We start from the raw sequence: 248,536 nt of genomic DNA, 5'->3' as shown, positions 1-248,536 counted from the left end.
GGGCACATCGTAAAACTTTACACAATTTTACTTGCAAATACACCCCCCCTTTCCCCTTCTTCTCTCAACCTCTATCCTATTTTGGGAACTTCACCAGGTCACTGGGGTACTTACAGCTAGATTGATGCAGGGTCACGAGCCGTCCAGCAGAGCAGAAAGAGAGAGCGAGTTCTGGCTTGACTCCTGCTTTTTATACCTGAGTTTCTCCCTTGAAACCCCCCAGGTGGTCCTATGGACAAAAGGGTCTTTTGATGATTCCCAGTTTCGATCTGGCATGAATAATAGGCTTCCGATGATAAGACGTTTGCTGATGTCATGATCCCTCAGCCTGATCATTTTCCCATCGCCTAGATGGGCTCCCATTGTCCCGATGGATGGGTCATCCACGATGATGATTGTGTTTGCTGCTGGCCTGTTTACCACCGTCTGCTGAGGCTTGGTACCTTCCTTTGTGTTTCCAAGATAATCTTGTTATCTCCGTCTCAGCCTTTCCTGCATGCCCAGGCCCACAGACAGGTTCTAAACTGGTTCTCCATTTGTGGATTAGGTTTTTTTCCCTTTGCAGCCAGCCAGACTGTTTTAAAATGTCCATGTCCTTATCCGAGTTCTTCCATAATTTTGGAGGAATTGCCCCAATAACTTACAGTTCTCCCTATGATCGCGTCAGTTTTCTCCTGGTGCTCTGGTTTCCTCCCACACCCCAAAGACGTGCAGGTTTGGCAGTTAATTGCCTTCTGTAAATTGTCTCTAGTGTGCAGGATAGATCTAGTACATGGGTGATCGTTGGTCGGCTGAAGGACCCGTTTCCACACTGTGTCTGTGAACTAAACTGCGCTAAACTAAATATGAGTTAGTGGCAAAATGGGAAAAGGAGCAAAATATTTGAGTTTGAGACAGTATGTGAGTTTTAAGCAGCAGCAGTAGAAGAGATAACATTGTTCATGTTGATATGATTGTGATGTAAGCATTGAAGAAGTTGATGTAACTGAGGCTGTTAAGGATCAGTGCAGATAAACAATCAGCAGCTGTTGTGAAATTACTTTCCTAGTTACAATGGAACCTTGTTGAACTTGTAAAAGTTGAACTCTGCAAAGAACTGAAGGTTGAGAAAGACTCGGATCTCATGAAGACTATCGTAGTTCCTGTATTGTTTTAAACATTTTTTTAAAAAGCCATAATGTACAATTGTAGGTGAACGAAGCAAATTAAAAAAATCATCAATGTGTTGGTAGGAAGTGATTCAAGATTTTATGAAGGTGACACAAGATGCTGGAGTAACTAAGTGGGGCAGGCAGCATCTCAGGAGGGAAGGAATGGGTGACGTTCAGTACGAGATTTTACCGCAGAAGATTCAAATCCATGATTGGTGTTATTTTTCTTGTAGAATGCAGAAATGGGATGGACTAAAAGAACATTAACCTCCTAGTTGTCCAACCAGTTCCACTTATGGTTGCCAACTTCCTCACTGCCAAATAAGGAACAAAAGGTCAAAATAAGGGACAACTTCCCGATGGTAATTTGTTGACTGACTCGGCCGTGGCTGGGTGAATGATGAGTTGGCCCCAGGTGCTGGAATGCACGCAGAGCCCAGCCGAAGGGCCTGCTGAGGAGCTTTGATCTGGGTGCCAGACTTTGCGCGCAAGATCTGGCACCGCCTCCAACTCATGAACCGAGAAGGGGGGGGCGGTGGTGTCGGCGTTACGCGAAGGTCCGAAGATCAGACAGCTAGCCGGGCTGCTGACAAATGGAACCGCAGGCGAGGCGCTGCTGCTGCACTCCACGGGCTGCACTACGTTGAGACGGGTGAGGCGGGGCTGGACTTGGCGCTCCGACCTCACAGTCACATCGACCCGAGTAGTAGCAGTCAAATATGAGACAAGGGCGGTCCCTTATGGGACAAACCATTTTAGCCCAATATACGGGATGTCCCGGCAACAAACGGGGCAGTTGGCAACCCGAGTTCCACTGTTTGCATCCCTGTATCCCTCTTGATATCAAACCTACCCCCATCTCGGCCGTGGGCATTATGGTCTCCACCCGCCCTGGGGTCATCTCTTGCTGGACCTGTTCTGGCTTTTTTCTCATCTCCTGTTGACTTCTCCCCACCCCCCCCCCCCCCCCCCCCCCCCCCCCCCCCCACATCCGCTACTTTCCAATCATGGATTTGAATCCATCTCCACTGACTCAGACTAGCAATGTGACAACATTTTGAGATTTTAAAAATCAGGTCTGCAATTTATCCCATCAGATAAAGCACAAAAATAAGTTTAATTTGACACCTAATTCACTTTCATATCTTCAGTATTAAAAGAATTATGGCCATTTTCATACTCGGAAATTAGCATCTTGTTCCCTATTGATTTACCATTGACTTAACACAAAAGCTGCGATCGAGGAAAGTGAAATGGCCATAACTTTATTAAAAATTAAGCGAACTGAAAGAAATTTTCAGTTATTATAGTTTGAAGCATTCTGAAACAAATATGAAACAATCTTACTTGGATGACCTGAAATTAAAACATATAATTAGTTAGTTACCCAATTGTGGCTAATTCCAAACTTCAATCACTAGATCTAAACATCTATCCATTTCTTAAGAAAATATATTTTTTTAAATAGCCTTAGTATTCAAATAACATTCACAAAGAATTCACAATAAAACATGATTTTTAAATCTCATTTACATTAATTTATAGGCCAAATGGAAGGAATTTAGTGTTCAATTGCTGTAAATTAATGGCCTTTTAAATCAGCTTTCGAGTGGGATCCTGTGGAACTCTGTGGAACGCGCTGGTTTGGAACGTTCCTATTGCGGTGGATTTGTACCCCATATGCCCAGAAAAATACTGCGGGATTTAATGGGGCCCCAGATTAGCTACTCGCAACATAAAACTTTGTATAAAGGGATCTTAAGAAGTGCTTTTTAATGTAAACCTACCTTCCGTTGTCCCCTGAATGGGATCCGTCCCGTTGTCGGCGGTTGCGGGTTTAGAGGATGATTTTTAACTTACTATAACAATTAAATTAACCAATTAAGTTTAAAAATACCTGCAGCGAACGGACCTCGCAGCGATTTTTCATCAGCAACTAAGTAGGCTGAACAACCTCGATTTGAATAGCCGAGAGAAAATCGCGTTTTAAACCCGCCCCCCCCTCTCAAAGGTGCCAAAATCGCACACACGGGCAGCGACAGATCAGCAGCTACACTGAAGGTAGGTTTTGCAACATACGTACTCAGACAACACACAAAAGTATAAATGATACACAAATTGTACACAAAGCCCACCAATTCCACAAGACAGTGAAAACAAAGGCCAGCATGATGGTGCAGAGGTAGAGTTGCTGCCTTACAGTGCCAGAGACCCGAGTTTGATCCTGACCACGGGCCGTGTCTTCATGGAAGAGGGCATGGCCCGGATAGTGGGGACCCTTGATGATAGACTCCGCTTTATTTAGGCAGTACCTGAAGCTCGACTTTACTTTCAGCTTTAGAGTTTACAGATACAGCGCGGAAACAGGCCCTTTGGCCCACCGAGTCCGCACCAGCCAGCGATCACCCCATACACTAACTTTATCCTACACTCCAGGTACAATATACAATCTTTACTGATGCCAATTAACCTGTAAATCTGTGTCTTTGGAATGTGCAAGGAAACCGGAGCACCCGGAGTAAACCCACGTGGTCACAGGGAGAACGTACAAGCTCCATACAGGCAGCACCAGTAGTAAGAATCTAACCCGGGCCTCTGACACTGTAAGGCAGCAACTCTACCACTGTGCTATTGTACTACCCCAGACTTCCTACTTCTGAAGTCAATAATTAGTCCCTTGGTTTTATTGACATTGAGAGGCTGTTGATGAGGCACCGCTCAACCAGGTGTTTTCTCTCTCTCTCTCTCCCTGTACACTGACCCATATATGGCCAAGCACATTGCAAATTGGTGGATGGCATTGTAGCTGTGCTTAGCCACACGGTCATGGGTGTAAAGGGCGTAGAGGTGGGGGCTGAGCACGCGCACTTGAGGTGCACCTGTGCTGATGGTCAGTGAGGTTGACATGTTGTTACCGACCTGCACTGCATGGGATACTTTGTAACTTTGGCGGTGCCCTTGATGTGGCCACTCTTTGCAGCCCTTTGGTGATGCAAAACAAAGAATTGCACTGTGACTTGTCACATGTGACAAAGTATCATTCATTCATTCCATCATTCATTCATCCATTCATTCATTCCATCATTCATTCATTCATTCATCCATTCATCCATTCATTCATTCATTCATTCAAATCATCATTCATTCATTCATTCATTCATACATGCATTCATTCCTTCATTGAGGTCTGCCATTCCTTCATATGAGGAAGCCAAGGATTCACTTGCAAAGGGAGATCTGGAGACTCGGGTCTCGGAGCTTGTTGATGGGTTTAGAGAGGCTGACTGTATGGAAAGCTGTGCTGTTGTCAATTAACCCATGTGTTCATGTTATCTAGATGGTCCAGAGCAGAGTGGAGAGCCAGAGAGATGGCATCTGGTGTTGTGACGATAGGCACATTGAAGTGGATGCAGGACATTTCTGAGGCAGTCAAGCATCAAGAGTCAAAAGTGTTTCATTGTCATATGTGTCGCAGCTAGAACAATGAAATTCTTACTTGCAGCAACACAACAGAATATGTAAACATAGTGCACTGTAAACAATATAATAAACGAGACCAAAAGTTCAGTGTGTGTGTATTCCTAATTCTCACCATAACCAATCATTTCATTACACTGGACGCCAATGCTATCAGATAGGAGTTATCGAAGCCGGTCACCGTGCTTTTCTTGTGCATCACATTTGAAGCAAGTGTGAATCTGCGATTGCAGAAGCGAGTGTTTGAGGATGACTTTGAGTGCTGCGGCCAGTAGTGTCAGCACTGGCCTTCAGCACGGGGCTGGGTACATCTGCTGGACCGGGCACATTGCATGGATTCACCTTCTTGAAGTTTGCTCTTATGCAACACACACTGAGACCACAGTGTCGCCAGGGGCTGTGGAGGCTGGTGTACATGTGTCATTGTTTCCCCTTTCACGGCTTGTGTGAAAAGGCATGGAGCTCATCCAGTGGTGGTCCATCATTACCACATGCCACCAAGCTTGCCTCATGAAAGGCGATAATATACAAACTTTCCTCTAGCTATTGAGCGGTTCAATTGCGTTTCCAGCTTGATCTGAAAATGACGAAGACCATCGTATTGTCTTTAAAGCTTTATTCCAATAGAACGTAGAGGTTTAGAGGGATCTGGACCAAATGCGGGCCGGTGGGACTTGTGTGGATGGGGCATCTTGGTCGGCATGGGCAAGTCGGTCTGAAGGGCCTATTTGTGTACTGTATGGCTCTATGGTTCCATAACAAAAATCTTTCTATTATCGTTCTCTGGTTTCAGAAGCAATTACTCCCATCAAACTTGATGAATGGACCTGGTGATGATAGAATTTTACTTACATGCTAGCTTTTCTATTCATCATTTGCTTTTGATATGTAAGGTTGACATACTGGTTAGTTAGCATTAATATTTTTGACTGTAAATATTTGTTTAAGATTGTTTCCTATTGTTTTGATTATTTAGTAAAATAAATGTTATAGTAACCAGGCAATCTCTACAACTGATAATATATTTGTATTATATTTATTAAGCTGGTATCCGAGCATGGATCGCAGCCAGTAACTAAATGTGCTTAGAAATCACATAGGATTTGAATGATAATTCCATGCACACAATCCCTGAAGTTAATTAAAACTTGAGATTTTAAACTTCAATAAAATGTTTTTTCTTATAACGTACTAATTTGCTGCTGAGGTTTATGACCAGTGTATATTAAATAGTAACTAACAGAGTATAGTATATAGTCAATAGATACAGGCAATAATTTTGCCACCTTACAGCGCCAGAGACTCTGGTTCGATCCTGACAACGGGTGCTGCCTGTATGGAGTTTGTATGTTCTCCCTGTGACCACGTGGGTTTTCCCCGGGTGCTTCAGTTTCCACTCACACTCCAAAGACGTACAGGTTTGTAGATTAATTGGCTTCAGGAAAGATTGTCCCTTGCGTGTAGGATAGTGCTGGCGTACAGTTCATCCCGGACTCGGTGGGCTAAAGGACCTGTTCCCATGCTGTATCTCCAAATACTAAACACTAAACTTTTCACCCCATTTGTTTCCTTTTCATCTCCAGCAAAACCCCACTCACTTGTCTCCACCTATCACTTTCCAGACTTTGTCCCACCCTCACCTATGATCCAGCTTTCTTCCCTCATTTACAATCAGTCTGAAGATGGGCCCCGACCTGAATCATCACCTACTGTATCGGTGTGCTGCAGAGTTGCTGCCTGGCCCGCTGAGTTACTTCAGCACTTTGTGTCTTTTTTGCTCAATCGAATATACAATCTGACTATCTCGGTGGCAAATGGCACCAAAGTGTTTCTTTTCTTCTTCAAAAATGACGACCTACATTCCAATTGCTCAATTGTACAAAGGTTGGATCATTCCTTCTGTAACCCTATGTTACTGGAAATTGCAAACAGGTTCTGGTTCTCCAACCTGTTACTGTACATACTGAGATATGTGATCTAATCCAACACACATACCTTTCCCCATAACCATAAATACTAAACAAATCTATTTTTTAAAAGATTTAAATTTAATCTTGAATTTAAGGTAATGAATAGCACGAACATCAATTATTATTTGTGAAAGGAGGCCCAAATTCTTATTCTATTTGATGTAAAAATATATCCTGGCATCAGTTAAGAAAATCTGCTTTTTTTAAGACTTCAATGGTCCCATGGTTTAATGGTCCTTTACCTTCATGTTCCTTTTTTGCATATTGTTCAGAAAAAAATGTTTATACATAAGTACTGTTATCCTTAAGCACAAGAGTGTAAGAATGGAAGATTACATTGAGGCACTACACAAGATTCATCATGTTTCCAGCACCATCTGTACCCTTCCAGTTCAAAGTTGTTTAAAAATGTAGAGTCCAAGTTTAGCAAAAAAAGGTACAGTTGCCTTGGCGGCGGCACTGGGTCGGAGTTGCTGGGGTTGTCTTGGCCTGTCGATGTTGTCAATGTCCTCTACCGCTGCCCAGTGTGGGCTCCACTGTAAACCCTGGCATTCCCCTTCCGTTTGGAGATGCTATGACCCACGACCCCTCCCCCCCCATCCCCCATAATACAGGTGAGTGCAGAAGAGACAATGTCCTTTAACCCAAGATAACCAACAGATAAAGTTTCATCCTGACATCTTATTGGTTCTTCAAAATATCTACAAGAATGGGTAAGTTGTTTAACATGTAAATTTCAGCCGTCGTATATATTTCATAAGATCATAAGGTATAGGAGCTGAATTAGGCCGTTTGGCCCATCACGTCTACTCTGCCATTCCATCATGCCTGATCTATCTTTTCCTCTCAACCCCATTCTCCTGCGTTTAAGAGGGAACTGCAGATGCTGGAGAATCGAAGGTTACACAAAAAAGCTGGAGAAACTCAGCGGGTGCAGCAGCATCTATGGAGCGAAGGAAATAGGCAACGTTTCGGGCCGAAACCCTTCTTCAGACGGGTACTCAGTAATCCCATTCTCCTGCCTTCCCTCATAACCCCTGACACTCTTACTAATCAAGAATCTGTCAATCTCCATCTCAAATATCTATTGACTTGGTCTCCGCAGCCATCTGTGGCAATGAATTCCACAGATTTACCACCCTCTGACTACAGAAATTCCTCCTCATCTCCTTTCTACAGATATGTACTTTTATTCTGAGGCTATGAACTCTGATCCTGGACTCTCCACTAGTGGAAACATCCTCTCCACATTCTCGCTATCCAGGTCTTTCACTATTGGGTAAGTTTTAGTGAGGTTCCCCCTCATCCTTTTAAACTCCAGTCAGTACAGGCCCAGTGCCTTCAAACATTCATCATACAGTATGTTAACCCAATTATTCCTGGGATCATTCTCGTAAAGCTCTTCCGATCCCTCTCCAACCCTCGCAATTCCTCCCTCAGACATGGGATCCAAAACATTACATCCATGTTCTCCAGAGATTCTGCTTGACCTGCTGAGTTACTCCAGCACTTTGTGTCCTTTTCAAATATTACCCAGCATCTGCAGTTCTTTGTTTCTACTGCTTATACGATGATGGACACAAAAATCTGGAGCAACTTGGCGGGACAAGCAGCATGTTTGGAGAGAAGCAATGGGTGACGTTTCGGGTCGAGACCCTTCTTCAGACTGAAATTCATGGGGAAGGGAAATGAGAGATATATACGATGATGTCGAGAGATCTTCTTCTTCTGTATGGCGTACACAGCCTAAAGTTGTAGGACAACTTGTCCTATTTGATTGTGCACACCAGGTTGATTGTATTCGTCTAACCAGGGTGGACCATGTGAAGGTTGCAATCTCCCACCCCATGTAGGGATTTAAAGAGCAAAGACTGAAAAATATGCAAAATGGTAATGATGACAAAGGAAACAGGCCATTGTTAACTGTTTGTGGGGTGGAAACGAGAAACTGGTGTGACTTGGGTCGGGGAGGGATAGCGAGAGAGGGAATACTGGGATTACTTGAACTTGGAGAAATCAATATTCATACCACTGGGTTGTAAACTGCACAATCAAAATATGAGATGCTGTACCTCCTCAAGCGAAATATGAGATACTGTTCCTTCATTGTTCTTTATCTCTCTACATCATCGTCTATATCTCTCATTTCCCTTCCCTGTGATTTTCAGTCTGAAGAAGGTTCTCGACCCGAAACGTCACCCATTCTTTCTCTGCAGAGGTGCTGCCTGTCCCGCAGAGTTACTCCAGCTTTTTGTGTTTATCTTCGGTTTAAATCAGCATCTGCAACTCCTTCCTACACTTATACAATGATACTCTCTATTCCTCAGTAATCCCTTACTCGGTTATAGCGGACAATCGACAATAATGTCCCCTACCCCCCCCCCTCCACTATGGTCCATTATAAAAAGGATTTACTGTAGTCCCATTTGCCTGAGTTTGGGCCATAAACCTCTAAACCTTTGCTATCCATGTACCTGTCCAAATGTATAAATGCTATTATTGTACCAGCCTCAATTACCTCCTCTGTTGATCAGATACCACCCCAAGAATGATGGACATAAAGATTACTGTCCAGGCACCTGCAATTTTCTTCCTCCCTTTCTTTTGCAATCTAGGACATCTGGATGAGACAATTAATGTAGTTTGACCTAATACTACCTCCACTTCATCAATGTTTACCCCATCCAGAATCTGAAATGTATCTTCCACTGCTGAGTTTCAACCACAATATTCTTCCTAGATGTATATTATTCACTTTTAATCACAGACATGGTCTTTCCTCCATGAATATATTTCCTTTTTGCTACAAATGATGATCCCCTGACTCAGTCTGAAGAAGTGTCTCCACCCGAAATGTCACCTATTCCACTCTATGATCGTTGCATTCGTCCGTCTGTCCGCTCGTTCACTCGCCCTTCGATTAAGTAGCGCAGGATCAAGCTGTGAATTCACACCATTCCCCTCCCATTCCCAATCTGACCTTTCTGTCCTGGGCTTCCTCCATTGTCAGAGTGAGGCTCAGTGCAAATTAGAGGAACAGCACCTCATATTTTGCTTGGGTAGCTTCCACCCCAGCGGTATAAACATTGACCTCTGTAACTTCAAATAGCCCTTGCTTTCCCTCTCCCTCCATCCCCTCCCCCTTCACAGTTCTCCCACCAGTCTTAAGGGCCTGTCCCACTGTACGAGCTAATTCAAGAGCTCTCCCGAGTTTAAAAAAAAATCAAATTTCGTGGTAAGCACGTAGAATGTACCCATTCCTTCTCTCCAGAGATGCTGCCTAGTGCCTGTTCCGTTGAGTTATTCCAGCATTTTACATAGATACATAGAAAATAGGTGCAGGAGGCCATTCGGCCCTTTGAGCCATTCAATGTGATCATGGCTGATCATCCACAATCAGTACCCCATTCATGCCTTCTCCCCAGATCCCTTGATTCCACTAGCCCTAAGAGTTCTATCTAACTCTCTTTTGAATGCATCCAATGAGTCGGCCTCCACTGCCTTCTGAGGCAGATAATCCCACAAATTCCCAACACTCTGGGTGAAAAGGTTTTTCCTCATCTCAGTTCTAAATGGCCTACCCTGTATTCTTAAACTGTGGCCCTTGGTTCTGGACTCCTCCAACATTGGGAACATGTTTCCTGCATCTAGCATGTCCAATCCCTTAATAGTTTCATGTTTCTATAAGATCCTCTCTCATCCTAAATTCCAGTGGATACAAGCCCAGTAGTTCCATTCTTCCATCACATGTAACTGGGTCCTGAACTTTCTATCGCAACGGCAGCAGACAGTCAGGGTGGGCAGTAGGACATCAAAAACCATAGCCGTGAGCACTGGCTCACCCCAAGGCTGTGTCCGAAGCCCCCTGCTGTTTAGTCTACTTACACACGACTGTACTGCCAGACTCAATAACAACTTCATCAACAAGTTCGCTGATGACACAACAGTGGTGGGTCTCATCAGTGACAATGATGAGTTGGCGTACAGGATGGAGGTGGAGCTGCTCACAGGTTGGTGCAAATCCCACAACCTCATTCTCAACGTGGGAAAAACTAAGGAGATGGTGGTTGACTTCAGGAGGGCGGGAAAACAACACCATACACCTCTGCACATCGATGGAGCTGATATGGAAAGGGTCAGCAGCGTGAAGTTCCTAGGACTCCACCTGTCAGATGACCTGACGTCCACGACCAACACCACAGCACTGGTCAAGAGAGCCCAGCAGCGACTACACCCTCTCCGAAGACTACGTAAAGCAGGTCTCCCCACTACACACCTACGAACTTTTTATAGGGGGACAATCGAGAGCACATTAACCTACGGCATCACTTCCTGGTTCGGGAGCTGCAAGGTGTACGAACGGCACCAACTAGACAGGATTATTGGTGCTCCACTCCCTTTCCTGCTGGACATATACAGGAAGAGATGTATCAGCAGAGCCATCTCCATCATCAAAGACCCCTACCACCCATCGCATCACATATTCTCCATCCTGCCATCTGGGAAGAGGTACAGGAGCATTAGCTGCAAAACCAGCAGGATGCTCCTCAGCTTCTTCCCGCAGGCTATAAGACTGATAAACGGACTTTGCCCCCTGCCAAAGTATCGCGCACCAACCACCAACCTGGACACACTGCAGCAGAGCCACTGTCGTGCCGATCGGAACGCCTGGTGATGTTTAGTAGAGTGTTAATTTGTTCATGATACATGTATTTTTATTTCTATTTATTTTTTAATGCCCACTGAATGGACACTGGTTGAGCAACGTTTTTTTGTTTCCTCTGGGTATGTGAATACTTAGGAAATGACAATAAAGATATACAATCATATGACATTTCTGCCAACCCAGGAATTAACCTCGTGAACCTACGTTGCACTTCCTCAATAGCAAGAATGTCCTTCCTCAAATTAGGAGGCCAAAACTGCACACAATACTCCAGGTGTGGTCTCACCAGGGCCCTGTACAACTGCAGAAGGACCTCTTTGCTCCTATACTCAAATCCTATCATTATGAAGGCCAACATGCCATTAGTTTTCTTCACTGCCTGCTGTTTCTTGCATGCTTACTTTCAGTAACTGATGTACAAGTACACCCAGGTCTCAATGTACTTCCCATTTTCGTAATCTGACATCATACAGAAGAAGGGTCTCGACCTGAAACGTCACCCATTCCTTTGCTCCAGAGATGCTGCCTGACCCGCTGAGTTACTCCAGCATTTTGTGTCTACCTGCCATTCAGATGATAATCTGCCTCTTGTACTTGCCACTAAACCTCACATTTATCCACATTATATTGCATCTGCCATGCATCTCCCCACTCCCCCAACCTATCCAAGTCACCCTGCATCCTCATAGTATCCTCTTCACAGTTCACACTGCCACCCAGCTTTGTGTCATCTGCAAATTAGCTAATGTTACTTTTAATTCCTTCATCTAAATCATTAATATATATTGTGAATAGCTGCAGTCCCAGCACCGAGCCTTGAGGCACCCCACTAGTCACTACCTGCCATTCTGAAAGGGAACCATTAATTCCTACTCTTTGTTTCCTGTCTGCCAATCAATTTTCTATCCATGTCAATACCCTACCCCCAATACCATGTGCTCTGATTTTGCCCACTAATCTCCTGTGTGGGATCTTATCAAAGGCTTTCTGAAAGTCCAGGTACACTACATCCACTGGCTCTCCCTTATCCATGTTACTGTCTACCTGAACTTAGTTGTTAGGGATAACATTTATTTTCATTCATTTTTGAATGACAAATAATTTCAATTCAATTCAAAATGTACAGGTCTATTACCAAGAAGACCTTGAAGAATTTCACATTGTTTGACAATGCTCTGCATAGTCTACTCTTCTGCCTCACTTTCCCAAAGTTTACTTAAATTTAGAGCCTTGTTTTCTGACATCCTTCTCTCTCTTAACTAGTTTATCGAATACAATTCAACAGTGACAAGCTAGCCAAGCGTTGCTGCACCATTAACTAATTGACTAACTCAGACTAGTTATTCATTATTTTTGTTAGCTGAAGGACATATCATTCCAGAAAAATTGAACACAATATTCAAAACTATGGCACAACCAACGACTTGTACAAGTTTTCTATTCTCAAGCATTATTTCCCATTTGAAAATGTAGCATATCATTTGCTTTTGAAGGTTTGTATATCTGAACCCTGATTTTTTAAATGTGCACATTTTATGCACCTCCTTTTTCCAAAATACCTCCCAAAGTACATCATCGAGTTTTCGAGAGCAGGGAGAGCAGGGATAGCCACGGAGGCAGAGAGGCACGGAGAGAGGCACGGAGGCAGGGAGGCAAATAAAATAATGTGGAACAATAAAATAACGTGACTTTACCTGAGCCCGTGCTCCCGGTCCGGTAGCCCTGACATTGAGTTTAAGAAATTCTCCCTTGAATTTTATTCAAAGGAACGCGGTGTTAAAACACAATTACATTTACTGAGGAAGTGGATCAATGTATTGATGACACATTGTATAACTACTGTTAACTACTGGCTGTTAACAAGTGCTAACAGTGGCAATTAACAAATCATTTCCGTCTGAGTTGAATAAAGTGAGAAACGGCTCAAATCTTTCTGCAGTACTCATTAAACCTGAGATGGAAATTGAAAACTAGGGGAACGCCGTATCCCTGCGTATCCCCCCCCCCCCCCCCCCCCCCCCCCCATTTCCATTTCCTCCTGGTTGCAAGATACCTAAATGGAATACGAGGTGTGTAGAAATGAACTGCAGATGCTGGCTTAAACCAAAGGTAGACACAAAAAGCCGGAGTAACTCAGCGGGTCAGACAGCATCTCTGGAGAAAAGGAATAGGTGACATTTCGGGTCGAGTCCCTTCTTCCTTTTCTCCAAAGATGCTGTCTGACCTGTTGACTTGCTCCAGCCTTTTGTGTCTATCTTTGGAATATGAGGTGTTCATCTTCTATTTACACCTCTTCCAGACAGAATATTTGTGATGGGCGACTCTTCACCGCCCTCTCTCGATTTGTATCATCACCACTTGTGTCATTCAGTCACTGTTGGTCTCCACCCTATCATAGACATATCCTTTGTTTTATTCACCTCTCCCCTTCGTTGCAATTCAAAACATGTTTGAATTCTAACTTTGTTTTGGTTTTGTTGGCGGCACAGTGGCTTACATCATCGGATACGCAGGTTCAATCCTGACTACGGGTGCTGTCTGTACGGAGTTTGTACGTTTTCCCCATTACCTGCGTGGGTTTTTTCTGAGATCTTTGGTTTCCTCCCACAAGGCAAAGACGTACAGGTTTTTAGGTTCATTGGCTTGGTATAAATGTAAACATTGGCCCTAGTGTGCAGGATAGTGTTAATGTGTGGGGATTGCTGGTCGGTGCGGACTCGGTGGGCTGAAGGGCCTGTTTCCATGCCTTAGGCCTAGTGCGGACTCGGTGGGCTGAAAGGCCTGTTTCCAGGCTGTATCCTTTAATCATAACTCCATTAGTGATGGAGCAGAATTAGGTCATTCGGCCCATCAAGTGTACTCCACCATTCAATCATGGCTGATCTATCTTTCCCTCTTAACCCAATCTCAATCAATCATGACCACTCCATCAGTGCTGTCACGAGGGTGAGATGTTTTGCCAGACTTGTTTCCTATGGATAACAAATAAAACTGTAGATGTTAGAATCTGTAACAAAAAGAGAAATACTGGAAGAAGTCATCCAGTCAAGCCACATCTGTAGAAAGAGAACCCTGTGAACATTTTGGGTCGGCGGTTCTTTGCATGTTTGCTGCACGTACAGCTGGAGGGGAAGGCTCCCGTGAAACTTGAGTACTTTATCCAAGCAACACCATTAAAAATATATTAAATTGATCTTTCAAGTCATTGAGCACAACACAAAGTGCTTTGGTATCTTGGTGAGTCAGAGGGTGGTGAATGTGTGGCATTTATTGCCATAGAAGGCTGCGGAGGCCAAGCCAATGGATATTTTTATGGGGGAGATTGACAGATTCTTGATTAGTACTGGTGCCAGGGGTTATGGGGACAGGGCAGGAGAATGAGGATGAGAGGGAACGACAGAATGGTGGAGTAGACTTGTTGGGTCAAATGGCATAATTCTGCAGAGAGACACAAAATGCTATAGTAACTTAGCGGGACAGGCAGCATCTCTGGATAGAAGGAATGGGTGACATTTCAGGCCGAGACCCTTCTTCAGGCAAATCCATTCCTATAACTTATTAACATGAACTTTTAAGTCAGGCAGCATCTGTGGAGAGAATGTATGGGGACATTTCGGGAAGAGTTTCAAAGCATTGTCTGTCATTCCCTCCACAGATGCTGGCTGACCCGCGGAGCACTTTGCGTTTTTCACCAGATTCCAGCATCTGCAGTTACTTGTGTTACAACTCATTGGCCCATGTGTCCTGGAACTGCACTCTGCCGCCAACTTCATAAGTGATAGGGGCAGAATTGTGCCATTCGGCCCATCAAATCTATATCCGCAGTCGCTGGTCGGCTAACTGGTTGCTTTCCCCCCACGCAATCACAGTATCAGAGAAATGGGAACGATTTTGACCCAAATATGTTTCTGAAATTAATACCACGCCGCCACGCCTCGCTTCCCTGACGACTAAAACAGAATCTCCACTCCCCACGCTTTTGGACAATGCATTCCAGATACTAATTACAGAATGACAACTGCGTCAAAGGGACCACCTTGTTATTATTAAGCGTTTCATTGCAATTAACTAACTGCATTCCCAACATAACTCGGCAGAGGCAGAGATATGGTGTGACTTATTACCAACGCGAAAGATATTTGCTAAATATTGACTTTTTTTTTGGAGACGCCTTTGTACTCTGAGTGGCGGATACAGAAGGGGAATGTAATTCGATCTGGATTCTGGATTTGGCCTCTCGCTCTTCGCTTGGAGCCAGATGAAGTCTTGATTCCCAATCGGGCGGTAGGACCCAGTGGAGACTGGCGGCTCTCCATGCGGAAGCGCTGGCACCTGGTCGTGTAGCGAGTGTGCGGTTTCACTACGATATCAGGAGACTGGGAAACCTCCGGCACCGGACCATTCGCCCCAAGTTCCCACTGAGGGTTGTCGCGGCGGCCGGGACTTTAAGTGTGTGTGTGTGTGTGTCTGTGGGTCTGAAGGTGATGGAAACGGCCAGGTAGTGAGTGAGATGGAAGCAGGAGCTGGCAGGAGCCGGGCACACTGATCGGACAGAGAGAGACCAGCCCTCAGTGCCAATAATGCAGCCGTATCTCTACCTCCTCCTCTGGTTCACCGGCGTTCACAGCCTGGACAAGTTCCGAGGACCTCCGTTTGAAGTCACTTGTCCCCGTGGGGTGAGCTTTTGTATATAAACTTTGGAACTGCTTTCCTTGTTCTATCCTCTCTCCATCATTCCATTACTTTTTTGGTGCCCCTTCCACACGTATCTGTAACTTGCTGGCAATTTCTGATGTTGTTTCTGTTTCATTATCGCCCATTCCACCGAAAGAATTGCGTTTCACTGGAGTAATCGGCCAGAACCAGGCGCTCAGCTCTATCCGGCTTTCCTTCAAATCTGTGTGGACTTTATTACCCCGGGTGCCCGTTTCTAGCGGCAAAAAGAAACACTTAAGGCAGGTACATGGTTAGGACCGGTTCAGGGGGATATGGGCCAAGCGCAGGCAGGTGGGGACTAGTGTAGAGGGGGGCATGTTGGTCGGTGAGGGCAAGTTGGGCCGGAGTGACTGTCTCCACGATGTCTGACCTCAATCCTTGGAAAGCAAACAAAGAAAACGCATCCACAGATGTTGGAAATCTGAAAACCAAACGAGGGGTTGCTGGAAACACGGGAGAGGTCAGGCGGCATCTGTGGACGGAGAAACGGAGTTAATATTCCACGTTAGTGATCTTTGCTCGAGAGTTCTGATAAAGGGTCTGAGAGCTCTACTGCTAACTCTGTTTGTCTTCCATTATCTCTTATTCCCTTGATAAATTGAAAAAACCCCAACGATCTCAGCAACTGTACCTGGGCAGCTCTTTTGGCCCGAGAATGCCAACTATTTGCCACCCTGTGTGGCAAAGACATGTCCTCTCATCTCTATCCTGAATTTATTTTGAGACTGACACTCCAGCCAATTGCAAAGTCAACTCCTCTATCTGTTCTCTTCACAATAGTTCCATAGGATCGTTCAAGTCCATCTGAATGAACATATGTGGTCTTGATCTTGGTGTCATTCAGATGGGCTTGTGGCTCCAAGGGTATAAATCTCGCTTTGGTCCTGTGTTTGAAGCCCGGACCTTCTTCAAGGGCGACCACAGATGCTGTCTGTACGTAGTTTGTACGTTCTCCCTGTGAGCGTGTGGGTTTCCTCCGGGTGCTCCCGTTTCCTCCCACATTCCAAAGACGTGTGGATTTGTAGATCAGTCTGAAGAAGGGTCTCGACCCGAAATATCACCCATTCCTTCTCTCCAGAGATGCTGTCTTGCCCGCTGAGTTACTCCAGCATTTTGTGCCTATCTTTGAGGGCTTTATTACTTGGAGCACAGAAGAATGGGGGGTGATCTTATAGATGTGTATGAGGGGAATAGATAAGGTGGATGTACAGAGACTTTTATCCAGTGTGGGGGAATCAAGAACCAGGGGACATTGGGTTAATGGGAGAGGGGAACAACTTAATAGGAACCTGAGGGACAACTTTTTCCACACAGAGGGTAGTGGGTATATGGAATGAGCCGCCAGAGGAGGTGAAGCAGGGACAATAACCACATTTAAAAACCCATTTGGTCCAGTACATGGATAGGAAAGGTATGGAGTGATATGGTTCAAACAGGCCAATGGCACTTTAGTGTAAATGGTGCTTCTATGTCGGCATGGGCAATTTGGGCTGAAGGGCCTGTTTCCATCTGTATAACTCTGACTCCGTGCTATTCTAGGACAGGGGCATCAGGTCTAGGGGCTGGGCTGGGTCAATGAATGTAAATATATCAAGGAATATTACACCTTGATGTAATATTGAGATCCAGGGTCCACCGGAAATTACAGTGAGCAGATAAAGTCAACTGATTTGTTTCAGCGCCATAAAAGCCATCTAACTCTTTCGCCTCTCACTGTTTGAATTCTGAGACCATGAAGCTAACTTTAGTCATTCTTAAACCACAGCCCACCCAGCTCGGATGTACAAAGTGTCAGGGACAGACAGTCATCAGGGGATCGGTGCTTTGTGAAATAAAGCTGACTTATACTGGAGGTCCTAATCTATATTGGATAAATAAATGTAATCACTTTAAAATAATGTTTGCGGTGCATTAATCTCAAGTTTTTTTAATGGATGTAGAAATGTTAGAAACTAACATGACTGGTGAGATGAGGTTAAGAAATATGATCTGCATCGACTCATTGCTACTTACGTCCGTGTTCAGTGAAAATAATGTTGGATTTCTCCACATTTAGCAAATGGACTACTTGAGTGGTTATTTTTTGCCTTGGGGTTATTTTTGAGGAATGCTGCCTTATTATACTTGAAAGGTGTGTGCGTGTACAATGCCATCGAGACAATACAGGGTTGACAAGCCCTCCTTTGAAAGGAACATAGAATGATAAATGCAATGACTTGGGTATTAAAGCCAATGAGACATGTGGTTTGGGATGTGTGTTTAATGCTACAGGCTTCAGGCATTGCTGAATCGGCATGGCACAATTTCCTTTGCATGCAGTCGGTGTTAAGGAACATGCATTGGGGTCTGTGCCAAGTGTGGGAGGTCGGGTGTGATCGCAAGCCGAGGGGATGGGCCATTGGGCCACTGAAGGAGGGGCCCTGGCTGACATGCCCCTATGTTTGGGGGGTATAGGTGGAGGCGGGTTGGATTGATGGATGGATGGATGCTGCTGGAAGTCATCAGATTACGTCTTTTTTAGGAGAAAAAATGAGCACAAAGGAAATGAGCTCTCCTGCCAGTGAGAACAAACTCCAGGCTGTGTGGAAGGAAGGACAGTATCTTAATTGAGGGAAGTAGCCTGCTTCCCCCAGCCATGTGTAAGAAGGAACTGCAGATGTTGGTCTCTACTGAAGATAGATACAGTGACAATGGATGTGTGATGGTTCGGGCCGGGACCCTTCTTCAGTCCCGACTCGAAATGCCACCCATCTTTTTTTTATCCAGAGATGCTGCCTGACCTGCTGAGTTACTCTGGCTCTTTGTGTCTATCTCCCCTCAGTCATCACCTACTTCCCCAGTCCTTGCCCTCATTCCCTCCCTACATCTTCTCTCTCTTTATACTTCCCCGGCCTGCTCCACCTTTGTTTACTTCTCGCAACATACTCAAAATACATTGCATTTATTTTTGACATTTTTGATCTCCTTTGGCGATGAGCAGAGTATCACTCCCTGCAAATTAACTTGTGTCATACTATACATTACAGTTAGATAACTTGAAAATCAAGTCTATCTAAATATGCCTCAAGAACAAAAAATATTTTGATCTCTGGATTGATTCCATGTAATTCAAGACCCAGCCATGTGCTGGGCTCTGATCTACCTCTTCAGCCCTTTGGCCCAAGCCATCCATGCCAATCAAGATGCCCCATCTAAGTTAGTCCCACTTACCCATATTTATTCCATACCACTCTAAAGCTTTCCTATTTGGATACATGTCCAGATCCAGTTGCTATTTATATGTTGTTATGGTACCGGCCTCAACTACTTTCTTTGGCAGCTTGTTTCATATACCACGGAGTTTCTAATAAATCGTTCCACTCACGCCTTAACCATATGCCCTTGAGCTTGATTCCCCTACCCTGGGGAAAAGACTGTGGATTCACTATATCGCATGTAGTCCAGATTGGATATAGAACTCGAGGGATGGTGTCATGGTTACGACTACAAGGATTTTATTTTTTAAAATAAATGTATTTAATTACACTGCTTTTGTGAATTGTGAGGGCGTGACTGCTGAAAACATGATTCACTGAATCTTGCACAACACAATGTGGGAAGTGCGTAGTATTTCTCACAAAAATATAGCCAGTTCATCCAATGAAATTACAGATGATTGAATGAGTTTTGTAATGTTCCTTCACTTTAAATAATATGTTGGTCATTTCCCACACACAACGTCCTGTTATAATGTTGCACTTCTACTATCCGAGAATGATTGAAAGAAGAGATATTAATAAATGATATCCATAAGGTCATGTGATAGGAGCAAAATTAGGTCATTCGGCCCATCAAGTCTGCTCCACCATTCAATCGTGGCTAATCTATCTCACCGTCCTAACCCCATTCTCCTGCCTTCTCCCCATAACTCCTGACACCTGTACTAATCAAGAATCTACCTCTGCCTTATAAATATCCATTGACTTGGCCTCCACAGCCTCTGTGTGGAGTTTGCTGGTAAAGCGGCTGCCTCACTGTGCCATAGAGACACAGGTTCGATCCTCCGGTGCGGTCTGTGTGGAGTTTGCACGTTCTCCGTATGACCAAGTCGGTTCCCTCCGGTTTGTAGGTTGTAGGAACGAACTGCAGATGCTGGTTTACACCAAAGATAGACACAAAATGCTGGAGAAGGGTCTTGACCCGAATCATCACCCATTCGTTCTCTCCAGAGATGCTGCCTGACCCGCATTTTGTGTCTACCTGCGGTGAAGTAGCGAGATACTAACAGAAAATCATTGAAAAGTTTGTAATATAATTTAAGTAACCTTTCCTGAGGGATTTTCAGAGGAGAAATGCACAAATGAGGATTCAATAGAGTTCAATTGAACAAACATTGTTCAATAGAGTTATGTGTCAATAGAAGCAATCGCCTGTCAATGTCAGTGGCCACCGCAGTGTAGCAGCCTGTATTCTTAAAGAGACAGTCCGCTGTACCCGGAATTCATTACGAAGATGTCCTTAATAACGAGGGTTTACTGTACCTCTGGTTTGGTCCCGATCCATTGATGTAACTTTGTAGAAATATGGTGAACACTTATTCTGTGTATAATTAGCCTTCCTGCAACACATCTGACAAAGTTACCAAGCAATTGAGGAAATTTCTTCTCCTGATGTTGGTGCTATTGGAGGTTGTCGCCAGGTTGATGCAGGTTGTTGCCGGGCGCTGACTTTGGTGAATTCCATTGGCGATTACCTACGTCAACCGAGGACCGGTACCGGCAACTGAATTGGCTTCAGTTGTCGCTGACAGGGTCGTTGCTTGTCGTAGCTTGTCGCGGGTGGATGTAGGTTGACTTCGGTTGTCGTAGGTTGTCACCTGTGTGGTTGTAGGTGTGGTCATAGGTGGACGATTGGGTCACTGGCTGTCGGTAGCTTGCTGTCGACTAGGTGGTAGGTTGTCATAGACATTGTCGCGGGGAGAGGGGGGCGGGGGGGGGGGGGTCCAGTCACTATTTTTTCGGTGACCTGCTAAGACTGTGACAGTCGCCGAAAAAATAGCCTAATAGGACAGGCACTTTACTTGCAGCAGCACAACAGAATATGTAAACATAATGCTATAAACAATGTAATAAATAAAAGGTTACATGCATACATACATACATACATACATGCATACATGCATACCATACCGTTGAGTTACTCCAGCACTTTGTGTCTATCTTTGGTTATATATAGGCACCTGCAATTCCTTCCTACCCAGTGGAAATATGAAACATAGTGAATGAAGTGGGCTATCTCTTTTAAGTTGAAAAGCCAAAACCTATAGAGTCCACATTGATATATTCCCTTCTCTCAGTCTTCATATTTCCCCAATTCATCACATTGGCTTCGTTCCTTTTCTCTTCTCTTATTCGCCAGCTTCATTGCGTCTTCCTTATCATCGATTCCTTTTTCTGCGCTTCCCCAATGTTCCCCAATCTCTCTCCCCTGTTCCCCTCTATCTGCCTCTTTCAATTCTCTTGAACCTTCATCCTGATTCCGTGACCCTGACCTTCACCCCTCCAACCAACGATCGCCCATCGATTGGCACTAACTAACTATCCTGAGCTCAAATACTTCTATTGGGTAGTGTGGTATTATGCAATATAGTGGAGCCTTATTACAAGCATAACCCGACAGGTAGGTACATGGCTAGGAATGGTTTAGAGGGATATCGGCTAAATGCAGGCAAATGGGGTTAGTATAGGTGTATAACTATAAATCTATAAGAAAACCAACATGTATATACAAAGGTGTTACATGTTATTAATTTGCCTTTTAATTAGCGGCATATCCTGTAACCATACTTAAAGTTATTAAGTAATATGTTCAGGAATGTACTTGCACAATAGATTGTGGAGGGTATTACTTTTCTTCAAAACATGTCTTAATCAGCATCACGGGGTTAAATAAGTTTTGCAATATTCTCTCACCACTTTAAATGAAATGTTCGAACAGTTGCAGCAAGCCAACATCCTGTTACAATAATGGCACATTATGCATTTCGACATTGCCACAGTGTGGAAGGTAGTTTGTTACAGTGAGGAAACTGGTGCCATGAGGCAGCAGATCCACTGCTGTGCCACTGTGCCACCCTACAGGTTGGAGGAAAGGCTTCTGAAAAGAAATGATTGAAAGTTTTCTCAACCTCAGTTAATTGTTGATTTCTCTCAATATCCATCTGCAATGAACTGTGGGGCATTCATCCTTGGTGTAACAGACCTGAGATGTGAATGCACTGAAAAGCTTGTAAATATAATTTAACTAAACGTGTGTTGGACGATATTCAAAGATGAAATATTCAGATAATCTGTGTGTTTTCATCAGCTTCTATTAGAAGGGCTACCTGCTGCATTATTACTCCAATCCTAGATCTATCACACCCTACATAAAACTAAAATGGTAATATTTTATTCAACCACATGAGGTTTATAAGTGTTTCATAAGCAATGCCTTATATGTGAATACTTGGCCAATAAACTTACTTACTTCAAAGCAATGCTTTCATAGATGAAACAATCCATGCATCACATAACAGCAGCATGGTGGCGCAGCGGTAGAGTTGCTGCTGCACAGCGCCGGTGATCCTGGTTCGATCCTGACTACGGGTGTTGTCTGTATGGAGTTCACCCCATGACTGTGTGGGTTTCGTCCAGGTGCTCCGGTTTCCTCCCACACTCCAAAGACGTACAGGATTGTAGGTTAATTGTCTTTGGTAAAAATTGTAAATTGTCTCTAGTGTGTAGGATAGTGCTAGTTTACAGTGATCGCTGGTCGGTGCGGACTCGATGGGCCGAAGGTCCAGTTTCTGCACTGTTTCTAAAGTAAATGTGCCCTTGGAAAGCTGTCTTTACCTGCATAATGTTGCCCAAGAAAATGGGTCACATCGCTCTGGGATATGTCTGTCAATGTTTGTTCGGCACGGACTTGTAGGGCCGAGATGGCCTGTTTCCGTGCTGTAATTGTTATATGGTTATATGGTTAATGTGAACGATAAATAACCGTGTTCAATAGAACTTCTCCCTAATCAGATCCTAACCCAGATCTGGGAACACCACTTACTTAGTTGGTTCTCTGAGCATGTCTCACCATCTCTCATCAACAGGGGCGGATTAACCATTAAGCAGACTAAGCACGTGCTTAGGGCACCAGGGCCAAAGGGGGCACCACAAAGTTGGGAAAAGGGTGAAAAGAAAAAAAAAACGAATGAAGATTTGTAAAAAATTCCGTATCTCCACTTTTTATGTAATTGTTGAAAAGTTAGAAACGGAAATGAGGAGGAGACGAAAGGTGTCACTGAAATGTCTGACAGATGTCCCTAATGCCACCCAACAAGGTGCTAATTCCCAATTATCAGAAAGTGAAAGGTACTCAAAGACTTGTCAGACACTCATTGATGTTTATCCAGATGACATGAACAACACTTTGTCTACAGAGCTTCAGCAGTTCCATTCATATGTTCTTCATAAGTTTAAAACAACCAAGAAAACATTTTTCACTCACATGGAACTTTACAACACAATTACAGAAGACAAACTAGAGATTGCCTTTCCAAATGTTGAAATTGCCTTAAGAATATTTTTAACATTAATGGTCACCAACTGCACAACAGTGAGGTCTTTCTCACAACTGAAACGTGTAAAAAACCCAAATAGATCAGTTATGCTTCAAGAAAGACTCGACTCACTGTGTATATTAATAATTCAAGCAGACGTTCTGAGAAGTATTAATTTCGAGGATGTTATCAGTGATTTTGCGAAAATGAAATGTAGAAAAATGCCTTTCAGGTCATGAATATTGGAACTTTGATACATTTAACTTGTGAAATATTAAAATAGATGTTGTATTGCATTTTTGTAGAACTTTATGCAGCCCAAGCTTGGCTTAGTTTGTACAGTATATTGTGTTATCATATGAATACATTTTTGTACTGCTGCAACCTGCATTGTATATCTGGTCAGACAGGTCAACAACTAAAATGGTCTGGATCAGTGTGGAAAGGAGGGGGGCACCAAGATTGGTCAGTGCTTAGGGCACCAGTGAACCTTAATCCGCCCCTGCTCATCAAGGTATATGTTCCCCAACTCCTACTGCCGACACTTGGTCTCTTGACATCGGCTCAACCTGCCTCCAAAGGTTTTCACACCCCTCAAATCCCAAGTCTGGTCGCAAACACCCCATCTCACCCCTCTATTTCTGATTCCCAGACTCTCCATGGTGGAACTATCAACCTCCATGGTGGAAGATCCCACGCAAGGCCCAGTCTCCTTTATCCGAGGCTACAGTTCAAATCCTTGGCTCCCATCCGAGGGCCCATCTTGACTCCTGAATCCCAAATTCAGTGTATCATCTTCCTCTGCTCAATATTCATCTCGCCTCCTTCCTCGCTCTCGGAGGCACTAGAGAGTCTCCTTTATACACTGCGCACTGCCACAGTCTACAACGGAAACTATGCGAGGGCCATCCATTACATTTGAGCGATATTGAAGTTTGTGCACAGGCATCTTTCCCAGTACCAAAGAATATAGGAGATCAAAGGTGCTGAGCCGGTTCCACCCATGTTCGAGCGCGGAGGCAATGTTATCACAGTAATCAAGCAAATTGAGATGTCAGCGATCTTCAGATTTCCATGTCCTTCTACCTCCATCTCTGCACCCTGTTCCCCACCCATCCCCCCCACTAACCCCAGCCGGATAACATCTTTGTTCTTAAAATGGCCCAAGGCCCACTGTACACTCTAACTTACCGATAATATGTTGCTGCACATTGCGTTCCCAATTGAAACCCAAACATTTGGTGTATGTTGACAAACCTGTTTATAAGAATTCCTGCAAGGTATGCAATGGGGACTATAGATTAAAATGTACTTGATGGAGACAATAAACAATCTGCTGGAGGAATTCAATGGGTTGGGCAGCATCTGTGGAGGGAAAAGGACAGTCGATGCTTCGGGTCGAGAAAGAATAGAGGGGAGGTGGCCTGTAGAAAGGGGTGAGCGTGAGAGGTGGGGCAAGAGTTGGCAAGTGATAGGTGGATCCAGGTGAGGAGGGGTTGGTTGGATGATGGTGTCAATTTCGAGGGGTAGAGATTGGGAGGTAATAGGTAAAGGCAACAAAAGGGGAGCAGATGATGGAATCCGATGGGAAAGGGAGGAAAAGCCTGGAATAGGGAAGTTAGATGGGAACAATGTGGAGGGCGAATCCAGTGGGAGGAGAGTGTGGGTGTGGACAGATGGAGCGGGGGGGAGGGGACAGAAATTAGCTGATGGGGATAGCGTTGGCAAGGAGGGTGCGTGTGAGAGGACCTGGGTAGATCAGAAGGAGAACGAGGGACAGAGTGGGGAGGAGGAAACCGGTGCACCGGGAAAAACCCACGTGGTGACAGGGCGAACCTGCAAACTCCGCACAGACAGCACCCATAGTCCGGATCGAATCCAGGTCTCTGGTGCTGTAAAGCAGCAACTCTACCGCTGCACCACCTTTGCCACTCCACATTCAGGCAATAAGATATGACATCTCAGAAAATGAGATATGGAGAATAAATGTGGATATTATGGTGAGGTAACGGGTGAGGCAGATTAATCAAGCTAAGTCATGTATTGGTGTAATATAAACCTGGCTTGTAGCAGCATCACAGACACATAGATTCAGATGACACTGGCACAGTTGGTAGAGCTGCTGTCTCGCAGCACCAGAGACACAGGTCCGATCCTGACCTTGGGTGCTTGTTTTGTGGAGTTTGCACGTTCTCCCTGTAACTGCGTGAGCTTCCTCAGAGCATCCAGTTTCCTCCCACATACCAGAGAGGTGCGGGTTTGCAGGATATAACCGTATAACAATTGCAGCACGGAAACAGGCCATCTCGGCCCTTCCAGTCCGTGACGAACACTTATTCTCCCCTAGTCCCATCTACCTGCACTCAGACCATAACCCTCCATTCCTTTCCCGTCCATATACCTATCCAGTTTATTTTTAAATGATAAAATCGAACCTGCCTCCACCACTTCCATTGGAAGCTCATTCCACACAGCTACCACTCTCTGAGTAAAGATGTTCCCCCTCATGTTACCCCTAAACTTCTGTCCCTTAATTCTCAAGTCATGTCCTCCTGACAGGTTGCGTAGTCTCTATAAATTTGCCCTTAACGTGTAAGTAGTGGACATGTAAATGAGATAACGTAGAACTATCGTGAACAGGTGATCGATGGTTAGCGTGGATTTGATGGGCTGAAGGGAATGTGCGAGGAAACCTGAGCACCCAGCTTATACCCATGTAGTCACAGGGACAAGTGAAGAGGAAAGCAGTGCAGAAAACAAGACATGATTGCCAACAAGTCCACTGCAGTGCAAGGGGCGATACGTAGTGTTCTGTTGCCGAGTTTTGTTGAGGCTTTGCTGCCATGACATTGGTGTCTGCATGCAAACAATTCAAATGTAATTAACACCTGTAATTAAAAATCAAACTCGCTTTGCAAGATCACCCTCAGCCAGGGTGAAAGGTTTGTTCCATTGATTCTCTCACATATAGAGGTGGGGGCTGGTACAGTCAGTGGAAATAGATATCGGATTAGTTTAGTTTAGAGATACAGCGTGGAAACAGGCCCTTCGGCCAACTGTGTCTGGATGGACCAGCGAACCCCGCACATTAACACTATCCTACACACACTAGGGACAATTTTGCATTTATACCAAGCCAATTAACCTACAAAACGTCTATGTTTGTGTGTGATAAACTGAAGATCTCAGAGAAACCCACGCAGGTCACAGGGCGAACCTACAAACTCCGTGTAGACAGCAGCCGTAGCCAGAGTCGGACCTGGGTCTCTGACGCTTTAAGGCAGTAGCTCTACTGCTGCCTCACCATGCCACCACCGACCGATATGTAGCAGACGGCTGATTCAGTTGAAGATTTCAGTGGATTTCCCAAGATCAAATTGATATTCCATCTGCACCTCAGTGTGAACATAATTACTGGGCCAAACACGGGCAGGTGGAGAATATTCACAGACCAGGTCAACATTAGCTGGTTACTTCTCCCAGTAACATCCCATCCTCTATCTGCACCTCACGGAAGTGGCAGAGCAACAAGGCACGCAGCGTGGTGGTGTGTCTACACCCTCCCTAGCTGCCATGTATATCAGTCTCAATGGTGTGTGGTATTAAAGTGATTTAGTTTGCCCAGGTTGATACCACATTGGAAATGGTGATATGTAGCTAATGAAGTGCTTGAGAAGAGAAGGTTTCATTGATTTCAGCTCAGTTTAGAGAGTTCAGTTTATTATTGTTAGGTGCACCGAGGTACAATGCAAAGCCTTTGTTCAAAGAAAAGACTATAAATGATTACAATCAAGTGATCCACAGCCCACAGATAAAGGGCACAATAATTAGTGCAAAATAAAATCTGATTTAGTTCTTAGATCGACAATGAGGTAGACGGGAGGTCAGAACTGCAATCTAGCTGATGAGGGAACAATTCAGTTGCCAGATAACAGCGGGGAAGAACTGTCTCTGAATCTGGAGGTATGCATTTTCAAGCTTGCACCTCATGCCTGATAAGCAGAGATGAGGGAGTGACCAGGGTGAGTACCTTCTTCAAATTGCAGACTCATCCAGCATCTGCAGTTCCTTCCTATACAGAGAAATGTTGTTCTCATGTTATTGTATGAATGGGAGAGTTGATCTTTGCTGTTTTTAGTAGAAGTTCTCTCTCGGTGAGGCTCCTGGTTGGAGGTACTCATCAGCACATTGAGTTGTGTGGAAAACTACCTGTCATTTTATATTCTATGGCGGTGGATGGAAGAAGAGGGCAATGGTGTGTGTGGCTGGGCTTGACTCCCCTTTGCTATGGTAACCAAACTTGCAACCATTTAGAGTCAAGTGTTAGCGACTCATGCCTGGGATCTGCATCCAGCACATCATTCTCTGACATTTCCGCCACCTTCAACATGATCCCACCACCAGTCACATCCTCCCATTCCCATCCCTTTCTGCCTTCCGCAGAGACCACTCCTTCTGAAAATGCTTGGTTCACTCGTCTCTCCACCTACTCTCCAGGAACTTTCCCCTGAAACTGCGGGAGATGCAAGGCCTGAACCGATACCTTCTTCCTTCGCCTCCATCCAGGGATCCCAGCAGTCCTTCCAAAGTGAGACAGAGGATTGTGTGCACCTTCTCCAACCTCATCTACTTCACTGGGTGCCCCCGAAGTGGCCAATAGTTCCTTGTGTCATAGACATAGAAACATAGAAATTAGGTGCAGGAGTAGGCCATTCGGCCCTTCGATCCTGCACCGCCATTCAATATGATCATGGTTGATCATCCAACTCAGTATCCCGTACCTGCCTTCTCTCCATACCCTCTGATCCCCTTAGCCACAAGGGCCACATCAAACTCCCTCCTAAATATAGCCAATGAACTGGCCTCTGTGGCAGAGAGTTCCAGAGATTCACCACTCTCTGTGTGAAAAAAGTTTCTCTCATCTCGGTTTTAAAGGATTTCCCCCTTCTCCTTAAGCTGTGACCCCTTGTCCTGGACTTCCCCCAACATCGGGACACAATGTGTCTGGGAATAATGTGTTGCACAAGGGATAGTAAAGGATAATCCTTATTTTAAAATAAACACAAGTAGGAGTTGGAAGTTGTCGATTGGAAATAAGGGAAGAATATATCTCACAGTGGCTGTGTTCAGCTGAGTAAGAGATTAACTGGGTAAATGATTAATGGATTAGAGGACTTTAGACATTTTTGTGACTGAAATAGACATGACCTCGACTTTGAAGCTAGGCACATTTGGGATAAGTTTATGGCGGCATTTTTATCAATAACATTATCAGTTATAAGAACAACGCTGAAATGCTACCAAAAGTTTCTGCGTTGCATTCATAAAGTTTTTAGTTCGCACTGTAAATGTGGTTTCAACTTAGTTAATGTTCAAGGTCATTTTTAAACTATTTGAATTATTGTTTGCAGATCATCATTTGTTTTTGTATGCCACATTCAAATTTGATGTGTTGGTGTTTCTTTAAAATAAAATTTCCATTTTGGTGAAAGATATCTTGGTTAGGCCATCCCTCACGCTGCCCAGCCACCAGCTGAGGAAGGAATTCCATTGAGTTTCCATTCCAGTGTAATCTTGATGTAATGTTTCCATGTTAGTCAAGTCATTGAGTTTGTTGTCATATGCACAAGTACGGTGTGGTACAGGAAAAATGAAAACGTGTCAGGCACATAAACACGTACAAAACACATACTATAAATTAGAAATTTGCATGAAGGAACTGCAGATGCTGGTTTAAACTGAAGATAGACACAAAAAGCTGGATAACTCAGCGGGTCAGACAGCATCTCTGGAGAAAAGGAATAGGTGAAGTTTCGGGTTGTGACTCTTCTTCATACGTCTGGACTGATACTTCTACTGAAGGACACTATTTAAAAATAAGGACGTCTGTAATAGGCCTTTTTCACGGGGCGACTTGATGCAAGATATAGCCAGAGTGAAGTGGTCGTGGTCTAGCACGATATCACACAATATAACGGGGGGGTAGACAAAGAGTTCCCACGGTACTCGGCATTTCTGTTATTTGTGCGAGTGACTTGTCCGTCTCCCGAGCTTTCCCGTTAAATCTTGAATGACATTGTAAACTGTCAAGTGTAATTAAGTCATCACGTGGCACAAATGATGTCACTTTTTTTTCCCACACACTATAAATATCGTCCCTTGGTTGAATTAGTATATACACACACAAAGCAGGGTTTACTGTGTATGTGGGAGAGGGGGAGAAAGAGACGTACACTCACAGAGGCAGAGCCTCTCAGCCTGTGTGAGAGGGAGGCACACACAAGGTGGATGTGAAATCTCACCTGCCTGTTTCAGTGACAGACACCCGCTGCCAGTAAATGAAGACACCCCCATCTGTCTCCCCCTCCTCTCCCTCGACTCCCCCACCTTTCCCTCCCAACTCCAGTCCCATCCCGACCCCCTGGGAAACTGAAGGGAGCAACAATTAACTGCTGCCTGCCCGCTGAGTTAAAGAGTTCCCACGGTAGTAAGACGATGTTAGTTGCGCCCAAGTTTAAATTTCCAACGTGTGTTTCAGAGTAAATCAAAAACTGTCTGAATCAGCAAGTTAGACACAAAATGCTGGAGTAACTCAGCGGGCCAAGCAGCATCTCTGGAGAAAAGGAATATATTCCATTTTTGGTCTGGACCCTTCTTCGGGATGATTGTAGGGGGGAACTGGAAGCAAGAAAAGACCGGGACAAATCAGGGCCAACAACAGATGACCTCAGCAGGGTATTTTGAAGAGGGGTCGCGACCCGAAATGTCGCCTAACTCTTTCCTCCAGAGATGCTGCCTGACCCACTGAGTCACTCCAGCACTTTATGTCTATATTTAGGTTCCCTGATAGGCCAATTGTTGGCTAGGGATAGTGTGATCCCAAGAGGGAACCATCGTTGCAACCCTTGGACTGGTTAACCAACATTTACTGCATGGGGGAGGGGGGGCAGAGGGGGTGGGCGGGGGAGAGAGAGAGAGAGAGAGAGTGTAAGTTACCTAAAATTAAATAATTCAATGTTCATAGTGAACACAGACACAAAATGTTGGAGTAACTCAATGGGTCAGGCAACATCTCTGGAGAAAATGAACAGGTGGCGTTTGTGTCTATCTTCGGTAAAAACCAGCATCCGCAGTTCCTTCCTGCACAATGGATCTCAGTGTCAAGTCTCTGACTCCCGTTAGCAGGCCATTCGGCCCACAGCCCGCCCAGCATTTACTAACCCATTTACAGGGGGATGGTGTGAAGGGGGATAGACAGAGCTTGATTACATTTAAACTCAGAATGCTTCTAACAGATGAGCCAGTGAGCACTTTGATCATGATCTCCCTGTATTTGCATTTGTTCAAAATAGTCACCCCTGGACACAAAAAATGTTTTAAAAGTGTTTAAACTCAGAACCTTCTAACTAGTGCCTAATTGGAGCACTTTGACCATTCTCCCTGTATTTGCGACAAAATAGTCGGGAAAAATGATAGAAGTGTTCATACGCTAATTGGCCCTTACCTCTGCGAAAATAGTCTGATATTCGTAGGTGAAATGTCACCAACAATAATTGATTCTGTTATTAATTGACTAATAATTGACTCTATTAGCAATTTATTAAATCTGACTACATGCGGCACAGTGGTTGAGTTGCTGCCTCACAGCCCCAGAGACCGGGGTTCGATCCTGGCCATGGGTGCACCGGTTTCCTCTCACACTCCAGAGATTACAGGTTTGTAAATTAATCGGCTTCGGTAACATTGTAAAATTGTCCCTGGAGTGTATAAGAATAGGTGGTCGGCGCGGACTCGGTGGGCCGAAGGGCCTGTTTCCGCGCTATATCTCTAAAATCTGAAGTTAGGTAATGTCTAAAGGAACTGCAGATGCTGGTTAATATGCACAAAAGGACACAAAATGTTGGTGTAACTCAGCAGGTAAGTCAGATCTGGGAAGAAAAACATAAAAAGCTGGAGTAAGTCAGCGGGTCAGGCAGCTTCGCTGGAGAAAAAGAATAGGTGGCGATTCGAATCGGAACCCTTCTTCAGACATCCTAATCGGAATTGAGTCTGAAGATGTGTCTCGTCCCGAAATATCACCTATTTTTCTCCAGAGATGCTGCTTGACTCGCTGAGTTACTCCAGCTTTTTGTGTCTGTCTTCGTTTTAAACCAGCATGTGCAGTTCACTCCTTTACATGGGTCTCTGGCGAACATTGATTGGTAGCGTTCCGGACCCTGCTTCGGAAAGGCATCGATCGCTGGTCGGCGAGGACTCTGAGCTGTATCTCTCAAAGAAGTACATGTGAAAAATTTCTCACGGACCATAAAAATGAGGGATCTTTCAGTAAAGTCCCTTTTAAAGATTATAGTTATTTTCTCATGAATAAGTTGATGTCCATATGCGGATGCAAATCTTTATTTTTTAAATTCAATCCCATAGAAGACAATTTTTACTCACCCTCTGTCCAGCTTCCGGGTTCACCGTTCGCAGGAGTTCCCACGGTACACGCAAGAGTCAGTACGGATATCGCACTGGCCACTACGTGCATATAATGTTGCAATGTTCAACCACAAGTGTACAAGTCACTCTTGGAGAAATTCAAGCTTGTTTGAATTTTCTCCCGAGTCACCAAGTTACACGAGTACCTGCCGTTAGCGCCACGGTGGTCCACGAATGCCGTACGGTTATCGCAAGAGGTTCCCACGATGTTCAACTACGGTTAACTCTTGCGTCAAGTCGCCCCGTGAAAAAGGGGTTTAAAAGACTGAGATGAGGTGTCATTTTTCTCTTCTTGGAGCGTCCTAAGCTTTTAGACCTCTTCTTCACAAAGGTGGTGGGGCAGAGTCCTCGAGTATTTTTAAGGCTGAGGTAGAAAACATCTTGACAGTGGTGTGACAGGAATGTGAAATTCATGTTACAATCAGGTCAGCCACAAACTGAATGATAGAATGGGCTTGATGGACCATCTAAATTACTGTTCTAAATGTGTATGCTTAGTTCATGTTCATCAGCTCTAGGAGCAGAATGAGGCCATTTGGCCCATCAAATCTACTCCGCCATTCAATCATGGCTGATCAATCTTTCCTTCACAACCCCATTCTCCTGCCTACTCCCCATAGCCCCTGACACCCTTACTCAGCAAAACTCTGTCAATCTCCACATTAAAAATATACATCAACTTGGTTACCACCTCTTCCTCAACATCAACAAAACCAATGAACCTGTTGTTTGCTTCAATAATGAGACCACAAGCTGAGAGAGTTAGCAGCTTCAAATTCCTGAATGTTAACATTTCGGATGAGCTGTCCTAGGCCCAAATACATACTGTAGATTTACTTCAGAGATACAGCGCAGAAATATGATTTCAAGCATTCTGTTATAGGGTCAAGAACAGTCTGGGGTGTTTGCCTTTTATGAACTTTCTGAGTGTTGCCTTTTGTAATGAGGAGGCTGGAAGGGTGAGTCACAGATACGTTTCTCTACGACAGCCACCAAATTGTAATCTTGTGCAATCCGTCAATAGTGGCAATTAAATTTTGTCTTGTGTACTTTGTCAAGGAGTTCTTGTGTGTAGCCATTTGTTGTTTGTGGTATGACTTTCTTAGCGGAGTTTTATTGTAGCTGATTATATTTAAAAAACAGCACTTTACTTAGTTCCCCCACTCCATCACAGATCATTCTGACTTGGAAACGCATGGGCCTTTGTTCCTGAAGATACGGCAACCAAACCCAGTGGTGAACTGCAACCAAACCCTGTTGGAGTGCGCAACCAAACCCTGTTGGAGTGCGCAACCAAACCCTGTTGGAGTGCGCAACCAAACCCTGTTGGAGTGCGCAACCAAACCCAGTGGTGGTGTGCAACCAAACCCAGTGGTGGTGTGCAACCAAACCCAGTGGTGGTGTGTGGTGGTGTGCAACCAAACCCAGTGGTGGTGTGCAACCAAACCCAGTGGTGGTGTGCAACCAAACCCAGTGGTGGTGTGCAACCAAACCCAGTGGTGGTGTGCAACCAAACCCAGTGGTGGTGTGCAACCAAACCCAGTGGTGGTGTGCAACCAAACCCAGTGGTGGTGTGCGCAACCAAACCCAGTGGTGGTGTGCAACCAACCCCCAGTGGTGGTGCGCAACCAAAACCCAGTGGTGGTGCGCAACCAAACCCAACCAAACCCAGTGGTGGTGCGCAACCAAACCCAGTGGTGGTCTGCAACCAAACCCAGTGGGGGTCTCTTCACTAGAGGGGGTGGCAGCAGTTCATGAAGGTGACCCTCACCCCTCAGTGCCAGTGAAGGAGGGTAGTCAGTTCTACTTGGACAAAGAACAGATAAAATAGGGCATCACGGTGGTGCAATTAGTAGATCCACCATCTCACAGCACCGGGGTTCAATCCCGACCTTGCGTATTGTCTGTGTGGCGTTTGCACGTTTTCCCTGTGACTGTGTGTTGCTTCAGTTTCTCCAACATTCAGTGACGTGGACAGGTAGGTTAATTGGCGTTAGTAAATTCTGTCTAGTCTGTGGGTGAGTGGTGAAATCTGGGAAGAAAAAATTAAAATGGTATCAAAGTTAGGGTTGGTATAAATGGGTGGTTAATAGTTGGCACAAACATGATGGGCCAAAGGGCCTGTTTCAATATTGTATTCTCTCCAAGAGTAATTTTTTGACAAAGGTTTCCTTTGTTTGGCTTGGCACAAACCAAGCAAGCCAGAAAGGTAATCATGACAGTTGATGACTAATTAATGAATATACCAACTAGTTCAACACACCTTGTCACAAGAAAACATTAGCACACATTGCAATGATAAGCATCATAATTGGATAACCTTTAGAACATAGCACGGTGGAGCACAGGAACAGGCCCATGATGTTTATGCTGATCATGATGATAATTCAAACTAATCCCATTTGCCTGCACGTGGTCTTCATCCCTCCAACCCCTTCTGTTTATGTGCTTGTCAAAATGTCTCTTAAATGACGCGATAATATCTGCTTTCACCACCACACTGGGCAGTGAGTTTCAGGCATCTTTCCCCACTAAGCTGAAAGCCCCCCCCCTCTAGTATTTGATAGTACCAGATTGGAAAAAAGACTGATTATCTATTCCTCTCATAATCTTAGATATTTCTATCAGGTCACCCTCTTAGCCTCTGATGCTTCACAATAAACAATCCCAGTTTGTCCAACCTCTTCTTGTAGCTAATACCCACTAATTTAGGCAACATCCTGGTGAACCTTCTCTGCACGTTCTCCCAAATCTCCACATCCATGAAAGGTTTAGATAGGCACATGGATATATACAAAATGGAGGGATATTGATTATGTGCAGGTGGATGAGATTAGTTTAGCATGACGTTTGCTGCAAGCATCGTGATCTCACGATCTATTACTATGCATATCAAAATTATATGTATTTCCTAAGAGAAACATAGCATCCCATCTCTATAGTCACTTGGGCGGCGCAGTTGTGCAATGGTAGAGTTGCTGCCTTACAGAGCCTGAGACCAAGGCTCTGTCCACGGGTGCTGTCTGTATGGAGTTTGTACGTTCTGTGTGGGTTTCCTCCGGCTGTCCCGGTTACCTCCACACTCCAAAGTCCTACAGGTTTTGGATTCTGTAATTGGCTTTTGTAAATTGTAAATGCTCCCTGTTGTGTCGGATAGCGCTCGGTGGACCAAAGGCCCCATTTCCACTCTGTATCTCCAAAATCTGTCCACCAAGTATGTGCAAGTATTCGGTGAGCTCTCCGTAAAGTAGCTTCTTTGGTGTTTTGTCAGCAGATATTTGGACATGCCCTTTCCACCCGAGAGAGTCCTGAAGAACAGGGCTGCCTCATAAAATGTCACCTGTCATTGACCTGAACTTTGCCAATTTCAATATTTACTGCAAACATCGTGATTCTTTAACATCTGTGGCAAGTAAAATTACACTCTGATTTCCTTGCCTAATTTTGGTAAAGAATATATGTACTGAACTATCTTGGCAAGAAAAAAAAATAAGGGCTGCATGGTGGAGCAGTGGTAGAGATACTGCCTCACAGTGCCAGAGACTATGCCAGGCTGAGAAAGAAACTAACTCCACTCTTGTGTTGTCAAAATAATTGGATGGATGGATGGATGGAGGGCAGAGAGTGTATGGTGGAGGCAGAAGCTCTAACAATTTTTAAGTATCTGGACAAGAACTAGAATCTCCAATACATAGAAGGTTATGGGTCAAGTGCTGGTAACTGGAAAGATACTTGATGGTCAACATGGATATGGTGGGCTGAAGGGCCTATCTCAGTGTTGTATGATTCGATTACTTTATGACTTGTACCATACTCTGACCAGAGATTGGTTTTGTGCACTAACTGTAAGCTGCTTAGTTTAGATTAGAGATACAGCGCGGAAACAGGCCCTTTGCCCCACCGAATCGGCACCAGCCAGCGCTCCCCGCACACTAACACTATCTTGCACGCACACACTAGGGATAATTTGCAATTACAGCAAATCAATTAGCCTACAAACATGTACGTCTTTCAAGTGTGGGAGGAAACCGGAGCTTCCAGAGAAATCCCACACTCGTCACAGGGAGAACATACAAACTCCGCACAGACAAGCACCCATGGTCATGATTGAACCCGGGTCTCTGACGCTGTAAAGCAGCAACTCTACCGCTGCACCACCATGCCACCCCCATAGTGAACGCCATGTGCCAAGGAGGAAGTGACTGAAGATTGGCATTGATGGATCAGTTCTTCACTGTTCATGTGCACAATGTGAGATGTAGGGTTACAGCTCGGAGTTCAGTAATATGGTGGCGTGAGGTGACAGTGCAGGTAGTGAGCCCATGACTATAGACTGGTGCTTGGTGACAGAACGACAGCTGCTGCTGGTGAACTGCAGGACAATGAGACACGGACATTGAGAGGATGGGGATGGAAGCTCAGAGATTCCAATGATTGCATGAGAGCATATCCGTTTAGTTTAGTTTAGAGATGCAACATGGAAACAGGCCCTTCGGCCCACCGAGTCGGTGCTGGCCAACGCTCCCCACATATTTACACCAACTGGGGACAACTTGCATTTATACCAACCCAATTAACCTATAAACCTGTACGTCTTTGGAGTGTGGGAGGAAACCAAAGATGTCAGAGAAAACCCACACAGTCACGGGGAGAATGTACAAACTCCGTACCGAGTCCAGCGTGCTCAGCCAACGCTCCCCACATATTTACACCAACTGGGGACAACTTGCATTTATACCAAGCTATAAACCTGTACGTCTTTGGGACACCGTGCCGCCCCCCCTTGAATAAAGAGGTTCAGTGTGGAGGAGCCATACAACACACAAGATAGATGACACAACATAATTACATTTTACATAAACCCACACAGTCACGGAAGGCCAAGAATGTACAAACTCCGTACAGACCCGATGCATAGCATTCAAAGCCCCCTGGCGATGGCGATTGTCGCGGCCATTGAAGCCATGGTGCGAGGTCGCCACCGGTCTTGGTGTTGGAGCCCTGAGCGCTCGTAAAGTCCCGCGGCATAAGGCGCGCGGGGCAATGGTGTTAGGCCCCGCTCCAGGAGCTCTTCGACCCCGCACTCGGGCGGGAGAATTCGCCGTTGCAGAAGCCCCGAAAAGCGGTCTCTCTCCAGGGAGCCGCGGGTTCCTGGCGCCGCTGTCCGTAGACCCGCAGCAGCAGCCTCCGACTCAGCAGCAGCAGCGGCAACGCTCCTCCACCGCTCCGGACTCGGAGTTCTCTGGAGTATCAGAGACTGAGGGGTGACCTGATAAAAGTATATAACATTATGGGGGGGGCATAGATAGGGTAGGCACTCGCAACCTTTATGCCACGGTGGAAATATCAAAGACCAGAGGGCATAGCTTTAAGGTTAGAGGGCCCAAGTTTCATGGAGATGTGCGGGGCATGTATTTCACATGGAGAGCTGTGGGGGTCTGGAACGTGCTGCCAGGGATGGTGGTGGAGGTAGATATGATAGTGGCAATAAGAAGCTTTTTAGATAGGCACGTGGATATGCAGGGAATACTGGGGTAAGGATCATGTGCAGGAAGAGGAGACTAGTTTAACTTGGCATCATGGTTGACACAGACTTTGTGGGCCAAAGGGCCTTTTCCTCTGCTATACTAAATTGTGTTTTCTAGATGACTATTTCATGGGTCATATCAGCTACTTTCTGAGAGGACTGTTTGCAAACTATTGGTCTGCAGTATAGTAACCGCACTGTGATAAGAGTTGATTCGCCTGAAAATGATGCCATTGTAACCAAACTTAAAGGAACTACTAAAGAAGGGATAAAAATCACATTTTGACTAGGCAGAGAGGAATAGCTGCCATTTCAAAATATTTATGTGATTTACAAAATAATTTTGTTTCTTGTACCATATTTAAGAGAAGGAACTGAGTGATGCAAGAAATGTTGAAGAGCGGGAATAGGAGGAGCATAAGGAGCCTGGAATGTGAAGAATGGCAGCCAGCTCGACCAGAATAACCTTAAACTTTGATGTGTGCCAAATGGCTTGTGCTATTATCTGTGTTGTGTACAGATAGTGACACCGTGCTTCCCAAACCATTGACATCCATGCTGTGAAACACTGCTGTCGTCGTTTGAGGTTTCTCTCTCTCTCTCTCCACTTATCGCAAATACATTTTACTTATTGCAATCCTTGGAGCGCAGGAGGATGAGGGGTGATCTTATAGAGTTGCACAAAATCATGAGAGGAATAGATCGGGTTGACACAGCTTGGGGGAATCGAGAACCACAGAACATAGGTTTAAGGTGAAGGGGGAAATATTATAGGAATTTGAAGGTTAACTTTTTCACACAAAGGGCGGCGGGTGTATTGGGAGGTAGTTGAGGCAGAGATTATTGCAACATTTAAGAAACAATTAGACAGGTACATGGATAGGACAGGTTTAGAGGGATATGGGCCAATTGCAGGTAGGTGGGACTAATGCAGATGGGACAGGTTGGTCAGTGTGGGCATGTTGGGATGAATGCCTGTTTCCATGCTGTATGACTCTATGACACTATTCAGTATTGAGTTCAGAGCCTCTTCTAGACTATCCTCGCTCATCCTGACATGTTTACCCAAATCTTTACCTGTTCATTTCTCTCCGCAGATGCTTCCTGACCCACTGAGTTCCTCCAGCACTTTGTTTTATGTTTCTCTAACTTAAATTATTGAAGATAACCCCTTTTATTCTTCTCCCACAGTGACTCAATCCATGTTCCTTAATGATTACTCGGGTATAGGGTTCAGGATATAGTCATTGCCTGTTTTCAGCCTGTCCATGTTCCATCTATTTAACATGAGGGAGGGGGAAAGATTTAATGGGAACCTGAGGGGCAACTTTTTTACACAAAAGGTGGTGCACGGAACAACCTGCGGGATGAGATAGTTGTGGCAGGCACTACTGCACAACGTTTAAGAAACATTTACACATGTACATGAATAGAATAGGTTTAGAGGGATATGGGCAAAATGCAGGCAGGTGGGATTAGTGTAGATGGGACATGTTGGTCGACATGGCAAGTCAGGCTGAAGGGCCTGTTTTCACACTATGACTCTAAGAATCTATTATGAAACCCATGCTAACATAATAATAATAATAATAAATTTAATTTATGGGCGCCTTTCAAGAGTCTCAAGGACACTTTACAAAAATTTAGCAGGTGGAGGAAAAACATGTAAGGGGAATTAACTAAATAATAGAGACATGACTAGTACACAAAGTAAATACAGAATTCAATACAAAACACAATATGAGGCAATTAATGCACAGATGAAAAGGGAGGGGGACGTGGGGCTAAGGATAGGCAGAGGTGAAGAGATGGGTCTTGAGGCGGGACTGGAAGATGGTGAGGGACACAGAATTGCGGATCAGTTGGGGGAGGGAGTTCCAGAGCCTGGGAGCTGCCCTGGAGAAGGCTCTGTCCCCAAAACTGCGGCGGTTGGACTTGTGGATGGAGAGGAGACCAGCTGATGTGGATCTGAGGGACCGTGAGGGTTGGTAGGGGGAGAAGAGGCCAGTAAGATATGGGGGGGGGGGATGGGGGAGGGCTTTTGTAGGTGAGGATCAGGATTTTGTAGTTGATCCGGTGGGAGATGGGAAGCCAGTGAAGTTGTTTGAGGACTGGAGTGATGTGATGCCAGGATTTGGTGTGGGTAATGAGTCGGGCGGCTGCGTTCTGGACCAGTTGGAGTCGGTTGATGTAGGTGGAGCTGATGCCAAGGAGAAGTGAGTTGCAGTAGTCCAGTCGGGCGGAGATGAAGGCATGGATGAGTTTTTCAGCAGCGGGAGGTGTGAGAGAGGGTCTGAGTTTGGCGATGTTGCGGAGATGAAAGAAGGAGGTTTTAATGACATGGTGGATGTGAGGCTCAAGGGAGAGGGTGGAATCAAAGATCACGCCAAGGTTGCGGGCCTGGGGAGATGGGGAGACAGTGGTGCCGTCGATGGTGAGTGGGGTTATTGATTTTGCTGAGTGTGGCTATGGAGCCTATGAGGAGGAATTCTGTCTTATCGCTGTTGAGTTTGAGGAAGTTATGTTGCATCCAGATTTTTATAGCTGACAAACAGGAGTTGATATGGGAGAGGGGGGGGTTGTGGGGGGGATTTGGTGCCGAGGTAGATCTGGGTGTCATCAGCGTAACAGTGGAAGTCCAGGTTGAAGTGGCGGAGTATCTGACCAAGGGGGTATCTGACCAACATATTCTCCACTTCTATCCTTATCTTGCCCTCAAAGTGTAAAAAATAAAATGAAATTGTTTCCTCTTTTGTATTAAATCCTATTCCATTCTTAAGATATTAGGGAAATTATTAGGGATATAAACAGTCTCTGCGGAAAGCAGGGTGGAGATGGGGAGATGTGGCTGGTGGTGGGATCCCATTGGAGGTGGCAAAAACGTCGGAGGGTTATGTGCTGTATGCGACGGCTGGTGGGGTGGAAGTTGAGGACAAGGGGGACTTTGTCCCTGTTGCGACTGAGGGGAGGGGGAGCAAGAGCAGAGCTGTGGGATATCGAGGAGACCCTAGTGAGAGCCTCTCTATGTTGGATACCCCGTTCCCTAAAGAATGAGGACTTCTCAGATGTCCTGGTATGGAACACCTCATCTCGTCTCATCTCATTTCTCATCTCGCCCATTTACGACCTCCTCCAGTCCATCACCTCCTGTGTAAAATCACCTGGTCCAGAACTACCAAACACTGAAGATCAGCTTCGTCGTCTTAAGCTGCAGCATTGCTACTTCAAAACCCTTTTATGCTTTGTCTATTCCTTCTCCTGCTCCTCACCATCTGCTCTCCATCCTATCTCTGAACATTTGTTAACACATTAAGATAAATATTATGAAGATAAATAATTTTTCACAACCGCATTAAAGTTACAAATAAATTGTTTTCTGCCTTTTTTTTAAAATTATGTGACCACAAACAAAATTAAGCTCTAGAATTTGTAATGTTTGCTTGGGGATAAATCAAATGATTATAATAATTGTTATTTATTTTTATTTCTTTGAAGGCTCTCTCATGTGAAGCATCAAGTAAGTATTATTCTTACAATTATATTTAATTAAGGGAATTAAACCTCTGTGACATTTTTAACATCTCACTAATCAAGCTGTGAATTGCACCTTAAAAATTGATATTTTACTTTATTGTTAATCAGCAAAAACATTTTCCATGGTGGTAAAAATTAATTTGAGGAGGCTCACATTGTGTGTTGAGGCCACAGTGGCACAACTGGCAGTACTGTTCCCTCACAGCTCCAAAAACCCAAGTTTGATCATGACTTTGGGTGCCATCTGTGTGGAGTTTGCACGTCCTCCCTATGTGACTGCGTGGGTTTCCTCCCGGTGCTCTACTTTCCTCCCAACCCAAAGATGTGTGGGTCTGAAGGTTAATTGACCTCTGTAAATTGTCCCTAGTGTGTGTGTGTGTGTGGGGGAGAGTGGATAGAAAAGTGGGATAACATAGAACTAGTGTGAACGGGTGATCGATGGACAGAATGGAATCGGTGGGCCGAAGGGCCAGTTTCCATGCTGTACCTTTCACTCAATCTTTCAATTCTTGATTAATTTAACAAAGGAAAACCATTCTCCAAGCTGTGCTACCTCATCTACTCAACAATAGTTTACTATGTACCTGAGCACAAGAGTGAAACTAATCCTATGGAGTGAAAGGTTTCAAGTATCTATCCCATGACCTGCCTGAAGGTAGAAAAAGAACCAGGTCTTCCTTATCTCAGGGCATGATGGAGCCACAGGACTGGATGGATGATAACAAGTCTCTCTAGCCACAACCACACACCTACCTATATCTGCAGATGTTCTCCCTACCCTTCCTAGTACTGGTCCAACTTGAATGTGTATCTGGACCTGGGCAGTGTCCCAGAACAGGAAACATGTATACACGTGCAGTCTTTGACGCAATTATCTCCAAATGAACGGAATCGCTTGCTGAGAGTACAATTTTTCCACCATCACTTTCAGACCTCTCACCAATCGGCAGAATGAGGCAACCAGATCTCTCCGTTAGGTTGGAGATTGCCGCTTTACAACATCCACCATCTTACAACTCACACAAGACTGATCCCTCATTGGGAGCAAATTGCTGAAGAGATCAGATATTAGGGAACCTGAATTTGAAATCCCTGTGACTTAAATCCCAAACTGGTTGATTATGGACCAGTGATGTAGTCTATCTCTGTTGTGGCATGTAATGTGGGTTTTACTTTGATCCAGGCTCGCCGTTATTTAAACATTATCTTACAACCCTTGCAGTTTGCGTTTATTCAGTGTGACTTATAATTGCCCTTTGTAACTTCTGTCCAGTGGACTGTGACATTGACAACATCAATGACGACCTACCAGACCTGCTGCTAACCAACTTAACAACCTCCACGATACTATACTGTAAGAAAAACACATGTGTCCCGTGCATACGTGTCCAATTAACCGCATCATTGGAAGGTAAAATATGATTATTAAAGTAATCTGTGCCTGCAAATAATCACAAGAAAATTGCAATGAAAATGTTTTTTTTCCAATATCGGAAAACATTGAATTGGTAATTTTTGAAGACTCATTGCTTGATATACTTTAGAAATTTGCCCCAAGTAGTACCTCTCCCCTCCCAATCCTGTTCCACCCACATCAGTCCTTCTAGTTTTAGATTTCACTCCTTCTGTCTTTATCTGACACATTTTTGCCTCCTTTTCACCTCTAGCCTTTGTCACTTGCTCCACCCATTTGCCAACCAAAGCTCCCCTCACTTGTACAGACCTATCACTTGCCACACTTCCAGATTTCTCTCGCTCTTCCATTCAGTCTAAAGAAAGATCCTGTCCTGAAATATCACATGAAATATCACACAAAAGTTTCTCCACAGATGCTTCCTGACTTACTGAGTTCCTCTATCACTTTGTGTTTAGCTCCAGATTTCAGCATCTGCGATTTCTTATGTCTCCAAATAGTGCATATCTGACAGAGCCTGTATATTCTATTCCACTTCCAAACCTTGTATCCAGAGCACTCAATTTAGGAAGCAGTGTGTACATTGCCAAGCCAGTACCAAATATGAATGTTTAACAAGAGCAACTGACAAAGAATTTCATTGTGTTCACTTGTTGCTTAAATATATTATGTTATGATGTTCGCCACACGTTAAATTTAGTGTACAATTCTGATCACCACGATGTAGGAGTGAGATGGTTGCACTGGACCTGAGGGTGCACGGGGATTCATGATGCCCAGATGTAAATTATTTTACCAATGGTTTGACATCTTTGGAATAGTGGAGCCTGAGGGGAGACTTAATGGAAAAGTTTAAAATTCTGAGGGTTCAAGATAACTTAAAAAGAATGACTTACTTTCTTCAGTTAACAGATTGCAAAGCCATTGATAAAAGTACTTTATTGAAGAATTAGAGGGGAGATGAGGTGGATTGTCCTTTTATCATTAACACAGACACAATTGGACAAAAGGCCTCCTTTGTATCATGTATTTTCTCATCCTATATCAGGTTCATTTCTGATTATATTTGAGCTTTTGTCTGAAGGCACCTTGTTTACTTTGTAACAGATTCTAGCACAGAATCAATTCCATAGTCACTATGCCCAGGTTAGGTTGACAATGGCAACTCCCGATCTGTATTTGATGATTGTTTAGTCTAAATTGTGTATGCAGGATAAACTAGGCCTCTTCAACTCCAATCTCACATCTGAAAAGTAGGTGTGACGGCAATCTGTCTCTTTCCTCTCCTAGCTGTGCAGAAAGTCTAGCATAAGTACTTCAGCTTGCTTATGCAAGGAGGTCTTGGTGATCAAATGCCATCTTGGTTTGAACAGATAACTCGTGCTTTCTGGGGTGATTTAAGTGGACAATCGAAGGATTGGGTAAAATATGAACTTTCAAGGAGATAGTTAGTGTTCAGTTAATCTGACCTGCTTTCACCTGTCAACATCATTTCCAAGAACTGCAGGATTACTGAGAAGAAATTAGGGAATAGGACTGACTAGGTTATTCTATGCAAGTGGCATGAATTTAATGTGGCAAGGATTCTGTGGCGGATTGGTCCTGTGATTCTATTATGCAATATAATGGGTCAAATACAATGGTCATTTGCCTTAGTAGTAAGATAATAGCTCAACAGAAATTAATTGGCATTGATGGGCTTAAAGTTACCCTGAAGACATGGTTTATTTCTTTAAAAGTATTATGAAGGACGAATAAATTGTAATTGTGATCATTTGACCAGTAGTGGAGAATAACTCGAGTCTGGATGAAATTGGAAGTGGATCTGAAGAAAGTATCGAAGAAGACTACAATGAAGGTATCAGTGAACGATATCCAATGACTGCCTATAAACGAGGGAATTATCAGGAGTTTAGACAGTTGTGAATAGGTTCCATTGCCGGTCGGGGCCCCTCTTCATACTGACTGCAGTAGGAGGGAGAAAGCTGTTGGGGAAATGAGCACGGGACAAAGTCAGGCAAGTGATAGATGGATACAATGCAGCAAACCTTCACTATGATATCCTTTACATATCCTTTTGTCTTTTTGGGTGAAGGGTTGGACAAAGGCTAGAGCAAAAAAAAAAGACAAAAGGCTTTGAGAAAAGGAGAGAAGAGGTGAGAAATGTGTAGGCAGGAGAAGAGATATAGGTGGAAGGGGGTGGGGGGTCTGAGATTGCAGCATAATGGTGTGTATCCTGGTGGAGCAAGAAAGAGAGGGGAGAAAAACAGTGTGTGCGGGGGGTGGAATGATTTGTTGGTTAGTTATCCGAAGTTGGAGAATTCAATGAGGTGCTGTTCTTCCAGTTTGCGTGTAGTCTCACTCTGACAATAGAGGAGGCCAAGGACAGAAAGGTCAAAATGGTCAGCAACCAATAGATCCAGAGGGACCCGGTGGACCAAACTAAAAGGGATGTTCCAAGACAACTTAGTTAAACAGTTAAGTTTAACAGAGAGAGCCTGGTTTACATGCAGGGGATGTGGACACTAAATCAATCTTTCTTTCTGTCAAAGGATGGATAGAAATCTCAACGTCTCAGCCTGATGGTGGGATAACACGGTGTGCTGAGGTGAAGATACGGTTCGCATTATCAAGGTCCAGGCCAATGGTAAGTCAAATAAGGGGAACTGGAACTCTGAGAAGTCTGCTCAAATGCAAACTTATCAAATAGGCAAGCAGCCAAATTCAATGCAGCAAAGTGTAGAGTCTGAAGAACGGTCTCGACACAAAACATCATCCATTCCTTTTCTCCAGAGATGCTGCCTGACCTGCTGAGTTACTCCAGCATTTTGTGTCTATCTTCAGTATGATATCCCTTGCAAATCCTTTTGCCTTTGGAAATCTAGACTCTTATACAATGGCTACGTGTGAAGAAACCAACAACATTCAAGAATGAAGAGTGTTTTATTGTCATTTGTCCCAAATCCGAACGATGAAATTCTAATTTGCAGCAGCACAACTGATCGTAGAATTTTTTTTTAATATTAGATATATGGCGTGAAACTTAAGATGGATCATTATTTATTTATTAGAAGTACAATAAGTTACAGTAATACACACCACATGTATCTTATTACATTTGTTGTACCCCTTCATTTTTTGAGCTTTAAGAAAGATAGAAATAAAGGAAGTAAGGAAAGTGAGAAAGAGTCGTGATAGCACGAGAAAGTGTTGGGGGGAAAAAAGCCCATTAGAAAGAGAGTTAGAGAAGAAAGTGAAGAAATAGACCCTAGAAAAGAGAGAAAGAAAGAGAACCGTTGCTCTCTATAAGATGGATTATGACAACTATTAGGGCTCTCTATCCTAAAAGAGGTAAGAATTAATTGACTAACTGAAATAAAATATTGGCCTCATTTCTTTCTCACTAGGCTACAGTGGAGTTGAGTTGCTTTCCAGCAGCCATGAGCAGTGAGATTCGAGTAACAGCTTCCACAAACTCTGACGTTTTGCGGAGCACACATAAAATGGAAGGTGAGTCTGGCGACCCAAGAGAGTATTATTATTATTATTATTATTATTATTCTTTCTGGGCACTTGGATCGCCGGCTGCGGGATCTTCGATCCCCCAGACTGCGGACAGTTCGACTGCCCCGACCGCGGGAGAATAAGGAGGAGCGATGATGAGACTTTATTGCCTTCCTTCACAGTGCGCTGTGGTGGATGTTTATGTTAATTTTTATGTTGTTGTGTGTCTTGTTGCTTTTTTGGTATGACTGTATGGCAAGTCAAATTCCTTGTATGTATTTACATACTTGGCTAATAAACAAATTACAATTACAATTGCAAGGTGTAAGCTGCTAATGAGGAAGTGAGGTTCCCTGTGAGGTGAAAGGGAAGTGGGTGGATGAGTCTGTTACCCACCCAGTGGTGAAAGTTTCTATGGCCATGCCTGACGAGTTCTATTTGTAAGCTGCTCACTAACCAAGGACGGGAGGATATGTGGACAGAGCAAGTTTGCTGATAGCTCTCCCTTTAGGCATAGCAGGCCAAGGAGGGGGATGCTATGGGAGCTTTGTGAAGCACCAAGCATTTGGGAGAAGGGGTAGATTTCTTTGCTTGCACCAGGCATGGTCCTCCTGATCTATGGAATGGTGAAGACTGAGGGGAAACCTAATGGATGTGCATAAAGTTTATCAGGGGCTTTAGGCAGAGAAATGAGGAGAATCTGTTTCCCTTTGCAGACAAGGCAATAATCAGGGGGTACAGGTTGAAAGATAGTGGTAAAATGTTTGCAGCGGAGCTAAGAGAAAATATCTTCACCATGAGTGCGGTGGGAAGGGTAGCAGAGAGAGTCCTCACGGGTTTGGGCATAACTTGGATGTGAATGTGAAAAACCAAGACCACAGCATTGCATATCCAGTGCTGGAAAGTGGGATAAGGTGTAGTGCTTTTTGATTAGGCTGTTGTAGTCGTCTTCTATGCTGTAAATCTTCTGTGACTCTGTGAATAGGTGACCTCACAAAAATGCTTTAAGATCTTCATGTTTAGTTTAATTTAGAGATGCAGCATGGATGCAACACACACATACACATGTGTGTGTGTACAGTATATATATATATATATGTGTGTGTGTGTATATATGCGTGTGTGTGTGTGTATATATATGTGTGTGTATGTATATATGCGTGTGTGTGTATATATATATATATATATATATTATATGTTAATATATATATTAATGTGTATATATATATTAATATATATATATATTAATATATATATGTGTGTGTGTATGTATATAATGTGTGTGTGTATATGCAAATGTATATAATGTGTGTGCGTGTATATGGTTGCATATGCTCAGCAAGTCCCTCAACATATGTGGACAGAGCAAGTGTTCGTGTAACACACTGAAACATTATCAGATAGCTATCATTGTTGCTTTAAATCTGCATGAAATAAATCTGGTGGTATAAAAATTCTTAATGATTCTGGTGTGTTTTCTTCCAGATTGTACCTTGAAAGATTTTCTGGAGAACATTGAATGGTGCAAAGGTGAGGAAACGCAGATTTACTGATGGTGTGAAAGTGATGAAGAAAATTTCATGGGAAATGTGAAGGATTTAATTTTGTAAATGAAGGCATACAAAGAAAGTGAACAAGACAACTGTAGGATAAACAATAACATAATCTCATGCATAACCCCCCCTCTAACCCGCTCAAGGCTGTAACGCCAAGTGGCACAGCAGCAAGTTGTTGCCTGAGACCCGTGTTCGATCCTGACTACAGTTGCTGATTATTTGGAGATTGTACGCTCTGTGACAGTGTGGGTTTTCTCCAGGAGTTCTGGTTTCCTCATACATTCCAAAGTCATGCAGGTTTGCAGGGTTAATTGGCTTCTGTAAATTGCCCCTATTGTGTACAATGCGAAACTTGAATAACATAGAACTAGTGTAAGGGTGATCGAAGGTCAGCATGGACTCGGTGGGCCCAAGTGAATGTTTCCCTGCTGTATCTCTAAACCAAACTAAAACTAAACCAAGCCTTGTTTCTACGACAGCTTTAACATCATGAAACCTCCGAATACACAAGAGGTTCTTGGACAAAACCTGATAACTAAAGTCCTATAAAGGTGCATTATGACCTCCTGGCTCTTATATTCAATGCCACGATCAATAAAAGCAAGCATACCTTATGCCTTCTTTACCACTCTGTCGCAACTTTCAGGGAGTTATAGACTGGAACCCCGAAGTGAAGGATGTGTAAAACAAAATAAAGCATCCTTGTGTCTAATCCATTCCATACTGTATAGCTCAGAAACAACATGAGCAGAGGTTTGTGACAAGCACCCTCTCCAAACTTCCCCACTTACAGTAGGATAAAAATAATATTCATAGAAATCCTGAGATGCTTAATTTGAAAGCATAATATCACGCATGCAATTTTCTCAAATCAAACTTCTTACATCTTCCCAAAATTACAGTCCCAAATATAAATATCACGTTGGAAAAAGAGCTGCAAATGGCTGTTGTCGAGATACCACAGAATTACTGCATGATGTTCAAGCATGAAGTGATGCCAGCCTTTGAGAGCCAAAACCAACTGGATGGTGACAAATTGGTAAGTAACATTAGAAATCACCCAGGGTCTATAGGTTCTTCTAAGTGCAAACCCTTCGTCCAATTCCATGCTATTTTTCTCTACAATTGATAGATAGCCCTCTCATCCTCCATGAAGATGAGTACTTTTTCACAATGATAGTTAATAAAAATGATGGTGAAACAAGGGTGGTGCAGCAGTGCCAGTGACCCAGGTACGATCCTGGCTGTGGGTGCTGTCTGTACGTAGTTTATATGTTTTTCCCTGTAATCATGTGGGTTTTCTCCAGGAGCTCCGGTTTCCTCCCACATTCCAAATACGGTTTGGGGGTTAATTGGCTTTTGTAAATAGTCCCTAGTGTGTAGAATAGAACTAGTGTACGGGTGATTGCTGGTCGGTTTGGATTGAGTGGGCAGAAGGGTCTATTTCCACGCTGTATCTCTAAACCAAACTAAAATAAAGGAATCTTTGTTCTGAAGAGCAGCCAAGGTTGCTCCTGACTGTCTCTGTTCAAAATATCCCTTCTTGCCGACTGCTCAGTTCCTTCCCAAACTAACCTCAGTACATTCATTAGAGCAATCTGGAAACCAGGTCCTTCACTGCTCCCCCCAAACTACAATCAGTCTGAAGAAGCAACTCCAAAGATCATCTATCCATTTCTTCTACAGATGCTGCATGCCCCATTGTGTTACTATGGAACTTATAATTTTACTAAAGACTATTAGAATTAAACACTTGCCTTTTTTTGTTTTCATTAGGTAATGTTATATTTTTTATCAGAATAATCTGAGGTTTCATTTTGATTGTGTTGATAAATTACAAGTTGCCATGACCAGTAAGTAACAAGTTTGAAATGCAGAGGGCCAAAGTTGAATTGTATATTCAAACCAGGGAATGTATTTAGTTGGGTCGTCCACGAAGGAAATACATTCACTTTGTACTTTACTGGAAATTTGTGACAGGAAATTTACATAATTGGCAGGCAGATTTGAGTGAGGAATGTTTGGTGGCTTTATGTGTTATAAATATGTAATTGTAAAATGATTACTACAAAATCACATTGTGGGTGAAATTGGTTTAGGGCCATTCCCACAGAAATGGATGGCAAATTGACTTTGCAATGACAAAGAAGATTGGGTGGATGGTAAACTTGATAATCAAGGCATCATTACAAATGATTTGTAAATGTGTTTCAGTAAAGGTGAAATGTGCTTCTCAATATAACTTATCAAAAGAATTGTTCTTCCTGTTTAACCAGGAAATGACCACAGTGTATCGCAACTTCTCAGACATCGTCCCGTGTTTGTGTATAGAGGTATGGATTTATTCAAACGTTTAAGATGTGTATTACTGAAGGTCCCATTTTACATGTAGAATAATTTCTTGTCTGTCAAAAATCTGATGGCGGTGTACAAAATCATGAGAGGAATAGATGGGGTAAACGCACAGTCGGACAGATTTGGACAGATAAGAAGGGTAGGTTTTGAAGGATATGGGCCAAATGCAATCAGGTGGAACTAGTTTAGATGAACCATGTTGGTTGGCTTGTTTCCATACTGGTGTCACTCCATGATTCTATGACGCATTGCGATCATTGGTCTATACAAGTCATTCTGCATTCAATTCATTCTATAGACTTGCAAGCTTATTCTTTGCATTGTTTTTGCAAAATGTATTTTACATCCAAGTAATGGTACATTAATAAAGAATGATAATGAGAGATAATATATTATTCTATGTACATAGATTATGAATTTGAATGTTCATATTTATTGATATAAATCAACTTTTTGTTTTGAGAAGAAAGTGTTTTGAGAGTTGAAAGATGTTTACGAGCTGGCTGTTTACTTTCTTTGTGAAATAACTTCAGTTGCAAGTTTAATGTACAATATTTATTTGGGATGGGGAAAGTATTACATTCCGAAGAAATTAAATCCAACTCCCTGTTTAAAGTTGTGCCATCAGCTGTTATATGTGGGAAATGTGATTCACTACTGAATTTGCTTACACACGTCCCTTGGTTTTTACAGGTGTGGTCTGCAACTATAGAAGATGCCAGAAGAAGTAAACGGTGCCCCTTTTCAGATGGTGAGTCCGAGCCCTTTTGTCTTTTTATATTCTCAAGTCCTGGCGTTGCTGTACTTTCATTATAACGATCTTATTTATTTATTTAGTAATGTTTTTTAACTTGCTAAGAAGCTTTTTCATTTACTTGCAGCTTTTATTTTCTTCTTTTTTATTAGAAACAGCGTACAAAAGTATAAACCACGGCATATGACATCATACATTTATTGTACAGCTTCAGTTTTAATTTTTAGCTAAGGTGAAATAAAAAAAGAGGGAAAAAAGCAAGAAAAAGAGAAAGTGAATTGTGTAAGAATAGAACTCCCTAGACTACCAAATCAGTGTAGTCGAAGAGTGACTAAGTAAAAAAAAAGAAAAAAAGCATTTAAAAAAAATAAAAAGGCAAAAACAGAATGAAAACCAAAAAGTGATGATATACCTGCTTCTTATCTCTCCCCACCCATCACCCAACCCATAAATCGGTTTAATTTATAAAGATCTTATGTCCAACATTTGTTGCTCCTATTGTGATGTTATATAAATACGCTAAAATATCAGTTCAATGAAACAGAAGGAAAGTGTGTTTGTAACTTTTCAGAAACCTGACAACGTTACTTCCTGTTTCCTGTTAACAACCCTAATTCACTGATTTGCTCTTTGTGCTGAACAACACGTAATGTTATCAGTGGAATAATGCAATAATATCGTGTGTAGGAAGGAGCTGCAGATGCTGATTTACACAGAAGATGGACACAAAATGCTGGAGTAACTCAGCGAGACAGGCAGTAAATGGGTGCCATTTCGGGATGAGGCCCTTCTTCAGACTGAGTGTCAGGGGAGAGGGAGTCTAGAGATATGGAAGGGTGAGGTGTGAAAGCAACAGATCAAAGCAGGCGATGGTAAGGAAATGTAGAATGGTACTTTGTTAGCTATGGGGAAAGTGACAAGGAGTACAATTAAACAGAAGGACAGTGAAACATAGGAGAACTAGGGTAGGAACAATAATATTTGTCTAAAAGTAAGTCCCATTCATTATGGGGGGGGGCCCAGGTTGGGTTGGATTATCCGCCTTTCATCAGTGAGAGAGTAATATCTATCTGGGCCTCCATGTGCACCTAACTAAAGCTGTTATCTCTCTGTATTCTTGAGCAAGCCTCAAACACACCCATGAATGAATAATGACCCAACAATTAGTCATCTATTCAGTGTCAGCTCGATGTTAGTCAAGGCTGAAAACTAATCAGTGGATGGCTGGGAATATCTGGTGAATCTCTGGAATTCTCTGCCACAGAGGGTAGTTGAGGTCAGTTCATTGGCTATATTTAAGAGGGAGTTAGATGTGGCCCTTGTGGCTAAGGGATCAGGGGGTATGGAGAGAAGGCAGGTACGGGATACTGAGTTGGATGATCAGCCATGATCATATTGAATGGCGGTGCAGGCTCGAAGGGCCAAATGGCCTACTCCTGCACCTAATTTCTATGTTTCTATCTCTGTTTTCTTGGAGACCAGCGACTGCAGCTGCTGGGATCTGAAGCAAACATAGCAAACTGCTGGAGTAACCTGGTGGTAGTGACTGGAAATTGATGGCTTTGTGGCCAGGTTTGCAGCTGATACGAAGGCAGGTGGTGTAGAGGAAGCAGGAGTCTGCAGAAGGACTTGGACAGATTGGGAGACTGGGCCGAAAAGTGGCAGATGGAATACAGCGTGGCAAAGTGTGCAGTCATGCATATTAGTAATAGGAATAAAGGCTGAGGCTATTTTCTAAACGGTGAGAGGATTCGGAAATTGGAGGTGCAAAGGGACTTGGCAGTCCCAAAACATTAACTTCCAGTCAGAGGGTGGTGAATCTGTGGAATTTTTGCCACAGACAGCTGCGGAAGCTGTCATTGGGTATTTTTAAAGCGGAGATTGACAAGCTCTAGATTAATAAGGGTGTCAAAAGTTACAGGAAGAAGAATAGAGCTGAGAGGGAAAGATAGATCAGCCATGATTGATTGGTGGAGTAAACTTGTTGGGCTGAATGGCCTACTTATGACTTATGAGCTGATGAGATTTCAACTAGCCTTTTGCCTCCACAGATGCTGCTTGACCCACTGAGTTTCCCCAGCAGTTGCTTTTTCCTTGTTAGTTTTGGATTTTAGCTCTGGCACAGTTGCATCTATCCATTTTCACCATCCAGGCCATGTTAAAATGGTGAATCTTTGTTTGAGTGGGGAAACTATTCCTAGTTTCCCAACAAATCGTCAAACATTTCTCAATCAAAATCAAATTATCCTGTCATTATCACATTGCTCTTTATTGGAGCTTGTTGTTTGCAGAATTATCTTAATGTTATATCAACGGCTGCACTTTATCACACAAACTTCAATAGGCTGTCCAAAGTTTAAGGCGTCCTAACATTGTAAAAGGCCTTTCTTTAAATTGCCATGGTATAAGCACCACCTGTTGATATGTTTATAGTTACTGTCAATATCTAACAAGATGTATGTTTGCTCTAAGCAAAACTATCAGATGGAGATGCAAGAAACTGCAGATGTTGGAATATCAAGCAAAGTACAAAGTGCTGGAGGAACTCTGTGGGCCGGGCAGCATCTGTGGAGGCAATTAAACTATTAAACAGGCGATCAGGCTATTAAACTGGCCAACATACAGACTCTGAACTGTAACAGCCTATTGCACTTTATCTGCTTTTTTATGTGTATATTGAACTGAACTGTTCTGTATTTTTGCTTACAATATTCTGTTGTGCTGCAGCAAGCAAGAATTTGATTGTCCTATCTGGGACACATGACAATAAAATCTCTAGACTTGACAACTTGAGGCAACGTTTCGGGTTGGGACGAGTCTGAAGAAAGGTCCTAACCTGAAATGTCACCTGTCCATTCCCTCCACAGCTGCTGCCTGACCCACTGAGTTCCTCCAGCACATTGTGTCTCGCATCTGATGCGTGCAAAGTTTATTTTACCTTTTGCTCACTCTGTTAAATTGTTCCAGCAGCGGAATTTCAAGGAAATGTTTGGAGGCTGAGCAGATTGGCCGTGGAGTACAAGGGGAACGCACTTCAGTGGACACTTTCCTCCCCGTGCAACATGTCGGGGGAGATCATGCTGTGCTCCAAGTCGGGAGATGGTGAATTTTGTCATGAAATCCCTCACTCCAGGCGGAACTTTCAAGTCAATGTAAGTCTTTTGTTTCATCATTAACTCTTTTTCTTCTGCTCTTCCTCAGCAGTGAGGATGACTTGTATCCACTCTGGTTTAGTTTAGTTTAGAGATACAGCACAGAACCAGGCCCTTCGGCCCGTGTCCGCACCGATCAACAATCACCCCGCCCGCCCGCACACTACCACTATCCTACACGCACTAGGGCCAATTTACAATTTTTACCAAAGCCAATTAGCCTCCAAGCCTGCACAGCTTTGGAGTGTGGGAGGAAACCGGAACACCCAGAGAAAACCCACGTTGCTCACGGGGAGAATGTGCAAACTCCGTACAGACAGCACCCGTGGTCAGGATCGAACCCGGGTCTCTGGTGCTGTGAGGCAGCAACTCTACCTCTGCTCCACCGCGCCACCCTTTTATAGGTTTTATAGGTTCTGAGATGTCTGACGAGGCCAACACGGAAACAGAGAGGACAGAGCGAGCCAGTCGTTTGTGAGTTTGTCTTTTATTTGACTGGACAGCATGCAAACAAAAGCTTTTCTCTGTACTCGGCACACGTGACAATAATAAACGTAACCACGTATGACTTCAGTTTGTCCCGATGCATGGACATAGTTGTAAAGACGCCCTGAATATTCCTATAACATTTAAAGTGGAGCTTATAGCTAGTCAGCTGTTTCATCAAATGATAGAGATTAGGACCATTGAAGAAATGTTTACATAGGGCAAATTCCTTTTCAGATAAAATAAAAAATCTGGAAGGTAAATTATCATTACAAGGCTGATAAATCATTGAAATGTATTAATGAAATGTCTTATTCAAAAATGGTGCTGATTCATAGTCTTAATGGATATTAGAACTTAACCATGGTGGGATCTCTTCTATCATCGGAAATAAGTATATAGAAAATGTATGTATGCAAGAAGCAATGGATTGGTTCTTGGCGTGTGGGATGGGACTGCAGATGGTGTTTTTCACCGAAGATGGACACAAAATGCTGGAGTAATTCAGTGTGTCAAGCAGCATCTTTGGAGAAAAGGAATAGGTGATGTTTTGGGTCGAGACCCTTCTTTAGACGACTTGTGCCCGCAATTCCGAATGGGAATGCTGGTGTTTACCCGTTGGGTAAGTCTAGAACCTCGACAGGGACAGCAGCAGCAGAGACCAATCTGGCTGAGACTCCCCGACATTTATTCTGGGGAGTCAATTCGCGGATACTGTGTATGGTTAGATCTGCCACCGGATTCTTAACCAGGAGTATTGTAATGCTTCGGTTTAGGAGGCAGAGGGTCAGCTACAATTATTCCAAATTATTTCATGTTTTTACTTCTTTATTTACTTTTTTTGTTAACTATTAAAATATTTAGTAATTTTCCAGGTTGGGTTAGAATGGGCACATGGAAAAGCAGGCACTTGTTCCCATGGAGGCTAGTGCTGTGATCCAGTATGTTTGATTAAGGCAAACCTATAAAATTGATCTATTCACTGTTCTGTTGCAGGTACCATTGAGGTACTCTCTCACGGGGATGGTACATTTTTGTTTTGATTGTTATCTATTGATCTGAAAACATATTGGAGGAAGAATTGATCAGGCTATAGTAAAATAAGACTGGAGAGAGTGTTATAGTGAAGATTATTAGGTAATAGTGCTATTGCTGTTGAATCTGTACTGATGCTCATACTTTATTGGTCACCACCGGCCCATCAGGGGTCACAGCTTAAGGATAAGGGGGAAATCCTTTAAAACCGAGTTGAGAAGAACTTTTTTCACACAGAGAGTGGTGAATCTCTGGAACTCTCTGCCACAGAGGGTAGTTGAGGCCAGTTCATTGGCTATATTTAAGAGGGAGTTAGATGTGGCCCTTGTGGCTAAGGGAATCAGGGGGTATGGAGAGAAGGCAGGTACGGGATACTGAGATGGTGATCAGCTATGGTTATATTGAATGGCGGTGCAGTTTCGAAGGGCCGAATGGCCTACCTGCACCTATTTTTGCATCATAATCAATATAAGCGATGAAATGATCACAATATGCAATGCTAAGAACAAAATGCAATTTTTTCAAAATGCTTGTCAAAGTCAAAAGATTTACTTTATCCATTTTCTCCTCAATCCAGAAACTGAGCGAGTTCAAAAGTGTGGATCCGCACCCCTCCCTCTGTGTAAAGGTAATGTTTCTATTGGACATCTGATAAGGAAAGAACTACAAATACATAGAAGTATTTCAAACAGTATATTGCCATTGGTAGACGAAGTGTTGATGTGTGCGAGTGATATAGGCATATTGTGTTGGAAATGTCTTAAATACTAGAAGGCAAATGTTCAAAGCTTGTCTGACTATGTTGACTCTTACACAAATAATTTGATAGGAGTCTCTCTTGCAACCCACTCATTGCCCTCTCCAACGCCTCCTACTCTGTATGCTCAGTTCTGGGCTGGAGATTCTTGATTAGTACGGCTGTTGGGGGTTATGGGGACAATGTTGTTGACAGGGAAAGATAGATCAGCCAATATTGAATGGCGGAGTAGACGATGGGCCCAAATGGCCTTATTCTGCTCCTAGAACGTATGAAGTGATCATTTGACTTCTCCTCATGCTCTGCGGATAAAGCAGAATAAAATTGCATTTGTAATTTGTAAAACAAATTCCAAATACGTGCAGGCTTGTAGGTAAATTGGCTTCTGTAAATTGTCCCTAGTGCGTAGGATAGATCTAGTGTATGGGTGATCATTGGTCAGCACGGACTTGGTGGGCCGAAGGGTCTGTGTCCCTGTTGTGTCTCTAAAACTAATTTACAACAAAAAGCTTTTCGTGTGTATGTAGCACTACAGATAGTAGTGAGGGTATCTACAGTGGATAAAACTAGTGGGATTGCAGTAATCACACGGAAATATTGTTATAAATGTGTTTTGAAGATTGTGGATGAAGGATATGTTTTTCAAACGGTGGTTATCTTTTGGCATTTGGACAGGTATTTGGAAAGGAAAAGCGTTGAAGAATATTGGCCTATTGTAAGCAAATGGGATTAATATAGGAGGGCAGCACTATCAGATTGGGTCTATTTCTGTGCTGTTGATTCTATGCTGATTTTACACAATAGAATCCGTAAAGATGTCATGGATGCGTCAGCTTTATCCTCTACTATTCAAGGAGCACTGTGTCCTTTTTTGATTCCTTTACTGTGTTGACGTTTCAATCGCCATTGCTCTCGCTACATCATTGAATATGTACATTAGAGATTGCATAGATTTTAATGGGATTCAAATAATATCCACAGCCTGGATGAATGACATGACTAATGATAGCAAAATATAGGGGTGGCACAGTGGAGGTAGAGTTGCTGCCTCACAGTGCCAGAGACCCGGTTTCGATCTTGACTATGGGTGCTGCCTATACGGAGTTTATACGTTCTTGTAAACTCTTAAATACCACTATTATATCTGCCTCCTCCACCAGTCCTGGCAGTGTGTTCCAGCCACCCACCCATCACACTCTGTGTAAAAAGATTTGCCTGACATATCATCCTTAAACTTTGTAAACTTTGCTCTAGGCAAGTGCCCCTGGGATGTTGTCTTACAATATTTAACGTGAATCTAAATGTGTCTATTGGGGGCAGAGAGAATGTTTTTTGTAGAAGGAACACCTTCTTAATTAAGTATTATGCAATTTTAAATAGTGAAAATCTTCTTGCGTTCATGACACTCCCATGAACCGGTATTTGTTTATCGTGGTGGTTGCCATGGAAAGAACAAAATACCTTAGGATGTACCTGCTCTTTGAATGCCCAAGGGAAATTGTAAGCGTAATGCAACTACATACCAGAGATATATTACTTCAAGGGTAGTTTAGACTTTGGAGATACTGTGGAAACAGGCCCTTCAGCTCACCGAGTCCACACCGACCAGCGATCCCCGCACGCTAGTATTATCCTACATACGAGGGACAATTTACACATTTACCAAAGCCAATTAACCTACAAACCTGTACGTCTTTGGAGTGTGGGAGGAAACCGGAACACCCGGAGAAAACCCACGTGGTCACAGGGAGAACGTACAAACTTCGTACAGACGGCACCCGTAGTCGGGATCGAACCTGGGTCTCTGGCTCTGCAGCGCAACAACTCAACCACTGCGCTATTGTGCCACCCCAAGTTAGAGTTAGAGAGTCCAGTAAACATCTCATGCTTTTAAAGTGTGTTTGATGATTTTCTTCTTCTGAAATTGTTTGTTTTTTTCCTTTACTTAGATTATCTCTGGGGAGCACGTCAATATTAGTTGTCCTTTTGATGGTGGTGAGTATTATAGTCTTTCAATCACAGAAACTCTGACTGAATATTAATAATTTCAATTTACAATGGTATCAAAGATGCTGATTGCCGTTTTAAGTGCAGAAACAAAGAACTGCAGATGCTGATTTATGAAAAAAAAGGCAAAGTACTGGAGTAACTCGGTGGGTCAGGCAGCATCACCAGAGAACATAGATAGGTGACGTTTTGGGTCGAAACTCTTCTTCGCTCCATAGATGCTGCTGCACCCGCTGAGTTTCTCCAGCTTTTTTGTGTAACCATAGATAGGTGACGTTTTGGGTCGAAACTCTTCTTCAGACTGCCTTGTTGAAAGTGTTCTGCGCTGATGGCACTGAACAATTGAGACTCGGAGCAGTGAATTAATTTGTGGGTCAGGCAGCATCTCTGGAGAAAAAGTTTGGGTGACGTCTTGGTAACTCAGTCCTGACCCGAACTGAGTTACTCCAGCACTTTATGTAAAGTTCTTTGTTTCTGCAAGAATTAATTTGTGGCCTCTATTTCTCTTTTGGCATTTGAATTTCCAGTTTGATTTTCGTCCAGCTCAGTTTTAATTAGTGTAAAATTATGACTTTATCATTCACACTTCCTTGGAGGCTTTATGCCTTCATTATTTTCTTTCATCAGTCTTTATTTTCAAGCCAAGCCAAGGCAAGTTGAGTTTATTGTCTTCTGCACAAGTAGGTGAGGTATAGGCACAATGAACATCTTGTTTGCAGCAGCGTCACGCTCACATAGACTCAGAAAAATACACATCAATTACACAAAATTCTTCAAGATAGGAAACAGAAAGAAGACTATGCAAAAGCCAAGGCATTAGTGAAAATCACAAATAGAAAAAAACATGTTTATGGTAGAGTAAATAGAGGTGTTCCATATTTGAGGTAAGATTAGGGTTAGGATTGTGCAGGTTGCTTCAAGAACTTGATGGTTGCATGAAAGTGGTGATCCTGAACGAAGTGATGTATGACTTTTGGCTTCTGTATCTACTACTGATGACAACAGCGAGAAGATTACACAACCTGGATGGCGGGGATCCTTGGTAACTGACGATGCCTTCTGTTGATGGTGGAGAGGTCTGTGTCCATGATTGCCCAGGCTGAGACCACCACTCTCCTCAGCCTATCGTATTCCTGTGTGTTGGAATCTCCCTGCCTGGCCATGATCTAACCAGCCAGGATACTTTCTACTGTACATCTGTGGAAGTTTGTTGGAGAATTTGGTGGCAGGCCTATCTTCTTAAACTTAGGGGGCGGCACGGTGACGCAGCAGTAGAGTTGCTGCCTTACAGTGCCAGAGACCCAGGTTCAATCCTGACTACGGGTGCTTGTCTGGTCCCAGGAGCTGTGAGGCAGCAGCTCTACCAGCTGAGCCACTGTGCCACCCATACCTGTGTAAAGAGAGCAGTAACAAGGGAGTCTGCGATGGTCATGTAATAATGATAGCCGACCTACTCCTAGGGTCAGTAACTGTCATAAATAGCGATCACTATCTGTTAGATTAATGGACTGATTGTTGTTTAAATCTGAATGATTTTAGATGTCTCATCCCTGTGGATTGTGAAGTCAAAATTGAACAGGAGCAATGTTGTTATGACAATAGATCATGCAATAAATCATATGAACTTCTCGATCTGCATTATGGAAGGAAACAAATGTGAGCATTTCCTGCAGAAAATAAAACAGGTAAGCTAAGTTTGCAATGGGCAGTGCTGCCCATAAGCTGTTCAATCAACTTATTGTTCAATTGAGCTTGGTTGAGTCTGGATTTGTAACATTGAAGTCATCAGCAAAGGTCAGGCAGCGGTTACAATTGCAAAAAAAACAAAATGCTATAGGAACTCAGTGGGTCAGGCAGCATCTGTGGAGAGAATGGACAGATGACATTTCAGATTGAGACCCTTCTTCATACTGGGATGCTCCATTAGAACCCTCTCCTTCACAGGGCACAGATTATGTTCGGAAGTCCAGTCTTAAGAAGTGTGCTGACCCAATAAGTCCTCTGTCCATTCCCACCACAGATGCTACCTGACCTGCTGAGTTCCACCTGCACTTTGCTTAAGTCTTTGAAGTCCCCTATTTCTGAGTTCCTGCAGCACTCCTCCTGTAACTGCAACTTCTTGTGGCCCCAAGAAACGGAAGAGATTGTGTCGGCCTATAAGCAGTTGTCATGGCCGAGAGGGATAGAATATTGAGAATTTGTGGGTTATTAGGCAGACACTGGGGCTTGCATCTCAGCAACCGAGCATTATTGCCATGGTGCAAATGGACACAGACTGATTGTCAAAGGCTGACATTTTACCCCTAGAGAACAGGCTAATCAAGCCATTTGCCAGAATGAATAACACTCAACCTAGTCAATATATTTGTGCTGTAATGTATGTGTAGGTAATTGTTCTTCTTGGGTATATTTAGTTTATTGTCACATGTACCGACGTACAGTGAAAGTTTTTTGTTGCAAGCTAACTGGTATCAGCAGAAGTCTATACATGATTACAAGCGAGCCGTCCACAGTGTACAGATACATGATAATGGGAATAACGCTTAGTGCAAGGTAAAGTCCATTTGAAGATAGTTCGAGGGTCTCCAATGAACTGGATAGTAGCTCAGGACCACTCTTTAGTTCTTGATAGAATGGTTCAGTTGCTTGATAACAGCTGAGAAGAAACTGTCCCTTAATCTTGAGGAGCCACTGGGACTATGTTGGTGAATTGTTCCAACATTTGTTGAATATTACTGAATAAAATGTTTGAAACTATTGACGTTATTGAAATCAGATTCTTAGTCGCTGGTCCTAATATCTATCATTGTTTTGTCTATTCCTTCCCTGGTTGGTAGAAACATGTTTTTAACAGACAATGAAACTTGGTTAGAGTGGATGTGGAGAGGATGTTTCCACTAGTGGGAGAGTCTCGGACTAGAGGTCATACAGTACCCTTAAAGCCCTGTCCCACTGTACGAGTTCATTCAAGAGCTCTCCCGAGTTTTAAAAAAAAATCAAACTCGTGGAAGCACGTATAATGTACGTAGCAGGTACGTCGGAGCTCGGGACGTCTGTTAGCGGCTCGTAACGCTAACAGCTGGTACTTGGGAAACACGGTAAGCTCGGCAAGACTCGTGAAGATTTTTCAACATGTTGAAAAATGTCCACGAGAACCCCAAGTACTTACGAGCGGCCATTACCGTAAATCTCCGAGTTCGAATCAGGGCAAACTCGGGAGAACTCTTGAATGAACGCGTACAGTGGGACAGGGCTGTCAGAATTAAAGGACTATCTTTTAGGAAGGAGATGAGGAGAAATGTCTTCAGTCAGAGGGTGGTGAATCTGTGGAATTCTTTACCACAGAAGGTTGGAGAAGCCAAGTCGGGGGATATTTTTAAGGCAGAGATTGATAGATTTTAGATTAGTGCAGTTGTCGGAGGTTATGGGGAGAAGACAAGAGAATGGGGTTAGGAGGGTGTGATAGATCAGCCATGATTGAATGGCAGAGTAGACTTGATTGGCCGAGTGGCCTAATTCTGCTCCTATCATTTATGACCTCATGCCAATGATTTGTGTTTAAATCTCTATGTGAAACAGTGGTGAGTTTGGTCATTCTTAACATTGTTCTTCAAAGGTCAAAGGTATTTTATTGGTCACATTCACATACACCCAGGTGTAGTGAAGTGAATGCTTTTTGCCATTTTGCAGCACACAAAAAAACAATACAGACATAACACCAATGAGAGTCTTAAACACAAAGAACATCCCCCCACAGTGGCTCCCACCATGAGGGAAGGCACAAAGTCCAGTCCCCAACCCCAGTTCACCCATAGTCAGGCCCATTGAGGCCTCCACAGTTGCCTCTACGGAGGCCCGATGTTCCAGTCCGTTCTCGCCAGGTGATGTTGCTCCGGCGTCGGGAGAGTCCTCCCAGCGGCCTGGGAACCCTGGAACGGCCGCTTCCGCACTGGAGGCCGCGGCTTCCGAAGCCAACAAGGCTGCGCCGGTTGGAGCTCCACAACTGGCGATCTCATCTAGAGATCCCAGGCTCCCGGTGTAAAGTCAGCGCCGCTGCCCGCAGCTGGTCGCTCCACAGTCCCGCAGCTCTGCGATGTTTTCCCCAGCGATCCTCAGCACACCGGAGCTCCAGCACGGCGACCCGAGCAAGGCATCGCCCGCTCCGCGATAGCGCTCCAGCACTGTGCCGCCGCTGAATCCGAAGTTCTGGGCGGTCCCCGACAGGTAGGCCGCGAGGACGGGTCGAAGCTGCAGCCTGGAGAAAAGCTGCCTCTCCGACCAGGTAGGGACCCTGAAAGGTAGTTTCCCCCTCCCCCCCCCACATAAAAAAGTCTAGACCTCCAAACAAAACACTTAACTAACTAAAATAAAAAGTAAAAAGATGAAGAGACAGACAGCTGCTGGCTGGGCAGCCGTGCACAGGACAGCGCCCCCTTCTTGCTGCGAGCCACACTACAGCAAATAATTATGCTAAGAATTTGGCTTAAATGACTATTTGCTTTCAGCAAGCGCATATTGCTAGCAAGTGGGGAAAAAAGGGCAATGTTGTTTGAAGTAGGATTAGATCATAATACATCAAGGAATATGTATCAGGATGACTATGTTTTTTGAGGCCATAAAGCTGATAATGGATGTTGAAGGTGAAAGCACAAATTTTGAATAAAATACTGCATTTAAAAATTGTTAAACATAAGTGAACAATCATTCGCTTTTTGATGTATAAATCGTTTGATAAGTTATTTTCAGTATATTTGTCCTTGTGGCTTTTGTTAATCACATTTCTCTTTTACATTTAATAAAGGTTAACCAGCAGAAGAAGCAAATTGATCTAATTTCACAGGATTGCCTTCAGGTTAGTTCCCTTGCTCACCTGAATTTTTCTTAAAGCCTACCCGAAACATGATAAAGGTGACTCGAGGATGCATCGTAAAGAACTGAATCCTCCAGGTCCTACAGCCATAGAAGATTCTTTAAGCAAAATATAAAGTGCTGGAGAAACTCAAGAAGTTAGGCAGCATCTGTGGACGGAATGGACAGACAACGTTTTGGGTCGGGGAAAATGTCCAGTCTAATTTCCAGAGCGATGTACAGTGGTTGTGTTATATTGTAAGCACATTTTCAGTCACATAATGCTTAAGTAGAACACACCAACATTTGAAACGTAGGAATCATTTTAATGATGGTGCCAAAATGTTGTTAAATGAGAACGCAAAATACAAATTTTACCCAGTTTTAAAACGTTACTCACAGCTTCAACACGGGTCATCCCCTGGGCTTTTCCACTAGAGGAAGAGTCAGATTGATGTTACACCTTATCATACACTTGGAACATACCAAATGACGTAGTGACGATCTTTGGGAATGTATACACGGTTAGCCAAATATGATGGCTAATTTTGTACATAATCTGATTTCACTAATAGCATGGATGACATTGTTGATAATGGGCAGATTAGGTTCTGGAGATCTTGCTGCTCTCAGAAGGAAACATGGAAGTCCATGCCCCGTTTTAACATCAGAATCCAAAATGTTTGGCTTTACTGTGTGGTACTGAATAATTTGCCAAGAGAACATTTATCAGCTCACAGATGCCTGATCCAAACTCATCTGTATCTTTCAGATCTGGCGATCCGATGTGAAATTCTCACCCCGGATCACTGTGTGCCCCTTTGAGAAGTGTAAGTGTTGTCTGATTCATTAACAACATGATTTTATTGCAATATGTAAGTTCAGAAAATGTCACTGCTGGCAGCATTGTGCATGTGCATGGGTGAGATTTACAGTATATACCACTGATATTGTTCCTGTCTTGCAATTCTACTCAGCTCATTGCACTGGCTAGCTCCCCTAGTGTTGAAGTGAGGGCAATGCTGGTCAGGAGGTTAGAGGTTATAGTGGAAATCCATTCTGCTGATGCTGGTCCAGATTGCATGAATGATATCCCATTTTAAAATGCTTAATCAATTCTGAGTCTATCCCATTTGGATCAATAATCGTGCCACACTATACAGTGGAGGATATCTCTTCTACAAAGACACAACTTGGTATCTATGAAGATTATAAGATGGTAACTATTAAGGACATCAGCGTTTTTGACAATTATGTTGTTGAGGAGTAGTTTTCTCCCTCATGGCGGCTCTTTCACCATTTTTGTATCCAGTCTGTCTTCAACAGTTTTTGGGACTCAGCCAGCTGTGATTAAGCTAATTCATTCTTTTTTTTTTTTAATCCCCCCCCCTCCCCCCCCCCCCTCTATCTGATCTAAAAATGTACAACCAGGAATGTTAATTTTCCATTAAGTTTCCATCCCTGGCCATAGTTCTCTCAGACAATGATAATGTTGCACTGTAGCCTCAACTTGCCTGGTTTATTCCTAATACTCCTTACATGTAGAGGTACGTCATTAAACAATGTTGAGAATTTCCAGGAGCATTCCACATTGTATATCACTGTGTCACCACCTCTACTCAAACTTTCCTGCCAGTGGGATCGGATGAACCCTGACTATCAACGGATGAGTCCATGATGAAAGGAATAGATTGGGTAGATGCACAAAGTGTCTTGTCCAGAGTAGGGGAACCGAGGACCAAAGGGCATGGGTTCAAGGTGAAAGGGGAAATATTTAATAGGAATCTGAGAGGTAACTTTTTCACACAAAGGGTGGTGGGTGTATGGAACAAGCTGCCAGTGGAGGTAGTTGAGGCTGGGACATCCCATCGTTTAAGAAACAGTTAGACAGGTACATGGATAGGACAAGTTTGGAGGGATATGGACCAAGTGCAGGCAAGTGGGACTAGTGTTGCTGGGACATTGTTGGCCGGTGTGGGGGAGTTGGGCCGAAGGGCCTGTTTCCACACAGTATCACTCTATGACTCTATTTGCCAGATGTTATGACACTGTTGGAATGAACATACCACGTTCATGCCTGACAAGTCTGTGGAACGGATCTCCCACAGATGTTCACTCAGCAGACTGCAGAGTCTGCGTGTGTTTTTATTGTTTCTGAATTCAGTGGTGGATGCTCCATTTTGTTTTGCAATTGAGTGGCCATTTCAAGAACAGTTTATGTCAACCACATTGTCATTATTCTGGAGCTATATGTAGGTCAAAAACATGTAAGAATGGCAGACATCCCAATCCCCATGGGCTTTTACTGCAATCAGTGTGGTTCATTGTCTCTATTAATAAATTATAGATTTTTACTCCAGATAATTTAATTAATTGAACACAAATTCTCTGGTTCCCAGAGTAAGATGAATGCTCAAGTCCCTGGTTGAGCAGTTCAAGCATTTGATTGCTCAGTCAGTTCCATGACTATTATGCTCCTTTACCTCGACATGGTGTTTCCTGGTTTGAAGCAGAGAAAAGTATGCTAAATGAGGAATGGCAGTAGAAAATGTTGGGTGCACTAATTGAGGAATCACCAACTTACATTTCTCTCTTCTTCCAAATTTCTCTTCACCCTCTATCAAGGGAATAATTTCAGGCTCATTTTTCGAGTCATTGAGTCACAGCGTGGAGACAGGCCCTTCTGCTCAACTCGCCCACGTCACCCAACGTGTGAATGAATGAATACTCAAATGAATGAATACTTTGTCACATGTGACGAGTCACAGTGAAATTCTTTGCTTGCGTACCCAAGTTATGCAAATAGTCGGCCATAAAGGGCGCTTACAAACAGTGGCGGACTGGGTCTAAAAATATTGGTTGCCAGGAGACAAAGGGGGCCCACTTCATCAGGGGCCCACTTGATATAGAGAGCCCACTTGCCAATGGGCAAGCTGACCCCCTGGTTACAAAGTATCCCCATGCCAAGTCCCCCTTTGTTCCATCTCCATTATCCATGTTCTCCAGAAATGCTGCCTGACCTGCTGAGTTACTCTGGTACTTTGTGTCTTTTCTTGTAAAGCAACATGCAGTTTCTTGTTTCGTCTTCTCTAATGATGCTGCATTGTTTTAGTGGGCTCTATTAATCTTCACCTATACCTTGAACTGTCTTGTAAGGGTTGCTCTGTTTATGTTGCAGATGCCAGAGCACGATGGACTCCGTTAATGGTATTATCTCTAATACCGGTTATAGCCGTGATCGCCATTCTTATGGTCAAAAAAGAGATTCTAAAAGGTAGGATTCTAAAAGTCTGATGTTAAGACCAGCACTCACAGTGCATGGCAGGGCTCTGTTGTGTTGATGTTGTAGAGCAGAGGGATCTAAGAGTGCAGGTACATTGTTCCTTGAAAGAGGCGTCACAGGCAGATAGGCTGATCAAGAAGGCTTTCGGCACACATGCCTTCATCAGTCAGAGTATTGAGTGTAGAAGTTGAGAGGTCATGTTACAGTTGTACAAGTTGTTGGTGAGGCCACATTCGGAGTATTGTGTTTAGTTTTGGTCACCCTATTATAGGAAGGATGTTGTTAAGATGGAAAGAGTGCAGAGAAGATTTATGACGATGTGGCCAGGACTCGAGGGCATGAACTATAGGAAGACGTTAGCAGGCTAGGACTTTATTCTTTGGTGTGCGGAAGGACGAGGGGTGATCTTAGAGAGGTCTATGAGATGGTGAAGGGGATAGGATAAATGCACAGTCTTTTACCCAGAGTAGGAAAATAAAGAACCAGGAGACAGAGGCTTAAGGTCAGAGGGAAAAGGTTTAATAGGAACCTCGGGGACAACTTTTTCACACAAAGGGTGGTGGGTGTGCGAAGTGAGCTGCTAGAGGTGATTGAAGCAAGTAATATCACAACATTTAAAAGATATTTGGACAGGTACACAGATAGGAAATGTTTAGTAGAATATGGTCCATGCAAGCAGGTGGGACAAGTGTAGATAGGGATATTGGTCAGAGTGGGCAAGATGAGCTGAAGGGCCTGTTTGTGTGTTGCATAACTCTATGACTAACAGTTTAAAAAATATTCAGTATGAATGTTGAACATATACATCAAACGTGAATGTAGCACCTTACCTACGACATTTCTGTGGTTGTGTATATAGAAACATAGAAACATAGAAATTAGGTGCAGGAGTAGGCCATTCGGCCCTTCGAGCCTGCACCGCCATTCAATATGATCATGGCTGATCATCCAACTCAGTATCCCGTACCTGCCTTCTCTCCATACCCCCTGATCCCCTTAGCCAGAAGGGCCACATCTAACTCCCTCTTAAATATAGCAATGTATATATGTGAAGGAAAATAAGTACAGAACCTATTACTTAAATATAAGAATTAAACTACGTGTGTACCTTGAAATCTAATCATCCTTCATCTAACCTTGATGTACATAAAAACACCATTTTGTTTTGACCTCAGGAAATTGCTTAGTATGTGCAGAACTGTTACCTTTGTTTATCACCATTATATATATATATATATATTCCTTTCTAAAGGTATGTCCTTTTATTCTGAGACTATGGCCTCTGGTCCTAGACTCTCCCACTAGTGCAAACAACCTCTCTACATCACTCTACCCAGGCCTTTCACTAAATGAAATGTTTAACATTTCATGTTTATGGCAACTATGCAAATTGGCTGTAGCATTCCCTCCGGTACAACAGTAGCTTCACTGCATAGGTATGTTATTGTACACTGTTTGGGGGCATCAACTAGTTATGAAATATAAATGAATGAACATATTTAAGAATAAGTGGAATGTACAACTAGATGCACTTTCAAGAGTTGCATATCTCCAGACCTTTATTTACAGCATCTTTGCTCAGAGCATCACGGTCAATTATCTGTAAACAAAATATTCTAGATTAGTTTCTGAAGAAGGGTTTTGGCCCGAAACGTTACCTATTTCCTTCGCTCCATAGATGCTGCCTCACCCGCTGAGTTTCTCCAGCATTTTTGTCTATCTTCAATTTTCCAGCATCTGCAGTTCCTTCTTAAACATTCTAGATTAGTTTGTTTATTGTGAAGTGTACCAAGGTACAATGAAAAGCTTTTTGGTGCATGCTATCCAGTTAGCAGAAAGACTATACATGATTACAATTGAGCCGGCCAATACAGGATAAATTGCTATCTCCTATACTAGTCTAACCAAAAGGCAAATTAATCCACAATATAGAATGTAAACCATTTAAGTGAATGTCAATGGTGTTTGAACATGATGAAGGTTAACTGTCAGAAAGGACAAACTTGCAGTTTGAGAAGCAGCTATAAACAGATGGTTATATATTAGAAGGAAAGCAATACAGGAAATGATCCTGACCCCATCATATTTTATTGTATTTTTCCCCAACCCCATTGTTTGCTTTGTTCAGCATACATCTGTTTTTGATCTTATCTTTAGTTTATAGTATTTGTGTTTCATTTCTCTTAATCTCTTTATCTTATTTTATATTGATGAAATTAGTGGCTCATCTATTTTGTCTTCTGTTCTTAACTATTTGTTAGCCCAACCACGCCGTACATAGTATTGTCATCTCCCAGCTTCAGTAACTCCAACCAATGGTTATTGTTGTGTGAATAATATGACTTCATGTTTAATTTTCTAACCCCAATGAAGTATGCCGACATTCGGTATTTATTGATACATTTGTACCTGCCACATTAATTTGGTATCTGGACTTTTCCTGCAGGTTGCACAGAGGTGATTAAGTGGGATTATAATACAACACCTACAGGTAAACTTTTAAGCTCATCACGATACAGAAAGAGGCCATTTAACTGAATGAATGAATGCCTTATTGTCACGTGGGCCAAGTCACAGTGAAATTCTTTGCTTGCTTACCTTCCCAAGGTATGCAATAGTCGCCCATGAAGGGTGCTTATAAAGTTACAAATACCTCCCCCCCCCCCCCCCCCCCCCCCCCCCATGATGCCAGGTCCCCATTGTCCATTGGTTTACCCCCCTCCCCCGTAAGGAGAGCCCTCCCCGCGCCGGCGGCCATTGTTTTACCCGCCCCTAATATTAGATATCCACCTTCGTTCCTTCCCTCGGTAGCGACGTCCTTACTTCACGTGTCCATCTAATCTATCAGTCGGTGCACCGACCTCTCCAGTCCTATCCTCAGGCCTCCGTCGTGCATGCCAGTTCCCAAGAGAGCAATCCCATTAGATCCATTCCCTATCTCCTTATGCCCTCAAACGATGCTCATCAATTTCCTTTGATTATTTTTGCCAATAAGTTACTCTAATCGGTCATTTATTGTAGCCACTCACCTGCCTGAATATGTAGGTTGCCAAAGTGAAACAATCGAAGTCCTTTCTATATAAATTAAAATCTAATTTGTGAAGGACTATTCCCCATTCTATGTTCCAACTTGTACAGAAAATATAAATACAGTTAAGAGCACATTACAGTATGTTTATTTCTTGGGTCATTTTAATGCTTCCAGGGATTAGAGAACATTTGAAAATCGGGTGAATCTGATCACAAAAAGAGAGCTTCATTCACAGGTGCCAACACAACAACATCTCATGTGCCAAAGTGTTAAATTGTCATATGTACCGACAATGGAACAAGGAAATTCTTACTTGCAACGGCATAGCAGACCTGTAAATACAATACACGTAGATAATATATACAGTAAACCTTCATTATTACAGACCACTTTATAAACCTGGCGTGTACAGTCGGTAGTATATACAATTTTAAGTTATTATTCTAATGTTCCAGTGTTTAGTTGAATATCTAATCTAGCCTGAGACCTTGGAGTAATACATGCAGACTGTGACGTTGGTCGAAGCGCTATTTTTTCTCGGATAGATATTAGATATCCCATATGTCTTTCAGATGAATAATTAGGAGGTTTTATGCGCCTGGACAAAATGTTTACATAACTCAAAAAGCATATTATTTGGTTATTCATCAAATTTTATCATGGGAATTTACATGCTCTCATACCAGCAGTGGTCACGACACCCACACATCAATGGTCTAAAGAGTACAATTATTATATTCATTCTAAATGACATTAACGTTGGCCTAGACACAGAAACATGGAAACACAGAATTATTTGACATTGTCACAGGGGTAAGACAAGGTTGCCTTCTATCCCCCTTATTGTTTATTGTCACGGTCGACTATGGCATGCGGAAGACAATGAACAAACCTGACTTTGGAATATTATGGAGAACAGGAAGCCGCCTCACAGACCTAGATTTTGCCAATAACATTGCACTACTAGCAGAATCCAGACACACCCTTCAAGAGATGACAACCGCTCTGGCGAAGAATGCATCAAAGGATGGATTAAAGATCAGCTGCCAGAAGACTAAGACCATGCAGACTGGAGACCAGCAGCCAATAGACCAACTGATTATCAATGGGGAACATGTGGAAAATGCCACAAGATTTGCCTATCTTGGTAGCATGTTCACAGTGGCTGGAGATGTAGAGGTCAGCATCAACTCCCGAATTGATAAAGTTGCATCAGAACAATGCAGCCAATATGATCTAGTTGCAGGATATCCAAGATGCTAAAAGTCATGCGCTACCAGTCTGTAGTCCTTCCTACAGGAGGTCTACTGGGAAACTGCAACAAAGCCTCCAAGCCATGACAGAGAGGTACGCAGGATGAAATTTGCAGGACGTGTACTCAGAATGTCACCAGACGTGCACCTAAGATAATAATGACATGGCACGTGATGGAAGAAGGAAAAGAGGCTGACCAAAACTCACATGAAGGCGAATATTCCAGAAGGATTTGGAAGCCCGGGACGCTAACCTATCGAGGGTGGAAGACGTTGCACATGCCCGAACAGAATTGCGAATGTTTGCTGCCCACTGCATTCAACAGTGTGGGCGGAACTAAGTCTAAGTAAGACAGGGTTGACAGTCAGAACCAATTTTCCCAGGGTGGAAATACCAAAGACTAGATGGCATACATATATGGTAAGAGTGGCAAATTTTAAAGGAGATGTGCAGGGCAAGTTTTTTTACACAGAGGGTGATGGGTGCCTGGAACATGCTACCAGGGTTGCTGGTGGAGACAGGTAGGATAGGGGCGTTCAAGACACTTTTAGATAGGCACATGGATATTAAGGGAATGGTGGAATTTGGATCGTGTGCAGGCAGATGAGATTAGTTTTTCTTGCCATCAAGTTTGGCATGGCCACTGTGGGCCGAAGGGCCTGTTCCACTGCAGTACTGTTCTATGCTCTAGGATGCACTAAATGATTCCAATTTATAATGTCCAGTGTGCCGTAATGCTGTGATGCTTTTCTTTTCCCAGGCTCGCCTAGGAAGATCCTTCTTCTGTACTCAGTGGATCACAGCCAGTTTGAAAAGCTGGTTGGTACTTTCGCATCTCTGCTGGACGGTCTAAATATCAAAGTAATTGTGGATCTCTGGAAACGTAAAGAAATCGGCATCCAAGGCACCCTGCCATGGTTCCATTCCCAAAAAGCTGAAATTGTAGAAGATGGTGGAAAAATCATCATTCTGTTTTCCAAGGGGGCCAGTGTAAAATGTAACGCATGGCTAAATTCCAGTGGAGATTCTGAAACACTATCTGACCCCTATGATGGATTCATGGCCGCCTTGAACTGTGCACTTCCTGATGTCACAAAGGGGAATGTTTCTGGAAACTACGTAGTAGCTTACTTTGAAGATCTGTTGAACAAGGCGTGCATACCAGAAATATTTAGGAAAGTGCCCATCTACAGTTTGCCGTCGCAAGTTCCCGAGTTCCTCCAAGAGATTGGGTTACCAGCCAAATGTGTTTCTGACCAGAAAAAACATGGCTGCCCATCAAACATCAGCAAACGCCTCAGCAATGTCATCAAGGAGTGCCGGATATGGGAAGAAAGTCACTCAACTGGGTTCCGTGAACTTAAGAAGTTCGAGAACATATCCAAAGAGCAACATGAAAGAGTTGCATTGATACGTTTACCGACAAAAATTAAAAATCTTTCAATAGTTTGATGATCCCTTCATGATTCATCTTTGACACGCTGTCCTATCTATCACTGTCACTTATAGCTTTGGTTAAAATCTGGGTCATGGCCAGGATTGAAAGATTGTGACAAAGGGAAATAGTTGTACTACATCAGCACAACAACCTCAAGTTTATTCTGTTGACAGCGCTCCAGTAACTTTGAAATGGATTACCTTTCTTTTGGTAAGGTTATGCAGCGGGCATGTTTTAAACATGTTCTTGATAAACACTCTGGAGCAACAATCGATTGAAAAAGTCATAATCAAAAACTTAAAATGGACACAAATGCTGGAGTAACTCAACGGGTCAGGCAGCATCTCTGAAGAAAATGGATAGGTGATGGTTTGGGTTGGGAACCTTCTTCACACTTAATCAAAAACCTGACTGCGATGCAATATTAAAAATGTTTTGACACTTTAATGAAGGGACTAAAAAAAATGATAGTATTGATATTCTTGATAAATGAAGATTTATTGTTTGTCTGTCTACTAGGTTTTTGAAATTAAGTAATCTGTAAACACACTAATGCAAAACTGCTCTCAAAATCTCAGGGTGTTCAATCCAGCATTACTGAAAAAGACCTCAGGAAAACTTTACTCGCAGCTAAAATTCTTCTAATATCTTTTGCAGGAGAATCGGTACCAAACCCCAGTACCTGGTTGTTTTGTGACCAGAGTCTTTTATGTGTATATATCAGTGTAAATATATAAAAATATTTTGTATGCAGTATAATTATTTTGTTAGCTCTTAGATTTCATTACAAACCAGTCACAGGGACAGGAGATGTTGGAAATGGGCAAATCATATTTGGCTTCAGTTTATCTTTCTTTTGGCTGATAATGACCCACTTTTTCCAGAAAACCAACTATTGTTCGAGATTTATGGAACCCAATTAAGCTAAAATGTGCTTTGTTCACATTTGTTCAACATTTTTTGTTCAAGGATTATTCCACTGATTTTCCTGAACTGCTATTGTCTCCTCCACCCCTCTCCTGACTACTTGCAGCCTTCCACTTGACCATTGAGAACTGTTGTGCGACATCAGCAGAACAAGAAAAAGGATGGTTAAAAACAGTGAATGCTGGAGGAACTCAGCGAATCAGGCAGCAACTGCGGAGGGGATGGTCAGGTGGCATTTTGGGTCGGGACCCTTTCTTCAGATTGATAGGATTGCAGGGGAGAAAGTTGGAAAAGCGGTAGGGATGGGACAAAACTTGGCAAGGAATGGGTGAGGAGGATTGTGATCGGTAAATAGGTAAGTGACAAAGCTTAGAAGTGAAAAGGAGACAAAAGGATGTCAGATGGGGGGCAGAGAAGGAGCAAAATGTAACGCCGGAAGAAGGAATTTGGGTGCAAGGGTACAGGATATGAATTACATACAAGGGTAAATGAGCAGCATGACTGTCAGGGTGACGGCAAAGAAATGGGAGAGCACCAGAGTGGGGAAGGAAGGCACGGTGAAGAAAGAGTGGATATTACTTGAAGCTAGAGAATGCAATGTTCACACTGTTGGTTTGTAACCCACCCAAGTGGAATATGAGGTGCTGTTCCTCCAGTTTGCACTTGGCCACACTCTGGTAATGGAGGAGGCCAAAGGCAAAGGTCAGTATGGGAATGGGAGAAAAAATGGTTATCAACCAAAGGTGTAGATGCAGCACCATGGAGCAGCAAGGTGGTGTAGCTGTAGAGTTGCTGCCTTTCAACGTCAGAGACCCGGGTTTGATCCTGATTATGGTGCTCTATGGAGTTTGTACATTCTCCCCATGACCTGCATGGGTTTTCTCCGGGAGCGCTGGTTTCCTCCCACACTCCAAAGACATACAGATTTGTAAGCTACTTGGCTTGGTAAAATTGTAAATTGTCCTTAGTGTGGGTAGGATAGAGTTAGTGTGCAGGTATCGTTGGCCGGTGTAGGCTCAGTGGGCAAAGGGGTCTGTTCCGTGCTATATCTCTAAACTGAACTAAACAAGAGATTGGCGGTCAGAGCACAAGTAATGATGGTAGATTTTTTTTTGGCAGTGATATACTTTTGTGCTGTAGAAAACTATTATAATTCAGCTATCTCAGCTATAAAGTCTTGCAATACATTCTCAATGGTGCTCAGAAGCACAGGGTTGAGTTCAAAGACTGTTCGGAAATATAAAGCTGGACTGAAGCAGCAAATGCTGAGAATTGCAAAAAATCCCTTTTATCAGGTATTTACTGGAACAAGTTTCACCCTATTCCATTTACTAGTTATGTTATATTATTCTGTATATCTGTTTATTTCTCTCATTCCTTTGTACAGAAGAGTGTTCTATATTTATATAATAAAAATCTTAAAGTGCCAAATAAGCAGTTTCTCCAGCTTACACTGAGAGAATCTTTCACTAATTGCGGGTAATCTAAATTCTAGAGTGCAATAATTACTATAACTTGCATTTATGTAGCACTTTAACTTGGTAAAATGAACTACAATAACATTAAAATTATGACTTGGACAGACAGATTTGTAAGTGCACAAAGCTATCAATTGTTCAGTCTGAGGTGTTTTTCATGAACTCATTTGTTTGCATTGCAAATACAAAAAAAAATGTCAATTGTGTTTCTTGGATAATGTGAAATAAAATGTTGGATTATTATACCTCTATTGGTTGTGAGAAAGTGACGATCCTTCCTGCTTGCAATTGCAGGATGAGTGCACTGCTAATTGCTAGTCAGTAGCACATCAAACCTCTGCAGCGCCTCCATATAATTTTCACATCTATACATTTCACAGGAGGGTTAAATAAAACTTGGCTGAATGTTTCAAATGTTTGAGTGGTTCAAGAGCAGATGGATCTGGGAGATCAAATTCACAAGGAATTAAAGCTGCAACCCTTTAAAGAAAAACAGATAGATGCCAGATTAGCATCTGAGAGTCAACATGGAATGATAAATTCATCCAATGTGCGCATTCTTGAGTTTCATAGGACAGGATCGATATTAAGCAGATGCAATGGGCACGATATTAAGCACAAGCATATCCTTGTGATTCTGTAGGATGGGAGATCCCCTTGAGGTAGCAGGAGGATCGATGCCCCACAATTTTAAAGAGTGTGAGAAACATAAAGCCCATGTGTTAACAGGGAGTGCGGTAGATGGCAGTAGAGTGCAGTTTCAAGGAAGCTTAAAGCCCTGGGAACTTTTAAAAGATGGGGGTCCCAGGAGTACAATGGAATGGAAGAGACAGAAGCCATGTGTGTTTAAAGGCACCTGGAAAGACACACACCTTTAAATTTAATATAATGTGAGAAAAAAGGAGTCCCTAAGGCTTAAAGGAATGCATAAGATATAGACCCTGCGAGTTTAAAGGAAGCATGGTAGTCGGGCTCCATAGGTTTAAAGGCAGCTTGGGATCTACTGGATCCCATGTATTTAAAGGCAGCCTGGATAATACAGGACAATTAGTTTAACTGATCTGCTGGAGAGGGGAGGGGAGTTTAATGTTAATGTGGAAAATACAGGCTTCAGGAGTTTAAAGCAGCATGGAATGCATAAGCTTTGTATTTAGGATCTGTGACCATGCTATGTTATGATGATGACTCAATTTAGTAGAGCTGCTGTCTTACAGTGCCAGATACCCGGGGTCAGTCCTGACCATGCATGTTGTTTGTGTGGAGTTTGTACATTCTTCCCTTGACCGTGTGGGTTTCTTCTGGGCACTCTGGTTTCCTCCCACTTCCCAAAGAAATGTAGATTCATTGACTGCTGTAAATTGCCCCCAAATGTGTAGGAGAGTGGTGGAATTGATAGAGATGTATGATTAGTAGTGTAAATGGGCAGTTGATGTTCTTTGTGAACCTGATGGGCCAAATGGCCTACTTCCATGCTGTATCTCTCTGACCTCATGGTGTCTGTGTGATGTTCCCAGATGCACACAATTATTTTATTTCCAATAGCTGGGAAACTGGATGCTGTGATTCAGAATGCACGGGCAGTGCATTGGTAGACCACATCATCAGGAAACACTGCATGGGTGGCTGATGATTCTTGTGTGTGTAGATGTAATGTGTGTGTGCATTTAATTTACAAAAGGCCATAAGACATAGGAGTGCAATTAGGCCATTCAGACCATCAGGTCTGCTCCACCATTTTTCCCTATCAACCCCATTCTCCTGACATCTCCCCATAACCTTTGATGCCCTTACTAATCAAGAACCTTTCAATCCCTGCTTTAAAAAATACCCATTGACTTGGCTTCCACAGTGACTTGGCTAAAGAAATTCCTCCTCATCTCCTACTTAGTCTCTCTACCTTAGACTTTAGAGATACAGCCTGGAAACAGGTCCCTCAACCCACCAATGTCCGCGCCGACCAGCGATCACCCTGCCCACTAGCACTATCCAGCACACTAGGAACAATTTACAGAAGCCAATTAACCTGCAAACCTGCATGTCTTTTGTGTGGGAGGAAACCGGAGCACCCGGAGAAAACCCACGCGATCGCAGGGAGAACGTACAAACTCCATGGAGACCGCTGCTGGTTTTACTTCGAGTTAACATCTTTCATCCTAAACCACTTTTCAGCTTCAACATGGATTGGGCGCGTTCCCGTTACCAGGGCGCGTTCCCGTCACCAGCGCGCGTTCACGCCACCAGGCGCGCCCCCGTCCGCCGGGGTGACGTCACCAGGCGAGCGGCGCTGCCGGTTGGTTGTCCTCCTGGGGGCGGGGCCGGGTAGGGGCACGGCGGCCAATCAGACGGCGGGGTCAGGGATCACCAACGCGGGCCTTGCAGACGCTGTTCAATATTTACAAAAAAAACACCCGGACGGTTGAGGATTTGTGGTGAACTCGGTGTGGGAGCACGGGCAGCGCCGCCGGCAGTGGGCGTGGGCGTGGGCGAGCGCCATCCCATCCCCATCCCCATCCCCGCCGCACAGACCCGGACCCGGCCTCACCGCCTTCCTCCCATCCACCAGGTGAGTGAGAGAGGGAGCGATGCAGCTCAGCTACCTCCTCCAACCCTCTCCCCGTGGATCGCCACCAACCCACCCACTGACTCACTGACTGACTCACTCACCCACTCATTCACCCACTCATTCACCCACCCACTCACCCACTCATTCACCCACCCACCCACTCATTCATTCACCCACTCACCCACCCATCCACTCACTCACCCACTCACTCACTCACCCACTCATTCACCCACTCATTACCCACTCATTCACCCACTCATTCACCCACCCACCCACCCACCCACCCACTCACTCACCCACTCACTCACTCACTCACTCACCCACCCACCCACCCACTCACTCACTCACCCACCCACCCACCCACCCACCCACCCATCCACTCACCCACCCACTCACCCACTCACCCACCCATCCACTCACTCACCCACCCACTCACTCACCCACTCACCCACCCACTCACTCACTCATTCACCCACTCACCCACTCACTCACCCACCCATCCACTCACCCACCCACCCACTCACTCACCCACTCACTCACCACTCACACTCACTCACCCACTCGCCTTCCCTCCCGGCCACTTATTCACCCACCCACTCACCTTCCTCCCCCCTCCTTCACTCATGCACTCACCTTCCCTCCCTTCCTCACCTTCCCTCACCTTCCGACTGGTTGATGACAACAGCCACCCTTTGAACCTGTTGAACTATGTTTAGCAGCGAGATGGGTTGCATTTGGCAAGTTTTGAAAGTACTGGGCAGGTGTGATTCATGCATAGCAACTGGGTGGGTGAGGGGGGTAACTTCACAGAGTTGCAAAGAACTTTTGAGTTTTCCTACAAACCACAAGCGTGTTTTCTGCATTGTTTACTAGTTATAAAGTAGGCAGGGGTATTCTTTAATATTTCATGTTTATGCTCGGTTTTAAGAACATTAATATAGAACAGCACAGCACTGTCCATTCAGCCCACAATGCCTGTGCAGAGCATGGTTGAATTGGTTGGTATTGGTGGAAATGTGTCAGCCTTGATATCAATCAGCATGGGAGCACCTCAAGGCTGCGTGCTCAGCTCCCTGCTGTACTCACTCTACACTCATGACTGCGTAGCCGGTCACAGTGCGAACTCCATCATCAAGTTCGCTGACGACACCACTATTGTGGGACGTATCACTGATGGGGATGAGTCGGAGTATAGAAGAAAGATCGAGCAATTGTCCATATGGTGCCAGCACAATAACCTGGTCCTGAACACCAGCAAAACCAAGGAACTGATTGTGGAATTTGGAAGGAGTAGGATGGGGACCCACAGTCCCGTTTATATCAATGGGTTAATGGTTGAAAGGGTCAAGAGCTTCAAATTCCTGGGCGTGCACATCTCTGAAGATCTTTCCTGGTCCGAGAACACTAATGCAATTATCAAGGAAGCACATCAGCGCCTCTACTTCCTGAGAAGATTACGGAGAGTCAGGTTTGGCAAGGAAATATTCCTAACTTCTACAGGTGCACAGCAGAGAGCATGCTGACCGGTTGCATCGTGGCTTGGTTTGGCAACTTGAGCGCCCTGGAGAGGAAAAGATTACAAAAAGTAGTAAACACTGCCCAGTCCATCAGCTCTTTCCTTCCATCGAGGGGATTTATCACAGTCGCTGCCTCAAAAAGGCTGGCAGTATCATCAAGGACCCACGCCGTCCTGGCCACACACTCATCTCCCTGCTACCTTCTGGTAGAAGGTACAGGAGCCTGAAGACTGCAACGACCAGGTTTAAATTCCCCACAGATCAGGCTATTAAACCTGGCTCGGACAAAATTCTGATCATTAATAACCCATTATCTGTTATTTGCACTTTATCAGTTTATTTATTCATGTGTGTATATATTTATATAATGGTATATGGACACGCTGATCTGTTTTGTAGTAAATGCCTACTATGTTCTGTGTGATGAAGCAAAGCAAGAATTTCCTTGTCCTATCAGGGACACATGACAATAAACTCACTTGAACTTGAAACCAGCTCTTATCTGCCTGAACATGAACCATATCTCTTGATTCCCTGCATTTACATGTGCCTATTCAAAAATTCACTTAAATGCCATTATTGTGTCTGCCTCCATCACAAACCCAGGCTGTGCATTGCAGGCACTCATCACCCTCTGTAAAACAAAATCCTAGAGTAACTCAAGAAGGGGCTTGACCGAAACGTCACCATTCCTTCTCTCAGAGGTGCTGCCTGTCCCGCTGAGTTACTCCAGCATTTTGTGTCTATCTTTGGTGTAAGCCAGCATCGGCAGTTCCTTCCTACACATTTTGTCTGCTCCACTGCACAATCTCCTCAAGGCATGCTTTCTTTGAAGAAGTTCTCCTTTCCCCAACGAGAATTCTGTAGCACCTTCTCCCGTTGCTCCCCCTCTGTGATTCCTTCTGCTCTCCAGTCTGAACTTCGTCCCCTTTCATCTCTCATTTACACACCTTACCCTTCCATATCTCTGTCTCCCTCTCCCCTGACTCTCAGTCTGAAGAAGAGTCTCGACCCAAAACGTCACCCATTCCTTCTCCCCAGAGATGCTGCCTGTCCTGCTGGCTTACTCCAGCATTTTGTGTCTATCTTCGGTGTACACCAGCAGCTGCTACAGTTCCTGTGCCACACATGTCACGACCCGTGATGGACCGCTGGCAGAAAAGCTCTATCACTTTCATTCTTGCTTGAAACATCAAACAGAGCACTGGTGCAAGTACCCAATCACCTGCAGTGATACAACTTATCAGTGTCACTTCCATTGTACAAGAAGGTACCGAAGATGGAGTCCCTGAAATGCTCAAATTCGCCCACCAGCACTTTGTAGAATTTTCAATCTCTCCCTGCAATGCAAATCCTGAAAAATCAGCCACAATGTGGTGATGCTGGTAGTCGAAGCACCAGCCAATCAAACTGTCCTTTGCCCTCATTCCGGTTCCCCAGAGTGCTGCGAGAGATGAGACATCAAGGACTTTAAAGGGGTTTTATCGCCAAAAACAGATCCACAGGACGCCATCAACTGTAACTCTGTGCTGATTTAGGGGCAAATATTTAATCAGTCCTCATTGGTAAACTGGTCACTTGCGGCCTCCCCCCCTGTCACATGTGCCTGGATTAAGACTTTTGTGTTGCCCCCACCTCTCTTCCACTCGCAGGTTGATGGGCTGTGAAAAATGCTTTGGTCGGAGGGAGACGAGGCAGCCTAAGCCCACCAGGAGGGGAGGCACAGCACCGACTAAGTCCCCCTACACATTAAACGGCGAGTGCTCAACACCTTCCGGTTTCTCGGATGCAAGAAGGCTCAGCAGCGGCTACACTTCCTGCATATGTGATTCCATACCAGATCAGCATATGTGTGATGGGACATTTACTTATTAATACTAGAACAATTTAAAGTGGGACCCGTTGGGTCCCTGTCACATGGGAGGCCTGAACCCCCAATGCAACCCGTTCCCCAAGGCAATATTCCACCACTCACCCATAGGCCCTGCAGGAGGCCTGGGCTCCCAACGCAACCCTTCCCCAAGGCAATATTCCATCACACACCCATTTCTCCAACACAACCCGTTCCCCCAGCACAATATTCCATCACTCACCCATAGCCCACAACACATGCACAGGGGATGCTCAGTGTCTATCACTTTCATTCTTGAGTGTTCAGATTGAGTGGTCAAGTACCCAATCAGCCTCCCTCATTTTGCCTTGAAAATTCTAGCTTTGTAAAAAAAGCAACAATGTGCAATTGCACTTGCTAGGGCCCAGAGCAGGGGGTTTTTGTTTTGGAACTGTAAGTGTAAATATTCAGTATGCTAGCACTCCTGAAGATGTGAAAATGCTTTAGTAAGCAAAAGTTGCTCCTGCAGGGCTACAATCAGGGAACTTATAAATACTAGAACAGTGAAAGGGGACCCGTTGGGTCCCTCATGGGAGGCCTGAACCCCCATTTATTGGGCTCCCAACGCAACCCTCAAAGTTTATTCCATCAGATATTTATTCCGAACATTTTCATTAACTTGCTAGGGCTAGCAAATCGAGAAATAAAGATTGAATTTTTCAGATACGGCAATTTTGTACTCCACGGAAAAAATCTCTACCGGAATACGTAAAAATGTTACCGTTAGTGCGCCGTTTTTTTGGAGAAGTTGTCAAGAGAGGGGGGGGGGGGGGGGCAGAGAGAGGAGGAGGGGGTACAGTTTGAGGGGTGGGGGGGGGGCAGCGTCATCACAGGGGAGGGCTGGTTTCCGAACGCAATACTCCCTCGCTGGCGGCTGCAGGCTGCCCCGAACGACCCGTCCCCTACTCGTAGCCCCCACGGGAGACAGGCTGCAGGCAGGGCCCGAGTATGTGGGGGGGGGTGACGTCACTTGCAGCGCGAGCCAGAAATAAAGCATGAATCAGATAAGGCGATTTTGGACTCCAAGGGGAAAATGTCTAGCGGAATATGTAGAAATTTTACCGTTAGCGCGTCGTTTTTTTCGAGAAGATATGATTGTACACATAAACACACACACACACACACACACACACACACACACACACACACACACACACACACACACACACACACACACACACACACACACACACACACATCCAAGATCAGAGTTTTAATAGGTATATGATGATATGGATGTTTATTTCTTTTTTCAGATATAGTACTCTTAACTTCATTATCGGGTCCATCTGCAGTAGATACCCGTTAGAATATTGCTCTCAAAATAAATACGTCAGATCTTCTATAGGCTAATTCAAAGAACTGTTACATTTAGTTTTATTGCACATTAGTAGAATGTTTTATTTGTGTGCATCATCCAATGGTAAAAATGCTGGAGAAACTCAGCGGGTCAGTCAGCATCTATGGAGCAAAGGAATTGGTGACATTTCAGGTCAAGACCCCTCTTGGGTCCATTAGTGAAACTTCAGTTTTGATGGAATGCCATATAGTTCCATTACTGAATGATAAATTGGTCATCAGCAAATATAAATAACTTGTACAAATGTTGGGACTAGACTAATGCAAGAATAGTGAAAGATGAAGAATGACTATTTGGCAAAAAACAAACTTTCAGTAGTTCAATTTTTCCATTGTCCCCAGTAGTAATGAGCAGGATTCTGCTTGTTACATTATGATTTAGTATCTTTTTCCTTTTTTTTTTAATATACAGTTCTGTTCTCCAGGAAAAGGGGATACTTTCCTATTCATAATGAAGATCTCTTGGCTCCTGAGTCGCAGGCTGTTCATCCCCCCAGTCCACTGGTTCCTCCTCTGCTCCGTCATTCTGCTGCTACTTCCGGTACCTGCTGCAACAGAACAGGATTCCTGCCAGATTTGCCGGCAGATTGCTGAAAACTTCAGAAAGGTAAGGAGAAACTTAACAGTTGCTTGGCCACAAGAGAAAATAACAACATTTTTAGGTACACAAAAATGCTGGAGAAACTCAGCGGGTGCAGCAGCATCTAAGGAGCGAAGGAAATGGGCAACGTTTCGGGCCAAAACCCTTCTTCAGACTGATGGTGGGTGGGGGGAGGCGGGGAGAGAAAGGAGGAGGAGGAATCAAACAAAACTGTGACACTGAGCTATTTAATGAGCGATGACTGAAGGTCTGGTCAAAAAGATGGATCTCAAAAAGTGCCAATGGGAAGAAAGTGAGAAGCTGAGAAAGTGAGTGAGACGATGGACAGGTTTAACAAAGATGAGAATTTTTAAAATAGTGTTTACGGTTTTGTCATTGAAGATCTAGCTTCTGGCTGATGTAGTTTTGGCACAGTCAGCTCGTTGAAGTGTCCATCGTTCCCACGTCTTTTTTTCTGTAAGTTACTCATCCTATGATTTTGAAGCATTTATGGACTCAAAATGTCAAGAGACCATGGAGCAAGTATTAAGTGACTTGTAAGTGCTTTTCTTCACTTTAAAATGGTGACAATTTAAATTAATTCACTTTAATACTTAAAGATAGAAATGCTTTTTTCTCTGGTATTTCAGAATATTTTCTCTTTCTCCTTATGTTGCTGTAGCAAAAAGAAATCTAAATGTCAGATACCTTGTATTAGCGATAATTATAGCTATTTCCAATAATAATCGTTCGCATGAGAATTTGATTTGTATTTTGGGTTGTTTCTATTAAACAAAACCTGATTGCAGTTTATATTAATAGTAATAGAGCACTTTATTAATTGATGAAATGAAAGTGAAGGAACCACATTTTTAGTTTTAACCTAACTCCACCTGTGTTTGGGTTAGCTATTTTACAAGATATTTGTCGTTCTTTCTTCAACATCATATTCAGTGGCTAGAATTGTAACGTCATCGTAATTAACAGCCAGAAATTTAGCCCCAAATGTTGCCAGGACCTGAGCTATAGGGAGAGGTTCGGCAAGTTAGGATTTAATTTGTTAGAATGCAGGAGGCTGAGGGGTTATCATGTAGAGGTATATAAGATGCCCTCCACCGAAAACGGTGTCTGAGACGGGCTGGGAAGATCATCAAAGACCCCTCACACCCCAACCATGGACTGTTTGCCCTCCTCCCATCAGGGAGGCGGTACAGGAGCCTCAGGTCACGTACCAGCAGGATGAGGAAAAGCTTCTATAACAACACAATCACACTGCTGAACTCGGAGTCCCGACGATAGACTTCTCTGGTCCCTCCGTCCCCCTTTGTTTAATCATTCTGTATTTCCTGATTATTCTGTATCTTCTCTCTTTCTATTTTTTTCTTGTTTTTTCTCTTTATGTACAACTACTACGGACTGACGCAAAACTGCATTTCGTTGTACTGATACTTGTATTTGTGCGATGACATTAAAGTTGAATTGAATTGAATTGAATTGAAAGATCTTGATGGGAATTGATAGGTTGAATGCTCAGTCTTTTATCGAGGACGGGGGAATCAAGAGCCAGAGGACATGGGTTTAAGGTGAGAAGGTAAAGATTTAATAGGAACCTGAAGTATAATTTTTTCGGTCGGTGGTGGGTACATGGAACAAGCTGCCGGATTGAATAGTTGAGGCAATACTACAACAGTACTTAAAAGACAGTTGAACAGGTACGTGGATAGAAAAGGTTTAGAGGTGTATGGGTCAAATGCAAGTAAATGGGACTAGCATAGATGGGGACATCATGGTCGGTGTGGGCAGGTTAGGCAGAAGGTCCTGTTTCTGTGCTGTACGATTTTATGTATCTTCTGAGAAGAAGTTGAAATTCCTTAAAGATCTTGCAGCAATCGGGTGTAGAGCCTTTAATGTATGGGGTCAACGTGAAAAGAAGTTGGCATTTGTGCTAACGATTTATCTTCCATGCAGTATTTGAATTTTATTTTCTTTCCCTTCAGCTGTGGTTTTCTGTTCACCAATATTGACTGGGCTCTCATCCATGTTCCATTTCCTGTGCTTCTGAACTCGATTTCTCTCTCCGCCTCACTTTCTGTCTTGCCAGTCACCATGCCCAATGGATCGTTCTACAACACTTTTGATAGTTCCAACACAATGCCATCACCAGGCATAATCTCCCCTTTCAATATCCCAAAGGGAGCATCCCCTCCAATGCCCTCTGGCTCTCTGCTCATATTCTTTGTCTTGCATCTCATATTTCCATAATTTAGTATTTTAGTTTTCTCCCTGCCTCAGGGAATTTCATGTTTTGTTGGTTGTCACCAACTATTGACGGTGATAACTTCTTTGTTATTTACTAATCTTTACCCAGTCTTTAAGCTGGAATTACTGCAAAATGACAATTAATCTCTTCTGCTCATCATGTTATCACCAGCTTTTCCTCTTACATATAGTTCTGCTATATAATAGTAACGTTCCTTAGGACCTTCACAGTATAGAAAATTGTGTTATTAACGACAATGGGAAATGGAGGATTAGGGGTTAGAGAGATCCAGTTGCACTAACAAAGTTATTTTTTCTTGCAGGATTTAAAAAATAAAGGTCTTTTTAATAGCTATGAGTTTATTTTTGTTACAGCAAGCTAAAAGTACTAATGGCTGTATGTTGTAGTGTCACAAGTATCATTCCACTAGTGTCAATACAAATAATCTCTTGTAATTTCAATAGCCACACATAGTGAAGTTAGCAGCTATGTTGTTAAGAGATAAAGGTGCCTATGGAAACTGAACTTTTAGGCTGTTTTCTTTTGCTTGCTAATTTCCAAAATGAATTTTAAGCGGTTCCCTGGTTTATAAATCAAAATTGTGCTGTAACCAATTTTGTCTATAAAGATCTCGACCTGAAAAGTCGCCATATCTTTCTCTCCAGAGATGCTGCCTGTCCCACTGAGTTACTCCAGCTTTTTGTGTCTATCTTTGTTCTATTTAATGCATATAGAGTTACTAATTCAGTAAGAGAGTTTTATTGTCATGTGTCCCAAATAGAACAATGAAATTCTTACTTGCTGCAGCACAACAGAATATGCAAACATAGTACACTGTAAACAATATGATAAACAAGAGAGAAATATATAAACACACACACACGCACGCACACATGCACACATATATACACACACACAAATACTCAAAAAACAAACAATAGTAGTGCAATAAGAATAATGGTCTATTGAAGTTCAGAGCTTATTTGAGGTTGTGGTGTTTAGCAGCCTGATAACTACAGGGACAAAACTGTTCCTGAACCTGGACGTTACAGTTTTCAGGCTCCTGTACCTTCTTCCCGATGGCAGGGATGAAATAAGTGTGTGGCTAGGATGGTGTGGGTCTCTGATGATGCTAGCTGCTTTTTTTGTGGCAGCGACTCTGATAAATCCATTCGATGGTGGGAAGGTCAGAGCCGATGATGGACTGGGCATTGTTCAGTCACGTTATATCCAATTAGCATTATGGAATCGTGCTTTATAGTGGAACTATCTGTATTCTCCATGCTCTTAACCCCTTTCTCTGCAATACAAAACTTGTTTTATTCTAACTCTAACTAGTTCTTATGAAAGATCATCAATCTGAAACATTAATTCCAATTCTCTTCCCAGAGATGCTGCCTGACCTGTCATCATTCAAGCATTTTCTTTTTAGATTTTAGATTTGCAGCAGCCTCCGTGTTTTGCTTTTGGGTACTTGGTTCTGGTAAAAATAGATGCTTATTTTGGATTCATTGTAAATTTTGAAAAACATTTGTTTATCAGGGAATGGAGAAAACTGCAAACAAGAATTTTGGTGGTGGGAACAGTGACTGGGAGGAGAAAAATTTGGCGAAGTACGAAAACAGGTAAGAGATTTAAGGATCATTTATCCATGTACTGTACGTATTGGATGCCTAACAAATTGTGGGTGATCAGTGGTAGGTTGTATTGGTTAATCATCATAGACCTATGTGGCAAATAAATAAATTACGATTGATTATGATTATGAAATGGGCACTTTGGCCATAGTTGCCTATCCACTTTCCAGCGCATGGCCTATATCCCTTGAATTTTATCCTACCCATGTACCTGTTTTAGTGTATTTTAAATGTTGTAATTGTACCTGCCTCTACCACTTCATCTGGCAGCTCATTCCATGTACCCACCACTCTGTGTAGGAAATATTCCCCTTCGACCCTTTTAAATCTTTCCCCTCTCACCTTAAACATATGTCAAGTCAAGTCACATTTATTTATATAGCACATTTAAAAAACAACTCTCGTTGGCCAAAGTGCTTTACATTTGTTATAAGAATAGCACAACAAAACAGACTACATACATATATACATATAGCCTAAGAGGACGTCAGGAAAGGCTTGGAAGTATAGATAAGTCTTTAGTCTTGACTTAAAAGAGTCGATGGAGGGGGCAGTTCTGATGGGAAAGGGGATGCTGTTCCACAGTCTAGGGGCTGCAACCGCAAAGGCACGGTCACCCCTGAGCTTATGCCTAAACCGTGGGATATTCAGCAGCCCCAAGTTGGCCGATCTGAGGGGCCTGGAGGTGGAGTGGTGGGTGAGAAGACTTTTTATGTAGGTGGGGGCAAGCCCATTGAGGGCTTTGTAGACATGGAGGAGTATCTTGAAGTTTATACGGAACCCCACAGGGAGCCAGTGGAGAGAGACCAGGATCGGGGTGATGTGGTCCCTTTTTCGGGTGCCCGTCAGGAGTCTCGCTGCGGCGTTTTGGACCAGTTGCAGGCAGGACAGGGAAGATTGGCTGATGCCAGTGTAAAGGGAGTTGCAGTAATCTAGCTAGCTTTTACCACGGCATATGCCACTTTTCTTTTTAGATTCCTCCACCCTTGTAACAAGGGCTATTCACCTTGTCCATATTGAGAACATTTCCTGTAGCACTCATCCTGTCCAAGCCTTCAGACATATGATAATCCCAGTCAATATTTGGGAAGTTAAAACCACCACTACTACAAACCAATTATTACTTCAGCTGATTTATCCTTCATGTGATGTTTGAACCAGAATTGAAGTGGTAAACTGTGTTTATTGATAATTCCTTTATCATAATAGAATATGCATCTGTGTTGCTATTACTGGTGGCTATGAAATACTTCACATGATGTTAAAATTTCACTCTGTACATGAACACAATATGCTCATTGATCTGCATCATCAACTTTATAGTTGCTGTATGACTGCTTATCTTTACTTTTCTACTTTTTATCTTTTTTTTGGCTTAATTTTGTTGCCCTGCCGTGTAGGTGCTTCCAATCTGATGCTGTATCGGTCGCTTTACTGTTACAGTAACCATTGACCAAAGTAAAGGCTGTACATGTTAGGAATCAGACAACACAAAGGAAATAAGAATGAAAATATCCTGGAAATAATAGATCTGGGAAAATGACTGGTAATAAGATTAAAGTAGGCGCAGCACGTGACACAGCGGTAGAGTTGTTGCCTTTCAGCACCAGAGACCTGGGTTCGATCCTGAATATGGGTGCTGTCTGTACGGAGTTTGTACGTTCTCCCCCTGACCTGCGTGGGTTTTCTCCGGGTGCTCCAGTTTCACTCACCCTCCGAAGACATCCAGATTTGTAGGTTAATTGACTTCGGTAAAAATAGTATAGTGTCCCTAGTGTGTTTAGGAAAGTGTTAGTGTGCGGGGATTGCTGTTCAGCGTGGACTCAGTGGGATGAAGGGCCTGTTTCCGCCCTGTATCTCTAAACTAAACTTAAAAAAAAGGTAGAACAACAGTATATGGTCCTACTTAATAAAATAATTTAGATATTTGGGCTGCATTGGCTGATGATAGTGGGTGTGTTGAGAACTGGTAGCTGTCTTCGCTGTGCAGGTTCCAGACTTCAACACCTTCACGTTGTGGAAAGCACTAATGATGGGTGCAGAGTTTAACCTGCTCTATTGTTGGCTCACCATTCAATTGAAGGGTTTAGTTTAGTTTATTGTCACCTGTACAGAGGTACAGTGAAAAGCTTTTGTTGCATGCTAACCAGCCAGCGACTGGTCTGTAGCATCCTGATCTGAGGAGCTCATTATACCTTGTATCTGGCCCTTCAGGTTTACAGCAGCCAGGGCTACCAACCATTCTTAAAAAAAGAAGTGCTTTGTTTTACTTGAACTATTACTAATATTTTTTTCCATACCTGCTTCTCAACGTCTGATCATTGGAAACATTTTGTGTGAAAAGGCCTCCTGATGTCATGAGCGTCATAAGGCCACGGGTTGCCCATGGACAGGTTGTAAAACCTGAGGTCTACTTGCCCCTTGCAGCTTAATCTCCCTTTCAGAACACCCACTCTGGTCTGGCCATGGTGTTGTTGCAGTCAGACAGGTACAGAAGGTTGGAGCAATTGGGAGACTTGACAAGAGAATGACATGATGCCCGGGCAAGACCTGTCACAGTGTTGGGCAATGCAACAAAGTTAATATAACCAATGCTTGGATTCTAATTACTGCCCTTTCTAATTGCACAGTAGAAGTAGAAATGCAAGAATTAAATAATTGCGTGCAATGGAAGGGCCATATAGAATAATTTTGGATGAATGCATTAAGTTGGGATGATAGCCTCCCTTGTTTTTTCGCATCATTAGTATGTTGACACACTGTTATTAATAATTTTGTTAATTCTCAATTTTGCATCTAGCGAGACTCGGCTGGTGGAGATTATAGAGATGCTATGTGAAAGCATGAATTTTGATTGCAATCAGATGGTAGAACGGAGTGAGGATCATATTGAACATTGGTGGTTCAAAAAGTGAGTACCTAACTCATCTTTTTGCCCTATGGAATGTAATGGAATGGTATTTATTGTCATTCAAACCCAGGTTTAAACAAAATTACATTTACTACAGTTTTTTTACATTACAAAAAAACCCAAGAGCCACACTTAACACATCCATCACACAGTGTGTCTCCAACACCTCCTCACTGTGATGGAAAGCAAAGTCTTATCTCTTCCCTTTATTCTTCACCCGCGGTCCAACTGCAGCGTCTAGGCGAACTGGGGCTCCGATGTTAAAGCCCCCGGCGGACGATGGTAAGTCCTGTGGCCATTTAGCCACGCCAGGCGATGTTAGGCCCCGGCTCCATGTCCTTTAAACCCCGCGGTTCAAGCAGACCAACCCGCTTTATCCTTATCAAAGTAAATGCTTCAAAAGCCGCCTCACGGTAACAGGATGATTTTGCTGTTGGGACCAAGTATTAGTTATCCAGATTTACTTGAATGATTAAGCAGTACACTGAATATCTCTCGCTCTGAAGGCATGTATTCATCCTGTGTGCACTGTTAAATGCTAGCCCTTTGCACACCTGTATTTTACTGACAAGATTGTGTAGCACTGTGACATTTTATAAATATCTTAGATGTGTGCCTGTTCTCTTTGTGTACGCTTAGTAGGAAGACCAAAGTTGCAGATGGGTGGAGCAGAGCAATGTATTCTATAAACTCACATTCATGAGATGGTGATCTATATTTCTACAGCTAGTCTATGTTGACATTTTGCAGGCAGGAGGAGCATCCAGATCTATTCCAGTGGCTCTGTCTGGATACCATCAAAATGTGCTGTCCTGCTGGGACCTTTGGACCTGAATGTCAATGTGAGTATAGTCATCTTATAAATAGCAAGAAATCAATACTCACACCCCAATCATCTTGCAAGTAAATATTTGTTGTGCCTTTAGTCAAATTTGTGCTCCCTGTGAGCATATGTATGGAGGATGGGGAATTAAGCGATGTTACCAGAGCCCAAATGTATAACGATTCTTTCTTTGGTTCCTTGTTTTATCTAAGTGAGATTTGATGGGTTTTCCCAAATATGACACAAAGCGCTGGACTAACTCGGCGAGTCAGCCACCATCTCTGAGAGCACAGATAGGTGATGTTTTCGGTTGGGACTCTTCCTCACCCGAAGAAGGGTCCCAAACCGAAATGTTGCATATGCATGTTCTCTAGAGATGCTGCCTGGATTGCTAAGTTCCTCCAGCACTTTGTGTTGTTCTTTTGTAACCCAGCTTCTGCAGTTCATGGTTTAAAATCTTTGGCACTACACTCTTACTGTAAATCCAAGCCCCTGTTTAACTTATGTTTTATGCTAGAGCTTAATCCTGGTCTTCCCCGAGGGCTGAGGCATGAGAGCTGCACTAAAGGGCACAACATTAGGGTAGTTCTTGGCCTCTGGTAAATGGCTCTTGAGATGGGAAATCTGACAAGAAATTTGGGCCATTTCATTTTATAGTTCAAAAAGCAGTGTGTTTTGCATGGTATTTGTGCTAACACTTGGAAAGGTAAATATATATTTTTTAATTGCAGTAGCCAATTTCTTTCGGTTAAAGTTGGAGAAAAACATAAGAGTTTTGTAAGGACATTCCATTAATTCTGTGGGAAGCGTGGGGAATTTCGAACCCTTCAACCTTTCGGTATAAGTTGTGGTACTGATCAAAAGCCGAGTAGCAATTTATCTTAACAGAGGTTTTATACTTTGGTCTTCCCCATGGCCTCTCAGTACTGATGAAAGTCGAGTTATTTTTGCATAATTGGTTGCAGTGTCTTTTTTGGCTTGCTGAAAGTGCCTTGTGTGCAAAATTAAAAAAAAATCTAATTTAGATTGAATGCTTCACCTTCCTTCTAGAAATGGGTATGTGGATATTAGAACACATTTAGGTTGTCATTCAGAAGTTGCTTATGAAAGAGCAAAGCATGTATTGAGTTTTTTAGCCTCCTATAAGAACAAAAAATGGTAAAATTATTTTTGTAGAAAATGCGGTTACATTGTTTATTTACTGTATAGCCATGGGTCCCGATGGTGTCAGCCCTAAGGTATTCAAGGCGTGTGCCAGCCAGTTGTGCGGAGTACTCCAGCATATCTTCCTGTGATGTGGAAGACAGCCTGCCTGGTTCCTGCTCCTCCAATTCCTACAGACTGGTGGCACTGATCTCACACATCATGAAGTCCCTGGAGAGGCTGGTGCTCACTCACCTGCGAACTCTACTCTACCTGGACCCCCTGCAGTTCGCTTACCAATCAAAGGTGGGGGTGGAGAATGCAGTCATCCATTGCTCCTATGCTCACCTGGATAAGCCAGGAAGCACTGAGAGTCATGTATTTTTTTACTTCTCCAGTGCATACAATACCATCCGGCCTGCACTGCGAGGGAGCAAACCGACGAAGATGCGGGTGGATGCTCCATTGGTGTCCTAGATCACCAACTACCTGACTGGACGACTACAGTATATCAGGCTACAGAATTATGTCTCGTACATGGTAGTGATCAACACAGGGGACCGTCCTCTCTCTTCCTGTTCACCATCTACACCTCAGATTTCATATGCAACTCTGACTCCTGCCACCTGCAGAAGTTTTCGGATGACTCTGCAATTGTGGGCTGCATCAGTGAGGGGAGGGAAGCTGAATACAGAGGTGTAGTCAATGACTCTGTTGAGTCGTGTGGATTGAATCATCTCCAACTCAACACCGACAAGACAAAGCAGTTAGTGATAGACTTCAGGAAGAGAGGAACACCCCTGCCCCATGTCTCCATCAAGGGTGTGGATGTGCAGTTTACCAAGGAGACTGGATAGACTTGGTTTATACTCTCTAGAATTTAGGAGATTGAGAGGGGATCTTATAGAAACTTACAAAATTCTTAAGGGGTTGGACAGGCTAGATGCAGGAAGATTGTTCCCGATGTTGGGGAAGTCCAGGACAAGGGGTCACAGCTTAAGGATAAGGGGGAAATCCTTTAAAACCGAGATGAGAAGAACTTTTTTTCACACAGAGAGTGGTGAATCTCTGGAACTCTCTGCCGCAGAGGGTAGTCGAGGCCAGTTCATTGGCTATATTTAAGAGGGAGTTAGATGTGGCCCTTGTGGCTAAGGGGATCAGAGGGTATGGAGAGAAGGCAGGTACGGGATACTGAGTTGGATGATCAGCCATGATCATATTGAATGGCGGTGCAGGCTCGAAGGGCCGAATGGCCTACTCCTGCACCTAATTTCTATGTTTCTATGAGACAAGTACCTTGGTGTTTACCTGGACAGTAAACTGGACTGGTTCAGGAATGCTGAGGCACTGTATAAGAAGGGACAGAGGCATCTGTACTCTTTGAGGAGGCTCCACTCTTTCAACGTCTGCAGCAAGATGCTGCAGATGTTCTATCAATTGGTTGTGGCCAGTGCCAGCTTCTATGCTGTCGTGTGCTGGGGTAGCAGGGCGAAGGTCGCGGACGGCAACAGAATCAACAAGCTCATCAGGAAGGCTGGCCCCATCCTGGGAGGAGAGTTGGATTCATTGGAGTTGGTCTTGGAGGGGCGGATGCTCCTGAAACTGCAGAGCATCTTGGATAATACAGCTCACCCCCTCCTTGGCACACTGGTCAACTTGAGGAGCACCTTCAGCAACAGACTGGTTCCACCAAGATGCAGCACAGAACACCATAGGAGATCCTTTTTCCCCTGTGGCTATCAAACTGTACAACTTCTCCCCCTTCTATCATGGGGTAGACTGACTTCCCTCCCAGCCCCCCCACTGTACTCCCCAATCCCGGACTTCCCACTCATCCATTTAATTTCTTGTGTTTTATGACTGTTGACAGACCAATTTCCCTCCTGGGATAAATAAGGTTATATCGTATCGTAATGTTGTATTACAGTAAATGCAAAAACAATTATGGCCGTTTTGACTGGTTTCAGATACGTAGCACTGGAGCCTGAAGACAGCTTAAACTGTTATGTATTTCTGAATAAAACTTGGCATTTAATAAAAATATTTTCTGCTTTAAAAGTAATTATGTGAAATACTTTAAATTTTCATTCTTTTGCCCTTCTGCTCTCAAGGGCTAACGTAAAAGGGGAGTCTGATGTCATTGTTATCATTCATGACATTGGCCTGGGCCAGAGAAATATGCATAACTTGCTTCTCCCGATCTCCCCTGTCAGTGTCTAACCATATGACCACCGATATCTGCACTCTGAGTTTACATAACTCATTATTGGAGGTTATCCTTTCAACTGCCGATGCCTTAAATGCCAGCTAAGCTACTCAAGATCTGGATCCTCTGAACATTTCTCGATCCAGCGTGTGTTAAACATTTGCCAATAACTCTTTTCCTTTCATTTACATAGTATATTTCAAGAGAGCTAGATTTAGCTCTTGGGGCTAAAAGGAATCAAGGGATAGGAGGGAAAAAGCAGCAACGAGGTACTGATTTTAGATGATCAGCTATAATCATATTGAATGGCTCGAAGGGCCGAATGGCCTACTCCTGCATCTATTTTTCTATGTTTCTATATTAACAACATTATCATGGAATGCTCCTGTGCGTGATCTTGGAATGTACAACAATGTTAAATGTTATGTGTGAATGGAAGTTGCAGGTAATATAGCAATGTTTAAGAAACATTTAGACAGGTACATGGATAGGGTAGGTTTAGAAGGATATGGGTCAAATGCAGGCAGGTGGGACATGTTGGTCGGTGTGGGCAAGTTGGGCCGATGGGCCTGTATCCACACTGTATGACTCTTAGGTTGTTATCAAGTATATTTCCATCCTATTGACTCAATAATTGACATAGGTTTTTCATTTCTCATTTTACAGCATGTATAGGTGGATCAACAAAGCCATGCAGCGGATATGGTAAATGTGATGGTGATGGAACACGGTTTGGGACTGGGCTATGTAATTGTAGTCACGGCTATGCAGGTTCGATCTGCATGGAGTGTGCTGATGGATACTTTGAAGAGCTAAGGAATGATACTCATTTGATATGTCAAGGTATGTGATGCACATCTTTAATTCCATGGGCTTGAAGACATAAGGAAATTAAAAATAACTGTTTAGACTATGAACATTGGTGACAGCAGATGAATAGCTTGCAGGAGTGTATTTTTCCAGTGGTATCATGTTCCTTCCATTTTGTATTCTGTCAGTGATTCAGACTGGAATTTGGTTTCAACAGCACTGCAGGCCTTGGATACCCGTGATCTATCTTTTTGGTATCAGATCCTCTACAATCCCTCTACAGAAGGACATACAAATGGCAGGTGTTGCTAGTAGAAATATGATCCACACATATCCTTCTCTATTTACATGCTATTTCACAGGAGAACGTCAGAGACTGTAATTACTCTTTTGAGTTCATCTGTCATTATGCCTCATTTGTAACCTGGATCACTTAATGGAATGGGATGGGTTTAGACCAGATTCCTGTTTTGTACTCTGCCTGTTTTTATCTTCCAATTTCTGTGATGTAGAATCTTGAATTTGTTGCAAGAGAAAGGAGGTCATTTAACACATCGTGTATCAACTGGCTCTCTGTCAAACTATCCAATCGATTCCATCCCTGCTTTTTCCCTCTGGCCTTGCAGATTTTCTAAACATTCCTTCCAATTTTTATCCAATTCTTGATTGAGAACCATGGTTGAATCCGTGTCCACTTCATCTTGGGCAATGCTTTCAAGAACATAACAATTCACACACGCTGGTGTTGGCGAAGGTCTGGAAGAGGTTGACGAGAATGATCCTAGGATTGATAGGGTTAACATGTGATGAGCGTTTCACGGTACTGGGCCTGTGCTCGCTGGAGTTTGAGAAGGATGAGCGAGGGACCTCATTGAAACTTGCCGAATAGTAAAAGGCGTGGATAGAGTGGATGTGGAGAGGATGTTTCCACTGGTGGGCGAGTCTAGGAGCAGAGGCCATAGCCTTAAAATACGAGGTTGTCCCTTAAAAAAGGAGATGGGAAATTTCATTAGTGAGAGGGTGGTGAATCTGGAATTTTTTGCCAGAGAAGGTTGTGGAGGCCAAGTCGGATATTTTTAAGGAAGAAATTGACTTGATCAGTACAGATGTCAGGGATTATGGGGAGAAGGCAGGAAAATGGGACTGAGAGGGAAAGATAGATCAGCCATGATTGAATGGCAGAGTAGACTTGATGGGCCGAACGGCCTCATTCTTCTCCTAGAACTTATCAACTTAATAAACTTTTAGCATTAGGTTTTCTTAAATTAAGTCTTTCTGGCACCATGCCTGGATCTTCTGGCAAACACTTTGAACCTGGATTCTCTGGACAGTGACCTCTTCTGCTTTCCTTTATCTATCTAATTTGTTTTTATTTAAATCTCAATTCAAGAGTACCATTTGCATTGCAAATGCTGGGAACTGGCAGTCTCGATGAGAGGTTCCGATCCAAAATATCGACTGTCCATTTCCCTGCATGGATGGTGCCAGATCCACCGAGTTCCTCCAGCAGATTTTGTTTTCTTTTGGGTTGTTGATATATTGGTTTAGTTTTTATTAGTAAGTAAGTATGTAAGTTTTATTTATATAGCACGTTTTACGTCAATTCGCATTGACGCCAAAGTGCTCTACGTAAATTAAATAATAAGTTTCCATACAAACCATAGAAAAAGGTTAAAAAAAAATAAAGAAAATGGACACAACACATTATAGAGTTCAACACACCATTAAGTAAGTTGCACCCAGTGCAAAATCGTACTTAACAAAGGTGATAATCACAATCGGATCTCTTCTTCCTGCTGTGCCCTGTTGACCTCTGATTCTCTCTCTCCCCTAATCTTTACATAAAACACTTTTCCCCTTTGATCATGCTGGCCAACACCAGTCTGAGTCCTTTCAAAAATACATTTAATATCATGACTTGTCCTGTCTTTTGCAGGTATCCATTCCTTGTCATTTTTAACTTTATCACAGATTAAGCTAGTCCTTGAGTGGTTCCCTTGTGCTAATGCCCTGGAATTATTTCACAAATGTTACCTGCTTGAGCAATTTGGCCCTTTGGCTATTTCATCCGCTCCTTTTGTTCTCACTTGTTTATTGGTGTTCTGCACTTACTTGTTTGAAGCACAGTCCTTCATTAGAACTTCCGTGGTAGATTTATTGTGCTTGTTCTGTCCTGTGCTATCTGTCTGCTTCCAACTTAACATCACTATCCCGTGGTCTAAATTACTGCCCTGCTTTCAATCCTCCAAGTTTTAAGCATTCTGGTTCAACTTTTTATTATACAGTTTAGCATTACTTTTCACTTAACTGTCTATCAAGCTTTTCAACCTAGCATCACATTAATATATGTTGTAGTCGCTTCAGCGATCTTTGCAACACTGTTCGTGGCAGCAATCATTAAAATGCTAAGGTACATTGGAACACCTATTCAATGTTTCACTGTTTGATCAAGCCATCTCCAAATAATGGTTTAACCATTATTTTATAACGCATCAGCATAATGGCCTTGGATAGGTACTCGATGTCCTCGGATCTAATATGCCTTACTAACCTTGAACATTTAAGACAGAATCTGATTTGATTTTGAGGATAATGCAAACAACTAACTCAAGACAAAGTTTGTGCTCAATACTGCTCTTGTTATCCAAACATAACTTATTGAGAGAAAATTATACAGCCTAGGAAAAACAATTATTCCAGTTCTTCAAAGAAAGTGTGGGGGTGCCTTGTGGTTGCGGCTCACCTGCAGTCCGCCTGTCTTTTTTTTCTATTTTTTCGTCTTGTTAGAGTATGTTTTCGGTTTATTTTTAGTTGTGTATTTGTAGGGGAGGGGGTGGGGGAAACTTTTAACTTTTTAATCTGATCCGTGAACGGAGACGCGACCTTTTCCTTGTCGTGTCTCCGTTTTGCTGGGGTCTAACATCGTGGAGATGGCGGCCTCTGACCGGAATCGACCTGAGGGCTCCAGTCGCAGAGCCTGCGGACTCACCTACTACTCACCTACCATCAAGGAGCTGGCTGACTCGGAGGCTGAGGTGGTGCGGTGGCGGCGACCCGACTTCGGAGGCCTCGGCCGCAGGCCCTGTGGGCGATAAAATCGGGAGCTCGCAGATCCCTGGTGGAGAGCAACGGCAACTTCGCCCGCCCCAAATCGCGGGGTTTGAATCGGCCCGTCGCAGGGCCTTACATCGCCTGGTGCGGCTTAATCGGCTGCGGGACTTACCAACGCCCGCCGGGGGCTTTAACATCAAGATCGTCTCGACACGGGAGAAGAATAAAGAACAGGGAAGAGATAGGACTTTTGCCATCCATCACAGTGAGGAGGTGTTTGGAGATTCACTGTGATGGATGTTTGTGTGAAAATGTGCTAATTGTGTGTTACGTTTATTTTATTGTTATGACTGCAGGGAACAAAATTTTGTTCAAACCTCCGTCTGTTTGAATGACAATAAAGGCAATTTGTATTTGTATTTGTATTTGTAGATTGCCATCAACATGGTATAGGGATTTTATGCGATGTCATTCTGAGCTATTGTACAGAATTTTGCATTTGTCACTGTGCAAAAATGAATTTGTTTCAGTGGACCCAGATGGGAGATCTTTATGCTTTACAAACCCATGAGTACTTGATTTTAAGGAGAGATAAGAGTCCCATTTATGAATTCTGGAAATAAGGTAGTTGCTTGAGTGCAGAATATCACTTTGTTTGTTGGTAATGACTCCTTGAGTAGCAAACATGAAGTGTGATATTGCATCCATTGCAGCTTTAAAAGTGCTATTCTCCAGATTGCATAAGACAGATATTGTGCTGAATTCCGTTTTTTTCTGTTAAATTAATGCTTGGCATTTTAATGTTTCAATGAGGTGTGGTTATAAGTCAACCAATAACTTCTTCTATTGTTTGCTGTATTCCAGAATGTTACAAATCCTGCAAGAAGTGCACGGGTCCTGAAGACTATAAATGCCTCGACTGCAAAGTCGGTTGGTTCTTTCATGAAGACAAGTGTATAGGTAATCACTTATCCTTGTAATTCTTGTACCTGTGGAGGGATATAGCTCGTATACTGGCATTATATGTTATGTGCCACATAAGCTGTAAAAACAAAATATGCAATATAATTGCTGAAGGATTACAGCATTGAAAATTAGACACATGTACTTTTAAAACATTTAAATCATTGGTTAAATCAATAAAGAGGAAACTGCCTTTCACCTTCTTTCTTGCTTTGCCCATTGACGATAATGATTACAGTGGCAAAGCACAGGTATCTCAAAATTGACAGTCAGCTGAGTGGAAGACATTGTGCCCAGTTTAATTTGTGAGCTCTGGGCTTCCGCCTAGTTAAGCGATTTAAAAATCAGTGCTTACAAACAGATCCACTGGGTTTTTTTTTGTCAAAGGTCTTTGATAATAATTTCTAATGCTTTTGAATGAAAGGTAAATGTTGGCCAAGATATGAAGGATAAGTTCCATGGTCTCCTTCAGAATAGTTTGTGGAATATTTATGGCCCTCCCGTGACAGGGAAGATGGAATCTTAATTTAACAATCCAAAACAGTGATTTTCATACCACAAAAATGCCAGGTCGTGATTATCTAAAACAAGAGAGCCTTCAACCCTTGTTATTTAACAGCATTCACACTGACGAGTCAATGTGCTGGCGATCACCATTGACCGCTTGCTCATCAGGACCTAATGCAGAGTCACCACGGGTACAAGAGCAACTAACCGGTGGCTGGATATTCTTGAGCAAGTGACTGACCACTTGCCTTCTCAAAACAGGAAAGTTTTCAGAAGTCAACAGGCTAACATCCTATTCTACTTTATTCTGCATCAATATACCTCCAATAGTGAAGACAACATCTCAACAACATTTGTGACTACAGTTTATTTGAATGGCATCCATCTCATGAACCTTAATTCACTCCATCCATCACTGGCATACAATGGCTACAGTGTGTAGCATTGAGAAAACACATTGGGGTTATTTGCCTATACTATTCTTGGCATAAAAGAATGAAAATGACCGGCAAAAGAACACGTTTTTCTTTGAGCAGCTGCAGCAAGTGACACGGATCTGGAGGGAACTGCCAAAGATAGTAATGGAGGAGTCAAATATGGTGGTTGAAAGGGAACTGGATAAGCATCCAAATGGAAAAGACTCGCGGGATTTTGGGAAGTGAGCAGGTAGCAATGGATGGAAGGGTCCCGTATAAAGCTTATACATATACACCATAACTTGCAACTCACTCAAGTTGCACACTATCCTGACTTGGAAGTATATTGTTGTTCCTTCATTGCTATTGGATCAGCTCAACAGCATTTGGAGTAGCTTTTTCTGAAGAATTGCCACAATTCAAGAAAATAGGTCTCCATCACTTCTAGTGGACTACAGATGCTGTCCTTGCCAGCAACACACGTCTGGAAAAATAAATTTAAGATTAGAGTTCAACACCATCTAGTTGTCGGATAGCAAGAGGCCATTCTGTCTGCCATGTCTATACCTGCTCAGGTACTGCCGATGCTGGTGTACGCAGGGATCAGGCAGCATTTCTGGAGAACTTGGACAGGTGATGTTTCAGGTCAAGACGCTTCCAGCAAGTGCTACACACTGCTCTATTGCCAAAATCCTGGGAGTCATTTGATTTAAATGCTTATTCAGTTCCCTCTCGAGCACCCTATTTGAATCCTTCTCTACTACTATCCCCGGCAGTTCTCTCCAGATCTTCCTCGGTTTCTGTAGCTATTCAAAGAAAAACTTGTGTTTTGTTCACTTGCCAGTCATTTTCATTCTTGGTTCTCTGCCGATGGGAATGTTTTCACTTCGTGACCATGCCCTTAATTCGAAATACGGCCTTGCAGCCTCCTGGGTTCAAGGAGAACAAATCAAGCTTATCCTAATTAAATTCCTTCATCGGAGAAATTATTTTAGTCATGCACTTTCTTTTTGAGCACTTCATCTATTTCCTAAATTGCAAAGCCCAGAACTAAACCGAATATTCCAACTGCGGTTGAATCAGTGTTTTATCATTTTTTTTTATCATGGCTACATTGCTCTTGTACTCGAGATATGTATTAATAAATCCCAGGTCATTGTATCCTCTTAAATACTTTCTCAGCCTACCCTGTCACATTCAATGAATCACGTATATTAACTCCCAATCTGGCCTTTCTTGTACCCTTTTAGAATTGTTGCAATGAGTATAGCTTTTCTAAATCTTCCTTCTAAAGGTGACATTTTACATTTCTCAGTATTACATTTCTTCTGCCACTTATACGCCCAATCCACCTGCCTCTTCACACCTCCCTGAAGCCCTATTATTGTCCACAAGCATCAGACTGGATATTCTGCAGCAGATCTATATATAGATTGCGGCTGTGGCACCTTGGGCATCTTAACCATTGTGAATAGAGGCCAGTGCACCTTTGAATGGAAATATTGTCAAGCATTTGAAGAGATTATTTGCTTCTGTGGGAGAAAGCAGGATTTGTATTAGATCACTTTTTTGTCCACAGCTAGCACTAGCATAATGAGTCAATTGACTACCTGCTGAACCACAACATCTTTATTGGTTCTGTTTAATTCTTGACTAGTTGTAGCTAACACATCCATTATAATTGATTGATACTGTAAGTGAGGAATCATTATCAACAGTTTATGCTAATCTGCACAATTGCAAAACAAAACTAGAGAATTGAAGACTCTTCGCTTCATCAGCTCTAGAAATCCACACGCAAATATATTTATGAAGAGATGGTTTCACTCCAATGTGTAAAACATTCTGGTGTTTACATGGAGTACAAATGAAGTCTAATACATTGCTCTTTCCGATCAGATATTGATGAGTGTGACCTGGAGTCGCCAAGCTGCAAGGCTGGTCATTATTGTGTGAACACAGAAGGCTCCTATGAGTGCAGAGGTCAGTGTTTCTGTCACCTTTTTCTGCTGAATCTTTGTATCAACTGCTCTTTGTACATTTTACTCTGTGGCATACATATATTTCTGCTCGTACAAATATTTATAGAAAATGATTGTCTTAAACTATTTGCTCTCAGTCAAGTACACGTGGCCTTCATATGCAGGTTTAATTTGATCAGTTTTGCTTTATAATCAATGTTCAAGAAGTCGTATGGGCTTTTCTACTCTTAATCCTTTGTGTTCATCAGTGTTGGATGATCTTCAATGACCCTGTGACAACTAGACTAAAAACTAAGTAAATATCCGATGCTTCAGTTATTTACTTGACAATATTTATTGATTTCTGCAATGCAGTGTTTTAGCTTTTGCCGTGTTTTTCCAACTTTAATGAACAGTCTGTGTATATCGAGTTTTTCAGGAGACTGAAATGTAACTTTTGTATCATTGGGGACTCTGGTACGCTACGCTGAATACAGTAATACTTCACATTTAAAAAAATACTTCTTTGGTTCCAATTCCAGGTTGTGACAAAGCATGTTTGACCTGTATGGGAGCTGGACCCAGTAGATGCAAAAAGTGTAATCAAGGTTATCAGATGGATGGTGCAAAGTGTCTGGGTAAGTGCAGCATTGTAATATTTGTTCTGGTCTTTGTGGAAGAATGGTGATTCCAAGGAAAGGTTCCGAGGGTATGTGCTAGGTTGGTAGATTGGATGTCACATCTGGTAAGACTGCTGCCTCTCAGCGCCAGAGACATGGATTCGATCCTGACTTTGAGTGCTGTCTGTGTGGAGTTTGCACGTTTTCCCTGTGATTTTGTGGGTTTCCTCTGGGTGCTGTGTGTAGAATAATGTTAGTGTGATGGACTCGATGGGCCGTAGGGCCTGTATCCCTCAAACTAAAAACAAAATAAATTGCAATGTTTAAAAAACATTTGAACAGGTACTTAGATAGAAAAAGTTTAAAGGGGTGTCGGCCAAATGGCAGCAAATGAAATTAGCTGGTTGGCATGGATGAGTTGGGCCGAAGTGCCTGCTTCCACATTACATAACTCTGACTTTGATTCGAATAGTATTGTGAGGTTGCCTCCACCACACAGACAATGATTTTTTTTTTGTAAGTAAGAGTTATTTTTTTAATCAAACTGAAATAGTTAAGTGGTCTTATAACATAATGATGATAAAATTGCTTCCACTGAAGAGTAACTTGAGACATAACATTACATAATAAAAGAAGGATTTCTTAATGGCAGCTGTTTGGAATGGTAAAACCGTTTTTAAAAGCAAGATTTAAAATAGTTTTGATACGAAGCAGAATAAATTGGGGGGGAAAAGAAATTTAAATATCTGCATGCAGAGCCGAGGATGAGGAGCAAGGATTTCAGAGAGAGGCTCCAGACTGCCTTTTCTGAAGGGAAAGTGCTATCAAATTGTTTTTTTTAGTTTCCTCTACTTTGTACATTGCCTGAAGTTCAGACTGTGCAATGATTGAATGATTCCACCTCAGTTAATTAAAGTCGACCAAAGTTATCCTAGTTGTAGTTGTGTAAAAAGATTGTAACATAAAGGAGGCAATGCCATGATGAACTCTGATTTCTAGCTGGAATGGAAATACAGCATGTGTTCTCAGTTTTAGAAGCTGGAGGAGTAGAGGTGAATAGTTCATTCTCTCAATCTTGCGTTACAGATATTGATGAGTGCGACAGTGAGATACCTGTCTGTAAAGGCGTACACGAAGAGTGTACAAATACAGATGGCAGCTACATCTGTGGATGTGTTGAGGGATACTCTAAACAAGATGGTGTTTGTGCTGAGGACAAGCTGTCAGGTAAGTTTTACCTTTTGATCCAACATCTTGGCACTCTATTGCAAAGTGCATTAGCAGAGATTCCTTTGTAAACCGTTACAAAAAACAGATTTTTTAACTTCGTAGCTCATTACTTCAATGACAGGCTGATGGAAAACTTTCATTGAAACAAATGATGAAATGTACAACGGGTCAATTATTCAAGTGAAAACAAAAGATGCACTTAACCAGCATAGAGTGGAGGACATTCATTCTATATCTGCCCTAAACCTTGGGAAATATGTTGGTGGTGCTGGCATAAAACAGTTGTAATTATTTTTTTTTTCACATTTTCTTTGTACATGATTATTCACAATTTAATCAGATAATACTTTGGTTGAAGTTGAAACAAGAATGATGGGAAAGCTATAAAAAGTTATTTTTATAATCAAGGATATCAAAAGAGCACATTTCGAAAGGGGAATCCATAAGTTGTAAATACAATGATTTGCGACTTTCCGATGTACTGTTGGTATAACAATACTGATGTATTTGTCTTATTATTGCAGTATTCAACTGCATGATCAAGAGAAGCATAAAGCTACAACTTTTTAATGATTAAGACTATTCTGACTTGCTTTCTAACTGCTAAACCTGACTCACTTTTTGTGGCTTTGAATTCCTTCACCATTCTTGCAAGACTGAAAGTTTTTTTGTTTTAAAGTTTTATTATTTCATCTTTTACCTTACCCTTGTATGTACATCCCAATCTGTTTTCTTTCATAATGTTTAAAAGTTTTTTTTATGCCCTTGCTTTGTTGTATTGTCTTTAAATATTCTTCACTGTGGCTGGCTGGCTGCTTAGTCTGTTTGATGATGTTACCGTTGTTAGTTGCCATGGATCCATTAAAAGATGATACCTCCTGGAACTGATGCAAAAATCCATAATGTTTTGGTTGTCTGGTAGTTTATGTTTGAGATCAGTGCGAGTGCTGTCACCTCACTATTGAATACAGAATTCAGTTCCTTCAATTAAGAATAAAATGCCAGTCACTTAGTACCTCCAAGAAGAATTATTGAGATAAAGTAGCTCAGGGCAGCTCAGTGGTGCAGCAGTAGAGTTGCTTCTTTATAGCACCAGAGACCCGGGTTCGATCCTGACTATGGGTGCTCTCTGTGTGGAGTTTCTATATTCTCCCTGTGACTGGGTTTTTTCCAGGTGCTCCGGTTCCACCCACACTCCAAAGAGGTACAGGTTTCCCCTTTTCTGGGGTTACGTCCGTGCCCGGGTGAGATTAGAAAGGGAATACGCCCTGTCCACGGGCACCCTGAGGGAGTTCCGGGACCGCTGGGCTCCGCAGGGTATGAAGTGTATCCTCAATAATGATTGTAACATAGTTGATTGGTAGCATAGTTATAATATGGATATATGTTTGTATTGTATTATGGTGATGGGTTCTGGCTTGTTTTATTGTAGTGTCAATATTAATTTTTAATAATTGAATAAATCTTTTGATGGATTTTTAAATTAGGTACAGGTTTGTAGGTTTTTTGGTTTTGGTTAAAAATATAGAAAATATACTGTGTAGGATAGTGTTAGTATACAGGATGATCGCTGGTCGGTGCGGACTCGGTGGGCCAAAGGGCCTGTTTTCGTTCTGTATCTCGAACGTAAAGCTGAATAAAACAAACAATAGAAAACAATTTAAAGTGACTAATGAAGCCTTTCTCCATTTGTTCAAATAGCTGCCCCTGAAGAAGGTCTCTTTGACAATGTCACTGAAGATGAGATGGTGGTGCTGCAACAAATGTTTTTTGGTGTCATCATCTGTGCGCTGGCAACACTTGCAGCAAAGGGAGATATGGTCTTCACTTCAATCTTCATTGGCGCCATTGCAGCAACTGCGGGATACTGGCTATCGGAGAAGTCAGACCGTCTTGTAGATGGATTTCTTAAAGGAAAATAGTGACTCATTTAATTTAAGAGAAATGAATCAGACAATTATCTGTGGTAATAGTTGACTGAAAGAAAAGTGGCTTGTTACCCGCAGACTGCTTTGGCAGAGCCAGAGATTGGGTATATCAGTTGAAATTAAGAGTTAAAAAAAAAAAAAAATTATAAATTATGAATTCAAATCATTCTATAAATTATGAATTCAACACAAACTGCATGTTTGAAAACCCAAGATTTATGTGCAGAAGGCATGAGTCAGGATGTCCATATCAGAACAACCCTCATGCTTGTACATTTTGGTGAATACAAAGTTCAGATAAGTCATACCACTATGTAACTTTCTTCATAATCCACTAATTTATTGTAAAAAGCTGTTCTAAATTATTGTGAAACACTGTTGCATGGGCTTGATCCATATACTTAGTTATCAGAGGAAAAATATTCTAACACTTTTCAGGTATATCATGCTTTCATCTATAAAATATCTATTCATGTCAGAAAAATCGCCCAAGTTGAGCCAGGTGGACAGTGGCTGAAGTAATGAACTTGTCTGTGTCCAGTTTATACTCCTGGAGTGGCATTGGATTGGTCATTTATCTGGTGCCACTCGATAGGTTTTCTAGTATCTGGCCACTGTATTGAGTCTAGCGTTCTCATTCATACGTTTTTCTTTTTGAAAATTGTCTTAAGTGGGTGAGAATCGAGTACGTAGCCAATGTCAGGCACAAAATGAATATAGGTTTAGTTGAAAATGAAGCACGGCATAGTCTAGCAAAATAATATGTGTTTCTTGGACTTTGAGAGTGGGATGGTTAGAAAATAATTCTAAGTAAATAACCTGTTCTTTTTCATGACCCACTGAAGTGATTTATGTTAAGAATTTTAAGTTTTAGAACCTGTTATTTAAGCAAGAAGAGTTGGGATCGAATGAGCGTTGTATGGTGTATAATAGTTGGGTAATGACTAGCTAGCTAGCAAGCGGTTAAATGTAGAGGGTGAAGTATGAATGGGGCCAGAGTTGTTTTGCAGTTGGAAGAGTTGAAGCCATTACAGCATCTACAATGAGCCAAGTACTGGACTGGAAGCAGATGCCTATATTATTGTGAAGCTGAAGAGAGTTTTCAGAAACAATCTTGATCTTATATAAGTCTGTACTTGCCTTCGAGCAAAGAACACTCTTGCTCTTTCATTTTCATAAATTGGAAAGGGATATGTTATATTCGTGGGTTTAAAACTGAAGTTCCTCAAAGGATCTCTGGGAGCATCTGGTCAAAAAAGCAACCTGCATTCTCATTGTCTCTGAAGCTGTAATAATGGATATTTTATGTCGGATCCATAATCTCTCTGATATCAATCCATCAAATAATACAATGACATAACCACCAAGAAACTGGGACATTTGCCAGCACTGGAAAAGACATTGGTATTTATGACAATGTTATTGATATGAGGTTTGCTAATCTCACTGTTACGTAAGCTTTTCTTTAATCATAAGGAATTTCCTTTGTAATGTGTCCATTGAAACTAAGATTCACAGACCCCAGAAGCTTTGGAATCTGTGGAAAATGTCTAGGCACACTCCTCCATTGTGGAGGACATCACTCAGTGGATATGTACTTTTCAACAGGACAAGTAGATATTAAGACTGATTTGGCTGATTTTTTGTTGTTGTTGTTGTTGCCTATTTCCCCAAGATATGAGTTGCTAAATTAGTAACTCTGCACTCAATGCAAAGCCAATTGGTTGGGTTTGGGACACTTGACTGCAATTCAGTAGCACCCAGAACAATTGCAGGAATGTATGCGTCAGTTCGTGGGGTTGTAACTTGAGGAGGAATAGATTTCAGAGCTTCATATCAATGGAGTGGTGTTTATTACTGCCTTGATAGTCATTTTGAGATAATGTTATATATTTTGTGTTTTCAGTTCCTTTTGCAGAAAATAAGTTATGTTGTAAACAGAAACAAAGTGATGGATGTACAAGATGCCGCAATCAACTGCTGTGAAGAAACAAAACATGAGTTACAATGTTGTGGGTATGTTCTGAGGAAGGGTAAAGAGCTTGTATTTTATGTTCAGCAAAATGCATCAATAACTTGTCATCACTTTGCTGCTATTGTCAACTTTATTCTGTATCTCCAGCATTTTATGTTGTGCTCTCATGCATTGGATTTTTTTTTTCGGGTTTATTTTATATCTGTAATGATGTGATTTGTGTTTGCATAATCTCTTGTTTAATTCCTTTCTGTAATACATCAGATATTTCCATTGTAGTGGTTTGAAGTCTTATTTATTGTTCTTTAACTTGTCTACCTAATTTATTATGCTAAACGGTTGCAAACCAAGTCCCGCTTCAATGGGATACCATTGTTACTCTTGCATTGATAAACTTTGAGGAATTGTGTGCAAAATATTTTTGTTTTAAGTCACATATCAAGTTCTTGTATCTGGGCCCCCTCATTGAAGCTGTGCTACCAAAGTTGTCAACGTTTTAACAAGCGGTTTTCCTTTGTCTTTCAATCAAACAATGCAAGGGGGGTATGGCAGAGTACCAGTTTAAAATAAGTAATTATTGATTTTCCCTGTACTTTAAGAAAGTAGAACTAGTATTTTATTTTGACTTGATCGCAAAGGTTAGCTCCGTGTGTTATCCTTGTTTTTGAAAAAAAAAACAAATGGTTTAGTTAAAAAATTGCACCCAAATTGCAGTTGTTAAAACAGCTGCTAGAAATATCTGCACTGAAATTGCCTTTTGTATCTGCACTGAACTGGTCTTTACCTTTGTTCAATCATGGGGCTAAAATGGGATAAAGCCCTGCCCCTGTCATTCAAGAGTTTGACCGTTACTGTTCATTCTTAAAGTATGCAATTCTTTCTATATGGATCCCAAGAATGGGACACATATCACAAGTCTTTGGACTGCCGGATACAACTCCACTATTTAAGACAAAGGACTTTCAAAAAAGTGCATTAGAAAAGCAAAGTATGGAAATTAAGCCTTGAATACCCAATTATTTTAATTTCTGTTACCTACATAAAGTCATCTTGTGCATTATCTCTTTAAATAGGCGTGTATGTGATTTATGTTAACATTTCTTGCAATGCTCTTGTATATCTAGGTAAGATGATAACCTCATGCGTGTATGTTTCCTGTGCACGCAGGTTAGTTTAATATCAGAGATGTACAATGACATCTTCATTGGAGTATTTGTATACCTAGACATGCCAGAGCGCACGTTAATACAAAGTGGTCTGCATTTATTCATCCTTTATTGTATTTTATGGTTTCAAGCATTTGTAATGTATCCAGATGTTTCATTGGGAGCCTCCAACTCTCACACAATCCAACCTCTGGATGTTTTCCAGTTGTGTTTGAAGTCGACTGATCAATATTAGTTAATAATGGAGATAAATGGGGTTGGAAATTATGTTTCTGAGGTATTCCAAATATGCCTTTTTAATAATTGGGTGAGCCCAAATGAAATGGCATGTTGCAAAATATGGGAACCGGGTAAAATCTCAAAATCTGGAACTGCTAGCACTGAAATTCTATTTAAAAATAAAATCAACATTTTGTGCTTATATATCCTTGAGACTGTGGTGCTTTTTATTGTTTGTTTGAAAAAAACCTCCTTGTGACACAGTTAGGACAGGAGCAGATTGAAACAAGGCTACATACAGTTTGGGCAGCTGTGCTGATGATGCGATGCATAGATTGTAATACAGTGGATTAAATAGAAGTAAATAACTGAATAACAAAGTATTGTCACTGTACCCTCGTCCATTATCTTGAGAAGACCTTGACAGACATTGCATTAATGTGGAAGTCGGACAACTGCCATTAACATTGTCAGTCAATTGTTTAAGAAAGAAAGTCTGAAGAAGGGTCTTGACCCGAAACGCCACCTATTCCTTCGCTCCTTAGATGCTGCCTCACCCGCTGAGTTTCTCCAGCATTTTTCACTCTCTTGTCAGTCAATTGGGTGATTTGAAAATGCTGGCCCGTGCTTCCTTGATGTAATTTCTTTCCTTTCTCAAATGCATTTTGTATAGCTGAGAGGGCAATTGCCTTTTGTAGTAAGGAGTTTTGATTGTTTCATTTTGGAAAGTAATCCATTACACACCCTCTGACGATACTACAAACCTTTATGTTTTAATCAAAAAAACATAGTTCTCAGTTGTGCTTGTATTCTTATAAATTTTCATTCAGCCCCAAACGCTTCAAATAAAAAAATTGTGTGCAATAAAAACAATTTGCATTGCCATTTGCAGCTGAGCTAATATTGTCCCCTCGAGGCAAGCTCCAGGTAAGGAGAAGCATTCAGCTCAGCTGTGTGATTTGAATACTAAACCAAGCGAAGAGAGTGGCGGTAAATTTGCAGATGGTGAAAATACAAGCCTTTTAATTTGTATATGAAATCCTATTTTGTTTTCTGAACATAGCTGCGTTCAACATATTGCTGTCTGGAAATTGGATTGTTGCAAACAGAATGCTGCACTATGCATCCAATTTTACCTGGATCTGTTTGTGCTAATCTAGATGAAATCTTGCCAATTCAAAAGTTTTGCCCAATCTACATGGACCTCCTCATGGACAATCAAATGTTCATGGGCTCAAATGTACCACGCTATCATTGTTAAGGCATGTGACGTTAGTAGGATCATAAAGGGCAACTTTTTCACACGGGATGGCTGTATGGAAGGAGCTGCCAGGGAAAGTAGTGTGAGGTAGATACAATAACAACATTCAAAAGACATTCGAAGTACATGGATAGAAACGGTTTGGAGGGATATAGGCCACACATGGGCAAATGGAACTAGCCTAGACAGGGCACCTAGACAACCATGTGCAGGTTGGTCCAAAGGGCCTGTTTCTATGCTTTTTAGTTATCTCTCAGTACTCCATGGTCAGCAAGGCAGTCCTGAACTACAATCAATGTTGTAGGAAACTTAGCAGCCAGTTTGTCTATAACAAGATTCCACAAACAGCCAAAAAAGTCTGTGTCGCTGGAGAACATGGATAGGTGACGTTTTGGGTCGGGTCCCTCCTTCAGACTGATTTGGGGGGGTAAGAAAGCTGGAAAGGAGGAGGGGCAAATCGAAGCCTAGCGAGTTACATGGGGGGGGGGGGGGGGGGGGGGGCAGATGGTTGGACAAGTCCAGAGATGGTGCCTGACAATTCTCATCTGCAAAATAGTGCCATGGGCTCATTAACCTCCACCAGATGTTGCCTGTTTAGTGCCCTGTCCCTAATAATGTAGCCCCCTCCCTCAGAATGCACTGGTCTTTGGGTCTTTGTGTTTAACTCTCTGAATTAAGAAATTAACATGGAACAAACGTAATAGTTTCACCCTAACATCGAATGGGTGACGCTTCGGGGCGAGCAGTCTGAAGAAGGGTCTTGCCCTGAAACATCACCATTCCTTCTCTCCAGATATGCTGCCTGTCCAGCTGAGTTACTCCAGCATTTTGTCTCTATTTTCGTTGCTGGAATGCTTTTTTTTTAAATCTCTCAATTATCTGGTATGGCAACAGAACTCTAATTGGTCTTGGGACCGGTGAAGTTGTATAGGGGGAGTTGAGCAATCCATTGTCTGCTCCTTTCTACCTAAAAAACAGCTATTGGCTTTATCCCACAGCAGGCGAGCCTACTGAAATAGCCTGTGTCAATCTGTGAGACAAATGTCTTTCAGGCAAAGTTTTGAGGCACAATGTGCCCTTATGGCTGTATCTCCAAGAGAAGAGGAGATGGAATTGAGGGAAAAGTTTGGCGCTGAATGAAAATATTGCAAAACATTAATTGAGAAACGACTTTATTAAGAAAGCAAAACAGCCTTGTGTACATAAAGGTAAATAGTCTGAACATTCCAATTCTATTTTAGTGTTCCACTCCAGTTGATGGGATTGTACTGCAGCAGTTCACGCTCCCTGAGAGAATCCATGGATTTTGCTAACCTTTTCTCCTTCCACTGAATTTCCATCAGCTGAGAGGAATAAACAAAAAAGACACTAAGTTTATACAGTATTGCCAAGAATTTCTAAGTAAAAGTGCTTCACAGTTAATTTACAAGTAGTTTACTTAATTTACACAGTGTTTTAGAAGTAGTCATGGTGGTGATGTGGGGGGGTGGGATATATTCCACAAAGCTCGAACAGTATAATGACTGGAATCACTTTCAGTAATTTTAGCTTATCTCTTCCCAGCTGTTATTACAACTGAAACATCCTATTGCCAACTAGAGAGCAGTCTTGACCTACCATCTACCTCATTGGAGACCCTCGGACTATATTTAATTCTGCTTTACTGGATTTTGTCTTGCACTAAACGTTATGCCCTTATCCTGTATCAGCACACTGTGGCCATCTTGGTTGTAATCATGTACTGTCTTTCTGCTGACTGGATAGCACACAACAAGAAAGCTTTTCTCTGTACCTCGGTACACAAGACGATAAGCTAAACTAAATCTAAGAGATTATTAACATCCATCTGACTGAGGATAGAGACTTCAGTTGAAGTTGCATCAGAAAGACGAGGTGAAATGTATTTAATTTATGCTGTTGGTTTGGAAACGCGTTCCCGGTGAGATTCTATTCATGGGTCTGTGTCTGGACTACTTTACAAATGGAATATGCTTGGAGTTGCATTTTGTTATAGTACCTGCCTCAACTACCTCTCCTGGCACCACTGTGTGGAAAAAGTTGCCCCCTCAAGTTGCTATTAAATCTTTCCTCTCTCACCTTAAGTTTCAGTTTAGTTTATTGTCACATGGTACAGTGAAAAGCTTTTGTTGTGTGCTATCCAGTCAACAGAAAGATAAATCGTGATTACAATCGAGACAATTACAGTATAGATATATGATAAGGGAATAACGGTTAGTGCAAGGTAAAGCCAGCAAAGTCAGATCAAGGTTCGTCCGATGGTCATCAATGAGGTAGATAGTAGTTCAGGACCACTCTCTAGTTGTGGAAGGATGATTCAGTTGCCTGATAACAGCTGGGAAGAAACTGCCACTGAATCTAGAAGTGTGCGTTTTCACTCTTCTACTACACCTTTTGCCTGATGGGAGAGGGGAGAAGAGGGAGTGGACAGGGTGCAACTCGTCCTTGATTATGCTGCTGCCCTTGCCGAGGCCTAAGCCTGTGCCCTCTGGTTCTTTATTAAGCGCTGAAAGGCAGCAACTCTACCGCTGCGCCACCGTGCCAACTCTGATTCTGTACAACTCTGTAATATCATCCTACAGTCCCTGCCTCCCAAAATGCTCCTTACCACTCAGTCCCTCTGGTCCTGGCAACGTCTTTGTACATTTTTTCTCCACTCGTTCCGGCCTAATGCCATTTTTTTCTCTAGTAGCGTGACCAAAACGGAACACAATACTCCAGGTGTGGCCCCTCTTGTACAACTGCAACTTAACGTCCCAATTTCTGTACACATTACCTTTACTAATGAAAGCCAGTGTGCCAGAAGTCACATTCACAACCCTGTCCACTTATGACACTGCTTTCATGGAACTATGTACTTGTACTCCTTAGTCTCTCTGTCCTGCAACATTCCCTAGGCCCCTACCATTTACTGTGAAAATGTTTACCCTGGTTAGACGTCCCAATCTGCAACGTCACACTTATCTGAATTAAACTCCATTTGCTTTCCCTCAGCACACTTACCCAGCTGATTATGATCCACTGTAATTCTTGATAACCTACTTCACTGATGATGATGCCAGCTATTTTTGTATCATCTGCAAAATTGTTAACCATGCCTTAAACATTCTCATCTATTCCTTGAAAGAGATGATAAACACAGCGGGCCCGGCACTGATCCCTGAAGCACATCATCAATCACAGGCCTTGAGTCTAAACACAACCTTCCACAATCATCCTCTGCATCTTGCCATCAATCCAATTAAGTATCAAAAGCTATTTGTGTACAGTTACAAAATAACCATGTTATTGCATCCACCAACAACATTCAGTTTCTCCATTTGCTATTGTAATGTGGCAATAATCCATAACTTTAATAAAATGCTGGATCACAGCTAATCAAAGGCATTTTCTGCATCAAAGGCAAGACTGGCATCTTAACTATCTAGAAGGATAAAAAGCAGTAGTTGGTAGACACTAGCACCTCCTATTTGTGCGCACTCTAACTGGGAAATATGTTGGGATTTTATCATTATCACTGGGTCAAAATCCTGGAAATCTCAACCAGAGCATCCATGCATTGAGTCCATTATGCAGCTTAGTTTAGTTTATTGTCATGTGTACCCAGGTACAATGAAAAGCTTTTGTTTCAGAAGAAAGACCATACATGATACAATCAAGACATTTACAGTGCATAGATACATGATAAGAGAATAACATTTGGTGCAAGGTAAAACCAGCAAACTCCGAGCAAGGAATAGTCTGAGGGTCACCAATGAGGTAGATAGTAGTTCAGCAAACTGTAGCACTTCAAGAAGACAGGTTGCTACTAGTTTTACAAGGACAAGGACATATGGAAAAGAAACCATCCACATTACAATTTTTTAAATAGTTTCTCCCCCTATATTAGTAGCTTAAATACCAAATATGGTTGACATCTAATTTAACTCGAGTTGGTTTAGCGTCCAGTTATGTCATTGATGTTTGAAGATACGGTTCACAGGCAAAACTTTATAAACTGTCTCACCTTCTTGTTTTCATCGCGAAAGGCTTGAAGAAAACGAGAGCGCGCGCTTTGCTTTTCGAGGTCTTTAAGAATTGCCTGCCTTTCCGCCTCGCGTGCTTCCTCTCCCTCTTTGGCGCGCTTGAACAAGGCGTAGCGCTGTGCCTCCCACTGTTGGCTCATCTGCCATTTTAGCAGCTGCCTGATCTCGCGCCTTCAACACGTAATTTTGGGAAAGAGACTTCATTAGCTCATCGGCAACGTCTGTTTCATGACAGAATATTACAGACCTCTCACTTGCCAACGCATCCACCCAGAAGGAAAAAGAAGTTTCAAGGTCACATTTAACTTGTCTTATCTGCTATTTTGGAGAGTGAACCCTTTCGATAATGAGACTATCTAGTCTTTCCTAGAAATGGAGAATCACACATCAAAGAAACAGGCTCTTTGGCCCATCATATCCATGCTCACCTTCACACACACACGAATGCCATTCTTTATTCTCCCTGCATTCCCATCAGTTCCCCCACGAGTCTAACATTCACCTGCCAGAGAAGGGTGACGTGTGGGTGGAAACCAGAGCACCCAGAAGAAGCCCAGAAAGGGTCGCAGGGAAAACATGCAAACTCCACACAGATAGCACGAGAGGTCAGGATTAAACCCATGTTGTGGGGATCTGCGAGGTAACGGGTTTATAGGACTCACCACGGTGCTAACCCTTTATCCCAGGAATGAGTGGGTTAACCTATGATGAGCATTTCTCGGCACTGGGCCTGGACTCGCTGGAGTTTAGAAGAATGAGTGGAACCTATTTGAAACATACAGAATAGTGAAATGCTTGGATAGAGTGGATGTGGAGAGGTTATTTCCACTAGTGGGAGAGTCCAGCACTAGTGGTCACAGCCTAGAATTAAAGGACATTCTTTTAGGAAGGAGATGAGGAGGAATTTCTTTAGTCAGAGGGTGGTGAATCTATGGAATTCTTTGTCACAGAAGGCTGTGAAGGCAAAGTCAGTGAATACTTTTAAGGCAGCGATAGATAGATTATTGATTAGTATAGGTGTCAGAGGTTATGGGGCGAAGGCAAGAGAATGGGATAAGGAGGGAGAGATAGATCAGCCATGATTGAATGGCAGATTAGACTTGATGGACTGAATGGCCTAATTCTACTATTCCTTAAGACCTTATGACCTTTCTTTGAAAGCACGTGATAGAAACAATATAGATTCCCTCCTTTTATGTAAGATAAACAAATTTGAGCATATTTCAAATGCTTTGGTGTCTGTACTGAAACATCTACAAATTAGAGTAACCAAGCAGGAATTAGTATAATTATTGTTGCTTTAGTTAATCTTTAGTTTAGAGATACAACGCAAAATCAGGCCCTTCAACTCACCGAGTCCCTGCACATTAACATTACTTAACACACACTAGGGACAATTTACACTTATACTAAGCCTACAAACCTACAAACCTGTACGTTTTTGGCGCATGGGAGGAAACTGAATATCTCGGAGAAAACCCACATACAAACTCCATACAGACAGCACCCAGATTCGGGATCGAACCCGGGTCTCTGGCGCTGCAAGTGCTGTGAGGCAGCAACTCTACCGCTGAGTCACCCCTTTGTGAGGAAACATTGCAGAAAATATGTGTAAAATGGGACGAGAGAACTCTTACGTTTTGTGATGGTTGAGGGACGTGCTGGATAATGAGGTCCCCACCCTCAGCTTCGGGTAACATTGTGTGAATGTTTACGACCATCTGAATGGGGAGACGAGGCTCCAGTGGAGCAGAGCTGCCATATTCCAGTGAGCAAACCCAGATGATCCATTTCAGTCCTTGGACAGTTGCTGACCACACATTCTGACACAAAACTCAGAATACTACCACTAGGCCAAGGTAACGCTACTTGTCTGATGAAGGCCCCGACCCAAAATGTTACTTTAGACTTTAGAGATACAGTGCGGAAACAGGCCCTTCACCCCACCAAGTCCGCGCTGACCAATGATCACCCCGTACTACCCTACACACTAGGGACAATTTACAATTTTACCGAAGCCAATTAACCTGCAAACCTGTACGGCTTTGGAGTCAATGAATCACCTGCGCATGTTCTCTGGGGATGCTGCCTGACCTGCTGAGTTACTTCGGCACTTTGTGTTTCTTTGTAACATTACTTGATCTGGGATATCAGGAATGAGGACATACCGAGGATTCAGCCAAGCCATGCATTATAAACCTACAGTATGTAACATGGATATTCACCAGATTTCACTGGCAACAAGCCAGCTCTTCCAGGTGCTTGTTGGTGCATTCGTTCCAGTTGTGTGTGTACTGCAACAAGGAAATATGGTAGATGCTAAAGCTCATCTGCCATGGCACCTCATTGCAGGACCATCCATGATATATTGAGCTAGGAGTGGCCTCAGCTTTACACTAGGCATGGTTGATAAACCTTGCTCAACACCACTCATCAAATGGGATCACTGACCTTCAGTGTTAAGGTAAGGTTCCTCTTATTTTAATGGCACGGTGCCTTAGCGGCACAGCTGTTGCCTTACACCACCAGAAACCCGGGTTCAATCCTGACCGCAGATATTTGCATGCATGTTCCCCCCGTAACCTGCTTCGGTTTCCTCCCACACTCCAAAGACATACAGGTTTGTAAGCTAAGAGGGAACTGCAGATGCTGGAGAATCGAAGGTTACACAAAAAAGTGGGAGAAACTCAGCGGGTGCAGCAGCATCTATGGAGCTCACAAAAAAGCTGGAGAAACTCAGCTCTCCATAGATGCTGCTGCACCCGCTGAGTTTCTCCAGCTTTTTTGTGTAACCCAGGTTTGTAAGCTAATTGGCTTGGTATAATTGTAAATTGTGCCTAGCATGTGCTGGATAGTGTTAGTGTAATGGGGGTTGCTGGTTGGTGCCGACTCGGTGGCAGTGGGCCTTGTTTCCGCACTGTATCTCTAAACTCAACTAAACTAAATAAGTTGAACTCGGGTTTTAAATTAGATTCTTTCTTCATTACTTTGATTGTTTATTACTGTCTCTGATGATGTGAGACATTTAGAAGCAGTGGCCTCACACAGTATGAGCTGCTGGAAATCTTTCATGATGGTCTGTGGATGGGATCAGAGTCCCCACCATTGAGTAACAAGTCACAAACTATTCCACTCCATTAAAGCTGCAGCAGTGAGGGTGACCGGATCTGTGAGGTTTTGCTGGACATGAAGAACATCTGGGGACAAGGTAAGTGGGACTTGCAAGAATTACACATAAATGAGGTGCGGGCCCAAGGCGACTGGCCCATCACCTCACCCAGAAACATCTTGCAAGCTGCTTTTTCTGCTCTTACCTATACTCCTCCTTCTCAGCCACGGAACCGTAAAACGGACGCTGCCAGCCCTGGTGATACCTACAAGGCAACAACACATTGATCACCTTCAAGTTGGAACTGTAATGTTGCAGAAAATCAGATGTACATGTTAAATCAACCATGGTTCATCAATACTATAGAAGAGCTTTCTACAAGCAAACGTGCACAAATTATAATGGGATATAGGTTCCATTAAGTTAAAACGATGACCATCTTCAAGTTCTTCAAGAAATGCTACTATTTATAAACAAGGGTAAATTGTGTCAAATTCAATAAAATGGAACAAATCTCTACTGTCCTACTATGGCGGGAACCTGGCTTACTCTTTCATGATAGACGCAAAGTGCCGGAGTAACTCAGCGGGTCAGGCAGGCAGCATCTCTGGGGAGAAAGGGTGGGTGATATTTTGGGTTGGGACCTTTCTAATCAGTTTAAAGAAGGGTCCCTACCCGAAACGTCACACATCCGTTTTCTCCAGCGATGCTGCCTGAGTTACTCCAGCACTTTGTGTCTATCTTTGGTATAAACCAACACCTGCAGTTCCTTGTTTCTACATATACTTTCCTGAGATCCCTTTCACCCCGAATGCGAGCATCCAGTCAAATCAGTTCACTCGATGCATCGTTTAGAAGAAGCTGAAAATATTCTGAAGCTGAACAAAGCAAATGTTCCAATATATTCGATCAAAAATCAGCGAATTATACTGGAGAAAATTAAAAAAAAACACAGATGAAGTAATAAACAGAAAACTCTGAAAAAATACTCAGCAGGTCAGTGATGATTTGAATTTATTTTAGTTTAGAGACACAGCACGGAAACAAGCCCTTCAGCCCACCAGGTCCGCGCCGATCAGCAAACCCCATACACTAGCTCTATCCTACACACACACTAGGAACAATTTCCAATACTTTTGGAAATTTCCAATTTCCAAAGCCAATTCAACTACAAACCTGTACACCTTTCGAATGTGGGAGGAAACCGGAGCACCCGGAGCAAACCACGTGGTCACGGAGAGAGTGTACAAAATCCATACAGACAACACCCGTAGTCTGGATCAAACTCGGGTCTCTAGCACTGTAAGGCAGCAACAATACTGCCACTGTGCTAGCCCCCAAATTGTAATGTTTGGAGAGAAACAGAACTATAGTTTGAGACACAAACAACTGCAGATGCTGGAATCTTAAGCAAAACATGAAGTGTTGGAATTACTCAGTTGGTCAGGCAGCATCTCTGGAGAACATGGATGGCCGATATTTTGGGTAGGGACCCTACTTTATTATTTATTGGAAATCTTTCATCACATAACCTTTGGATGAAGTGTCATTGGCCTGAAATATGACCTTTGTTTCTCTCTCCAAAATGCTGCCAAACTCACTGTGTATCACGTTTAAGAAGGAACTGCAGATGCTGGAAAATCTTCTACCTTCACTGAGTATCACACTTTGTTAGAACGCTAGAGATATGTGTGCAGAACCAGCCAATATGATCCAGTACAACATGACATTGTAAAGGCTGTGTGATTCCTAACACATAAGCTTTATTACAAAATATAGGATAGATTTAACCTCACCAACTATCACCTAATCACCTGAGTTGGATAAAAAAGAGATAAAGAAGCCTCTGAAGATAGACACAAAATGCTGGAGTTATTGCCCCTGTCCCACTTAGGAAACCTGAGAGACTTTGGAAACCTCTGGAGACTTTGCGCCCCACCCAAGGTTTCCGTGGGGTTCCCGGAGGTTTTTGTCAGTCTCCCTACCTGCTTCCACTACCTGCAACCTCACGGCAACCACCTGCAACCTCCGGGAACTGCACGGAAACCTTGGGTGGGGCGCAAAGTCTCCAGAGGTTTCCGTATAGGTTTCCTAACTGGGACAGGGGCATTATTCAGCATAACAGGCAGCATCTCTGGATGGAAGGAATGGGTGACATTTCAGGTTGAGACCCTTCTTCAGACCTAAAGACCAGAAGAAGGGTCTCGAACCGAAACGTCACCAATTCTTTCTATCCAGAGATGCTGCTTGTCCTGTTGAGTTACTCCAATATTTTGAGTCTATCTTCAGTGTAATGCAGCATCTGCTGTTCTTTCCTACACATTAAGAAAGTATCTATCGGCCTTGTATCAATCATCACCACAATCATGGAAGTCGTCTGTGGTGGGCTGACTTCATCAACAGTAGCACACTAATGCTATAGACAAGGCAGTCTGAAGAAGTTAGGCCAGAGACTGCTGACTCTTTCCCTCAAGCCTCAGCACAAGTGACACAGCCATGACTCCTCCTGTGTGTCACAACTGACCCAAAGTGTGCAGAAACAGTGCAAAATCTCTCAATGCAGCCTGTTGGGATCCGGGTGGATGCTGGAAAAGACACAAGTGGGTTTAAGCCAGTGTGTGTCCTGGCGTAGCCAGAGGAATATTGACCACTCTCATGGTGGGCAAAACTGTAACACATTCACAATCTTTAATACTACCTCCAACATTGGCACTGAAGGTAATGTCCAAGTCTGTGACCATTGAATATAAATTTACCCAGAGGATGTGCTGTAAAAACCTATTAAACGCGGCACGGTGGCACAGCGGTAGAATTGCTGCCTTACAGAGCCAGAGACCCCAGTTCAATCCTGACTACGGGTGCTGTCTGTATGGAATTTGCACATTTGCCTTGTGATCACGTGGGTTTTCTCTGGGTGCTCCAGTTTCCACTAACACCCCAAAGACATACAGGTCCAAAGGTTAATTGGCTTCTGTAAATTGTCCCACAAGTGTAGGATAGAACTAGTGTAGGGGTGATCATTGGTCGGCATGGACACGGTGGGCCGAAGGGCCTGTTTCCATGCTGTATCTCTAAACTTGCTCTTTGATAGACACACAGAAACTTTCACAAAGACAAGAGTAGCAACATCATGGGAACATCATCACCGCTTCAAGTCAAAGAGCAACTTGAACTGTAAATATCCAAACCACCTCCAAACCACCGGGTGGCGCCGTCAGCGATGGCAGCCTCGTGACCAGTCTGTCTGTCTTTTCGTCTTTTTTTTGTTATTTTTAGTGCGTTTTAAAAGTTTGTGTTAATGTTCTTTGGTTTATTTTATGTGGGGGGTTAAGCTGGTAGTCAGGAGAAACTTTTTTCAATCTCTTACCTTGCTGGAGATGCGATTGGTTTCCGGTTCGGCACGGACTTGTAGGGCCGAGATGGCCTGTTTCCGTGCTGTAATTGTTATATGGTTATATGGATCGTATCTCCGGTCACTCTGCGGCCTAACATCATGGAGCTGGTGGCCTTGCTCGAGACTGACTTTGAGCCCCACCGCCGGGTCGTGGACTTGCCATCGGAGCCGATCCCTTGCCTGGGATCAACGCTCCAAACGCGGCCTGTGGATTTCACCATCAAGGAGCTCGCAGTTTCAAGTAGAGACCGATGTCGGGAAGCTCCAAACGACACAGAAGGTTTTGACCAGCCCCGGCCCGAGGTCAGATCGGCCGGCGCGGGGGAGCTGAGACCCCCCCGGTGTGGGAGCTTGATCGCCCCGAAGCGGAAGGCCCGACTGCCGGCTACGGGAGCCAAGATCGTCCCGTCAACGGAAGGCTCGAGGCCCCCGACCACGGGAGAGCAAAGAAGGGAAGAGATTGAATTTTATTTTCACCTTCCATCACAGTGAGGAATGTGGAGGAGTCACTGTGGTGGATGTTTATGTTAAAATGTATTTTGTGTGTCTTGTTGCTTTTTATTGGTATGACTGTATGGCAAATCAAATTCCTCGTATGTTGCAAAACACACTTGGCTAATAAAGTATGATTATGATTTTTATGATTATGAAATATAAATCATGCTTGATTCAGATCCTGGACTCACCGACCAAATACCATTGTGGAAGCTCCACAACAGTTCATCAGCAACATGGAAAGGTAGAAATATCACACCTCACAAAGAGTCCATTCAATCCAGTGAGTCCATACTAGCTTTTCATAGGAAAATCCCAGCACTCTAAGTGTTACAATGGGAGATGGGTATACGGAACGAGCTGTCAGAGGAAGCAGTTGAAGCAGGTACTATAACAACATCTAAAAAGCATTTGGTCAGGTACATGGACAGGAAAGGTTTAGAGGGATAGGAACCAAACAGGGGCAAATGGTTCTAGCTTAGATGGGGCATCGTGGTCAGTATGGACAAGTTGGGCTAAAGGCCCTGTTTCCATGTTGTAAGACTCTATAGCTCATCAAGTTCTTAAAATGTTTTAAACTTGCTGCCTATGGAGAAACTTTAGCTTCATTTTGTTTAGTTTAGTTTAGTTTACTGTCACGTGTACCAAGGTACAGTGAAAAGCTTTTGTTGCATGCTAACCAGTCAGCGGAAAGACAATACACGATTACAATCCAGCCATTCACAGTGTACATGATAAAGGGAATAATGTGAATAACGTTTAGTGCAAGATAAAGTCCAGTAAAGTCCGATCAAAGATAGTCTGAGGGTGTCCAATGAGGTAGATAGTAGCTCAGCAGTCTGGTTGTGGTAGGATGGTTCAGTTGCCTGATAACAGCTGGGAAGAAACTGTCCCTGAATGTGGAGGTGTGCGTTTTTACACTTCTACACCTTTTGCCCGATGGGAGAGGGGAGAAGAGAGAGTGGCCAGGGTGCAACTTGTCCTTGATTATGCTGCTGGCCTTGCCGAGTCAGGGAGAGGTGTGAACAGAGTCAATGGAAGGGAAGTTGGTTTAGTGTGACGGTCTGGGCTCTGTCCACAATTCTCTGCAATTTCTTGCGGTCTTTTGATGGAGCTGTTCCCAAACCATGTGGTGATGCATCCCGATAAAATACTAACCTCCATATGCAGCTCACCGCTTGGAGGAGCGGGAATCTCACCAACCAAATCAGAATGTCAAAAGACTAAACTATAGAAAAAATTCAACACTGCAAATCTAGCTAATTTCTTGACATAACTGCAGGATAAGTAAAGCACCTCTAGAGGGCACCTCTGCCCATATAAAGAGTCTACTTAACGTTGATCTTCTCTTTATTGTTTTACGCAGTCAGTACTATAAGAAAACACTTGGGTCTTCACATGATATAATATTCTTTGCATTTCTTTCAATTTTGCCTGTAATTTCTTCAGCCTGACATATCAATCAGAATGTATCCTTAATGTCCAAGTCTTAATTCTTATGTGTTTTTCACATTCAATTGCAATGTGCAAATCATTAACAAAATTATACGCCCTTGTAGTTTTAATAGTGTGTTTGTACTTACCATAAATAGGCATCAGAAACGTATTTCAAATATAAAGGTTATTGCTCAGCTGTTTGCCCTGACAGTACAAACCACCAAGGTAGCACATTTAAATCTGTATCTAGGCTACCAAATGTTGTTTTAGTTTAGTTTATTAATGTGTAGTGTACCAAGGTGCAGTGAAAAGCTTTTTTGTTCCATGGTATCCAGTCAGCAAAAAGCCTATACATGATTACAATCGAGCAGTCCACATTGTACAGATACAGGATAAAGGGTATAACGTTTATAACAAGCAAGAGAAAGTTTGAAGGTCTCCAATGAGGTAGATGGGAGATCAGGACTACTCTCTGGTTGGTGAGTGGGTGGTTCAGTTGCCTGATAATAGCCGGGAGGTGAAAGTCCTTTTCAAACTGCTGTACCTCTTGCCTGATGGAAGAGGGGAGAAGAGGGAGTGATGGGGGTGAGACTGGTCCTTGATTATGCTGGTGGCCTTGCCGAGGCAGCGTGAAGTGTAGAGGAGTCGATGGAAGGGGAACAGGTCGGCGTGATGCACTAGGCCGCATCCACAACTCCCTGAAAATTCTTGGCTCTTGCGGGAATAAGACTAAATGTGACGGAGACCATTTTTCTTGATAAACTGAGGTTGAAGGGCAAATGAATGATACTGGGACAGCTGAAGATAGTAAGTATAATTGGCCAGATCGAAAATATAATGGTTAACTGCTAGTAACTTTTGATTTATCGCACTTGGCAATAAACCAAGGCATAAATCTGTGACGTTGTTTACCTTGTGGCAAAATGTTGGCAAACTCTGCATCTTTTCTGCCATTGGGAATGCAGAGTTGTAATGATGCTGCATTAGAGAATTATATCATATCAGAGCATGCTCTGAGTAACTCTCCAACCAAACTTGGGCAGGATTAGTCACAATCATAGATTCATGCAGCACAGAATGAGGCCCTAGGCCCACCTCGCCCTTGCCAACCAGGATGCCCATCTCACATAGTCCCATTTGTCTGCATATGGCCCCTATCCCACCAACCCTTTCCTATCCATGTACCTGTCCAAATGTCTTTTCATGTTGTTATTTATTGGAGGCAAAAGCCTCTGTTTCCTATTCATGCACGGTATTATTATGCCCTGTGACTATCTCCTTCCAGTGGCCCTCTTCCTCTTGTCAGTCACGTGGGAACTGTGTACTGTTAATGAAGGCATAGCTTTAAAAACTAGAAATGGGAATACACAGAATTATTGCCCCCCCCCCCAAAAAAAAATCAATTTCAACAACAGTCTTACCAAGTAGCACCTGCCCGGTAATAATCTGCTTCTTGGGGGTTTCTAAACCTCATCCTAGCCTTCGCCCAAACATGAAGCTTGACAGAGTAGATCGATTGGGTAGTCAAAAGATGGATTGGATTTGGGTCCCAAGTCTTGAGCTGCCCGAGTCTATCGAATTTAGCACTGATGTAGAGACACACAACAGAATGGAGATATGCTCAGTATGAAGATGGGATTTCATCTCAGTAAGGAATGGAATGGAGTACTTTATTGTCACATGCGACAAGGCACAGTGGAATTCTTTGCTGCGTACCCAAGATATTTGTCCAAATGTCTTTTCATGTTGTTATTGATTGGAGTAGAGTGTGCTGGCAAAAGCCTCTGTTTCCTATACTATTAAAGGTATACAATTAGCCGCCACATAAAGGGCGCTGACAAATTTACAAAGTACCCCTCCGCTCCGAGTCTTCCATTGTTCTCCCCCCCCCCCCCCCCCCCCCCCCCCCCCCCCCCCCACCCCCTCCTTCCCCCCCCCCTCCCAGCCCCCCCCCCCCCCCATGCCAGGTCCTCCAGTGTTCATTGTTGTTCTCCCCTCCCTCACGGCAGCCCCTCCTGCCCTAGTCACTTCTACTAATACTACCAAGCAAGGAATGGGATGAGGTCGGTATCTTGGTCATGAGAATGCAGATGCATTACCTACCGACTGCACGTGGCCAGTGGTTGCTTGGTGTGTTGTGTGACTAGTGCCAGGGTTTGAAGAAATGGAAGTTAGTTTGTCATTAGGTTTACTTTGCCACACATGTCCCATGCAGGAAAGTTCTTTGTTAAACAGTGCTGGAAGCTAATAAAAGATCATGTTGACAGTTGACATTCTAAACCTCTTTTCACAGCAACTGTAACCAAGCAACATACTGTATGTAGCCTGGAGATTCATTAAATGATGTTACATATCGTCTCAAGTTAAAGACATTGCAACAGAACCTCAGAATTGTCCTGGCAAATAGTTGATTCCTCTCGTTTCAAATATGGTGGGTGTCATTTTCTTTTACAAGCAATAACACTTTTCAATGTTGCTCATGCAATTTACTGCCTTTTCATTTAACTCTTCTCAATGATCCAGTAACCCCAATAAGTTTAAGTCTGCTCAGTATTTCATAATTCCAGTCATTAAACACAGGCAATGACAGTTCTGAATGCTTTTCAGATTTCTCTATGTGAAAGATGCCACACCAAAACAATTTGCTGCTGATAGTTTAACAAGACTATTCACTATAATCCCATGCTTAAAACAAAACTCTGGCAATGAAATTCCACTGGAGCTGTGCCATTGTCATTCCTCAAACTTTCTTCATTAAGTTACAAGGAATGGCATTTATCTTACAAAACCACAGGCGGGCAGGAAGTGGTCCCTAAACCAGCAGTCTTGTGCCGCAAATGGACACAGAGTGCTGGAGTAACTCAGCGGGTCAGGCACCATCTCTAGAGTAAAAGGATGGGTGATGTTTCAGGTCGGGACCCTTCGACAGACGGGAGAAGGATCATGACCTGAAACGTCACCCATCCTTTTTCTCTAGAAATGCTGCCTGACCCGCTGAGTTACTCCAGCACTTTGTGTCTATCTTCGGTATTTACCAGCATCTGCGGTTCCTTTCGACGCAGCCTGGTCTGCATTTGTACCTGACTTTCACGTGCCCCCAGCATGTTGAGCAGGTGAAATAATTATTTTCTCTGGAAGGGCATCTAAAGCCAAGTGATGTGGACCTCTTGTAGAACACCAGGGTGTTTTGGGAAAAGCATCTGGATATTGAAGTCCGGGGTCAATGTGCAGGAATCTGGACAATCCCCTGCAGAGTGGAGTAATAACTCAGTCTCAAAAAAACTAACTGCCGGGGGAACTCAGCAGGTCAGGCCGCATCTGTGGAGGGAAATGGCTAAGTGATGTTTTGGGTCGAGACCTTTCATCTGGATTTGGGGTGTTTGAGCATCCGATTCAAGGGCTGGAGGTTCACTAGAAGTGCCACAACAAGGTTACTCGGGCATGAGGTGCCCTGCCATGGATTATGGAACCAGGGCATGGTTGGAGCAGGAGAAATAGTTGCAACCCATGTTTAGTTAAAGATACAGTGTGGAAGCAGGCCTTTCGGCCCACCTAGTGCATGCTGACCAGCGATCACCCGTACTCTAGTTCTATCCTACACACCAGGGGCAATTTACAGAAGCCAATTTACCTACCAACCTGCACGTTTTCAGATTATGGAGGGAAAGCTGAGCATCTCGAGAAAACCCATGCGGTCACAGGGAGATCGTGCAAACTCCATGCAGACAGCACCCAGAGTCAGGACCGAACCCGGGTCTCTGGCGGACTAAGGCAGCAACTCTACCGCTGTGCCTCGGTGCCACGAGTTCAATAAGTTTTGCTGGCCAACCTGTTGAATTATGAAGCCATTATCTATCAGGTTCTTGTTGTATCTGAATTACACCTGTTTCTGTATCCCTGCAGTCTAAAATAATTTTGTCAGCGAACAGCTCAACACATCCACTTGATATCTGTCTGCCTGCCCTTTCACATATTCAGCATGAATATGTTAGTGCCACCAATATAGGAAAAGAGGTGAAGTAACACCCAAATGAACATATTAAATGTATATCCATTATTTGACAAATACAGGCCCAACACCTATTTTCCGGCACCCTTGGTTCCAGAGCCTTGCTGGATTATCCATTTTGCCGGACCAACAATGGTCACTGCCTTGGGGGGCCAGAGATAACGGCCTGCAGAGTTGGCTGTGGAAGTGGGCTATGGGAATGGATCTGCTGACTCCAGCCGGGCAGGAGTTCCAGAGCACTGGCCACAGGGGGAAAATTCAACCATCTGATCGGCCGCAGAAGTCCCGATGAGGTCGAGATCGGTCGACTCTCCCGACCCAGGGACCATGTTTTTGGGGTGACTTCCAGGAGGGGGAGAGGGGGATTGGGAGATTGGGGGGGGACAAACCATCAGTTGCCAGAAAATCGGTGATGGACCGGTAGTGAATTTTAAGCTGCAATTCTTCCCAAGGTTCAGCTTTATTTGCTTTAGTGTTATTCAAACTTGCAGGTTGTTTCAAACTTGGAATGTTTGAATTTCTATCGTTAATATCTATTAGGACACTAAGGCCTGGCATAGCTTCTTTGAAGCCAGAGATGATGAAACTTTAAAATGCCTTCGGCTAATCCTGTGTTACACCATTAAATTCTGTTGTGGAACACTGTCAAAAGCCTCATGAATATTACAGGAGGTAACTACAGTACAAACATTGTGGTTTTGGTGCCTACCTGTTATACTCTTTCTGCCGCATCACTAGAGCCCGCTGTTGATTATGGTGGTGAGCGGCAAAGGTTTCTAGGCTGACGGTGCGTCTTTTCACCCCGGGTGGGTGGAGAGGATTGATACGTGGACCATGCTGTTGACGACAAAAAAGAACTCACCATCAGTCCCATGCTCGGACATCCCAGCCACATCATCTCAAACCAATGTCTTAGCACAGATAGTGTAGGAAGTAGGTAACGTTTCCCAGTAGCATAGGTATCCAAGGGTCAAGGGTGTAGGTTTAGGCCATGGGGTAAGAGGTGAGATACGCTGTCTATGGGTGGTGGGGGCAGATACACACCCACATTTACAAAGTGTCCAAACAAGCATTCTAATTGTCAATGCATAGAAGGCTACAGACTTCATAAGTTCGTAGTTCTAGGAGCAGAATTAGGCCATTTGGTTCACCAAAACAACTCCACCATTCAATCATGCTTGAGCTATCTTTCCCTCTCAACCCCATTCTCCTGCCTTCTCCTCATAACCTCTGAAACCTGTATTAATCGAGAATCTGTCAATCTCTGCCTTAAAATCTCTATTGGCTTGGCCACCACAGTGGCAATGGATTCGACAGATCCACCGCCCTCTGAATAAAGAAATTCCTCCTCATCCCCTTTCTAAAGGTGCATCCTTTTATTCTGAGGCTGTGCCCTCCAGTCCTAGACTCTCCCAATAGTGGTGTTGGAAATGGGATTAGTATAGATAGCTGTTTGAAGATTGACATGGGCATGTGGGGCTGGTTTTTGCACAGGATGACTCATTGACTCTATTAACAACAGAAACATCTATTTAAAAGAGCAGGAGAAACAAATGATAATGTCTCCCCAAAGATGCTGGCATCACAGAGAGATCAAAAAAGCTTTCAGCCTTCTTCAGTCAGAGTACTGAGTATTGAAGTTAGGAGGTCATGTTACAGTTGTACACGGCACTGGCGAGGCCACATTTAGAGTATTGTTTTTTTTTAATATTTTATTTTATTAGAAGTAAGCACCTAATATATATTTTCATAATACATTTTATGTACAACTTCTTTTTTTTTTTTTTGTTACATTGAAAAAAGATGAGAATAAGAAAAAGAAGTTAGATAGTAAAGGATAGAAAGATATGAAATATATAGTGTGTGAAGAAAGAAAACGGGTAAATGAAGAAAGTTGAGAGAGAAAATAGTGAAAAGAAAAGGAGATCATTATTGATAATCTTGACCAACCCTCGTCCAGTCCTGAAACAGTTATTTTTTACAATTGTGTTGCACCATATGATTCCAAAAAAACGACGAATGGAGACCAACTCGTTATGAATTGGTCTGATTTATCCATTAGGAGGAATCGCATTTCCTCAAGATGAGCGGTGTCCAACATACTTGCAATCCACATTTTAAGCGTTGGTATTGATGTACCCTTCCAAAATTTAAGTATTAATTTTTTTGCTATTATTAAACCATAGTTAAGGAATAGATTTTGAGATGTGTTCAATTTATTCCCATCTTCCATTACACCAAATATAATCATTTCAGTATTAGGTTCCATTCTTGTCTTGAATAATTTTGTAAGTATTTCAAAAATAACATTTAGAGTATTGTTAAAGAAGGAACTGCAGATGCTGGAAAATCTCCCGAATACATGGGAAGGCGATGCTTTGGTTCGTACCTAGTTTAGTTTAGTTTAGAGATACAGCGCAGAAACAGGCCCTTCAGCCCACTGAGTCTGCCCCGACCAGTGATCCCTGTACAGTAACACTATCCTACACTCTAAGTTACCAAAGCCAATTAACCCACAAACCTGCACTTCTTTGGAGTGTGGGAGGAAACCCGAGCACCCGGGGAAAACCCACGCAGATCACAGGGAGAACGTACCAAGTCCATACAGACAGCAGCCATCGTCAGGATCGAACCTAGGTCTATGGCGCTGTAACACAGCAACTCTATTGCCGCGCCACCATGCCACCCTAAGTGATTGAAGTAGGTGTAGAAATCTTGAAAAGAGGTGGGGTCAGGACATAGCTTGGCAAGTGATAGGTGGATCCAGGTAAGGGCGGAGGGGAGCGGTTGATTGGCAAAGTGGCGGACAAAGGCCAGAGAGGAAAATAATACAAAAGGTTGTTGGAAAAGAAGAGAAGATGAGTGAAATGTGAAGCTGGAGGAATGAATGCGGATGGAAGGGGACGGGGGAAAGGGAAAGGGGGACGGGATAGTGGGAATCTGGGTGGGAAACAGGGAAGGGCGGTGTTGTAAGAAATCTTACAGGTTCTATGTAAGACGGTTTGTCTCACTCCCTTGCCCCCTCCAACCCCCCTCCCCCTTAAAGCCTCTTCAAAGATTTCACTTTAGAACTAAACTGCAACTAAATTCCCTTGCAGTGCATGCAGTGTACGAATTCCCATTCCCAACACCCTCTCCCTTGAGTCTGAAGAAGGGTCTCGACCCGAAACACCACTCATCCTTTCCCCAGAGATGTTGTCCGACCCGCTGAGTTACTCCAGCACGTTGTGTCTATCTTCGGTGTAAACCAGCAGTTCCTTTCTGCACACTTTCCAAACAGCAGTGATTTTTGTCATGCACTTTCATCACATGTCCCCTAGTTCACGACTCTAATCTCCATATCTCTGTCAGGTCTCTGGGCAACCTCCTCTGTTCCAAGAAGAATAACTCCAGATTTGAAAAGTGCTTCCCACACAATAAATGTCACCCCCCCACCCCCACCCCCCGACCCGTCAGTCATTTTAACAAATCTCCTCTGCACCTTCTCTGAACTTTCTACCCCATTCATAATGTACAGCATCCAGAATTGGGTACAATTACTCCATTTGTGGCCACATTGATGTTATAAAGATCCGTCGTGGTTTCCTGATGGAAATCTGATTTATTATAAACTGTAACAATCTCGCCTGCCATTTTGGCCCCAATTCACAGGCACTCACCCAGGCTTCTCTGTCGTTGCACCTCTTCTGGAGCTGTTGCCTCCAGTTTATTTTGCCTCTTCTAAACCATCCCGTTGAAATGAAAATCTTTCTGTTTTTCAGCATTAGTCCCTCACCCAGGCCTCTCGCTCAGGACTTGAAGTTAGGGTGTGTTATGTGCTGAACTGGGTCACTTCCATGCCTCGGTGCAATGCGGTGACAGGAGCCACAGTGGGTTCTCAACAGCAAGGGTCCAACTTCAGGGCCGGAGGAGATGAAGGTCCCGCTGTATGTGACCTCGGGGTTTGACGGTCCTGGAACCATCTGGGCTTCTGGGATTTCCCTTTGATCAAAATGGCCCGGCTTTCATCTCACTTCTACCGCCAGGAAGAAGGTCCGAGAGACCAGGAATTGTGATCACCAGGCACAAGAATAGCTTCGGCCCAACAAACACCGAGCTCTTCAACACCACACCACACCAAACTCACTAACGGATGAACTTTTATGGACTGTGTCTTTGGTTGTATTACAGAATTTGTTTTTTTATGTGTGAGTACAGTATTATGGTTATTAATTTATTTAATATTTTTTATTATTATATTTATCTGAGTAAGGTTACATTTACGAGCAAAGAAGATAGACACAACATGCTGGAGTAACTCAGCGGGACAGGCAGCATCTCTGAAGAGAAGAAATGGGTGACGTTTCAGGTCGGGATCCTTCCAGCATTTTGTGACTATCTTGGGTGTAAACCAGCATCTGTAGTTCCTTCCTATACATTTACAAGCATGTTAAGCTGCTGCAAGTAAGTCAGTTCATATAAAAATCAACCACTCTTCACTCTAGTTCTCCCCACCTCTCCCCATTCTTTGCAATTTAAAAATTGTTTGTTTTCCAGCCTTTTCTATTCTAATAAAACGTTATTGGCCTGAAGCATTAATTCTATTTCTCCCTCCACAGTTGCTGCCCAAATTGCTTTGTCTCCGTGAGTTTCTGTAAGATGATTTCTTTTTCATCTGCAAGACGGCAGCATTTAAAAGATCTTGTAACAAACACAGACTAAACATAAAACTTGGCAAAGCAAAAAAAAAAAATCCCTTTGATACAGGACGCCCTGACACTCTGCGAGCTATAATTTTTACAGTGGTTTCATTACATTTCTTGAATGTAGTCCATGCTTTAACCAGATCATAATCACTTATCATTGCCTCATTGGAAAACGCCTCAGCCAAATCATTTTATTTATTGTGTAGGAAAGTACTGCAGATGCTGGTTTAAATGAAAGATAGACACAAATGCTGGAGTAACTCAGCGGGACAGTCAGCTTCTCTGGAGAGAAGGAATGGGTGATGTTTTGGGTCGAGACCCTTCTTCAGTCTCATTTTATTTCTTCTTCAGTAATATTGCAATTCCTGAATAAAATGATCTCATTCATCTCCCACTATCCTGAAGATGACAGAATGGAGATATAAGTGGGAGCTGGTCTCCATGTAATTCCCAACCTCAACCTTTAAGATCCATTGCTCATATTTAATAGATAAAATATTGGCTTGAACTAAATATTGAGACACTTTCCAGTCTAATTGGCTTGGTTTGAAGTTACTTGGCTGGAAGTTCGATTATCCCAAGGGATATTTCCTTTGGTTCTCATTTTCCGCTGACTGGTTAGAACGCAACAAAAGCTTTTCACTGTACAATAAACTAAACTAATCTCAAACTTAAATTACAGACACAAAATGCTGGTATAACTCAGCAGGACAGGCAGCATCTCTGGTTGGAAGGAATGGGTGACATTTCGGTTCAAGACTGTTCTTCAGACCCGAAATGTCACCCATTCCTTCTATCCAGAGATGCTGCCTGTCCCGCTGAGTTACTGAAGCATTTTGTGTCCATTTTCGGTATAAACCAGTTCCTTCCTACTCAAACTCAACTTATATATATTTGAATATACTTGTAGCCAATGTGTTTTTATCACTGTTGTGTAAGGGTGTGGGGATTGCCTCTGTAGTCTCCTCCATTCCAAGCACCCATGTTCTCACCACTAACAGATTCCACGTTGCTACATCATACTTCAACATTGCAATAATCACCACTTCATTTAATACAAGCCTTTGTGCCAGGTAATTTCTAGGAGGCAAGAAACTGTTTATATTTTAATTTCAATTAATCCACAGGAGAAAGGTTTGTAAGGTCATAGGTCATAGGAATAGCATTAGGCCATTCAACCCATCAAGTCTACTCCACCATTCAATCATGGCTGATCTATCTTTCCCTCTCAACTCCACTCTCTTGCTTTCTCCCTGTAACTTCTGACACCTGTACTAATCAGCAACCTGTCAACTTCTGCTTTAAAAATCCCCATCGACTTGTCTCCACAGCTGTCCGTGGCAATGAATTCCACAGATTCACCATCCTCTGGCTAAAGAAATCCCTCCTCATCTCCTTTCTGAAGGGTATGGCGTTTTATTCTGAAGCTGTGCCTTCTGGTCCTAGACTCTCCCACTAGTGGAAACATCCTCTCCACGTCCACTCTATCCAGGCCTTTCACAATTCGGTATGTTTCAATGAGATTTCCCTCGTCCTTCTAAACTCCAGCGAGCGCAGTCCCAGATCCATCAAATACTCATCATACGTTACCCTGACCATCTAGTTTAGTAATGAACTTTAGGGAAGAAAATGTCCCATCTTACTCAGTCAGGCTCATGTGTGACTACTGAGCCACAGGTCTGGGTGGCCCTTAACTGCCTCCTTTGGTTCAGGATAGGGAGAAACAATAGACAGTTCAGGACAGACAATGCACTGTGGTGGGTGTATGGAACGAGATAGATAGAAATGCCATTTATTGTCACTATACATGTACAATGAAATTAAAAGCAGCTCGTACTCAGTGCATACATATAATTTAGTACAAAAAACAAGAAACAGAAAACAAAAACAAAAGGGAGGGGGGGGGGATAGGTGCACAATTCTGCGGCGCTATATACATATCTATAAAGGCAAAATGGTGAAGGAGATGTTTAAAGATTATATTAAATATTAAAAATGTTTTTAAAAAATGTTAAAAATTACAGTTACAATACACATTACAGTTCCAAATTTCATTACGTGGATATAATAGATGGAAGTCCGGGTGTTGGGCTGTGAAGTCAGTGCATGTGTGAATTAAGAGTAGTTATAATTTTCAGAAATTATAAATTATAATTATAAGTAATATAAATTCGGAACGAGCTGCCAGAGGAGGCAGTTGAGGCAGGTACTATAACATCATTTAAAAGACATTTGGCCAGGAGAGATTTTGGTGGATGGGCCAAATGTGGGCAAATAGAACTAGCTTGGGCATTGTAGTCAGCATGGACAGATTGGACCTGAGTATCTGTTTTCCATGCTGTTAGACTCTACACGTGCTGGCATTGCCTGCATTTCCCAAATCCCAGGAACAAATACAAAATAAAGTATAAAAGGAAGGAACTGCAGATGCTGGTTTACACCAGACAAAGAGGATGGCGATCCGTAACGTCCCCTATCCTTTCCCTCCAGATGCTGCCTGACCTGCTGAGTTACTCCAGCACCTTTTGTCTGGCAAAACTTTGAGGTGTTCTATACATGAGGAAAGACAAATTTCTTGCATCACTTGCAATTGGCTCCCAGAATGATCCATCAGCTAAAGAGCTGAGCTGGGTCTAATGAAAGCTACAAAGTAGTGCACGAGGCAACCGTAACAACCTGGTGTTACCATAACAACCACTAAGCTGTAGTGAACAGTGTAGGAAGGGATTGCAGCCGCTGGTTTAAACCGAAGGTAGACACAAAAAGCTGGATTAACTCAGCGGGACAGGCAGCATCTCTGGAGGGAAGGGATAGGTGACGTTTCGGGTCGAGACCCTTCTTCAGTGTGAACGTCACCCATTCTTTCTCTCCAGAGATGCTGCCTGTGTCGTAGAGTTACTGCAGCTTTTTGTGTCTAAGCTGTAATGGACAGATCTACTTGAAGCTGTGATTGCTTTCCTAACATTGCAGGCCGCTGATAAAATGCTCACCTGATTGACGGAGAGAGGGATGCAAGCCTGGCTGACTTTAGGAAGGTAGAGTGGTGTCCCGGTGAAGCTTCTCCGAGAGACACCGATCCTCCCGCTGCCGGCCAGCGGCGTGCATGGCAAAGACATCCGGTCTGTGGAAGCCAAACAAGAGTCGAATCAAAACTTGCCCATGCTGACCACACCAGCAACCCACCCAGTCAGCTGATAGCCACCCAGAACCATGATGGCTGCTTTTCTTTAGAGATACAGCGTGGAAACAGGCCCTTCGGCCCATCAATCTGCACCGACCACCAATCACCCATACACTAGTTCTAACCTACACGCTAGGGACAATTTACAGAAGGCAATTAACCTACAAACCTGCACCTCTTTAGTATGTGGGAGGAAACCAGAGCACGGGGAGAAAATCCACATGGTCGCAGGGAGAACGTGCAAACTCCATACAGACAGCACCCATAGTCAGGATCAAACCCGGGTCTCTGGCGCTGTAAGGCTACAACTCTACCGCTGCGCCACTAGACCACTGGTGCAATTACATCATTTTAAATACTTTTTTTTCCAAAAATAAACTTCATTCGGACTAAACTAAATAAACAAAACAAAAACTCTGCCAAACCTCTTCAAACATTCTCAGTGTCCGTACATCATTAATGTTATACTCAGTAGTGCTCGCACCTATCTTTGAACAAAAAACATCTTTGCTCATCATGTGACCCCTCCCCCCTGTGGTGATATCCCTTCCCATGTTTGAGGGGTGTCTCCACCAGACTCTGCCCCTCAATGTTCAGCAGCGGAAAGACCCTAGACTGTGGTCCTCCTCCCTCAGAGCCGGCCTTGGGCTGCACAAAGCTTCAGCTAGTCCCTCAGCATGTGCTCCTGCAGTCAGGAATGGGCCAGTTGGGAGCATTCCCTTATGGACATCTTGCTGTGCTGGGAGAGCAATAAGTTTTAGGCAGACCAAAGAGCATTGACAACATTTAAAAGACATTAAGACAGGTACATGTATAGAAGGGTTTAGAGTGGTACGAGCCAAATGCAAGCACATCGTACTAGCTCATGAAGGCCTCATGGACATGTTGGACTGGACATGGGCATGTTGGGCTGAAGAGCCTGTTTCTGTGCTGGAAATTCTATGATTCTATTAAGGGGCAGTCATTAACACTTACTTAATTAACATTAACGTGGATGGAACAGTGGCACAGCTGATAGAGTTGCTGCCTCATGGCACTAGAGACTTGTGTTTGATCCTGACCTTGGGTGCTTTCTGTGTGGAGTCTGCACGTTCTCCCTGTGACCATGTGGGTTTCCTCCGCGTGCTCTGGTTTCCACTGACATCCCAAAGTCTTATAGGTCAATTTGCATCTGTAAAATTGTCCCTCTTTTGTAGTGAGTGGATGTAAAACTGTGGTGATTGATGGTTGGCTTGGACTCAGTGGGCTGAAGGTTCTATTTCCATACTGTTTCTCAATTAAACAAGTGTCCAACAACTTTGATTCATGTTGAATCTTCAAAATGCTCCCCCCCCCCCCCCCCAGGGGCTTGTGGAAGTTAGACCACTGTGAGTATTTAAGGAGGAGGGAGATACATGTTTTGATAGATCAGGAAGTTGAGAGTTGAGTTAAAGTTACTAAAGACTTTAACTCCCTCTCCCATTTCCACACTGACCTTTCTGTCCTGGGCCTCCTCCATTGTCAGAGTGAGGCCCAGTGCAAATTGGAGGAACAGTGCCTCATATTTCACTTGAGCAGCTTACACCCCAGCGGTATGAACATTGACTTCTCTAACTTCAAATAACCATTCCTTTCCCTCTCTCTCCATCCACCTTCCCAGTTCTCCAACCAGTCTTCCTGTCTCCGACTACCCTTTATCTCTTTTTGCTTTGGTGTTACCTTCTCCCAACTAACAATGATCTATTCTACATTTTCCTTGATCTCTGTTCCCTTTTGTCCTGTTTTCACACCTTACACTTCCTTATCTTTACACCTCCCACTCCCTTGACATAACTCTGAAGAAGGGTCTTGACCCGAAATATCACCCATTCTTTCTCTCCAGAGATGCTGCCTGTCCCACTGAGTTACTCCTGCCTTTTGTGTCTACCAATGAGAGATATGGGGAATTGGTATGGAGGAAAGCCTGCAGAGGATCAGCCATGATCATAATGAATGGTGGGGCCGGCTTGAGGGGCCGAGTGTCCTATTTCTCCTCCTATTTTCAGCTGCTGGAATAATCCTATTATTAAAATATTTAAAATATTTAAAATGCTGAAACAGTCCATTGTTTTTTTTACCTTTGTTCTATATATTCATTTGCAAAAAATATATATAGTTTGTTCTTGGCTGCATATCAGGAACATTGTTGGAAATCACCTCTATAACCGTGTAGAGTTATGAGTCATACTGTGGAAACAGGCCCTTTGGTCAAACTTGCCCACCCACACCAACATATCCCATCTACACTAGTCCTACCTGTCTGCGTTTGGCCCATATGCTTCTAACTCTATCCTAACCATGGGGGCAGGGTGTTTAATCCTGGTTAGCTGCAGGCAGGAATTTTATTCAACCAAGCTCTCACTAACACAGTATCCCTTGAAGAGACTCCGAGGCAGTTAACTTACTAAAGGGTTCGAAACATTACATTTACCCCTGGTAACCAGAGTGAAGATTTATTTAAATCCGCATTTGGATTATCCTAACATTGGTAGGATAAGTGTGAAAACGCATATCCCCAGATTCAGGGATAGCTTGCTGTTATCAGGATCAGAATCATCCTATCACCAACTAGAGAATGGTCTAGACCTACCATCCACCTCATCTTCGGACTATCTTTAATTGGACTTTAATGAAGTTTATCTTCCACTAAACGTTATTCCCTTCATCCTGTATGTGTACACTGTGGTAATCATGTATAGTCTATTCATTATGTAGGGAGAAACTGGAGATGCTAGTTTACACTGAAGATAGACACAAAATGTTGGAGTAACTCAACAGGTCAAGCAGCGTCTCTGAGGAAAAGTAATAGATGATATTTCAGGTAGAGACACATTTTCAGACTTCAGTCTCAACCCGAAATGTCACCTAATCTTAGTCTTAATCTTAGTCTTTTCACTGATTGGATCACACGCAACTAAAAAGCTTTTCCCTGTACCTCAGTACATGTGACAACAAAAAACTCAACTAAACTAAACTAAAAAGCTGAGTTCCTCAGTTCTGTGTGTGACTCGATATCACACAACAAGAAAGCTTTTGACTGTACCTTCCTCTGTACACATGACAGTAATCAATTAAACTAAACTAAACTAATAAGTTGAGTGTCTCAGGACTGTGTGTGACTGGATATCACATGCAACAAGAAAGCTTTGATTGTACCTCAGAACAAGTGACAAGGATAAACTAAACTAAACGACCCTAAGTAGTTGAGTGCTTTAGGACTGTGAAACTATTGTAGGATTGATAGTTCTGACATTAAGGGGCTTGTGTTTTAACAGCACCAATAGCAACTCTGTGTACACTTGGAAACTGTTTTATTACAACAGCCCAGGCTTGTTAATTGTACCATCGTAAAATTAGAGTGGAATGCAACAAAAAGTACAGGGTTCTTTGTTGCCGAGCACTTCTTTGTGTTGTAGTGATTTAACACAGGGATGAGTACAATGTAAAATCTAAAAAATTGCAGAACCTGAAAAGGTATAAAACAAATATACTTAAAAAAATGTTGACTTGTGCAAACAATGAACTGCAGATGTTGGTTTATAAAAAGAAAAATACACAAAGTGCTGGAGCAACTCAGAGGGTCAGGCAACATCCCTGGAAGATATGGGTAGGTGACGATATGGGTTGGGACCCTTCTACAGTGATTGTGGGGGTGGGGGGAAGAAAGCTAGAAGAGAGGACAGGACAAAGCCTGGCAGGTAGGAGGTGGGGGTGGGGCTGATAGACAGCAGGATGGACATTGGCCATAGATGAAAATAAAGGTGCTAGACGAAAGGATTGAATGATGTGTGTATTGTGAACCCAGAGGAAAGAATAGAGGGGGGGGGGGAAGGGGAGAGTAGAAATAGGTGTGGGTGCAGGTGGGACACAGGTGTGGGCGGAGAAAGGGGGATGGGATGAGTCGAATTGAATGGGAAGGGGAGGGGGAGGGGGGGGGGGGGGGGGGGTTTGGGGTTACCTAAAATTGGAGAAGTTAATGTTCATAGTGTTAGGCTGTCAGCTACCCAAGCGGATGGGGGAAGGGAAGGTGGGAGGGTGATGAGAGGGGGAGGTGGGGACGGAGCAACGGGGAGGTGCGTAGCGAGGGGGGGGGGGGGGGGGTTGGAGGGGTGCGCAAGGTGGAGAGAGGAGGGGGGGAGGGGGGAGTGGGGGGGGGGGGGGGGGGGGAGCTGGAGAAGGGAAGGTGACGTTGCCAGGAGAGATCCGCTGTGATAGAGCATCAGATATGATGATGTAACGCGAGGGACTCGAAGGTGGGAAAAGTAAAGAGACAGCGAGTAGGATATAGTGTTAGCAGAACCTGTATGATGGGAAGATAGTGTCAGCAATGGATCTACAGTCAAAGTTGTTGGCAGGTATCAGGATGTCTGATGGAACTAGGTAGACAAAAATGCTGGAGTAACTCAGCGGGTGCAGCAGCATCTATGGAGCGAAGGAAATAGGCAACGTTTCGGGCCGAACCCCTTCTTCAGACTGATGTCTGATGGAACTGGTCTTCCCCTTTGTTCATGTTAATTTTAAATCCCCGCAGGCGTGGATGGGTGAATTAACAAGATAAGTCTCGATGCGAAACTTTTCTCTCTAGATGCTGCCTCACCCGCTGAGTTTCATCAGCATTTTATATCTACTAACAAGACAAACTTGCCGTTTTAACCTGTACATAAAAAAAACGTATATTTTAATATTTAAAAAGGGTTCGATTACAAAGACCAGATTCGTATCGACTCTCTCTTTTCCCACTGGAGGTATCCCGCTGTCAGACCTGGGTGGTTGACCAGTGCTGTTCAGGTAGCGGTAGACTAGTTGCAGCCCAAATGTCCAGAGGAATGGAAACCCCATCCTCTGTAAACACAGAGCAGCAATTAGAACACATTTTTAAGAAGTCTCTGCTCAGGTCTCCAAAGGTGATGAATGTACAATAATCACAGTAATGTTACACGCCCCTGATGTTGACTCGAGACGAACTTTTGCGGAGTTTGGGAAAGTTTAAGAAAGTTTTTTTTTTGCTACTCACTGGATCCCGGCTCCGGCATCGCCAGCATCTGTGTTGTGCCACGTGACCGCTCGCTGCTCTGGAGACAGTGAAATTGACACTGAAATCAATGAATAGAGGCGACCAGAGAGTGCGACAGATTTATACACAGAGAGCGTAGGATAAAGTACGTGAAATAAACACTGACTCACCCACGCCACAGAGAGACCCGAGAACTAATCATTTCGGTGGCAATTGTACAGGTGGGATAACATGTGGGACCCAGTCAGTCAAGGAAACATTTGGCAGAAAGAGTGGAGATAGAAATCTAAACAAGAAAAGAGATAAGAGAGTAAGTTCATAAGTTATAGGAGCAGAATTAGGCCGTTCGGCCCGTCGGCTACTCCACCATTCAATCATAGCTGATCCATCTCTCCCTCTCAACCCCATTCTCCTGCCTTTTCCCCATAACCCTGTACTAATCAAGAATCTGTCAATATCTTCCCTGCAAATATACATTGACTTGGCCTCCACAGCCTTCTGTGGCAATGAATTCACCACCCTACGACCAAAGAAACTTCTCCTCGTCTCCTTTCTAAAGGTACGTTGCTTATCTCTGAGGCTGTGACCTCTGGTCCTAGTCTCCCACACTAGTGGAAACATCCTCTCCACATCCACTCTGTCCTAGGTCTTTCACTGTTTGGTAAGTTTCAATGAGGTCCCCGCGTCAACCTTCTACACTCCAGCGAGTCCAGTGCCGTCAAACGCTCACCATATGAGTAAGCAAGGAAACATGGAGGATGTAAAGCTCGCTATCCTTGGGTATATTGCAACAGGGTATCCTACAACCCAACAGCATGAACATTAAATTCTCCAACATCCCCCCGCCCCCATTCCCTCTCTATTTCCTGTGCCCCCAACCCAGTACACACCCATTCTCCCAGTATCTCAAACACCCTGCTCCATTATCACATTGTACGCTCCTCCTATACTGTGCTTTGTTACACTTTTATCCTCCCTCTTTCCCCTCCTCTCCCCGCCCCCCCCCTCCTTACCGCATACCACCACCCATACCCCTTCCTCTGGCTTTACAGTTCACTCCTCATCTCTCCTTATTGAACATCCTTCAGTCTCCATCTTATCTTTTTTAAGAAGGAACTGCAGATGCTGGAAAATCAAAGGTACACAAAAAAGCTGGAGAAACTCAGCGGGTGCAGCAGCATCTATGGAGCGAAGGAAATAGGCAACATTTCGGGCCGAAACGTTGCCTGTTTCCTTCGCTCCATAGATGCTGCTGCCCCCGCTGAGTTTCTCCAGCTTCTTTGTGTACCTTCCATCTTATCTTTTGTCACCTACTTCATCCATCTGCCAGTGCCCATTCTCTCCTCTATCCGCCTATCACTCACCTGGCTTTGTCCTATCCTCACCTTTTTTTTCCAACTATCTTCCCCCGACCACAATCAGTCCCGACCTGAAATGTTACCTATCCGTTTTGCTCCACAGATGCTGAGTTTCTCGAAACTATTTTGGATATAAAGCACACACACACAAGGGAGAGAAACAATGATTTGAGGATTTTTTTTAAATTAGAGGAGAGAGAAATAGAGTGACAGCAGTGGAAAAGAACAAAGCAGCAGATGAATAGAGTGAAGAACTGAGGGGGTTACAGAGATGAGAATGGAGGTGGCAGGGCACAGACCAGAATAAAGGTAAGAACTCGTGAGGTAAGAAAAGATTCTGACTGTCCACCCTATCTATGCCTCAATTTTATACAGTGGGACGACAAATGGCACAATGGGCTAAGTGTTCGGCTGGCAACCGGAAGGTAGCCGGTTTGAATCCCGCTTGGAGTGCATACTGTCGTTGTGTCCTTGGGGCAAGACACTTCACCCACCTTTGCCTGTGTGTAAATGTAATGTAATTATGTGAAGCACTTTGGGGTCAATACAAGTTGACTAAACATGTGCTATATAAATAAGATTATTATTATTATTATTATTATCTCCATCAGATCTCTCCAATCTATGGCTTTCAAGAAAAAAATGATCCTTGTCGTCTTTTAGTTAATATCCTCTAATCCAGACAGCATCCTGGTAAATCTCTTCTGCACCCTCTCCAAAGCCTCCACATCCTTCCTATAACGGGTCAACCGTTATAACGTGGAACTGCACACAATATTCCAACGGGCAGAGGAATGTAATGTGAAAATGCATCACCGCGGCTGGCACGGTGGTGCAGCAATGGCGTTGCTGCCTTACAGCGCCAGAGAGCCGGGTGTGTTTCTGAATATGCGTGCTGTCTGTTTGGAGTTTGTACGTTCTCCCCGTGACCTGCGTGGGTTTTCTCCGGGTAATTCAGTATCCTCCCACACTCCGAAGAAGTACAGGTTTGTAAGTTAATTGGCTTCGATAAAATTGTAAATTTTCGCTAGTGCGTAGGATAATGTTAGTGTACGGAGTAATCGCTGGGTCAGCGCAGACCCGGTGGGCTGATCGGCCCCTTGGCGCACAGTATTTCTAAAGCCTAAAACAGAAAAATAATACTGGCCAGGTTGGCAAAGTCAAACCTGCAGATGCTGGAAATCTGTTATAGATTCTGATGGTCATTGAGTCACCCACCTGAAACATTCATTGTGTTTCTCTTCACAAAAGCTGCCCGGCCTTCTGAGCATTTCCACCAGCATTCACTGCATTTATTTCTGATCAGTGTGGGTGGCAACACATTTTCTATGTGAATTATTTTAAATAACATGTTTTACTGTGAACCTGCTACTCATTTTCCAATTCCAGAATGAATGTGAAATAACATGAAGAATAGCCTTCAATTCCAACTGTTATTTCTCATGCGGGGTTTTTGGCTCTAGTTGTTCCCCTTATGGGATCAGACTCCAGCTGTGTAAATTCCCCAATAATCAGGGGGTACTTGCTGTATTTATTTATTCAGTCCCAGTACTTAGCTGCTGTACCAGACCTGGCACGCTCCATCCCCGCAGATGTGGCTATGAACCGTGAAATAATACCCTGTAGACTCGTAAAGTTATATACATCAACAGAAACACAGGTCATTGCTGCCAGCCACAAACCTGTCCATAAATCCCTTTCCTCCTGCTTTTCGACATTCTCTCTCTTCTCCTGAAACTGCTGACTCTCCCTCAGACCGAGTCTCCTGTGCCTCATCCAACCGTATCTCCTTCAAAGATAGGCTCAGAGTGCTAGAGTAACTCCTGCAGCACCTCTGGAGAAAAAGGATGGGTGACGTTTCGGGTCGCGAGCCTTCTTCATGTCCTTCATTTCTGAGTTCCCACCCCAACATTTCTCTGTCTCTGCATCTCATTCTTCACCACCAATGAGTCCATATACACATCAAGCTGGCTCGGAAAAACAGCCAACTGATCATTCTTTCTGTTAGGCAGAAGATACAGAAGCTTGAAATTGTGCACCACCACTAGGAACAGCTTCTTCCACTTGGTTATCAGGCTTCTGAATGACCCTTCCCTATACTAGGTTACTGTCCGATTCCCCTCTACCACATTGCAGATACTGGACTTTGTCTAGGGAACTGGTGCACTACAATGCTGAGAACTATATTCTGTACTCTGTATCTTCCGCTCCGTACTATCTATTGTACTTAAGTTTGACTTGATTGTATTTATGTGTAGTATTATCTGATCTGATCAAGCAAAACAAAACTTTCACTGTATCTCGACACACGTGAGTAATAAACCTGAACCTAATTATTTTGGTCATAGTATCACACAGCAATGTAAAGGCCCTTCAGCCCATCATGCCCACACTAACCATTAAGCACCTATTAGCTCAAACCCATTTCTATTCTCACACATTCTCATCAACGTCCCCTTGGATTCTGCCATTCACCTACACACACTGGCACAGTGGCACAGGGGCGGCATAGGGCACAGTGGTAGAGTTGCTGCCTCACAGCGTCAGAGACCCAGGTTGAATCCTGACTGCGGGTGCTGTCTGTACGGAGTTTGTACATTCTCCCCATGACCAGCGTTGGTTTTCTCCCGATGCTCCGGCTTTCTCACACATTCCAAAGATGAATTGGTTTGTTGGTTAATTGGCTTAGTAAAACTGTAAATTGTCCCAAGTATGTGCAGGATAGCGCTAGTGTGCGGGGATCGCTGGTTGGCGCAGACACGGTGGGCTGAAGGGCCTGTTTCTGTTCTATATCTCTAAACTAAACTAAAGTACAAGCAATTTACCGTGGCCAATTAACCTAGCAACTTGCACATCATTAGGATGTGGGAGGAAAACCAAGGCATCTGGAGAAAACCCACACAGTCACAAGGAGGACATGTAGACTCAACGCAGGTCAGAATCAAACCCAGGTACCGGGAGCTGTGAGCCAGCAGTTCTATTGGCTGTGCCATTAGGATTTGCTTAAAGCTTAAATCTGTGGCAAAGCAATGAGCCACCTGTCCTAATAGTTCTTTCTTTGCAGGATGCAGGAAAAATGTTCCCAATGTTGGGCGAGTCCAGAACCAGAGGCCACAGTCTTAGAATAAAGGGGAGGCCATTTAAGACTGAGGTGAGAAAAAACTTTTTCACCCAGAGAGTTGTGAATTTATGGAATTCCCTGCCACAGAGGGCAGTGGAGGCCAAATCACTGGATGGATTTAAGAGAGAGTTAGATAGAGCTCTAGGGGCTAGTGGAGTCAAGGGATAAGGCAGGCACTGGTTATTGATAGGGGACGATCAGCCATGATCACAATGAATGGCAGTGCTGGCTCGAAGGGCCGAATGGCCTCCTCCTGCACCTATTTTCTATGTTTCTATGTTTAACAATATTCACTTATGTCTTCTTTGCACCTTGGAATGCGTTGAAACAATTCACTTCATTAAAGACTGTGCAAGTTAAAATTGTATGTTTGGATTTTTTTGACTGAAGCCAAATTCACAAGCCGGAGAAAACCTACACTCACATTTTCCTATAGAAACAAGGAACTGCAAATGCTGGTTAATACACAAAAGGACACAAAGTGCTGGAGTAACTCAGCAGGTCAGGTAATATTTCTGGAGGACATAGATAGGTGACCCTCTCCTGGCTGATTGTGGGGGTGGGGGGGGGGGGGGGGGGGGGGAAGACAGCTGAAAAAAAGGAGAGGCAGGACTAACAGGTAAGAGTCGACACAGGTGAGGGGGGGGAGGGTTTGGGCAGGCTAATGGTTGGAACAAAACAAAGGCCAGGGATAAGAACAATAGGTATGAGACAGGTTTTAAGAGTTGTGGATTGTGAGGCCAGGGGGAGGAAAATGTGTGTGTGTGTGTGTGTGTGTGGGGGGGGCATGGTCGCCAGAGTCTACGTTGCGTCTCAGCGATGTACAGGAGGCCACATTGGGAAGAGCAGATGCAGTGGATGAGGTTAGAGGAGGTGCGCATGAACCTCTGTCTCACCTGGAAGGATTGCTGGGGTACCTGGATGGTGTCAAGGGAGGAGGTATAGGGGCAGGTGTTACATCTCCTGTGGTTGCAGGGGAAGGTACCTGGGGACTTGGTTGATTTGGATGGGAAGGGAAGAGTGAACCAAAGAGTTGTGGAAGGAGTGGTCTCTGGGGAAGGTGGAAAGGAGTGGAGATGGGAAGGAGTGAATCATGGTGGGATCACGTTGGAGGTGATGGAAATATCAGAATACAATGTGTTGGATGCGGAGGCTGGTGGGGTGAAGAGTGAGGACTCTTCTAGCAATGAAACACCTGTCCTAATATTTCTTTCTTTGCAGGATGCAGGAAAAATGTTCCCAATGGTGGGCGAGGGGGTGAGGAATTCTAGATACTCTCTAGAATTTAGAAGATTGAGAGGGGATCTTGGAGAAACTTGGAAAATTCTTAAGGGGTTGGACAGGCTAGATGCAGGAAGATTGTTCCCGATCCTGGGGAAGTCCCAGGACAAGGGGTCACAGCTTAAGGATAAAGGGGAAATCCTTTAAAACCGTTGATTTTTCACACAGAGAGTGGTGAAGGAAAGAGTGAACAGAGGGTAGTTGAGGCCAGTTCATTGGCTATATTTAAGGGGAGTTAGATGTGGCCCTTGTGGCCAAGGGGATCAGGGGGTATGGAGAGAAGGCAGGTACGGGATACTGAGTTGGATGATCAGCCATGATCATATTGAATGGCGGTGCAGGCTCGAAGGGCCGAATGGCCTACTCCTGCACCTAATTTCTATGTTTTTATGTTTCTATGACTGCGGGAACTCTATCCTCGTTCCATCTGGGGGTGGGGGAGCAAGAGCAGAACTACCGGACACAGAGGAGAAGTGCGTGAGGGATTCATCTATGACAGGAGAGAAGCAGCAGATAGACGCAGTGAGAGCGAATATTGGTTGAAAGAAGGTGAGTCAGAGGGAACGGAGATTTAAAAAGAGCACCAAAGGCACGGGTTCAAGTAATTTACAAATTAGCCCTAAAATAGTTGAATAGGTAACAGATCAAAGTATGCACAGCTGTAGCACGGGCATGTGGGCCTTCATAACAAGAGGAGTTGAGTATAGGAGCAAAGAGGTCCTTATGCAGTTGTATAGGGCCCTAGTGAGACCACACCTGGAGTATTGTGTGCAGTTTTGGTCTCTAAATTTGGGGAAGGATATTCTTATTATTGAGGGAGTGCAGCGTAGGTTCACGAGATTTATTCCCGGGATGACGGGACTGTCATATGTTGATACATTGGAGTGGCTGGGGTTGTATACTCTGGAATTTAGACGGATGAGAGGGGATCTTATTGAAACATATAAGATTATTAGCGGTTTGGACACTTTATTGGGGGGAAACATGTTCCTGATGTTGGGGGAGTCCTGAACCAGGGGCCACAGTTTAAGAATAAGGGGTAAGCCAATTAGAACGGAGATGAGAAAAAACATTTCACACAGAGGGTTGTGAATTTCTGGAATTCTCTGCCTCAGAAGACAGTGGAGGCCAATTCTCTGGATGCTTTCAAGAGAGAGTTAGATAGAGCTCTGAACGAAAGCAGATTCAGGGGATATAGGGAGAAGGCAGGAAGGAACAGGGTACTGATTGTGGATGATCAGTCATGATCATATTGAATGGCGGTGCTGGTCCGAAGGGCCGAATGGCCTACTCCTGCACCTATTGTCTATTGAAACCTCATCTATCCATATTCTCCACAGAAGTTGCCTGACCTGCTGAGTTTCGCCAGTACTTTGTGTCCTTTTGTGTAAACCAGTTTCTACATTTTGACTGCTCCCCTATGAAATCTCCTCAAACTATGCCTATTTTGAAGAACTAGTCTGTGTGTGAGACCCTGTCTCACTGCTCCTCCTCTGTGACTCTTGCTGCTCTATGATCATGTTCTGACCCAGACTCACTGCCACAGCCATGTGCTTCTTCAACACTTGCCTGCGCCGCCATCTTGTGCCTCGTGGCATCCAGCTCCACTCCCAGGCCTCCCAGTTTTGACCGAACCAGGATTTAAGGTACATTTCTCCTTCAGTACCCTGGGTTCTACACTTTAGTTTAGTTTAGTTTAGAGATACAGTGCGGAAACAGGCCCTTCGGCCCACCGGGTCCGCGCCGACCAGCGATCCCCGCTGAGAATGATTTACACTCTCTGCTATGGTCCGACACCAGCAGACCCTCGCTCGGACTCTCCCACTGCTCCAGTCTGAAGAAGGGCCCCAATCCCAACCGTCACCTTCCCGTGTTCTCCAGAGATGCTGTCCGGCCCGCTGAGTTACTCCAGCACTTTGTGTCCTAATGAAACACAGAGACACTGCATCTTGAATTTACCTGCAGTATCTGCATAGATTAATTTTTACTTGGTCATTTTGGCTGAAAGGTTGAAAAGGGAACAATTAAAATAAAATCAAGGGAATAAACAAATTAAAACGCTTGCAAAAACTAAGATTTCCATTGATCAACATGGAGTCAGTTTATCCGAGGAAAGTTGCAGGATAACCGTAGCATGTCGGCTTTTGACCTTCATCAGTCAGGGTTTTGGGTATAGAAGTTGGGATGTTATGTTACAGCTGCACAAGGTGCTGGTGAGGCCACAGTTGGGAGTATTGTGTTCAGATTTGGTCACACTGTTATGGGAAGTTGCCTTTAAGATGGAAAGAGTGCGGAGAAGATTTACGAGATTGTTGCCTGGACTTGGGGGCCTGAGCGATAGGGAGAGGTTGGGTAGCCTAGGTCTGTATTCATCGGAGGATGAGAGGCGATCTTATAGAGGTGTACAAGATCATGGGGGGAATAGACAGGGAGTGTTTTACCCAGAGTAGGGGAATCAAGAACCAGGGAACATAGGTTTACGGTGAGATAGGAATCTGAGAGGCAGCTGTTTCACACAGAGGGTGGTGGGCATATGGAATGTGATGCACGAGGAGGTAGTTGAAGAAGTAACAACATTTAAAAGGCGTTTCGACAGGTACATGGATAGGCGGCACAGTGGCCTTGCAGTGCCAGAGATACGGGTTCGATCCTGTGCAGGTGCTGTCTGTCGGGATTTGTACGCTCTCCCCATGGCTCAGTGGGTTTTCTCTAGGTGCTCTGGTTTCCTCCCACATTCCAAAGATGTACAGGTTTGTAGGCTTCGATGAGAATTGCAAATTGTCCCTAGTGTGTCGACTAGTGCTAGTGTACAGGGATCACTGGTCGGCACGGACTCGGTGGGCCGAAGGGCTTACTTCCACGCTATAACTCTAAACTAAACTAAAGGCTTAGAGCAAGGTTCCCGACCTGGGGTAAATTTCACCTAACCAGGGGGTAAATTTGTTGATTTTGGATTTGTACATATTTTTTCTCATTGAGACAGTGTTTGGTTATGAAGTAACATTATGCGCTATTAAAGTCGCCAGGGGTAAAGGGGATGAAAAAGGTTGGGAACCCCTGGCTTAGAGACATAGGTGGCAAACATGGGCAGGTGGAACTATTGTAGATGGGGTACCTTGTTCAGCATGGGCAAGTTGGGCCGAAGGACCTGTTTCCATGCTGTATGAATCTAAAGGACTACTGGCAGGAAACCAATGAGCATTTTAGCAGAAATTCTTGCCCTGATAGAGAAGCATTGTTCGATTTCAGTCCACTGTAAATCACCTTTAAGACGCAGGGAAAGTGGATGTGTGTGAACACACACCTCACCCATGTCGATTCGGCACATTCTCAGGAATTATATTCTGCATTTACATTATATGGGCAGAAGATAAGGAGAAAGAAGCTGCACAACCAGCAAAAACATTTAGTTTATTTTGTGAACAAAACGTAAAAAAGTATACTTTTACTGTCTTGTAAATTTGCTATAAAACAACAAAGGCAATATAGAATCATTACAGGTGATGTTGACAATGACCACTGTGCTTGATCTGTACAAAGGGGTTCGCACAGAACACAGAAATGCCATCAACAAGGCATCAAATATACAACATTAGTGCTAGGATAATTCAACACTAGACAATTCCAAGTGAATAGTCCTCCTGTAATGGAGCTTTGGGACCAGCACTCGAACCCAGTACACAGGGCTGGAAATTGTCATGTTAATGTCAGTATGGCTGAGTCATCGTCTCTAATGGCAGTCATGCAGAGCGTGGCTCTCAGTCTCATATTGGGGGTCCCCTTGCAATGAATAACAGATTGACCGCCATTTGTGGCACTTGCCTTCATCCCAAAGTGGATGCTGCGATCACCATCCATCTCGTCAAATCTGTGAGCACAAACCTTAAAGGAAATGAAACACAGTGATACTGCATCTTTAGTTCACCTGCAGTATGTTATGCAATCAAAAGCCTTAAACTGGTATAGAAGAGGTTAAGGCCTGCTTGGTCACTTTGGCCAAAAAGGCTGAACTGGAAACTGTTCAAATAAACTGGAGGCTTATCTTTCAAGGAGCAAAATTTCCTTTTAGAATAGAAATTGGAAGGCAGGCAGGCTCCTTAATGTAATAAAAAAAGGATTTAGGCTATGTTATTGATTAGTGTTTGACATTTTGCATCCATTATCTCGATGAAGGTCCTCCACAGACTTCACCAAACACTTGGTGAATTAACCATCGAGATACTGCAGTGTTTTACCCAGAGAAACTATTCAGCTTTAATAAACACAGCATGAAAGTTGTTCACTAGAATATACGGGAAAAAATATTCACAAACAATTATACCCAACAGTAATATCTAACTCATTGGCTTGTTAAAATGCATTTTTAAATCTTAAACATTTGAATATCACAAAAATCGTATTCAAGCTGCAAGAGTATGAACAAAAATGAGCTGCAGTTCAAAAAAAGGAAACTGCTTCTTTCTTCTTCCACACAAAACCATTCCCCAAATATGAAGGCCTCACACATGCATATTCTCCCCCACCCCCTTTCACTGTAATATGCATGCCACCCACGCTATTGTCAATCCTGCAGAGTCAAACATTCTCACCCCTCCATCAACGTCCATCTCCCTGTCAATTCAAAAGTGAAATACTTGTGAATCCAAAAATAAAGCAGCGAATGTCTGAAACATTCAGCAAGACAGGCAGCATCTATGGAGGGAGAAGCAGATTTGGCGTTTTCAGGTTCAGCACTTTTTATCGTATTCCCCTTCAGCTGTGACGGAGGTCGTTCAGCTCATCAAACCAGGGCATTTCCACCAGTCTCATTCCCTCACTTATTTCCCTGTTATCTATTCACTCACATCCCCATCAATCCCATCTTTGATTTTCCTGACACTCATCTGTGCTGCACAGGGGTAAATAACAGCGGCCGATTAATTTACCAGCGTGTTGTTGAGAGGTCGGAGGGGACTGGAGTAACCAGGGAGATCCAGGCGGTCACGGGGAGAACGTGCAAGCTCCACACAGGCAGCACCAGAGGTCAGGGTTGACCCTAGGCCATGAGAGCTGTGCCACCCTCTTATCATCGGGGGGGGGGAGGGGGGGGGGGGGGGGGGGGGGGGTAACAGACATAAATGTTGTTTCTTCTCCCTTCACAAATGCTGTCTGACCTGTTGATTGCTCTGATATTTTCTGTTTAAACTCCCCACTAACTCGCAACCATGCACTCGTTGTTCCGCATACGGCTACACATATTCATGCACTTTCTTCCATGCATACACATTATACCACCTCCCCCGAATAACACGCTCAGTAACAATAGCATCCCTCTGGCACGGCAGGCAGACAAACGGAACAGGTTTCTGCTGCCAACATCACGATTCACCCCCAACCACAGTTGCTGATGCTGGCAGTGAATAACAGGGCATTAGCACTGCGGTTATGAAGTTCAGAGTCTCGCAAACAACTCCCTCCGTGGTGAAGTTGAGCTTCAGTTAAAGTAAGTGCAAGTTTATGTTCCATGCAAACAGTGCATTTCCAGGGGGTCTTTGTTCAGGCAGCTTTCAGAAAAGCTCTCCAACAAACCATCCATCACGTTGTTCTGATGATTGTAAAAGATGGAGCCATCCGATCATATTAAATATAATACTGTACTTCAAAGGTAAGCAAATGGTAAACAGCTGTTTTTGTTTTTAACTGGGCCGCCGTTACAAACTATGAATATTGCTTTTTTTGAAAATACTGCACTAAGGTTTTCCCAGTGTCTGGGACTTTTGCAAACATTTATTTTTTGTTTAAAACGTTTTAAAGTCTATTCGAAAACAAGTCATGGTGGCCAATGAAGCTTTATAACGCTGTATTCTCTTAAGTCCTCCATCCACATTCAGTTTCAAGGGAAGGCTGGAGAAAAGTCTGCAATCTTCTTTGAAGAAATCTGTGGAGATATCTGTCAGTTCCTCCAGGTATCAGTTCCTGGAGATATATTCTCCTCACCTCACCTCAGGCAGCAGGAACATAGGTTTGAAGTGATTGTCTATCCATTCTTCCAATGGATTCTATAGCAATGTTATTGTATCTTATTTATATTTTATTAAATCTGACTTGCATTGGTGATGTTGTGTACACTGATATCCAAATGATGCAGCAATGTTCAAAGATGATTGTCTCTTCAACCTGATTGTCTGTATTCTGTAGGGGAACTGCGGAGAGTAACAGTGATGTTTGCTGTGCTTGGAGCTAATTGATACCAATAGCCACAGATGCGGGGAGGTAGGTAGCTGGAACAGGGGTGTAGCAGGACACCTCAGTCATCCTGAACAAAGCAGACGAGGCTCAGAACAGTCCTTCCGAGAATTTTTCCATATTCCAGTCACACAGCCATGTTGAATGTTGCGGTGTTAAAAACAAGGAACTGGAGGTGCTGGTTTACAAAATGTTGAATTTCATGTCCAATACCTTTCACCTCATGTTGAAACTAAATGAAGCACAAAGTAGAATTGCTGTCATTTGACCAACGTCTACTGACCTACTGAATACAGCCCTACTGAAGAAGGGTCTCGATCAAAAAACATCATCCTTCTCTTCAGAGATGCTGCCTGTCTTGCTGAGTTACTCCAGCATTCTGTGTCTATCTTCGGTTTAAACCAGCATCTGCAGTTCCTTCCCACACTATACTGCTCCTATGACATGTGAACTCCATCTTGATCTAATATGGGCAAGCTCACTGTGGGCTTAACACTGTTGGATACATGTCAGCAATTGGATTTTGATATTCTTTCCTTTTCTGGTTAGCTCTCATCCTGCTTTCTCACCCCTCACATCAGTCATCTTCATTACGCATTAAACCCTGGCCCAGTAGATTCTCAGATCAAGCCACTTCGTAAAGCTGGGCGCGTGTAACCCAGGGGAAACTTGCCAAATCATTGCCAGTTCAGAGTGATAAATGCTTTGCCATCAACCGTTCCTTTTAATAAAGGCAAGGGTTTGCGAGAAGGAAGGTTAAAGTCAACAATGGATGGGAAATGAATATAATTCATTGCATGTGTGAAACACAAATGACTGACATTTCTAACTCAATTTCATCTGTGAAAACAGACCAGGGAGATTCATTTTGGATTTTCTTCGAATACGTTAGCTACTGCTGAATACAATGCAAGCTGAGTAAACACCAAGATGCAAACTGGGCGACATCTGGTGATGCCTTCAAAGAATACGTCTAATCTGCTCAGAAGCAATGATTTGCGGCTGTTTCCATTCAGTGGTGAGATCCACCAGATGAGGGCACAATTGATTGCGATTCCAGTTTGATTTCCTACCTTTCTCACCTGCCGCATTCACTCTCTGCCTCTCACTCGCTTTCCCTCTCTCATGACTCTGGCACAATCTGCGCACGATGGGCTGAATGGCCTTCTTTGAGGCTGTGTCACTCCAGGATCCTGCTTCAGCACACATTAACTCCTTCCTCCTCCTTACAGAAATGTTCCACGGAAAGGGCTGATGGCAAGGTCGACCGATTGTGAATAGCTTGTGGTCTCATGATGTGGTCCTGGAAAAAGCTTGCTGTATCCATAGGAAATCTGGCATTTTGATCTCTCTGAGGCAGATCAATAAAGTGCTAAATCTTTACAGATATTATCAAAGGAGAGCGGTATTAGATTGAGGGTTTTTTTTTGAAACACAGAAAATAATGGCACCTATTTAGTACCAATAAAAATCACCCCGTAAGTATTTCTGCTTAATCTGCTTTCCCCATGATATTATGGTTTGCGTTATTCCCAGGCTTGCGTTTTGGACTGAAGAAATCACGCTGTTTGTCACATGGATGAACTACAGTTGAGACAAGGTGAGTTTTGAAAGCTAGTGCATTAATGAATCAGGGAAAAGGACTTTGTACCATGACGTACATACTTGGTTTTACAACCGCACGTTGGTCAAATTTCATGGAATAAGGATGAAGTCTCGACTGATCTTCACTCCCCATTTTTCAGTCAGTGACAGTGAACATGGGACTTTTATGATTGATAAAGCCAGTGACCTTATCTTCACGCAGGTCCGTTACTTTCCTCCTGTGTAATTGAGGAAGGTCAGGTCTGTGTTAGAGTTCAATAGTGTCGCTGGTAAGGCTGACGTCGTCAATTACTCTGATCTCTATGAAGCTCTTTTGTGCTTCCAGATCAAGGTCTTCGCTCTTCAATGTTACGTCAGGGTTGTCCAAACTCTTGTCTTGCGAGAGAAGGCTCTCGCTCGCGGGGTCGGCAGAGGGCACGCTCTCCTCCGAAGAACGCTCGCGAGTCCACGTGTACCAGTGGATCCCGAAGGATGTCCTGGAAATACTGTCCAAGGAGCTTCCGGAGGCGGATCGGTGGAGCCTGCTGGATGCCTGGGTGCTGTCGAGTTCCTGGACGGACTGCTTTGACGTATCCATTTGGTGGTTGTTTAGCGAGCCGCTTTTGGCCATGTTGTACAAGCAGTCGGGGTCACTATTCCGGCGTCTGAAACCCAGCGGAGCCCGTGTAGCGTTAGTCTGATCCGAAGCTTTGGTCACTCTAAACGAAGAGCGAGAGCCTTCTAAGGCTAGGTGGCTGGCTTGTCGAAGACTCGAATTGTTAAACAGGCTGTCTCGGACAATGTGCTCTCTGAAGAGCGCTTCATCAATGCTTCTGCTGAGGTTGATGGGGGAAGGCGGGCGCAGGTCTAACTCCGTGAGGGACACAGCCGACTCCTTCTCGATGCAGATGCTCGTAAAAGAGCGGCCTATCAACAGGTTGTGAGATTTGGGCCCCAGGACGGGTATTTTGGGCCTGTGATCCAGCGAGAGAATGGAACCGTTGCTGCTGAGGTAACTCTTGGCAGGCTTGGCGCCGTTGGTACCGTTCATCGCTTTGAGAGGCATGGACTCAGACTGGTTACGGAGAAGGTTCTTGCAGATGTTGTTGCTGGTTACCCTGTCCTGCGTTCCGTACGACCAGTCGAAGCAGTTGTTCGGGTAGTCACGCACCTCGCTTTTCCTGTAGTGGTGGAAATATTGGACAATCTTCCTCCAGCAGGTGTGGCCAGGTCGGGTGTGTTGTTGGCAGAACGTGTATGAGGCCACAAAACTCATGGCAATGGACATTGCAATCTCAAAGCTCCGATACCAAAACTGAAGGAACCACCACGTCCAATAGAACTGCCCTTTCTTCCCCAACAGTCCATAATTCCAGAGAGTGGCATAGACCTGCAGAGCGCAACACAGGAACCCCAAAACAGCGGCGATTGCCATCACCCTCGTGGAGATTAGGAGTTGTTTCAACGCTCTCCCCTGAATCTGCTGATCGAGCGGTTCTTCGTTACCGATGGCCGATTTCGGAATCGGCTGCAGGGAGGTTTCGGGGCGACTCTTCAGCTTGCGATAGCTGAGGAAGAAGGCGGTGAAGAGGAACGAAGCCCAGGAAACGGAGAAGACGTGCAGGACCACGTTCACAGCGGGGTTGACCAAGAGGCACAGGAGGTCGCCGCTTATCAGCACGACAAAATGGGCAGACGCAATTGTGGACAGGGTGGTCGGGCTCTGGAGTTTCGACGAGAGCATTTGAAGGCTCCCCATCTTCAGCAGGAGCAGAGTGAGGATGCCAAAGGTAGTGACGAGGAGGGGGAAAGTGATGTTGTACAACACCAAACCACTCACCAGGGGCAGTTTGGCTTTGCTGCCGTATGGATCAAGAAATAGATACAGTGCCCTTAGGAAGGCCAATACAAATAGTACAGCATGAGCCGCCATCAGGTAGCCGAGGTCAGGAATGTACAAGATGGGAGAGCCGATTAAATTAATCAGTGATATCACCATGAGGATAACGAACAGCACTCCCGCCCCATAAATGTGCAATTCCCAAGCAAATCCCAAAGTCCGTTTCATGTCCTTCCACTGGGTGAAGGTTGTGTTGGCAGCACAGTCTCTATCCTGCGTGGGGCAGAGTTCAAAACGGGGGCTGATTTTATTTGAGCGACTGCCAACAGTTGTCCTGGCGTCAGCAGTGTGATTTGGCTTGTGGCCATTGATTGGCATGATCCGTTTGTGTCCCGGCCCGTTGCGAGGGCCCTGGCCTTTGGGAGAAGTAGTGTTGACACCAGCCGTAGTGTTGGATGCTACTGTCATGGTCGGTGTTTGGGTGGCAGTCCCTGAAAAAGAGAACATCAGTTCTATTATTGTGGGGATTCATGGCCAGGAATCATGGCCTTTAGTAAGTGGGGGGGGTTCACCTCTCAGAGCTAAAATACCAAAGGATAAAACATTTACATTGGCTATGTATAGCATGTTATTGTCACATGAAACTAGGTACAATGAAATTCCTTTTTTGCACACAGTTCAGTAAAACATCTTATTATACAGAGGCAGAATCATACTTAAGTACAAGAGGGGAGGCACTGTGGCTCAACGGTAGAGTTTACTGCTTTACAGCGCCAGAGACTCAAGTTCAATCCTGACTACGGGTGTTGCCTGTACAGACTTCGTACATTCTTCCCGTGGGTTTTCTCCGGCTGCTCCGACTTCAAAGGCGAACAAGTTTGTAGGTTAATTGGCTTCGGTAAAATTGTAAATTCTCCCTAGTGTGTGTAGGATAGTGCTAGTGTACGGGGTGATCGCTGGTCGGCATGAACTCAGTGGGCTGAAGGGCCTATTGCCATGCTGTATTTCTAAATTCTAAAGTGTAAGAAAAACATATTACACTGAGGCAATACACTCGAAATATTTTTGGTGCCATTTTGTGTGATTCAAGTCCAAAGTTATTATGTCGAGGCTTAACTTTGCAAATGTTATTTTAGTTGCAGTAACCTACAAGTAGATCTAAAACATTTTGTAAGCTGAACATCAAAATCATTTTTCACAAGTTGGTTTTAAACTATTTACTGAAAATCTGAATGATGCATTCACCTCCTTCCTCATGTCTATTTGATGAGGTAAACTGTATCTATTCTGGGCAAGTCAGCTGAACACAAGTGTTCTAAAAACTGCATTTTAAATACACGCTCAGAGATCTGGTAGCATTTTGGTATTGGACTAGTAACTGAGAGCCCATGCCACTAGTCCAGAGATGTAAATGGGCCACCAGCACAAGTCAGGCATTTCAAGTTGTTGAGTAAATAGGAAGCTAGAACAACACTAGAGATCATGAAACTACCGGACTGTCGGTACTACTCAAGTATTTTTCTAATATAATGAATGCCAATGATCTGTGCCATGCTTGGCCAAAATACACAATGCCAGAACACATGAACAGTTATTACCCTGTATCAAAAACCATCCAGAAGACCTGCTGCAGCCTTTCAGGAAGATGACAGGAATAATTTTCAATCCTTTCTTGAGATTGTAAACCGGTTTAAAATGCATGGATCGAAAATCAAAAGCCCGTCCCACTGCGCCTATTTCCTTCGATCCATAGATGCTGCTGCACCCACTGAGTTTCTCCAGCTTTTTTGTGTACCTTCCACAAACACCAAGCCCACCTACAACTAACCTCATTCATAATAACCCACTCACAAGAACCCCCACGTACCAACTGTCCTCCACTGACCTATAGATTATTTTCCATTTAAACAGAAAAACATAAGGCAATAGAGTCCATCACAATGAAGAGAGTCATGTTTCCCAGTCAAGAGTTCAGAGTGTTTTAGTTTATTCTCTCCACAGCATCCTCTTGTCTGAGCCACCCACATCTCATGGATGAATAGAAAACGCACACACCTGTATCTGATTTGGGGATCGGATTAATCCCCAAACACAAAAGATTACACATCTGTATTTTTTTTATAAACATACCGTCTCTTAGATTCATACCAAGCTTCCTGGACATTGGTAATTCATTCAAGAAGCACAAAGGTAGAAATCACTTTACCAATTCTTCAAATCCAAGTTTATTAAAAAAGTTTTAAAGATCATTAGTTTCCTAATCACATAAATGTCCGACATGTTGACAGTTTGATATCAAGGAACAATCGAGTGGTCTCATTGTGTAAAAAAGAAATGGTAAATATCCATGGGAAATTGCCGCAGTTTTGAAGCAGTGAAACTTGTCTTTCACAGACAGTGGTAACAAGAGACCACAGCATGGGAAGGGATGGTGCCTGTTCTTTAAAGCAATGCTTGTGGAAGTGTCGCTGGGGTTGGCTGTTATAGCTTGCATGTACGTTGAAACATCTCCCGTTTACTTATTAGAGAGCTCCATATGACAGCCACACTGGGAGAAGGTAGTGACACATTATCTGAGGTAACAAAGCTAATGAAGAGCTAAAATAAGTGCCAGAATCTCAGCTCATTTTGTGCTGGCCAAAATATGAAGAGACGGGCACAGTGGTACAGTGGTAGAGTTGCTGCCTCACAGCGCCAGTACACCCGGGTTCGATCCCGATTACAGGTGCTGTCTGTATGGAGTTCGTACGTTCTCCCCGTGACCGCCTGGGCTTGCTCCGGGTGCTCCGGTTTCCTCCCACACTCCAAATACGTGCAGGTTTGTAGGTTAACTGACCTGTAAATTGTACCTGCTGTGCAGGATAGAACTAGTGTACGGATGATTGCTGGTCGGTGGAGACTCGTGGGCCGATATCTCCGAACTAAAACTAAACAAAATATTCATTTTAAGTTGTGTAGGGTCTCGACCCGAAAAGTCACCTATTCCTTTTCTCCAGAGATGCTGTCCGACCTGCTGAGTTATTCCAGCAGTTTGTGTCTATACAGTGGGGAACTTTGATTCTGCTGTGTGGGGATGTTTTATGTCAAACCCTATAGTGCGTTGTGTCCTGTTGATTTTTATTGTATGGCTGTATGGAAATTTTTATTGTATGGCTGTATGGAAATTAATTTCACTGTGCCATCAGGCACACGTGACAATTAAATCTATCTTGAATCTTGAATTATGAGTTGTTAGTTGAGAATGAAGCAGTCTATCTATTCATTCTGAGTCGCTGGGTTATGGAACAAACACAAGGGGCCATAAGCACCTCTCAGGCCCCAGAGAAGGCTCAGGCTGGCAAAATCACCTGGCAACTAAAATGTTTTTTGGACGTACTTAAGAGGCTAAACTCAGACAAGGAGCCCATCTGCAGGAATGAAAGATGCTTGAGCTGATGGGATACTTCACTGCATCTGAGGTTTGCTGATGTAAAACCCAGTCCAAACCCGATGCACATTCTGATTAAAATACTTATCAATGACACACCATCTGCTAGAGTAAGCAACGGTGTGGAGAAAAGATAAACTCATTGTGCCTGGGGATGTAACAGTAACCCTTCACTGCTCAGAAATGTACTCGGGGAAGGAAGGAATAACCCTTTGCAGATCAATGTCTTTAAGATGGAACTGCAGATGCTGGAAAATCGAAGGTACACATAAATGCTGGAGAAACTCAGCGGGTGCAGCAGCATCTATGGAGCGAAGGAAATGGGCAACGTTTCGGGCCGAAACGTTGCCCATTTCCTTCGCTCCATAGATGCTGCTGCACCCGCTGAGTTTCTCCAGCATTTTTGTGTACCTTTGCTGATCAATGGTGTGACTGGCTGTAAAACAGACCAATCCTTTAACGTCCAGTGCTGTAATTGGGGGTGGAAGAGAGTAATTCGATTGATCAATGCTCTGACCAAGTTCAGTGTTGTGTGATGGAGAAAGTTACAATTTAAAGTTCAGGCACAAAAGTAGAAAATGGTGAAAATACTCAGCAAGTTAGGAAGCATCGGTGTAAGGAAAACAATTAGTTTTCAACCCGAAATGTCACCCATTCCTTCTCTCCAGAGATGCTGCCTGTCCCGCTGAGTTACTCCAGCTTTTTGTGTCTATCTTCAGATTAAAACAGCATCTGCAGTTCCTTCTTACACAATTAGTTTAGTTTAGTTTAGAGATGCAGCGCAGAAACGGGCCCTTCGGTCCACCGAGTCAGCACCAACCAGCCTTCCCCGCACACTTTCACAATCCTACATAACCGTATAACCATATAACAATTACAGCACGGAAACAGGCCATCTCGGCCCTACAAGTCCGTGCCGAACAACTTTTTTCCCTTAGTCCCACCTGCCTGCACTCGTACCATAACCCTCCATTCCCTTCTCATCCATATGCCTATCCAATTTCTTTTTAAATGATACCAACGAACCTGCCGCCACCACTTCCACTGGAAGCTCATTCCACACCGCTACCACTCTCTGAGTAAAGAAGTTCCCCCTCATGTTACCCCTAAACTTCTGTCCCTTAATTCTGAAGTCATGTCCTCTTGTTTGAATCTTCCCTATTCTCAAAGGGAAAAGCTTGTCCACGTCAACTCTGTCTATCCCTCTCATCATTTTAAAGACCTCTATCAAGTCCCCCCTTAACCTTCTGCGCGCCAGAGAATAAAGACCTAACTTATTCAACCTATCTCTGTAACTTAGTTGTTGAAACCCAGGCAACATTCTAGTAAATCTCCTCTGTACTCTCTCTATTTTGTTGACATTCTTCCTATAATTGGGCGACCAAAATTGTACACCATACTCCAGATTTGGTCTCACCAATGCCTTGTACAATTTTAACATTACATCCCAGCTTCTATACTCAATGCTCTGATTTACAAAAGGCTAGCATACCAAAAGCTTTCTTTACCACCCTATCTATATGAGATTCCACCTTCAAGGAACTATGCACGGTTATTCCCAGATCCCTCTGTTCAACTGTATTCTTCAATTCCCTACATACTAGGGACTATTTACATTTATACCACCAATAAACTTATGAACCTGAGGTACACAAAAATGCTGGAGAAACTCAGCGGGTGCAGCAGCATCTATGAAGTGAAGGAACTAGGCAACGTTTCGGGCCGCCCGAAACGTTGCCTATTTCCTTCACTCCATAGATGCTGCTGCACCCGCTGAGTTTCTCCAGCATTTTTGTGTACCTGCGATTTTCCAGCATCTGCAGTTCCTTCTTAAAAACGTACAAACCTGTACTTCTTTGGAGTGTGGGAGGAAACCGAAGATCTCGAAGAAAGCCCACGTGGTCATGGGGAGACAAACTCCATACAGACAAGCACCCATAGGTAGGATTGAACCAGCCAGTAGCTCTACTGCTACGCCACTGTGCCACCCAAGTTTCGGGTGCCAGAGCTTTTGACAGAAAATAATTCATTTTTCATAGCGGAGAGTGGGGTGGAAGAATAAAAGGAATATCTCTGATAAGGTGAGACCAAATGACTTCATGTTGCACTTAGAGGCGTACAGCACGGAACAAGCCCTTCAAGCCAACTAATCCACAGTGAGGTAGATCCCCCATCCGAGCTAGTCACAGTTGTCCTCGTTTGGCTCATATCCCTGTAAAGCTTTCCTATCCATGTACCTGTTCACATTTAATTTGGAAGTTCAAAGCCCATTATGCAGTGGTTCACTCGCTTCACTTTGAAGAGTTTTTCAAGATCAAGATCAAGATTCAAGATCAAGATTCAATTTATTTGACATTTGGACCCCTTGAGGTCCAAACGAAATGACATTTCTGCAGCCATACATTACAAACAAATAGACCCAAGACACAACATAATTTACATAAACATCCATCACATCGCTGTGATGGAAGGCCAAAAAAACCTTAAAAACTTATCTCTCCACTGCACTCCCCCCCCCCCCCCCCGATTTCAGAGTCAAAGTCAAAGCCCCCCGGCTGGATCACTTTGAATGATGGTGCAAGACTGGGATAGAGAGCGAGAGTAACCTTTCCAAATTACATTGATAGGTAAGAAATATCAAGGTAGAAATTTCTAGAGGGCATGACTTTAAGGTGAGAGGGGCAAAGTTTAAAGGAGATGTGCAAGGCAAGTTCTTTGCACAGACAGTGGCGGGTGCCTGGAACGTGCTGCCACGGGTGGTGGTGGTGGAGGCAGATACAGTTTTTAAAGAGTCTTTTGGATAAACACATGGATATGCAGAGAACGGAGAGGTGCAAAAACATACAGGCAGATGGGGTTAATTGATCATGGGACCATGTTTGGCTCGGATATTGAGGATCATCGGACCTGTTCCTGTGTTGTACTATTCTATCGGTAAACACAAAATACTGGAGTAACTTAGCGGGTCAGGCAGCATCTCTGGAGAAAATGGATAGGTGACGTTTCAGGTCGGGACCCTTCTTCAGTCTCAAACATAATTTTCTCCAGTGATACGGCTTGGCCCACTGAGTTACTCCAGCATGTTGTGTTTATCTTTGGTATAAACCAGCATCTGCAGTTCATTTTCATTATACTCTGTACTAAATCAATGATCAATGTAATGTTCAGCTCCATGACTAGGCGTGAGTCTCACCATCTACTTGTTTGGCATTAACCAATAAAACCATTAATTGTGAAGAGCATTTTAATCGCAGTCAATATGGCTTGTTTGTTTTTCAAACAGTTTTGTACAGATAGCAAGTGCGGAGGATTGTTATTTGATAGGCATGAAGTAACCAAGCAAGTCGTAAAGAGCTACGTAGGCTGACATAAAGATCAATCAACTCAGCAGAACATTTTGTTTGATTTGAAATGGGCCGGGCACATTCAAAGAAGATGGTTGAACCAGGTTTTGAAACGCCTTCACTCAGAAACCTCAACGCTAGCAAAGCAAGGATTATTCTGTACTAGAGATAGACTAGTTGCTGGAGTAATCTCTGGACCTAGCCCACCCCCTCCTTTCAGTCTGAAGAAGGGTCCCAACACAACAAGTCACCCATCCTTAGTTCTCCACATTGTGGATCACGCCTTCCCCAGCCAACAATGGGCCTACCAGGCACCACCCAGACTGAAGATACACACAAAACACTGGAGGAACTCAGCGGAGTCAGGCAGCTTCTCTGGAGAAAATGAATTGGCGATGCCTCGGGCCGAGACCCCTGCCCAGACTGACCTCAGTCTGAAGAAGAGTCCCGACCCGAAATGTCACCCATTCTTCGGTGAGTTACTCCGGCACTTTGTCTGTCTCTGGTATAAACCAGAATCAGCTGCTCTTTGTTTCTACATTATTCTGTACTATATGCACTCACACGAGGGATTAACTTTTAAATTAACAATACAATAGGGCTAAAATGTTTGGGGTTCTAACATTGATAGAAGTTGCAGAACTTACAGCGCCAGGGACCAGGGTTCAATCCTGACCACGGATGCTGTCTGTATGATTTTTGTATGTTCTCCCCGTGACCTACGTGGGTTTTCTCTGGGAGCTCCGGTTTCCTCCAACACTCCAAAGACATATAGGTTTGTAGGTTTATTAGCTTTGGTAAAATTGTAAATTGTCGCTAGTGTGTGTAGGGTAGTGTTAGTATACGAGGATTGCTGGTCGGCGCAGACTTGGTGGGCCGAAAGCTGCATCTCTAAACTAAACTAAACTGAGACGGGTGAGATTGGCTCTCTTTATTTTTTGACAAGATATTGTGGCAGAATCTGATACTGTTTACATCATCCTAAATCAGTTCCAGGACCTTGTGAGGACTGAAGGTAGTCAGATCACAGGCCCCCTTGGGAGTGCAGCTCTGGTTTAGCTGATTCACTGCGAATCAGCAGACGCCATCCAACTCTACAGCAAGGGCATGCGGTCAGTCCAGTCATAGGAAGCAAGCAGCTGGCAAAGCAGCCTCAGCAATGCAGGATATAGGGGGGCTGTGGCTTGGCTAGTGCCATAGGGCCTCAAACGCAGCTGGTTGTCGGATCATTTCTATGACCTTTCAACAGATGTCGGCGTCATTAGTAAGGCCAGAACTTACAGACCAGTCCCTAAATTGAGTGACTTTCCAGACCATTTCCGACTCGCCCACACTACAGTGGGCCATGAGTCACAGTTAGGTCCGACACAGACGGACGGCAGGTTTCACTCCCTGACGGATGGCACAGTCGCGCAGCGGGTAGAGCTACCGCCTCACACGCCAGAGACCCAGTTCAATCCCAACCGGTCTGTGTGGAGATTGCACATTCTCCCTGTGACCCTGTGGGCTTCCTCCGGGTATTCCAACATCCTCCCACACTCCAATGACGTGTGGGTTTGTAGGTTAATTGGCCACCGTAAATTGCCCCTAGTGTAGGAGGGAGTGGATGAGAGAGTGGGGTTAACATAGAACATATGAACGAGTGATCCAATGGACCCAGTGGGCTGAATGGCCTGTTTGATGCTATATGTCTAAACTAAACTAAATTGACACAGTGTAGGTTTTGTCAGAGACGTGATGCGGCTGAGATATTAACGCCAGTTTAAAATGCTAAAGGCTGCTTTATGCAAATGTACTTTTCATGATTTTAAGCTTGTGCAACAAGTCACACTGCCATATTATCATCGGTTTCTAAAACTAAATGTTCACATGAAGTATGCTGCACTGTGCAGGATCCCACTGCCCTCCACCAATGGACACGGGTTGAATTCACTTTCACTAACAACACTAAGTTTTCCCTCTGCGAGAATCTGCTTCCCATCAAAACAAAATCTATTGCAATCACATTCCCGTCGCAAGCCCAACTGAAATTATGGATTGTACCTGAGCTGTAAGTTCAGCCAAGAGCTTGCTTGAAAGCTACATGGAGTATACATTCTTGCAGCTTATCCAAAACTATATTTCCACTTCAACAGGTTGAAAGACATAGTTAGCATGTTCCCTTTCATTCCCCTGGGGCTGACCTGGACTCTCTGAGCTTTGGTTCACACAGCAGTGTGCTGGAAGATGGAACTGTGGAGAGGGGGAGCGAGAGGCAGATATACAGCTTGCGCTACTTAAAGTGTCGGCTTTAAGTGGACCTGGTGTCCATCACCTGTGCCGCCGACATTCCAACCGTGTCTGAACCCAGCACCCGTGCCAAGAACGAGCAGACGCTGTCCATCGGCTGGGACACACACGGCACAGTTCTGGGTTCTCTCAGCCCACAGACAACACGCACTGTCTGATTAGATACCATACAAGGTGGAAATCTGCCTTTGGGAGCCTGCACTAAACATTCTTACAGCAACAGCACATCAAGTCACCCACCAGAAATTTAGTTTAGAGATACAGCGCGAGAACAGGCCCTTCGGCCCACCGGCTCCGTGTCAACCAGCGATACCCCCACATTAACACTATCCGACACCCACTAGGGACAATTTTAACATTTACCAAGCATTTAACATTAACGTACATATCTGTACGTCTTTGGAGTGTGGGAGGAAACCGAAGGTCTCGGAGAAAACCCACGCAGATCACGGAGAGAAGTACAAACTCCGTACAGACAGCACCCCTAGTCAGGATCGAACCCGGGTCTCTGGCGATTGCATTCGCTGGAAGGTAGCAACTCTACCGCTGCACCACCAGGACTGCCATCTTGTTTCATAGACCACAACGATGCTAGATATTGGTACAGGAGTACATGAGCCACACTTTCATGCCTATTTAATCCCAGTGTTTAGTTCAGTTTAATTTAGAGACCCAGCACAGAAACAGGCCCCTTCAACCCACCAAGTCCATGTCGACCTGCGATCGCCCCGTACACTAATATCATCTTACACACTAGGAACACCTTACCATTTTTACCAAAGCCAAATTACCTACAAACTTATAGTCTTTGGAGTGTGGGAGGAAACCGAAGTTCCCGGGGAAAACCCACGCGGTCACAGGGAGAACATACTAACTCTGGAGACAGCATCCGTAATCAGGATCAAACCCATATCTCCGGTGCTGCAAGGCAGCAACTCTACTACCACGCCACTGTGTCGCCCAAAGTTAAATCTTATCAAAGATAAATCTCCACTCATTGTCCCTTTCCCTTAGAGTACTGATGGATCATCTCCAAAATACTGCTGGTTCTTACAGTCCATAAGATTGGCCAACAGGCTAAGCTTGCCGTCAGCTTGTAGGTTTTTTTAAATAAAGGAAAAGCATAAATTGTAACATTTCTGGGTCAAATAAGAAAGGCACAAAAAGCTGGAGTAACTCAGTGGGACAGGCAGCATCTCTGGAGAGATGGAATGGGTCGAGACCCTTTGTCTGAAGAAGATACCCATTCCTTCTCTCCAAAGATGCCGAGTTACTCCAGTTTTTTGTGTCCGTTTTTAGTTTAAACCAGCATATGCAGTTCCTTCCTACTCAAATAAGGAAGGGTTGTATGTACCTTCCTGCTCTCTGTCGAAGGGAACATTTCGCTCCATTAATGTTTTAATTTATGGAGCATGAATTTGGGGCCGAGGGAATGTAAATGTTCACTATGTGTAATGTGGAACTCAGATGCACATTATTTACCCTGTTTCCTAAAAAAAAACGTGTTTCCTCTCTGCCTTTTATTTAGTTTAGTTTAGTTTAGTTTAGAGGGGCAGCATGGAAACAGGCCCTTTCATCCCACCAAGTCTGCAAATTTAAATTCCCCAAGATTCAATATAAGAGTCAGAACTCACTCTATGATATTAGTGCACCAAGTCGCTGAATTTCTAGCACAATAACACAAGTTAAGAAAATGTGGAAGCACTCGGTAGGTCAGGCCTACTCCAGCTAGGAAAGAGATGTCTTGGATTGAAGGTTTAATCGACGGAACTGAAATGTGAATTCCGTTTCTCATTCCACACATGCTGCCTGATCTGCTGCACCTTCCCAGCATTTTCTGTTTTTGTTTCTGACCTCCAGCACGTGCAGTTTTCAATGTTCAACTCGTACGTTTATCTGGGTCCCCTGCTTGGACTCTGAAACGACTGCACTGTCGAAAAAAAGTCATCCGGTTCACAGGTAACAGAGGAATATGCACAGCTTCCTCATCTCCCAATCTACCTAATAATACTCCAAGTATTTTTGAAACCTGGCAACTAACTTGCGCACAATCTGTTTCATAATTCCATAATCTGTTTCAGTAATGTTGATTTGAGTAATTTTTTTATCAGGACCTAAACATAGGAGTCAGACGTACAATTTGTGGGACAGTCCAGTGGGAGACTCAAGGGCCAGAGGGCACAGTCTCAGAGAAAAAGGACACACCTACAGAATGGAGATGAGGAGGAATTTCTCCAGTCAGAGGGTGGTGAATCTGTGGAATTCATTGCCATAGACAGCTGTGGAGGTAGTCAATGGATATTTTTAAGGCGGGGATTAACAGATTCTTGATTAGCAAGGATGTCAATGGTTATGGGAGAAGACAGGAGAATAGGGTTGAGAGAAAAGATAGATCAGCAATGATTGAATGGCAGAGCAGACTCGATGGGCCAAATGGCCTAATTCTGCTCCTCTGTCCAGAACATGACTTCCTGAAGCTGATTTAAATGCGTATTCAGTGGAGATGCAGAATTTGAAAGCAGTCAGAATGGATTTGACATAAATCTTTGAGCTGCTGGTGAAGTGACTGATTTTTAGTTGGTAGCTAAAACCAACTATCTCACCCTCTACGGAAATATTGTCTATGCCCACGTCTAGCTCTTATCCTATGAGAATAGATTAGTGTGTGACCACTGGGTTCAGTGCAAGAGTTACCATCACAATTAAATCCCGGATTAAAGCAACAAGATGATAAACAACATAATCAAGCAGGTTGAGGCTTGAGTATAAATTTACACTGGGTAGCCTTGCCAATGCTCATTGTCTTGAGGAAACCTACTCCAAAAGAGATTAAAGTTAATCTCTCATGACTTTTAAACTACAACTATAAGGAGGCCTCCAATGTGACGGCTGTGTTCCTGAGGAACCACAGGTTTTAGAAAACTGCATGAGGAAAAAAAAATGTGTAAATGGGGACGAAGGGGGTTATAGCAGCTATGCTTGGCTAGACCAACCCAGCAACACCACCAGGACAACAGAACTTCATGGGCAGGTCAAGATTCCTGCACTTACAACAACTGGGACTTGAAAATGGCACCAAACCTGCAAGGCTGTATACTGTATCAGTGTACTACTGCTATATGTTTGAACTGTATCTGAGATGTTTATCTAATGTGCATCCAAGTGCTTATGTATAGTAATACTTGTACTGAACTGTATACAAAAATGAATTTCACTGTACCTCGGCACATGTGACTAATAAAGTACCATACCATCAAACCAGGGGCTAGAGCGTTTCAGACTAGCAATTACAACGTTATTTCCCCCCTTGGTATTTTCAAGAACAAAGATCTTTTTAATGTTTTTTTTGTTATTGCAAGCTAAAAATACTAAAAGGCTGTGTTACATTGTTTCACAGAGTATCATTGCACAAGTGTCAATAGAAGCGATTGGTAGACAATTTCAATGGCCATCAGCGGTGAAACTGATAGGTTATCTTCTGAAGGGCCAATGGTGTCCGATTACTGTGGGGAGGTTACATAGAAACAGTTTTTTTCTTCCCCAGACTGTTTTACCCCCAAGACAGCTTTTTTCTGCTTGTCATTTCCAAAGTAACTTTTAAGTGGTTCTCTATTTCCCGATTGAAATCGCACCTATAACCAATTCAACCCTTGTAATACAAATTGTGTTCCCTGATTCATCAATTGTGTGTTATTCAATTAGTGTTATGGTAGCATGCTCATGGCAGAAGTACCTGTACATGTTTTTGGATCCTTGTCATTCCCTCACCCCACTTCGTAACCACCAGTTTCTTGCTTCCATCCTTACCAGAAAGTGCTCAGACCCTTCCAGTTCTTCACTAAGAGAGTCAGAGCCAGACCACACAGAAAAGAACACAAGAAAGAGAGAGAATCTTTTTCATCCCCATCACTTAATGCCCATCCTTATCTGCTCTTGAGAAAGCCATGGCAAATCATATCTATAGACTGCTGCATTCTACATAATGAAGTACACCACTCAAATGCGAGGTGGATTTTGACCAAGTTACCCTGAAGATGCCAATAGATGTACAAGTCTGGAACACAGTGCGGCTTTAAAGGGAATGGGAATGCCAATACATCAAAAGGAAGACAAGCAAATTGAACAAACATAAAATAAAATAGGAAATTATAAATGGAAAAAAATGTTAAGCTACACAAATTCCAGAACTTTATTAATATCCACAAATATGTTCATTGAATATTTCAGCGAATCTCCTGTGACATTGGCAACACCAGCAGGAATTGTAACGCTTCCTATTTCCATAAGATTTGAGTTTAGTTTAGAGATACAGTGCAGGAACAGGCCCTTCGGCCCACCGAGTCTGCACGTACCAGCGATCCCCGCACATTGACATTATCCCACACACAAGGGACAATTTACACACACAGCAAGCCAATTTACCTATATACCTGTAAGTCTTTGGAGTGTCTGAGGAAACCGAAGATCTCGGGAAAAACCGCACGGTCACGGGGAGAACGTACAAACTCCGTACAGACAGCACCCTTCGTCGGGATCGAACCCGGGTCTCCGGCACTGCAAGCGCTGTAAGGCAGCAACTCTACCACTGCTCCACCGTACCAGATTTCTCTGGGAGTTTTCACTGGCACCAACAACTGGAGGTTGAAGAGGGCCAAAATGGTGTGACAACCTTCACAAGAGATCTGCATGCACAGGGCAAGCAGCAGTGCATTACTTAACCAAGCCGAGAGAAAATTAGTTGCTGAGTAGGGAATTCAATGTTAAAGCAGGTGGAGAAAGTAAGCTCAACAAAATGACAGGCAGAATGGATTAAGAGAAAGAAAATTAAAATATTTTCTTAAATAATGAAGCTAATAAATAAACAATTGTTATTATATTAATAAGAGTGAGAGAGTCTAGGACTAGAGATCAAAGCCTCAGAATTAAAGGACGTTCTTTTATTGAGATGAGGAGGAATTTCTTTAGTCAGAGGGTGGTAAATCTGTGGAATTCTTTGCCACAGAAGGCTGTTGAGGCAAAGTCAGTGGATATATTTAAGGCAGATATAGATAGTGGAGTGGACTTAATGGTGGAGTGGACTTGATGGGCCGAATGGCCTAATTCTACGCTTATCACATAATATGATTTTATGATCTTATGAATAATATTGTATAATAATAGCAAATAATTAAGTTGTTGAAATAAATAATTTCAGAATTGTACAAAGTAACATTTCTATTCCAGAGATGTGGTATTGTAGTAAATGAGGTCTATCTAGACATAACAAAAACTCTGATCTTGTGCTATTCCAGTTTGCGGAGTTTTTCTATTTGCGCAAAAACGGTACGCAATAGACCGATACGCAACAAGACCCTTCTTCAGACTGGTTAGGGATAGGGGAAACGAGAGATATAGACGATGATGCGGAGAGATAAAAAAAATAACAAATAAAAGATTTGCACAAAAGTAACAATGATAAAGGAAACATGCCATTGTTAGCTGTTTGTAGGATGAAAATGAGAAGCAGCTGCAACTTGGGTGGGGAAGGGATAGAGAGATGGAATGCCAGAATGGATGACATTTCAGGTCGAAATCCTTCTTTCAGACTGAAGAGAGTCTCGAACCGAAACATCATCCATTGCTTCTCTCCAGAGATGCTGCCGGTCCCGCTGAGTTACTCCTGCATTACATACGGCTGTGTGGGCGCATGAAGTCGCTTGCGACTCTCGCAGGACCGTCGTGCCTCAACGTGACGACGAGGTCGCGTAATGAGCGTGCCAAGGACACGTAAGTGGGACAGTGGCTTCACTCTGACAACGAAGGAGACCTAGGACAGAAAGGTCTGTGTGCGAATGGGAAGGAGGATTAAAGTGTTTAGCTACCAGGAGGTCAGGTAGGTTTATGGGGCTGTCCCACTTAGGCGATTGTTTCGGCAACTGTCATAATCGTAGCAGGTCGCCAAAAAAACGGCGGCTAGACCCCTCTTCCACAACGTCTATGACAATGTTTACAACAATCTACCACCTAGTCGACGCTAAGCTACTGACGACCGGCGACCCATTAGGACGTCCACCTACGACCACACCTATGACAACCTACATCCACCCGCGACAAGCTACGGCAAGGTAAGACAATTCAGTCGCCGGTACCTGCCATCGGTTGGCTTAGGTTGACATAGGTAGTGGCCAATGGAATTCACCAAAGGTCAGCACCGGCGACAACCTATGACAGCACCTGCGTCAGGAGGAGTCGAGCTACGTCATTGGCGTCAAACCAATTGGCGCCGAAAAGTTTAGAACGTTTCAAAATCCTGCGGCGACCAGAAGAACGCTATGATTCTTTGGGCGACTGAGGAGACGACTCACGACCATACAGGCGACACCCCGGCAACCATGTGGTGACAGCCTAGTCGCCTGTAGTCCCCTAAAAAAATCGCCTAAGTGGGACAGGGGCATTAGTTTGACAGGTCAACGTGGAGCTGGAAACATAGAAACATAGAAATTAGGTGCAGGAGTAGGCCATTAGGCCCTTCGAGCCTGCACCGCCATTCAATGTGATCATGGCTGATCATCTAACTCAGTATCCCATCCCTTTAGCCACAAGGGCCACATCTAACTCCCTCTTAAATATAGCCAATGAACTGGCCTCAACTACCTTCTGTGGCAGAGAATTCCACAGATTCACCACTCTCTGTGTAAAAAATTATTTTCTCAACTCGGTCCTAAAAGACTTCCCTCTTATCCTTAAACTGTGACCCCTAGTTCTGGACTTCCCCAACATCGGGAATAATCTTCCTGCATCTAGCCTGTCCAACCCCTTAAGAATTTTGTATGTTTCTATAAGATCCCCCCTCAATCTCCTAAACTCTAGAGAGTATATAAGCCGAGTCTATCCAGTCTTTCTACATATGAAAGTCCTGCCATCCCAGGAATCAGTCTGGTGAACCTTCTCTGTACTCCCTCTATGGCAAAAATGTCTTTCCTCAGATTAGGAGACCAAAACTGTACGCAATACTCCAGGTGTGGTCTCACCAAGACCCTGTACAACTGCAGTAGAGCCTCCCTGCTCTTATACTCAAATCCTTTTGCTATGACGTCACAGCTTATCTGGTAAATTCCAAAAGAGGAGAGATTGAACGACGGCCCTTTGAATTATTTAATGCCTTGTAGAATGGGAACAACATGCAGAAAGCATTCAATATCCTCAGTGCAAAAATCATCATTTGGAATAAAGGAAGCTGCACTACTCTTCACACCAATTGTAGCTGCCAATTGTTTTCTGTTGTTCTACCAGCAATAGTTGGCTGTAGCCATTGGGAATGTGAAGTCTGAGTGTGAATCCCACTGAGCCAAGTTTGAGTGGCTGTGTAATATGTTTGGCTGTGATAAAGTTCAACTGAGAACCACCAAAGAGAAATATTATAAATATAACTTAGAAGTATGCTACAGTGTGCAGTATACAAAAGATCTATTTTAGGTTTCATTTCAATCCAAGACTTCCCCTTTAAGGAAAATAGACCAAAGCCAACATGGTTCTATGAAGGGGAAATCATGCCTGACAAACCTGCTGGAATTCTTGGAGGAAGTCAATAGGAGGATAGACAAAGGAGAGTCAGTGGATGTGGTTTATCTGGATTTTCAGAAGACCTTTGATAAGGTGCCGAATGTGAGGCTGCTAAAGAAGATGATAGCACATGGTGTGAGACAGCGGATGCTAGCATGGATAGCAGGTTGGCTGCAGGGCAGTAGGCAAAGAGTGGCAATAAAGAGGGCTTTTTCTGGTTGGCTGCCAGTGACTAGTGGTGTTGCGCAGGGGTCGGTGCTGGGGCCGCTACTCTTCAGGGTATATATATCAATGATTTGGATAAGGGAATTGAAGGCTTTGTGGCCAAGTTTGCAGATGATACATAGATCGATGGACAGGTAGTGCAGAGAAAGCAGGAATAAAGACGCAGCCTATTTTCTAAATGGAGAGAGAACTCAGAAATCGGAAGTGGAAACGGGGCTTGGAATTGCTGGTGCAGGAATCCCAAAACATTAATTTGCAAGTCGAATCAGTAAGGCAAATCAGGAAGGCAAATGCAATGCTAGCATTTATTTTGAGAGGGCTAGAGTCCAAAAAGAGTGATGTAATTTAGAAGCTTTATAAGGCACTTGTCAGACCATATTTGGAGTATTGCAAGGAAATACAAATTGGTCATCCAATTCTTGGATCATCACAAAATTGTTCAGTAAAGGGAAGTGTGGAGGTGGGGAAAAATTGTCAACCATGTTTGGCCTCCATAACACTCTGTCCAATATTACCAGTCCTCTGAAGTGAATCAGCTGGACACCTGATTGTTGGATGTCATCTGTGTTGTGTGTGTGTGTGTGTGTGTGTGTGTGTGTGTGTGTGTGTGTGTGTGTGTGTGTGTGGGGTGTGGGGGGGGGGGGGGGGGGGGGAGGAGTTTAAATGACAACCACAACCAGAAGTCTTCCTAATGCAGATTTTGTTAAAAAAAATTGTAAAGCTTTCCTTTATGCAGATAAATAACTTACAATACAGGTGCAATAAGAAATGATCAGAGAACCGTGGCTGGGATACTGTAGGAGGGAACAACTGTAGGATGCAGCTTTTGCACGTGGGGACCACAATTATGAAGTTCTGTTGACCTAAAGGAGAATTTTTTTTAATGTTGTCATAAGATTTCCCTTCTGATAGCAGTCTGCAGGAGAGACTAGACACAACGAACTGCAGGTGCTGGTTTACAAAAAAAGAGGTAAAAAAAAGTGCTGGAGTAACTCAGCGGGCCAGGCAGCATCTCTGAAGAACGTGTATAGACGACATTTCAGGTCGGGACCCTTCGGGAGTGCGAAGAAACGTCCCGACCCAGAAATGGTGTCTATCCATGTTCTCCAACCATGATGCTGCCTGAGCTGCTGAGTTACTCCAGCACTTTGTGGGTATGTGAGAAGCTCTGCCCTTGACACAAGACCTCGGCTGAAGAGAATGTAAGAGGGGACGAAGGGAGAACAACAAAGCCAATGGGGGAGCCGTCGTAGGGCGAGGTATCATTGCTTGTCGCCGTGGGGGAAGAACAGAGAGGCGCAGAATTGAGAACTGCTCAATCACAGGAAGGGAAATGGGGAAAATGTATTAAAACTGAAGGGCACATTCCTCTGTAACCTGTTCCTCCAGTGAGGCTGTAAACACACCAAACTCATGGATCCAACACTTCTTGCCTTGACAGATTTCCCCAGGCCCCAGGAAACCAGGCCAACACGAGCTAACCATCCACAGCATGTTAAAATAGAAGCACACAGTCTCATATAAGCTTTCACTAATTGACACACATCCTGAGAACAGATTGGCCATGAGTGGAAGCTAATTTGCCCTGCAGGTGGAGGGCAGGTTCGATGTTATAACATCTAATCTGAAGCAATCTGCTGTTTAGTTTAAGAGCGGAGGTTAAATTTATCTCCGTAAACACATGCAGAAGATTAAGGTGCATGAGATCCATGGTGAGTTAGTAGTTTGAATCCAGAAGTGGCTTAACCAAGGAAGGCAAAGGGTAACGGTGGAAGGGTGTTATTACACCTGTAGCTCTATGAGCAGTGTTGTCTGGCATGGATCTGTAGGATATCACCCCTGTTGTTTGTGATATATCGCGCTGGTTACAGAAGTGGATCCACAATCACGCATTACAATCACTCCACTCTTTTAAACCTGTGCTTCCACAGCAGCATTTCTTACTTTAACTGTGCTATTCCCTTTATCACGTTTATCTGTACACATCGTGTGTTGTCTTTCTGCCAACTGGTTAACACGCAACAAAAGCTTTTCACTGTATCTTGGTGTACGTGACAATCAACTAAATTAAACTAAACCTGGACATATATGTAGATGGATGGACACAAAGTGCTGGAGTAACTCAGCAGATCAGGCAGCATCTCTGGAGAACAAGGATGGGAGATGTCTCAGGTCAGGACCCTTCTTCAGACTGAAAGTAGAACGTAGGTGGGGGGGGTGGTGGGGTTGGGGGTGAGATGAAGAGCTGGAGGCGAGAAAAGTGCAAGACCGATCAGGGCCAACCTCAAATGAGCTCAGGCCCATTGTTGGCTGGGGAAGGTGTGATCACAAGAGATACGATGTGGAGGACAGTGGAACTGGTAAAATGACTAGTGTGGAGGAAGAGAGCAACGAGCAAAGAGGGAGAGGAGGAGAGCATAAGATGAAGTTACTTAAAATTAGAGAATTCAATGCCTATACCTATTCCACCATTATCCTTTGGTTGTAAGCCACCCAACAGAAATATGTCTGTGGCTTGACTCTGGCAGTGGAGGAGGCCCAGGTCACAAAGGTCAGTATGGGAACGGGAAAGGGAATTTACATTTTTGCCAATTGGGATATCCTGTAGGATTCGGTTGACCAAGCATAAGTGTTCATCGAAACAGTTGCCAAGTCTACGTTTGGTCTCGCCAGGAGCCCACATCGGGGATGCAGGAAATGAGATTAGAGGAGGTACATGTGAACCTCTGTCTAACCTACAATTCATTGTTCCTACATATATGTTCCTACATTCAATGCCTTTCATAATGATGAGAGACATTGAAAGAGTAGACAGAACTTAGTTTAGCCCCGCATCATGTTCACACAGAGATAGTGGGACAAGTGCCTTTCCTGTGCTGTACTGTTCCATATTCTCTGTTCTAAGTGGACCATTCGGCCCACCAATTCTGGTAAGCGCTAGGTAAATGAGGCAACCCTGTATCCTTACCCTCACAAACCTAAACAAATGTTTTCCTTTAGGTAGTTTAGACTTTAGAAACAGGCCCTTGTGACTTTAGACACGTTAGGCTTTAGAAACAGGCCCTTCGGCCCACCGAGTCCATGGCGACCAGCAATCACTGAGGCATGGGAGAACGGGAATTCAAAATCTGCCAGTTTTGTAGAATTAACAGATGATCCTGTAACATGCGCAGAAATGATAAGTCAGAGTGTCAGGGACTATTTAGTGAACAAAGGACCACCTACAATTATAGTCGAATTTTTCCCCAAGAATGAGAATGGATCACGTTGTTCAAAATTTCACTGCAAAAGAAAACTGGCAAATGGTGAAATTGTAGATCGTCCATGGCTAATATACTCAGATTTTATCAAGTGCTAAAATCTTCTGTTACTACTGCAGGCTTTGTGATAATAACGCAGCAAGTGCACTTGGAAGTTGTGGTTTTAATAACTGGCCGAACATTCATACAAGACTAGCTGAGCATGAGAACTCCAGAAAGCATTTGCAACCTATGCTCAGTTGCTGTGAACTGCAGCAAAGATTATCTGCTGAAAAAACCATTGATGAAGTGGAAGATAAACTAATCAGACAAGAAGCAAAACGCTGGCATCAAGTTTCTGAGCGACTGGTAGCCACTGTACAGTTCCTGGCAGAAAGAAACTTGCCATTTCGGGGATTTGATGAACATATAGGAACACCACATAATGGAAATTTCCTTGATGCTATTGAGTTGCTGGGAAAGTTTGATCCAGCAACACAAGACCATCTGCGAAAAATCCAGAATAAGTAAATACATGATCATTATTTAGGAAACATTATCCAGAATGAGCTTATTAATATAATGGGTCAAGCTGTTCTACAGGAAATCATTTTGCGAATCAAGGCTGCTAAGTATTTTGCAATAATTCTCAACTGTACTCCTGACATCAGTCATCAGGAGCAAATGATAATTAGATATGTAGCTGATGATGTACAAGCAAATGCTCCAGCAGGAGTATATGAACATTTCATCAAGTTTTTACTGGTGGAAGGTGAATATTTGTACAACACCCTTCTACATGAACTTGAAACATTAGGGCTGGATGTTGAAAATATTCGTGGACAAGGGTATGATAATGGTGCCAATATGAAGGGACACACCTCGGGTGTGCAGGCACGACCTCTACAGAAGAATTCAAGCGCTTTCTTTCCACCATGCGCATGTCACAACTACAACCTAGTTTTGGGAGACATGGCCAAGTCATGTCCAGATGCAATGACTTTCTTTGGAACTCTGCAGAGTATTTACATCCTTTTTGCATCATCTACTAAAAGATGGACTGCTTTTAAAAAACATGTGACAGGTCTGTCTGTGAAACCAATGTAGAATGGAAAGTGTCAAAGCTGTACGGTACCAAGCTGCTGAAGTTTGTAATGCACTAGAAGAGTTCGCAGAAAACACTGATGATGCTCAAGCAAAGAGCGATGCTGAATTGTTAGTCAGTCAAATGAGAGATGACAAGTTTCTGGTGTCACTGGTTTTCTGGCGCTCATTACTCTTTCAAGTAAATTTTGTGAGTAAGGAACTTCACCATGGATGTTGCTACAGGGCTTTCTTTGTTTCAAAAGCTTTGTAACTGGTTAAAGACATACAGGGAAAAAGGTTTTGATGAAGCCTTGATCGACGTTAGTGATCTTGCCAAAGACCCAGTTTCTGAGCCTGTATTCAACTCAGAGTAAGCGCATACGCAAAAAAGAAAATTCTTTGATTTTGAATCTGCAGATGAACCTTTGTCAGATCCAAAAACAGCCTTCAGAATGCAATGTTTTAATCACGTGGTAGATAAAACACTGCAAACACTTGAGCCACGGTTTGAACAACTGTAAAAGGATCAACATTTATTTGGATTTTTGTGCAATTTTCACGACCTGTCCAAGGACACCATAAGAAAATGTGCAGCAGATCTGGAAGTGGCATTGACAGAGGTCAAGCTGGGACAGGAAGAAGATCAAGTTAAAACCACAAAACTGGCTGAAACAGATGGATTCATGCTTTGTGATGCAATGGAGGTACTGAAGCCAATTCTGCCAGCAGAGATTCAAAACCCCATGAAAACGCTTGAATTCCTCGCTTGCAACAACAGGTCGACCGCATTTCCAAATTTATTTATTGCTCTTCGGATTTTCTTGGCGATCCCAGTGACTGTGGCATCTGGAGAAATGCGTTTTTTCCCAAGCAGAAACTGATCAAAACTTACTTGAGATCACCAATTCAGCAAGAACGTTTGAACAGTTTGGCAATTATGTCCATTGAATCTGAAATTAGCAGGAGAAGAAAGCAAGAAAGAAAACTTTCTCATAATAAAATGGCATAAATAATATCTTATTTATAATTCATGAATGTTACTAGAAATCCCAAACAAGATAATTTGTTTCCAACAATGCATTTCAATTCTGATTTTTTTTTCTGAAAAAACAATTAATATTTTTAATAATCATTTCACAATAAGGGACGATGGGAGGGCAGCAGACAGTTGAAACTGAGCAACATATTATGTTGCAATTATGTTTTGAGTACAGACACCACATCTACATGTGGAAAACACCACTCAACTTTCAATATATGTCTGGATTTGGAATCACCAGCTTCTGGAGAGAAGCAGCCAAATGTAATGTATTTTATATTTGGTTTAAGCGAGCTCTCGTGGGGTAAGTTGGAGAGAGTCAACTTGGGAGGGAAACCAAGTGGTTAAATCGTAAAATCCGTGGTTTTATAGCAAGTCTTCCACTCAAAAAGATCTGCAGTAATCAAAGCCCGAAAGGGTAGGATGGGGCTGAAGCCCAAAATTTAATGCCTGGGCTGGTTTTTCACCATTGGTTTATGGTTCTCCAGGATCTAGTTTTTACTTTTTTTTACATTTCACAGTCACTAAAACAAGTGGTATTGTAGAGGTGATCACCAAATTTTCAGAGGTGATCTACACATTTTGTTTGTTACTTGTAGGCTTACATGTATGCAATTTTATATTAAAATGTAGCTTAGATCTGTTTGGTCCACTAAGTCACAGGCACTTTTTAAGCACACATTTTGATTACTTTCCATTCTACCATAGAGATGTAAAGTCTATAATAGACTTTAATTATATTTCTACGATTCTACAGACCTTGGCTGGGAACCTGGGGCTCAGCAAAATTGTTCCCAATTGGGCGCCTGCACCTCATAAGGCCGGCCCTGACAACAGTTCTCTTCTAAAGTTTATTTGAAATCACTTATGTAGCAGAGCTGGCCAAGACGGTCACTCAACCACCCAACATTAAAGTCTCAGTAAGAATTGCGATCATCCCTAAAACTCTCTAGGTGAAAATGTTTTTCCTCATCTCAGTCTAAAGTGGCCTACCCCTTATTCTTAAACTGTGACCCCTGGTTCTGGACTCCCCCAACATCAGAAACATTTTTCCTGCATCTAGCCTGTCCAATCCTTTAAGAATTGTATATGTTTCTATAAGATCCCCTCTCATCGTTCTAAATTGCAGTGAATACAAGCACAGTCGACCCATTCTTTCATCATAGGTCAGTCCCGCCATCCTGGGACTTAGCCTGATGAACCGACGCTGCACTCCCTCAATAGCAATAATGTCCTTCCTCAAATTAGAACAAAATCGTACACAATACTCCGGGTGTAGTCTTACCAGGGGCCTGTACAACTGCAGTAGGGCCTCCTTGCTCCTAAACTCAAATCCTCTCGCAATGAAGGCCAACATGCCATTACCTTTTTTGACTGCCCGCTGCACCAGCATGCTTACTTTCAGTGACTGTTGTACAAGCACCTCCCCTTTTCCTAATCTGACATCATTCAGATAATAATCTGCTTTCCTGTTCTTGTCACCAAAGTGGATAACCTCACATTTATCCACATTATACTGCATCTGCCATGCATCTGCCCACTCACCGAACCTATCCGTCACCCTACAGCCTCATAGCATCCTCATCGCAGTTCGCACTGCCACCCAGCTTTGTGTTATCTGCAAACTTGGAGATGTCACATTTAATTCCTTCATCTAAATCGTTAATATATATTGTAAATAACTGGGATCCCAGCACCGAGCCTTGCGGCACCCCACTAGTCACTGCCTGCCATTCTGAAAAGGACCCATTAATTCCTACTCTTTGCTTCCTGTGTGCCAACCAGTTCTCTATCCATGTCAATACACCACCCCCAATACCATATGCTCTAACTTTGCACACTAATCTCTGGTGTGGGATCTTGCCAAATGCTTTTTTGTAAGTCCAAATACATTAAGGAGGAATACACTTTTGAGATACAGAGCGGAAACCGGAGCACCCGGAGAAAACCCACGCAGGTCATGGGGAGAACGTGCAAATTCTGTCCAGACAGCACCCGTAGTCAGTATTGAACCTGGGTCTCTGGTGCTGCAAGGCAGCAACTCTACTGCTGTGCCACCATGCTGTCCCAAATGTTCAAAAGAATTGGTGGAGATTTTTGAAGGACAGTGCAGAAGGCTGCAAGACGGTCACAGAGACCCTCCATGTTACAGCTAACTGCTTCTGGTAGGGAACTGCCAAAGAGGGTCCCGATCATGGATCTAGGAATGGCTCCACTTTGGGCAAAGCAATGTGCTCACACTACCTGCTCCCAAAGGAATGCATAAAGTCTACTCTCCATGACTGTGGAGTTAGGGTGTGGTGAACACTGTCCTGTCCATCATGGGTACTGATCTCCCCACCAACGATCTGATCTAGAAGCGTCACTGCCTCTAAAAGGCAGCCAGTATCATCAGAGACCCAGACCACCATGGCCACACACTTATTTCACACCTGCCATTGGGACAAAGTTACAGGAGCCTGAAAGCTGTAACATCCAGGTTCAGGATTATCTATTTATATGTCTGTCGTTTTATTACTTTTATGTACATATATATGCATATAAATGTATACACATCTATACATAACTAAAACTCGGATCTTGTGCTCTTCCGGTGTGCGGGTTTTTTCTATTTGCGCAAAAACCGTACAAGATAGCGTTACGATTTTTCACCAGGTTACCCACTGTTCTCCTGTGCTGCAAGTCTCGTTCCGATCGGTGGTATATTGTAAAAGTTACAGAGGTTTAAAAATCGTTAAAAATCCTCGTGCGCAGATTCCTTCAGTCAGCGCCACGCAGATTGGTCCCTTCTCCAGGAAGTCAATGCCATGGCCGGGATGGCGACGCCCCTTCCTGCCCCACTGGTGGCGGCTTGTCCCACCTCGCCCACAAACTCCTCTCTCCCTTCCTCACAGTAACTTGTCTATCGTCTCACCAACCATCGGTGGTGGCTGCGAGGGGGGTTCAGTGGAGGCCCAGGTCCCGTCTACCCGTCCCTCCCGGTCCAACTCCTCCGCCGCCGCCATTGCGGTAACTCACCCTCATGGCCTTCTTGGAGAAGATCTACTCCACCAGCTCATTGAACTACTTCCAGTTTAAATTCCATTTGGAATATTTTGGAGGACCAGAAAACCAAGAACCGACTCTATCCCTCTATTCCCCCCCCCCCCCCCCCCCCCCCCCCCCATGGCCCAGCGGTGGGAGCGAGCAGGCAGGCAGGCAGGGACGAGCCTAGCGGCAGCTGAGCCAGAGTGGGGAGAGGGAGCGAGGGTCAGGTAGAGGGTCGGTACATATATATATATATATATATTTTTTTTTTTCAAGGCTACAAACCAGGAGCTGGTGGGTGGGTTAAGGCTAAATAACCCTATATTGACCAATATGTTGATGATAGCCTGAACAGCCAGCTTCTCCAATGGAAATTTGTAGGATACTAATATTTAATAAACAACTGTATTTTACCACAATTATTCGTCAAGCCACAAATGTTGGCAATTAGAAATGAAAGGAGTAATCTCTCAAATGCCCTGACCCTAAACAAATGCACTCCCAACTCTTTGTGCTTACACACGCTTGTGTGTACACACACACACACACACACACACACACACACACACACCCCCCCACTTTAATTTTCTACTCAAGAACCAAAGCAACTCACTAACATTATAGGGATTATGGCTAATCACCACTGGATTTTTAACAGAACCATAAAACGAGGTCGGAGGATATTTTTCCGATAGCTAATCTAACGGCCAGTTCAATGACAAATGAGCGCTAACTTCACTCATGCACACAGTCTGCTTCCACAATGACTTCATTAGCCTTATCAAATTGTGTGTAGCCTCTCCCACCTCTTACTTTCTCTGACTGCAAACTCAAATGATTTGCAACTTAATTGGAATAATGGAAACTTAAATGGGATAAATGCCAGAACGTGTGCAGCCATCCGTGAAGCGTCACGCAGAAAGAACGCAAAGAAACGCCGAGGCATCATCTCAGCAGAAAATATTTGGTGCATTTTTCAGACTCTGCCAGGCGAGCAATCTTCTTAGTTTGCAGAAGGGTTCCAACCCGAAACATCGCCCATCCTTATTCTCAAGAGATGCTGCCTGACCCGCTGAGTTACTCCAGCACTTTGCGTCTATCTTCGGTATATACCAGCATCGGCAGTTCCTTTCCACATAAAGCTTTTAAAGATGGCAGGGCAGCATGGTGGCGCAGTGGTAGAGTTGCTGCCCTACAGCGCCAGAGACCCGGGTTCGATCCTGACCATGGGTGCTGTCTGTACAGAGTTTGTACATTCTCCCCGTGTCCTGGGTGGTAGGTGTATGGAACAAGCTGCCAGAGGAAGTAGTTGAGGCAGGGACTATTGCAATATCCCACACTCCAAAGACGTACAGGTTTGTATGTTAATTGGTTTAATTGTAAATTGTCCCTAGTGTGTGTTGGGACACACCAACACCCATCCCCAGTGTGCGGGCATTGTTGATCAGCGCGGACTCGGTGGGCCAAAGGGCCTGTGATTTACTGTACATCTTGTATGTGTATGTGACTAATAAAGTAGACTTGACTTGTTTCCGCGCTGTATCTCTGAACTACATGAACAGGGTCAAGAGAGATTAGTTGTCAAAATGGATTCTGCTTCAGTGCTCACTTCCCATCACTGCTCTTTCAATCAAAGGCAGCAGGTGACATTGCTGGAGGGTGGGATGTGTTAAGGCAGGGTCCAATCGAGTCGGAATGTAGGATTGCAGTAAATGCTTCCTCCTACAACCAAACAGACCCAACCCCTCAAACCACTACAGCTGCCCCCTGCCCCAACCATCCCTGTATTGACGTTAACAAAAGATAGCCACAAAAAGCTGGAGCAACTCAGCGGGTCAGGCAGCATCTCTGGAGAAAAGGAATAGGTGACATTTTGGCTCGAAACCCTTCTTCAGACTAAGAGTCGGGAGACGGAAACTAAAGGTATGAAAAGGTACAGAGAACAAAAGAGTGAAAGGTGTGAAAAGAACAAATCAAGGCCAGCAAGAATGATCAAAGAAAGATGGAGCCCACAATGGTCCATTGTTGGCTGTGGAAGAGGTGATAACGAGGGGATACGAACAGTAAAACTAAACAGGGTGACAGTGAACCTGGTAGGATGACTAAGGTGCAGGAGGGATGGAGAGCGAGGGAATGCAAAGGTTGCTTAAAATGAGAGAAATCAACAATGATTTATTCTGCTGGGGTGCAAGCTGCTTTGGCTCGTCACAAACTCTTCTTTGATCCACTTAAATTAGACCAGTGCCCTGAATAACATTTGTGTTATAATGATGTCAATGCAGAAGAATTAGACGGCCATTCTTGATCGAGGGGTGTAAATATGGTGGATTCACAGTGACAGAAAGATTCTTCAACCAATTCCACAGGAAGGAAGCAGACCTGCCCACAGTACTGAGCAAGCAAGCTTTGTTGCCATAGATACCGCTGCAATGATTAAGAATCAACCTCCCACCTGAATGGCCGCCCTTCCCCGTTGTCACGATGGTGTAATGGATTCCAGGTGTTCCAGTAGCTCGTGAGGATGTCCGCTCTGTAGCAGCTCCATTCAATGGAGGTGTAACATCTGCTTTAACAGGACCTGCGCAAAAAAACCCAAATTATAGCCAAGTCTAAATCAAAGCAGCTGGAACAGAAACATCCGCGCACATTGGCCAGGACTCGAGGGTCTGAGCTATAGGGGGAGGTTGAGCAGGCTGGTCCTGGAGGGTGAGGGGTGGTCTCATAGCAACAGACAAAATCATAGAAACATAGACATAGAAATTAGGTGCAGGGTAGGCCATTCGGCCCTTCGAGCCTGCACCGCCATTCAATATGATCATGGCTGATCATCCCACTCAGTATCCCGTACCTGCCTTCTCTCCATACCCTCTGATCCCCTTAGCCACAAGTGCCACATCTAATTCCCTCTTACATATAGCCAATGAACAGGCCTCAACTACCCTCTGGGCAGAGAGTTGGATTCACCACTCTCTGGTGAAAAAAGTTCTTCTCATCTCGAACCAGAGGACATGAGAGGAATAATCGTGACGCACAGAGTCTCTGGCCCAGAGTTGGGGAACCAAGAACCAGAGGACATATGTTTAAGGTGAATGGGGAAAGATTTAGTCGGTACCAGAGGGGTTACTTTTTCCACACATGGGGTGGTGGATGCAGAGGAGGTAGTTGAGGCAGGGACTATTGCAATGTTTAAGAAACAATTAGACAGGTTCATGGATAGGACAGGTTTGGAGGGATATGGGCCAAACGCAGGCATGTGGGACTAGTATAGTTGGGACATATTGGTCAATGTGGGCATGTTGGGCCGAAGGGCCTGGTTCCATGCTGTATGACTTTATTTCTCACCTTCCCCTTTTATATATTTAATATGCAGGCATTTACACTCGTTCTGTAAAACAATCAGCTACTTTAGTGAAGGAAAACGGTCTTTAACATACACTCTGCACCCAATCTGCCATGCTGCATTACCATCACCATACACATGGATCCCTCTGGCAAGCACAAAGATTCATTCACGGTGCACAAGACAAATCAAATCCCCATGAACACAATAAAAGAACTATGCCGACTTCCAGTGGAACCACAATGTTAAGGGCTGGAGATCATGTCCATTCATAAACTCGAGTTACTGACTTTTTTTGTATAATTATTGTGGTGGTCTATTTCCCTTATTCCACTCACCCATGATCAAAGAAAGGTGGAGCCCACAATGGTCCATTGTTGGCTGTGGAAGAGGTGATAGCGAGGGGGTACGAACAGTGAAACTAAACAGGGTGACAATGAACCTGGTAGGATGACTAAGGTGCAGGAGGGATGGAGAGAGAGGGAATGCAAAGGTTGCTTAAAATGAGAGAAATCAATATTTATTTATTCTGCTGGGTTGGAAGCTACGCTTTGATAGAGGGAAACTGCTAAGCTTCCAACCTAGGAGAATGGGTTCTGAACATTTCTGACCAAGGACCTATCTCTCTCCAACTCAAAACATCCAAGTGTGTGCAGACCTTCTGATCAAGATCAGCTAATCTGGTCCGCTTCAGTTGAAGAGATGGTATTAATGAGTGTGTAGAGGCACAAATGCCGTGAATAAATGATTTCTTTATTCAGGCGTTGTAGGTAAGATATATACACGTTTAGCACTAACATAATAGTCATTGTTGCTGCTGAGGGGCTGTTGCCTCGTGGGCTCGAGCTGAGCTCCTGCTGAGGTGGCAGGACACTCTCATGGAGAGGAAGAGAGAGGGAAGGTCGGTTCTTACATACTAGGGCACACCCCTATACCCAGTGACCCTACCCCCGACTGCCGAGGGTACACACAGCTAGAGTGTCCTACCACTAGGTGCCGCTACAAGTGCATACATATCTACCCTCCTCCGTCCCAGAATTATTAAACACATGCAAGTTTGGGTGGTCAATGAAGGGATCCAGTCTGAAGGGCTGCGAGCAGAGTCATCACATATTCATGTTCTCCGGGGATACTGCCTGACCTGGTGAGTTACTCCAGCACTTTGTGTCTTTTTTTTGCGTGTTCACCTTGCCCATTGGTAAGATGGGACAGATTATGATTGTGTGTGAAATGCCTAGCCAGGAGGGTCAACTGGTGAACCACGTCACGTCTTTCTTACTTTAGAGGCAAGGCTGGCGATTTTATGAAGGCCTCATCTAACAGGCAGAAATCCTCCATTTTCTAACAGGGAATTCAGTGCGGACCAGCATTGATGATCAGGGTAGTGTCTGGATGCAATCCTGCTTCATCCCTATAGAGAGCGTGTGATGATATATCTAAACACATTCATGCAAACATTCCCAACCGAGTCGGAACCAATTTAATTATTTCAATTGGCTTGGCAAGAAACAGAGAAAGGTAACTACCTCACCTCCCTTAGTTGATGTCCATGCTTCAGGCATCTTTGTAGGCCGGGAACTGGGGAAAGGGACTTTTGTTGTTGCCCACGGTGGAGTCGGATTGGTGCCCACTGACTTGGTCCCAGGCCCTTCCTGCACGAGAGGTGTCTGGGTGGCAGAAACATTCACTTTGTTCGAGACTTTTGCCGACAGCCCTTGAGCGAGTGCCGTCGGTCCCGTCTTCAGCATTGCCATGTAGCGGCCGCTTGGTGTGCGCTCAGTTCTCAAGGTTGTGGCAGGTTCAAGAGCGGAGCTGACTTCTCTCCATGGACCAAGCCTCCATGCAGTCAGCGGTGAGAGGGAAGTGGCAGTGACAGGGTCAGTGGCTCAGTTGGTGACATGCCATTTCTATTTCCCTTCATGGTCAGATGCTGCAGCCTAGCCGTTGGAGAGATGGTAATCATTGCCAGAGAGGTACCCCTCACAGTGGAGCCCTGACTAATGTTAGTTGGTCGACCATTGACCAACTGGGCATCTTTCAGCATCTCAATGAACGTGGAGGTGTTGTCTGCTCGATTAATGAAGGTATCATATCCTCGTTCCGATGTTGGGTATGTTTGAGTAGTTTGCTGGGCCGGTAGGAATCTGCCAGCATCGTACACCGGCCTTCTCGTCCACTGTGACGTAGACATCCTGTGGGCATCACTGAGGACCTTCACACTTGCGTACACTTGAGCAGTAGTTTGCCACCTCACCTCAGACACCAGCTTCTCTGTGGCAGAGTTTGTTGGCAGATGGGTGTGTTCTACACCATTGGCAGCATGTCGAGCATTGGTTTCAACAGCGGCTGTTCCATTGAGAGTACCCAGCCGATCATTACGTTCAGAAACACCGACAGCAGGTTGACTAACTATTAATGATTTTTCTCTCCTCATTGCAGCATAACTGGACCCCGTGAGCAAAGGAGAAGCAGAACGCATCGGCGCAGAAGTCATACGATTATCAGCCTCTTTCTTTGAGATGAAAGTCTGATCCCATTTCGCAGGAGGAGATGATTCGGAAACAGATGGTGTCGTCTGATCACGATTCCTTTCGAATTCCAAAACGGGCTTTCCCTTTCTCAGTGGCACGCCAGAGGTAGCGACTAAATGTTGCTCCCCACTCACCAAATGATCTGAAGCCAATGTTGGATTCACAGCTTCCCGAGTAACAAGAGGCCTTGGTGTGGTTTGCACGGTCCCAGTGTGCGGAAGTGTCATGTGACCAGAAGTGGCCTCAAAGATGGAGCCATCATTTGGAAACGTTGTGGGATTTTGGAGCAAAGAGGCACCGAGCGCCGCCCCACTGCCTTGCGGACTTGTGTTCACTTGATGGGAGTGGGATGCCTTAGAAACTGCGGTACTATCATGCGGTGGCTTAAACAAAGAATTGTCAAAATTGGAACTTGCCTCAGCAGGTAGGACTGACGGAACAGATGCATTTCCAAAAAGAAACTTTGCAGATTCAAACATATTCTGTTCGACTTGTTCACCATCACTCTTGTCCTCTCTCTCCATGCCTCCGTCTTCAGTAAACATATCCTCATCGTCAAAAACTAGATCCTCATCATCACCACTAAAGTCTGGTGCACTTTCAGTGGATGCCATTCCCGGGGACCAAGGGGACATGCCCGAGTGGCCAGGCCCAGCACGCTCGCCATTAGTGGAGTCTTCGATAGAGATCTCCGGCAGGAGGCTGGACGAGCTGCTCGGAGGGTTTGGATGTCCATCGTGGGCAGTTTTGGCGGAATAAATGTAAATTATGTTGTTGCCGACTGACGAATCGCCTTTGGCAAGCGGAGATACAGTCGTGGCTTGGATGATACTGGGACAGATGAGAAAGTATGCCAGGACCCAATGGACATCTCGATGCTCCATCACCATCTCTGCCTTCCAACTCTCTTGGACGTCTTAAACAATCATTTCTCGTACCTGAAATAACATTCAGATGCCAGACTATTTAAAATGTAATGTTTAATTGCAAACACACCAACTGCAGGTTGAGGTCAACATATATAAATATATATTTTTATTTATTTATTTATTTATTTTTTTCTTATTTATAAGAAGCAGTGTACAAAAATATTACCAACGGCATGTGACATAATACAGTTATTGTACAGCTTCAATTTTAATTTTTAGCTAAAATTCAGCAAAAAGAGAGAAAAAGTGGTTGTGCAAGGATAGAACCCCTACACTACTGAAATGACGTAGCCAAAGAGTGAGTAAGTAAAAGAAATAAGAAAGACGTAAAGAAATAAAAAGCCAAAAACAGAAAGAAAAACAAAAGGTGATGATATACCAGCTTTGCATCCCTCCCCACCCATCGCCCAACCCGTGATTAGATTTAACAGGCATTGCCTCCAACACATACATAACTTTTATCACCTGGAATCATCAACTGAGCTTCTTGGATTCAACCCCCACATTTTTGGTAACAGGCTTGGACCAAGGCATTCTGCACATTGGCCCTTATCAGTCATCAGTCCGACTATTGAGTGTAGGTGCACGGAGGTCATGTTGCAATTATACAAGATGTTGGCGAGGCCACATTTAGAGTATTGTGTTCTGTTTTGGTCACCATGTTAATAGGAAAGATGTTGTACCTTGTACCTTCCAAAGAGTCCACCGGGGACTATACTGGAAGTTGGACAATTTTATACTGGATGATTTTTACATTTATCAGGCCAATTAACCTACAAACCTGCACGTCCTTGGAATGTGGGAGGAAACCGAAGATCTCGAAGAAAACCCACTCAGGTCACGAGAACGTACAAACTCCGTACAGAAAGGGTGCAGAGAAGATTAACAAGAGTTTTGCCAGGACCTGTGGGCCAGAGCTATAGGGAGAGGTTGAGCAGGCTAGGACTTTATTCCTTAGAGCACAGGATGACGAGGGGTGACCTTATAAATCAGGTAAACGTGCAGTTTCTTACCCAGAATAGGAGAATAGAGAACAACAGGTTTGAGGTGAGATGTGAGAGATTTAATGGGGTTAACCTTTTTTTTTTTAAACACAAAGGGTGGTGGATGTTGAGTGGTGGATGGTGTGAACAAGCTGCCGGAGGAGGCAGTTGATGCAGGTACCATTGCAAAGTTTAAGAAATATCCAGCATGTCTCATCTGCACGAGTCCCACCTGCCTGCATTGGGCCCCATATCCCTCTAAACCTGTCCTGTCCATGTACCTGTCTTTCTACTTTGGCTGGAGGTCTAGAATGTACTCTAGAGCATGTTGAGAGAGAAATGTTAAGGCCCCACTCAAAGGCTTGCACACTGTCTTTGAGTATGGCCCCAGTGCAGAATCACCAAGTGTATTCCCATGGGTTCTATCTGTCCTTTCACAGGACTGGCTCAGTGAGAGGTTACGCCAGCAAGCTAGACTACACATCCTTACTGCAGATGGCCCGCAGTCCTTACGCCCGGGGGATCGGATGAAGAATGTTTTCACCCAGAGGGTGGTTGGAATCACGAGCGACTGCCCGAGTGAATGGCAGAAACGAGCACTTGAACTATCGAGTCAGAGGGTGGTGAATCTGTCAAATTCTTTACCACAGAAGGCTGTGGAGGCCAAGTCAATGGATATTTTTAAGGCGGAAATAGATAGATTCTTGATTAGAACAGGCGTCAGGGTTACGGGGAGAAGGCAGGAGAATGAGGTTTAGAGGGAAGGATAAGATCAGCCATGATTGAATGGCGGAGGAGATGTGATGGACTGGATAGACTAATTCTGCTCCTTCCATTTATTAAGTTATAGGGCTTAGACGGCTACGGACCAAGATGGTGGCAGAATAGCTACTTGATGGGAGGCACGGACATTGTGGGATAAAAGGTCTATTTTTGTGCTGGATGATTCGATGAGCCCGGAATATAGGGTGTGGATTCTTTCACTCAATGCAATTTGACAAAATGTCTCATTTCTGGAACTTTCCAACAGGCTTCATTCAGTATGTAGGCTGGATGGTAGTGAAGGTGTAGTCCTAACTGCTGCTTGAAAATTCAGTGCCTTTGCAAACCACCCTCAGACGGTTGTGATCCTTCAGAATCCACTTATATTTTATGTACCAAGATTTGTTTGTGGTATAAAATTCAGTAAAACGTACCATACACAAAAATACAAACATACACAAGTACAAGAGTGTAAGAACAGTAGATTATACTAAGGTGGTACATAAGAGTCGTCATGTTTCCAGTGACAAATTGTTTCAAAGTTCTTAAAAATAGTCTTATAACCATATAACAATTACAGCACGGAAACAGGCCATCTCGACCCTTCTAGTCCGTGCCGAACACATAATCTCCCCTAGTCCCATATACCTGCGCTCAGACCATAACCCTCCATTCCCTTCCCGTCCATATAACTATCCAATTTATTTTTAAATTATAAAAACGAACCTGCCTCCACCACCTTCACTGGAAGCTCATTCCACACAGCTACCACTCTCTGAGTAAATTCTGCTCCTTCCAATTATCTTAGCCTTTGGAATAACCACCAAGGCTTAAATAAAATTACAAGAAGAGATTGCATTTGTCACATGGTCCAATTAGCAGACATTTTTTTTCATCGATGTACAATCTAAATTCAATAAACCCGGAAGTAAATTATTTCAGCAAACTATGCTGACAGAAATTGTGCCTGGCACTCATGGTTAGGAACCCTGCCATCATTTTACCCAGAGCCAGACGAGGACCTAATGACATCAGTCAACACACAACGCATGTGACAACGTCACCTGGAGATCACTGGTGCAGAAAACCATTGGTTTAGTTTAGTTTAGAGATACAGAGCAATACCAGGCCCTTGGGCCCACTGGGTCGGCGCCGACCAGCGATCCCCGCATATTAACACAATCCCACACACACTAGGGGACAATTTTTACATTTACCAAACCAAATAACTTACAATCCTGTACATCTTTGGAGTGTGGGAGGAAACTGAAGATCTCGGAGAAAACCCATGCAGGTCACGGGGAGAATGTACAATCTCCGTACAGACAGCGCCCGTAGTCGAGATCGGACCCGGGTCTCTGGTGCTGCAATCGCTATAAAGCAGCAACTCCACCGCTGTGCCACCGTGCCGCCCTTTCTTTGAAAGTCATGTGTTTTCAAGGAGCACAACTCATTGAGTGCTCCATTTGATTGCTGTCTTCAGAGCCACACATATCCCAGTGGGAGACATCATCAGGCAACATACAGAAGTCTAATCATACATCCCCCAAAGTGCACAATCTGCAAAAACTATGCAAACTGCCCAAAGAAAAAAAAATATTTTTGAAGGGGAACTCATTGAATGGATTCCTCTGTGCTCCTGCTGCCCTTGAGGAAAAGGACCCTGCAGTCAATTTGGTGAGACGAGGGCCATCCTGTGGTCCAGTTTGTATGTAGTTTTCTGCGGAATAGATGTCAGTATTAAAGGGCAGCATCTAAAGTGCTGTCGAGGCCATTTTATTCCGTTATGGATTTTTCACCCTAAATTCATTCCATTTACATGGGTTGCCCCTTTGGCTGTGGATCTTATTCGCCAGCACTCCCAGGGAAACCTGCTGCACCAACATCATGCTCTCCAGCCACTTCCCTCTGAGGTGGACACATGGCATGCTGCTACAGGCTGGCTCACAGGGCAGTGTGCATGTAAGGGCCATCTCTGCCAGCTGAGCAGTAAAGTGATGGCAGAAGCGATAAGTCGAATCGAGTCAGGTTGAGTGTATTACTGCCATGGACTTGCCCAGTGTCACCCTTTCTGGGTGGAATCGCGTTAAAAGATGCTGCAAACTAATAACTTATAACCATATAACAATTACAGCACGGACACAGGCCATCTCGGCCCTACAAGTCCGTGCCGACCAACTTTTTTTCCCTTAGTCCCACCTGCCTGCACTCATACCATAACCCTCCATTCCCTTCTCATCCATATGCCTATCCAATTTATTTTTAAATGATACCAATGAGCCTGCCTCCACCACTTCCACTGGAAGCTCATTCCACACCGCTACCACTCTCTGAGTAAAGAAGTTCCCCCTCATATTACCCCTAAACTTCTGTCCCTTAATTCTGAAGTCATGTCCTCTTGTTTGAATCTTCCCTATTCTCAAAGGGAAAAGATTGAGGCCTCACTAATTGAGGCCAATTTAGCCATCTTTCTGAGGGGGGCAGCTCTGAAACAAGGGCTGCCCGTGGTGATGTTCCAGCGCACCCAGATATAGTGGAAACCAGGCTCCCGGCCGGAGAGAGACTGCTCCGCTTGCTTTAGCTGCCGATGTTCTTGTGGACTTGCACGAGGAGCCTACTATTAGCAGCTCAAATTTTACTGCGGCTGCTTTTGAAGTTGAATTCTGCTCATTTGTGGCTAGGCACCAGAAACGAACATATAAATGCTGCTGAGCCAGACTTAAGTCGGATAATTAGAACCAGGCATCCAGAGCCCCAGCCCGATAGTTTCTCAAAGCCTTCGCACACAATTAAAACACTTTAGTACTTCGAGCCATAGAATCACAGAGTGTGGAAACAGGCCCTTCGGCCCAACTTGCCTCACACCGATCAACATGTCCCAATCTACGCTGGTCCCACCTGCCTGCGTTTGGCCCGTATCCCTCCAAACCTGTCCTAACCTGTCTAACTGCTTCTTAAGCATTGCAATAGTCCCCACCTCAACTACCTCCTCGTTCCATACACCCACCACCCCTACCCTTACCCCTCAGATTCCTATTAAATATTTCCCCATTCACCTTAAATCCATGTCCTCCGATTCCCGATTCTTCTACTCTGGGCAAGAGACTCTGTGCCCAATCTATTCCTCTCATTATTTTATATACCTCTATAACCTCACTCCTCATCCTCCTGTGCTCCAAGGAATGCAATGTAAAATGTATTTAGGATATGTAGAGAGAGAGACCTCAAACCATGGCTGTGATGTTTCACAGCACGGATGCCAATAGTTTGTGAAGCAGGGTGTTATTATCTGTGTACAACCATCTGCCTGCTCCAACCGCTGCTGTTAACCAACCGTAATACACGAGCACAAACTAGAGTGTGCTTTATATTGAAATACAAGGATGGTATTGAACCAGTAGAAGGGGAATGAGACACACCCAAGGTTTGATGATGGATGGACTAACTTTAATTCAACACTCAGATCAAATTTATTAACCTTTCCACTGAAAGTTAAATCTGTCAATCTTTTATTCGCTCCCTTTGAATACAACGTGAGCTTGCACCTTATCACTAGAGTTCTGGTCTTTTCCACAAACTCACAAGCGCCGTCCTTTGTCCACCCAGTCGTACTATTTGTAGAGTTGAGGAACTGCGGTTGCCGGTTTTATAGCCGGGCTCACCAGCAAGCGAGCGAGCACAACGGCTGAGAATGGTTCAATACTCCATTTCCTTCACTGGAGATTCTCCCATTGTGTTAAATTGCTCAGCTAATCTGGCACCTCGCCAACGCAAACATCATAAACCAAACGGTGCATGTACGGAGGAGTGTTCAATGAAAGGCAGCGGGACACACAGCAATTATACGTGCACTTTTGTTCATCGCGCACAATGGCCTTTTATCAAACTCTGACTCAGTGGCGTTCTCACCTCTGAGTCAGAGTGGTGGGGCTTTAATGGCCACTCCAAAGATGGGAATGAATCATCTCAATCAAGTGCACCACTGCTCCAATGTCACAGGGGTCACGTTTCTCTAAAGAGGACATTAAACCAAGACAATATGGGAATATTTGAAGATCAGGGGGTTATTTCAGACACAGGGCTAATATTTCTCCCTCAGTGTTACTTATTGGATTAACTAGTCTTTATATCAATAATATTTCAATGACCTCATAGTTTAGTTTAGAGATACAGCGTCGGAGACAGGCCTTTTGGCCGCAGAGTCTGCGGCAACCAGCGATCCCCGCACACTTACACTATCCTACACACATTAGGGACAATTTACATTTTTTCCCACCCAATTAACCTACAAATCTATATGTCTTTGGAGTGTGGGAGGAAACCAGAGATCCTGGAGAAAACCCACGCAGGTTACAGGGAGAACGGACAAACAGACAGCACCCGTAGAACCCAATCGAACCCGGGTCTCTGGCACTCTAAGGCAACAACTCTACAGCTACCCTGCCCTTTATCTGTAAATTTAGTTGTTATATCACTTTTCATAAGCTCTAGGAGCGGAAATAGGCCATTCGGCCCATCGAGTCTATTCCGCCATTCAATCATGGCTGATCTATCTTTGCCTTCTCCCCATAATCCCCGACACCTGTACTAATCAAGAATCTGTCAATCTCCACCATAAAAATATCCATCGACTGTGGCAATGAATTCCACAGATTCACCACCTTCTGACTAAAGAATTTCCTCCACAATTCCTTTCCAAAGGTGCGTCCTTTTATTCGGGGGCTATGGACTCTGGTCCTAAACTCTCCCATTAGTGGAAACAGCCTCTCCACATTCACTATCCAGGCTTTAATACTTCAAAGTCCTCTCTGCCTGCAAACCCCCTATATTACAGCAGCAATTACGTTTTCATAAATCTCCGCTGACTGAAAGGTGCAATAGAATATCCTAAACTCAGGATGAGCAATAAATAAATGGCATTTACCTTGACACGAGGTTGCAAAGAATGATGAACATGTCTGTGAGAAAGTACTTTTTTTTTTGTTCCAGGACAAAAAGGAACATTCATTTTGATATCGATGTGTCCTGCTACACTAACGGTGAACAATGTAGGCTCCACTCAAGTCCCATGGGAACCATAGCATCCTTAAACTCCATTGGCTTCCTTCCATTCTGAACATGCACACCCATGTCAACATTTCAAGCAGTCATTTACAGACTCTACATTGCGTTTATGTTTTTGAAAGAAGGAGTAATTAACATTGCTACATTATATACAAGGTCCAATTTAAATTGCATCGTTTTGGAATCACTCAATTTTGGAAAAATCAGGCCACTATTTCGTTCTGAACAAGGGTCCTGATGCAAAACATCACCTATCCGTGTTGTTCACAGATACTGCCTGGCACGTTGAGTTACTCTAGCACTTGTGTAGGAAGGGACTGCAGATGCACGTTTAAACTGAAGATAGACAAAAATAGTCTGAAGAAGGGGCTCGACCAGAAACGTCAACTATTCCTTTTCTCCAGAGATGCTGCCTGACCCGCTGAGTTACTCCAGCACTTTGTATCTTTCTTCTATTTCACTGATCACCTGACCCACGCCAACCTCCAGCACCTCTGACCTCCATCTCAGTTGTTCCCAGGGCTTGCTATCTGCTTAAACAAACCCAGAACTTGGAACCATCTCTTTCTATAGTAATCTACATGAGCCAAACCCAGCAGGTTCCAGGATTGAAGCAATAAACTAAAGCACACCAAGAGATGTCAATTGTTTTTTTGTGCCAATATGACATTCCACAGACGTGCTTTAATGGGATGACATAAACACGTTTTATTTATTTAAGCATTTATGTAACACAGATGACAAATTAGTATGCTTAATAGAAGTAAAATTTACATTTTGATATCGTGGTTGCAATTGCCTACACGTCAGCTGTATCTTTTTGAAGTTAACGTTGCAATTTCAAAACTCAAGAGTGTTTAATTGTTAAATACACAGGAAACATAATATTGAAGTTACTCCAGCACTTTGCTTCTATCTTCGATATAAACCAGTATTTGCAGTTCCTTCCTACATATAATGAAACTCCTACCTGCTGCAGCTTTATGGACACATTGCCACAACAATACAATAAATGATCAGGCCTTCACTATTTACAAACTGCAGAAAGTGGTGGACAGTGTCTGATTCATCACTGTTACCGACATCCTACCATCGAAGGAATCTATAGAAAATACTGTCTCCAGGAGGCAACCAATATCATCAAAAACGCACATCATCCTAACCATCTTGTCTTCCCACCACTACCACAAGGTTCAGGGAGTCAAAGACACATTACCTCCAGGAGCAAGGAAAGCTTCTTCACATCAATTATCAGGTTCTTGAGCCACTCTGCATACCCTTAACCACAACCCGATCTCAGCACCGAACCAACAAAGACATTGACTTCCGTGGTTGCTCGATGTACTTTAAGTTTTGCACTATCATGGTATAGGTTACTTAGAGTGACTGATAATGTGTTGTTGTTGTTGCATCTAATGAGTCAAGAGCTCAAGAGTTCAAGAGTTTTATTGCCATGTGGCCCTAATAGGGCAATGAAATTCTTGCTTTGCTGCAGCACACCAGAACATAGTAGGCATGAATACAGAACAGATCAGTGTGTACCAGATCATATACCATTGCATAAATATATACACACATGAATAATTAAACTGATAAAGTGCAAATAAACAGATTATTGGCTATTAATGTTCAGAGTTTTGTCCGAGCCAGGTTTAATAGCCTGATGGCTGCGGGGAAGCAGCTATTCCTGAACCTGGTTGTTGCAGTCTTCAGGCTCCTGTACCTTCTACCTGAAGGTAGCAGGGAGATGAGTGTGTGGCCAGGATGGTGTGGGTCTTTGATGATGCTGCCAGCCTTTTTGAGGCAGCGACTGTGATAGATCTCCTCGATGGAAGGGAGGTCAGAGCCAATGATGGACTGGGCAGTGTTTACTACTTTTTGTAGTCTTTTCCTCTCCAGGGCGCTCAAGTTGCCGAACCAAGCCATGATGCAACCGGTCAGCATGCTCTCGACTGTGCATCTGTAGAAGTTAGAGAGCGTCCTCCTTGACAAACCGACTCTCCGTAATCTTCTCAGGTAGTAGAGGCGCTGATGAGCTTTCTTAATAATAGCATCAGTGTTCTCGGATCAGGAAAGATCTTGCTTGAGATATGCATGCCCAGGAATTTGAAGCTCTTGACCCTTTCCACCATCGACCCGTTGATATAAAAAGGGACTGCGGGTCCCCATCCTCTCCCTTCCAAAGTCCACAATCAGTTCCTTGGTTTTTCTGGTGTTGAGGGCCAGGTTATTGTGCTGGCACCATTTGGTCAGTCGATCGATCTCACTTCTGTACTCTGACTCATCCCCATCAGTGATACGTCCCACTACAGTGGTGTCGTCGGTGAACTTGATGATGGAGTTCGCACTATGACCGGCTATGCAGTCATGAGTATAGAATGAGTACAGCAGGGGGCTAAGCACGCAGCCTTCAGATTCAATTTTAATTGTCATTGTCAGTGTACAGTACAGAGACAACGAAATGCATTTGAGGTGCTCACGTGCTGATTGTTATTGAGGCCGACACATTTCCACCAATATGAACTGACTGTGGTCTGTGAATGAGGAAGTCGAGGATCCAATTGCAGAGGGATGCGCAGAGACCCAGCTCTGCGAGTTTGGTTTGATTGTGTTAAATGCCGAGCTGTAATCAATGAATAACAGCTTGATACGAGTTTTTGTTGTCCAAGTGGTCCAGAGCGAAGTGGAGGGCCAGCGAGATCGCATCCACCGTTGATCTGTTGTGGCGGTAAGCGAACTGCGGTGGGTCCAGGTTTTTGTCGAGGTAGGAGTTGATTTGCACCATGATCAACCTCTCAACGCACTTCATCACTACAGGCGTTAGTGCCACAGGTCGATAGTCATTGAGGCACGTCACCTCACTCTTCTTGGGCACCGGTATTATTGATGCCCTTTGAAAGCAGGTGGGAGCCTCAGACCTCAGAAGTGAGAGGTTGAAAACGTCCGTAAAAACTCCAGCCAGTTGGTCCGCACAGGTATTTAGAACACGACCGGGTATACCATCAGGTCCAGGCGCTTTTCGAAGGTTCAACCCTCTGAAGAATTTTCTGACGTCGGCCTCTGTGACTGTGACTGAAATATCATCACAGCGAACGGGGGCTCGAGAAGGCACATCAGTGTTCTTCTATCAAAGCGTGCGTAGAACGCATTGAGCTCGTCAGGCAGTGATGTTTCGCCGACATTCGAGCTGCCTCCTGATCTCGCCTTGTAGGAGGTGATTGCATTCAAGCCCCGCCACAGCTGCCTAACATCTGTCTCATCCTCCAGTTTGGAGCAGGTCCCTTTTGGCCTTTTTGATCGCCTTACCAAGGTCGTATCTGGACTTCTTGTAGACCACTGTATCATCGGACATGAATGCCCGGTGCCTGGTCTTCAGAAGAGTACGGATCGCATAGTTCATCCAAGGCTTCCGATTGGGAAACAATTGGAAGGTTTTTGTAGGGATGCAGTCCTCCACACATTTCTTTATGAAGTCAGTAACAACTGTGGCGTATTCGTTCAAGTCCGTTGCCAACTCCCTGAACGTTGCCCAGTCTACAAACTCCAAACAGTCCTGTAGTTGTTCCTCTGCCCCTATTTGCACGCCATCTGCGTGACACGCAAATGACGGCCAAGTGGGACAGGCCCTTTACAGTGCCAGAGACCCAGGTTCGATTGTGACTAAACAATATCATGAACGAAAGAGATAAAATCAGAAGTGAATGTGTAAAGACTTAATTCTGTCAGTATAGAGTTTGTACATCCTCCCTGAGACCGCGTGGGTTTCCAACGGGTGCTCCGGGTTCCTCTCATATCCCAAACACATGCAGGCTTGTAGGTTAATTGGCTTCGGTCAACTGTCCCTAGTGTGTAGGATAGAATTAGTGTACATGTAATCATTGGTCAGGGCAGACTTGGTGGGCTGAAGGGCCTGTTTCCATGCCGTATCTTTAAATAAAACTAAACTATCTGGAATCCTATCCTTAGGTTTTCTGAATTTCTTTTGTTCTTGAACAAACTTGTTTTGTTGTCTTTGACCTGAAGGTGATGTCAATTCTTCACACACCAATAGAATATTAAGTCATTTCTCCATTGGATCAAATTTGGAATCATAAATCTCTTTGATATTTGTAAATGTAATATTCCTCATCAGAATTAAGTATTTACAGGTTCACTTCTGATTTTACCTCTTTCTTTCGAGATATGTTTTTGTATCACACACTGTTAAGGCCTCCAGCGCCTTCAAGGTGGGCTGCAGGAGATGACCCTGGGACACAAAGATGGCCTGGCGAAGAGAGAGAGGTCAAAGGTGATGGAGGAGGGTCCTGCAGGAGCATGGGACTTATCTAGATCGGGAGCCGCTGCTGTAGACTGAGCACGTGGGCAGACCCGACTTTGAAGCCAAAACATGGCAGCACACACATGAATAAATATGCAAAAAAATGTCTCTCTCCAGTTGCACGTGACAAGAAAAGCATCATTGCTTTTGATTTAATATCCTATTTCTGAACATCTTGTATGGCATGGAAGAGTTGTGCCAAATAGCCCGTTCCACACTGAATCACTCTGATTCCATTACACTGTTTAGTTTAGTTTAGAGATACAGCGTGGATACCGGCCCACCGAGTCCACGCCGACCAGCAATCCCCGCACATTAACATTATCCTACACACACTAGGGACAATTTACACATACACCAAGCCAATGAACCTACATACCTGTACGTCTTCTAGAGCGTGGGAGGAAACTGAAGATCTCAGAGAAAACCCATGCCGGTCACAGGGAGAAAGTACAAACTCCGTTCAGACAGGGCCCGTAGTCGGGATCGAACCCGGATCTCCAGCGCTGCTAGCGCTGCAAGGCAGCAACTCTACCACTGTGCCACCATGCCGCCCGGTATCAACACACAAACTTTGTCATTTGAAAATGTGATGCTTTTTAAAATTCAGCTTCATTGCAATCCAAAGTAGCATCCCTCTGTGAGTCAGTACACTTTCAGCAACACGATTCACTAGTGTATTCTTAAGAACATTTATTACGCTCCAAGAGGCCCACCCACTCTCTCACACACCCCAGGATGTCTAATACACATTAATGCCTACTCAGACCGCCTGCCACCCACTAATGCCATAGACAGTGAAAGATGATTCATTCAATAACATGGTTTAGAAGGTCGTAAAAGGATCATCTTTACCCAAAGCTCTCAGAAATTATAGAGAGTTATAAATTTGGAATGAGGAATGGAAAGGTCAGCTGAAAACGACTGCCAGTACAATATTATGTTGAAGGACTTTTCACAACGCTGCAATCTCAATGTTTTTCTAGTGCATGTGATCTTAGACTAATTTATCTGTGGTTTATTTGAGAAACAAATCCAGTCGAAATTGTTAAACATACAGTACCTGACATTGAGCCGATCAAAAAATGCTGATTCACTCAGCAGATCGGTTAGCATCTGTGGAGGAAAAGGACAGGCAACTTTTTGGGTCAGAACCTTTCTTCAGACTTGGGCAGCTCAATGGTTCAGCTGGTAGAACTGCTGTCCCACAGTGCCTGAGACCCGGGTTCGATCCTGATCTCAGGCTGTCTGTGTGGAGTTTGCATGTTCTTCCTATCAGGTCCCTAGACCTCGCTAGCAACCTCCAGCTGCTCCGGTTTATTCCCACAACCCAAAGGGTTTGTAGGTAAAATGGCCTCTGTAAATTGCTCCTAGTGTGCAGGGTGTTGATGTTAGAGTGGGATAACGGAACTAGCATGAACGAGTGATCAATGGTCAGCATGGACTTGATGGGCCAAAGGGCCTGTTTCCAAGCCATGTGTTTAAAAGTAAAGACTGAATCTAATATCTTCTGTTTCAATTGAACAGTCTGAAGTCACAACAAACCACATTCTGTTTACTATCCAGTGCACATTCAAGTTAGTAGCCTCTCCCACAGTCTCATCAAATTGCCTTGTATTTCACAGTTTCAAAAGAAGGGAGCTTTTCAATCCTACTGTACAGACACTACCGAAGACTCTCTACTAATTGTATCTACATCTCCTGTTCTTCCATCAGGGGTATGTTTAGCACATGGGTGGAATAGGTGACAAAGTCCAGAGGAGAAAAGGCAGCACAAGGATGTTATATAACACAATATACGTACTATAATCTCAAATCTTTTGTATTTTCATTTTTGCATCAGATGTCAGATCAGCAGCAGGAATTTATTTTTGAGGTGAACCATCCCCGCCATTATACTGGATAATGAGGGCAGCACAGTGGCGCAGAGCTAGAGTTGCTGCCTCACAGCACCAGAGTCCCGGTTCGGGTGCTGTCTGTACGGAGTTTGTATTTTTCCCCCTGTGACCACGTGCGTTTCTCCGGGTGCCCCGGTTTCCTCCCACACTCCAAAGATGGACAAGTTTGTAGGTTAATCGGTTTCTGTGAATTGAAAATTGTCCCCAGTGTGTAGGATAGTACCAGTGTTCAGGGTAATCGTTGGTCAGCTTGGACTAGGTGGGCCGAAGGGCCTGTGTCCACACTGTATCGCTAAAGCACTCAGTCCTAGAAACCTCGCTGCTCAGCTGAGCACAGGATGGTTACAGGATGGGTGGAACTCTCTCCTATCCCAACTAATTTGGCAGAACTTGTTCAAGGTCGTGGGTGTGACGCAGTCAGAGATTCACGCTGTAGCCTGATCTGACCATTGATCGCTGACCACAACAAGCTATCAAAAAACAAGAGGGCACAGACTTAAGGTGAGAGGAAGGAGTTTTAAAGAGGATTTGAGGAGAACATTTTACATACATAGATACATAGAAACATAGAAATTAGGTGCAGGAGTAGGCCATTCGGCCCTTCGAGCCTGCACCGCCATTCAATATGATCATGGCTGATCATTCAACTCAGTATCCCGTACCTGCCTTCTCTCCATACCCCCTGATCCCCTTAGCCACAAGGGCCACATCTAACTCCCTCTTAAATATAGCCAATGAACTGGCCTCAACTACCCTCTGTGGCAGAGAGTTCCAGAGATTCACCACTCTCTGCGTGAAAAAAGTTCTTCTCATCTCGGTTTTAAAGGATTTCCCCTTTATCCTTAAGCTGTGACCCCTTGTCCTGGACTTCCCTAACATCGGGAACGCATTTTAAATTTAAATACGTAGAGATGTTGATATCTGGAACTTGGTAACAAAAGAGGTGGTGGAGTCAGATACAATCACTACCTTTAAGACACATTTAGACAGGCACTCACATAGGCATTCGGTGTAGGATATGGATTGACAATAGGCAAATTGGATTGGCATAGATGGGCGAAAATGGTTGACATATGGATTGAAGGGCGAGTTTCTGGGCTGTATGACCTTTGACTCCAATTCATAGGCAGTCATTGCCAGTGGTCTCCTTAACTGCCGCCCCCCAGTGGCCAAGGAGTTGTGTCCCAGATACAGCATGGATTCCATCAGTCCAGAGACACAATGGGCACAATCTTCATGATGTGACAACTGCAAGTTCTGGGAGCACCACCAGCCAATCTAATGAGAGACTACACAACCCCTGGCACCCACACAGCAAACTCAGTATTCAAGCTGCAGTAAGCAGACAGCCTCACATCAGTCTGAAGAAGGGTTTCGGCCCGAAACGTTGCCCATTTCCTTCGCTCCATAGATGCTGCCCCACCCGCTGAGTTTCTCCAGCACTTTTGTCTACCTTCGATTTTCCAGCATCTGCAGTTCCTTCTTAAACATTTTTGTATGTGGCTCTGGAGGTCAAACTCCATATCATCAATAGCTCATTCTGTGAAGTGCATGAGGATGGACATCACACTCATTTACAAGGCAGAGGTCCTCCACCACTTTGTCCCCAAGGTGGAACACTGTCCTCAAACAGTAAAGATGAATGGTGAGACCCTGGAAAATGTGGACCATTTCACGAATCTCAGGAGCCACCTCTCAGCCACAGTGGACCTTGATAAGTGAACCTTCCAATGTGTTCCATAGTAACGGTTGATTGAAGATCCATTCTAGCATAGTCAGCTGTGTGGGACAGGCACCCGTTCATATGCCAACACTGAATCCTGAACCATTCTGTGTAGGAAAGAACTGTAGATGCTGGTTTAAATCGAAGGTATACACAAAATGCTGGAACAACTCAGTGGATCAGACAGCATCTCTGGAGGAAAGGAATAGGTGATGTTTTGGGTCGAGACTCTTCTTCATACTGACAGTCAGGAGAAAGGGAAAACGAGAGATACAGATAGTGATATAGTGAGATATAGAACAAATAAATGTAAAAAGGTAATCGTGGTCATAGATCTTTCATTCATTTGTCTATATCACCATCTATATCTCTCGTTTCCCTTTCCACTGACTATCAGTCTGAAGAAGGGTCTCGACCTGAAATGTCACCTATTTTTCTCCAGAGATGCTGTCTGACCCAGTGAGTTGCTCCAGTTTGTTGTGTCTGTCTCTCGGTCTAAACCAGCATCAGCAGTTCCTTCCTCCACATGAAGGAGATTACCTGCTAGACAGGGGAAAATAACTGCACAAAGAAATGCAACATCCCACTCACTCCCACTCACCATTCATCTGCCCTGTGACCACCCAACAGAAGGAAAATGCGTTTGTGATGGAGCTAAATACTTTGATTCCCTGTGCCGGGAGTACATGGTAAAGCATAATTGGTGGAAGCACCAGCAGCCATCTATCCACTCGGCCCTTTCCTGCTTCATGTGTGGAAGTGTTTGTGACCCAGGAGTGAGCAGTTACCTCAGAACTCAGGGAACCAGAGAAAAACAAGTCATCCTCCATCCAAGTGATTACCCATGAAGAAGACAGCTGGGTGAAGAAAGATATTTATTTTGATGCAAAGTTGTTTACTTAAATCCATTCCATCTTTAGTTTAGAAAAGAACTGCAGATGCTGGTTTAAATCGAAGGTAGACACAGAATGCTGGAGTAACTCAGCGGGGCACGCAGCATTTCTGGAGAGAAGGAAAGGGTGACGTTTCGGGTCAAGACCCTTCATCAGACTGATCTAGTTTAGAGATACAGCCTGGAAACAGGCCCTTTGGCCCATCTAGTCCGCGCCAACCAGCGATCACCCGTACACTAGATCTATCCGACGCACTAGAGACAATTTACAGAAGCCAATTAACCTACAAACCTGCACATCTATGGAGTGAGGAGGAAACCAGAGCACCTGGAGAAAACCCGCAGGGTCACGGTCTGAAGAAGGGTCTCGATCCGAAATGTCACCCATTCCTTCTCTCCAGAAATTCTGCATGTCCCGTTGAGTTACTCCAGTCGTAATAGTGACATTCAGATGCTAACTGAGTTAGCCAATGATTTGCATTGGTGCGGCTTATATAAGGACATAATTAAATTAATTACAGGTCAATTCCGGTAATTATGAGTATTTCTTGCTAATTGACCTTAATAACTGGGAAAATGCGTTGTTCCAACATTATTATCTCAGGAGCCACCCCTCAGCAAAGGTGGACCTTGATAAATGATGTGTATTCCTCTCTTCAAATGTGTTCCATAGGAAAGGTTGATTGAAGATCCACTCTATCATAAAACTCATGATTCACCAACAGCTATTAATTTAGTTTAATTGTTAAGTGTACTGAGGTACAGTGAAAAGCTTTTTTGTTGCTTGCTATCCAGACAGCGGAAAGACAAAATATGATTATAATCAAGGCGTCCACAGTGTACAGGGTAAAGAGAATGACATTTAATGCAATATACACTCCAATAAAGTCCGATAAAAGATAGTTTGAGGATCTCCAATGAGGTAGATGGGAGGTCAGGACTGCTCTCTAGTTGGTGAGAGGACGGTTCAATTGCCTGACAACAGCAGGGAAGAAATTGTCCCTGAATCTGGAGGTGTGTGTTTTCACACCTCTGTACCTGTTGCCTGTTGGATGAGGGGAGAAGAGAGAGCGACCAGGGTGAGACTCAATGAGTAGGAAGAAACTGCCAGTTTCCTTTATCATGGTTACTGTTTTGCTTATCTTTCATTCTTTGTTCTTTATCTGTCTACATCATCATGATATATCTCGTTTCCCTTTTCCCTAACTAGGCTGAAGAAGGGTCTCAACCCTAAACATCACCCATTCTTTCTCTCCAAGAAGATGCTGCCTGTCCCGCTGAGTTCCTCCAGCTTTTTTGGCTCGCATAGCTTTTAAATATTATTTTACAAACTCCATAATAACCATCTTCCATGTGACTCACAGATGCAGCATGTCGCAATAGTGATATTCAGATGTTAACTGAGTTAACCAATGATTTGTATTGGTGCGGCTTATATAAGGACATAATTAAGTAAATTACAGGTTAATTCCGGTAATTATGAGTAATTCCCACTAATTGACCTTAATAACTGGGAAAAGTCAATGTAATCAACATCGATGGATGTCCCTGCTTCAACAAATGCAAAATAAAGCAGGTATCAATAATCCATAATAAAAGTTGACCGATACTTTAATAACTCTGAGCTTAATACATCAACTTCCTCAGAAGAACCATAGTTTGAAAAACAAAAAAAAAAAATCTAACTGGATTTGACCGTCTCAGTTTTACATTCTTGTTTTTTTTTAAATAATGTTTCTCACTGATTAATTGTTGGTGTATACACGTCACAGCAAGCTTGTTACAGAGAAGAGTGCAACGTGAATGGATGGCCCTACCGGGACCAATTTGGGCTACCTTCTTCACATTCTATCATTACTATTAAGAACATCTGCATATGCAAATGTTCATGCTATTGAGGGAGTGCAGTGTAGGTCCACCAGGTTAATTCCCAGGGTGGCGGGATGACATATGATGAAAGAATAGATTGACTGGGCTTTAGGATGAGAGGGGATATTGTAGAAACATAACATCTATAAAGGATTGGACAGGCTAATTGCAGGAAAAATGTTCCCGATGTTGGCGGAGTCCAGAACCATGAACCACAGTTTGAGAATAATGGGTAGGCCATTTAAGACTCAGATGAGGAAAATCTTTTTCACTCAGACAGTAGTGAATCTGTGGAATTCTCTGCCGCAGAAGGCAGTGGAGGCCATTCACTGGATCTTTTGAGGAGAGAATTAGTTATTGCTTTTAAAACTAATGGAATTGAGAGAAATGGGGAGGAAGCAGGAACAGGGTATTGATTTTGGATGATCAGCCATGGTCATATTGAATGGCGGTGCTGGTTCGAAGGGCCGAATGGCCTTCTCCTGCACCTATTTTCTATGTTTCTATAAATGGATGAGATAGTAATTGAAACCCCAGCAGAGAGGGAAATCTAAAATCCGAGGAATGGTCTAGATCCTAACGAAGTGGATGCACGAAATTATGCCTTGCTTGGCTTGAGTTCTTGAACCAGGAGTCACAAGCTCAAATCAAAGGGTCGGCCATTATGGAGTGAGATGCAAAGAAAGTCTTTTACTCGGGTGGCAGCAAATCTCTGGAGTTCTTCTTCCTCCCTGGAGCCACAGTGGCTCGCTCAGTACATTGAGAACCATGAATGAAATTTAACAGAATAAGCGGATGTTTTGTTAGTAAACACTCTTGTCGCAGAGTAGGTGAACTGAGGACCAGAGGACATAGGATTAAGGTGAAGGGGAATCTTTAATAGGAATCTGAGGGGTCACTTTTTCACACAAAGGGTGGTGGGTGTATGGAACAATCTGCCAGAGGAGGTAGTTGAGGCTGGGTCTATCCCAACATTTATGAAGCAGTTAGCCAGGTACATGGATAGGACTGGTTTGGAGGGATATGGACCAAACGCAGGAAGGTGGGGCTAGTGTAGCAGGGACATGTTGGCCGGCGTGGGCAAGTTGGGTTGAAGGGCCTGTTTCCACACTGCATCACTCTTGAAGCATAATGACCTACTCCTGCCTTTACCCCTTTATGTATGATCTTATGAGATGAAGGCCAGATATCCAAACATGGGAATATATCAGACAATTCAGACCAATGCAGTAAAGCCTTGATAATACAGAATTCATCATTGCTGCAATGGCCTAATTTAGATAGGGCCTTCCTCACTGAGTGTTTAAATAAATCAACATATAAATAACCAATTCGTTTTTGGAAAAGGAAGTTAAGATACTAAAATCAATTATTGCAAATTGTGGTCTCTTTCTTTCCATTATTGAGTATGGCTGCAGATTTTAAATATTTTACAATTCACACTTTCATGTTTTCTTTCCTGTCCCTTTCTTGCTTCTGCTAAATCTTCATTTCCAATTCTCTTTCAGTACCTGATTTGACATTGACATTTGCTGTTTCAATGGACACTGCTCAGTCCTTCCATCATTTGCTTAGCAATCCTTCATTCAGTTTGGGTCAAGAGCTCAATTTGTAAAAACCTCAACGATTCAATTCAATGATTCAATGAAATGTTTTTCTCACATGTACCTAGGTGCAGCGAATCGCTGTGTTATACACACAACCTGGTAAGATCATGCAACAGATGTCGCCTGGGCGATACACAAGAGTCGCCACGATTCTGGCGCCGACAACTTTACAAAATGTTTTCCGAACACTTTTCTCTTCTGTGCGCAATGGCAAACCAGGTCTTCCATCACACGTGGCAGCAGGTGCCCCCCCCCTGCCGGGTCCCCCCCCCATTGTTCTCAGCACCCCCCCCCCCTCACCAAGTTCCCCCTTCGATCTTGGCCCCACTTGCTTTGGTGTGCCTTCGTCACCTTGGTCTCTCAGCAGTTCACTGGTTCTCAACGCATTGAGCTTGACGTGCTGGCACAATCTAACTGGCGGTTCAGATCTGCCCTCTGCATAGACACATGCAAACTCCCATTGTGAAAGATTACCCAAGCACTGTGGTGATCGGGCTCCCACGTGGTCTGGCTTCCATGGGGGGGGCACACACAACTACCACCATCCGTAGAAGGAGAGAATCCACCTGCTGTCATCACAACACTTGCCAAGAGGCCTTTGGCAAGGAGTTTGGGAAACGAGATGTTCTGGGCCTGGGCGGTCATTGCAATGGCATGATCTCGGACATACACTGGATTTGGGACATTGGTTCCACATCAACTCGGTTCATTTTGTTTTGAACAGCAATGGTCTTTGTTAAAGGACAGGGCGAGTAGTTTTCACCTCTGATAATAGGGGGTCTGGGGATGCGACACCTCTCTCAGTTTTTCATCCTCAGCACCCAGTTCAAACATTATCTCCACAATGTAGCTGTGTTAATGTATAGGAAGGAACTGCAGACGCTGGTTTACACCAAGGCTAGACACAAAATGCTGGAGTAACTCCGCGGGGACGGGCAGTATCTCTGGATAGAAGGCACAGCAAAACAAGACCCGAAACATCACCCATTCCTTCTATCCAGAGATGCTGCCCTTCCCGCTGATTTACTCCTGCATTTTGTGTCTATCTTCGCTGTGCTAACGTTGCTAGGATACCATTCTGGCAGGAATGTGCTCAAGATACCAGTTTGCCAATGCTAACAGTAAAAAAAAAACATGGTTTAAATCGAATTCCCACCCTGCAGAGTAGTCCAGCTGCCAGGATACTTGTAAGAACATATGGTGCAACGATCTTGCCCATCTCTTGATACATTTTCCCTCCTTGCGATTTGGGATGGGATCAATACTAGGATAGAATAGTGGCCACAAAAGTTTCATGGAGGGGCTTCAAGGAACGTCAAAGGGAAAGTTTTGTGCGTCTACTCTCAAGACAGTAAATGGTGCCACAAATGGGGGAAAAAAATACAGGAATGTTTAAGAAAGCATAAAAATTATATTGAATGTCACTCCGGTGATGGTTATGTGAGAATTGAAAAGCCCTTTTGTGCGCAAGAGGACATAATAAAGCCCAGATGTTGAACTTGGGGTAATGTCTGACAATTAGCTACATTACAGGTTATGGATATATCTGGTTAAAATAAATAATTCCTTTATGGATTCAACGATGTACAATTAGGGATGAAACAGGAGTGCAAGCAGCGAAGAAATCCTCCCAGTGGAAAAACATTTTTTTTTAACTTTTCTCCATATTTTAGATCCATTGCATAAAGTGGAGACTGTGAGGCCACACAGCATCACATCACTGCCACAGACATGTAAATAGAGTCGCCTTTACCCACACACTCTTTCTCAACAGATTATCTCAGTATCACGTTCCCTGTCTTTAAATGCATTTGGCATAGACTGTGTAGGACAAAAACGGGAGCGATCCCAGACTGGTGAATGTATGATTGGGCTGAGCAGCACAGTGGTGCAGTGGTAGAGTTGCTGCCTTATAGTGAAGATAGACATAAAAAGCTGGAGTAACTCAGCGGGACAGGCAGCATCTCTGAATGGGTGACATTTCAGGTCGAGACCCTTCTTCAGACCAGACCCAAAACTTCACCCATTCCTTCTCTCCAGAGATGCTGCCTGTCCCGCTGAGTTACTCCAGCCTTTTGTGTCTATCTTCGGTTTAAACCAGCATCTGCAGTTCCTTACAGTGCCAGAGACCCGGGTTCAATCTTGACTATGGGTGCTGTCAGTACGGATTTTGTATGTTCTCCCTGTGAGTTTTCTCCGGGTTTTCAAGTTCCCTCCAACACTCCAAAGACGTGCAGCGTTACAGGCTACTGTATGTTGTCCCCAGTGTGCACGTTAGAACTAGTGTACGGGATTCATTGGTCGGCATGAACCTGGTGGGCCGAAGGGCCTGTTTCCACGCTGCATCTCCAAACTAAACTATTCAGCACTCCAACCTACCACACCATTAACACTTCTTCCAAACCTCTTCGGGCACAACATACCTAGGATTGTTTCCACAAGGGTTAAAACAATGAGACTAATTCGCACTACCAACAAATGGATACAAACATCCAGCACATGGGACTTTCAAGAAAGAAAGAACATCTGTATTAGTAATATCGACTAAAGACCGGTCAAAGGTGTCACCTTGTCCAATGAGAAAGATAATGCCCAACAAACAGTTCCCACAGGAATCAGGCCTGGGTTCTCTTTCCACGGATGCTGTCTAACCTGCTGAGTTTTTTTTCCAGCATTTTGTGTTTATCTTTTATCATTTCAGATTTCCAGGGTCTGCACTTTAAAAATGTATATGTTTGCACAATAATCATAATTGGCCACTGTAGCGATGGTTGTATTTTTACGCAGGCTTGCCTTCCTGACAAGCCAGGCTTTCATGATGACACTGCTGTTTCGTGAATGAACACACACATCTGCAGAGGCAATGCTGCAAACTCACACGCGGCAGAAAATGTCAGCTAAACCCGGAGCCCTGTTCATGCTCAAACCCTGCCTCGGCCAGGAAGTGTGGAGGGAGAGCAGTCCCCTCACATACTCTCTCTCCCCCTCTCCCTCCCTCCCCTCCGCGCTGCAGAATTGGCATTGCCCTTTAATATGTTGCAAAAAACCTCTGAAAGAACATGTAGAACACAGGTGTAACGTGAATGCAAGGACGAACGGCCAGCATCCTGACAAGGTGCTTTTCATTATTCCATGATTACATTCTACACACAGACATAAAACCCCACAGGAATTTTATACCAGACTTGGATAGAATCCATTAGAGATTAAAATATTTGACATGCATGTTCTCTCCACTGCACACTTAGAGAAAGGGCTGTAAATAAATCGAATCCAAAATCATACCTGATCTGTGTTCTTGGCTCTGCGTGAACTGTCATCGAGGAATGTCTCAATTATTCCACACTGTGTGCAGTGTGAAGGTAGCGAGTCCTGTAGCCGGCTCCCTAACCTTCACTAAAACACACACACCGTCTCCACAGATTGAATCCGTGATGCCAGGCACAATCAGAGGAGAGCAGAACATCTGATTATTCTGTGTTGAAGGCTTTACAGGTGATTACAGAGTTCTGAGTTACTGCAGTAGTGTTGCAGAATGAGGTCAAAGACACACCTTGAGGCACCAATAATTGATTCCACGGGCAATGACTTCTGGCTGTCGTCTATACTTCAACACTTCACTGTGGTGCTACAAACCCACAACTAAACAAGAGGGTTGTTCATGCGCTCATCTCTACAAACACATACCCCCTGGTTTTATGGGACTATAAATTGCTTCCATGGGTACAGAGGGTTAATAGGGCCACTTACAAAAGCAAACTACTGCAGATGCTAGTAATCAGGATAAAACCAGAAATTGCTGAGAAGATCAGCAAGTGTAGATAGAGAACCAGAATTTAGTGAAATGAGAACGTTTGATGCTTCAATAGCCCTTGCTTGTGCCAAAGTGTAAGGAGTTGTGTGATGTAGCCCAGTCCATCACACATCCATCTATACTTCAAAGCTGCCTCAGAAAAGCAGCAAACGTAATCAAAGACTTATCCCACCCCAGTTATTCCTTCTTCTTGCTTCTGTCGGGCCAGTTTGAAAGCGCGTACCACCAGACTCACAAACCACTTCTACCCCTTTCTTATTAGGCGGCTGAATAGGTGTTCCACCATAAGACAGGATACTGTCCGATTCACCTCTACCCCATTGCGGACATTAAACTGTCTTTGAACGGATGTGCCAGGGCTGCCAACTCTCACGCTTTGAGCGTGAGACTCACGCCCTCAAGCAAACTCTCACGCTGATCAGAAATTTCTCACGCTCAGTGGTGAGAAATGTTGTAATCAACGAAAATTTCAAAACTCGGATAAACTGCCTGGTCCGCGGGCGTTGGAGAGCCGGGGCTGCGGGAGGGATGGGAGCAGAACCAGCGGCGGCAACAGATGCAGGGAGCCGGGACGGACGAGTGTTTGCTGGGGCCGGCGTGTCGCTCGCTGCAGCTCCGGCCATGGAGCACTCCGGACAGTGCATGTCCCGGGCGTCGGGGGCGTCGGAAGCGTTGCGCCGCTGCCGCTGCTGCGAGAAGGGACAGACTCTCAAAGGGAGGTGGAGAGAGAGGGAGGGGAAGGAGACAGGGAGACAGTGGGGAGAGACAGGGGGGGGGGGGAATGGAATTGAGAGAGAGAGAGGAGGGAGGGAGAGAGAGGTAGGGGAGAGAGAGGAGGAAAGTGAGAGAGGGGGTGGAGAGGGAGGAGAGGGTAGGAATGAATGGGAGAGAAAAGGGGAAGAGAGAGGGGTGGTAAAAGATAGAGGGGGAGAGGGGGGAAGAGAGAAACGGGGGAAAGAGAGAGATAGGGAGGCAAAGAAAAAGAGATAGAGACAGAGGTGAAAGAGAGGGCAAGGGGAAGAGTGAGGTAGGAGGGAGAAATGGGGAAGAGAGTAGGAGAGGGGTGAAGAGAGAGAGAGGAGAGGGAGAGAGAGAGACAGAGAGGGAGAGAGACAGAGAGAGAGAGAGAGAGAGAAAGAGAGAGAGAGAGGGAGAGAGAGAGAGAGAGAGAGGGAGAGAGAGAGAGAGAGAGAGAGAGAGAGAGAGAGAGAGAGAGAGAGAGAGAGAGAGAGAGAGAGAGAGAGAGAGAGAGAGAGAGAGAGAGAGAGAGAGCGAGAGAGGGAGAGAGGGAGAGAGGGAGAGAGGGGCGACAAGAGAGAGGGGGAAGAGTAAGGTGGTAGGGAGAGAGGGGGTAAAGAGAGGGGGGAAAGAGATGGGAGAGAGAGGGGGGGAGAGAAGAGAGGGAAGGGGAGAGAGTGAGAGGGGGAGACAGGGGAGAGAGAGGGTGTGGGAAGGGAGAGAGAGGGAGAGAGGGAAGAGAGGGAGGGAGAGAGAGAGAGAGGGAGAGAGAGAGGGGAGGGAGAGAGAGGGAGAGGGGGAGAGAGGGAGAGGGGGGGGGGGAGTGGAGAGAGAGAGAGAGAGCGGAAGAGAGGGGGGGAGAGAGAGAGAGTCTCTGTGTCGAATTTGCCCAGGTGACCGGCATGGATCAGGCTGCGGCTCGGTGCATCCTGGAGGACAACCAGTGGCTGCTGGAAGTAAGTACCAAGCACTAGGTAGAAATGGTGGAAGATAGTGGACTTCAAATGGGGGTGGTTGGTGAAAGCATCCTGCTTGCCTGTTAGATTTTCACTTACTATAACTGCAGGAAAAATGTTCCCGATGTTGAGGACTGAGATGGGAACAAACATTCTTCACGTAGAGAGTTGTGAATCTGGAATTCTCTGCCACAGAAGGCAGTTCAGGTCAATTCACTGGATCTTTTCAAGAGAGAGTTACATTTAGTTCTTGGGGCTAACAACATCAAGGGATATGGGGAAAAAACAGGAAAGAGGTACTGATTTTAGATGAATAGCCATGATCATATTGAATGGCAGTACTGGCTCGAAGGGCCGAATGGCCTATTCCTGCACCTATTTTCTATGTTTCTATGCTTGAGTATATGGCAATAAAACTCGATCACTTGATTCTGAAGCATTCATGCATGGTGGAGGTATAATGTAGTCATAGAGTGATACAGTGTGAAAACAGGCCCTTTGGTGCAACTTGCCCACACCCGCCAACATGTCCCAGCTACGCCACCTGCTTTTGGTCCATACCTCCAAACTTGTCCTATCCATGTATCAGTCTAACTTTTTCTTAAATGTTGGGATGGTCCCTGCCTCAACTACCTCCTCTGGCAGCTTGTTCCATACACCCATCACCCTTTGTGTGGATTAAAGTTAAATCTTAAAAATACTTCATACAAAAAACATTGAAATCATACTTCTACAGTGCACTAAAACATGATTTTAATACATCAAATTTCAAAAAGTTCCTACCCTTCTTCCACACCCTCTCCCCACTCGGTTGCTCCACTCACTCACCGGGTACCCCCAAGGCCAGTGATCAGTGATCGCACAGTCTCCCCCCTTTCAAAGATGCTCCATTCCAATTTAAAGCATATACAGTGGCTTGCAAAAGTATTCATACCCCTTGATCTTTTCCACATTTTGTCATCCATCCAATCTAAATGAGCTTGAACTATTTTGCAAAGAAGAATGGGCAAATATTTCAGTCTCTAGATGTGCAAAGCTGGTAGAGACATACCCCAAAAGGCTTGCAACTGTAATTGCAACGAAAGGTGGTTCTACAAAGTATTGACTCAGGGGGGCTGAATACTTTTGCACGCCACACTTTTCAGTTTTTTATTTGTAAAAAAATGTTGAAAACCATGTATCATTTTCCTTCCACTTCACAAGTATGCGCCACTTTGTGTTGGTCTATCACATAAAATCCCAATAAAATACATTTACATTTGTGGTTGTAACGTGACAAAATGTGGAAAAGTTCAAGGGGTATGAATGCTTTTGCAAGCCACTGTATATTGCATTCAAGTGTAAGTTATAAGACTCGCTACAGTATGCACCATATAGCAATTTCAAGCTGAAAAATGCAAATGTTCCGTACCAACTCTGGTAAATTGGTAAAATTGTCCCTCATGTGTAGGATATGTACAGGGTGATCGCTGGTCGGCGTGTACTCGGTGGGTCTGTTTCTACACTGTATCTCCAAAGTCTAATGATATAATCACCTGGAGGAAGATTTGAGTGAGATTTGGAACAACAGCAATGATTGCACTTCAAATTTACACCATTGGGCATTGAGACTGCCTGGAGTCACGAAAGATGCAGCACATGAACAGGTTTGGAAGCTTCAGGGACACTTGAGTTTCTGAACATATTTGGCAGAATGTCTCTCAGGCAATGCACCTTCAAAAACATTCACACTGAATTGGACAGACACATAAACAGAAATGCATGGTGAATAAAAACACTGGTACCTATTAAAGGTTTAAGTGAGAGATTGGGGAAACAAGTTACTTTGGTCTGATAGCAAGTCTAATATCTAACACTAATTGCCAGTCGCTAATGACTAACCGAGCTTAGCTTTTAGTTATTTGATTCAGAGCTCTTTTGTTCACTAACTTCTACTGTATCTGATAACCATCTTGTAATTTATTATTTATTGTAAGAGCATAACAACGGCAGAATTGTTCCATTGAAGCAGCAGGCAATTCAATTCATAATTAACAGGAGTAACTACGCAACAGAAAAGGAATCATTTTCATTTGGATGCCTCATGGTCCAGGACACTACTGGCCTTTACTGCTCCGAGAATGGTCAAAGGTTAAGATGTTCAGGTTGAAATACAAAGTTAACACTATCTAAACTGAGGTCTCAGATGCTCAGGTGCTGCTCTTGTTATTCTTAATCCTGAAGCACAGTCTCTGCTCACACTGTTTCTCCGAGAAGCAGCTATTCAAAGACTACTGTAATCTGAGGCATCCTAGTTAGTGAGATCAACTCCCCGGAGTTCACCACACTTCTACAAGAAGATGGCAGATATTGCTGGTACCAACTGCTCTGCTGTTTCTACTAGAGAACAGCCAAACTGACATCGGATCCCATTTTATTTATGCACCAGTTTTTGAAATAGCAACGGAAGCAAGAGAAAAATACGACTTCAATTTGTGAAGTTGTTTTTATTGTCGGGTTTTATTATGCTTTAAAACTGATGCAGGATTTCTGAATCTGTTAATGTTGGAGACGCAGTGGGCAATTTGCACACACTTACAGTGCCCTCCATAATGCCCTTCAATACTTTGCCTCTCACCTTAAAGCTATGATCTCCAGTCTTTGACATTTTCATCCAAGGATAAAGGTTTGACAGTCTACCCTATCTGTGCCTCTCATAAATTTATACACCTCTATGCGGTCTCCACCCAGTCTCCAATGCTCCAGAGAAAACAATCCAATGTTGTCCAATCTCTCCTTATAGCTCTTAGCCTCTAATCCAAACAGCGTTCTGGTAAACATATTGTGAGCCCTCTCCAAAGGCCTTCACACTCTTCCTGTATAGAGGCAACCAAAACTGCACACAATCCTCTTCAGAGTCTGTAGAAGGGCCTCGACCTGAAATGACACCCATTCCTTCTCTCCAGAGATGCTGCCTGTCCCATTGAGTTACTCCAGCATTTTGTGTCTATCTGGTTTAAACCAGCATCTGCAGTTCTTTCATACACAATACCCCAAATAAGGCTTGACCAAAGTCCTATAAAGCTGCAACATAATTTCCTGACTTTTGCATTCAATGTCCTGTCCAATGAAGGCAATCATATTATATGTTAGGTTTAGTCCTTAGGGCTAAAGGAATCATGGTATATAGAGGAAAAAGCAGGAACAAGGTACTGATTTTAGAAGATCAGCCATGATCATATTGAATGGCGGTGGTGGCTCGAAGAGCCAAATGGCCTACTCTTGCACCCATTTTTCGTTGTTTTCTATGTTTCTGTCTTTACCCACTCTATCTACTTGTGTTGCCACTTTTAGGGAGTTATGAACTTGCACCCCAAGATCCCTGTGTACCTCAATGCTGTTGAGGTCCTTGTCTTTAATTATATACTTCTTACACCTCATACTTGCTCAGCCTGAAGTCCTCCTGCCACTTCTCTGCCCATTTCTGCAGCTGATCTACATATCCTGCTGTATACTTTGACAGCCTTCCTCACTGTCTGCAACTCATGCAATTTTGGTGTCATCCAAAAAATTGCCAGTCAAGCCATAAATCAGTCCGAAGAAGGGTCTCGACCTGAAACGTCACCCATTCCTTCTCTCCAGAGATGCTGCCTGGCCCGCTGAGTTACTCCAGTATTTTGTGTCTACCAAGCCATCTACATTTATGTCTGAGACCAAACCTCAGACAGGGCAGTATTCATTTACTTATGTGAGGTCCTATGTTACGTTGCTCGAGGCTCTGGAATGGACCTTGGACCCACAACATTCTGAGGCAGAGTCAAGGTGGCGCAGCGGTAGAGTTGCTGCCTTACAGCGAATGTAACGCCGGAGACCCGGGTTTGATCCCGATTACGGGTGCTGTCTGTGTGGCGTTTGTACGTTCTCCCCGTGACCTGCGTGGGTTTTCTCCGAGATCGTCGGTTTCCTCCCACATTCCAAAGACGTACAGGTTTGTAGGTTAGTTGGCTTGGTAAATGTAATAATTGTCCCTAGTGGGTATAGGATAGTGTTAATGTGCGGGGATCGCTAGTCGGCACGGACTCGCTGGGCCAAAGGGCCTGTTTCCGCGCTGTATCTCTAAACTAAACTACATTAAACGAAAAGCACTATGAAGTAAGTCATTACTGCTACCTGAAAGTTGAACAAATATCTGATTTAATGGACGTAGCCATTGTGGAACAACTTATCAATCTCACTCCTGGCGTGCCTCTCTCTGGCTGGGCCTATCAATAAGACAAAGCTGAAATGTGGCTGGGACTATGTTTGTTTCTATTAATGGCAGCAGAACACAAGTTCCACTGAATTAACCTTTTTCTTGTTCTGACAGCCTCCTTCCCCAGATGCAATGCCATCTCAAAATGTTGAGTTAAGTCCGCATCTTTATGATCTCCACTAATTCGTTGCTAGAAATGCATTTTTTACTGATGTTGGTCGTTGTCCAGAACGTTGAGTAGGCAGCGGTCCTTTGCTTGGTGCCAACTGGCCTCCTAAACCTCTGGTATAGTTGGTAACAAGAAAAGGCTCACTATAAACCAGTCAAGCACACTCCAGTTTGAGACAAAATGATTAAAAAGGAACTGCAGACGCTGGAAAATCGAAGGTAGACAAAAGTGTTGGAGAAACTCAGCGGGTGCGGCAGCATCTATGGAGTGAAGGAAATAGGCAACGTTTCTAAGCCATTTAGAACGGCGATGAGGAAACACTTTTTCTCACAGAGAGTGGTGAGTGTGGAATTCTCTGCCTCAGAGGGCGGTGGAGGCAGGTTATCTGGATGCTTTCAAGAGAGAGCTAGATAGGGCTCTTAAAAATAGCAGAGTCAGGGGATATGGGGAGGAGGCAGGAACAGGGTACTGATTGGGATGATCAGCCATGATCACATTGAATGGCGGTGCTGGCTCGAAGGGCCGAATGGCCTACTCCTGCACCTATTGTCTATTGTCTATTATTTCGGGCCGAAACCCTTCTTCAGATGGTTTTGACCCAAAAACGTTGCCTATTTCCTTCGCTCCATAGATGCTGCCGCAACCGCTGAGTTTCTCCAGCACTTTTGTCTACCTGAGACAAAATGATCTTGGCTTACTTTGTGAAGAAGGGTTACTGTGTCATCTTATAGATGAGATTTTAAACAGGGCCTCATGTCACCACAGGAGAACCTAACAGATATTTCAAAGAAGAGCAAAGAACTTATCCCTTGTTGTCTAAATAATGTTTAACCCTGAATGAAACCAAGATACCAAACCATTATAACCTTTTTGGCCATTATTAACCATTATAACCTGAGAGCTTGCAATGCACATATTAGCTACTCTGTTGAAGTAGAGTCTCCTCCCAAAACTTCACCTGTTCCATTTCTCCGGAGATGCTGCCTGACCCGCGGAGTTACTCCAGCATGTTGTGTTTATCTCTGGCCACACTGTTTTCTATATTTTCACTACAGCAACACTTCATGAAGGCAATTTGGAAGTGAATCGAAAAGAGAAAATACCCACGCTTTATGTCTGCAACTTTGTCAGTCAAGATACTTGTTTTGGAACCAATTATGGTTACGAAAGACTCCATATAAATTCAAGTCTTTTACCTCAATTCCTTTGCTTTTTCAAGGTATTTTGTTAAACAAAAAGGGACTTGCCTTAAAGCATCGAAGGCTAGAACAGCTAGTCTGGTCAGTAACAAGCAATGCTGCTTTGTAGTGTCATAGTGCCTTTAGACTTCAGAGGTACAACGTGGAAACAGACCCTTCAGCCCACCGAGTCCGTGCCGACCAGCAATCCCCGTACACTAGGAATTATCCTACACACTGGGGACAATTTACAATTTACAATTTTACCGAAGCCAATTAATATACAAACCTAGACATCTTTAGAGTGTGGGAGGAAACCAGAGCACCCGGAGATAACCATGCAGTCACAGTGAGAACGTACAAAACTCCGTACGGACTCCACTTGTAGTCAGGATGGAACCCGGGTCTCTGGCGCTGTAAGGCAGCAACTCTACTGCTGTGTCACCGTGCATTTTAAGAACAGGATAGTAATCCAGTTCAGATATGTCTAATGGCAAACAATCAATGTCACTCCATTTTTCATCCTTTCTAAGCAGGTTTGTCTCCCAGTGAGCAGACATGTCAGAGAAAATTACAAACTGTGTGACTGAAGAGGGAGGGGGGGAGTGATAAGCACAAGCTGGATTGCTGCCAAACCAATGGGAGGTTTGCAGATTGGCATAAAATACTTGCATTGAAATTGGCACATTTAGTACTCAAGGACACACCAGCAGTTAATTCAGCTGCAAATATGACACATCCTTTTCATTCTAACCAAAATCACCACGATCACTCAGGTGTCATTATTAGGAATTAAGAAGGTGAGATTCACACTTGGACCAAGGGGAAACTGACCTGTTGGACGCAAGCTTCTTATCCCAAAACCAAATTGTAGGAATATAGATACAAAATGCTGGAGTAAACTCAGCGGGACGGGCTGAATATAGTACAAACCTCATCTTGTGATAGTTTGCATTTGGATAACCTACTCAGGAATATATCAACTGAAAGCCACTTGTAAGATCCTTCAGGAAAAGAAAATCTTAGAACAGCACACGCATGGAATATGTTTTACCAAGCAATTGTAGCAGTGTTGAACCATGCCAACTGTATCAATAAGAGGACTACTGATCAAATATTATGCAAGTGTCGGGAAAACAGGTGCTGCATTAGGGAAGAAGGAACTGGAATATTTAGAATTCCAAGTATCCACCAATTCTTTCAGGGTGGACCATTCCCATCAGTTACTGACCAAGGTCCACTTCTTGTGTTCAGTTCTGGGCACCGTCTTATAGGAAATATGTTGTCAAGCTGGAAAGGGTACTGAGAGCATTTGCAAGGGTGTTGCCAGGACTCGAGGGTCTCAACTATAGGGAGAGGTTGAGCAGGCTGGGACTCTATTACTTGGAGTGCAAGAGAAAGAGGAGTGATCTCATAGAGGTGCATAAAATCAAGAAAAGAATAGATCGGGTAGATGTACAGAGTCTCTAACATAGAGTAGGGAAATTGAGGTACGTCCTCCCCGTTGGATTGCAACCTTGTCGTGGTCGGGGAGCTTGTGTGTCTCAGTGACCCCTAGAGCTATGCCAGCGAGAGATTTGTCTCCTGTTAGGGTCTCCCATGCTGGATAGGTCGAAGGGTAGAGGCGAGACAAAGAGCGATCCACCAGTCCTCCAGGTTGGAGGTTGAGCACAGGGCTAACAACCCTGTCTCGTAAAACGAATATGTTACGGAAACAGCAACTGAAGGAATCATCTCTACCGGGTGTGATGGACTTCCCAGAACAGACAGAAGTAGAAGACCTTCGTTGCTGTCCTACATGCCAGGAGGCAAAACAGGAAGGAAGGAAGGAAGGAGGGAAGGAGGGAAGGAAGGAGGGAGGGAAGGAGGGAGGGAAGGAGGGGGAGGGAAGGAGGGAGGGAGGAAAGGAGGGAGGGAGGGAGGGAGGGAGGGAGGGAGGGAGGGAGGGAGGAAGGAAGGAAAGGAAGGAAGGAAGGAAGGAAGGAAGGAAGGAAGGAAGGAAGGAAGGAAGGAAGGAAGGAAGGAAGGAAGGAAGGAAGGAAGGAAGGAAGGGTGGGTTTAAGGTGAAGGGGAAAATAATTAACAGGAATCTGAAGAGTAACTTTTTCACACAAAGGGTGGTGGTTGTATGGATCAAACTGCCAGAGGAGGTAGTTGGGGCAGGGACTATCCCACCATGTAAGAAACAGTTAGACAGGTTAATGGATAGGACAGGTTTGGAGGGATATGGGCCAAATGCGGGCAGCTGGGACTAGTGTAACTGGGACATGTTGGCTGGTGTGGGAAAGATGGGCCGAAGGGCATATTTCCACGCTGTATGACCATGACTCTTCCATAAGAGGACACAAAGTGCTGAGTAACTCAACAGGTTAGGCAGCAGCTCTGGAGAACTTGGATAGGCGACGTTTCAGCTTGGGAACCCTTCTTCAGACTTTGTATCCTTTAGCAGTGTTTCGCACTCTGTGTCCGCTATCTCCATAATAGGAGCAGCATGAGTTCAGAGGTGGGGCAGCCCACCGTCACAGTATGACCTTTACATTGAGCAAAGGACACCCAAACAAAATGTTACAGCAGATGTCTCACTCAGACATCCGTTAGGAGGCCACAACAGACACATAGTGTGAAATGTATACATGACAGGTGGTTGAAAACCATTTCCCCATCACAGCAGTGGGAATATGCGAAGATACGCAAATCAAATATATTTAGTGGAAGGAGTTTGAACACTTAGTAAGTGGATAGACTGATTTCGGCACAAGTCTGCAGGGAGAAGAGAAGCTGTTATATCACTGACTGAATTATCTAACAATGAAGTCTGTGTACAATATTGACACAACTGAATGAAACGGGAGGTACTGCAGACTAGATTATGGAAGAACTCGAAGATAGACACAAATAGCTCAGCGGGTCAGGCAGCATCTCTGGAGAAAAGGAATAGGTGACGTTTCGGGTCGTGACCCTTCTTCAGACTGAGTGTCAGGGGAGAGGGAAACAAGGGATATGAAAAGGTACATAGAACAAATGGATGAAAAATATGCCCAAAAAAAAAACGATGATCAAGGAAAGGTGGAGCCCACAATGGTCGATTGTTGGCTGTGGGGAAGGTGATAATGAGTGATATAAAAAGTGAAACTCAACAGCGAAGCAAATACGATGACTAGGGTGGGGCAGGGACGGAGAGAGAGGGGATGCAAGGGTTACTTGAAGTTAGAGAAATCACTAGTTATACTGCTGGGTTGTAAGCTGGCCAAGCGAAATATGAGGTGCTGTTCATCCAATTTACGTTTGGCCTCACTCTGACAGTGGAAGAGGCCCGGGCCATGTAGAACAATTGGGTACAGTGGACATGAAGGCAGTGACTTGAGGGCCTGGCTGCGTAGAAAGGAACTGCAGATGCTGGTTTATGCCGAAGATAGACACAAAGTGCTAGAGAAAACACAGCAGGTCGGGCAGCATCTCTGGAGAAAAAGAATGGGTGACGTGTTGGGTCAGGCCCCTTCTTCAGACTCTGTAGGCTGTGAAGATTCTTCAGGATGTGTCCGCTGGCCTGGCATGGTGGCACATTGTTGATGTGTTGTTCCTTCGGTTCCCCAGCGATACTGTTTTGCTTTTGACCACCCGTGCCCTCTGTGTGAAATTTTCACATTCTTCCTTCAACTGCATGAGTTTGATTGTGTAATCTGAATTTCACACACATCCCAGAATGGTTTGTACATCATATGGCTGCAGTGGATCGGCCTTGCTGTATGTTGGTGGCTGGTTCATCAGAATAGACTTGATCGCGACACAACAAAATGCAGATGCTTGAATCTCTAGCAACAAACAATCTGCTGGAGGAACCCAACTGACCAAGCAGCATTTAGTTTTGGTTTCAGAGATACAGTGTGGAAACGGACCCTTTGGAGCACGATGTCCACGCCAACCTGTGATCCCCGCACACGAGTTCTATCCTACACACTGGGGACAACTTACCAAAGCCAATACAATCCTGTACAATCTTACTACAATCCTGTACGTCTTTGGGATGTCGGAGGAAACTGGAGCACCCAGGGAAAACCCACATGGTCACAGGGAGAATGCACAAACTCCATACAGACAGCACCCATAGTCAGGATCGAACCCGGGTCTCTGGCGCTGTGAGGCAGCAATTCTACTGCTGCACTATCGTGTCGCCCTAGGAAGTGAGAAATTGTTTTCTGTGCCAAGTGGCCCATTCGCTTATGGTCAGGGCTCATCGGGCAGGGTAAAAGGCATTTAATATTCAACGCATTCAAATTTGCTCCTTCTGGGCCCACAGCCAAACCTTGTTTCATCACCGATATTATCGAGACCCTTTCACCCCCGACTCGCATTGAATCGTTTTGGAACACCCTCCCCGACCCCAACTCTATGGCTGCCTCAGAATGAAGTAGGCTGATCTCCCATTCAAGGACCTTGGCACAAGTGGTCACCTCAGGCAAGAGATGCATTTAGCCCCTTTCTTCTTCAGCTTGCATATGTCGTGCACAGCCTAAAGTGGTCGGACAACTTGTTCTATTTGATCTTATTTGATTGTGCACGCCGGGTTGATTGCATTTGTCGAAACAGGGGGGACCACATGAAGGTTGCAATGTCCCACACCGCCCCTTTCAATTCTTGCAACATGTTTAATGGAAGCATTTTAATGAAATTTAACAAGATAAATTTCAACTTGATTTTGAGAGGCCACTGGGTAAGATTGCCTGCCCGAGCACCTTTAATACTTAAAAACCACTTCAAATGGTAATGGAAATGAGTCGATAAACAGATGCAGCTGAGGGGTGATTATCTGCACAGTATATTTGTGAATTCTCTGCTATTTGTCGAAAATGATAGCAGAAGAAATCGTGGGGGGGGGGGGGGGGGGGGGATTCATGCATCGAGCCCATTCTGTGAAGAAAGCACTTTAAATTATTTTATCACAAATGACAAATGATCAGGCAGTGCCTGAACACAAACACCCACAACCTCACGTGTACGGGACTAACACGTGAGGATTACGTTCGAAACGCACAAACCTTGGGCCACATTTGACATTAAATTAGAAAACTGCTTCCCCACCGCCGAGCTGTTATATGTATATTAGCTGTTATAGGCATCGCAGGCTGGGGAAACGTGTCTGGGTGAGCAAATAGCCAAATAGTTTCAGGCTGTGTTAACAGGAACATCATAGCACCACTGGGAACCTAAGATTCAGCTCACCCTGCCACTTTGGCCTTATGAATGGCAGTATCCATTTTATATGGGTTGCTGTTAGGGATCAAAAATGTGCCTCATAGATACTAGAGTGAAATACTCTAGTGTAAGGTGATAAATAGTGCAAGGTGTGCTAGCGAGCCTTGCTGTAGGGTTAAACGTGTGACATTGAGATGAATCAATCTGAATGAGGTGAAAAAAAAAGTTAAATTTTAAAAAGAAGGGTCCCAATCCTAAAACATCACAAATGTTGCATTAATCTGATAAGTTAACACTGTCTCTGGCTCCGCAGATATGGCCTGATGTGCTGAGTATTCAGACTTCTAACATCTGCAGTCCGTGGCTTTTTCTTTGTTGGCCTGCTGAAGATTTAGGTGCTGGAGGAAAGTCTTAGAGCGAACTGCCTGATGATACATTCAGCCCAGTTAACTCCAACTGACCTGTGGACGATTGCAAGGGGGGGTGGTGGCATGTGTTTGACACATTGCCCGCTTTGCAATGCACAAGACCAGCTGGGTCAGATGTTGTCATCCCTGCGTTTTTCTCCAGTAGCTGCAACGTTAGCTGGCCATGCAGGCGCTTTGCCACTTGTAAGGAAGGCCAATCTATCACATGCTTGTTTCATGCTTGCATCAGATAAGCCTGAACGACTGGCATCCCTCCTGCTTTCCAGAAGCTCTGGAAATTATTCCCTAAAAGTTACTTTAAATCAATTTAACATCTGCAAAACAGGCAGAGCAAAGTCCAGTTTCTTTCCCGTGTGGTCCACAAGACACATTCCTTGGGACAGACACAAAGTACTGGAGCAACTCAGCGGGTCAGGAGAAAAACAGATATAAATGTTGGTATAAACCAGCATCTGCAGTTCTTTGTTTCGAATATTTCTTGGGGATATTTAAGAAAAATGCTTGTGAAGGGTGTCAAAGAGGTGTAGCTGATAGAGCTGTTGTCTCACAGAGCCAGAAGACTTGGGTTCGATCCTGACCTCGGGTGCTGTCTGTGTGGAGTTTGCACGTACTCCCTCTGACTGTGTGGGTTTCCCCCGGATGCTCCGGTTTCCTTCTACATTCCAAAGACCTACGAGTTTGTAGGTTAATTGGTCTGTGTAAATCGCCCCTAATGTGTAGGGAGCGTATGAGAATGTGGGATAACATAGAACTAATGAGAGAGGGTGATCGTTGGTCAGCATAGACTGGGTGGGTCGAAGGGCTTGTTTCCATGCTGTATCTTTCAATCAATTAAAAGTAATGTCCAGAAAACACAACTGGCGGTTAAATATATTTATAGTAGTCCTGGACGACTCAAATGTTACAGTAAACTTCTCAAAACCATCGTTAAATTTGAATACCGTGTCTGCGTTATCCATCGTGCCAAAGTATCAATTAATTTTATAACTTTTAGCCAGACATACGATCATTTTGCAAAGTGCAAATGAACACCTTAGATCTGGCCAACACACTAATGTTGTCACAGTAAGAATTTGGCCGCACAAATGGAAAGAGATACATATTGTAATGTCAATTCTAAAAATATTTCAGTTCCAGACCAAAATGAACATTTGGATAAGAGATCTCTGGCCAGGCAAGAGGCTTGCCAAGCCCTCTGCATTTCCAATTGATGTAATGTAACCATTGGCCTCAAGTGATTTGACACAATACCAGCTTCTGCAAGGGGCTGTGTTGGCTCTGTAAGGTTATGAGTCATGGTGTTAATATAGAACAGAAACAACCTGAAGATAGACACTGTTCACTGAAGATAGACTCAAAAAGCTGGAGTATCTCTGCGGGTCAGACAGCAACTCTGGAAATGAGGAATGGGTGATGTTTCGGGTCGAAACGTCACCTATTCCTTTTCTCCAGAGATGCTGTCTAACCCGCTGAGTTACTCCAACACTTTGTGTCTCTTCAGTTTAAACCAGCATCTGCGGTTCCTTCCAACACCCCTTCTGCTCACTGCACCAGCCACGTACCTATTTAAACTAATCCCACTTTCTCAGCCCACACCATGCCCCCAAAGCCCACCCAACCCCAGATTCTACAACTCACCCACACGCCAAGGCTCTGTGGGAGAGAACCACAGTCTAGTTTGCGGTCCCTCAAACATCGGAAAGGCTATTAACTGTGGGAGCCACATGAGTGGGGAGGGTGCTTGATATAAGGATAGTTTGTGAAGACTACCAAAAATAACACTAATAAATGTATAAACATTGAGAAACTCTTCTGCTTCTTTGCAACTTAAAACGTGCTTGTTTTATAATTTCAAAGTCACCGACTTGAAGCACAGATTTTTTTTTTAAGTGGTGGGTACCTGGAACACGCTGCCAGTGATGGTAGTGAAAGCAGGTACAATGGTGATGTTTAAGAGGCTTTTGGAAAGGCATATGGATATGCTGGGAATTGAAGGATATGGATCAGATGCAGGCAGAGGAGAATAGATTAACGACATCATGTGCAGTACAGACATAGTGGGCCAAAGGGCCTGTCCCTGTGCTGTAATGTTCCATGTTCTATATGTGTGAAGTCTGACTCAAGAGATCATAGAATATCCAACAGTATAGCTCTTTATTCCCCAACCCTGGGTAAAAGACTGTATTCACCCCATTGAAGGTACAGCACAGGAACAGGCCCTTCAGCCCAGAGTGGCAATATTCCTCCATTCTCAAAATATCCAGGAATATCCATTTCACTCCAGCCATCAGGAAAAAGGTATGTTTAAGAAAGAACTGCAGATGCTGGAAAAATCAAAGGTAGACAAAAATGCTGGGATACTCAGCATCTATGGAGAGAAGGAATAGGCGACGTTTCGGGTCGAGACACATCTACAGACAGAAATGTATATGAGGCTGAAAACTGTAACATCCAGGTTCAGGAGCAGCTTCTTCCCTACAACTATTAAGTTATTAAACACTAAAACTTCCAGAGAGGCTCCAAAATATATAGATTTGGGGGCATTATTTTTGCACTCTTATTGTCTATTTATTTATTTATCTGTTTTTTTAATAAAAGTATTAACAACAACAAAAATATACATATAGATACTGAACTTTTTTTGGTGAATATTATGGGTTTTACAGGGTACTATGTTTACATTGACAATGGACCTTCATGGTCAAGATCAAGATCCTTGCACTTACAACAACTGGGACTTGAAAATGTTGACAAACTGGTGACTCTGGATAATGTATTAGTGTTCTACTACTATACACTTGAACTGTGTGTGAGATGCTTATTCTAATATGTGTCTAAGTGCTTCTGTACAGTGATATTTGTACCGAACCGTATACACAAATGCAGTTCACTGTACCTCGTTATGTGCGACAAATAAACTACCATAACCATTACCATATCTGTTGTTGCAAGTACGAATTTCATTAGAAACATAGAAAATATGTGCAGGAGTAGGCCATTCGGCCCTTCCAGCCAGCACCGCCATTCAATATGATCATGGCTGATCATCCAGAATCAGTACCATGTGGCTTGATTCCGTTAGCCCTAAGAGCTCTAGTTCCCTCTTGAAAGCATCCAGTGAATTGGCCTCCACTGCCTCCTGTGGCAGAGAATTCCACAGATTCACAGTTCTCAGGGTGAAAACGTTTTTACTCATCTCAGTCCAAAATGGCCTACTCCTTATTCTTAAACCGTGACCCCTGGTTCTGGACTCCCCCAACATCGGGAAAATTTTTCCTACATCTACCCTGTCCAATCCTCTAAGAAGTGTATACGTTCCTCTAAGATCCCCACTCATCCTTCTAAATTCCAGTGAATACAAGGCCAGTCGACCCATTCTTTCATCATACGTCAGTCCCACCATCCCGGGAATTAACCCACGCTGCACTCCTTCAATATCAATCATGTCCTTCCACACATTAGGAGACCAAAATCGCACACAATACTCCAGGTGCGGTCTCACCAGGGCCCTGTACAACTGCAGTAGGGCCTCCTTGCTCCTAAACTCAAACACCTCTTGCCATATTGTTCTGTTACAGGACACATGACAAGAAGTCTTGTCTCTTGAATTTAAAATCAACTGCAAACAGGAATCTACATTCAGGTTGGGGAGGGGAGAGAATGTGATTGCTTCCAAACATCAGCAGTTACAAGATATCATCATGGGGTATATTCTATCAGCTTGATTTCCACACGGCGACACGCATCCCTCGGCCCTCCACTGTTGCTATCCTTGATTGACCGTGACTTAAAAACAATCGGCTTCAGCACGCACTGTGATGTCAACCCGCTGGTTAACCAGATTAAGATGAGAGGCCAACTCCCGCTGCAGCGGCAGTCATGTGTAACGGGTACAACACACAGCAATGTCCTGGCATGTCTCTGCCTCGCAAGCTTATCTCCCTGACAGAATAGGCGGCAACTGGATTTATTTCAAAAGCAGCCACTTGGAAAGTAAATGAACCGTGCTTGTTGTGCTTTTTTAATCTTGTCACTGCAGCGAAAACCAGTTTCGATCAGGGAATTTAAACATACAAACACGCAGGCCTACCATTAGTCACCTCACGATTAAAACGTCCACATACAAGGAAGGCACACAAAGTGCTGGAGTAACTGGAGCGGCACGGTGACCCAGCGGTAGAGTTGCTGCCTTACAGCGGCAGAGACCCAGGGTTCGATCCTGACTCCGAGTGCTATCTGTACAGAGTTTGTACATTCTCCCTGTGACCATGTAGGTTTCCTCCGGGTGCTCCGGTTTCCTCCCACACTCCAAAGACGGAAGGGTTTTTAAGTTAATTGGCTTTGGTAAAAATTGTAAATTGTCCCAAGTGTGTAGGATAGTGCTAGTGTCTGCGGGTGATGTGTGTAGGATAATGCTAGTGTTTGTGGGTGATTGCTGGTTGGCGTGGACTTGGAAGACTAAAGGCCCTGTTTCCATGCTGTATGTCTAAAGTCACTGAACAAAACTCAGCGGGTCAGGCAGCATTTCTGAAGAACATGGATAGGTGATGTTTTGGGTCAGGACCCTTCTGAAGATTGATTGTAAGGGGGAGGGGGGTAGGGGTGAAGAAAGCTGGAAGAGAGGAGGGGCAGGACAAAGTGTGGCAAGCAATTGGTGGATAGAAGTGAGGGAGGTTTTTAATAGGATACATTCTCCCTGTGACCACATGGGTTCTCTCTGGGTGCTCCAGTGGAGTTCTGGCTCCAGGGGCCACAGTTTAAGAATAAGGGGCAAGCCATTTAGAACAGAGACGAGGAAACACTATTTCACACAGAGTTGTGAGCCTGTGAAATTCTCTGCCTCAGAGGGCGGTGGAGGCCGGTTCTCTGGATATTTTCAAGAGAGAGCTAGATAAGGCTCTTAAAAATAGCGGAGTCAGGGGATATGGGGAGAAGGCAGGAACGAGGTACTGATCATGGATGATCAGCCATGATCACATTGAATGGCAGTACTGATCTCGAAGGGCCAAATGGCCTACTTCTGCACCTATTGTTTATTGTCTATTTCCTCCCACATTCCAAAAACATGCAGGTTTGTAGTTTAATTGGCTTCTGTAAATTGCCCCAAGTGTGAAAGTGGGACAAGGTGGAACTAGTGTGCGGGTGATCGTTGGTTGACGTGGACTCGATGGGCCGAAGGGCCTGTTTCCACGCTGTATCTCTGAACTAAACTAAAATAAGTTTTAATACTACCACAGGAACGGTGGGGTTTAAATATGGTTAGTTAAATAAAGTTGGAATTTAACAGCTAGTATCAATTACGATGATCACACAACTCGCAAGTTGATGTCGAAACCAATCCAGTTTACTGTTGCCCTTTAGGGTAGGAAGTACATTATCCCACCCAGTCTGGCATGTGTGTGACTCCCCAGTATAGAAATCCCATTGAATTCAATGTAACCAGAGTACTAAGCACATCCATTATTGACCTGTGCAATTAACACAGGCAGTTATGCATGATTTCCTAAAACCCAGAAGCTATCTTTTTTAATTTATTAGTTTTGGGGATTTGGGTATCAGTGGCATAGTTTCCATTTTTTGCCCATCCCTGAATGTCCGTGTAAAGGCTGTGGTGAGTCACATTCAGTCCTTACGTAACCTGCATGAATGGGGCCGGTGTATCATGGACATGTTTGCTGGTCTTGCTGCTGATAGAGTGGCAAGGTAAAGAAAGGCACACAGACATTGCAAAGGCATATAAACTGGATAGGTCAGAGAGCAAGAGAGAGGGAGAGGGTGAGTTGATGGGGGTCTAAGCTCCAAGGCAGCAAGCAATTGCCAAGAGGAGAGAACAAAATGATTCAAGGATTTTCTCAATGATTCATTGATTCTTGCAACAATTCCATGATAGTTTATTGTCACATGTCCCATGGTACAGTGAAATGTTGTTTTGTATACAACCCAGTAAAATCTTATAGTAGACCTCATCTTGGCTATACAAGACCTCACCACATTTGGTACACAAGTGTCACCAAAGTGCCCTATCTACTGCATGCTGCCACACTGGGCATCGGCCCCCTCCTTCACCTCCCCCCCCCCCCCCCCCCCGCTCCGCCAGGTCCCCCCTCGTTCTTGCCCCCCCCACGCCATCCCCCTTCGTTCTCGACGGCCCCCCCACCAGGCGGCGGCCCCCCCCCACTCTCCGAGGGCTCTCCTTACTCTCCAACGGCCCCCCTCGCTCTCCGACAGCCCCCCTCGCTGTCAGCAGTTGCTCGCCAGTCCCGTCGATGCTGGTGGCTCGGAGTTGAGTTGAGCCGAGCCGGGCCAGGCCTGCTGGAGGGATGGGCCCCACTCGCTGGGATACTCCCGGCCTGTGGATCCACTGAAAAAGGTCTCCCCTAAAACATGCCATGAGTCATGCACCCTTGCATACACACAGACCCTCACTGTGCGCTTGGAAACAAATATCCATGAAGAGGGCCACAGAATAAGAAAGGAGATATCTCTTCAACAGACAGACGGATGCATATCTACTTTCCTGATGCAAACACATAAGCTTCCTTTATTCTTGTCATCAGATTTACAAGACAGAACGTGTCAGCTGGATTGCTTCCAGTGTAAAGGCATCAAAAAATCTCCTCCCCCGCCTTTCACTCCCCTTTGTCTCATCCTTTTTATAGCTTAGTTTAGAATTACAGCATGGAAACAGGCCCTTCGGCCCACACCGACCACCAATCACCCATACACTAGTCCTGTGTTATCCCACTTTCACATCCCGCACATTAGGGACATATAAACTGAAGCCAATTAACCTACAAACCTGCACGTCTTTGGAGTGTGCAAGGAAAGTGGAGCACTCGGTGAAAACCCACGCAGTCACAGGGAGAACGTACAAACTCCGCACAGACAGCACTCGTAGTCAGGATCGAACCAGGGTCCCTAGCGCTGTTAGGCAGCAGGTCTACCACTGCACCACTGTGCCGCCCCACTGTACCACTGTGCCTTGCATTTTATCATCTTCTCTCCTTTCCTCTGCACTCTGCTCTCGTCTCTTCACTCATCCCTTTTCTCTCTGCTCCTCACTATCTTCCATTTGTCTTTCTCTTCCCTCCCACCTCCTCCTCTCTCCCCTTTCTCTGACTCACTCTTCCCTTTTCCCATCTCACCTTCTCCTCGCTCCCCCCATCTTTTTATTTGACATCTGTAGTCCAGACAAGCACGCAAACCAACCTCCCTTCCATTGACTCCGTCTACATCTCGGCAAGGCCACCGGCACAACCAAAACCCAGTCTCCCCCTGGTCACTACCTCTTCTCTCTCTCACAGGCGAGAGGTACCGTAGTTTGAAAATTGATACTTCTAGATTCAGGTTTACCAGCTGCTATCAGGCAACTGAACCATCCTCTCACCAGCTAGAGTGTGGTCCTGACCTACCATTAACCTGATTGGAAACCTTTGTTTAATTGGATTTTATCCTGCACTAAATGTCATACCATTTATCCTTTATCCGTACACTGGGGACAGTTTGATTGTAATCATGTATAGTCTTTTCACTGTCTAGATAGCATGCAACAAAAGTCTTTCCACTGTACCTCGGTCCATGTGACAATAATAAACTGAACTAAACTAAACGTAGAACTAGTGTGAATGGGTGATCGAAGGTCTGCATGGACTCGTTGGGCCGAAGGGCCTGTTACCATGCTAAATCCCGAAACTAAATTCTGTATCTCTAAACTAAGCTAAACTAAACTAAAGTAAGCTAAACGCTTTGCTTCTCACCTCCTCCTCCTTCTCCCCTCCATTTGACTCTCATCCCTCTTCCCATTATCCCGTCTCCTCTCTGGCCTCAGTTTGACTCCCCCGTACATTAAGCAAACTGCAGCAACATGTTCGTGGGGTTGTGGATAATTGAACAGCTTTGATAATCTCTTCAATTTATTTACTTCAATCTTCAGCGCTATGTAAATGTATGATTTCATACACAAATGTTTGCCAGTTAACACATTCTGAACAGATGTTTCAGTTCCATACTAGTATATTGATGACAGGTTCCAATTTATGTTGCCTAATTAGCTGCTTGACATAACCCTTATGTTCTCACCATACCCCCCCCCCCCCCCCCCCCCCCCCCCGGCACGGTGGTGCAGCGGTAGAGTTGCTGCCTTACAACAAAAATGTGCAAGCTTATAGGCAATTGGCTTTTTTTGGTTAAACATAATTGTAAATTGTCCCGAGTGTGTGTAGGATAGCGCTAGTATATGGGGTTCACTGGTTCGTGTGGACTCGATGGGCTGAAGGGCCTGTTTCCGCACTGTATCTTTAAACTAAATTAAACAATGCCTTACGCAAAACAAAAAGATAAATTGTAATTCTGACAGATACCCGTCACTGGCTCAGGTAGGGAATGGAGGCTTCACTTGGCAAGGGGGTTAGGAGTGCAAACTCACACTCCATGAGAGGGAAATCTCAGCATCAGAAAACCTTGACACTGGATCCTAAGACTGATTCACTTGAATATAATGCGTACACACTAATAAAGGCGTAATCACATCATTCCAATTTCAGACGTATCAATTATACTGTCTGTACTGATGAGCACCCGCCCTTTACATGTGTCACGAGTTATATCAATGCTGGGCAGTAAGAGGTGACAAATCAATTGAACAAAGTAAAAGAACATTGGAAGGATTGGGGGATTTGTCGGATAATGCTAGTGTACGGGATTGCTGGAAGATTTCAGCAAGCTGGGGATTATTTGTGCTTGGGAGAATTGTTCTTGATGAAAGGCCACTGACCTGAAATGTTAACTCTGTTTAGCTTTCCACAAACGCTGGAGTGGGAAATGTGCCTGTGACTGCCCCCACCATCTCTCGCACAGCCCTCTCACACCCCACTGTGACCACCACACACGTTCCACATCCAGTCGAGTCAAAATCCTAGCAAGTGTAATCAGTGTACCAAGTTCTGACCTCTCCGTTGTCAGCTCAATCTAATTAGGAGCACATGCTAAAGCAGTTAGGGTGGCAAGGGGTCACTGCGGTAGAGTTGCTGCCTTACTGCGCCAGTGACCTGGGTTCGATCCTTACAGATTTTGTACGTCCTCCCCGTGACCGCGTGGGTTTTCTCCGGGTGCTCTGGTTTCCTCCCACACTCTAAAGATGTACAGGTTTGTAGGTTAATTGGTTTTGGTAAATTATACATTGTCCCTAGTGTGTAGTGCTAGTGTACGGGGTGACCAATGGTCGGTGCGGATTTGGTGGGCCAAAGGGCCTGTTTCCACGCCGATTCTCTATAGTCTGAATGTGGGATGGGCAATAAATACTGTCCTACTGTGTTTAAGAAGGAACTGCAGATGCTGGAAAATCGAAGGTACACAAAAATGCTGGAGAAACTCAGCGGGTGCAGCAGCATCTATGGAGCGAAGGAAATAGGCAACGTTTTGGCCCATTGGTGCCACAACCTGCAAACAAATTTTTCAAAATATAGTCTCACACACATGTGCACAAATAACTACACACACACACACACAAGCTTGTCCTGTCCCTCTTCTCTTCCAGTTTTCTTCCTCCACCCCCACAATCAGTCTGAAGTAGGGTCCCGATCTGATACATCACATGTGCATTTTCGTCAGAGATGCTGCCCGACCTGCTGCGTCCAGCAGTTTGTGCCATTTTGGTGAAGCAGCATCTGCATTTCCTTGTATCTCCCCTATGTCCTTACGTTACGTGCGAGTTGATAAATGAATCTGGGATGACCCTTCAATAACCCTCCAGAGGCCCAGGGCAAAGCCAATAATCACCAAAAATCTCTTAAAGAGATTCATTATTAAAAATTGTTCAGAAAGAATGTTAATAAAAATATGCAGTAAAACCTCCGCTAAAATATAATCATGGCAAGATTATTTATAGCATTAAACCCCACCATGATGTATAATGTTCCAGGGCTTATCAGCTTTTTTGGAATGCTCAGACTGAGGTCAATATGCACTAATATAACTCATTCACGACAGGGAAATGTCTAAAGCACTTTGTGAATGACAGGGGAGGAAGGTGAAGGAAAGGATTCAGGAAGAAGGAGGGGAGTGAATGGAGATGGTTCAACGTGAGAACATGAGGGGCAAGACATCCATGGAATGAACTGATTGCTGTGCTTTGTTCAATATTACGCACATTTTAGAAGTGATAATCTTGTGATGGTCAGATTGTGCTGCTAACTCAAAGAGTTAACTTTTTCTAAGACAAGTAAGCCATGTAAAATTTTTACAGCATGTGTATGCATATGATGACAGTGGGAGACCTTGTTATCCAGCGCAGTTGGATAACAGATCATACCACATCACTGCTTTTGCCTGCCACACCATTATGCTACTGTGGTGCATTACAATGCTTTATTCTGGTGAGAAAAACAGACTGGAATAATTCAGCAGGTTCAGGCAGCACTTCTGAAGAACATGGATAGGTGACGTCTTTGGGTCAGGACCCTTCTTCAAACTTCATATGGGTCTGCAGAAGGGTTCATGACATGACACACCTATCTATCACCTATAGATAGCACTTATCTTTGTTCTCTGGAGATGCTGCTGCCTGACCTGCTGAGTTACTCCTGCAAAAGGATACAGAGTGCTGGAGTAACTCAGCGGGTCAGGCAGCATCTCAGGTGGCGTTACAGGTCTGGACCCTTCTCACTCTTGCCCATTGTGTCCTTCGTGTCAGGAGTTACGGGGAGAAGGCAGGAGAATTGTGTTAAGAGGGAAAGATAGATCAGCCATGATTGAATGGCGGAGTGGACTTGATGGGCCGAATGGCCTATTTCTGCTCCTATCACTTATGAACATGAACTTTTGTGTAAACCAGCATCTGCAGTTTCTTGTTTCTACTTGTTCTGGTGAGCTTGTTTATACTTGTAATTACATAGAAACATAGAAAATAGGTGCACGAGTAGGCCATTTGGCCCTTCGAGCCTGCACCGCCATTCGATATGATCATGGCTGATCATCCAACTCAGTATCCCATCCCTGCCTTCTCTCCATACCCCCTGATCCCTTTAGCCACAAGTGCCACATCTAACTCCCTCTTAAATATAGCCAATGAACTGGCCTCAACTACCTTCTGTGGCAGAGAATTCCAGAGATTCACCACTCTCTGTGTAAAAAAAAGATTTTCTCATCTCGGTCCTAAAAGACTTCCCTTTTATCCTTAAACTGTGACCCCCTAGTTCTGGACTTCCCCAACATCGGGAATAATCTTCCTGCATCTAGCCTGTCCAACCCCTTAATTATAGATACAATTACCTAGTTAGAATTAAAAATAGATTATTTTTACTGAATATTCAGCGTAATCTGCAGATGCTGGTTTTGACTGCTGAGTTACACCAGCACTTTATGTCCATCTTAAGAAGAACGTTGGTTGTTTAAGAGACACAGAATGCTGGAGTAACTCAGTGGGACAGGCAACATCTCTGGAGTGAAGTCGTCACCCATTCCTTCTCTCCAGAGATGCTGCCTGTCCCGCTGAGTTACTCCAGCATATTGTGTCTACCTTCGGTTTAAACCAGCATCTGCAGTTCCTTCCTATTCTTTGGTTGTTTAATCGCTGATTATAACATTTTTCTCACGGTGTAATGATGTTACTACTTACCCCCCCCCCCAGGCTAAATTATCATCTGCTATCACCCATTGCTGTGTGTGTTCACACACTGACACATAACGACCATCTCTTTGTCCGCTATAACTTAACGCCATCACATATTTTCACTCAGCCAACAATGGTGGCATCTCTTGGTCCCCCCGGCACCATCTCACACTTCAGGCATTATCACCTGTTCGCCTGTGTATAGTCATTGTCACTCGGCGACTATCAGTTGCACAGCAAATTCCACTTCTCCACCACCATCCACCCTTCGTTGCATAAGCAGTGTTTCAGATCTTTACGGATTGCTCACCACACTCACATATCCTTAGCTTCATAGTCACTCTAAATAGCCACCTCCTAAATAGCCATTCACATGTGGTGTCACACACTCTCTCACACACACACACACACACACACACACACATCTCCATACACATAAAAACAAAGAAAGTATACAAGTGCAAAAAGACAAAACCAATGCCCCCAAGTCTATGTAGTTCAGAGCTTATTTGGAGGTTGTGGTGTTTAACAGCAAGCTTGCTGGCTGTAGGGAAGAAGCTGTTCCTGAACCGGGACGTTCCAGTTTGCAGGCTCCTATTCCTTCTTCCCGATGGCAGTGGTGAATTGAGAGTGTTGCCGGGGTGGTGTGGGTCTCTAGTGATGCTGGCTGCCTTTTTGAGGCAGCGATTCCTGTAAATCCCTTCTTGAATGGTGGGGAGGTCTGTACCCGTGATGGACTGGGCAGTGCTCGCCACTTTTTGCACACACAACGTGCTGGAGTAACTCAGCGAGTCGGGCAGCGTCGCTGGAGAACATGGACAAGGTGACACCGGTGAAACGCCACCTACCCCTAATGTGGAAACAGGGAACTGCAGGTGCTGGGTTAGGTGGACACAAAAGCGCTGGAGTAATTCAACGGGTCAGGGAAACATCTCTCACGCAAACTGATGAAGGGGCTCGACCTGAAATGTCACCCATCCGTCTCCTTCAAAGATGCTGCCTGACCTGCTGAGTCACTCCAGCACTTGTGGCTTTTTGTGCAAACCTGCATCTACAGTTCCTTGTTTCTACTGTCCTCTGTAACCTGGCTGCTATGAGTCTCGAGTCACTGCCCGCTGGCCTTGGCCCCATAGCAACTGTGTGAAGTTTTCAGGGCCATTCCTGCTACATACTTTCCTAGCGGAGAGAGGTTTGATCATCTTACACTCACCTTGTCTCGCAGGCACGGGCGCCGCTTCGTCCCCTTTTACACAGCCGGAGAAAGCTGCCAGAGGCGGGGTGCTCGCTTCTATATCTGTCTTCTTTTCCGCAACAGGTACATTTGACCCAGATTTCGGGTTTTTTGTGTTAACTGTGGCGTGTGATCAGAAGACCAGCTCCGGGGCTGAAATGTTTGTCTGCATCAAAGTGACTGCGTCCTGTGACTAGCGAGCCGCTGAGTCCATGTAACACAGACAGCTCCCCTCCCTCCCGCCAGCCCAGGCAGCCTGATGTGGTGTAACGTGTTTGCATATGGGCAAGGGCTTCATGCGTTGGGCGGCGCTCGCTAAAGCCTGGCTCACAGTGGATGTCATGGGTTTTGGAGCAAGGAATTAATTTGCTCACAGCCCGACCTGCGAGTCGACACTTTAAAAGACTTGAAACCGACTCCAGCTTGTGACTCCAGTCTCCCCAGAAACAGCCGCTCGTTTTCTCCCTTTCTCTCGGAATATATATATTTTTAATTTGCCTTTACATATAACACAGAACAGTACAAGAACAGGCCCTTCGGCCCACAATGTTGTCTATGCCTTACACGATGCCAAGACCATCACTGATCTAACTGCACATATCTCCTTGGTCATCGGTGCTGGCTCTGGTTTGTTCTGTACCTTTTCGTGTCTCTAATTTCCCTCTCCCCTTACTCTCAGTCTGAAGAGGGTCTCGACCCCAAACGTCACATATTCCTTTCCTCCATGGATCCGCTGATTTACTCCAGCATTTATGTCTGTCTTCGGTGTAAACCAGCATCTGCAGTTCCTTCCTACCCATATCCCCATATTCCCTGCATATAGATGTCAGGGCTCCCTGCAACCTCCAGCATTGCAGAGAAAACAATTCAAATCTATCTGAAGAAGGGTGTCAACCCGAAACGTCACCTATTCCTTCGCTCCATAGATGCTGCCTCACCCGCTGAGTTTCTCCAGCATTTTTGTCGACCTTCGATTTTTCCAGCATCTGCAGTTCTTTCTAAACTAATCTATCCAACCTTTCCCTGTAGCTAATACCCTCTAACCCCAGCAACATTCTGGTAAACCTCCTCTGCACCCTCTCTAAAGCCACCAAAGATAATACAGTACAGAAACCCAGTCAAAGTACAACAGGCTGGAGCAGCGGTAGAGTTGCTGCCTTAAAGTCCTTGCAGCGCCAGAGACCCGGGTTCAATCCTGACTACGGGTGCTGTACATTATCCCCATTCTCCCTGCATGGGTTCTCTCCGATATCTTCGGCATCCTCCCACACTCCAAAAACGTAAAGGTATGGAGGTAAATTGGCTTGGTAAATGTAAACATTGTCCTTAGCATGTGTAGGATATGCAGGGATCGCTAATCGGCACGTTTCCGGTGGGTCGAAGGCTCCATTTCCACGCTGTATCTCCAAAACTAAACTAAACTTCTCTTCCATTGACTCCATTTACATTTCTCGCTAACTTGGCAAGGCCACCATCATAATCAAGGAATAGTCTCACCCCCGTCATTCCCACTTCTCCCCTCTCCCATCAGGCAAGAGGTACAGACGTGTAAAAACGCACACGTCCAGATTCTGTGACAGTTTCTTCCCAGATGTTATCAGGCAACAACCAAGTGGACAGCGGTCCTGAGTTACATTTTCCTCATTGGGGACTCTTGGACTATATATTAGTGGACTTAATCTTGCATTAAACATTATTCCCTTTATCCTGTATCTGTACACTGCAGACAGCTTGATTGTAATCACCTATAGTCTTTAGACTGACTGGGTAGCACACACCAAAATAGCTTTTCACTGTACCCTGGTGCCCGTGACGAGAAACTAAACTAAACTAACTCAGTTTGCTAATGGTAAAGGATGGCTCTGGAGGAGGAATAAATAGTGAGATGTGAATGGAGACTGAGAGAAAAATAAACATGGTGGAGCTGTGAGATACTGAACGTTGCATTGCTACCACAGGTCAAGCAGCATCTGGGATGACTTGGGTCTCCAGATGATGAAAAGGTAACATCAAAGGGTCAGGCGTTGCATCTCCTGCAGTTACGGGGCAAGGTGGTGGGAACAGCTTTTGCTCGGGGCTTGATCTTTCTTCGGCAACATTTCAAGTCAGTCCCTTCTTCACACTGAAACCCAAAACCTCACCGATCCATTCCCTCCACAGATGGTTCCTTGAAAAGGCAGCCAACATCATCGGAGACCCACACCACCCTGGCCATGCTCTCATTTGACTGGTTGCATCACGGCCTGGTTCAGCAACTCTGACGCCCAAGATTGGAGAAGCTTGCAAATGTGGTTAACACTACCCAGTCCATCATGGATGCAGACCTCCCCACCATCGAAGGGATCGACAGGAGGCCTCAAAAAAGCAGCTAGCATCATCAGAATCCAACACCACCCAGGCCACAGTACAATTCACTCCTGCCATTGGGAAGAAGGTATAGGGGCATAAAAATTGTAAGGTCCAGGTTCAGGAGCAGTTTCTTCCCTACAGCTATCAGGTTAGTAAACACTACAACTTCCAAATAGGCTCCAAACAATATAGACTCAATGTTATTTTTGTACTATTATTGTCATTTATTTGTCAGGTTTTTTTAGTTTTAGTTTTTTAAATTATTTTTTTAAATATTTTTATTAGAAGCAATGTACAGTCGTATAAACCGTGGCATATAATGTGATACATTTTGTGTACAACTTCTTGTTTTAAATTTAACAATAGAGAAATAACAGAAGCAAGAAATAGAGAGAAATGAAAGGTGTAAGTGATGTGTAAGCCCCAGGAGTTAACAATTGATAGTTTGTGGAAGGATAGAGGAAAGAAGCCATAAAGATGTAAAAAGAAAGAGAAAACAAGAAAGGAATCACAGGAAAAAAAAGAAAAAAAAGAAGAAAACAGAAACATAAAAGAAATATACCTACTTCATAACTTTCCACACCCCTCACCCAGTTCTAAAACGGTTAATTACCAGAGTTATGTTGCACCATATTATACTAGTAATAAATCGATGAAAGGAGACCATATGTTCTGATTTTTCTGCTAGGACGAATCTCACATCGTCGAGATGTAACATTTCAGACATGATCCACATTTTAAGCGTTGGGGCGGGTGCATTTTTCCAAAATTTGAGTATAAGTTTTTTTTGCCATTATCAAGCCATAGTTAAGGAAACAATTTTGAAATGAAGTTTTAGCTCAGAGCCGGCTTCCATTGTTCTGAAAATAATCAATTCTGTGTTAGGGTCCAATTTTATTTTAAATAGTTTTGTGAAGATTTCAAAGATTTCTTTCCAAAATTTATGGAGTTTTATGCAGGAGATGAAGGAGTGTGCTATAGTTGCTTCTTGAGATAAACATTTATCACAGATGGGGGGGGGGGTTTAATTAGGCGATGTTTCAGGCGACTGCCGGCCACTGTCAAGTTGCCGGCAGTCGCCTGAAAACCGACAACTGGAACAGCGACTGTCAGAGTGGAACACACACACACACACACATCGCTTGCTTCACCAGCCCATTATGCAGGCGGGGGACAGGCAAGCGGGGGGAAGTGCTGTCTGAGTGAAATTCACACAGTGCAAAGCCAAGGTGATACAGACACACACCGCGATGAACAGGAAGGTTGGCGCTGTAATTAAGATAGCTAAAGCACAGTGCACAGTAAGTCTTTTAAAAAGAGGGAGGGGAGGGGGGGAAGGGGGGAAAGGATGGGGAGAAGGGGGGAGAAGGAGTGGAGACAACTTTTAAGAAGCCAGAGATACACGGCTGTGAAGCTCGGCAGACATTAACATTACCGGTCGGTTATCCTTGATTCTGAAAACTACTGCTTACCTTTTTTCCCCCCAGTGAGCCAATGAAATTCACCGGCTAGCACTGGCTATGACCTACGAGAACCTTTGACCTCCTGGTGACCCACTTACGGCACGAGAAATCTCACTACTCTTCATGGCGGCTTCACTCTAGTCATAATGAGGCCGCGACTAGTTCCCAGAATGCCGGAACTCCTCACGACCATGACGACAACTCCCCGGCAACCACCCGCGAACATGTGGCGACCATGTGGTGACTGCATAGTCTCCTGCAGTCACCTAACAAGTTGCTTATACTATCCTACACACACTAGAGACAATTTAACCAAGCCAATTAGCCTACAAACCCGTACGTCTTTGGAGTCTGGGAGGAAACCAGAGTACCTGGAGAAAACCCACGTGGGTCACAGGGAGAACGTACAAATTCCATACAGACAGTATCTGTAGTCAGGATCTAACCCTGGTCTCTGGCGCTGTAAGGCAGTAACTCTACCGCTACTCTTGAGCTGTTGATTTACCTCAGCACTTTATGCTTTGACTAGGATCTTGTTGGTGATGTTGACTGAGTAACCCCAGCGGGATTGCAGGAAAAACCGTTGGACCTTGGAGATCAGAAAAGCAACAGAGATTTGAGAGGGGAAGAGGCTGAAGTTTTTTTTTAATGACTGGTTTGGAATGGAAGCTTTGAATGAAGCCCATGTAAAGAGTGGAAGTGTGAGTTGAACAGGTTAGAAAATTGTTTTTATGTAGGAAGGAACTGCAGTGGTTGGTTTATTCTATACACACACACACACACACACACACACTATGAGTACTATTATGAACAGGTTAGAAAATTGTTTTTATGCAGGAAGGAACTGCAGTGGTTGGTTTATACTGAAGATAGACACAAAATGCTGGAGTAACTCAGCAGGTCAGGCAGCATCTCTGGAGAAAACGAATAGGTGATGTTTCGGATCGGAACTCAAAATGATTTTATTGTCTTCTATTCAAGCTCCGCTTTATAATTTATTTAATCCTGGATTTGTCACTCCACATGCAAACTAAACGGCCTCCCCACTCTATCCAAACACACCAGCTCCACCCTGTACATACGTGGGGTCTATCTGGCAAAGTGGAAAATTACCCTGTTGTTCAAGATCGCTTTCTAAAATGGAGGAAGTAGATTAAAGGTTGTCAACAAAACTTTAACGCTCGGTCTGCCTAGGCCTACGGGAACTCCCGGTTGCCAACCATTTCAACTCCGCTTCCAAAACTGACCTTCCTGTCCTGGGCCTCCTCCATTGCCAGAGTGAGGCCACACACAAATTGGCGGGTCAGGCAGCATCTCTGGAGAGAAGGAATGGGTGACGTTTCGGGTCGAGACCCTTCTTTAGACTGAGAGTCAGGGGAGAGGGAAACTAGAGGTATGAAAAAGGTACAAAGAACAAATGAGCGAAAGATACAAAAAGAAAAAATCAAAGCCAGCAACGATGATCAGGGAAAGGTAGAGCCCACAAAGGTCCATTGTTGGCTGTGGAAAAGGAGATAAAGAGGATACAAACAGTGAAAGTTAACAGGACGACAGTGAAACTAGAAGGATGATTAGCGTGGGGGAGGGACGGAGAGAGAGGTAATGCAAGGGTTACTTGAAATTAGAAAAAATAATATTCATACTGTTGAGATTGAGCTGCACACTAGAAAACAAAAGTCCCAGATAGAGCTGAACAGCCTGATAAACTGACAAAATGGTCCCTCAAATTCCAGGTTAGATGATATGGGTGGAGAGCTCTGATTAGACCTGACAGAAAGATGTTCCTCTCAGTCTGCTCTCCTCTTACAGCTAACCTTGTCCCTATATGGGCCGTGTGCCTGCCGCCAAAGGATGAGATATCACAGCCTCCCCTGTAATGCGAGATTCAGGAATGAAAGGGGCTTGGATCGGGAAACCTGATCTCCGGAGTGCATCGTGAAGAATCTCCAAATTCCACTTAATTCACAAATGATTCATCATTAAAGTGCAACAAATGTCTGCGTCGTTGTCTCTTGCCCAGCAGTTGAACTTTGTTTTTCCATCGGTAAGCCACCTGCCAAGAAATGGTTTCACGCGTCTGGAATTTTTATTGCGGTGGAACAGAGAGCATGGGAAGTAGTATCAGTGTATGTTTCTGACAACTGCGATCCTGAATCAGCCTTAATTAGTCTAGGGCACAGCCACCTTCTAAATCCCACAATCACTTTTACAAGTCAGACTGCAGTGAGGGGTGGTGTATTCACCTTTTGCCCCACGGTTGACACTTGAAGCCCTCTTCATCCTTTGTGTTCATGGCAAGCAAGTTTCTCATTGATCGATCGATTGAAACAGGCCCACCGACTCCATGCCGACTAACGGTCACCCATTCACACACTAGTTCTATGTTATTCCACTTTCTCATCCACTCCCCACACTTTAGAGATAGTGTGGAAACAGGCCCTATGGCCCACCGAGTCCGCACCGACCTGTGATCACCGCTTACACAAGCCCTATCCTACACAATAGGGGCCATTTACAGAAGTCAATTCACCTACATCTTTGGGATGTGGGAGGAAACCGGAACACCCATAAGAAACCCACGCGGGACAGGGAGATCGTGCACGTTCCACGCAGACAGCACCCGAGGTCAGGATCAAACCTGGGTCTTAGGCACTGTGAGGCAGCAGCTCTACCCGCGGTGACTACCTTCAATCAGAAAGCGCGAACAGATCAACAAAACAGCGATACTGCAGTACAACACCTTTAAAAACACAGCCCAATGAGTGGAGGCTCAACTAAAGAAGTAAAAGACTCAGCAGGTCAAGCAGCATCTGTGGAAGAGAAATGGAGCAAACATTTCAGATCCAGGATCCTTTTGATATTCAAGTTTACCACCTCCTTTGTTGAGACATTCACAGTTGCTGAAGCCCTGTCAAGCCTATACTTGTTACTATTTCTTATATTAGTGTATTTTTGTTATATACCAAGTATGAAATCCCAAATGTAAGCAAATTTTCAGGCACCAGTGCACACTATCCCTGTACCTGCTTTAATGTCAATAGCCTGTATTTATAATATCCTATCTAGCTGTCTATCCTATCCTGCTGTAACTGCATTAGATCACTGCCTTCACATGGCCAAGGAGCTAAATTAGTAATGCCGTAATTAATGATGTTCTTTGTCATGCTGCTGTAAAAGAATACAGACTTGCTCAGTAACTGTGACAAGGCTGCCCAGGTGTATCTGCAAGACTGCGTTGAGCTATCTGATGCCAACTGATCTAAGAGGAGAGGTGGTGTGGTCAATGCTGCTGCCCTGCTGTACGAGGAAGGAAGCCACGCTTTCCATTGAGTTCAAGCGCCATCATCTGGACTGTGATAACTCTCAGGGTTAAATAGCCCACTGACTTGTATTACATAGGCTCACAACATGTCACCCTGTCACCATGGAACTGTGGTCACCAGGAGCAGCTTCTTCCCTACAACCAGCAGGTCAATAAAACACCACCTCCAAATAAACTATAAATACTTGGGGGCATTATTTTTGACTTTGTGCTATTATTGTCTATTTATTTTGTCTGTTTGTTTTATATATTTAAATATACAAACATAATATACATATTTTTGCACATATATATATATATGCACACACATTTTATATATTATATATATATAATATATAAAATGTGTTTTATATATTATATATATATGTGTTACATATGTAATGTGTGTGTGTGTGTGTATATATATATATATATATATATATATGTGTGTGTGTATAATATATATATATATGTGTGTGTGTGTGTGTGTGTGTGTGATTATGAGTACTACGTACACTGATTATGAGCACTATCATGAGTGTCATGTTTACATATCTGCTGTGATGCGAGTAAGAATTTCATTGTTCCATTTCAGGAAATATGACAATGAAACTCTTAACTCTTGAGAAAGCTGAAAGCAGGAACAGTGTCAACAATGGGCATCAGGCCATCCTCCACTTTTCTATTCTAAAAGAAAGCATTTTCCTTCTACGGTGTCTTTCACGTCCCTCTCAGCTGTTACAAACTAATAAAGCACGTTTGTATTTGTCGTTGGTGAAACGTACATGAAACAAAGCAGACAATTTGTTCAGAGCAGGCTCCTGCAATACAGCTATATGATGAAAACCAGATACATCATTTGCAATGTAGGTTGAAGGTAAATATAGAACAGAATCTAACTGTTCACCCCTGGCTCTTCTTATAAGTTTACATCCACTTATGAGAGTAATTTAGTTTATTTTTAGTTTAGAGATACAGGGCGGAAACAGGCCCTTTGCCCCACTGAGTCCGTATGGACCAGCGATCCCCGCACATTAACACTATCCTACACACACTAGGGACAATTGTACACTTATACAAAGCCAATTTACCTACATACCTGTAAGTCTTTGGAGTGTGGGAGGAAACCGAAGTTCTCGGACAAAACCCACGCGGTCACGGGGAGAACGTACAAACTCGGTACAGACAGCACCCGTGGTCGGAATAGAACCCCAGTCTCTGGCGCTAGAAGCGCTGTAATGCCCCCGTCCCACTTTGGAAACCTGAACGGAAACCTCTGGAGACTTTGCGCCCCACCCAAGGTTTCCCTGCGGTTCCCGGAGGTTTTTGTCAGTCTCCCTACCTGCTTCCACTACCTGCAACCTCCGGCAACCACCTGCAACCTCCAGGAACCAGCTCATTGTCTGAACATCTACAGAAGGTTGAACGTGTGGCATTGGGTAAGCATTCCATTCAGGTGTAGTCTGCTGGAGACACAAGGAACTATAGATGCTGGAATAGTCATAGTCATACAGTGTGGAAACAGGCCCTTTGGCCCAACATGCCCCTGCCGACCAACATACCCCATCTACACCAGTCCCACCGGCCTGCATTTGGCCCATATCCCTCTCAAGCTATCCTATCTATGTACCTATCCAAATGTGTTTTAAATGTTGTGATAGTACCTGAATCTTGCATAGAATACAAACTAAAGATAGACATAAAATGCTGGAGTAACTCACTGAGGTAGGCAGCATCTCTGGAGAGAAGGAATGTGTGACGTTTCGGGTTTAGACCCCTCTTCAGACTGAGAATCAGGGGAGACGGAGATATGGAAGGGTAAGGTGTGAAAATACAAATCAAAGGGGACAGATCAAAAAGAACACAAAATGTTGGAGTAACTCAGCAGGTCAGGCTGAGGACATGGATAGGCAACGTTACAGGTCAGGGCCCTTCATCACAATAATTGTAGGAGGAGGGAGAATGCTGGAAAAGAAGCGAAGGTGGTACAAAGCCTGGTAGCTGAGCCCGGCAGATACCGATGAGGGGAGTTTGATTATCAGATGGGTGGACAAAGGCTAGAGATGAAATGGAGATAAAATGGAACAAAGTGGACTGATTGTACATGAAGGCAGCCACCCGAGTACCATAGAACTATGGAGCGATACACCATGGAAACAGGCCCTTCAGCCCAACTTGTCCCATCTACACTAGCTGTGATGTATATGCCTCACCTGCCTGCGTTTGGCCCATATCCCTCTAAACCTATCCTATCCATGTGCCTGTCTAAATGCTTCTTAAACATTGGGATAGTACCCGCCTCAACTACCTCCTCAGGCAATGGAAAACCACCAATGACATCTTCAGAAGAGGACAGTGGAAAAGTCTACATGGCCTCCTTTATGAAACTACTGGTGAAGATCACAGCGGAGAGGTGCAGTCGTTCCCCAGTGCCCTCTCCTTTCCGGCCTCATCACCTGAGCTGGGTTTATTTTAAATAGGGGATTTGTCACTGTCAGTTTTGAAATACAAAGTTTCAACAACTAAGGCTCAGAAACGAAACTCTATCTCTCTGCTCTATGGCTCGTTCAATCATTACCACATGTTCAAATATTATTGTAAAAATAATGTTTATTAATTAATTTCTTCGGAGATTATTCTGCAATGGAAGGGCCCTTAAATGGTCCCCGCTCGGTCATGTTTGCTGCTTTTTAATTCCCCACAAAGAACTAAGTGATTGCTATCTTCAAATACTCCTTTCAAGGGAAATGAATGAAAATTCACCAGGTCATTTCATCCCAGATAATGTGAGATTTATATATCAGTGATGGATCAGGGATTCGATTACAGACTAATAAAAAACACTGTTATTAATGGTCACAAATGTTGGAACGAAAAGAAACACTGTGTGGATATTGTTAGGGCAGAGACACCATATGAGCTCATTCATTTGCATTGTGTTTTTGTGCTCTTATTAGTTTGAGGTTTTGTTTGGTGAACTTGTGTTTCAGCAGCAGATTGTGCAAAAGTAATCAGTGTGTATTCAGTCACAATACAGGAAGGTGATATTCTGGCTCTGTTTAATCTTTGAGGAGTGTGACATGGTTAACAGAAGGATATCGGGTAATGGTACATTGCCAGATATCTGGTTACATAATGCACCCCATATATATATTTTAAACAAAGGTGCAAAGTGTTGGAGTAACTCAGCGGGTCAGGCGGCAATCCTGGAAAACATGGATAGATGACGTTTCGGACCCGAAATTTTACCAATCCATGTTCATAAGTTCATACGTTTTTTGGAGCAGAATTAGGCCATTCGGCCCATCAATTCTACTCCACTATTCAACCATGGCTGATGTTTCCCTCTCAACCCCATTCTCCCTGCCTTCTCCCATAACCACAGACATTCTTACTAGTCAAGAATCTGTCATTCTATGGCTTAAAAATACCCAATGACTTGTCCTCCACCTCCATCTGTGGCAAAGAACTCCACAGATTCACCACTCTCTGACTAAAGAAATTCCTCATCATCTCCTCTCCAAATGTACGTCCTTTTATTCTGAGGTTATGGCTTCTGGTACTAGAGTCTCCCACGAGTGGAATCATCCTCTCCATGTCCACTCTATCCAGGCCATTCACTATTCGGTAAGTTCTCCATGGACGCTGCCTGACCCGTTGAGTTACCCCAGCAAATTTGGGTAATTTTATTTGTAAACCAGCACTTGCAGTTCCTGGTTTCTACATTTTGACTGCTCCACACATGTTCCCTAGCTACCACTACCCAAGGCTATTCAATCATCACCTCCCAAGTCCATCATCATTGTCCACAGATGCAGAAAATGGCAGGGTGCATATGGGCACACCGCCACTGGCAGATTCCTCAACGTCTATCCTATCCCGACTCAGAAAAATATTAACAGTTCTTCTTCATAGTTGCGTCTACATCTCAAAACTCACTACACCACTTTCACCAGAAGGGCAGCAGCAGACACGTGGCTCATTATCACCTTCCCAAAGGCCATTAAAGATTTGCCTCGCCAATGATGCACAGGTCCCAAAATATGAATTTAATACAATATTCTTCACACTGGAGCCACTCACCAGTTGCTTCACGTGGTAGGTCATCGTCAGTTGTGAATGTTGCCAGAACTAGAGGGTCTGAACTTTAGGGAGAGGTTGAGCAGGCGGGGACTCTATTCCTTGGAGTTGGAGCATAGGAGGATGAGGGGTGATCTTATAAAGGTGTAAAAAATCATGAGAGGAATAGATCGGTAGATGCACAAAGTGTCTTGCCCAGAGTAGGTGAATCGAGGACCAGAGATGAAGCGGAAAAGATTGAATAGGAATCTGAGGGGTAGCTTTTACACACAAAGGGTGGTGGGGGTATGGAACAAGCTGCCAGAGGAGGTGGTTGAGGCTGGGACTACCCCAACATTGAAGAGACAGTTAGACAGGTACATGGATCGGACAAGTTTGGAGGGACATGGACCAAATGCAGGCAGGTGGGACGAGTGTAGCTAGGACATGTTGGCGGCAATGTAGGAAAGTTGGGCCGAAGGGCCTGTTTCCATGCTGTATCGCTCTATGACTATTAACAAGCTAATTAACGATGGAAGAATTCACATACAGGCCTGTTCTCAATTGACAATGTACCTTCCTGTACATCGACAATGTTCCCAATGTACCTTCCTGTACATCGGCGAGACCAAGTGTAGACTTGCCTACTGTTTTGCCGAACACATCCGCTTGATCTGCCAAGGCCCACCGGTTGCTGACCATTTTAACTCCTCTTCCCAGCCCCAAACTGACCTTCTTGTCCTGGGCCTCCTCCATTGCCAGGGTGAGGCCACACACACACACACACAAACTGGAGGAACAGCACCTCATATTCCACTTGGGTAGTCTTTTCATCTCCGGCACTTTGTCCAACCTTCTGGTTATCAAAATAAAAACCCTCACCTATGTTCATCTAGTATCTACTACACTTTGTCGAGCATCTCCTCCTCTGCCTTTCTTCTCCCACCCCCCTCCTTATAATCAGTCCGAAGAAAGGTCCCGACCTGAAACGTCACCTATCCACGTTCTCCAGGAATGCTGTCTGACCTGCTGAGTTATTCCAGCACTTTGTCTTTTTGTGTAAACCAGCATCTGCAGTTCCTTGTTCCCTCATCTGACATCTCCTTAACATAGATCACACGATGGCAAAAAAAAAAAGCTGGCTGGGGAAATTCTTCTCTGTCTGCTTAAAGTTACTGAGACTGATTGTAGCATTCCTGTCATTCTCATAGCTCTGAATATCACAGGGTCTGGGCTTGGAACCTATCATTACATTAACAAGGCTGTGGGCCAGGCAAAGGCAACTAAAAGATAAAGGGCTAAAGTTACAAGCCAGTGAACTTTCCACAGAACTGAAGAAAACTTAGAGAACAATGACCGGCTTTAGGACAAAACATTGCATTAAAAAATGTTTAAAAAGGTAACAATCATTATAATTTCTGAGCGTATTATGTGGAAACATAGAAACATAGAAATTAGGTGCAGGAGTAGGCCATTCGGCCCTTCGAGCCTGCACCGCCATTCAACATGATCATGGCTGATCCCACTCAGTATCCTTATAATTTCTGAGCGTATTAAGAATTTTGTAGTTTCTAAACCCCTCTCATAAATCTAGAGAGTATAAACCATCTATTTTTCTTCATAAATCATCTGTGAACCGTCTCTGCAATGGCAATAATGTCCTTCTAGATTTGGAGACCAAAACTGTTGTGGTTCAGTTGAAACTGCAGATACAGCACGAAAGCTAAAACATTCGCTTTCTTTACTGCCTGCTGCACCTCGCCCTTCACTGGTGTACGACACCCAGGTCTCGTCATCTCCCCCTTTTCCCAATCGGCCACCATTTAGATCCCCGCACCAAAATGGATAACCTTTTACACATTATACTGCATCTGACACATTTGACTCTAGCGCACAAGTCCTCCTCACAGTTGCCCCCCAGCTTAGTGTCATCCGCAAACTTGGAGATATTGCCTTCAATTCCCTCATCCAGATCATTGTAAATAGCCCCAGTACTGAGCCTTGGGGTACCCCACTAGTCACTGCCTGCCATTGTGAAAAGGACCCGTTTACTCCTACTCTTTGCTTCCTGTTTGCCAGCCTATCCACATCAATACTGAACCCCCAATGCCTTGTGCTTTAAGTGTTATACTATTCTCTTAGGTGGGACCTTGTCGAAAGCCTTCTGGAAGTCCAGATACACGGTTCTCCCCTAACCACGCTACTAGTAGGCTATAGATTCGAGACAGGATTTACCTTTCGTAAATCCATGCTGATTTGTCAGATTTCACATTTTCCAAATGTGCTGCTCCCCAGCTTTAATAACTGACTCTAGCAGTTTCCCCACTACCGATGTTAGACTAACTGGTCTGTACCCCAGGCCTCTCCCTCCCTTCTTAAAAAGGGGGTTACGTTTGCTACCCCGCCAATCTTCAGGAACCTCCAGGAGTTTTGAAAGATGCCTAATGCATCCACTATTTCTGGGCCAAGTACATGCAGCCTATACGGCCCTGCGTTTAGTCCAGTACTCTCAGTATTGT

General features: G+C 44.0%; 4 protein-coding genes across 8 annotated transcripts; 2 read left to right on the top strand and 2 right to left on the bottom strand.

Moving 5' to 3' along the window:
* Positions 1-14,079: 14,079 nt before the first annotated feature.
* LOC129704790 (interleukin-17 receptor C-like) lies at positions 14,080-75,993 on the top strand. Of its 3 annotated transcripts, none has more exons than XM_055648138.1 (19): positions 14,080-15,940; positions 41,057-41,078; positions 42,369-42,506; positions 44,293-44,367; positions 45,062-45,156; positions 45,917-46,019; positions 47,499-47,543; positions 48,472-48,608; positions 49,846-49,902; positions 50,618-50,675; positions 53,646-53,830; positions 55,929-55,979; positions 58,058-58,103; positions 59,655-59,800; positions 62,917-62,967; positions 63,736-63,793; positions 66,142-66,237; positions 68,693-68,737; positions 71,292-75,993. In XM_055648138.1, exons 1-19 carry the CDS (start codon positions 15,845-15,847, stop codon positions 71,981-71,983), a joined length of 2,196 nt encoding a protein of 731 aa, XP_055504113.1. In that variant the 5' UTR covers positions 14,080-15,844; the 3' UTR covers positions 71,984-75,993. The 3 variants fall into 3 exon arrangements, with proteins under 3 accessions (XP_055504113.1, XP_055504115.1, XP_055504114.1); XM_055648140.1 differs by having other exon boundaries at positions 14,082-15,940; positions 44,296-44,367; XM_055648139.1 differs by having other exon boundaries at positions 14,082-15,940; positions 53,649-53,830.
* Positions 75,994-76,725: 732 nt separating this feature from the next.
* On the top strand, positions 76,726-108,314 carry LOC129704789 (protein disulfide isomerase Creld1-like). Of its 2 annotated transcripts, none has more exons than XM_055648135.1 (11): positions 76,726-76,937; positions 82,117-82,311; positions 86,087-86,169; positions 88,982-89,092; positions 89,843-89,934; positions 93,931-94,107; positions 97,990-98,085; positions 100,911-100,994; positions 101,515-101,610; positions 102,679-102,819; positions 104,524-108,314. In XM_055648135.1, the coding sequence occupies exons 2-11, from the start codon at positions 82,156-82,158 to the stop codon at positions 104,742-104,744; spliced, it is 1,257 nt and encodes a 418-aa protein (XP_055504110.1). In that variant the 5' UTR covers positions 76,726-76,937; positions 82,117-82,155; the 3' UTR covers positions 104,745-108,314. The 2 variants fall into 2 exon arrangements, with proteins under 2 accessions (XP_055504110.1, XP_055504111.1); XM_055648136.1 differs by having other exon boundaries at positions 76,761-76,937; positions 82,130-82,311.
* A 1,789-nt stretch (positions 108,315-110,103) lies between these two features.
* Positions 110,104-139,207, bottom strand: LOC129704788 (uncharacterized). Its single transcript, XM_055648134.1, has 6 exons — positions 138,757-139,207; positions 133,534-133,664; positions 126,568-126,695; positions 116,729-116,788; positions 113,396-113,585; positions 110,104-110,714 (listed from the first exon to the last, which is right to left on the bottom strand). Exons 1-6 carry the CDS (start codon positions 138,782-138,784, stop codon positions 110,604-110,606), a joined length of 648 nt encoding a protein of 215 aa, XP_055504109.1. The 5' UTR covers positions 138,785-139,207; the 3' UTR covers positions 110,104-110,603.
* A 10,423-nt stretch (positions 139,208-149,630) lies between these two features.
* LOC129704786 (proline-rich transmembrane protein 3-like) lies at positions 149,631-235,071 on the bottom strand. Of its 2 annotated transcripts, none has more exons than XM_055648132.1 (4): positions 234,825-235,071; positions 184,255-186,192; positions 181,836-181,961; positions 149,631-154,656 (listed from the first exon to the last, which is right to left on the bottom strand). In XM_055648132.1, the coding sequence occupies exons 2-4, from the start codon at positions 184,475-184,477 to the stop codon at positions 152,594-152,596; spliced, it is 2,412 nt and encodes an 803-aa protein (XP_055504107.1). In that variant the 5' UTR covers positions 184,478-186,192; positions 234,825-235,071; the 3' UTR covers positions 149,631-152,593. The 2 variants fall into 2 exon arrangements, with proteins under 2 accessions (XP_055504107.1, XP_055504108.1); XM_055648133.1 differs by lacking the exon at positions 234,825-235,071 and adding an exon at positions 208,585-209,095.
* Positions 235,072-248,536: the final 13,465 nt, after the last annotated feature.

This window comes from Leucoraja erinacea, chromosome 16 (genome assembly GCF_028641065.1).
Source record: "Leucoraja erinacea ecotype New England chromosome 16, Leri_hhj_1, whole genome shotgun sequence".
NCBI lineage: Eukaryota > Metazoa > Chordata > Chondrichthyes > Rajiformes > Rajidae > Leucoraja > Leucoraja erinaceus.
Note: the sequence above shows the minus strand (reverse complement) of the source record. Positions and strands in the feature narration are given on the sequence as shown.

Bases quoted from the DNA above. Each gene is read 5' to 3' on its own strand.
- LOC129704790 (XM_055648138.1), top strand. From the start codon at position 15,845: ATGCAGCCGTATCTCTACCTCCTCCTCTGGTTCACCGGCGTTCACAGC. The intron at 49,903-50,617 runs GTATGGATTTAT...TGGTTTTTACAG, and splicing joins TCCCGTGTTTGTGTATAGAG to GTGTGGTCTGCAACTATAGA. The intron at 58,104-59,654 runs GTGAGTATTATA...GAATGATTTTAG, and splicing joins TAGTTGTCCTTTTGATGGTG to ATGTCTCATCCCTGTGGATT.
- LOC129704789 (XM_055648135.1), top strand. From the start codon at position 82,156: ATGAAGATCTCTTGGCTCCTGAGTCGCAGGCTGTTCATCCCCCCAGTC. The intron at 100,995-101,514 runs GTCAGTGTTTCT...TTCCAATTCCAG, and splicing joins AGGCTCCTATGAGTGCAGAG to GTTGTGACAAAGCATGTTTG. The intron at 101,611-102,678 runs GTAAGTGCAGCA...CTTGCGTTACAG, and splicing joins GGATGGTGCAAAGTGTCTGG to ATATTGATGAGTGCGACAGT.
- LOC129704788 (XM_055648134.1), bottom strand. From the start codon at position 138,784: ATGCTGGCGATGCCGGAGCCGGGATCCA. The intron at 116,789-126,567 runs GTAGGCACCAAA...GTTGCCTTGTAG, and splicing joins CGGCAGAAAGAGTATAACAG to GTATCACCAGGGCTGGCAGC. The intron at 113,586-116,728 runs GTAAGAGCAGAA...TACGTGTTGAAG, and splicing joins GCTGAGAAGGAGGAGTATAG to GCGCGAGATCAGGCAGCTGC.
- LOC129704786 (XM_055648132.1), bottom strand. From the start codon at position 184,477: ATGGCAATGCTGAAGACGGGACCGACGGCACTCGCTCAAGGGCTGTCG. The intron at 181,962-184,254 runs GTGAGGTAGTTA...TTTTTTGCGCAG, and splicing joins ATGGACATCAACTAAGGGAG to GTCCTGTTAAAGCAGATGTT. The intron at 154,657-181,835 runs GTGGGAGGTTGA...TCTCTTTTTCAG, and splicing joins GGGGAAGGGCGGCCATTCAG to GGACTGCCACCCAAACACCG.